Source organism: Cupressus sempervirens, chromosome 10 (assembly GCF_028749045.1).
Source record: "Cupressus sempervirens isolate cs-2001-9-10 chromosome 10, ASM2874904v1, whole genome shotgun sequence".
In the NCBI taxonomy this organism is placed as follows: Eukaryota; Viridiplantae; Streptophyta; class Pinopsida; order Cupressales; family Cupressaceae; genus Cupressus; species Cupressus sempervirens.
Window position 1 is genome coordinate 825,897,564 of NC_143127.1, and position 288,358 is coordinate 826,185,921.

The 288,358-nt window shown below is 34.8% G+C and overlaps 1 protein-coding gene across 1 annotated transcript; it reads right to left on the reverse strand.

Annotated features, from left to right (window-relative positions):
* Positions 1 to 187,182: 187,182 nt before the first annotated feature.
* LOC149536493 (DUF309 domain protein) lies at positions 187,183 to 189,911 on the reverse strand. Its single transcript, XM_089806623.1, has 3 exons — positions 189,360 to 189,911; positions 187,737 to 187,884; positions 187,183 to 187,486 (listed from the first exon to the last, which is right to left on the reverse strand). Exons 1-3 carry the CDS (start codon positions 189,762 to 189,764, stop codon positions 187,260 to 187,262), a joined length of 780 nt encoding a protein of 259 aa, XP_089662749.1. The 5' UTR covers positions 189,765 to 189,911; the 3' UTR covers positions 187,183 to 187,259.
* Positions 189,912 to 288,358: the final 98,447 nt, after the last annotated feature.

A 288,358-nucleotide genomic window follows, 5' to 3' on the forward strand; every position in this document is an offset into this window, starting at 1 on the left:
GAATCAAGAGACAAACATTGACACCAAGAACTCCACCTTAGAATGAGATTGCAGAGAGAAGGAATAGGTCAATAATAGACTATGCTAGAATATTGATGATGGAGAAAAATGTTGCTTTGAAGTATTGGAGAGAAGCTATAAATACTACTATTTATACCTTGAGTTGAGTACAAGTGAGGAAAGGTACAAATGTAACACCTTTTGAGCTATGATATGGTCACTCACCTAATGTAAAAAATTTCAAAGTGTTTGGTTGCAAATTTTATATTCTTAAAGATACTAGAAATGACAAGTTTGAAGCAAAGAGTGATGAAGGGATATTCCTTGGATACTCCGCTAGAATTAAGGTATATAAGTGTTTGAATACTAACACTAACAAGATTGTGGAAAGTGCAAAAATAAATTTTAATGAGCATGCAAAAGTCCAAGTTGATGAATTTGAGAAATTAGAAGATTATAGATCCTTTGTATACTTCTATGAAGGAATGTCTATTGAAGATGAAGTTGCCAATCAAGTTGGGAATCAACAACAAATTTTAGTATCAGCTGAGTCATAGCTAGTGAATGTCGAGCTGTAGTCAATAGATGAGTTACAAAATGATAAAAATGCACATTATGATTATTAAATAATCACACATGGAAGAGATAATGAAATACCAGACAATGATGTGCAAAGTGACTCTAAAGCTGAAAAACCAAATGTGGAAAGAAAGATAGAACCAAGACTAGCCAGGTATGTGAGAAGACATCACCCTGTAGAACAAATTATTGGAGACAACGATGCAAGACTAATGATAAGGAATAGACTAAAGAATGAATCATGTCTACTAATAAAAATTGAGCCCAAAATAGTGAAAGATGCACTACAAGATAATAATTGGCATAAATCTATACAAGAGGAGATAGATTAGATTGAGAAGAACAAAACATGGACTCTAGTTCCTAGACTAGCTGATAAGAATGTAATTGGTACCAAATGGGTCTTTAGAAAAAAACTTGATGAGAATGGTGAGGTAACAAGAAACAAGGCCAGATTGGTTTGCAAAGGCTATGCATAAGAAGAAGGACTAGATTATGGGGAAACATTTTCCCTTGTTGCAAGAATGGAAGGAGTTAGAACACTACTTGCATATGCTACTTACAAAGGTTTCAAAGTCTACCAAATGGATGTAAGGTTTTCTTTTCTAAATGGTATATTGGAAGAGGAAGTCTACATTAAAAAACCAGAGGGATTTGTTGATGACAACAACAAGGATATGGTTTGCAAATTGCATAGAGCACTCTATGGTTTGAAGCAAGCACCTAGAGCATGGTATGAAAGACTGCACAAATACCTTGTAAAGATAGGATTTGAGAGAAATATATGATAGTAGAAACCTATACATCAAGGCAAAAAAAGGTAAAGATATTTTGATATCTAAAATTTTTGTTGATGATATAATATTTGGACTAAAAGATGCTCTATGAAAAGATTTTTTTGATCAAATAAAATATGAAATTGAGATGTCAATGTTTGGAGGAATCAAATTCTTTATTGGATTGCAAGTACATCAATTGAAGTATGGAATATTTGTGACCCAATCAAAATACATCAAGGAGATACTCAAGACATTTAGATTACAAGATTCAAAATTAGTCAGTACACCAATTGTAATAGGACACAAGTAATCTAAGAATGATAGGTCAACTGAACTGAATCAGACAATGTATAGATAAATGATTAGAAAGTTGTAGTATGTTGTGCATAGTAGACTAGACATTGCATTAGTTGTTGGAATAGTGGCAAGATTTTCTACAAATCCAAGAGAAAATCATCTAATGGCAGTAAAAAGAATACTGAGGTAACTAAAAGGAACTGATGACTTTGGTTTATATTACAAGATGAGTGAAAATTTTGAGTTGAAAGTCTACACTAATGCAGATTGTGGAGGTAATATTGATGATAAAAAAATTACCAGTGGAGGAGCACTTTTCTTAGGCAAAAGATTGATTACTTAGACCAGAAAAAAGGTAAAATTGTACCTCACTGTCCATAGCAAAATCTAAATATGTTGTTGCTTCTATCAATTGCACTAATATTTTATGGCTCAAACATCTATTGCAAGGTATGAAAGAAGAGATAACTAAACCTATGATTCTCTATTGTGGTAACACAAGTACCATCAACATATCAAAGAATCCTATGATGCATGCAAAAAATAAGCATATTGCAATTAAGTATCATTATGTAAGAGAATTGGTGGAAGACAAGCAAGCAAGGATGAAATATGTCAGCTCAAAGGAACATATTGTTGACATCTTTACAAAAGCACTACCTAAAGATGCTTTTGAGTATCTTAGACATCAGTTAGGGGCAATACCCCTATCCAAGGCTATTTGAGAAAAAGAAAGACTGCCCTGCATCAAATGAGCTGATTGTTAGCATATTACAAATTGATGCAAAGGATATTTACTTTAGGATCATGCCTAAAGTAATCAAAGTACTAAAGTTCCAAAACAATCACAAAGCAAGGTGATAGATGGAGAAATTGGAAGTACCTACAAATGGTACACTTGCATGTTAAGATGCTGAAACAATAAGTCTTTGGAATTTTTGTCAAAGAGGGAGAAGTAGCAAGAAACTAATCAACAATAATTGATCAGCAACATTCAATTGGATGAAGGTAGAAGTAGTAAGAACTAATAAAATCCATAGGATCAAATGGACAGAGGGAGAAGTAGTTAGATACTAGAATAACAGAAGATGATCAATGTATATAGAAGAAGAAATAATGTAAGAAGGAGTTAGGAGCAATACAAGATCAAAGTGAACAATGGTAAGCCATAGAGAGAGAGAGAGAGAGAGAGAGAGAGAGAGAGAGAGAGAGAGAGAGAGAGAGAGAGAGAGAGAGAGAGAGAATATATAGTAGAAAGAAAAGAAATCAAGATAACATATCAAAGAGGGAGTTGTGAAAATTGATGGTAACACGATTTTCCTTTTGGCATTTGATTTACTATTTTAACTTAGCTAGCATATTGATAAATTGGTTGATCAGTTTGGTTTTCCATCAATGCTAAAGAGGGAGACTATTAGAAATTTGATTAAAAAAGAATACTATCAAAGACGGAGATTGTTGCAAAGAAGGAAGATGGTTGATAAAGAATGTTTTCAATCATTGTTTTGTCATTGATGTCAAACATACTATTTGATGGAATAAAAATTTCTTATAAGATCCAAGTACTATCACTTAGTTGATTGATGAAGAGGATTTAATCAAGAAGATGTAAGAAGAGTACCTAAGGGAAAGGTTGAGTTATGGTTTTGTAATGAAGTGCAAGGATCAGTTAAGACAATGGTAAAATAATGTATTGATAATATACTTGAAGATATAGAGGTTGGCCACACTTAGAAACATTGGAGGAATAAGTTGCAACAAGGTTGACTACAAAGCTTAACTAAGTTCATTAGTGAGTGCTGAGCAAGCTAGATCAAGGTGAGTAGATTTTCAGTTTGTGTCGAGCAAAAGAAAAATCTAGTGTGTGCCGAGCGATACAAAAGGAGCTGAGTAAAGTATCATGTGCCAAGTGTCACAAAAACTTAGTGGGTGCCAAGTGAATCCATAGTAGGTGTTGAGCATTAGTAAAATGTAGTTGATGTTGAGTAATATAGTATGTGCCAAGCACTAGAATTTCAATAGTGCTGAGCTGCTACATTATTGGAAAAGTCAAAGATTTGCTAGATCCGAGCTGACAAGTTTGTTACCTTGAATTTTATGAACCAGATGGAGGATAAGGATGATGAGCTGGTGTCATAAAATTTTATTTAAACCATTTCTGAGTGAATTCAAGAGGATTCTTCATGATGTTTCTAGAAGGTAAAAGATGTGGGTTAGACTCAATGAATCCTACCTAATCCATTCAAACTAAAATTAAAGAAGGGAAGAATCAAGCAAGAAAAGAAATTCTAGACTTCTATTTAAGGAGTCATGGGCCAAGAAGCAAGAGCTGTTGGGTGTCAAATTTTGAAGTGATTAAAAGGTGTCAAGGAGAAGACATCAAGGAGAAGGAAGAATAGAGCACATCGACTCTGCTTCGATAAGTGCTCATAGAGGATATTGCACTAGTATATTGAGCATGAAGACTCAAGGTGACAAATCTTGAAAGGAGGACAAGTTGTCAGAGCTCTAGAGATTGAAAGCTAGGAAAAATTGTGAAGAGTTGAACTATGATATGAAATCTACAAGTTAAGTTGTGAGTTGTATCAAGTCAAAAGCCCTTGTTGTTACTCTCTAACAATTGTTGAAGCTAGGGTAAAATCCTATGGACTTAGGTTGGTTTAACAACCATTTGTAAATCTTTTAATAGGGTGGCATTCCAAGTGAATGTTCTAAAGTCCTCTAACTATGCCCACTTCTAATAGGGTAGATAAATCCTTTAACTAGGTTACATTTAATAGTGTGTTGTACCCTTTAACAGGGCATGCCTTTCATAGGGCATCACTTCAAAAGAGTGAGAATTGAGTAGCATGTTACTGGTGGTTTTTCCAAATTGGGTTTCCACATAAATCACTATGTTATGTGTTGATATTTCATGTGTTATACTTGCATGTTGATTTACAGTAACTTGCTAAGTAGGAAAGTTTAAGCTTGGATGAATGAATAGTTTAATAGTCTCATGTTAATTGATGAAAAAGTTTTAATTGGACATTTGGACCTTGAATAACTAATTCACCCCCACTCTTAGTTATTCTAAAGAATTTCTAACACTTACCCCGCTGTTAGAAGCTTGTTTGCACCTTGGGTTATTGTGCTTTGACTCCTCTAGGATCTTAGTCTAAACCTGTCAAATTTTTTCTACCTATGACTATTGAAACTAAGGGTGGAAGAGAGTTTTCTTGCTTCACATAAAGCTATACATCACAATGGCTAACAAAAAATGTGCTAAATCCAACATTCCTACTAAGGAAGAAGCCATACTTATTGCAAACATGAAGAAACAAATCCAATCAATGAGCACTCAACTTCAAAGACTAAAGGGAGAAGATGACACATCATCAAAAAAATTCTCTTGGAAGATTATTCTCCTTCCTCCAATGATAGAAAATCATCAACCTCTTAAGATGTTGAATCCAAGCCATCTAAGAACAATGCAAAAACACCTAAGAAATCTAGAAGTATCTTTGAAGGAAAACCTTGGGGACCTAAACCAAAGTGTGATTTCACCCCTTTGGGAAAATCTTATGAATCAACTTTGGAAGAACTTCTTGAAAAAAAACTCATTGTTTTACCTAAAGTTGTTTGACTAGAGTCTTCTTTATGAGTAACTATTATGCCTATCATAGACATAATCTACATAAACTTCACATTGCATGGAGTTGAAAAGTAAAATCCAAGATTTATTTAATGAAGGAATAATTCCAAAACCTAAGAAATTATCTTTTAAAGATACTATTCTCAAGCCTGATCAACATATGAAACCATGTCTAGTAATGGTTCAAATGTGACTTCTACTTCTACCAAGATGCCATTACCTTCTAAAGAATCTAAGCTCTCCAACATACCTCCACCAAATAAAGAACTCACTACTTTCTCTATTGACAATGTGTACCATCAAGGGCTTCCTCTAAAAGAAAGCCAAGCTAATCTTGACCTAGCTACAAACCTCTGCCATACTACTCAAACTAAATATCCAAAACCTTCATGTCTGACTACTCCTATTACTCCCACTCTAGCTAGTCCTTCACTATCTCTTGAAGAGCCTACCATGCCAACTCCACATTCTACCTTATCTGTAGAAGTGAATCCATGTCAAGAGGATTCTAAAAGTATTAAAGATCAAGATCAAGAACCCTCTTATGTCCCTCAAGATGTCATCCCTCCATCTCAAGAGCCACATAGTCCTTCATCTCCCATATCATACCTCTGTACTAGGAAATATCATGATATTCCTTCCACCATCCCTAATGACATTAGTGAAGATCAAGAGAAGGATACTTTTCCTATGCTAACTAAACTTCCTTGTGAAGATAAAAGTATTCCCTCACCCTCTTTTTCTACTTCTCTACATCTACTTCAAATCTACACTAAATCTATAAGTTCTCCTATAAAAGGTGTTGCTCCTATTAAAGTTACATGTGAGTCTATTAATGGCGTAGGTCATGTTTCTCACTCTAAGGATGTTGATATCCCTATCCACTATCCATTTGTATCTTTTAAATCTATCCTTGGTCCTTATCTATCTAAGCTAAAGCCTTCAAACCTTCCATCTATTTTGGGACCTTATATTCCCCCATCTCCTAATTCCACTCTCAACTAATTACCTACTTCTCCTACCCTAGCTCATGATCAACAAAGATATATATCCTTGAGTCCTTCATATAAATCTTTCCATCTAAACTAGCTATATCAACCTTTGTCATACACAAGTTGCCAGCCTTTTGGAAGCATTTTGGGTGATCAAATTAAAAATAAACATAATCACCTTATCTCCTCTAATCAACATGTTAATGATAAGAAAGGAAATACACAAAAGAGACTACAAAGGTCCATTGTGGCAAAATCAAAGAAAATATGGGTTCGTAAATCCATTATGAAAGAAATATGATCTAAAGCATCTAATGAGAAATCAAAAGCTATATGGATTCCCAAGTCTATTTTGAAGGATTTGAATATTGAACATAAATCAAATTTTAAATTAAAGCTTCCAAAGGCTTCCACTCCATCTTCTTCCAAAAATCTTCCTAAAAAGGTTTCAATAGCTTCCACTCCATCTTTTTCTAAAACTATTCTACTATCTCCTACATCAAAACCTCAAGCTATCTCATCCATATCTACTCAAATATTCCACTACCCTTCAAGGTGTGTGTCTTTGTTGATCTTTCCCTTTTTTACACCTACCCTTCTACAATATTTTGAAGCCTACACTTCCTTATTATTAATCCTCCATCTATCCATTCAAAACCTACAATCTCCCTTCCATTACATTATCAACATCTTTGAGCATACATTTCTATGGTCTTGGCCTATAATGACTTATCCTTCTAATAGGAGCACTATTAAAATTGAAAAAGGCTTCATCCCTCTTTTTAAAAAAAAAAATCAAAAAAAAAATTCAAAAAATTCAAAAAATTCAAAAAAAAAGTGCCTTGGTGAAAACCACTTCTTGTGGCACCTTGGTAGCAAAAAAAATTTTAAAAATAAATGAATACGTCCTATGGTGAAAACCACTTCATGTGGCACTTTGGACAAGTACCATGATGAAAAATTAGCAATGTGTAATTCTTCCATCACCCATCTATCCGCTCTTCCACCTTTGATCTTGACAAAGTTGATATGCCTATGAGCATTGGCTATCTAATCTATCAATTTCCCTATCATAATCTTGTGTATCCCACTTCTCATAGTCTCCATACCAAAATTTTCTATCCTACTCACTTGAGCCTTTGGTCTTGATCAAAAGGAAAAGAAAAAGAAAACTGGTTCTTAGAAATGTCTTAACATGTCAATTCTCTTGGATAACTTACATTTCATGACATCATGTCAATATCCTACATGCTACCTTCCGTTACACCATATTGCTATATCCTTTTACCTAGCATGGGTACTCTTGAGGAGTCAGTCCTTGAGGATCACTTTCACTTGCTTCATATTCCTTACCTATCCATCTCTACTTATCCACCAACTTGCTACTACATCTTGTCCTACACCTTGCTAGACATTGGGGACAAACCAATGCAATCATGCTTGAGAGCTAGATATCTCTAAAAAATAAAAGTTGCTAAAAATTTCAAAAAGTTCTAAAAAAATCATTATCCTTGTGAAAACCTAGCAATAGACATCTTGATAATACCAAAAAAAAATCTAAAAATCCAAAAAATCCAAAAAAATGTTCAACTTTCCTATACAACTGTATTTTTTCTTTCCTTCTTTGAGTGATTTTCTATCTGCAAGTTTTATGCTTTAGCTTTGCTATCTTCACCTGTACATAAGCTCTTAGTTAACTTCAAAACATTACTCATACCTACATGGATTGAAATTGGTCATAAATCGAGGGGGCAACCTACTTGTTCTAGGGGGAAATGTCCTATACTTTCTAAAGGTCTCTCTTACATTAGTCACCAATTGTTCTAACTGAGTCTAACTACTATTGCTCTACTACAATGAGATTCCTTTAGTGTTCTCAAAAACTCTCTCTCACTTCAGTCACTAGTTGTTCTAACTATGTCTATCTACTATTGCTTTGATATAGAGATTTCTCACATTCACACTACAACTTCCAAACATGACATCAATCTAGTTATACCAAACTTGAAAACTAAAAACTAAAACTGTTTGAGCTATGCTAAGATTTACTTTTGAAAACTACCAAAAACATATATATATCAACAAAATAAAAAACCAAATTAATTTTTTTCAAAAATCCCAAAAACATTCACAAAATTCCAAAAACTCTAAACATTCATATTGAATTAAGATCATTACATTAGGTGATACACGTTTGAGACAATGTTTAGAAACAAAAACAATATGCACTTTATTAATGAGCATCTAAAGAATCAGTTACAAAGACACAAAGCCAAAAGATAAAATAAATTCTCATTGAGCTCCTCCTCATGAAGGCTAGATATTTGGATTCCCAATAGGTGGTTTTCCCATTCCTATTTGTGCAGTTCCAGATGATGAAACTCCTAGTGTCAGTCTTGCACCTTCCCAAATTGTATCCATAGGAATCAGAATATGGCCACATCTCAACATAATGTTCATTTGTGTCATAAAAATTGTATCTAAGAAGGATATTCCTCCCCTATACTCTAGAGGGACTACTTGATGATTCAATTCCATGTAGTATGCCACCTCTTGTGTAAGCTTCTTTGACCATTCTCAAACTTAATTCATATTTGACTATAGTCTCGCTACCCTAGGTAGCATTGTTTCCTTCTGAGCAATGTCCTATTCTACCTTATATGTATTCATAGTCTTTTTTTAGGACTCCCTCTCAGGCTTCACTTCATGTATCTAATTCATGAAGTGGGTGATCCTTGCATTGGCAACATTTAATTGATCTTGTGATCGATATGCTATGGAATTAGTCTTTGCCATTGTTTCTCTAAATGCTTCCACCTTAGCTCATAAAAACACCATCTCATTGTGAATTTGTACCACTGATGCCCACACTGATACTAGAGATACCTCTACAGTCCCTATTCACACTCATTTTTCTGCCAACATTGCTTTTGCCCATTTTGATTCCTTGCATGCTCCATATTCTCGAGGTCTCTCAATCAAACCTTGAAAGAACTCTACATCTTTCTTTGTGTTATTAGCCTACCCTATCTCTACCACTAATACTTTCTTTAGCTCTACTTCCATTTCCATGAGTGCATCATTAACTAGTTGCAAGACAATACTAGGATGTGTTTCTTTGAAAGGACAAAATGAAGACATAATAGAACTACTCGCCTTCTCTACAGATAAGTCAATCATTCCCCCAAGATGTTCTTTCCATGCCAAAATGGCGATGCTACTAACTTCACCATAGTTCCTTTCTCAATGAATGGGGTAGCCTTTTCTATAGGCATTTGATCTTTTGTTTGGTTATCAGTAAAGAAGACATGCACATTGCTATCTTCTAGTTGTGTCCCATCACTTGGAGATTCAATTTCCTCCACTTTTTCATTTTTCCTTGCAATCTACATCACACTTTTAGCTAACATCTATAGTAGGATAGGATCCTCATTTTATTTTGTTGGATCTTGGGGCAATTCAGCTTGACTTGCCTCTACAACTTCTCATTCACACTGATGCACATTTCGATGATGTTAGAGTAAATAATTAATATCTAATTATTTATTCTATTACTTAAGCTTACTTAGGTCATGCATTTATTTAATATTTTATATTTAATGCATGTAGTGGTTAGTTGTTGACAACTCGGGAGTTTGTTCCTTTTTTAGCATATTCCACTTTTTGTGGATGTGTGCTGAGTTGTCAATCTTATCTTCTACCTCCTTCCAGCTTGTTCTACAAGCTTCCATGAGCTCTTTATATTCGGGCTCTCTCTCATTGTAATATCATCATATCATTTCTTATTGTAAATACATTTCTTCTTGTGTTTGCATTATGATGGCTCTCATGTCCGTTTAGGGTTTTTGCCCGTGCTCCATGCTCTTCCCTTCTATGGCTTCTCTTTGACAGGTTCGCATGCAGGTGATCTTGGCATCTTCGGAGTTGGCTTTCCTCAACTCCAACAGATGAGAGGATTCTCATCTTGCTTCTGATCAGCTACATTTTTCTCTTTTGTTTCTTCTCCACTATGTTCTATCTGCCACACTATCACTATCATCATCCACCCATCCTCCAAGATTTTCTTCTCCCATCTAATGCTCTTGTTGCAATTTTTCTTGTGATCCTACCATGGCTATATTTGCACACAAACAGATACAACTATCTTCTTATGGATTTTTGCAGTATTTTGATGTTTTCAACACACTATGGATAACCTCATTAATAATTTCTCACCTATTTATGGCAACAAACTCTTAATGCCTTCTGCTACACACTATTGACTTCTTAGGAGTAGGAGAGTTGTCCACCATCTTTTCCAAAATGACACACAATAATGCCACTCTGATTGATTTCTGTACATCTTATAACACATACAAATTGCACAAAAACCAACCTCATCTTGCCAGTACATCAAACATAGTGCCTTTTGATAGTTACATTTCACTCTTGTTTCTTCCAAAAGATGCTTCCCATGTGCGCTCATGCTTGTCCTCCAAACAAGCCAAAACTGACACACTTCAAAAAACACATCACATGCAACACAAATTCTAAGATTATTTACAACAATGATTTATCCAATCTTTACTTGGTTGAATCCTATGAGCATCCAAAAATATTATCACAATAGACAAACCTTCAACTATTTTTTGCAATGGGTTTGTAATTTACACTTGCTGACAAACGCACACGATTCTATCACTGGCTTTATTTTTTGCCTAGTGACAAATTTCATACTATTATTTATAATTGTTCTTCAAACAAAGATGCACACAGAGATTATGTGATATTTAATTTTTTTAGTCATGATTTTTCTAGAACCTCCATGATGTCTAAGACTAGAGAAGCCAAGATGAAAAATATGAACTTTTTCTTTGTTTTCTGACTATGTTGTTTTACTGCGACAATTTTGTAATTACTGTACATATTGTTAATTATTGTAAATATTTTACTTTTCATGTACATATTAGATTGGAATGATAAATTATTCATATTTCCATGGTTGAACCAATGGTGATTGTACTATATCATATTTTTACTCCTCAATGATGAAAATTAAACCATACTAATTTAGTGACTAAGTCCTAGGGTTGCATTCATTTAGGTTTATATTTCAGCTCATCTTTGCACTACAAAATTTCTCCCATAGCTCTTTTAGTAGCCTTTTAAAAAAACACAAGGTGTAGAATATTCAACACATATTACATTTCATAATCCCCTCCTTAATTTGATAATCATGGTCCATTTTCGAGATCAAAATCAAAATATTATATTCTTCAACTTTGAGAAAATCATTGTCAAACTTGGTCAAACATGGTCATATGGACCCTCACATCACTCTAAATGGACTCTACACTTTCTACAATCTATTATGCTCTATTCTGTATTCTACTAAATCACTCTTCATATCTACATCTATTACTCTACATCACTCTTTTTTGAATTATCATCTTTTGATTTTTCTCCTGAGGGGACAGGATGATTACATCATTGAATCTTACTTCAAAATTCTACTTCAAATTCTATTTCAAAATTCTACTTCATATCTTGCTTCTTCAATCAATTCTTACTTCAAATTCAACCTAATCTAAAGTCAAAGTCCTCATTGTTAGGGGCATCTATGCTCTCTATATCTCACACCATCTTCTATCTATTCTATCAATCAATCTACCAACTGACTTTTTGTCAGTTATCTGAATCAAACTTATGAAAACTAAAAATCATAGTTCAGTGGACAAGTATCAGGGCATTCTAACGCTAACTCTTGAGGATTAAGCTTCATTCTGGGGATATTCCTATGACTCATGATAGGTCTTGTCATCTATTTTATGGACTGGTATTGGGGCATTGTAATTCTAACTCCAGAGGACTAATCTTTATTCTTGAGATAGTTCTAAAAGTCTTATCTATTGATCTTCATACAATCAAAATTGGAACTGATCTCAATTCTCATTCTACACTTCAAATCAAACTATTCTTTGAATCAATGTGCTACTCACAAATCAATTCAAATGTCATCACCCAAAATTGGTCACATCCTTAAATGCAGAATTATAATTTGGAATGGAATATGTTCAAATAAATTAAACAAGTAAAATCAATTTGAACCCATTCAATTATGACACATGAATATTAATTTCAGAGTAAACATTAATGAGTCATTTTTTGGAAATCAATTTAATATTGATAAGAGACCCCCTATGCATAAATGAATATTTTATTCTTTATGGGGTCCAAGGATATTCTTAAACAATTTTGAGTGGGGTCTCCACTCCAGATTGTTTATTCTAAGTGGAATGTCTAGTTCAAATTATTTATTGTGAGTGGGACCTCAACTTCAGATTGTTTATTCTAAGTGGGATCTCCACTCTGCATTATTTATTCTAGTGGGATCTCCACCATGAATAAAATAATCAACCCCCAACCTCACCATGGTTGGGTCAAACTCTACCCCAAGCCCTTGGAAAAATCTATAATTACAAGGCATCATAAGAGCTAAGGGAGGAAATTTTAGAGCAAAGATACTCTATTAGATTAAGCATTTTAGCATTTCAATTCTAATTCTATGTTTCAATTCTTAATTTGTTTATTTCTTAGCTTGATTGTACTTGATGCTAGCTTAATATTTCAATTCTAAGTTTTAATTTTACATTCATGTTAGCTTGAATCTCTCATTCTAGGGGTATCAATGTCATTGATTTGGTCTTAATTCTAAGAGCAATTAATTCCATTTACATACTCATTCCTTAGTTAGAGAGCAATATGATGGTTTTATAGGGTTTTATTCTTAATTTTGTTTCATTATATGTACTAACCCTATGATATAATGTCTTATTGAAGTATGTTTTTTTTACAGATACATGATCCACACTTTTCACACACACTAATAATGAGTAAGGATAATCATCTAGAAGTGGTGAGAAAAGGAATAAAAGAGGTAAGAAATACAAACCCACTTTCAATAATTGTGGAAAATTGGGTCATACAACAAATGATTGTAGGAACAAAGTTGTCAACCATATAACCCTAGGAATAAATATAGAGGATACTGCTACAACTACAACAAACAAGGACATTAGGAAAATTAATGCAAGACCAAGATCATGAGAACTCAAAGATTTGAATGATACTATTACAATTGTCAAAAGTATGGACACAAAGCATGTGAATGTAGATGTAAGATCAAGTGAACATCAAACAAATAGACAAAGGTGCAACAAAATAGAAACTCCTATGATTGGGATTACAACACAAGGTATAGTTGTCACTATTGTCAAGAATATAGACATGTTTATAGAAATCACATAAAGACACATTTTAGAGGCAACTATAATAGATGGTTGAGTGGGAATACATGCTTTAGTTGTCTCAAGAATGATCATGTTAGTAGAAATTGTCCAACTCGGTCAACAGTGCCAAGCAATAAGTTTATTAAAGGTAAAGAAAAGGTCAATGTTGAGAAAATGAAGTAGATGAATAAGACATGGATAAAGAAGGAATATTGCAATACATTAAGTTAAGATGAGGTCCCTTCATCTAATGGATCAGGTTACCACATCACCCCCAACTATGAAATAAAAGGTATGTATGAAATTGATATTTGAAAATTTATATTATGCACTAGTCCCAAATATCTAAGATTTAAAAAGAATAAATTTGCATGAATCAAGATGCAATGAAGAAGTTAAGAGTAAGAGTTACTCTATAGATATATTGTTTTCTATGTTGTTTTCGAGCATGGAAGAAATTGTAGTTATTGTTGAGTGATGGAGTCAAGGCTAGTATGACTCAAGCTCGCTATGTTAGCCAAGCATGTTGAAAATCCTATGATAGTTGAGATTATAGATTTATAAGAACTAAGCATTTAATGTCAAATTTGAAGGGTTATATATTCAATTTTTGACTTTTTTGCATTCACCAGAGTTTGAAGAGCATGAAGAATATAAAGGTGATTTACAAAAGGAGATTCTAGTATTTGTAAACTAGATTAAACTACTAATTGACACTATTTTATAGATTTAAGAGGTATTTGGCTTGTGTCAAGTTATAGTATTATGTTTTTTGCAAACCCCAGGAAATTAAAATAGTAGTTAGTTCTTTGTCTACTATTGGAAAGAGAGGAAGGAAGTTTTCAATTTCCAATTGATTAGAAATGATGTTAGGTAGTCCCCATTCTATGAAATTCCTGAGATTTTATACAAGGGAGATCCATCTAGTGTGCTATACATGATACCACCAAAAGTTCTCATGATTTAGGATATGAGATGTTGCTATGATATAAATATTGCAGAGGTAGGAGACATGGAAATAAGAGATATCTATAGTAAGCTATGTGATAATGGATTTTTGAGAATAGAGAATAAGATTGTCAAGCGAAAAGGTTTAATGCATGCCCTAGATTTTTCTCAAATGTCTAAACTTGAATGGACTCATATTATTCTAAGTTGTATATGTGACAACTAGATTTGATTAGAGGCTAGAACAATTAGGATTTCTAAGAGGATTGTGCATAGAGTATCAAGGTATCCTACTCTTCATCGACCAAACAGCATGTAGAGTGATGGAAAGGTTATTTAGAAAAATACATGTGTCATATGGAACAAGAGAGGGATGCCAATTAACACTATTTTAGATCCCATTGTTTCCTTTGTAGTCAAAGTCATTGCCCATAAGTTTTTTTAGTTAAGCTGACAGAATAGTGTTTCCTATATGGCAATGGACTTAGGTTACCAAATTGTGAAGAGAGATCATTCCTATGACCTTGCTGAGTTACAACTACAACAGTTATAAGAAAAATTGGAATTTGTTAGGAAGGCCAACATTTCATCTTGCATGTTTGGTTCTTTGATTATTTACATATTTTTCTAAGCACAAAACACATTCCCCACTTTTGGTAAAGTTTTTTGGTAGACGAATAGGTCAGTTGCACAACAAATTACAAAATTCATTGAGCAACTTGGAGACAATTTTGAGTCAATCATGACTTGTTATTTTGAGGATTTTAAGAAATCCATGAAATAAAGATTGAGGATTCATGTATCATTATTGGAAAAAAAATACAATGATGTGTGTTTTCTAGTTTATGCATATTATACATATGTGCAAGTAGCAATACCATGGTCATATGGTTAAAACCCTTTCCATATGAGATCAATGTGGATGAAGCCTCTACAAAAATCACAACATTAATAGAAGAAGAAATTGATAGGATGCAAATATTTTGGAAACTATGATGAGGCAAAATATAGAATAGAAATTAATTTATAGATTGCCTTTGTTATAAGAAAGAAGAACAAAATAGTGAAGAAACTAAAAGAGAAGTTTGGTGAAGGTAATGAAGCACTAGAAATAGAAGATCTTGATGATGAAAAAGAAGAAGAAGAATAAAAAGGCCAAGCATCACTAGAACTAACACAAGGCATAGGTAAAGGTGAAGATGCTAATGCAAAAGGTGCTAAGGGAGAAGAAGCTGAGGAAGCACCTAAGGTTGCCAAGAAAAAGAAGAAGGCAAAGGAATAGGTAGTGGAGAAACCTAAGAAGATAGTGAAGAAGTCACAATAAAAGCCTACTATACCTTTAACTAGGTCAAGTACTAGGGCAGCCACTACATAGGCTAAAGAAGTTGAAAAACCTAAAGGAAAAAGATGTAGTGATATAGAAAAGTTGAGCTAGCCTACTCAAAAGACCTTCAAGAGATTAAGGAAGAAGTACAAGCCACAAGAGAATTTAGATGAGGAGGAGATAGAGTCTGATGACTTGAGTCAATTCAAAGTGGTAAGCCACAACCCCTCTTCTCATATTGATAAATTGTGTGAAAAGATTAAGGCCAATGGCATTTTGAGTTTGATAAGCTATGGAGTGTTGATAAAAATATGGTTGAAGAGGACATATATGATATGTTGGATAATTTTAAAACTACTCTTCTAGAGTTTTCCAACTCTTTACCTAAAAGTCTTTATGATAGAGTTGAGAAAAAAAGGCAATTCAATAAGAGACAAATAAGGGAAACTGCACTAGCCTAGGTAATGCTTGAATTGGATTAAAATATGATTGGTAAAGAAATGGAGAAGCATAAAGTGAAATTTTCTCCCAAATGAAAATAATTCCATATTTTGAAAAATATGAAGATGTGATTACCAAAAGTACATCAATTTGGAAATCTATTTATGGGTTATCCACTCAAGCAATAACTAAGAAAGGTGAACAAGAAGCTAAAAAGAATGAGGAAGAGCAAGCTAAAGAGGTGAACTCAATCAAGGAAGGTAATGTGGAGGGAACTAAAGAACCAACAAAGGATCCAATAACTAAAGAAGAGCACAAGGTACACTAGTATTAAGTGTTAATCCTCCACATGATGACCAAGAGAGTCAATAGGTTTAGTGAGCATCAAGGATGTTCCTAATAAAACATCACAAAATGTCGATCCTTTGAATGAAGATGATGTGAAGAAAGTTCTTCAAGACTCTACCAATGCAACATTTTTATGTAGTAATCCAATATTGGGGAGAGTGGATGAGATTCAATAGGTAGAAGTTGCATTTGCAAGGGAGATACAACAAGACACTTCAAATGTGTCCCTACTTACTACAAAGATAAAGGAAAAGGAATCATAGGATCTACAAAGAGATCAAAGTGTAAGCCTAGAATAGATTGATGTTACAACTAAGACACCATCTATTATGCCAACCATTTTTATACAAATGAAAGAGATAGAAGAACAATCTATGGATACATCAGTGCCCAACATAAGCTATTTAGGTTTACAATTTCATGCCCTAAATTTTACATGGAAAAACACAACAACAATTTTTTTTTTTTGAAAGGTGAACTAAAGAATAGCATGTATAGAGCTGTACTTTGTTTTGGAATATTCTATCAAACCATGGAGTATCTGGGGTATAACATTTCATGATTCTTGAGAATGTTAGAATGATTCAATTTTGACCATTGGGTTAGAGATAATTAATTTTAGTTGATGTTGAGGAATTTTTTTCCATACAAATTTATGGACTTAAAGTTCCAAGGAAGGGCAATAAGATTCCCTAATACTCATTGAACAACCAAGGTGTAGCATAGGAGTTAGATGATGATATCCTTTTTGATTCTATGTCCTAACCTAGTAATGGGACATTGCGCATAAAGATGTGAAGTATGGTCTTAGTTCAAGAACCTAACAAATCAAGGGTGTATGGATATACTTATTTGTTCTAAATATTCTTCTGATAATTCATTATTCAATATATATACATTTTCTTTTGCATCTTACGAAGTGATATTAATTTATTCTATTTTATTTCATCATTATACTAAATATTAGTAATATTATTATTTTTTGTTATTATATATTTTTAATCTATTTATAAGTGCAGGTGTATAATTTTAATGAATTCTCGCATAATGCCTTCCCATATGACTCTAATTTATTTGCCCAACCATATACCAATATTTGACTATGGTGACATATGAATATGTTTATTAATTATATTAATTTTAAGTTCCAAAAAATCTTATTATTAGTTATCAACCATTTAGTGATGGTTAACATCAAAGTTGGATTGCTTCCAATACAATGATAATTTCGTTAATTTTATTTAATAACTACATGTCATACCCTTATAAATTAATGAAATTAAGTAAATAAAAGGATTATAAGGTCCAAAAAAATATTGCAAATCTAATAACTAATATATTTGAATTCGTATCTATCTCTACACTATTCCACCATCTTACCTTACCTCTCTCTATGATTAAGATAAAATATAACCACCATAGATAAGTATGAGATAACAACTTAAGTCATACTTTGTTACCTATTTTCCCATGATACTCAACCCTTCTTTCTAATACTCTACTTTAACATGTGAATTAATCATGTCTAAACCGCAATTCCATAATAAATTTTCACTTAATAAACTAACATTTAACTTAGCATTCTATTTCTTTGCGTCATGATTCCTATATCTATCTACCATCCTTTCTACTCCCTATATTTATTCCTAACAAAATTATTTCCTAATTCCCATGCCCACCTACTAACTACCCAACCTTAACATACTTTACTAACAATTCTTTTTAACAACATCCTTCATTTACTAAGTCTATTTTACTAACACCAAGTCAAATGTCCACTCCCACTACCCTATACCTTTCCCCACTTCCCTAAATGCCTACATTCCTTAGGTTAGCATATTCTTTTCCTCCCACAGTGAAGGCACCCAAGGAAGGGAAGATTCTAACATTTTTTAGAGCATGTCCAACTTTTAACATATTCCTATGCACTTCGAAAGGTTTTCAAGAGAATAGGCAACTTAAACCAAGGTGATATGACATTGGTCAGTAAGGGATTTTTTCCCAAGTGTGATTGGGTGGTGGGTCCCTTTGTCTCCCCTATGTTCATTTTAGTACATTGACTATCCTATTGCTTTGAAAGGTGGATGCCCAAGCCCTTGTCTTGTCTTGTTTATGTTTAAGTTTTTTTTAATTTTATAGGGGGATGTTTATATATATATATATATATATATATATTTGATACTATCAAGTCTAAGGGGATAGATGCCTAGGTAATTTTACCACACTTGACTTGACATTACCTTATATGTATATTTTTATTATTAAACTTGTGAGATTGTGACTCAAAGGTTCCGACATCTATATGAGTCCTTAAATTCAAAGTTTATGCACTAGCACTTTATTACTAGTATGAGTCTCACCTCTAATGTATTATTTCTTATTATTCTAAGCATGAAATTCCCAAGGTATATTACTTTTGAATATTTTATTGCTCTATATTCTGGGGGAGGGATTATTTTCTTCTACCATACATTTTCTAGAGAATAAGATATGCATCTAGAACAACTTTTCCTTTTGGATTTTTAAGCCAAGTCATACAAGGTGTTGTTTTCTTTCACTTTAACTATGAAGCTAAGATGATTGGTTGATGATGAAATTGTTGTTATCTCCAAATCTATATAACCTTAGAGATTTTCAATGTTTATCATTCCAATGTATAGGTTCTATTAGAAAATGAAAATCTAAAGAATCCATTCCTATGCATGTACAAAAGAACTATATAAAAAAAATACTATAACTTTCTCCCATTGTATCAAATGCATGATATATGATTATACAATTCAATCACTTGTGTTCCAAATTGAACCAACTATAACAATAAGAATTTTCCACACAACAACTATGAAGTATTTATGCCAAAGGATTTATAGAACAACATAAGGAGGAGTGTTTGATTTACATGATTTCTCCATATCACATTCAATCACATAATTGTGAACTTACAATGATTTACTCAATCTATCCTGCATGATTTTAACAAGAATTATCCTACATGAAGACCCCATAAGATTTAACTATAACCTAAATGGATAGATCTTCATATTTTCACAAGCTTGATCATCTACTTTTAACATGTCTTTCCTCACAATAAATATTTCCTTACAAACACAACTCTATCAAAATTTTCAACTTCATTTTACATAATATACAATAAGAAGTAAGTCCCTTGAAACAACAATGGAACTCAACATCACAACCCATTATGAGATGACATGGAAATATTGATCTCTCCATGCAATTGATTTTCTACATTGCCAATAGTGAAACCCTAATTTCTTTATAAGAACCATTTCCTCAAAATTTGCAAAATAACACCAAACTTGGAAACCATGGAATCTCACCTCCCATCGTAGGCTTCTATGAAACCACCCACCGAGCAGGGCAAACAAGATTCAAACTGGGTGCCATTCCAATCTTACAAATACATAATCATCACAAAACTTGAACAATCCCATCCCAAGAGTATTTCACAATGGTTCACCAATGAAACCTTGAACATAAGGTCAAGGTGTGCTCTCAAAAAGGAGACTCACCATATCATACCATAACTACAATAAATAAATTTTCATGCCCTTTTTGGGCTTTTCACAAATAAACAAAATTCCATGTCATTTCAGGGCTTCCACAAACATCCTCCAAACATTCTACCAACAACTATAGCTTCCTTGAATCCTATGCTCCATTAACTTCCTTTCTACACTTTCTTTCCCTTATCACCCCCAAAGAAAGATATGAATGAATATGGCATGTAATGGAGCCTGTACTCCAAGGTTCTCAACTATATTTCAAGCCCAACTAAGCCCTTCACCTTGGACCTCTCTTCCCTTCCCATAGGGTGAGTGAAGCCCTCACACCCATAACAACACTTGGCATTCAAATCAAAACAAAAAAATTAAGAAAGAGAGTGAAGAAAATTACATGGACACAATACCCATTCACACCATCACAACACAATAAAAAAATCTACAATACCAACATTCATTATACAATGCATGATCCCATAACAATTGCTCCATGCTTGTAGATTCACTATGCAATGCTAAAAGAAAGAATATGGTCATGGTTTGAACACCAACCTTGGTCCAATATAAAGGCAATGATAGTTGTAGTAGAGCTCCCATAATCTCCCTTCAAACCCTAATTGTCTCTAAACTTAGAGAGTGGGTGAACACCCCACTAGTTTGTCCAAGACTCCCTAAAAAGGTCTTCCCACTAACTTTCTTTTAGCAAAAACACCAAGCCATTTCTTCTTACAAACTTGTCTCCCTCTAAGTTTTCTATATTTGACTTAGTGAAAACATGGGAGAGAACACATGTGGCAAGTCCATTTTTGAATTAAAGAAACAATGCATGGGTAAAAGGGCCCCCTAGGCTACCTAGTCACTGTCATGGTCAAAATAAGGTGCCTAACATATTATACTATTGCATGCAGTAGCTCATTTTCACATACAAGACACTTTGGGACCACATAATGACCCCTCAAAACCCTAGTCAAGTCTAAATTCAAATTTCCTTTGATTATGATCCATCCTACCCCTTGTCAAGTGGGTTTACTTACTCATTAGAAAGGTAATTAGTCTTAGGGTAAAATGCCACCATAACCAAAACCCTAGATGACATGTCATTGCACCCAAAATACACAAGTGTCAAGTGACACATAAAAGCACATTCCACATCACCATGACATGTCCCTAATGCATCTTTATTATTAAACATTTCCTCATACAAGAAAACTTACATTTACAAAATAAAATACATCACAACAAGGCTTTTGATCTTCCAAAGATTCACCTTGGTTAAACTGTATTCAGATAGGTTTGGATCTTGTTTCCACCAAAATTTCCATGGTTCCACTTCTTGCACATTAAACTGAAGCATTAGTAGTCCAAGGAGGTCATATATATATATATATATATATATATATATATATACACACACACACACACATATACATATAATTTAAAAATATAATCTTATTAACATGATTCAATTAAATTTTCTTTAATAATCATTTCAAATAAATCATTTAAAATGTTAAAATATCAAGATCTGCATATCATAAACCGTCATAATCAAATCAACATTTATCTGCATATCACATTAAATCACAAATCATCATTATCAAATTAACATTTATCTGCATATCACATTAAATCATAAACCATCATAATCAAATTAACATTTATCTACATATCACATTAAATCATTAACCATCATAATCAAATTAACATTTATCTTCATATCACATTAAATTATAAACCATCATAATCAAATTAACATTTATCTACGTATCACATTAAATCATAAACCATCATAATCAAATTATCATTTATCTACATATCACATTAAATCATGAGTCATCGTAATCATCATATCATAATCTAATTCTATCATGTCATAAAGTTGCATCCATATGTGTTCAATCATTCCATTCACAATATCAGGTTCTTAGTACATATCATAGGTGCAAAACACTACTGTAAATGTCAAAATCAATAGATAATATAAGCCATTGTCCTTCTAAGTCTCGAATAATGTCAAAATATCCAAATCTTGAATTTCAAAATGCAAGTAACATACCTCCACTTAAACATTACAATCACATTACAAGAATTTTTGCAATTCAGCTTCTATCAAAGCAATTGAAAAAGGTTAGAACATGAATGAAATCATTAATTATGTCATTTATGTCTTAATGTGCATACATAAGTGTGGATCATCAAAATGTAGATATTAAAATATCATAACCCTATAGTCTCAAAAGTATATCAAAACATCAAATTAGAAGTATCATAATGCAAATATGTCATCTATACTATGACAGATCTGGTGAGGCCTCACATACAAGTTGTAGTGATTTTTGAGAAGGATGGAACATAAGTGCATAAGGGTCAAGAAGCAAGTCCCATACCTATTCCACCATCATAGGGTGAAGTCCAAAAGGAAGGAGATAAGACTAAATATTTGAAGCTGACTACGAAACCTAAGGAGAAAATTGTAATACAAACTCTAGTTACATTGCTAGTTTCTACATCTCCTCTTAGTTGTCACACTCTTTAGAGATTGATTACACATGCCACACCACTATAGATATCAAGGCCAACTTCCAACACACCCAAGAGTGTTGAATTTACATCATTTGAGGATGTAAGTTTAGATGACATGATTGAACTACCAATAAATGATCATTCTTCAATATGCTCTACAAAGGAAGAAGAGGCAAGAAATCTTATGGAGGGAGCATAAGATAAAGCAAGTTTTGCATGAAATTAAAGAAATATTTTTTCAGATTTTAGTCTCCCAAAAATGAATGAAGATAATCCCATTAAAGATAAACTTGTCACTATTGTGGACAAGACAAAGGATGAAGAGTTAGATTCTAATGTTAAATTATTATAATGGTGAGAAAGAAAATTTCATATAAGGGTTTTAGAGAAGATATCTAGTGTTATTGCACTAAGATAGGTTGATCTTTGAACCAATGGAAGGTGTGAACAAGGCGTTAGAGGAAATTTTCTCTCTCTACACAAAGCTATGCAATGTTGATCTATATACTAAGGAAAAATAATAGGCTATTGACCTACTACAAGGACATTTGCAGCTCACAGGTAGGACATTAAAACTATCTCCTAGTTATAGTCAGATACACTTTTAGAGGTTATTGATAACTTAGAGTAGGCTTGCCAACTTGTAAGAAAATGATGCCAATATCAAACCTACTCTTTTCAATATCTAGTCCATGTTAACTCCTCACATGGAAATGTTACACAAGGAACTAGCCTTTGCAGATACTTTGATGAAGAAATATTCTCAACTTTCTACACATGAAAGCTTACTTGACCTAGCTTCTAATCTTGAAATACATATTGATTCATTAGTTTCAACATGTGATAACTAGGATGCAACATTAAAGATTATCATGGAGCTACACAAGCCATTCCTAGACAAATACACTATAATTGTACAACCCAATTGACAGAAGTGTCAAAAAAAGGGCCATATGAAATTTTTGGGATATGTTTTGGTCTATGAAGTTTTGGATAAGTATTTTTAGAATATCTACTCAGTGAGGGTAATGCATGAAGAAACATAAAATGAAGTATTTCCTTAGGGGGAGTAATAAGGTATTGAAGACAAACAACAATTTTGCAAATTTTGAAATTTTGAAGTTTTGTATTGAAGCCAAACAATGAAAATAGATTATCTAACTTATGCATTAGATAAGAATGTTATTCCATGATAAAGTGTTTTTTCCACTCATGTCAAAGGGGGAGATTGTTAATCTCATATTGGTTTTGACAAAGTAGTGACAAAACACTTAGTCACTATTCATCACAACTATTCAAATAGTACATGTCGAGTAATAAAATAGTTAGTGTTGAGAACTGGTAGGTGCCAAGCAATAAGTGCATGTTGAGTCATTCAAGTGCTAAGCCAATAGAATGAGCTGAGAAAATAATATGTGCCAAGTGATTTTTCTATTGAGAAAATAGAGTGTGTCAAGCTATTTAGAAGTTGAGTTACAACATTAGGAGAATAGTGAAGGCTAAGCATCAGAGCCTTTGGATGTCAAGTGAATAGTTTATGTCATATATATTTGTAATGACATAAACTTCTATGTAAACCATTTTTGGGCCAAAATAATCATAATATGGATTATAAAAGATAACTATGAAGTCATATTATGAATCCCTATGCAATACATGCAACCAATTAGATTGAGGGAAGTAATAGGGAAGCATTAGGCAACAATAAGGATCAACCATAGTCATTGATTCTTACCTAATCCATCACCACCAATGTTTATTTAAGAAGGCTAAACCCTAAGAAATAATGGGAGTGCAAGGAGATGAATGCTAAGAGTTTAGAGGGCATTCATGGTGGTTTAGATGGCTATGATAGAGTTATACATTGTAGAATTAGTTTGAGAAGAACAATGTAAAGAAGTGAAAGGAAAAAGGAGACATATCTGATCAGGAGGATCAAGGTTTAAATAGTAAGGAGGATATCTGACATCAAGAAGTAGAGTGATAATTGAAGGATCATGGTGTTGAATCATTATAATAGGTGATTTTAGATATCTCTTAACTGAGTAGTCCTAATAGGCTATTGTAAATATCTTAATAGAGTACTTAATTTATTGTAAGTTTACATCCTCTAACAAGGTGAGACCTAACAGTCTTTGTAAGCTTTTAAAAAAGTACACCTATCATAGGGTAGATCATAGATTATGATCAAACACATTGTAGCCATAATTGGCCACACTTTACAACTATAGTAGTGAAGATTTGTGGGTGTCATCCCCACCCTAGTTTTACTTCTCATTGGAGGATTTGTGGGTAATCATATTTATTGTGTTATTTTTTATTTAATTTATGCTATGGATGTGATGCATGTTAAGTTATTTCATTTTATATGTGAAGTTATGAGATGAATGTTGGTGATATGTGTTAGAGGAAAATATTTTAAGTGCTGATTCACCCCCCCTAGAACTTACTTTCCCATTGTTATTTTTAACATTTTGACTACTTTTTTCTTGTCATGGTTTATTTTGTGGTGGAGAGATTTGACCTCTTATTTTATTAGTTGGTACTTTTTCCTCTTCTTCCATCCTTTTCTTCTCTCCAACATATGTAGCTAATATCTTTGGCTTCTTCTTTGATCTTCTTCCACTTCCATTTCCCTGATTCTCTTAGATCTTTTAGGATTTTCCTCTTCTTTTACTTGTTTGACTATGACCTTTATGTTTATGTTAATTTTGGTGAAGATTTTATAGACTTCCTTGTAGATGTAATCTCTCTAACTTCTTCCTCTACTAGAGGCCAATCTATTGTGACTAAGGGTGTTTTAGGTGTAGTAACTACTGGTGGAGTGTTCTATGAAGGTTTCATAAACAAAGGTTGGGATAATAAGATGTTGCTTTGTCCACTTGCCTTTCTTTTAAAAGTTATTTCTTTTTCTTCTACAAAATCCCCCTTAGTCATTTGCATATCTTTTAGCATTTTCTTAATTACATTGTCAAACTTCTTCTTAATTTCTTTACATATTTTTTTATTGTCGTATATCTTTTACTCTTTCTTCAAACGTGACCCATATATCACTATTTTCATCTGTATTATATTTTAGTTTTGCCTCCATCCATATTTTATCAGTTTCTATCATGAAAAATATGTCATATTTATACTTATCTACAATAGATTTTGGAATCGTTATTCTCGTCTTCATCTCTATCTAAAATGATTTCATCATACATGTTATGTTATTGGTCATGTACTCTGAATATTTTCTAATGTAATAACTCACTAACTCTATAGTGTATTTATCAAACTTCCATTCAGATGTAGGCATGTTATGAAATCTCTTCAACATCTAAAATAAAATATAAGTAGTGATTCAAATATGAAAGTCTCATATTTTCTCTTCTTTATGCTTTCAATGTTATCAAATAGCCGTTGTCTTAGAATCCCACAAAGATTGACTTCTATTGTGTCTACACACATCTTGTAAGCAACATGATGAATCATAATGATATCTCATCCTCTCTAGAACTAGACTTCATATTATAATCTAAAATATTACTTAAGAAACCTTACACTAGTTTTCTTAATTAAGTTAAGCATCATGTCTCTACCATTCCACTTAGTTTATATGTTTTATTGTACTGTCTTCTTCACAATTTTTTCATTAACATGAATTATACATTTGTTTCTCAAACCTATTACCTTGTAAATTAGATCATTGATAATTTGTTCATTATATTTGAGTCTCTTATATTTTCAAATTTGTATTGTATTTATGCCCTAGGGTTTTCGAAGATTAAAACTCCATCCATAATTTGTGAAAGTTCCCTAATGAGAACATCTTCTAATGGTAGTGTAAGTTTTCTTTTAAACTTATGTCTAGATTTCTCCAAAATATCATAAAATAATGAAGGGTCCATTTCATAATATTCAAATTTAAAATCACTTTAGAAATTAACCTTGTTAATCAAAAAATATCTCTGAAATTGTAATTTTAAGGCTTTGATGGAAATTAGATCTAATTGATTCTGAAATGCTCCAAATTTTCTTTAATTCTTCTTCTTAACTCCTTTCAATTCTCAATTGATCAATTGGTGTCCAAAAAAATTGATTTCAGCCCTTAAATCTACCAAAATTCACTTTTTCATTAATTTTTCAAGTACACATAACTCAATGAAAAGAAGATACTTTATCCAATAGGATAGATTTCTTTCATTTGGTCTCATACAATTATATTTCAGTATGTTCTCTTAGCTATAGCTTCCTAATAACATTCTCATCCTTTGCTCAAGTACACAAATTAATTATATTAATGAGGGGTCTAATGAACATCTAGTATATTATCCCTTATTTCCTTGATAAAGACGATTACTTAAGTTGATATTGGTATTTCAGCTACAATTATTGATTTCATATTTTCCTCTAGCATGTCTTTTGTCTTTTATACCCATACCTTAGTGCTAGAAAATGTTCCTTCTCTAACAAATATTTTATTTAGACTTTCAACTTTCTTTCCTTTCACATTCTCATTTCTTCTAGAAGTGTTGTTCACATTCCCTCTAAAGTTCATATTTTGTGATCTCATGTTAGGTGATCTCATTGTACAAAATCTTGTTGTATGTCCCAAATTGTTGCAAATATGACATGCTATATATTTGTTTCCATATCTAGGCCCAAATTAATTAGTCTATAGTCTTCAATCTCTATTAATATGCCCAAAGCTATAGCAATTATAACAATTATTCCATCTCTTATGAAATTTATTTCTTCCATTGGTTTATTAGTTGTAGGTTTAGTACTTCCATACATTTTATTATCATTATTAATTCTAGTTTTCCTATATTCATTAGATCTATGTTCATAAGATTTTTTTTTTATAGCAATAGCCATAAAAGGTTTTAGTATGCTTACCTATGCAACCCTTCTTCATATGCCCAAGTATTTCTTAGGTTGATTAGGTACTTCTTTAGCTAGATCTTCTTATTGATTAGATTGTTGGTTTACTAGATCTTGTTCCTCAATAACTTTAGATCCTTTAGATGATTCTCCTTCAGTATATACAATCACTATTTTGTCTCTAATAGGTCTTTGTGTCATAATCTACTCATCAAGATTTTTGGTGCTTGAATATAACTTCTCAAGATGTTTTCTTTTTTATGTAAATTCTCCTTTAACATGGTGTTGTACTTCTCAAGTTCTTTATAATATAACTTTATATTCTCAAGTTCAGATGTCACCTTGGTAAGTTTGTATTTTAGATCTACATTTTGAAATTTTAAATCAAACTAACTTTTCTTTTCATCTTCCATTACGCAAATCTTCAAATTTTTAAGTATTGGCTTATGTTTTAGGATTTCATTCTGCTTTTTAAGACTTGAAACTACTTCACTATCCTTGATATGATCATATGACTCTCTTTTTTTGATCTAGATGATTCAATATTTTCTTTCAATTTCTAAATGAAATCTTGTGCATCACTAATTTTGGTCTTCGACTTATTTCTTTCCTCTAAGATTGTATCATGTTCCTCAGGATCTTCAAGATTCTTATACAAGTTATCCATATCCATGGAGATCATACTCAAGAAACTACACCTCTTATGAGTAACTCTACTATAATAGCAATTGTTAGAAATATGGAATACATAAACAATGTTCCACAAACTCTTTTCCAACTATGGATATTACGAACCATCTTTAAAATTGCATATATGATCAAATTGAAAAGTAAACATAGCCATAACACAATGCAACTCATAACATCATTATTTGTTAACTAGGGAAACCCTTGACAAGGGAAAACCTCGATGGGTATGGTACCTACAAAATGATCCACTAATCAAAAGTATCTATTGAAATATATTGACCCTAATAGGATTCTATTACATCTATATAGTGTATATGTCCTTGTTTAAAGGCTCAACTTTGTTAGAAATTGGTATTACAATGCAAAAGTATGGAGGAAGAATACACTTCTTAAACATGAAAATACAACTTTATAATGCTATCAATAGAAATAGATACAAAAAACTTTATTAGTGCTGATATCCTTAATAGTTGATTTGGTGTTTGGTTCCTTCTTAAAAAATGATCATACAATCGTGCTGTGATACCCCAAAAGTGGTCTCCTAAACCAATTTTCTCCTAATCTCTAAATCAATCAACAAAGCCCTAAAATGACTAGGAATTTCTACTCCTAATTGTCTCTACTCACTTTGAATATCAATTGCATAGAACCAATAATTTTCAATAATCATTTAACCTTAATAGATTTCTAAATTATCATATTGAAATTGGCTAATTAAACCTCTTTGATTGATTAATTCAATATAAATTTTGCACACTTTTTATTGAATTAATCTATAATGGTCAATTATACATGAAAATGGATTTATTAAAATTATTTGACTTAAATTGTCTCCACATATTCTTTGTTTTAATAAAAATATTCAAACGATAGACACTTTTAAAAAAAAATCTTAAAAAATGGGACAAGTTGCAAGAGTGAAGACATGTCATATTCCCACTCCTATGGAATCTTTAAATTTTAGTCAGATTGTCTCCACTCCTCTCCTTGTACCTTTCACCCATTTTCTCTTTAAAATAAAGAGCTCTGTCCTCACTCTAAATTCATTCTAGTTTATGCTATTGTTATGCTCCAAGTTTTATTCTAGAGAACTTCGAGCACTCATCTTGCACTTGCATTCTTAGCTTAATGTTCATTTTACTTGCATTATGGAATACTTGCTATCTTATATTTCCCTTCATGCACTAGCTTAAACCATATAGTTTAGCTAGGTAGCTTTCTAACTCTTTGTTAACTTAGATATGTACCTCTATAGTTTATCATTCATTTTTATTGCATGCTTGTGATTCTTGGATATTACCACTCTTTCCTCTATTCATTGAATATATAATTCTATGGTTCATCTTGCAAGGATTTCTTAACTGGGTTCATTTGAGAGCCATAATCTCATAACTCTTTCATGTCATGTGTAGGAAGTTATAGGGCACCTCTTGAGATTCTCTTCAACAGGGGTATTCTTAAGAATAATGGTCTATAGAAGTGTGACATGTTTTTATGCACACATTTCTAGCACCCATTGGGGGGAATTGAAAATCAATTTTCTTCCTTTGTGTTTTCTCAAAGTCACATTTTTCTACATTTCTATTTTTGTACTCTAGTGTACAAACTTGTATGAGTCTTCTAGTTACTCATACAAGGACTTATTATGGGTAATATTAGTTTTAAAGTATCCATTCCTTGTCTTAGGTCTTATTTATAAGTCATACAAGGTTTTTGGATAATTGTAAAGTTATTTATTATCTCGTACAAGATTTCATGTAAGATTATTTACTCATATCACTTTCAGAGCTAGTTTTCTATCAATTTTTTTTATAGTTATTTACATGATGTTGATGTTAATTTTTTCTTTATTTGATTTATGTGTTTTGATTTCATATAACTTAAGGGTATGTGCAGGATCATGTTGTGCCAAAAAGTGGCGATGTGAAAAAAAGAGAGTTTGAAGACGCCTAAAAGTGCTTCAAAATTTGCTCTGACTTTTTTTTACCTATCCAGGAACCAAACTTGGAAGGTTCAGCCGAGCCTTATCGGATATCCGATATGATATCGGATATCTGATTTGACATCGGATATCCAATTTTAAATCAAATATCCGACTAATAATTATAATCATATAATAGTATGATATATTATTTAATATTATTATTATAATTATTATTATACTATAATATAATAATAATATTATTATTATATTATAATCGTATAATATTATACAATAATAATAATATTATAATGTATTATATTATAATAACGTATTATATTATAATAATATAATATAATAATATTATTATTATATAATATAATATTTTATATTATAATATATAGTAAATTAATATAATAAATATAAAATATAATATAAAAATATATAAAATGTAATATATATTATATATTATATGTTATATTATATATATTGTACTCATTTTATGATATTGTGCCATATCGGATTTCTGATACTTGTACATTGGATTAAATAAAATCACAGACCCGCGGGCCCTCATTTTACGCAAATTTGGGGCCAGTATTGCCATAGCAGATCAGATATTAGATACGAGATCGGATATCAGATATTAGGTATGTTTCTCCCCCCTAACTCATTTTTAACCTAAATTTAATAGATTTTAACATGATTTTGTTTGTTTTAGTTGAATCTAGGGTTTTTTGACAAAAATGGTTAAAATTTAGATTTTTTTAAAATATATATTACGTTTTGCAATTCAATAGGAATGGCTGACCAAAATGATGACACTAAGGCAGGGAATAATATTCCTCGTAACCCACCACCAAACGATCTAGTATCCCCACAAAACCCTCGACCAAATGATCCTCTACCTCCTCAAAACCCTCCTCGAATCGAGGATTTGATAAATGAAAATCTCATTGAGTTGAAAGGTTTGCATAGAACATACAATAATGTACCTACACTAGCTCCTATGTTATCCACGTTAAACACCATAGTGGATAACATTGAAACCCTTACAAACCAACAAAATGTCACTCTTTGTTGGCATGATGAAATGCACCAGATGTTTGATGATGGTTTGGATTATGATCAGGTCACGACCCTAAACATAACCAAAGACGATTTGGCTAACCTTTTTACTAACCCAAAAATGAGTATACCAGTTGACCAAAAAAAACCAAACTATCGATTAAATGGTGCACAAATGACGCCATACGTGCAAATTTTTGGGACTTTCGGTGGATGATCTTTGATATCCCTCCACATGGCAATTTAGACATACCATTTTATTTCCTTAGAAAATTATATGCAGAATTTGTGTTGAAACTTAAAGTGAACTATTGGAGCATGAAGCCCAACATGGGCTTAGGACTAGGAGCTCCTCAGGATAGACCCTCTTCCCAGTGGAAGAAACTTGGCACTTTTGTCCCCCCCCCCAATAATATCTCCCTCCCTCCTTAAGGGAAGCATCCAGATATTATGGTAGAGGCTAGCTCTTAGACCATGAGAGCCATTCATAGGCTGAGTAGCCTAATGATATCTCAGGCTAGGTCAGTCCTGCCTCCTCATGTTGATGATGTTGGTGCCAGTTCATCATCGGCTAGCTCATCACACGTTTGTGTGCCTCACACTTACATTACATGCAAGAATATTTTCCTGAGTCCCATTGGTCATCTTCCTGAGTATCATTTTGTATTAGACGAGGATACACCAGATGCACGTACAGAGGCTACAGATCCTGATGTGAGAGAGGAGGGGAATGCAGAGGCATGGACTCCTTTGGTGTCGGTACGTGTATACATTTTTTTTTATGACATATGTGATTTAAATTTAATTTTTATAATAGAGTAATTTTAATTTTTAAGCCATGCTGACTTTTACATGTATGTGATCTTAATTCATGTTTAGTTGATGATCGAGGAGGAGCTCAGACAGATAGATGATGCTACACTCTAAGCCATTTCATTTGGCCTTGAGACATCTACGGTACATTATGTTGTGTTCACATTTTTTTTTCTATTTGATATTATATCATATATGGTTGCTAATCTTTCTTTAATCTTGCAGATACCACCTGCCCCAAGGGGAGAAAGTGCGGGGGGTGAGCTAGCATGCATTGACAAAGGAAAGGTAATTAGATGTTTTCTAATTGATTAAATATTGATGCATTCTTGTAAAATGTTTGTGGTAATCTCATTTAATTACATTCTTTATTGTATATAGGGTCTGGCTACTGGCGATGAGCCTATACAGATTCGGCGTCCTAGATCATCAGGGATTTTCATTCGCACAGAGAACCCCATTGTATGTATAGTATCATTTATTTTTTATTTTTTTTATTGATGCAGAGGAAAGTATGATTGTTGTTCTATACAATTTTTGTGATTTTTTCTGTACCAATAATGATTCATGTCTTGCATATGTTCATTACAACTTAAATAGGCTTATATGAACCTGTCCAACCGACCAAGTTGGTTACAAAGGTTTATTTAATCAAACAAATACCAAATTACTACTTTCCCTCCAAAACTAATATGATCATTTGAATTTGAAATTCAAATTTCAAACTATAGTTTTTATGCATTCCCTAACTTTCTAAAATATTCCATTGACTCAAAATTGGTCATATGGATTTATTAAATGCAACTAAGTATGAAACTATCCTAAGACTACCACATATGGCTCTTTTGGCCATTTTACATCATGTTGCCCTTAGGTCCTTACTAGGAATTTTATGAATTTTGTCTTTCAAAGTACATTGGTTATTACATAATTCTATTATTGGTTTTAATATATCCAATTAACAATCAATCATGTCTTTGATCCTCTATCTTCATCTGGTACCAAGGCTCTCTTAGATGATTTAATAGGTGCCCCTGCACCAAACACCCCACCTTCAAAGCAACTCTTGTCCCAAGAGTTAAGGGGTACTATCTTCTTTCCTCCCATCCTTCTAGAGGGATCTTTGCAACTTTGCACCTACAATGTATTACCCTATGCACCTACATACAAATAATTAGAAACAAAAAGCATTGGATCCTTGTTACCAGTCATGGTAACCTTACTGCCTGCTGATTGTGAACAGTCATGTTTTATCCTTGACAAAGGCTGAATAACTTGTTGTCTAAGGTCATTCTGACCCTGTCTCTTATCCTCCATGGATATGTTCACTTCTTTTTTCACTCTCATCACCAAAGGACACCATACTATTCCTATCATCACTCCTTTTGCTGTCAATGTCTGCTTGTAAGCAGAATTCTGAGTTTTGTCTTGAACAATCTCATCCTTCATAACCAAAAGAGATGGCTTTAGTGGCAGATCTGTCATATCATGTTTACTCTCCCTCTTCTCCTGCAATTCCATAAACTCTTTCTTGCCAAAACAAATAACTCTTTCCTCATCATGACCAGTCAAAGGATTTAGCTTAAACTTCACACCATCTTTATGTACTATATAAACATTTGATGAGCCAAAATGAATAGTGTTCCTTGAGGCTTGCCAAGGCCTTCCAAGGATTACATGGCAGCATGTCATTAGAATGTGATCACATATAGCTTGATCTTTTATATTCTCCTATAGAGAAATCCACTATTGCTTTCTCCCTTACAACAATATTTTGTGCATCACTGACCCAAAATGCCCTATATGGTCTATCAATAGGATACTTCTTCAATCCTAGTTTATTTACCATTTCATAAGACACTAAATCATCAAAGGAACTAGAGTCTATTATCATCTTACAAATCCTACCATGGCTCATGCAATTTGTCCTGAAAATGGATGGTCTGGTCTCCTTTTGCTGCTGCATTTGTGGTCATCTTCTCACCATCAAAGATTCTCCTTCAAGTTCAGGGTCTGCATTATCGTACTTATTTTCTTCCTCTTCTCCTTGGGTCAAGGTGACTCTCCTCTCCTCCTTCCTAAAATCCACACCTTTCTCAGGGCACTTGTAGGATTGATTGCCTACTCCTCCACATGTGAAGCATTTACCTGTGAAAACACTATTACCTCTTCCACTTCCAAATCTTCCTTCCCTGAAACTTCCTCTTGTCTCAGATGTAATCTCTTTTCCTTTATCTTTGTCTTGATTGTTTGAAGTGTCAAACTAACTTCTTACACCTCTTCCTCTCATTATTCCACCTCCTCTCTGATTTTCTTGCCTCTCATTCTTTCTTTTCAACTTCTCCTCTACCTAAATTGCCAACTAAAAACATTCTCCAAGTGTCCTCGGTACATTCAATCCTATTTCATCTTGAATATTGTACTTGAGGCCATTAATGTATCTAGCCACTTTCTCATCTTCATCTTCCAGTCCTCCCCTAATACTTAGGGTATGGAATTTCTTACTATAGGACATGACATCCATATCCCTCTATTTCAAATTGTTCCTTCTTATCTTTAAATTTGGATTGCTAAATTAGATGGCAAGAATTGATTTCTCACCATGGTCTTCATTCTCTCCTAATTTGAAATCTTATTCAATCCCCTTTTGATGCAGAGTCTGCAGCAACTACCTTCCACAAGCCAATAAATGGTTGTCACAATCCAACTTAGGATTCTAGGACTTCTCACAAGTCCTCTTACCCACTCCGGGTATACTCAACCTCCAAGCCAAACAAGGAAATCCCACTTCAACAGCCTCACCAACTGTCACCAGAAATGGAGACAATCATGGACATACTATTCCAACCCAAACTCATCAATTTGTTTGGTTCCACCAAACTCCCAACACACCTTTTCACTTCTAGGCCTACAAACCTTGTAGCCTTCCAATTAGCTTCTTTGCACTTTTCTCCAAGTATCCCTTAATAGCATAGGGACTTCTCCATAGTTCCAAACACCCTTCTTGGCACCTACTAAGAATCCAAAAGCTTTTGGGCTGATCTTGCTCCAACACCCTCCAAATTGCTTCTTGGTACCTAGGCCTAGTTGATCAAGTTAGGCTAGGGCTTCAAGGAAGAATGGGCAAGGTGGGTTCCCAAGACCCAAAACACTTAAGGCAATCTCCAACACAATCAATGCATCCAACTCTAGCACTCAAACTGATCAGAAGTGCTTGCAACCATGACTGTCACCAATTACCTTGCAAAAACCGGTCAAGCACATGGGCTTTCTTGACCTAGGGCCGACTTGGAAAAATAGTTACCCTTCTCTCCAGGCCTCCAACCTCTAACATTATGTTGTGTAGTCTCCTAACTTGCATATCCCTTAGTTTTAGAGGGTGCCACTGGTGGGAATGCAAGTTAGGGATGCATTTATGGAAGGGTCTAGGAAACAAGGCTTTTCAAACCACCTTCCACTAAAATGCAGAGAACTTTTAAACCCCAACTCCTTTTTGAGTCAAACTAAAACCAAAAGTTTCCTAACTCACCCCTACAACTATTTCATACACTTAGCAATCATTAAAGTTTTGTACAGATCTGTACCATCATAACAGCTGAGCGATTACCAATAAATTTCTAGAAAATTGAATCTTTTATTGTTTTTTCTCCAAACCACCGTACACTCTGATCTCCCCCTTTCAACTGAGATCACATATGAAATATATAAAGGTCTACATGATCATTGGAACAACCATATAGGCATTCCCAACCATAAAACAAAAAAAAACCACTTTTTGCTAATACTGTTTAGACTCTAAATACCCTATTCTAAGGCCTTTTGGTCCCATGGAGTCACTTGGTTTATAACCACACCAAAATTCTTGTGGGCCTTACATGTGCCTTTATTACAAAACATAGACCAACTTGTAAAATATGGACCAAACCTTTATTTCAACTTCCTAATCTACTTGAATCCTCGCTTTCATGGAGTGGCAAGGTGTCCGGCAACATAGATACTTGTTCCCCCCTGCCACATAGGTTAGGTGCCCTACACCACCTTTCCTGTCTCTCATTCTAAACACTAGTCCACCAAGTGAGTGATGTTCCTCTTAGTCTTGTTGTTGCTACTTTTACCTTCTTATCTGCCTCTATGTCTTCAAGATCAAAGTAGTTCTCAAGGGCCTCTATCCACCCTAGCACTTCTTCACTATCCATTTTACCCTAGTATATTGGAAAATCAATATGGTTCTTCCCACCATTACCTTGTACTTCCTTAATGATTCTCATAAATCTACTTTATTTAGGATCGTCTATTGTCGCATGCTCTTGCCTTGCATTACCAACCTCTTCTTCTTCATGGTTCTCTCCATGATTTCTTCCTCTAACCTCTTCTCCTCTAGGTTCTTGCCTTTCCTTTTCTAGGGATTCTATCCTTGCAATAAGCTTCAGCCTCTCTCTTCTCATCTGTCTTTCTTCCCTCACTCTAGATGCTTCAAGTTCTCTCCTCTCTCTTTTTTCTTTTGCCAACTCTTCTCTCAATTCTTCAAGTTCTCTAGCCATTTAATTTTTAGGAGGCATTTTCACAACAAATTTTCTTCCTTCCCAAGGGCCAACTCACTGATTCTCTTTCTTTCCTCACCAAGAAATCTCTGGACACCACTTATGTACCTTTCAACTTTGGGACACACAAGGAGGAATTAGACACGTGAAGGCTTCAACAAAGGGACCAACACACTAAGGATTTTCAAGATTATAGGTCTTGGTCACACTCCTAAACACCCAAACTTCAAAACCCTCCTTAAAATGGCTTAAAAACCAGGGCTTGCTTGTTCAAACCCCAAAACTCAATTCTAGAACGTTTTGACTTGTCTAATGACAAGATATGATCATGACAACCTACATGAACCTATCAAATGACTCATCTACCATATGAAATCCTAAAATCCTATATCATGCCCAATTACAACTTTTTCCCATATATGAGTCCAACATTATAACTTTGTATGCTTCCATGAGCCATAATTGGTGCAAGGATTGCCCAATTGACTTCAAGAGATGTTCCATGACCTCTGTAATGCCTTAGATCTTCAATGTTCCCCTGATGAGCATGGGATGCTCCTGCAACACTTATCTTCATAAATAAATTCAAAACTAATTTTCATGATATTAACAACTACTATTTTGTATCTCATAGGAGACTCCTAGTGCACATGAGGTTCGACGGGACAGTTATGTAGATTTGATGATGCAGCCACTCACTCCTGAGGAGGAGCCTACAATAGTAAGTTGTAATTTGAATTCATGATTAAATATGTTATAAATTTATCATGCTATGAATTATAATGTTATAGTTTAAATTGTAGATTCATCTGACAAAGGTATTTGAACATATATAGCCCACAATCAGAGAGGTACCAGCATTGCCGAGGGCATATGAGAGGACTCCTAGCCGGTGCAGGAGGTCGATGAGAGAGGTATTTATTATGAATTTTTGATAGTATTAATCTCCATTACGAAAAAGATCATTATGCATTTGAGTAATTCAATGTTAGATGTGTAGAATCATATAAATTTAGTAGTCTAACTTTGGGTTTTCCTTTTTTGTTTATGTAGGAGGCATCCGATCCACCTAGTGCAGCGAAGAGGCTGCATTTTGATCATCCACCAACACCCTAGGATAGTATAATTTTCGTAGGATGCATCATGAGACATTTTGAGATGGCATATGCCACATTGTATACAGAAACATTGATACTATACACATTCTGATGGCAGGATCAGCAACATTTTGTATATATATATATATATATTTGAGTACTTTTTCTATGGATACATGATCTTTGATATATATTTGTGTAAAATTTTGTCTATGGATACATGTATTTTGATATATATTTTTGTCATTTACGTGCACAATGATATACATATTAATTTAGTATCTAGTATTGTTCAATTTATCGTGGATCATGTGTCATGCCCTAAATTTTACTAGTAAAAACACAACAATTTTTTATTTTTTTGTAGCTTATGAAGTCGCATAAGAAATTACATACTGTAAAACAGGGTTATCATTGAATAGGAGTTCAAGACTCATGTGGATAGTGTGAAGGTGTTAACATTTTAGTCACAGGTGGTTTTCAAATAGATTGGATGATAGTCTAGTTCAAGTTAGCGTCATGTGTCAAACAAGCAAGTTCAAGATACAACACTCATAAATTAGTGAGGTAATTCATATCCTAACAAGCCTCTGATACTAATATTCTATTAGGGTCTGTCAGTTGTATCATATGGACTAGGTCGTGATTCTAGCATGTAAGGGAAGGGGATCATAATTACTTATTATCCTCATTACCAATGTACACACATTCATTAATCATTAAAATATATATTAATGTGACAATTAATATATGGTGTGGAAGTGTAGTATATCTTAATTGATTAAACACACATATCTAGAGAATTTAGATTTAGTACTCATCACATGAGCACCCTTAGTCAAATAAGAAAATGTGCACTTATCTACCACACTATATCAGATCTAACCATTGGAAATTAGAAAAGATATGCCCCAAAGGTAGCTTCGAAGTCTACATGATGGAGAAGGGGCCACTTGCATTGATAGTATCCATCATTCAACACATTAGTTACACAACTTATGGAAGAAACAATTTGTTTTATGTGCCAAATGTGTATCATGTGCTTGCATCCATATCTTACTGGTTATAGGTCCTCTCGGAGATTGGACCAATACTGAGTCATTTTCTCCCTCTTTACTCTATTTAGTCATCCTTATGCATTCTATCAACATTGCTTCCTCACCAAACTAGCACTCACTACAGTTTTCTAAACACAAAAATTACTATTTCAATACATAAATTAAACTCACTCTAACAAAAGACAATTACTAACTATCTAGCTCATCAACTACTAACTAATCTAGCTACATTGCCATGCTTTTACATTTACTATTTTAATTACTATAATTACTATACTATTACATTTACTTTTTACATTATTACATCTAACTATTCACCATAAGCTCACTTTCTCACTATCAATATTATTATTATCAAAGCATGTTAAGATTCAAAGTAGTTTCATAGTACGAATTAGTAAGCACATAAAATGAGGAACTCTTAGTAAGTCTAAGGGCCAATTCAAAGTACTTAACTCAATAATAATTCATGATCTGTATTTAAACACATCCTACTACACCATCGTATTGAGTGTGTCAATTCAAATTTGTTAGATGAATTGTTTATGCAAGGATTAGGTGCAAGCATATAAATAAGGTTTGTATATAACATACCTTGTCATTCTAACATATATGTATCAATGTATCAATGTGCTTTATTGACTAGACAAAACTAGATTTGAGTTATTATTTTAATCCACCATCCATCCTTACCCTTGATTCTCCAATCCCATCATCCTGACAACTTACTTCATATTAACCCTATTATATGTACATCCAATCAATCTTGGCTTTTATTTTATTTTTGAATTAAATATTTAAATATTTCATATTATCTAACATGCACACTAATATGCCTTTATTTAATTAATTACTAATTTATTATTTGAGTGTTGGATGTGACTTAGAGGTCACAAGATTGTAATGTGTACCATTCTGTCACTTAGAAAATATATTAGTCTAGGACACTCATTAGCCTCTATATGCTATTATTATTTTTATTTTTATTGGATAGCAGTCTAGAATCTGGGAATATTCTTTAATATGTTATTGCTCTGTATTAAGGAAGGGATTTATTTGCCTTTACCATACATTTTCTAGAGAGGAAAATGCATGCCTACAACAATGTATCTCATAGATTTTATTATGTCTTCTCTTACAACAAACTTCATTTTGTTATATCATAAAATTAATTTGATGATTTCCTTGCTTAGAATTGCATTAAGCTTGGTAATTAAAATCAATGTTATCCATGCATGTGATATGAACATAAAATTTTCCTTCCAAATTATTGAGTGCACAACAAGATTGTAAGCAATCTACTAAGTTTTAAATTTATACAATCAATGGTATCACATAACATCTATGGATTGTTATTATCAACTAATCATTTACAATACCACAAGGAGAAAACTTTCTTTCACATTTTCAAATGATAACAATTATGTCAAAGAAAATCTATGACTCGTACCAATGCTTTCATAACAATATAAACTCCAAATGAAACATGGATATACAACCTTATCAATTATTTCTTCTACACATACATTAGGTAACAATGATACAATCTCCTTCCATCACAATGGGGCAACATAAGGGACTTTTCAAAATCATAAGGAACATGGACATTGAAAGATATGGAAAATGAGTAGCATGAACATTGTCCAACATGATCGTTGAGAACATGAACAAGCTGGTGAATCCTCCTTCACAAATGAGGGCACAATGTCAAGTTTTCTCATCCAACATCAATCTGCAAGATGATCATTCCAAGCCATTTCCATTGCTCCCTTGGACACAAATCTGTATATGCAACACAACAAAATAACAAGGACCATGGGTTCTTTCCACCCAACCATAGGCCTCAAAGAGACCACCCCCGCGCTAGGAAACAAGGCTCAAACTGGGATACACATACAATCTTTCAATGCATAAACATTACATTTCAAACTTGAACAATTTCCCCCCAAGACTATTTCACAATGGCTTCACAGATGGAACCATAAACATAGGATTAAGGTGTGTTCTAAAATGGAGACTTGCCATACCAAACCATATTTGCAATAAAAAAATTTCATGCCCTCTCGAGGCTATCATAATTCAGCAAATTTCATGCCCTCTCGGGGCTATCATAAATGAACCATTTAATGCCCTCTCGGGACCTCCACATTTCCTCCTCCAAACCCACTACCATCAGCTGTAACTCCTCAAACTTCCTTTCTACACCATACTTTTCTTATCACCCCCAGCAAGATATGAAATGTTATGGCATACAATGGAGCCCATACTCCAAGGTTCTCAATACATTTTTCAAACCCAACTTAAGCCCTTCACCCTGGACTTCTCTTCCCTTCCCACAAGGGTGAGTGTAAGTCCCATGCCCATAACAATACTCAAGCACAAAACAAGAAAACAAAACCAAGTAGAAATAAAACAAAAAAAATTCAAGAGCACATCACATTTTCACAACACAATATCAACACCCATAATACAACAAGGAAATAGACAAATCCAAACCTCATACTCACAATACTCCACACAATACAACAAGATGCACAATGGTGTCACACTAATCTACATGGAATGAACACCATTAAAGCACTCACATGAATGCTACTCCACAATGCAATGCAATGCACACTCCATTGATAAACTCCACACTTGCATGTTTGCTTAACCATGCTAAAAGAAAGAAATGGAAAAGAAGCAAGTTTGAGATACCAACCTTGGTCCAAGCTAGGGTAAGGATAGTTGTAGTAGAGCTCCCCTAATCTCCCTCCAAAACCTACCTGTCTCTAAAATTAGAGAGTGGTCAAACACCCCACTAGTTTGGCCAAGACCCTCTAATAAAGCCTTCCCACTAACTTATTTTAGCAAAAACACTAAGCCACTCCATCCTTACAAACTTGTCTCCTCTAACGGTTCATTGATAGCCCTCACGAGCTCTAAGTTATGACCCTCGAAGGATCGACCTCAAAATGCACTTAGAGCACCTTGAAGACTCCTCGGTACGAGGTGGCCGCAAATGATGGATGGTCTTTGTGGCCAAAAAAAGGGTGTGACTAGGGTTCACCCACCCATCTAGAGGTAATGGCACTGATGATTCGATCCCAAGATCAGCGGTTTAAAAGTTACGTTGTGGTGCACCTATGAACTGAGGCACACTACGAGTTTTGGCATCGAGCGAGATTGTTGTGCTGAATCCAAATGGAATGTGATCTCTCAAAAATGAGATAGGTTATTTTAGGCCTCAGTATCACCATCTTATAGCATTTGATAGTTCATCGATAGCCCTCATGAGCTCTGAGTTATGACCCTCGAAAGATCGACCTCAAAATGCACTTAGAGCACCTTGGAGAATCCTCAATACGAGGTGGCCTCAAATGATGGATGGTCTTCATGGCTAGAACAAGGGTGTGACTAGGGTTCACCCACCCATCCAGAGTTAATGGTACTAATGATTCAATGCCAAGATCAGCGGTTTCAAAGTTATGTTGTGGTGCACCTATGAACTGAGGCACATTGCAAATTTTGGCATCGAGCGAGATTGTTGTGCTGAATCCAAATGGAATGTGATCTCTCAAAAATGAGATAGGTTAATTTAGGCCTTAGTATCACCATCCTGTAGCATTTGATATTTGATCGATAGCCCTCACGAGCTCTGAGTTATGACCCTCAAAAGATCGACCTCAAAATGCACTTAGAGCACCTTGGAGACTCCTCGGTACGAGGTGGCCATAAATGATGGATGGTCTTTGTGGATAGAACAAGGGTGTGACTAGGGTTCACCCGCCCATCCAGAGCTAATGGCACTGATGATTTGATGCCAAGATCAACAATTTCAAAGTTATGTTGTGGTGCACCTATGAACTGAGGCACATTGCGAGTTTTGGCATCGAGCGAGATCGCTGTGCTAAATCCAAACGGAATGTGATCTTTCAAAAATGAGATAGATTATTTTAGGCCTCAATATCATCGTCTTGTAGCATTTGACAGTTCATTGATAGCCCTCACAAGCTTTGAGTTATGACCCTCGAAAGATTGACCTCAAAATGCACTTAGAGCACCTTGGAGACTCCTCGGTACGGGGTGGCCGCAAATGATGGATGGTCTTCGTGGCCAGAACAAGGGTGTGACTAGGGTTCACCCGCCCATCTAGAGCTAATGGTACTAACGATTCGATGCCAAGATTAGCAGTTTCAAAGTTATGTTGTGGTGCACCTATGAACTGAGGCACACTACGAGTTTTGGCATCGAGCGAGATCGCTGTGCTAAATCTAAACAGAATGTGATCTCTCAAAAATGAGATAAGTTATTTTAGGCCTCAATATCAAAGTCCTTTAGCATTTGATAGTTCATCAATAGTCCTCATGAGCTCTAAGTTATGACCCTCGAAAGATCGACCTCAAAATGCACTTAGGGCACCTTGGAGACTCCTCGGTACGGGGTGGCCACGGATGATAGAGGGTCTACGTGGTGGAACAAGGGTGTCACTATGGTTCACCCACCCACTCAGAGCTAATGGCACTGACTTGTAGCCATTAGGAGTTAGATTTTGAAAAGTTGTCAAGAAAGGTAGACCCCTTTGACTTGTATCATGAAAGGTTGCTTTGTGTCTTGCTTGATTGTTTGAAGACTACTCCATGTGTCACTATCTTTCTTGGAAAAAAAATTGCTTTTGAACATCAAGCTTGCAATATTATCAATTATTGTCAAACTTTTTCAACCAAGTCAAAACGTCAAATGCAAATATTTGTTTGCATTTTTTGCGAAGGGGGGTTTCATAAATTGACTTTGATTTTCTATGTCTCTAGTGCTTGAACATGCTTAAAATGGCTCTTTGGTCTTAAACCTATTGGTATTTTCTAACTTCATGGTCTATGATATGCATACTAAGAATTTCTTTCACTAAATGGTTTCCTTGATCTATTAACTACACTTAAATTTGTTCACTTGTCATCTCTCTTTCTTTATGTTCAATACAAAGAGCTAGAAGAGACAAATAATCTTTCTTACCTTCATCTCTCTAAGCACATGATAGAAATAAATTCTAAACTTGAGAAAAGGTTAGAGGAGAATATTGCATTCTTAAATTAATCTCCATGGAAGAAAATTTCATAAAACTAAAGATTCCATAGTGTTGAAACATAAAATCCAAGATCTCATTTATGATGGGATTGTTGATACCTCTAATGACTCATGTGTCACAAGATCATGCTGATGAACTTATGTCAAGTGATGATTTCCTTGACACCTTCACTTCTTATAACACTAATGAACCTCCTAAAGTTTCAAAGCTTTCGAAAATGCCTCCACCAAACAAAGAACCTAATTCTTTCCATATAGACCATGCGTACCCTCAAGGGTTACAACTAAAAGAAAATCAAGCTAACCATGCGTACCCTATTTTACTTTCTCATCCACTCATAGCCTTCATATCCAACTTCATATCATTTCATTATGCATGTGCTATCTTTATTATTGGCTTTAATTGCTTATCCTACATGCTATCTTCTTTCATGGATTTCATGGCTTATCCCAAATGTGCTTCATACAACTTTTCAATATGAAAGTCTTTCAAAATATTATACAATAGTATGACTCTTTATGCTTTCAAATGCTATGATTGGTTGCAAAATGGAAGAAATCAATTATTCTAATTGTTCATCCATAATTTCTAGATTTTTCTTATTTGATTAGTTTGATAAAAATAGTTTTAATAATCATAATGTCAGCTTTATGTCAAATAAGAAAAAAACCAAATTTGTAATAAGATATCTGCATGCAATTATCTCTCATATAGTTATAAATGCTCTTAAAATTGTCATTATAGCCTTGTATCACATGCAAATATGATTTGGAAGAACTTGTTCAATATCTTCCTCTTATAATTCCTTACAAAGAACCTACCAAAATACAAAAACCATATACAAAAAACTACACATTTTACATCATAATACATCATAAATTTTAGAAATTCTCTCCAATACCACCCCCCTCTAACTCTTCATGATGTACCTACATTCCAATATCATAAAAAAATTAGTAACTTATTGTATTAAAAAAGATAATCATCAATTCATTAAATCATTATGAAGAAAATAACATAAGAAGTATATATACCTAGTCAAGTATTCCAATAGGGTCCTCTCTCTATTTTAGGGTCTCCAATAGGGCTTCATGATCAGCATTAGCAATAGTAAAAAGTTCTTTTACTTTTGGTCTTCCTTGATCCTTCAATAACTTTACATTTGTTGCTATAATAAGATGTGAATATATGAGAATTACTTTGTGCTTCTGATAGTCTTCGAATGCAGGAATTCCGTTCCTTCTAAGCATGTATGTCCGCATCCATGTTCCAGCAACAACCACTGCACCAATAGGATACGTGAATCCATCATCATCTGTGATCGGTTGTGCAAGTTTTTGTTTGCCTCTTACACAATGTGCTAACCAATAATCAGATTTGTCATCATTCCCCTGTGGTGCAACCAATGCAGAGACATGTCCTAGCTGAAGTAGTCTGATAGATGGTTATGCTCAAGTGAACTTTTCATGTGATCATTTTTGATAGAGGGTATGATAGACAATGGAGTAAGATAATGTGGAGCCCATGTGTCCACCCACTCACTTGACTCACAGTGATCCCAATCACACTAAAAATAAGTACAACAAAAACAAGCTAGTTGTCATATCCAAATGGTCCATGTACTAGAATTAGAGCTCCGAAATGAATGCATTTTTTATGAGTCTCTCACTTCACAATCTAATCTATCACCTATGGACCCTTCCTCAACCAACCAAAAGAACTTGCGTACCACTGAATCAAGAGTCCCCCCCTATGATAATGCTAAACTACACCAATCAACAATGCTACAAGCATCAAGAAGCTCTGTTGTTGAAATCTTTAGTTGCTCCTTAACTAGAGCTCTCTTCACACATGCCCCTACTCCATCATGTTCCCCTTTTCCATGGCTGGACTCAAAAAAATTCCAAATATGAGGTACCCCTCTCTCTATGTGCATCATACACAACCAATAAAACATTGGAACATTCTTGAATTGACCTATACAGTTATCTGACCAAATGATATGTCTATCCATAGCAATTGCATGCTCATGTAAGAAATCAAAAAAAAATTCAAAACAATGTTGCACAAACTCGTGAGAGTGAGATCTATCATCACTCATATAAAAATGATACTCTCTAATAATCTTTCAATTATCTTCTGCACTATCAGGGGCATGTCTATATGTTATGTGAACAAAAATTGCAATCTAAATGGAGTTGTAATACTGAGATTGTGTCTCATTTTGAGGTTGCAATGTGTAGTTCTCAGCAAAATCAACAACTGATACAATAGTGCCAATGGGAAAAGTCTCCTTACACGTTCTAAATTGTTGATCCAACCACTGAGGCCTATGACTATGTCTTGCATACTTGTAAAAAAGATTTGCCTTGAAATTTGAAATAAAATTAGCCACACTAATATCTTTTCCAACCAATTCACATCTAGAGCTCTCACTCCCACTCTTCAATGTGTATTTCACCATTTCATATACCTTTTTTTTTAGTATTGTCTTTCCAAGATCTTGTTCGCACCCCTCATGGAAACGTGTGTCAAATTTGGATAAGCCACCACATTCTGAACACTTCTCATTTAAGCAAGAATTTCTATAAAAGGAACAACCATCAACTCTATGACATAAGAGTTGATCTAGCAAGTCTCTTGATGTTTTTGGAAGTCCACTAGCCCCACAATCCTCCAACATTTCTTTGCTATGCAAAGTAGAACGGATGGAGCGTAATAGTTCATGGTGCATAGAAAACTCAACAACATGTATTTCGAATTTTAAGTGGCACACAATAAAATGGCTTCAAAGATTCAAAAGCCCTTTGTGATATATGAAGACTTGGATGACTCTCTCTAAATTGTTTGAACAACATAGTTTGACTTACTTCTAAATGGTGTTTAGGATGTGGCGTGCGATCTCTGATGGTAATTCTCAACTTTAAGACGTCTTTAGCATTGGGTGATACTCGTGAGTTAGAGTGCCAAAATTGTGTAATTTCTTCCTTCACATCGTCAGATAGCTTCTTATCAAAACATGGAAGTCTCCCACCAAATGTCCATGTTTCATTTTGAAGAGGATCATCAATTTTCTCTCGTCGACTAAGTGCTCTTCTCAAAGTAGTACGATTTAGATTCAAATCAATACACGTTTGTCTCATATATCTATCCTTTCTCAAATGATGACTTACTAAAGAGGTTGTAATGACCCTTTGAGTAGCTCTATTATCCTTCTCTCTACTATTTTTCCCAATGCTATTGAGAGCACTGAAAAGATTCTTCACGATAATGGCATTTCTTTTCAACTTTTTTTTGACACGAATCTTCAATTTGGAAAGAATAGGTCTTATCTTTTGCATCTTTAATAAGTGCATGAAAAGTTGACATTGCTCTACCATTGTCTTGTTGCTGAAAAACATTTGATACAGTCTTGAAGCCCATAACCAAATGGTTCTTTCTGATTTTTTTCCTTCGAAACTAGCAATAATTGTTTCATCAATTTCAATTATCCATTTTGGTGTTTTAGAACCTTCATGCTGATTATAATTAGGAGATATGTAAGGTTCTTGTGCATTAGGTTCCTGTGCATTATCATCTTCAACATGGTCAATTATGCAATTTGGATTATGACTTGGTGGCATTTCTTCTTCAAAATTTTCATTCTCCAAATTTTCAATTTCGGCATTATCATTTTCAATAGGTACATTTTCATTCCCCAACTGTACATATTCATTATCTGATTCTATGATTTCACCTTCAATTAATTCATTGTCAACTTGACTGATATTTAGCATACCTTGTCTTTTTCTTCGATGTTCCATTTTGTCACTTTCGCTATATGTCACAATGTCTTCATTGGATATCTTCCTTTTGCGTTTATCCTTTCGACGACTACTGCTCCCCATTCAAATGAAAAATTTGAACACCTAAGGTTATATTTTTGAATTTTTTTAATTAGTTGGGCCCCAAAATGCGACTTTTTTCAAAACTCATGAAAAAAAAAGTGGAAAAGTGATGTTGTCAGGTCTGCAGGGACAGGCAATTATTGGGAATTGGTGCTAGTAAAATTGGATATCCGATATTGCAAAGTAAATTTTTGGAGGGAAAACTTGCTATAATTTTCCTCTTTTGCCATAATTATATTAATATTATCAAAATCAAAACTTGCTATAATTTTTTGACTTTGATTTATTACTAAGCTAATAGTATAGTACTATTAATATATAATAGTATTAATAGTATAATAGTATTAATATTATTACTATAGATATAATAGTGTAAATATTTAGTGTTTATTTATATTATTACTATTATTATGCTACAATATAGTATTAATATATATATTATTATTATACGTATAATAGTATTATTATTATTATTATCATAAAATAGTATAAATACTATATATATCCTTTCATTTTTTAACCCATATACATAAGAATGATTTGAATATGTCCGTAGGGGTCCTAGGACCCCTAGGGACATATGTCATCGTTTAATGGGTCAAAGGGGGTCGTACGTCACCCTATGACCACCTTTGACCCATATGGCCCATTCGAATATGTCTCTAGGACCCTTAGGGACATATGTCGTCGTTTAATGGGTCAAAGGGGGTCATAGGGCACCGTATGACCCCTTTTGAGCCATATGAACAATTCAAATATGTCCTTCAGGGTCCTAGGACCCTTAAGGACATATGTCATCATTTAATGGGTCAAAAGGTGTCATAGGTCACCCTATGACCCCCTTTGACCCATATGAACGATTCGAATATGTCCCTAGGGGTTATAGGACACTTAGAAACATATGCCATCGTTTAATAGGTCAAAGGGGGTCATAGGTCACCCTATGACCCCCTTTGACCCATCTGAATAATTTGAATATGTCCCTAAGGGTCCTAGGACCATATGTCCCTAGGGATCTTAGGACCCCTATGGACATATGTCATCGTTTAATGGGTCAAAGGGTGTCATAGGTCACCCTATGACCCCCTTTGACCCATATGAATGATTCGAATATGTCTCTAGGGGTTATAGGACCCCTAGAGACATATGTCATTGTTTAATGGGTCAAAGGGGGTCATAGGTCACCCTATGACCCCCTTTGACCCATATGACCCATTTGAATATGTTCCTAGGGGTCCGAGGACCTCTAGCGACATATGTTATCGTTTAATGGGTCAAAGAGGGTCATAGGTCACCCTATGACCCCTTTTCACCCATATGAACGATTTGAATATATCTCTAAGGGTCCTAGGACCCCTAGGGACATATGTCATCTTTTAATGGGTCAAAGGGTGTCATAGGTTATCCTATAACCCCCTTTGACTCATATGAACGATTTGAATGTATCTCTAAGGGTTATAGGACCCCTAGAGACATATGTCATCGTTTAATGGGTCAAAGGGGGTCATAAGGTGACTTATGACCCCCTTTAACTCATATGAACAATTTGAATATGTCCCTAGAGGTCCTAGGACCCCTAGAGACATATGTCGACATTTAATGGGTCAAAAAGAGTCATAGCTCACCCTATGACCCCCCTTGACCCATATGACCCATTTGAATATGTTTCTAGGGGTCCAAGAACCTCTAGCAACATATGTCATCGTTTAATGGGTCAAAAAGGGTTATCGGTCACCCAATGACCCCCTTTGACCCATATGAACGATTCAAATATATCTCTAGGGGTCCTAGGACCCCTAGGGACATATGTCATCTTTTAATGGGTCAAAGGGTGTCATAGGTCACCCTATGACCCCCTTTGACCCATATGAATGATTCAAATATGTCACTAAAGGTTATAGGACCCCTAGCGACATATGCCGTTGTTTAATGGGTTAAAGGGGGGTCATAAGTCACCCTATGACCCCCTTTGACCCATATGAACAATTCAAATATGTCCTTAGAGGTTTTAGGACCCCTAGAGACATATGTCATCATTTAATGGGTCAAAGGGGGTCATAGGGTGACCTATGACCCCCTTTGACCCATATGACCCAGTCGAATATATTCATAGGGGTCCGAGGACCCCTAGCGACATATGTCATTGTTTAATGTGTCAAAGAGGGTCACAAGTCATCCTATGACCCCTTTTGACCCATATGAACAATTCGAATATGTCCCTAGGAGTTTTAGGACCCCTAAAAACATATGTCATCATTTAATAGGTCAAAAGGGGTCATAGGTCACCCTATGACCCCTTTTGACTCATATGAACAATTTGAATGTCCCTAGGGATTCTAGGACCCCTAGAGACATATGTCATCGTTTAATAGGTCAAAAGGGGTCATAGGTCACCCTATGACCTCCTTTGACCCATATGACCCATTTGAATATGTTCCTAGAGGTCTGAGGACCTCTAGCGATATATGTCATAGTTTAATGGGTCAAAGGGGGTCATAGGTCACCCTATGACCCCCTTTGACCCATATGAATGATTCAAATATATCCCTGGGACCCCTAGGGACATATGTCATCGTTTAATGGGTCAAAGGGGGTCATACATCACCCTATGACCCTTTTTGACCCATATGAACAATTTGAATATGTCCCTAGGCGTTATAGGACCCCTAGAGACATATATCATCGTTTAATGGGTCAAAGAGGGTCATAGGTCACTCTATGACCTCCTTTGACCCATATGACCCATTCGAATATGTTCTTAGGGGTTCGAGGACCTCTAGTGACATATGTCATTGTTTAATGGGTCAAAAAGAGTCATAGGTCACACTATCACCTGCTTTGACCCATATGAACAATTCAAATATATTCGTACAGGTCTTAGGACCCCTAGGGACATATGTCATCTTTTAATGGGTCAAAGGGTGTCATAGGTCACCTTATGACCCCCTTTGACCCATATGAACGATTCGAATATGTCCCTAGGGGTTATAGGACCCATAGTGACATATGTCATCATTTAATGGGTCAAAGGGGATCATAAGTCACCCTATGACCCCCTCTAATCCATATGAACAATTCGAATATGTTCTTAGAGGTTTTAGGACCTCTAGAAACATATGTCATCGTTTAATGGGTCAAAGGAGGTCATAGGTCATCCTATGACCCCCTTTGACCCATATGACCCACTCGACCCATATGACCCATTCGAATATATTCCTAGGGGTCCGAGGAACCCTAGTGACATATGTCATCGTTTAATGGGTCAAACAGGGTCACAGGTCACCCTATGACCCCCTTTGACCCATATGAACAATTCAAATATGTCCCTAGGGGTTCTAGGACCCCTAAAGACATATGTCATTATTTAATGGGTTTGACCCATATAAACAATTCGAATATGTCTCTAGCGGTTCTAAGACCCCTAGAGACATATGTCATCGTTTAATGGGTCAAAGTGCCTATGACCCCTTTTGACCCATATGACCTATTCGAATATGTTCCTAGGGGTCCGAGGACCTCTAGCGACATATGTCATCATTTAATAGGTCAAAGGGGGTCATAGGTCACCCTATGACCCCCTTTGACCCAAATGAACGATTCAAATATATCTTTAAGGGTCCTAGGACCCCTAGGGACATATTTCATCATTTAATGGGTCAAAGGGGGTCATACGTCACCCTATGACCCCCTTTGACCCATATGAACAATTTGAATATGTCCCTAGGGGTTATAGGACCCCTAGAGACATATGTTATCATTGAATGGGTCAAAGGGGGTCATAGGTCACCCTATGACCCCCTTTGACCCATATGACCCATTCAAATATGTTCTTAGGGGTTCAAGGACCTCTAGCGACATATGTCATTGTTTAATGGGTCAAAGGGGGTCATAGGTCACCCTATGACCCCCTTTGACCCATATGAACAATTTGAATAAATCCCTAGGGGTCCTAGGACCCCTAGGGACATATGTCATCTTTTAATGGGCCAAAGGGTGTCATAGGTCACCCTATGACCCCCTTTGACCCATATGAACGATTCGAATATGTCCCTAGAGGTTATAGGACCCCTAGCGACATATGTCATCATTTAATAGGTCAAAGGGGGTCATAATTCACCTTATGACCCCCTTTGACTCATATGAACAATTCAAATATGTCCCTAGAAGTTCTAAGACCCCTAGAGACATATGTCATCATTTAATTGGTCAAAAGGGGTCATAGGTCACCCTATGACCCATTTGAATATGTTCCTAGGGGTCCGAGAACCTCTAGCGACATATGTCATCATTTAATGGGTCAAAGGGGGTCATAGGTCACCCTATGACCCCCTTTGACCCATATGAATGATTCTAATATATCCCTAGGGGTCCTAGGACCCTTAAAGACATATCTCATCATTTAGTGGGTCAAAGGGGGTCATAGGTCACCCTATCACCCCCTTTGACCCATATGAACAATTCGAATATGTCCTTAGGGGTCATAGGACCCCTAGAGACATATGTCATCATTTAATGGGTCAAAGGGGGTTATAGGTCACCTTATGACCCCCTTTGACTCATATAACTCATTTGAATATGTTCTTAGGGGTCCGAGGGCCTCTAGCGACATATGTCATTGTTTAACAGGTCAAAGGAGGTCATAGGTCACCCTGTGACCCTCTTTGATCCATATGAACGATTTGAATATACATATGTCATCGTTTAATGGGTCAAAGGGTGTCATAGGTCACCTTATGACCCTCTTTGACCTATATGAAAGATTCAAATATGTTCTTAGGGGTTACAGGACCCCTAGAGACATATGTTATCATTTAATGGGTCAAACGGTGTCATAAGTCACCCTATGACCCCTTTTGACCCATATGAACAATTTGAATATGTCTCTAGAAGTTCTAGGACCCCTAGAGACATATGTTGTCATTTAATGGGTCAAAGGGGGTCATAGGTGACCCAATGACCCCCTTAGACCCATATGATCCATTCGAATATGTTCCTAGGGGTCCGAGGGCCCCTAGTGACATATGTCATCATTTAATGGGTCAAAGAGGGCCATAGGTCACCCTATGACCCCCTTTGACCCATATTACCCATTGAATATGTCCCTAGGGGTTCTAGGACCCCTTGAGACATATGTTATCATTTAATGGGTCAAAGAGAGTCATAGTTCACCCTATGACCCCCTTTGACCCATATGAACGATTCGAATATGGCCCTAGGGGTCCCAAGACCCCTAAGGACATATGTCGTCGTTTAATGGGTTAAAGGGGGTCATAGGTCACCCTATGACCCCCTTTGACCTATATGAACAATTCGAATATTTCTCTAGGGGTTCTAGGACCCCTAGAGACATATGTCATCATTTAATGGGTCAAAGGGGGTCATAGGTCACCTTATGACCCCCTTTGACCCATATAACCCATTCGAATATGTTCTTAGGGGTCCGAGGAGCCCTAGTGATATATGTTGTCGTTTAATGGGTCAAAGAGAGTCATAGGTCACCCTATGACCCCCTTTGATCCATATTACCCATTCGAATATGTCCCTAGGGGTCCTAGAACCCTTAGGGACATGTGTCATCATTTAATGGGTCAAAGGGGATAGGTCACCCTATGACCCCCTTTGACCCATATGAACGATTCAAATATGTCCTTATGGGTCTTGGGACCCCTAGGGACATATGTCATCGTTTAATGGGTCAAAAGGTGTCATAAGGCACCCTATGACCCCCTTTAAGCCATATGAACAATTTGAATATGTCCCTATGCATCTTAAGACCCTTAGGGACATATGTCATAATTAATGGGTCACCCTATGAGCCCCTTTGATCCATATGGCCCATTCAAATATGTCTCTAGGACCCTTAGAGACATATGTCATCGTTTAATAGGTCAAAGTGGGTCATAGGGCACCCTATGACCCCCCTTTCACCCATATGAACGATTCGAATATGTCCTTAAGGGTCCTAGGACCCCTAAGGACATATGTCATCATTTAATGGGTCAATGGGCATTATAGGTCACCCTATGACCCCTTTTGACCCATATGAATGATTTGAATATATCCCTAGGGGACATATGTCATCATTTAATGGGTCAATGGGCATTATAGGTCACCCTATGACCCCCTTTGACCCATATGAATGATTTTAATATATCCTAGGACCCTTAAGGACATATTTGAATCATTCATATGGGTGAAAGGGGGGTCATAGGGTGCCCTATGACCCACTTTGACCTATTAAACGATGACATATGTCTTTAAGGGTCCTAGAGACATATTTGAATGGGCCATATGGATCAAAGGGGCTCATAGGGTGACCCATTAAATGATGACATATGTCCCTAAGGGTCTTAAGATGCATAGGAACATATTCAAATTGTTCATATGGCTTAAAGGCCCTAGGGATATATTCAAATTGTTCATATGGGTCAAAGGGGTATGTCACTGTTTAATGGGTCAAAGGGGGTCATAAGTCACCCTATGACCCCCTTTTGACCCATATGAATGATTCAAATATGTCCCTAGGGGTCCTAGGACCCCTAGGGACATATGTCATCGTTTAATGGGTCAATAGGTGTCATAGGTCACCCTATGACCCCCTTTGACCCATATGAATGATTCGAATATGTCCCTAGGGGTTATAGGACCCCTAGAGACATATGTCATTGTTTAATGGGTCAAAGGGGGTCATAGGTCACCCTATGACCCCCTTTGACCCATATGAACAATTCGAATATGTCCCTAGGGGTGCTAGGACCCCTATAGACATATGTCATCATTCAATGGGTCAAAGGGGGTCATAGGTCACTTATGACCCCCTTGACCCATATGAATGATTTGAATATGTCCCTAGGGGTCCTAGGACCCCTAGCGACATATTTGAGTCATTCATATGGGTCAAAATCTTCTTTGACCCATATGACCCATTCGAATATGTTCCTAGGGGTCCAAGGACCCCTACCGACATATGTTGTTGTTTAATGGGTCAAAGAGTGTCATAGGTCACCCTATGACCCCCTTTGACCCATATTACCCATTCAAATATGTCCCTAGGGGTTCTAGGACCTCTAGAGACATATGTTGTCATTTAATTGATCAAAGCGAGTCATATGTCACCCTATGACCCCCTTTGACCCATATTACCCATTCGAATATGTCCCTAGGGGTCCTAGAACCCCTAGGGACATGTGTCATCATTTGATGGGTCAAAGGGACCTATGACCCCCTTTGACCCATATTACCCGTTCGAATATGTTCCTAGGGGTCCTAGGACCCCTAGAGACATATGTCATTGTTTAATGGGTCAAAGGGGGTCATAGGTCACCCTATGACCCCCTTTGACCCATATGAATGATTCAAATATGTCCCTCGATGTCCTAGGACCCGTAGGGACATATATCGTTATTTAATCGATCAAAAGGGGTCATAGGTCACCTTATGACCCCCTTTGACCACTCAACCCTAGCGAATACACTTGAACAAATGGCCCAAAATGCAAATGAGGTGTCTAAGAAGGTTACAAAATGGCATACATAGAGTGATAAGTATTGTGCATTTTATGGCAATGGGTTATCATATCAGAAAGCAAAAGATAAAGACATAAAGAAAGGTACTATATGGTATCTTTTCACTAATCCTATATCCAACAACTCCCTATTACACATAACCAAAATTTTTCCTATTCATTGGTGCACTCATGCTAGGGTGAGATCATGTTTTTTGGATATGTGGTATATGGTATTTAACCTACCAGCATGGAATAATAATGAGTTCCCTCTATATTTTTTGAGGAAGCTATATTGTTAGTTCATCCTTGGCAAGAAGCTAAGTTACTTTGGCATATGTTAGTTCCAGGGTAGAGGGAGAAGCTTTGCACAAGATAGACTTAGGGCTCATAGGGTGGTACCAAAAAATGAGAGGAGATGTACAACAAAAAAAACCATGCCACATGTTGTGCTCCAATCAATTGTAAAGGAGTCTATTGATTTATAGACTCTTCATGTGGTTGCATCATTGATCATGGCTCACTATTAGGTGGTTTTCCTTCACCTGTGGCACTTTGACCATCATTACATGTACCTTTAGGGTCATCATATCATGCGAAAGCTCCATCATCATCACCTATGGCACTAGGGTCATTGTAGCATGTAACAACTCCATCATAATCATCTATGGCACCTCAATCATCATCTATAGCTCCATCAGCATAACCTGTACCATGAGTGTCAACTCCACTTGTTTCACCTACACCACTAGTGTCATCTTGAATTTTTTCATCTACACCACCAATATCATCCTCACTTGTGACACCTACATCATCATCACGTGCATCATTACAGTCTTTAGGGCCCAATCAACATTTTTTTTTTAGCTGTTAGCACATGTATGATTAGATAAATATGGAGGTGTGTAAGGATGGAGTATAATCTCATCCATGTGTACATTGTTATTCATATGGAGGTGGGGATTTTACACTCACAGATGATTTGATGGTGATGGTCTTCGGTGGGTAGGATACATAGGTTTTTATGTTTGAGTTTTGACATGATATTATTTTATTACCTAAATATTATAAAAGTAAAAAAAAAAAATTATAGATCACTCTATATTTATATGTGAAAAATATGTAGTGTGGGTGTAGCAAGCAGTTTGAGTACACCATAGAGTACTCATTCTACTAGAGGTGTGAGGCTATGAGCAAGAACACCCAATGTAAAGTTTTTAAAAGAAAAATAATACATTGGCTTAGAAATATTGTTTCTTAATTGATATGACACTAACAACCTACTTATAGATCCTCTTCCATCTCTTACCATCATTGAAACCCTCCAATTCCCATCCACATCTCTTGCTCTTAGCATTACCCAAACCCCATCTAATGAACCTCATGATTTTTGACATGATATTATTTAATCACCTAAATATTGTAAAAGTAAATTTTATTTTATTTTATAGAGAATTTGAGATTGACATGTTCAAATAATATGTAGTGTAGAGTGCAACAAGTAGTACAAGAACACCACATATTACTCATTCTGCTAGAGGTGTCAGGCTAAGAGCATGAACACCTCAGGTAAAGTTTTTTGAATATTCTTAAAAGTAAAATAATACATTGGCTTTGAAATATTGTTTCTTAATTGATATTATTAAAAGCACAGTAATACATTTCCATATCCTACCATCATTGAAAACCCTCCCAAATTCATCAAATCCATCCAATTCCTATCCACATATCTTGCTCCTAGCATACCCAAATTCCATCTAATGAACATCATGAGTTCATCCTCCATATACCCATCCACATCAAAAAACCTCCATATCACACAGGGTGTTGTGTAAGAGTGTGGAGATCATGAATCTCCACTTTTATTTCTTGATAAGGTGCTAAAAGTTCATTCACATCTCTCTTTTCCTTATCGGTCTCTGTGTTTTCAATTTAGGCCTTGTAGTCTTTTTGAGCCCGAATTTTTCCTATCTTTCAACTATCCTCCCAATATCATCCTTCAAGTCCTTCTTGTGTGTTCTTGCCCTCCTATTATCTTCTTATTGTTATTGTGCCTTCTTTCCATTTACAACATTATCTCATATTTATAACAATACTCTTTACTATTTTATAGGGCTTGTCAGGAGCTGAAATTTCTCAAATTGATGATGCCACACTTTTTGCCATTAACTTTTGCCTTGAGAACTATGTGTCATCATAGCTTGCACACCTATCAAGTTTACTATTTGAGTTGAACTCATGATGTGTCTTATTGATTCCTCTTATGTGATATTTGTTTCTTCTTTAGGGTACTTCACATAAGTCAAGGTCTGGAGGAAAGGGAAGGAAATCAACAAGAACTCCAAAACAAAAAAAGGTACTAAATACAAGTCAAGTTTATATTTTGATTTTTTGTATGAATGACAATACACACACACACACACACACACACACACACTTAATATTAATGAATACGTGTTGACTTATTTTTTGTATATATGTAGAAAAAATATAGTTTTGTAGAATTGATGAATGCACCAAACACTATCAATATTAAGGAAATGGAAGAGGTAAAATTTCATATTTTTCTTCTCATAAGTTTTAGGTTATAGTCTACATTTTTTATAGATACATATTAAACACTTGTATTTACAAATGAGTACTTTTTTTTTCTAGTTTTATAGTAATTATCAACAATTTGTCTTATTAACATGTGTTACTTATATTTTACCTATTACAACACTCTTTGAGACTTCATGAAAATCCTTTCCCATTTCATTTTGTTAGGAGTCTTGAGCATCAAAGACATGTTCAAAAACAATAGAGGCTAGAGGTATGTATGTAGAGTCTTAGTTGAACCCTCTTGTGATCTCAATTTGGATTTCTTTTCTATGTGATAGAAATACCTAATGCCTACTCTACAATTCTAACATTTTATTGTTTACCATACAGGCTATGCCTCGTACCACCATTGATTCATCAGTGGGTGTACCTCCTATTAGCATGGGAGATGCAGCTTAGGTTCCAGAATGCTTTTTGTTTTTTTACTCTATTTGGAATCCCTAATGCCACTCTATAAGGAAAAAATTTTATTGATTACCATATATATTATGCCTCATACTAGCATTGATTCATTAGTGTTTGTACCTCTTGCTAGCATGGGGATCTAGCTTAGGCTGCAATACATTTTTTTATTTTCTTCTCTATTTGGAATCTCTAATTCCTACTCTATAATTCTAACATTTATCGCTTACCATACAAGTTGTGCCTCATATTAGCATTAATTTATTAGTGGTTGTACCTCCTGCTAGCATGGGAGATCTAGCTCAGGCTGTAATACATTTTTTTAATTTTTTTACTCTATTTGGAATCCCTAATGCTACTCTATAATTCTAACATTTTATCACTTACAATATTGGTTGTGCCTCATACTAGCACTGCTTCATCAGTGGTTGTACCTCCTACTAGCACAGGAGATCTATCTTAGGCTACAGTACTTTTTTTTTTTTAAATTACATTTTTTAGAATCCCTATTGCCACTCTATAATGCTAACATATTATCACTTACCATACAGGTTGTGCCTCATACTAGCACTGCTTTATTAGTGGTTGTACCTCCTATTAGCATGGGAGATCTAGCTCAGGATGTAGTACATTTTTTTTGTTTTTACTCTATTTGGAATCCCTAATGCCACTCTATAATGCTAACATTTTATTACTTACCATATAGGTTGTGCCCCATACCAGCACTAATTCCTCAATGATTGTGCCTCCTGTGAGCATTGATTCATCAGTAGTTGTGTCCAAAATCATCACTCTACCTCATCATTTTGTTAGGAGTCCCACCCATAGATGAAGGAGCCCATTACCATTATCATTTAGTCAAAATGTGGGACAACGGGATGAGGTAATGGAAAACTTAACTATCCACAACTTAGAACCCAATTTCTAGTTATTTTCATATTACTTATAGATAAGATATTTGATAGTGTATTTTAATGTTTCTTTTGTAGACACTTGGCGAGCCACAAACTACATCAAAGAGGCTCAATTTTGATGATACTACATATTCATAGATATTGATAGTGATATACATATGTAGTTGTGGTCGTCACATGACATTGACATATATTTGACTTTTGTATTGTATATATTCAAGATTTTTATTATGTACATTTGCCATTTCTATTGTATACATTCGATATTTGTCGGGTATTCAACTTTTGTATTGTATATATTCATGATTTTTATTGTGCACATTTGACATTTCAATTGTAAACATTCGACATTTTTCAGATATTCAAACTTTATGTTGTAATGATGAGACATCATCTTTTTGTAACTATATGATTGATATGACATAATATACTATTCATTTTGATATATAGTAAACTTAGCTTTCCATCCAACTTGTTCAATGTGTGCATACAAACTTGTATTTCAGCTTTCTTTCTTGCAATTAATCAAACAAATGAATGTTCATTATTTTATATAGAAAATGTAACATGTTTATCAAATTCAGTATAACATGTAATCATATGTCTCTTATTTTGATATAATATGACATGAAAAATAAAAATATGTTATGATTTTTGTACCTATAGTGCTTAGAGACCCTTAGGGAACTTCCATTTAGTGTGGTCAATACCCTTAGAGGGATGTCATAGCTAACACAAGGTTGGTCTTAGGCTAAACCCAACGAACCAAAGCTAATAGAGAAAATGATTCAATCCTAGGACTAATGGTTTGAAATATACACAACTTTGCTCATTCTAACTAAGAAACATTGCAACTTTTGGAAATAGGTGAGATAAAAATACCAATACAAAAAAAATCTAATCTCAAAAAACTAAGATAGGTTGTTGTAGGCCTAGATAACATAGTCTTGTAGCACCTAATAGTTTTCCAATACCTCACATGAGCTTAGAGAAATGCCCGATCAAAGATCACAACCCAATGGTACTTAGAGAGACCCATAGTGATGCTTATATTTAGTGTGTTCAATACTGTCAAAGGGATGTTGTGGATGAAATGAGGTTGGTCCTAGCCTAAACTTGACCAACTAGCTCTAATGGAGTACATGATTCAATGCTAGCACCAATAGTTTGAAATATATACAACTTTGCTCATTTTAACCAAGCAACATTGTAACTTTTGGAAATGGGTGAGATATGGATGCCAAATCTTTAAAAAAATGAATCTCTAAAAAATGAGGTAGGTTTTTGTATGCCTAGATAATATAATCTTGTAGTACTTGATAGTTTGTCAATACCTTGCATGAGCTTACAGAAATGCCCGATCAAAGATCGTAGCCTAATGATGCTTACAAACACTTATGGACACTTTTCTTATGTGTGGTTGATATCATTGAAGGAACATTGTGTCTAAAATAAGGTTGGTCATAACCTAAACCTGACCAACTAGAACTAATGTGTAAGGTCCACAATAGTATCCTATTATAGATCTTGATGAAATAAATTTGATTAGGATTTGGTTAGGTTATGATTGACATTTTCATTACTAGTAATGGATTATGAGATCCTATTAGAGACTAAATTAGATTTTGGTTATTATAAGATAGGATCACATGAAATGAAATTCTAGATGTTCAAACTAAGGACGTGATCAATGGATTCATAGAATGATTCACTAGCCAAATTAGGAAAGATGTATTAACACTTTCTCTCCTAAGAAATAACAATAGATGTAGATTATAACAATGACAAAACATAAATGGTTGCATTCATAGATTGTTTTTAAATCATGATGGCACAATTTTGGAACATTCTATTGCCTTGAGTGATTAACCCTAGAATGCATACACCCTCATAATGTAACAAGGGGGTATTGCTAGGGAGGTTGTTATGTTTAATTGACTAAAAATATACTAGTTACATGTTCCCATATTAGTGACCTCCATTTAAGACATATACTAGGACCCATTTATCTGTTTTAATAATGTAATAGATATGATCTCAGTGTTTCATGGTTATGATAGACAAGTAGTGTAATGGTTTAGAACAAAAATTTCATTATGTTAAGAGAGATAAATGTTGATACACATATCTTGATATTGCAATGTTTTGAATATTATATGGAGATGAATTGTTTGAAAGCCTAGTGCGAGGCCTCACCCCGACCCGTCATAGCACAGATATTTTATTTACATTTTGATATTTGAAACTTTGATATTTTGATAGTCATTTGAGACTTGGATGGATAGTAGATTGTTTTATCTACACGTTTTGATACTACAATAGTGTTTACATTATTATATGCACTTAGAACCTATTATTGTGTAAGAAATGATTGGAAACATATGGATGTAGTTTTATGACATGATACTATTAGATTTTGACACAATGTTAAATGTTAATTTGATTATGGCTAAATATTAATTTTCTTATGATTCTTAATGAGGTAAACGATTATGCTATGTAGAAAAGGTGATCATGATGATTTATGATACATAGATAAGTGATATTTTGATTTTGATGATTATTTAAATGTAGAAAGATGTTAATTTGATGGTTTATGACATGTAGATTTGATATTATAACATCTTGGATAATTTAAATGGGAATAAATAGGAAAGGAAAATTTATCTGAATTATGGTTATCACTATGTGCATTTACATTATATATGTTATATGACACCTTGGACTATTGGTGCTCGAGGTTATTGTGCAAGAAGTGGAACCATGGAAATTTTTGGGGGAAACAAGTTCCAAACCTTGTGAATATAGTTTAACCAAGGTGAATCTTTGGAAGATTCATAAGCCTCATTTTGAAAGTAATTTTCTTCGTAATTGTATGGTTTCTTTCTTGTGAATATGTTTAATTATATTTTAGATGCATTAGGGGCATGTCAAGGTGAAATGTGATGTATTTTTTTATGGGTCACTTGACACGTGTATTGTCTATGTGTTGATGACATGTCACCTAGAGTGTTCGTCACAAAGTCACTTAATCTTGGTCCTTTTCCTTCCTTTTAATTAATGCTTTAGTACACCCATTTGGGAGAGAGTGTTAGGATGGATCACCATCATGTTGAATTTCGAATTCAAACTTGATAGGGAGTTTAGGGGACTTAAATGGGATCCTAAAGTGTTATTTGATTGTTAAAAAGTCACCCAAATGGTAGTATATCATGTTAGGGGCCTAAATTCAATTATTTTATTAATTTCCTAGCTTAGGGAACCCCTTAAAAAAAGCCATCTTGAACCAATTCGAAATTTTATGTTTTCCCAAGAGAGTACCCTCACCATCCCACTTGGTCAACCTTCTTATTTTGGAGAAGCAACAATGTAAGATAGGGAGGCTTGATGTTCTTACTAAAAAAAGGGTAGTAGAGGGTCCTTTTAGTGGAGGGGTGACAAGTTAGTGGGTTGTTCACCCACTCTCTAATTTTAGGGATAGCTAAGTTTTGGAGGGAGATGAAGGGAGCTCTACTAAAACTATCCTTACCCTAGCTTGGACCAAGGTTGGTGCCTCAAAACCAGTTTCTTTTTCTTTTCTTTCCTTTAGCATGGATGAGAAAATCTGCAAGTGTGAAGAGTTATCAATGGAGTATGCTTGCATTGTAAAGCTTGTGTTATGAACTTGGACATTGTGTTGTGGAGAGGTGAATGTGTCATGTGGATTTGGAGGTTTTCCCCTTGGTTTTGCTCTTTTCTTGTTTTCTTCTCTCTTTTTTTCATGTTGAATGTGTTTTATGCGTGTGAAGGCTTCACTCACCCTTGGGAGGGAAGAGAAGCCTTGCGTGAAGGGCATAAGTTGGGCTTGACATTGCAATTGAGAAAAATTACCTCATGATGAGGATTGTTAATATCATGGAGTATGGACTCCACTAAGGCCATGAATCTTGTTTGTTTGGGAGGTACAAGGAAGTTTTGGTGAATGAGGAGGAGATGATTTGTTGAAGGCCTTGAGAGGTGAATATAATGGTATTATGTTGTTTATGTTCATGGTGGCCTTGAGAGGAAAAATGCATTGGTAATATGTTATTTATGTTGTTATAATATCTTCTCTTTGAAGAGCCCACCTTCACCCAACGTTTTATGATTCCAATGGAGAATCATTGTGCAATCCATGGGAGGGTGTTGATTGTGTTTTGTGTTTTGTTTTCATGTAGAGTTTTGTGAAGTATGTGTGTAACCTATTTGGTTCTTGTTTCCCCTGCTCGATGGGTGGCTTCATAGAAGCCTAGGTTGGGAGGTGAGTCTCCATGGTTCCTATTTGTGTGTGTGTTATGTGCAGGTTTTGTGAAGATGCATTTCATGAAGTATTGGAGATTCACCCTAGTCAAAGTGAAGAAGATCCAAATGTGTTAAGGAGGTTCAATGTTCATGTTTCTCATTGTTCATGTCTTCTCACAGATCATGTTTCTCAATGTTCATGTTCCTCAATGCTCATGATTTTTGGGAAGTCTCTCGTGTTGTCCCTATGTGAAGTAAAGAGATTGTGTTAATGCTACCATTTAAATATGTTGAGGGAAGAATTGGAGAAGTGTGCATATATGGTTTTTTTCTAAAGAAATGATCATTCAAAATGTATGAGTTAGGAAATAGTTAGTAAGAGTTGTAAAGTATATTGGAATCATTGTTACCATTGAAATAATGGAAGAAAAAAATGAAAGGTTGTATGCTTATAGGGTTATTTGTATAAAATATTCTATGATAAATTGCATGTATTATGAAGAAGATTATATATGATTCCTTTCCTTTGATGTATTTTCAAATATGTATATCATAAATGACATGCAAAGGAATGTTATGAATAGAGTTGATAATTTCAAAATATATCATTTGCCTTTAAAAAAATACATGTTATGCTTCTCATAATTTGCAATAGAATTATTAAGTTGACAATTCATTTTACTTGTATAAGTATTAAAATGTTTCGTTCTTAAGCTCAATTAGTTGCTAAGAAGACAAAGTCATCCTATTCACAAATATATTCACTCAAAAAAATTATGGTGGAATGAAATCTACTTGAATAGGTAAAATGCATAATTCAGCCACAAAGGAGAAGACCTTACTGTAGGTCTACATTTTCCTCTCTGGAAAATGTATGGGAGAAGATATAATCCTCTTCCAAATTACAAAGCATTAATATATTCAAAGGAATATACCTAGGGATTCAATGCATAAAAGAAATCATGACATTAGATTAAAGATTCACACCAATATTAATCTTTGGGTTTTTCAATATTTAAAATTCAAGGACTCATAGAAGTCACATGACTTTTGTCATATCTTCTCAAATAAAATATGTATGTATGCTTCAAACATTGTCAGGGCTATATTAGAATCTAACCACCTATCCCTTGCACTAGGTATTTGATGAAATACATCACCATCAAGAAATAATAGGAATTTTATATATATATATATATATATATATATATAAGATTGAAAAGGGACTATGCCTTTCAAACAAAACTAAACACCTATTATATACCCTCTTGCTAAACTAGGATGTACCCTAAAACATCCCATCAACCTCACATTAATTTGCAATGAGCACATAAAAATAATAAAAAATAATAATAAACACTTAGCTTGAACATGGCGCTATAATTATAAGGGAGGGGACAAAACTGACATTAAGTTAGTCCTTCCCCCACCCTCTTTCCAAGCTATCACATCAAGCTAAGAGCCACCTCGAGCTAAGAGAGTTCATGCCCTTTGAGGACCCTTGGTACCAATTTTGGGGAGGGTCAGTTTAAAAAAATTAATTGATTTGCAAGTGAAGTCATGGACCAATGGCATACTTGCATTTTGGCAAGAAACTTTTTTTCATTTTTTTTCTATCTTCCAACTTGGCACCCATAAAGTGTAGTGTGGAGGAAAAATGCTAGCATAGTGGAACCAATGGTGAAGCACACCTAGGGATAAGAGAAGCACATGGGGGGAAACATTTGCATGTAAATTAGACTAATTAAGGTGTTGAGAAGATATTAGTATAGTTTAGAATTATAATAAATAAGGGTGGATTAGTGATGTCTTAGTTAGTTTATAGCATGAGATGTGTGTTAAGATTTCAAATGGGGAGTAGTAAGATATGGTTATTAGGTAAGTTTAGAAATATAAGCTTAGGTGGTTAGTTAAACATGGATTAAGTATAATGCTAGTAGAGTATAGTAGAGTTTTCTACTTGACCAAATTAAAAATTTATTGTTAGTGAATTAATGTAGTTAGAAAATGTGAGTTATAAGTTAGTTTAGGACTTTAAGTAGTACATCAAACTAGTGTTAAGAACGTTAGTTAAGTTAGTTAATATTAATAATTTTGGATAAGAAGTTGTTAGGAGGTATGTTAGAAGACGTGAAGAAGGATGGTATAATATTATAAGGAATTATATATAATTAGGAAAATAAATGAATAATATTAAACAATATTAATAATTAAATAAATAATTGATTAATTAAAAATAAAATTAGATTAAATATGAATGATTAACTAAAGACCTTGTTAGTAGTACTTTGTTAGTAAACTACCCTCATGATCGACATTGAGGAGTTAGGTTATTGGGAAGAATGGTGGCAAGATGGTAAGTAGTGTGATTTCTTGATAATTAAGATGTTTATCTCAGTCTCTTAAAAGAGGGAGTGTAAATAGAGAAGACAGAGTCATAACACATAAACAAATATAAAGGGGATCGGGGTACAATGGACGGATGTAATTAAAATCACATACAGATCAAAGGCACTACTAAGACTATGCTAGTAGTGAAATGAACCAAAATAGACTACAAGCATAGTACCCCTTTTGACTCCATACTATAATTAAAATAACATACAAAAAATTTCTTTGGGAATATTAAGATAACCTACCAAATTATAATGGAATCAACCAGCACCACTGCATATCCATACTAAATGATATGTATATTCAATTCTAGACATAGTACGAAATCTTTCCACAAAATAAGATCAAATGAGTGTGGCTGTAGACACCTAAAAATCCTTTAGAAAATAAAGTATTTTTATTTTCTAAAAAATTCCTGATGACATCATCATTTATTAATTAATTAATTTTTATGCCATTAAATCCCTTTATCTTAATTAAAAATATTTAATTAAGGAATCCCTCCCAAAAATGTTTAAATCTTATTTAAACATTATTTCCTTATTTATTAATTATTTAATTAATAAATTGACCAAAAATCCTAAAATAAATAAAAAATTTATTTTTTGCCCAAAACTTGGCCAATTTCCTTATGACCAATAACCTCTTCCAAAATCTTCTAATCCTTCTTTAATTTTGATTAAAGGCTAATCTCATCATTTCCTACCCCTAATCCCAACTCAAAATATTTAATTAAGATTAAATATTAATCCTCATGTTTATTAAAAAAGTTTTAATAAATATCTCCTCAACCCAAACCCTTGAAATAAATAAAACTTTATTTATTTCCTAAAAATCTAATTTATCCTCATCCTAAGAAGTTCTAGACTCTTCTAGAAAGTCTTCATCCTCATCCTAGGAAATTCTAGACTATTCTAGAAAGTCTTTATCCTCATCCAAAGTCTAGACTCTTCTAGAAGATGTCTTTAAACCTAATCCTAATCCCCTCCTAACCTTGTCACATTTCCTAAACATGGGTTAAAACTTACTAACCCAAGCCAAAGTTAACAAATATCTCCTCCTTCACCCACCCTCATTAAATGCCATCCACTTGCCTATCCCTAAGCTAATCCTAAACCATCCTAATCCATCCTCTAATCATTTGCACAAGCCTAAGCAAGCTTAAAACCTTCCTAATCAAGTCCAAGTCGAATTTGCTCTCATCACCCTCAAAATATCTCAACCATAAAACTTTATGAAGTCCACTAGGTCATAAATGACTCTTACAAGCCCTTTTATTGCTCTTACAAGTCATTATGAGGGTCTTTATGAAGATTTTATCCCTTGAGCCTCCTTTGTTGACTCATCCTTCCCCTTTCCTCCATCCTCTCACCATGTGACATGTGTCACTCCTTGATTGGCTATAAGGAAGCACAATCCATGTGCTCTCTTCTCATACAATCTGAGCCCTCCATGAGCTTTTTCTCATCCTTGCATCTTAGCCCTCAATCCCTCAAGCCTCTTGCCTATAAATTGGATCCTTCCCCTTTGCAAAATAACACAATCCATGAAGTAAAGTTATAATGCTATTTTGAGAGCCAAATCCATACTAAATCCATCTATCCACACCAAAAATCCATAATCATCCATTGAAGCCTTTGGAAGCATATTGAGCATACATCCTATCTATTTAGACAAAGCTACTCAACAAGAGAGCTTCTCATTGAGAGAGCCCATTAATGGCTCATATTCTCAATTGAGAGCTCATCTTAGTCTATCTTGAAGTTTATGATTTTTTTTTAGTTTGTAGAAGCTTTATTTAAATTTGGTTTCTATTAGCATACTAACATTGCTCATATACATTTTGGCACGCCCGGTGGGACCCCGCATGGGTCATCTTCATTAGCTTTTTTAGTCAAGTTTTGTATGTCATTTTCTGATTTTGGCTAATTTTTCTTGTTTTTGTGATTGGTAGGATTGTATAAATTGGTTTTGTAGGTCCACATGAGCATGAAGAAGACAAAGGAACTCATAATCTATCTCATAGTGTTTGCAGATTTTTCAAGTTTATAGGTGGACAAAGAACTTGAAATTCTTCTTCCTCTTCTTGTCTATATTCTTCTTATTCCATCTACTTCTTCTTCTTCTTCTTCTTGTGGGAGATCTTAGCCATTTTTTTTTAAGGAAGCAAAATCATACACACTTCTTTTTAGTGCTTAAAATGAACCCCCAAATCATACTTAAATCCATTGAAAAATTACAAATTTGCAAAAAAGAAAAAATCTTTTAACAAGTGAAACTAAACCAATCTAATCATTTGCATCCTTGCAACATCAAGGTTTTAGATGCATTCATGCAAAATTAGGAACACTTCATTTTTGGGAATTTAAAAAGAACTTCAAGTTTCCATTTCAAAAGGTTCAAAATCAACACTAAGTGCACACTAAAGTTCTTTTAAAAAATCTCATGAAAACTAAGAGTCCTAAATGGTTGCCAAAAATTGTCCTAAAAGCTTTGTTATTTGTTCCAAACAAATGTCTTATTGCAAAATCTTGAATGTTTCTTAGGTTTTTCATCCATCAAAACAATCTAAGAATATCATTTTTGGGCTTAAAACATGCAAACTAGAACACAAAATCTTGAATGAAAAGCAAAGTCCAAAGAGTCATTTTCACTTTTGAGTCCAAAACAATCTTGAATTATCTAAGGTTAAAACAAAGCACTTCAAAGTTCTTAAAACAACACACAAAATCTCAATCTTGAATGCCCAAAGGAAAAAACTTGAATGTTTAATCACTTGTCTTTGAATGCATGTTGCTAAACACACTCTTGAATGCCATGGATTAAAATCAAATTTTCCTTGAATGCATGATTAAAACAACAAATCTCAATCTTGAATGCCTAACAATCAATGAAAATTGCATGGTTTGGATGCATTTTCAATGACGCTCGCATTTCTTATGTTGACGATCTCTCGACTTTCATTATGTTGACGACGCTGTCAAATTGGAATGAACATTGTATGCCATAATCACAAGTGTCTTCAATCATAGCTTACAAAATCTAAATCATCAGTTGGAATGAACACGTGTCTTTTAAAGCCCAAGATCATGTATGTGGTCTTGTTTTACACTTTTTAGGAGGCCTGCTTGGGGATTTCATCACCCCTTGGGACGACCTCAACTCTAGCGTTTCGGCGGAGTATAAAGATCAGGAGGTGAATCCAAAGACACCTCTCTTGGGATCAAAATTTTGTCACTCGGGCTAAGCCTCAAGGAACTTTATACCCTTGAGAAGTGAAAGAGGAGAAGTGGGTTACCGCTCCTCTCAGCTGTGTGACATCTTTTTGGTTTCATCTACGGATTTGGGCCTCACGTACCTTGCGTATATCGAGGACTCCCTAGCTAAACCAAATTTCATCCTTGTAGAAAGCTTCCTAGGATGTTGGTGTGTTTGACGTGCTTGCTCCAAAATTTTGTCTGCTTGTTTGTTCATAGCTTTTGAATGAATGTTTGCCAATTTTGGTCAAAATCCCAGAAAAGCAGAAATCTCCTAGCTCAAGGCATACTTAGCGTAGTCACTACCTTATCAGAAAATCATCCAAGCTCCCCCGCTGCAACCGAATCTATCTAGTTCTTTGCCTTAGAACAATCCCAAATCCAAAGTCCATCCAAATCATCCCCACAGCCAGCTAGCAACCCAATCCAAAATCATCCAAGCCTTTAAAGAGTTGTTGTTACTTTGCTAGATTTTGCTATCCAATCAATCCTACCAATCAACCAATCTCACCAAGGTTATCCCTTTGACAGAGCATTGTCTAGGGTAATCCAGCTTTGTCACTTGTATCCCTCATCACCTTAAGCTAAAGGTTGGGATCCACAAGTGATCAATCTCGTGTCATGCCCATAGGATCATTAGTCTATCCTTAAGTTGACACAATCACCACGAATCCTGCACATAGGAAAGCAAAACTCTCACTTTTTGATAGCATACCCTTGAAGTCTTCCACCCACAAGAAAGCCAAAAATCTCCAGCCAATCCTCCTTAGGTTTGTCATATAGCTTTGACTCTCCCTAGGAAATCTTTCATCAGCCAATCCAAAATCTGTGCTTAACCCAAATCCAACCATGAGCTTCTGTGTTCATCCATACGCAAGACCCCATCCCCATCAAACTCATCATCAAAGCATTAAGTACCAATCCTATCATGATGTGTTTGGTCGCATTGTCCTTGCTCCCGCCACCTCCTATTCCAATGATGATGAAAATCTTGTTGACTATGACGGGTATATTGAAAGCCTTAGAAACATTCCCCCAAGCATCCCCCAAAATCCAAGAGTTATTCCAAACTATCTAGTCATGCCATCTGATATTCCAGCTTCCCCTCCATCACCCCAGCAACCAAGCTTCCAATCTTCCACCCCCATCACACTAGCTATTCCTGTCAATCCACCTCCACCTTCGACACACGAGTCTCCAAGGAATCTCCTAGAGGAAATACAAGAAAAGTTGCCTCCAATAGTCGATAAGCCATGTCATCTAATCCAACCATGTGAAGTAGTCAGTGATGAAGCTTCCCCATCTATAATATCACCTCCATCTCCCATAGCTATCATCCCCATACCATCCATCAAATTGCTTAAAATCCTTCCACTTCCCGCAAGCATCAAAATCCCACCACCTGTCAAATCCCTCCAAATCCTATCCACATCGCCTCCAAGCATTTCCCAAATCTCTTGTCATGACCCTTATGCATCCATCTTCTACTCACCCATCTCCACTACTGAATCTCCCATCTATCCATCCACTTCCTTTGAAGAGTCCATCCCTTCACCTCCTATCGCAACATCCACTCGAAACCAATCCTATCAAGATCCTGCCCAAAAGCATGTTGACATCCCCCAAAGCATAAATGAAGATATCATCGTACCATGTCTTCCATCCATAGTGCAGTCACCATCTCCTCCATCTCCAAAACCTCAAGCCATATCTCCTCCACTACAATATATCTTGTCATCCCACCAACTACATCAAGATCCTATCCTTCCATCTCCCCCGCTCCATGCTTCCATCTTACCACCTATCCAAGCTATTCCACCATCTATAATCTACCCTCTTGGTTCACTTACATTCATCCATGGTGGCCCTCTCTTAGTAGAAGAATTAAGAACAATATCTCCCCATTGCAATACACCTAATAAATCACTTCTACCATTTTCTACAAGCAAAAAGTTTCCTCAGCTTCTTCAAATGCTCAATCGATGGCATTATCAAGGTCAAGGTTTAGGACCACAAGAGAAAGGAATCAGAGAGCCTATTATTGCACAAAAAAATCTAGGATTTCATGGTCTTGGATATGTATCCAAAGGCTCACCATCTAAAGGTGTTGGTACACCACACCCCCAAACCAAGCCTATCTCCAAGCCCACCATGCCAGCCTCCCATCACTCCTTCAAGAAATCTTATGTCATCCCCCCTCCACCATCTTTGCAACCCAAAACAACCTACCATATCCCCCCTTCATCCGCTAAATCCATTTTGGGTCCCTATGTCCCAAAATCTACCATCCTTCATCCTCCTATTAGCCATCATGAAAATCCTATTCCATCCATTTCTATGCAAGATCAACAAAGGCACATATTAGGGCACATCATCCATCATCATCCCCCTACATGCTCTTTCATATCCTCTCCATCTCACAAAGCTTCTCCTAACCATCTTGCCAAAGCTTACCACAGCAATGTGAATGCCAACTTCAAAATGCATAAAGCTAAAAACACACATCCTAGGCAATCATATGTCTATTCTAAAAGACATACTCCAAAAAGGAAAAAACCAATCAAAGAATGCAAAACAATGCAATAGCCTATGAAAAGAAAATCCAAAACCATGTGGATCCCCAAGAAAAAAGTTGAAACCCAATGCATAATGGCATCCACCATTGCTAATCCCCCATCTAGTGACTCATGTCCCCCATCTCCTAACTCCATCTTGGGTGCCTATATCCCCAAGCACGCTTCCACAAATCCTCCATCATGCCTGCATCTACCATCTATCCCCCATATGCTCTTTTCACACTCATCCCAACATGTGCCAATGTTGCTCTTGCAAGCATCCCCATCTCATGCTCCTTTCCAGCATTTTCATCCCTCCATCTCCTACCATCAATCCCATATAATCAAATCTATTGCATAAATCACAGATCCGGTGTACCAACAGCTAGCAACATAATTGAACATTCCGACAGCTAGTGAAAAATCCCAAAAAAGCCAAAATAGCTGAAGAAAGCCAAAATCATTCCAGCTAAGTCCAAAGTCAAAAAGAAAAAAAAAAAAAAAAGCATCCACTGGTGAAAACTTGGCAATTCAAGCACCTTGGACAAGTACCATGATGAGAACTTGGCAAACAAGCGTCATGCATAATCCTGCCATCCCCAGCTTAGCCTATCACCCTCATGCTTTTGGTCATCTCTTGACATCCACCTCCATCTTCCAATCTATCCACCTATCCTCCATCCTCCAACTTCCATCTCACACCATCCACTAATCTTATGCAGCTTCAGCCAATCATCTCAGCTATCATCCATCTCCCTAGCCCCTTCAACTTTTTCCATCCTAGCTTCAATCCTATCACATCCATCGTAAGACCTCCTTCCGCATGTTATCTTCTGAATGGGGGCACTATATTCCTTGGAGATCTTGTCTTGTCCATCCTCCCTTGTCATTGGTATCTAGCTCTAGGCTATCATCATGCAAACCCAATGTCATCTCTTTATATCCATCATAATCCTAGCTATCTACCATCCTATCCAGCCATCTCATCCTGCTCCTCTAGCTATCCTTGGTCACAAAATCTCTCATCATCATTGGATGCATCCTGCCAAATCCATATCTTTTGCTATCACCCCACCCTTAGCTTTTGCATCTTGCACAACATCGAACCACCCCACTATCCTATCATCCTGAGCTTTTGCCTGCTTGTAACTATCTTGGTCCGTTAGCTTGTACCATATCTTGATTAGCTCACTTGTAAATATCTTGGTCTATCAGCTTGTACATCCTCTTTAGCTTAGTACCATTGTATCTATCCAGTGTTCGTGTCAGTTCGTCCTTGATCAGCATCTCACACCCATCACACATCTTGGTTAGCTATTCCAACGTATCCTTTAGCTAGATTTCCTATCACCAAAGTGTTATCTTTCTTAGTTCAGCTTGCTAGATGCATCACTCATCCAAATCCACCAGCTTCGGTGCTCTCCAATAGGTCCTTGCAGGATATAGCTTTCCTCATGTCTGATCTTGGTCCGTTAGTACCTTGTCCTACCCATCTCGTTGGCAAACGGCTCTCTTTTGGATTTTCACTTTCTTTTGATTTGGGATCTTCCCTTTTGGGTCTTGTAGTATCTTTTCCAAGCAATCTCCTTGTTCCCTCCTCAAGGTTGCCACGATCTTCCATATCATGGTATACTGTGAATGGGGCAATCAGAGCGTAAGGTCTTGATCATGTCTTTTGCTTGTTTTCTTTTTTGCTTGTGGGTTACCCAGTGTCATTTCCACACTGCTTCCTCTGGGATTCATGTGTGATACTGGGGCAATCCTTGCGTGTTTGTTTTGAGTCAGTTCGTCAGTCCTCTGGACAGTTGGTGAAAAGGCCTTGATGTTCTTGGTAACCTTGGCAATTAACCAACAGTCCTATAGAAAATCTAGTGCTCAACTACGTGGTGGTACTTCTCTTTGAAGTATCCCCCCCCCCGCTCAAAAAGCTTCAATGGTTTTCCTTCATCTCCATTGTCCCCCATCCATATCCAGCATCCGTCTCTCCTACCCTAGCTTATGCATCAGTATCTCTTTGAATCACTCATCACTCTTAGCTTTAGGGATCCACAATCCTAGTCTTAGGGATCTACCAATCCAAATCAATCCACCAAGCCTCACCTTTCGAGATCCACAATCCTAGTCCTAGGGATCTCCGAAACCCATCTTCCACCAATTTGACTCTTTGAAATTCTGTTGCATTAGCTTTATAATCCCCTCATCCATCTCCCTATCCTGGATTCCTTTTTATAGCGCTCTGCTCCTTCATCCTCCACCTTCCCTAAAGTCTTAAGCTTGCTTCCTCTTGTGCATCTGATTCTCCTTTATCATTCTCCTATAGTGAGAGTTTGAGCTAATTTAGCCCCTTCTCTTTGCCAATCTGAGTTTCCTTGCTCATCCAAGATTCTTGTACTTTTCAAGAAGCCACCAAGCCTCGCTTTCTCTCCCCGTTGGCTTCTTGAGGGGGCATCTCGCAGTCCATTCTCTCCTCTTTTGCTCTAGCCTTGGGCATCTTATTTTCTTATCTTTGATGTCATGCCACTTGCGGCATCACATCAAAGAGGGGCAAAATGTAGACACCTAAAAATCCTTTAGAAAATAAAGTATTTTTATTTTCTAAAAAATTCCTGATGACATCATCATTTATTAATTAATTAATTTTTATGCCATTAAATCCCTTTATCTTAATTAAAAATATTTAATTAAGGAATCCCTCCCAAAAATGTTTAAATCTTATTTAAACATTATTTCCTTATTTATTAATTATTTAATTAATAAATTGACCAAAAATCCTAAAATAAATAAAAAATTTATTTTTTGCCCAAAACTTGGCCAATTTCCTTATGACCAATAACCTCTTCCAAAATCTTCTAATCCTTCTTTAATTTTGATTAAAGGCTAATCTCATCATTTCCTACCCCTAATCCCAACTCAAAATATTTAATTAAGATTAAATATTAATCCTCATGTTTATTAAAAAAGTTTTAATAAATATCTCCTCAACCCAAACCCTTGAAATAAATAAAACTTTATTTATTTCCTAAAAATCTAATTTATCCTCATCCTAAGAAGTTCTAGACTCTTCTAGAAAGTCTTCATCCTCATCCTAGGAAATTCTAGACTATTCTAGAAAGTCTTTATCCTCATCCAAATTCTAGACTCTTCTAGAAGATGTCTTTAAACCTAATCCTAATCCCCTCCTAACCTTGTCACATTCCCTAAACATGGGTTAAAACTTACTAACCCAAGCCAAAGTTAACAAATATCTCCTCCTTCACCCACCCTCATTAAATGCCATCCACTTGCCTATCCCTAAGCTAATCCTAAACCATCCTAATCCATCCTCTAATCATTTGCACAAGCCTAAGCAAGCTTAAAACTTTCCTAATCAAGTCCAAGTCGAATTTGCTCTCATCACCCTCAAAATATCTCAACCATAAAACTTTATGAAGTCCACTAGGTCATAAATGACTCTTACAAGCCCTTTTATTGCTCTTACAAGTCATTATGAGGGTCTTTATGAAGATTTTATCCCTTGAGCCTTCTTTGTTGACTCATCCTTGCCCTTTCCTCCATCCTCTCACCATGTGACATGTGTCACTCCTTGATTGGCTATAAGGAAGCACAATCCATGTGCTCTCTTCTCATACAATCTGAGCCCTCCATGAGCTTTTTCTCATCCTTGCATCTTAGCCCTCAATCCCTCAAGCCTCTTGCCTATAAATTGGATCCTTCCCCTTTGCAAAATAACACAATCCATGAAGTAAAGTTATAATGCTATTTTGAGAGCCAAATCCATACTAAATCCATCTATCCACACCAAAAATCCACAATCATCCATTGAAGCCTTTGGAAGCATATTGAGCATACATCCTATCTATTTAGACAAAGCTACTCAACAAGAGAGCTTCTCATTGAGAGAGCCCATTAATGGCTCATATTCTCAATTGAGAGCTCATCTTAGTCTATCTTGAATTTTATGAATTTTGTTTAGTTTGTAGAAGCTTTATTTAAATTTGGTTTCTATTAGCATACTAACATTGCTCATATACAGTGGCATCCTAGCAAAATTGTGTAATAAGCTATATAGGTGAAGATAAAATATGGAATTGTTAACATGTTATTTAAGACACCGAGGAATTAGAATGTATGTCTACTTAAGGTTAAATGTTACAACTAGACATTATTAGAGTTCTAGAAAAAGAAAAAAATAAAAAAAAAATGTTGTGTTTTGCTCCACAAATTTTTGGCATGACATAATGGAGCAACTGTGGATTGCTAAGAAAAGCCAAAATTGCTCATTAGGTCCTAAGTTGGCCAAAAATTTCTCAATAGTTAAAATTTGTTAGGGATGGGAAACTAAGGTATTAGATTGCTTAATAGGTCCTAGGAATCTTAACTAGGGTTCTAGAATAGTCCTAGATTAACCCATTTGACCAAAAGATGTCAAGAGCAAAAATTGCTCAAAAGTTGTAAAGTTGATTGAGCAACTTTTGCAATTTTTGCAAAAAGTTGCAAATGGAGGTTTGGGAAGTTGTAACTACCCATGCTTGGGTATATGAGCATAGGGAATATATTTTGGAACTCCTCTTCAATGCTTTGCAACTTTCTTGCCAAAATTTGCTCAAGCAACTTTTGAAAGTTGCAAAGTTGCACAATGCAACTTTTATAGTTTTTCATAGCTTTTCACCAATTTGGTCAAATGACCTTCCTATCATCTCAAACTGAACCAAAAAGGTTTCCTATGGTAAAAAAACTAACCCTAGCTCTTTTTACACCCTACCGATCTCATGATGATGTCATCATCATGCCTTGTGCCAATTAGAGGGTTATTTTAAGCTTAAAAAGGGGTGACATAGTGTGACAGCAAGGACACGGTCCAAAAAAACCCATACAATCTTTTCATATGTTGTAGAGAAGCCAAATGGGTATCCAAATCAATAATTTATTTTCCTAGTGTTTTGTGAAATTTGGGAGAAAAATGCAAGAGGGTAGCTATCTAAATCTATGTAAGTTGAAGATAATTGAATTTTTTTTTATGGATATCATCAAACCCACAAAAAAGAGTTCAAGAGACAAGTTTATAACAATAATACACAATATTTACATCTCTTATCAATTTTATGTACAAAATCTAGGATCTAAATGTGTACATGTTCGACATCTCTTATTGGATTTTTATACAAAATATGGCATCTAAATATGCACATGTGATATCTCTTATCGAATTTTTATACAAAATATGGCATATAAATAAGTACATGTTACATGTCTTATTAGTTTTATATACAAAATTTGGCATCTAAATATGCACATGTGACTTCTCTTATCAAATTTATATACAAAATTTGGCATGTACATATGCAAATCACTGCAAAGTTGCAACATTTCTCATAACATATATACAAAATTTTCAAAAATATTCTACCATATGTAGAATGATTTAGCTATATAGCTTACAATCAATCAAGAGAAACTTTTGGATCAGCTCTAACCCTTATTGTATCAAGTATTGCATCATGATCAAATTAACGTACTTTCCACAACTTCTTGTTAAGAGGCTTACCATGACACATTATCAATTGAATATTTATTGTAACAATAAGGTTAGAGTAATGAAGAATATGTCTACATGTCTTAAAATCCTTAGATAACCACATGGTATAATTCTTGATAGTGTACCTAAATTTAATTGTAAAGACAATTTAAAGTCAAAATTGATGCACTATACATGACAAATTGACTTAAAGAGATCATCATGGAAGGGGAAAAAAAAAATATTACCTTCTAATCCATGTGCCTATCACAATGAAAAATCCTATTGAGTACTCAATATCTTGACCATCAATGATTGTAGCTATCATTTTCTTTTTGGGCTCAATACACTAACATAGAAAGTAATATGTTCCTTCATCATTATTCTAATATCCAATAACTACATAAACATGACCTACATTATATAGAATGATAAGTTAATCAAAAAATTAAAAGTAATTTATTTTAACTAAGTATTAAATTGATAACTTAGTACTTGGTTCAACTAGGTTAGACATATGCTCAAAATACATTGATTCTTCAACTTGGTTGAGTTGTAGTGTTGTAGGAAGTTGATATGAATCAATTAGATGCAAAGGTCCACAAGACAATTGGTAAACCCACTCTTTGATTCAAATTCATCCCATAAATGATGCATACATGAAGAGAAAAGGGATGAAAGCTTTCTAGTATTAATAGCTTATGACACCGCATTTGAACTTTGAAATGAATACATCTCACTTGATCCTATAAGTGTACAAAAGTCTTGCAAATTTTCAATGTTAGGTTCATGTATCAACCAAAAATATCTAGAAACCATAGACTTAGCGTATTACCTGGTCCCATTGGATAATTATTTTACTATTTTGTAATATTGCACCACCTTCATACTTTAATTCCTCTCTACTAAGGGCTCTTTTCACACATGATTCACTACCATCATGCTCTTCGTTTCCATGTCTCACCTGAATGAGATTCCAAAAATGTTGCACTCTACTTGTCACATGCATCTTACTCAACCAATAGAATATACTTGCATTCTTGAATTGTGTAGTGTAATTATCTAACCATATAATGTGTTGATTGTATCTTTCATCCCTTTCTCTCAAACTGTCATAGAAAAATCTAAAACATCCTTGCACAAACTTTGATGAATGAGTTTGATCATTACTAATATATAAGTGATACTCTCTTAATAATTTTCTATCATCCTCTATGCTATCATTTTCATGAATAAATGCTATGTGTACAAAAATTGACACTTGTATAGAGTTTTAATACATGTGTAGCACTTAATTTTGAGGCTTAAGTGTATAGTTTTTAGTGAAGTCAACAACCAGCACAATCATACCCAAGGAAAAAGTGTCCTCACACAACTTGAATTTCTCATCTAACTATCTAGCTCTATGTGTATGACCAATGTAGTCATATAAACTAATTTCTCTTGAAACAATTTCATAAAATCAGCTACACATACATCAGATTACACTAATTCACACCTCTTTAATTCTTTTCCATCTTTAACATCATATATAATTGACTTGTACTTTTCAAGAGTAACTAGTGCCTTACCAATTTCATGTGTGCTATCTAAATATAGGCATCTATGCAACTTTTACAAACCACCACATTGAGGGCAAAAACCTTTCAAACACATGGTCTTATAATAAATGCACCCATCATCTAGTTTACATAGTACACTTGCACTAAATTCTCTTGGTGACTTAGGTGGTAATTTTAGACCACATTCCTGCAATATTTCATTAGTATGCAAAGTACAACATATATAATGGTATACATCATAATGCATAAAAAATTCAACATGAACCCTACAACATGTAGTGTGTGTATGATTTATCTTAACATAGAATGGTTTTGTCATCTCAAAAAACCTTTAGCTGATTTTAATTTTAGGAAATATTTGAAGAAACATTTCATAAAATTTTATTTGATTCATATCCAAAAAAAAATTTACATGTGGCTCATGTTTTATTTTTCCAATTCATCTTTTGACAACATCTTTTTGGTTTGGTGAAGTCCTTGTGTTTTTACATCAAAAGTTTTCTTTTAATGTTCTTGGTGCATCAATAATAAATTTATCCTTACATGAGATTCTACCTTGGAATGACAAAAAATAAGTCTCATTAGAATTCTTAATTTTCTCTCACATCACTAAGGCTTTGAGTAACGTTGTTCTACTCATCCTTAGTGATTTACTTGTTTTTCTTACCATATGAGTTTTTTTCATTTCCTCTCCCATTATAGTTTATGTGATGACCTATTGATTTGTATTAGCATATTTAGTACATGATTTTAAACCAATGGATTGGTATGCATCAAAGAGATTTCTAACAATATTTTTTTCACTACTATTTTCAAATGTTCTTAACCCCAAAATTCTCATTGTCTCTCTAAATTTTAGATTTTTAACCATTTAAACAAAAATTTGGCATATTCCACTTTGATTTAACTTTTCAAAATAGTTATTCCAAATACCTTGAACAATTCTCCTACAATTTCTTTTTGACATTTTATTATACATTGGCTTCAAAATATTTTCATCAATGTTAATTGGAAACTTTGGTTTTCTATGAATTACTCTAGGAGATGTTGATGTACATGCATGCTCTATATTTTCATTACTTACATCATGTGCATTCATAATTTCAACTTGATATGTCGCATTAGGGGCATCAGGTGATGTAAGTGTATTTGTCATAATCATTTTAACTGGGGTATGTTGAACATTTTTGTTTGTCAAATTAGGTGCGTTTGTGACATCAATATTAGTAGGTAGATATTCATCACTTACATTGGAGGCATTTGATGATGTACATTCACATAATCTCAGGACTCATATGCTCCCTTATTTTTACCTTGCTACCTCTCATTTTTCAATTGTTCCTCTCTTGTTCTTTCCCATGATTGTAGATGCAAATTACTATACAAACAATAACATGAATAAAATAAAAAAATAAAAAAATTTGCATGATTATTTTATGATCAATCATAAGATACTAACATAAAATAAGATGTTGGCACATGTAAATATATAAAAATTAGCATTTCCAAGCACAAAAAACCTTACACTTGTATACCTGGTATAGAAAGACATGTGAAACAATAGTAGAATCTAGTAGAACACAATGAAAAAATATAATAACCATTGATATTTTGTTTGATTTCTAGTTTTCAATAACCCAATCAAGCTCTTGAGTACTAATTGCATTATCCATATGGACAAATAACCTAATCGAGTTTTATATAACATGATTGGGTTCTATATTACTACTACACAAAGGTAGATTGAAATAGGGAGGGGGTGATGGAGAGAATGAGAGAGAGAGAGAGAGAGAGGGTGAGGCTATCATAAAGAGATAGAAGGGGATACTAATAGGGAGAGGGAATAAGAGACAAGGAGAGTGAATGGGGGTGAGAGAGAGAGAGAGAGGAGAGAGAGGGGGGATATGTGAGAGAGCTTGAGAGAGAGAGGATGGGATGGATAGAAGAATTAGAGGATATGATAGAAAGAGTGAGAGAGATAAGGGGATAGGAGAGAGAGAGAGAGTGAGAGAGAGAGAGAGAGAGAGAGAGAGAGAGAGAGAGAGAGATTAGGGGATATGATAGAAATAGTGAGAGAGAGAGTGAGTTAGGGGAGATTAGGGGATATGATAGAAAGAGTTAGAGAAAAGGAGATAGGGGAGAGAGAGAGAGAGAGAGAGAGAGAGAGAGAGAGAGAGAGAGAGAGAGAGAGAGAGAGAGGATAGGACAAAGTGAGAATGAGAGAGAGAGAGAGGATGGGATGGGATGGAGAGAATAATTAGAGGATATGATAGAAGGAGAGGGAAAGAAGGGGATAGGAGAGGGAGAGGGGGGGGGGGGGAGAGAGAGAGAGAGAGAGAGAGATTAGTGGATATTATATAAAGAGTGAGAGAGAGATGTGGATAGGATAAAGAGAGAAAATGAGAGAGAGGGAGGAACAAAGCGAGAGGATGTGATGAAGGCAAGGATTGGGGGATATGATAGACACTTGTTTAGTGTAATACATAACCTATTCTCTCTCTCTCTCTCTCTCTCTCTCTCTCTCTCTCTCTCTCTCTCTCTCTCTCTCTCTCAATTTAACCTTGTGATGTAGTAATAAAAAACTTGATCAAGTTTCATAGAACCCGATCTAGTTTTATGGAACCTTATGGCTTGGTGATATCCTAGGAAAATGACCCAAATGCTTGGGAGAAAATTTTCCCTCCATTTCTTTTCCTTTAGATGTTTTTTCATTTTTTAAGATGAATTATCATCTTTATCTTCATTAGGTACACTAATGGTGAAGTGACTATCTCTAAAATCACCACCATAATCTTATACATCTTCTTAGCTTTCTAACCATATAATTGCTTCTTTTTTTGGACAACATTAACATCAAAAAATTTAATTACTTTTACCAATGCCTTGACATTCCTCACAGACATATTTCTACCATTATTTTAATAATTTTTAATATACTTAACTAGATTCAAAATAAATTACATATTATTGTTCTATATTTGATTATATACACATTTTTAAAAAAATTTCCATTTTGAATTATTTTGATGCAAGTTATGCTCAACACATGAACAACTACCAAAATTTTAGAATGTATTCTATTCAATAATTCATAACAAAAAAAACTCATCATAAGATTATAAAAAAATACACAACTTATAGATATGACTCTTAACTATCATCCTACCAAAGGGATATGCAAAATACTATATATAACTATGATTTTTGTGTTGGACATGAAAAATAGCTATGTTATGTTTTCCAAAAAATCAAGAACTATTTTTCATGTGCACAAGGTTTGACCCACCTAATCTTATCCATTTTATAAAAACTCTAGTTGTTTAGAAAGTAGATTCATAGTACTACAATTTATATGTTTTACACATCCTATCATTTTTAATGTATGACCCTCAAGTATCTTGTCCAAGTTTAGGTTTACCTAATTTCAAAAAAAAGGTGTCCACTTATACCCTCATTTTTGTACACCATCTTGGTGTACTTACTTGGCCAAATATAGAAATTGACATATCCATCTAGGAAGTTATAGCTAGAATAAAGGCCTTTCCATCTAGGGATAGTGATTAAATAGTTAAAGTCAGAGCCAAAAGGTTGAAGAGACAAAGTGAAGAAAAGAAAATGAAAATGACAAGTTGTTAAAGTGCAAATAGATTCATGTTAAAGACATTTGAAGGAAATTTCCACTTGCTAGTGTTAGAACTACTTCCCCAATTTTTTCCAAATAGAAAAAATGTTTGTAAAATAAAATTTATCTTGAAATATCTTTGAATTTGTTTTTTAATCAAATTTTGACATGTTTCCTTCCATCTGAAGCTTGTTACAATCTTTTTCTATAAAGGGATTTCCAAGATGTGTAGTGAGCATCTAAGTTCTGTTATTTTTAGTATCTCTACTATTTACAGTTAGTCTAGTCTTTATGTAAATCATATGTTGTCAAAATTTTGGTATTCTGAGGACACAATGAAATTTGAATGATAAACTTGTCAAGTTTTGAGTTACTTTGACTTTTATATCAGAAGTGTATTGTTTCAAGGAAATTAATACAAGAGGAAGTTCTAAATATCTGTGTTTCTAAATTTTGTCTACATTTTATAAGCTTGTTACTTTGAGATTGAATGAGAAAAGTTCTTTCAATTTAATGCAATTGGGATAGGTTGTATGTCTTTTCATTATTTCTTTTAATTGGAGGAGTTAAGTAAATGCTTTCATGAATTGATGGGGACACAACCCAATCACAGAATGGACACAACAAGAAAGGGAAAATTGTATTAACTGTGTAAATATGCTATTACGTTCAGTACAGAGAAAATAGACTTCAAAAGATGCCCTAAGGGCTTACAACAGTATAAGTCTAGAGATAATTTCTCCTTTCAGTACCTTCTCTCAAACTCCACTCCGAACTGCCTTTTGCAATGCCAGAAATATTCTTAAATAGACCCTGGAGGGTTAAGGATTAGGAGTGCATTCTAGAAAGTGCTAGTAGGCATCCACTAACAAAATAGAAGGCTCTAGAAGTCGCACTAGAAGTCAGCACAAAATTAGAAGAATCCAGAAATGGTAACTGAACTTTTGGGAGGCATAACTTTTGAATCATAGCTCCGATTGACGAACCGTTTACATTTTTGAAAAGCTCTCGAAGTGCTCTATAGCCCTATGGAAAAGCTTTGCTTGTCTCCCATTTTTTGGCCCTATTTGAGGTCATTTAATGCCCCTAACCTGACTTCAAAGCATTCTTAGGAGGTCTCCAAAAACTAAAATATTGTAATAACTTTCAAACCGTGGGGCCTTTCGACCTAATTCTTTTTTTGGAATGCTCTAAATTACAATTACAATCTTTCGACCAATTTACACCTTCTAGTTCACCAAAATGATGGCTCAATTACATACTCTTATTTTTTTGGCATTTACACGTATCCCAAGGTGTTCAAATACTCTATCCTAGAACATTGATAGTGGAACTGTGAGAGTTGGAACCTTTATTTGACCCAAATGGGTATCCAAAAATGAAAACACATGAAACATAAAGTAAGTCTAAGTACATTTTTTTTGGTTGACATAGGATTCCCCTTATACCTCTGGATGCTCCTGCATCAGACACCTAGGGTAGATTGAAAAGTGACCCTGTCACTTTATGAATGGTAGAGGAAATTCCAAATGGGAAACCTTAGCTGCTGAAATCCATGTTGAGTCCTCGATCAACCTTCCTTTCCACTTGATCAAATATTCTTCATACTGCCTATGTCTGGTACTCCTACCCACACGATGATCTAGAATGTCTTCTATCTCCTCCTTCTTAGAAGTAGGAATTGGACATGGCTCTAACATCGGATCCTCATCTGCACCATCATCATGATACTCTGTTAAGTTTGCAATGTTGAAAATAGGAGAAATGTGAATACCATCTGGCAACTCCACCTCATATGCATTTCTTGAGTCATGTTTCTTCAGAATTTTGCAAGGGCCAAATTTCTTCATTTTCAGCTTGTTGTAAGTACTAGATGGAAATCTTTCTTTCCGTAAGTGTACCATGACTAGATCCCCTACTTGGAATTCCTTATGTCTTCTCCTTTGATCATCCCTAGCTTTATATTCTTGATTCGTCTTGGTAATGTGTGCCTGAACCTCCTCATGTAGATGCTTGATATGTTTAGCAAATTCTTTAGCTTCAACACTTGTCCTCTTCCCTTGCTCTATCTTCCTCAATTCTGGTGCAGTCCTTGGGCTACTTCCATATACAATTTGGAATGGTGATCTACTAGTACTCTTGTTTATAGAGTTATTGTAAGCAAACTCTGCCTGTGGTAGAATCAAATCCCACCCCTTGGGCTTATCCCCAACTAAACATCCTAGCAAATTGTCCAAACTTCTATTTACCACTTCTGTTTGGCCATCAGTCTGTGGCTGATGTGTCAAACTAAATTTCAAGTCTGTTTTCAAATTTTTCCACAATGTTCTCCAGAAATACCCCACAAATTTAGTGTCTCTGTCAGAAACTATACTCCTTGGGAGACCATGTAGTCTTACCACCTCTTTGAAAAACAAGTCTGCAATACGAATAGCATAATGAGTTTTGTGGCATGGAATAAAATGTGCCATTTTGGAGAACCTATCAACCACCACAAATACTGAGTCATTACCCCTTTGTATCCTCTGCAATCCAAGAACAAAATCCATACTTATATCCTCTCATGGCTTTGATGGAACAGGCAATGGCTAATATAGTCCAATATTGTGACTAAATCCCTTGGCGACTTGACAAATCTGACAAATCTGTATAAACTTCTTCACATCCTATGACATTTGAGGCCAAAAATAATGTTCTTTGAGAATGGAAATGGTCTTATCTTGACCAAAATGTCCTGCCATCCCTCCATTTTGTTTCTCCTTAATCAAATTTTCCCTCATGGAACTCCTTGGAATGCATAATTGACTGCCCTTGAACAACATACCATCTTGAATCAAATAGTCTAGCCACTTGATTCTATCTACAGCAACAGGCTCTTTACAAGCTTTCCATGCTTTAGCAAAATCAAAATCCTTAGGGTACAGATTCTTGAGTTCATCAAACCCATCTATTTCAACTTGCATTATTGTAAGCAACAACTGTCTCCTACTTAGTGCATCTACAACCCTGTTAGATTTTCCACTTCTATGCTTCAACACAAATGTATAGTTCTGCAAGAACTCTACCCACTTCATATGCCTGTGATTCAATTTACCTTGGCTATTTAGTTATTGTAATGCCTGATGATTAGTATACAAAACAAATTCCTTTGGCAATAAATAATGCCTCCATTTCTTTAAGGCCTGAACTATTGCATAGAACTCTTGATCATAAACAGAATACTTCCTTTTTGCATCATTCAATTTTTCACTAAAATATACAATAAGCTTACCTTCTTGGCTTAATACAGCCCCAATAGGACTGCCACTAGCATCACAATCCACCTGGAACACCTTTCTAAAATCTAGAAGTGCCAATATAGGTTGTTATGTCACCTTCTTCTTCAGCAATTCAAAACTTCTCGTAGCTGCCACAGTCCATTTGAACTCTTTTCTATCCCCTCCTATTGTGTCAGTTAGGGGTGCACATATGCCACTGAAATTCTTAATGAACTTCTTGTAAAAACTAACCAAACCATGAAATGATCTTACCTCAGTAACAGACCTTGGAGTAGGCCATTCCAAGATGGCTTTTACCTTCTCTGGATCCATTTTGAGACCTTCAGGTGATATAACAAATCCCAAGTAGACTAACTCCCTTTTTGCAAAGATACACTTCTTTAGATTAATTAACAATTTCTCTTCCCTTAACCTTTCAAGGACACTATGAATATGCATTAAATGTTCTTCCAAAGTCTTGCTGAAAATTAAAATATCATCCAAATAGACAATAACAAATTTTCCCAAGAACTTCTTAAGTACCTCATTCATAAGCTGCATGAAAGTGCTTGGGGCATTCGTCAATCCAAAGGGCATGACTAACCACTCATAAAGACCCTCCTTGGTCTTGAAGGCTTTTTTCCACTCATCTCCTTCTTGAATCCGTATCTAGTGATAACCACTCTTGAGATCTATCTTTATGAAGTACTAAGCTCCACTCAAGCCATCCATAAGATCATCCATTCTTGGCAAAAGAAATCGATACTTGATGGTTATCCTATTTATAGCTCAAGAGTCTATACACATAATCCACTCTCCATCCTTCTTTGATGCTAGTACTATGGGTATTGCACATGGACTCAGGCTCTCTTGAATCAAGCCCTTCCTCAATAGCTCCTGAACCTGTCTATTTAACTCTGTAGTTTCAGTAGGAGTCATCCTATGAGCAGCCTTGTTAAGAAAACTAGCTCCTGGGATTAAATCTATCTGATGAATAATTTTCCTTACTGGTGGCAATCCTTCTAGAACATTATCAAAGACAATATCTCCAAACTCACCTAGTAAATCTAAAACTTCAAGTGGTATTTCACTACTACCTTCTTTATCTTTCCTAGGAATCAAAGCATAGCTCATACGCTGATGTTTCATGCCATCTAAAAACTTCCTTCCTTCAACAAGACAAATCCTAGCACTGTTACATACCTTTTTGCCTTCCTTTTTCATGGGCTTTAGTTTGTGGTGAACTCCATCCTTTGTTAGAGAGTATGTGTTTGCATGACCATCATGTACTGCATGCCTATCAAACTGCCACGGTCTACCCAACAATAGATGGAAAACATCCATTGGAATAACATGACAGAGAACTTCATCATGGTAACTCCCAATTTTGAATTTCACTAAAAAGTGTTCACTTACTAGGACCTTATGACCATCCTTCACCCAAGAAATCTGATAGGACTGGGGGTGTTTCTCCCTCTTGAGCTTCAGCTTAGAGACCATCTCTTCTGATACCAATTTATCAGTGCTACCACCATCAATGATCACATCACAACATTTATCCTCACACTTGCACCTAGTATGGAATAAACTCCTCCTTTGTCCTAGTTCAATCTCACCACTTAGTAGGACCCTTTCATTTACTAAAGTCTCTCCTCTTTCTGCATCCTCTGAAGGTGATGACTGTGCATCCTCATCTACATAAGCAACCCTAGCTTGACCCTCAGCTCTCTTATCTATCTTTCCTTGTCGTTGAGGACATTCAAAGGCACGATGACCTTCTTCATTGCAATGGAAATAGGTACCACAGAAGCCTTCTCTTCCTTGTCTACGTCTTCTACCTCTTCCTCTCTAATTTCCAAAGTCTTGATCATGAGAGCGGTTGAAACCCTTGTTCCTCTGGTTCCTGCTAGTACCCACATCTTCATTTTTCTTTTGGGTTTCATTTCGGCCTCTAGATGACCTACCACTACCCCTTCCTCCTTGACCATGCCCTATTTGTCTCCCTTCAAACCTTTTATTTAGTTTGTCTTCAACTCGTAGGGAAAATTGGTATGCCTCTTCAATGCTGGTCATTCTTACCAGTCTTAATTGTTCCTTGATGCTAGGTCGCAACCCACTGATATAATGAGAAACCTTCTCCTTATTTGCTTCTACATGCCCTACTCTAATCAAAATTTGGTAAAATTCCTCTATATATTCTTGGACTGATTTTCCCACTTGCTTCAACCCATGCATCTTCTTAAACAAATCAAGCTCATAATCAACAGGAATGAATTGCTTCTTCAATTTGTCCACCATACGATCCCACCTTGTGATCTTATCCTTTCCTCATCTATTTCATTCCAATTGAACCTCTTGCCAACAAATTTTGGCATGTCCTTTTAGTTTGGCCTTTGCAAACTTAACCCTACCTGGATCCCTGATATCCTCATACTCAAAGTACTCTTCCAGTTCATTGATCCAATCGATCAACTCATCTGGTTTCAAATTTTCTGAAAATACAACCACATCAATTGTAGGTCTTTTCCTAAACTTAATAATGGCCCTAAAAAGCCTTTCCTCTACCTAATTTAGAACTTCCCATCGAATTCCCCTTCTGGTCCAAATTCTTCTTCTTCATTGTCATCCTCACTTTCGTCGCCTGTAGCAACATTTGTTCCTCTACGAAGCTCCTCCTGCAACACTTAAACCTACTTTTGGAGGGCTCTAACCTCCTCGAGATTAATAGCTCTAGTCTTTCAAACACACTCTCTTCATGGAGGCATCTTCTTAACTAAAACCCACAACCACATAGTCTTGGTGCAAACTACCTCATAGTCGGCGCTCTGTCTACACACTTAGGAAAACCAGCTCTGATACCACTTGATGGGGACACAACCCAAGCACAAAATGGACACAACAGGAAAGAGAAAATTGTATTAACTGTGTAAATATGTTATTACATTTAGTACAGAGAAAATAGACTTCAAAACATGCCCTAAGGTCTTACAACAGTATAAGTCTGGAGATAATTTCTCCTTTCAGTACCTCCTCTCAAACTCCACTCCGAACTGCCTTTTACAATGCTAGAAATATTCTTAAATAGACCCTGGAGGGTTAAGGATTAGGAGTGCATTCTAGAAAGTGCTAGTAGGCATCCACTGACCAAATAGAGGGCTCTAGAAGTCACATTAGAAGTTGGCGCAAAACTAGGAGAATCCAAAAATGGTAACGAAATTTTCAGGAGGCATAACTTTTGAACTGTAGCTCCGATTGACGAACTGTTTACATTTCTAAAAAGCTCTCGAAGCACTCTATAGCCCTATGGACAAGATTTTCTTGTCCCCCATTTTTTGGCCCTATTTGAGGTCATTTAATGTCCCTAACTTGACTTCAAAGCATTCTTAGGAGGTCTCCAAAAACTAAAATATTGTAACAACTTTCAAATCGTGGGGCCTTTTGACTTGATTCCTTTTCTGGAATGCTCTAAATTACAATTAAAATATTTTGACCAATTTACACCTTCTAGTTCACCAAAATGATGGCTCAATTACATACTCCTATTTTTTTGGCATTTACACATATCCCAAGGTGTTCAAATACTCTATCCTAGAACACTGATAGTGGAACTGTGAGAGTTGGAACCTTTATTTGACCCAAATGGGTATCCAGAAATGAAAACACATGAAATAGAAACTAAGTCTAAGTACATTTTTTTGGTTGACATAGGATTGCCCTTATACCTCTAGATGCTCCTGCATCATGAATTGATAGGGTTTTCTGAGTATATGGGAGGGATATCATAAGAATGGGATTTAGGGTTAACAACTGATGAATTTGATTGCAAGTTAATTAAATAGGTCAAGATTTACTAATATGACTCTGTCTAGAAATAGATAAGGCATTGGTCATGAGTTAATAGGAAAATTGATATAGTCATTTGGTTGCATAATACACACTTAAATCAAAAATCAATTCTAATGAACTATATGTTGGTCATCTACTTATTGTTATAATTGTTGAGTTATAGTTAGTTGTTGTAAATCAATAGATAGTTTCAATTTCAAGAAGAACTCTGACCATTCTCTTCTATAAGAGATAAATATTGCATCTACAAAACCAATAAATAATAAATCTAATCCCTAGGTGCACTCACCTTGGCCCTACAGAGCCTAAATAGTAGAAAGCCCTTGTGCTTTGTTATGTTGGTCTAGATTTGAATAGGTTTTTGCTAAATATGGGAAGTAGCTAATCCTTAGGCAACCACCCTCTTCCTACACCTTGGTGCTATTTTTAGAAGCTATAGATTTAAAACACCAGCAAGGAATTGTAATACAAAATGAGCTAAGACTGGTCTTGCAAAAATAGACAACTTATATAGTATATATAAAGACTTTACCAAAAGTGATAATATTGATATCTTAAATATCTTATTAGTCCTTAAATGTTCCTTACATTTGATCATGCCCATATAGTCTTTTCTCGGCTCTAATCATCAAAAGATATGTATAAGAAAATATCACATAACATAATCATACCATAGCATAATCATGTATATATATATTGTTGGAAATGTATTATAGACTGGGTGACTATTAGGGGGAGGGGGTGAATTAGGAACCAATAAAACTTTAACTTCTATTCACCAATTAAACCTTCACAATATAATTTTATCTAATTGCATGCATGAAACACTAAAAGCAATAAAACATTCATAACACTTGACACAATATTTGGTAACCCAAAAACCTTTCAAATAGAAAGTAAAATTAGGGTGGGGATGATACCCACAAGCTTTATTATTGCAGTATAAATTTATCCTGTTAAACCTCACAATTGATCACTTTTAGTGGTCTGCCCTATTAGGAGCAATAAGGATTATTAGGTCCACCTTGTGAAAGGATTTACAACATACAATGCAATATGTACCCTATTAGGAGAATTTGGAAAAGACTGTTAAGTCCACCTTGTTAGAGGATTTAGTTGATGCACCTATTAGGATAAATCAGTGGTTGATCTCTAATATGCAACTTAGTTTGCTGAATGAGATCCCTTTGAAATACAATGATCACCTGACTATGATAGAGAAGACTCTACTTTTCTTTATACTTCTTGTAGCCTTCTTAATTCACACTCATACTACTTTCTTGATTCACTTTTGTGTTACTACATTGGATATAAAAAGATATATTACATAAATATACCAATCCAATAAATTACTTTCTAGAGTTGGCTACAACACCTAACTCAATTGTTCTTCACTAAGTCATCTTACTACTACAACTCAAGTTTTGAGGACAACTTGGTTGATATTCTGGAACTCGGTAACACTGTCAACTCAACAAACTCTAGCATTCATTTAACATTGATGTACGATCCACATTGATCACTTAGAGTAGTAGGAACTTGGTTAGCATTGGGTGATTCAGTGAATATTGAAGAACTCAGTTTACACTAAATGGCTTAGTCAACACTACCTTCATTCACTTCATTAACACTGTTAGCTTGGGTAACATTCTGGAGCTCGATTAACACTACATCTTGTATGGTTTGCACTAATGACCTTGGTAGACTCTTTGAATCTCATAAAACTTAGTAAAGCTCAGTAAATGCTATAATCTAAATGACTAGCTCAGCAACAACTATGAAACACGATTACATTGTAATCTATCTTAGATGCTAGGTAGATACTATAAAGCTCAGGGGACTCTTCTTTCTTCATATGGAGCTTGATAGCAATGTAAACAACTAAGTAAGTATTAAGTCATTATAGACAAATGATTTTATCATAAGGTCAATAATTTTCATATCAAAATTATTCTTTATATACCATTTTCCTTAACTCTATTCAGTTGACATGAATAAAAATTAAGTAACATGTTCCAAAACTTGTCATCACAATCTTCTAAGTGAGTGTAAACTATTAGAAACAATAGTCCACCAAGATAACTGAGAAGCGGGGGAGGGGTTGAATTAGTTATCCAATAATTAAAACATTTATTAACCTTAAGAAATATAATTCATTCAACCAAAGGAAACAATATCCAAAACAAGATGCACATAGACAATTACACTAGATATGTTAACTAGGGAAACCCTTGATCGCGGGGAAAACCCTGGTGGGAATGATGCACATGAGATGATGTACTAATATAAATATTCCTTTTTAGAGGATGGACCTTGTTAGGAGTCTATTACAACATTTAGTACATACACTCCTTGTTAGGAGACTTTGAATCCCTATTAGGAGTTGTAGTACAATATATGCAAGAAGAGCCCATTAGCCAAACATGCAATTTAAATTACAAGAAGAGCTCACTACCCAAACTAGTAATTTACTGTTAAGTTCTTCTTTCCTTATTCCACCAAACCAATCACTATCAAACCTTGTAGACTAGGTTGTGAACCTCAGATCCAAGTATCCAACTTCATATCACTCAATAAAACCTTGGCAATGAAGTTTCCTTCACTTCTGCTCTATTCTGCTCAACTTCGCATTTTTCTCTTTGTTCAGCTTACAATCACCTCTCTTTGGTACCAAAGATAAAGTAAAATGTCCTTCCTTAATATCTAATCCATAAAACAATTTCCTGAGTCAGCTGTTACACCTTTTCAATTAATTATTATAGGACCACATTAGGAACATGTTACACTTAGCAATAACATTAATCTTCCACCTTGCAACTTGAATAACTTTTTGTACATGCAATATTATGATGAATGAGCTTAGCTACATCATCATCAACATGTCTTCTTCACATTCTCAACCTTGATTCTTAGAATAACAGTTTTTCTAAGAGATATAACAAGTTTACTAGAACATGCCTCTATAAACTCTATCTCAAAATAGACATCACCAAAACTTACATAACTTCTTTCAAACTTAACATTTCTTCTCCCAACATTAACTGAATATACTAGATACGCATAGGTATCTCTCATAACCTTGGATGCTGAGAATACTCAACTAGTCATCTATACCAACTTGATCTTTTCACTGTTCTTCTATCAAATACCATAGAAAACTGATATGTTGACATCAATGACAAACACAATCATGAATGTAACATGTCATCATGATAACGATCTAGCCATGTATCTACAATACTCCCCCATGGGAATATCATCAACATTCATGCTTCCAACAATCTCCCCCTTTGGCATTGATGGAAACATAGATGAAAACCATCTAGTTCCAAGAATACCAACTGCAAAAGACTATTAACATTTCTTTTCAAATCCTCTTCATCAAACATTCTTCTCAAACTATTCTCTTCTCTCAAACATGTTGTACTTGCTCTTGATTTTTTTTCATGCTGAACTTCTCCCCCATTGACATCAATGTCAAAGGTTTCAGCAACCATCAAAACCCTACAACAATTGATTCTCACTAGCTCAAGTGTCTAAAGACACTATTTAAAAACAAAATCCAACAAGAGTCATAGATGACTCTATCCATCAGATATACTCCCCATATAGGAAGCATCAACATTTAGTCTAGACAAATAATAGTGCTTTGTTACACTAGACTGATGCATTCTTGCATCTTCTACTTTGATGTAAGAAGGGGCATAACCCCTACCATACCTCGCAAACACTTAAAAGTCTCTTTGGGAAGAGGATTAGTGAGAATATCTATAAAATTTTCTTTAGTTCTCACATACTCCAATCTAATTTCTTTTTTTGCAACTTTCTCTCTCAACATGTGATACTTGACAGAAATGTGCTTGGTCTTAGAATGCAACACTAGATTCTTAGACCTATTTACTATTCTTATGTTATCACAATGTATGACAATAGGTTCATTGAATTCTATTTTTATATCCTTCAGCATCTACTTCATCCAAACTATTTGATTACAAATGTTTGCTACTACAACATATTCTACTTCTGCTATACTTTGTGAGGTACAATCCTACTTTTTCTTAGCCAAGAAACCAATCTTCTTCCAAGAAAGAAGGCTCCACCACTTATACTCTTTCTATCATCCATAAGTACCTGCCCAATCATCATCAGTATAAGCACATAAAGTGAAATCATTAGAATTATCATACCATAATCTGAACATTGGTGTTCCTTTTAGATATCTAAATATCCTTTAGACTATTGCACAATGTGCTTCTCTAGGATCAGCTTGGAATCTTGCAACAATTCCAACTATATTTTCTATATCTAGCATTGTGTGAGTCGAATATTGCAAACCTCTAATCATAGATGTGTACTTCTTCTACACAAAAATAGGTGTCTCATCCTTCGTAGATAGCTTGTATCTAATTACCATGGGTGTTCCAATAGGTTTACCTATTTCCAAATCGAACCTTTTCAATAAATCTTTTAGGTACTTAGTCTAAGAAATAAAGATTCCTTCTTTATCTTATACAATCTATAATCCTAGAGAATATTTCATTTCTCCTATCATACTCATTTCAAATTCCTTCTTCATTTCTTCTATAAACTTGTCACATTCCTCATCATTTCCTCCAAATATGATATCATCAACAAATATTACCAAAATTATTAATCCATCGTCAATTTCTTTCCAATATAGATTACTATCTTCCATACCTTTGTTATATCCAAGCTTTGTCAAATGCTTGTCCAACCTTGCATACCAGGTTTTGGGTGCTTGCTTCAAGCCATACAATGCTTTCTTCAATCTACATACTATTTCCTTGTCATCTATTAAAGGATAACCTTCAGGTTGTTCAATGTATACCTCTTCTTCAAGTTCATTCAAAAATGTTGACTTGACATCCATCTTATATATTTTGAATTTTTTATATGTTGCATATGCTAAGAATAATCTTACTACTTCAATTCTAGCCACAAAAGCATAGGTCTCATCATAGCCTATTCCTTCTGGTTGTGAGTACCCTTTACATACCAATCTTTCTTTGTTCCTTACAACTTCACCTTGTTCTTTCATCTTGTGCTTGAATACCTATTTAGTTCCTATTACATTCTTGTCTGTTGGTCTAGGGACCAATTTCTTTCTCTCATTCTTTACTATTTGATCCAATTCCTCTTGCTTGCTTCTAATAGTCATCTTTACATGCTTCATCTACATTCTTAGGTTCAACTTGAGATATCAAACATAGTTCTTCATTGATTCTGCTTCTTGTCATCACACCTTTATCTTTACTTATAATGATCTACTTGGTTGGGTGATTCTTTTTCATATTCTTACCCAAAGTAGGAGTTATTATCTCAACTCTTGGCTCAGCTAAAGGTTCAAGCTTTGTTCTTGACTTGGCTCTCCTTCAATCTACAAATCATTGTTAGTCTCAAGAAATACTTCATCATTCCTTAGTTTAGTGACAACATTATCATCTAGATTTTAATCAACTATTCTTTCTTGTATCCTAAATTTCTCATCAACTCTCACATTTACACTTTGCATAATAGTCATGAAAGCTATCTCTTCTATTACTTCCTCTTCATTAACCAATCTAGGCTCATTATCATAGTCATTCAAGAATTTTTCCATACTATCTTTAAATTATTCAACTTGATTAGAAAGTAAACTCCTTATAGTTTTTGTTAATCTCTTAGGACATCTAGATAAGAAATAACCAAACTCTTTACATGTCCAACAAACAAAAAATTTCATACCTTCTAGCTCTCTTGTTGTAAGTAGATCAATACCTTACTTTATCTTTATGTCTTCTTTGGATTGGACTTATCTTTTCTTGTGCTTCTATTCTTTTGTATACAATAGAAGGATTCTAGATCTAAAAACACAATGCACTATTTTTTACACAAATTTGATAACTCACCAAGAATTTTGACCATTTGATTGTCGAAATTCCTCTACTAGACTTAGGACTATCTTTCCCGAACATGCTTTCCATGGATCTCCCAAAGTTGTTAAACTTGGTCTTCAAGGACCTGATGCTCTGATACCAATTGTTAGAAATAATAGTGCACCAAGATAATTGAGAGGGGGGTTGGGGCTGAATCAGTTATCCAATAATTAAAAAATTTATTAACCTTAAGAAAACTTATCCATTCAATCAAAGTAAACAACAACCATAACAAGATGTACATAGACAATTAAATCAGATATGTTAACTAGGGAAACCCTTGATCAGAGAGAAGACCCTGGTGGAATGATGCCCACAAGATGATGTACTAATATAAATATTCATTGTTAGAGGATGGACCCTGTTAGGATTTTATTACAATATTTAGTATATAGAGTCCCTATTAGGAGACTTTGAATCCTTATTAGGAGATTCCAACCCTGTTAGAGTTGTGCCAACCCTATTAGGAGTTGTAGAACAATGTATGCAAGAAGATTCCACTACCCAAGCATGCAATTTCAATTACAAGAAGAGCTCATTGCCCAAACAAGTAATTTATTGTTAAGTTCTTCTTTCCTCTATTCTATCAACTAAACCAATCACTATTAGACCTTGTAAGCTAGGTCATGAGCCTGAGATCCAAGTATCCAACTTTAGATCACTCAATAAAAATTTGGCAATGAAGTTTCTTGCACTTCTACTCTACTCTTCTCAACATCACATTCTGCTCTTTGTGTTGCATATAATCACTTCTCTTCAATACCAAAGATAAAGGAAAATGTCCTTCCTTTATATTGAATCCATAAAACAATTCCCTTAGTCAGTTGTTACACCTTGTTAATTAATTATTGTAGTACCACATTAAGAACATGTTACACTTAGTGATAACATTAATCTTTTGCCTTGCAACTTGAATAACTTTTTGTACATGCAATATTATGATGAGAGAGCTTAACCATGTCATCACCAACATGTCTTCTTCACATCCTCAACCTCGATTAACAATTCTACTAAGAGATATAACAAGTTTACCAAAAAATTCCTATGTAAACTCTATCTCTGAATAAACATCACCAAAACTTACATATCTTCTTCTAGACTTAACATTTCTTCACCTCATGTTAACTGCATATACAAGATACTCAGAAGTATATCACATAACCTCAAATAGTGAGATTACTCAACTAGCCATCTATGCTAACTTAACCTTTCTATTGTTCTTCTGTCAGATACCACAGAAAACTGTAAACATCAATGACAAACATAGTGATGAATGTAACATATCATCATGATAATGATCTAACCATGTATCTAAAATACTCCCCCATAGGAATATCATCAACATTCATGCTTCCAACTCTATTCAATTGGAATGAATAAAAATTAAGTAACATGTTCCAAAACTTGTCATTGTAGACACCTAAATTTGATTACACCACTTTAGTAATCCTATTTAGTTATCTCTAAAGGCATCATTAATTAAATTCCTATTTAAATAATCATTTTCCATCCCCTAGATGATTAATTTAATTAATCATCTATAGTCCTAATTGATAAATCAAATAACCTATTATTTATCAATTAAATCCTTTTCTCCTATCTAATTCCAAAAATCCCCATTTATTAAATAAATCTATTTGATAAATAAAATCCTCAAATCCAAAAACCCCTAACTTATCCCTAATCCTCCATTTAGCCTAATCTACCCCATCCACCCATACTAACCAAGCTTAGCCACTAAATCACCCACCCTCATTAATGCCATCCACTTGCACATCTCTAACAAGCCTAATCTAATCTTAAACCCAAGCCTAATCCACCCCCTAATGTTGTCACATTCCCTAAACAAGTTTAAGACTTTCCTAAACCAAACCAAAGTCTCCCCTCAAAAAACCCAACCACCAAGTCATGAGTGCTCTTACAAACCATAAAAGACTCTTACACGCCCACTCATGACTCTTACATCCATCTTCCACACTCATTCCTCTTACATCTCTCTTACATACTCAACCCCACTCATCATGCCTTTAACCAACCCTTTACCCTACCCTCTCACACTCATCCTCCTTGTGACAAGCGTCACCTTCCCATTGGTGTTAAACAAGCAAAATCCATGTGCTCTCCTTTGAGTGCATCCTAGCCCTCCTTAAGCCTTCATCTCTCCTTGCATCTTAGCCCTCCATCCCTCAAGCCCTTAGCCTATAAATTGAATCCCCTCCCAAGCCATTTCAATCACAACCATTTGAGTAAAGTTATCATGCCCTTTTGAGAGCCAAAATCCATACCCATACCCTTATAATGCCAAATTGAGAGCTCACAAAGCTACCAATTTTCCATTACCCGTCCCCACAATTGAAACAACTTTGAGCATCTTGAGCATACATCCTCAATCTAGACATAGACACATCTCAAAAACAAGAGAACAATCTCATTGAGAGAGCTTATCCATAGCTCACATTCTCATTTGAGTTTGTCTTCTCTTTGTCTCTCTTATATGTTATGTTAGTTTAATGTGTGAATGCTTTCATTGAATTAGTATTTCTAGCATATTAGATTAGTGTATATAGTCATCATAATCTTCTAATTGAGTGTAAACATCTATTATTTCATCCCTATATTTCTAAGTTCTTGAATTGTCAAGATAATTCAATTAATACCTTAGCCAAATTATACATTCTTTCTAATGTACTATGTCTTTATGATAACATATTGCCTTTTTTTATTCAACCAAAACTCATACTAATTATCATGGTAACATTAGTGAACATAAACTATATATCATATACATTCATTATTTATTCATATTCCAAAATTGTGGTCTTTCATCTTCTTCCAATTAAGCTCACTAACACAAATTTTATTATTGTTGACTAATATTCTTAAATATACTTAGATAATTTCTTCAAATATGATACCAAAGCTATATCTTAATCATGAGCAACCTTAATAGATAATGTGTTTCCATTAATGACAACATCTAATTACTCACCTTAGCCAACTTGCCAACATTTTCTTCTAGCCTTATCTTCAATTATTATTTTCAAGTACATGTGTGATCTCCTAACCTCACATGTCCATGCAAGGGGGCATCATCACCCTTTTGTGACTAAGGTATCATTTCTTGTCTTTATTATGTTCTTCTTCGAAATAATGTAACAAGATGGATTATCTCAAAGAGGGGTAGAAAGTAGACACCTAAAATTGTCCTCGTGATTTTTTAAAAAATATCTATTAAATAAATAAAACTTTATATTTTATTTTATTTTATTCTTTAGCCTCATTTACTAGTATTTTTAATAATTATTCCTTTTTATTTATCTAATTTTCTTAGCCTTTTCTATCCTAAAATTAAATCAAATTCTCATTTGAACTTCTGCGAGATGATCTAGTATCCCCTAACCCCTTTTTTGTGAATATGTAACTTTTTTATTATTATAATAGAAAGGGACTATTCATTAAAAAATAAATTCCTTTATATATATTATAAATTCACCAAAATCCTCTTATTTTTACCTCCACCAATCACCTTTAATTACATATATTAATCTATACAATTTTATCCTTGTGACAAATGGCATTTATCTCTTCATTGGATTTGCCTCCTCAAGATGGACAAATATCTTGGAAATTCAATATTATCTATGTACCACTCCATCTAATCCACTTATTTCTTAATGCCTCTTAATCTCTTTAATTCTCTATTTTTTCCAACCTACTCTTCAATCCTAGCCACTCTCTTAGCACCTCTTAAATTGAGCCCTTAATTTTCATAAGACTTCTATAAAAAAATATATTTTCTCCTCTCATTAAATTCTAAAGAGAGTTTGAATCTAATGATCCTATGAAGAGATAACTTTAAGAAAGCCCTCTCAAAAAAAATGCCTAAAATGTTGGCGAATCCAACATTTTGTAGGTAGGAAAATTTTAATGTCGGGGGTGATTTTTTGTTCCATATAGGGAAATAAAATATTATATGTTGGAAATTTTTTCTTGCCCTAGAAAAATCATTTTAAATGTGGTAAATTAATTTTTTTCTTGCTGATAGATAAATAAATGATGGCTATATTTTCCCTTGTCATAAATGAATTCATAATGTCAAAGGCAAATTACATGTTTTGTAGGAAAATGAATAATAATGGTCTTGCCTAATCTTTAGTTGTAAACTAAAAAGTCATTTAATCTGAAAGTGAATTCGCACATGTATTGGCTAGTGACTGTAGTGACTACTGAGTAGTCACTTCAAGTTTCAACTTGTGTACTCTCCTAGGTCTATTATTAATAATATCGTTAAGTTAGTGTCACTATTACCAAGTCAGTTACCATCACTTTCATATTGTTAATACAATAGTTTTATCAGTTGTTGATTAATTAGAGATCAATAACAAAAGATGCATTTTGGAGCTAGTTGCTTGAAAAGATTTGAAGTTGCATGAAATTCTCCATAATGGAGACACGTGAAAATTTTTGCACAGAAACCATTAACTAGAATATACTCAATATAGTGAACATCACATCAAGATTAAAATCATAAATGTGGTATTGATAGTTATAGTTATTACATTCCATTTACAACCACCTTGGCAGCCACTGTTGATTGTTTGACATTAATGTGAGTACATTTCACACACTTGAAAATTAATAAGAATACAAAAAAAAAATATGAAAGATCGTGAATGCCAAAAAATTTAATGCAACTGCCATTAAATGGCCTCTTCAATACCTCTTTCAATATCATTTCTCAAATTCTTGAATCTGAAATCAATTTGCAAAGTTTCTTAGTCATGGATACACCAATTCACTTGAAATGCACTGCAATGGCTCTACAAAAGCCCTTTTTGGGCATGATACATAACAATGTCCTAGCCATGGTTTGCAAGGAAGATGCCCAAGGTCCTTTTATCTACCATGCTTTATTCATGGTCCTCAACCATGAATTCTTAAGAAATGATAAGAGGTATTGTGTGTCCACAAATATTACCTCCTAATTCCTTGTGTCTCTTCTCAACCTTGGAGGCAATCAAGTAGGCATTCTAAAATTTAAGGAAAGATTTTTAGAAGACGATGTCAAAATTCCTGTATTGGTTAAGTAGGTACTAGGGATGGGCATTGGCATCCCTTTTGCAGACATAGCAAACAAGTGCTAGGAGCAAGGCATAGGGAGCATTGTACAGAAGCATCCCTTCCTACTTAGCATGAATGAATGATAATTCACTCGCCATCAGAAGTGGGCACAACTTAGAAGGGATTTTCTATGAAAGTGGTTGTTGTTGGATGACATCAACAAAACTAACTTCACATGGTTGGATGAGTTCAACAACTCTATTATAAAACATTAACTGATAATAGTTATAAAGTTAGAAACAAAAAAAAGGGTTTCAATTCATATTTGATTAATGATTTATAGTAAAAAATTATTCAATTGAAAATTATCTAATAAAAATTTGTAAATTTTTAATATGTATATGTATGTCCTTTAAATTTCAAAACCTATAAAATTCAATAATATATGAATGCAGGGGCTAAGGCCATGCAAGTTAATAGTTATTAGTTATAATAGTTTTAACTATTATTAATTTATTTGAAAATATTAAATAAATAAAAAATAATTTGTTATAGTTAATCTTATGATACATGTAACATCATGAATCTTGAATCCTAATCAATGATCATGCAATTTAAATTGTATAGATAATATTGAAATTTGATTTGAAAATAAAAGTTCAAATTATATAACTTATATATAAATGTTCATATAAAATATTGAATATTAATTTATTTATTCATTTCTTCGTATTTTAAAATACAAATTTATTTGAATATCATGATCATCATAATATTTTTAACTTTTTATGATATTTTGAATTAAATAAAAAATGCCACAGTTATTTAAATTTAAATTAAGTTATCACTTATCATTATCAAGTTGAAGCAATTTAGCAAATATTGTTATAATCTAAATCAATTTTAATTAAGTTAAAATGCTTTGATTATTAAATCAAGTTATCATTATCAAGCAATTAATGATCAATGAATGATAATTGATTACAATTTATATATTATAATTTTATATTTTTGAAAATTTGATGTTTCATTAATTTTACATGTTAAATTTTATTCATCCAAATCATGGATTTTGGAAATTGTCAAGAACTTCAAATAATTGGTATGTTTGCAACTGGTTACTACACTTCATGATTTAAGTTTTAATTTACATTGTGCAATAATAGGATAGGGGAGAGGAACTAGTAGTTGTGAGGGCTAACTTTGTCAACATGTAGCTAGTACATGGGATACCATAAGACCTTCATTTTTTTATAGAAATGTAAAATGGACATTGAACTACTTATAGACTACAACTATTATTTGAAGTTGTGACTCGTCACACAACTCATTAAAATAGTGCACCTAGTGAGATGTGTCCAAAAAATGACTTTTTAAACATTAAGCTAAAGCTTAGTCTAGAAATATCTAATAATTAAATTTAAAATTATTGTTTGTTGTTAATAGAATATTGTATAACTATATGAAATGTAACATATATGTAATTTAAATGGACCAAATAGTTATTATTAATCATAAATATTTGTTATATATAACACAAAATGACAAATACTTCAACAAAAAAGATTATTTGTTGTTATAAAAAATAACAAATTATTATAAACTACACAAGGGACCATTAGTTGAGCACTAAAAGTTTTTTGACAATCTCACATATTTCATAATAAAATACAAAACATTTATTAGTATTCACATTTTATACTTGTGAGACATATTATTGATATGATTTACTCTATGCATATACATTGCTACCCCGATAGTTGTACACATAAGAGTAGTATTTGTACACTAAGATATCAATGCTTATTTAATTGAGCATATTATGTTTTGAGTGACACACATATCTGAAATAGCTATGATATTTTTATTTTTATTTGAGACAAAAAGTTATTTATTTCACTCATTAATGAATTCATATATTTATTTTTCTATAATAGTTATAAGTTTTCATGTGTTCAAGTATTGGTATATTTTTTTATCAATGTTAGAATTTTTTTATATGTACAAATAGTTCAATTAATTACAATATATAGTATGACAGTAAAAATGTGTTTGAAGATTGGACTCTATGTTCATGGTAGGGTGATCATAATTTAAATAATTAATATTAATTATGCAAAAGGTTTAACGATTCATGATTTGATTTGGACCATTCAATGAATGATAGATCAACAACTGCAACTCTATTTCGGGCCAAATTTTAATAGATTGAAGTTAAATTCTATTTCTACCTTAAATTGAGACATGTATAGTCGAAGATTCTTTCTTATAAATTATAGTTATGTCCAACTCCTGACTCTCGGTCATTTACTAATAGAAAGATTGACGACTCGAGATGAATTTTGGGCTAATTTGGGAAATCTTTTCTCATATGCCTAGATTCATCCGAAATCATGACATGTGTTTTTTCATTGCAAATCTCAATTAAAATTTAGGACTCGGTTAATATTAATAGTAATTATGTTTAGTCTTTTTTAAAAAAAATTACTTAATCCTGACTCGATGATGTTGTGATTGTTAAGTAAAAGAAAGATCAATGACCCGAGATGCATTTTGGGTAAATTTTGGGAATATTATCGTTGTTCTCAAGAAACATCCAAAATTGTGATACATGTCCTTGACAAGTGTCACGATTCCATATGACTCTTGATAATAGCAATAACACCAAAAATTGACTCGAAAATCATTACGATTATTAAGTTTGATTTTTATTTATTAATTTATTTAAAATGAACAAATTTCAAAATTCAAATGTATACCAATCTAATAAATTTTTACTTTTTATTATTATAGTTATTTATATTATTGAGTCTTTATGTCATTTACATGTACATTGTACATGGTATTAATAAAGTATCTAAAATTATTAATTACTTAATATTTACATTTTAACTTTTAACTATTAACCTTTTATGTTTTTTGAGTATGAAGTTTAGAGTTCTCCAAGTCGAGAGTCTGATACAATAGATTTTTCAAATTTCAACTTTTCAAAGACTGACTGAATTCTATTTTTTGTTCTAAAAATTGAAAGTGTGAAACTTGAGTATCACAAGACAACCCCAATTATTTGAGTATCTACTAGCACCAGTATTGTTGAATCTCAATTCTCAATTTTGTTAGAAACTCAGGTGCGGAAACAACTTCCTACACTAATCCCATAAAGAAAGTATGATGCAAATCCTATTAAAATCTTCTACACTTATAGATTCAATATCATGTAAACAACAATATTGCAACCAACCATGCATACAAAAAATAAACAGAGAAAGAAACACATAACAAAAAAATTTGTCGGTGGGGAAAAACATTTCGGTAAAACAACCCCACCCCTTCAGAACCTACACAATGTATTATCTTCAAAACAAGATTACAATACACTTGCAATGCAAGTTCAACATCAACAACAGAAGACTCCAGTAGCTACTCACAGTACCAACAATAAACCTTTTTTGTATCGCATCTCTTCACAACCCTAAAAATGCTTATAACATGCGCTTTACTTTAGGCTTCATTGAATCTTCCTAACATAGTTCTTACATGTCATAGGAATCCGTCATAACCGTTTTAGTCATGAACTCCTTACACACAATTCAAGATGTCGACACATCAACATTATTTGCAAGAAATACATTTTAAAAAACAAATAATAGGAATAGGAATTATACAAGGTTGAGACACCTTATTCCTAACAAATTTCAAGTATTTAAATTTCTTAAATTTTTTTCACTGCAATTTGTAGCAATAGAAATCTTGATTCTTATTGTCTTAAGTTTACATATATAATTTTTTAAATACGGCTTGAAGAAGAATTTTGTGTAATAACTAGTAGTAGGCATGGGAAAAACAAGGTCAAAAACCCCTAGTATGAGTGCAAGCTCATAAAAGAAAAGAAAGACATTATAAAACTTAGGCAAGTGCTACAAACCCCAAGTTTCATCGATGAATGTCATGATATTTTTTATCCTATTATCCATGGAGATTTGGAAATCATGGGAATTAGACATTCATTTTTTAATAAGTGGAAAGATCCTCAAAAGGGAAGAAATTATTACAAATATAACAATAGTATTTGTGCACATACAAATAAACTAGTTGCTTTGGTTACTGGATTAACAAACCTCATTGTACCCAAAGTATTCCCTTGCCTTGAAATTGTAATATTATGTGCTCAGAATTATGATGAAAATAGAAAGGCAATTGTAAACCAAAACACTCAGGAGGAAATTTTATCCATAACTGAGAGTGATCTTCCTCACTCTATTAGACCTAGGGCTAGGGTTTAAACCATAAAGCTTTAATGAGTGTATTAACTTGGATAAACTATCATAGGCTTATGACAAAGTAGAAAGATTTTTTCAAGATTCATATATTAAGGGTTTAATAAACTTAGAGTCATCTTCTAATGTTACTGATACACTGGACATAGACCATAAGCCTCCTTATTAGTATCATATTTTTGTTTCATGGGTTTAGAATACTATTTCTTATTATCATTTTGTCTGGGATTGGACACTAAAAACAAAGTGGGGGGCAATGTTCTTGAAATGATTTATAATATCCATTGTTGAGGTCAATCAGTTGAGAAGGTAGATGCAAGATGTAATTTTGTTTAGTACATTGTTGAATCTATGCAATAAAAATTACTAATGCTTGTGATACCTTCTTTTAGCAAAGAATCACCCAATATTTGAGACAGAGAACAACAAACTTGATATTGAGGTCTATAAGTTTGATGAGAAAACCAAGAAGAAATCAGAGACTTCAAGTTCAATATATGAGTGGACACATAAGATGAGAATGAATGCTAACAATAATAACTACAACTATTTTGTAGACTTCTTTTTGGAACCTATTTACCAAAACATCACAAGCACTTTGATTCCTAGATTGCATGTGTCTTGTAAAGATTTCATTCAACTGGGAAGTCAAATTCAATTGGCTGATTGGTTCTTCATAGAAGAGTACACTACCTTAAGGTTTTATGGTTTAGTAATTGAATTGTGCAAACTTCCAATACATATTATAGAAAGGGTTTTTGCACTAGAATATGTATGGCAGATGGAGAGCACAGATGAACTTTTAATTGAAGAACAAAAAAATATGATATTTCCTTCCTTGCCTTTCACAATTGGATGCCTCACATTTGAGAGAAAGGCTTTCAAAGTGGCAAATGAATTGGTAACTCTTTTTGTATTTGATTTTGTCAATCACTAGAATTATGATCCATTGAACATAATAAAAAACAAGACTAATTTCCAATGGGAACTCTATGAGAAAATATCAACATCAGGAGATGCCATTGGTAGAAAAGTTTAAAAAACAAGGATCTATGGGATGAGGTTAAGAAAGATATGGAGAAATATGCAACAAAGAATAATATTTCAATGTAAGAATTGTCATCCCAAATTATGACATTGCACATATCAGAGTCACACAAATCAAAGCCTTTGAGATACTTAAATTTCTACAAGAAAGCATCTCAACCTTCTAAGAGGTCTATGCCAAAAGCAATTAAAGAGGCATGTGCATCTAACTTTTGGTGTCAAACCAAGATGACTAATTTTTGGAAAATGAGGCAAATTTTGGGTGGATCAAAGTTATTAGTATGTTTTGAGGAAATTGAGGAGTATAAATTTTTTAGTAATTATTGGAATAAAGAGCATCCAATTTTACTATATGATTTTGGCAGTTGTAGTGACAGTGATATTCAAAGACAAAAAGACCTCGAGTCTGATAGAGACATTCAAGGCATTCAAGATTTTGTTTCAACTAGGGGTAGACATATTGTTAATCTTCAAATGAGTGATTATATTAAACAAACATATAGTAAAGGGGAAACTATGATGCAAAAAATAGGTTATGCAGGTATAGGGCTCATTGGTGTAAGTGGTGAAGGGATTTGGAATCTAGTTCTAGTACTAGACCCACCCAAAAGAGGAAGTAAACCAATCATTGGACTCTTTGATGAGATTGAAGATGATTCATCTAGAAAGAAAAAAAAATTATATTTCTACTTCTGAAGGTCATTCCAACACATTATTTGTTAAATTTTCAAATCTAGTTATAATTGATGCCACTAGCACTGGCACTGGCACTAGCATGGATGAACCTTGTGAAAAAAAGAAAAAAGTTATGACAATTACAATGAAAGAAATTTTAGTGGTTACTTCACCAATGTATGCACCAATAGTTTCTATACAAAACCCTGAAAATAGTCCTAAAGCACTAGGATTTGGAATGGGTCATCTTCAGTATGTTGGCAATCCTCAAAATACAATTGTAGGTGGAGTAAGTTTAACTAGAGTTGAAGGAGAATACAAAAATACAACTAATAATTCACCTTTCAAAACACTCAATTGTGTCAGCAAACCTAGATTTTAGTTTGAAGGAGTCTGCATCAAAGTTTGATCAGAAAAGCAAAAGAAATAGACAAATTATGAAGACTTTGAAAAGTGATGCAGTTGTTGAATGTCAGGGATCTACTAACAATGTATTTCCAACATATGATTCAAATACCGAAATGATGAACTTCATGGCTATTATGCCTTTGGCTAGAGATAAAATACACCAAACAATGTAATAAATTATAATGATGTACAAGTTACTAGTCTTCAAATGGATTTCTCAAAAGTGAAAAATATTGACAAAATCAATATATTAAAAGAGAGAAACAAAATGGTCTACTCTACACTTCTAAAAGTAGAGAGGGAAAACAAAAGGCTTACAATGAAAAAGTTATAGGTGTTAGAATCTGAAAAGATTAATAACCCAAAAAACTAGTGCAAAGAATAAATATCTAAACTATGAATGCAAATGATACAAAATCAAAATAGCATCATAGAGTTAGTCTCCAAGAGAGTAATGCAAATGTTGGAAGCAAAATAGCATTAAGAGGATGCAAAAAATAAGAGATGCAAATACAAGCCAGGTAGCATGCTTATATAGGCTAGGAAGAGGGAGGAGGTGGCAACACCAACCAATGAGGAGCAACCATCTGTCAGACTAAAGATAGCAAAGTATCTTTCCAAGATAGCTAATGGATGATCACATGTAGGAAGGTGACACCTCACAACTATTCACCTAATAAGACATGCTTTATTAACCTAAGTGAGATTATTAAAAGTGTAGAAAAAATCTAGCAAAATAGGAAAAATAAAAAACTACACTAACACCCCCCCCCCATAAGCAAAGCTTAGGTGGATGTAGAAATGGGTCTCGGCAAGTCAAGCCTGATGAGGTACCCATGTACATAAAATTCCCCCAAAAGAGAGAGAAAAGAGACTCCCCAAAGAAAATTAGGACTCCAAGAGAGAGGAAACGGCCCCCCCAAAAGATGAAGCATCTCATACCCTCAGCAAAGCTTGCAAATTTTGTCTGGTAGATCCACTTACACCGAACAAGTTTTCTTCCCTTAGGAAAAGGGACAAGATCCCAAGTGTGGTTCCTCATCAAGGAACTATACTCTTCCTACATAGCTGTATCCCACTCAGAAATACCAGAAGCCTCATGAAAGGATTGTGGATTTGAGGTAGTAGCAATGAAGATATGTAGAGCATCCTAAAATTATGAACGAGTCTTCTTGGTCTCTGATGGATCCCCAACCCAATCACCTACAAATTGCAAGGTCTGTCTAGCCCAAAGTGGACTAGAAGATGGAGAATCTAGAGGAGAATCATCAACCTATAAATGATGACTACGAGAGGAAGGAGGTGAGTCCTCTAAATCACTCTCTGCATCAGAAGTGGAGGTAGAAGACTGCTCAAGTGAATCTGACCCATTAGAAGATCTATCATGTATTCCAAGTGACTCCAATGTCAAAGTAGAAGGCAACCCTATGACCATGCTCTACTGGTTAAGCTGATGCAAGTAGTGGAAGTTAAGATGGCCAAACTGCTCATGCCATAATCTGCTCACATCATTAGAGTGAATGAGTGAAATAGTCAAAGGAGGATCAGGAACAAAGTGAGAAAACATATAGAGTCGTGACTGATGATTTGCTCTCCTAGCTGCAACTATAGAATCATTATGCAACTTACGTATCTCCACTAAATCAGGAGTGAACTCAACCCGATTGCCTAAACCTATGTGAGTGATCTGGTGTATCGATAGGAGATTAGTTGACAATGAGGGTACACAAGGAACATCATGGAATGTGCCATCCCCCACATCAACAGACCCTCTCCCACACACCTCAACAAGAGTGTTATCACCCATCAAAATAGAAGGCATAGTACATGGCTCCAAGGATGCAAGTTTTTCCTTAGATGAAGCCATGTGATGTGAAGCACCCGAATCAACAACCCAAGTGGATGGTGAGGAAGCAACTGCAAAAAGGGCCTTGTCCTTTCCTTTCCCCTTGCTGTTTTCTTTTTCCTTGTTAGACCCTTCATTAGAACTTTGTTTGATAGACTCAGGAACACTAATATTATTCTTCTCAAGAATGTATGTCAAGTGATCAAGTTTTTTCTGCAAACATTTATGTTCATCATGACCAGGTCTTTCACAATAGGCACATTTGACCTTTTCTTTCTTAGGTTTATCGCCCTTGGAAGATGGTGTATCAATAGTTGCTTTTGAAGAAATTGATATCTGATCCTTCTTCCCCTCGCTATTCTTTTGTTTCTTATCCTTACTATTGTTGTTACTACTTTGTCCTTGTTGTTATTTTGTGCCTTGGTTGGTAGCCAAGGCATGTGACTTAGAGGACTTAAGAGTGCCCATCTAAATTAGCTTGTCATGTTCTCGAGTGAGATTGACAGCAAAATTATCTAAAGATGGCATGGTGAATCGAGTACCAAGTGCACCCTTAGTAGCATAAAAGGTAGAGACAAACACAGAATATTTTGAACTTAGCTTAGAGAGAATACTAAGAATCAGTTGTTCGTCTTTCTTTTCAATTCCACATTGTTTTAACTGCAGCCTTAGTGATTTTAAGTTGGTGAAAAAATCTTGGATTGTGTTGAAATTGCCTGGACTCAAACCAATTAATTCATTTTCCAACATATGACCCCTCATTGAATCTTGTGTGCCAAATAGTGTTTCTAGCTTTGTCCATACTTCATTTGGTGTATCCAAAGACTCAATGTGAAATAGCAAGTCAGGAGAAACAGACAAACACAATGTTTCAAATGCCTCATCACATTTGTTAAACCACTTAGTCTTATCTTCATCTTTAGTAGGTTTAGTTTCAAGTCCCATAGTTATCCTATTTAATCCAGCTTTCCTTAAGTGAATTGTCATGCGATATTTCCACTCAAAGTAATTGTATGGAGTTAGGATGGGCATATTTGTTTGATCCATGATGAAGAAATGTAGAGAAAAAATGCTAAAAAGAAGAGAACCCAACCATGACAATGCCCCCCACTTTTACTCAATCAAAGAACACGCCCCCCCCCCCCCCCCCCAAAAGAAATATGATTTGGCACTTTATTTTAGTGCATTTACAACTACCACTAGAAAGAGATACTTAGTGCTCTTGATTTCAATGCATTACAAACCCTCATGAAGAGCATATGCTAAAAGTGAAATTTGGGCACAATAATCAAGGAAACAAATAGCACCACTACGATCTACTCAAAAAATTATGCACTTTCAAAAAAAGAATCGCCTCGATACGAGGTCGTATGAGAAAGTTATGATCTTTTGAAGTTTCCAAAACGAGAACTATGCACAATCACGACTGAGAATATGCAATTTCTGAAGAATTCATGCATGAAAATCAAAAAACTTCACTAGTGGATAGAGCACAAAAAAATAATTAAGTTCATAACAAGAATCATCAAAATCGGAGTCCATATGAGCAAGAACAAGACATTTGAAAACTGCGTTCAAATTTGTGACTACCAATGGTGAGGGGTATGGTTGTAGCTTTGCATGCTCGATTCTGAAAAATATACAGCTTGCATGCAAAATCTAAAAGATACCCAAATGGTTTTTCGAGGCTGCGAACAAAATCCAGAAAGCATTTTTTTTTCTGATGTACAGAAGATGTTGTTGTAGTGTAAATTAGACGCCTTTAACAGTAAAAAAATGGCTCCAAAAATTAAAAAAATGACCCCAGCAATCAAAAGATGACATGCAAATGCTGGATCAGCTTCCTAAGTCCATCAATGGCATGCTGGAATTTGCAATACTGATTGAAAACTCCAAATATGCAAGTTGGTTGTCAGATTTGATATTGAAACCCCAGAGAAAAATCGTTTTTGTCAAAACTTTTCTGATTCTCAGGATCATCCAGAGATGCGAGAGAAGAGCATACTTCATTTTTCAAAAAACTACAATGAAGTTTATTAGCCCCCCTCGAATCTCTCAAATAAGGAAACTAAAATCTACTCTTGCACATAGAAAAGCTCTGATACCATGTTAGAATCTGAAAAGATTAATAACCCAAAAAACTAGTGCAAAGAATAAATATCTAAACTATGAATGCAAATGATACAAAATCAAAATAGCATCATAGATTTAGTCTCCAAGAGAGTAATGCAAATACAAGCCAGGTAGCATGCTTATATAGGCTAGGAAGAGGGAGGAGGTGGCAACACCAATCAATGAAGAGAAACCATCTGTCGGACTAAAGATAGCAAATTATCTTTCCAAGATAGCTAATGGATGCTCACATGTAGGAAGGTAACACCTCACAACTATTCACCTAATAAGACATGCTTTATTAACCTAAGCGAGATTATTAAAAGTGTAGAATTTTTTTTAGCAAAATAGGAAAAATAAAAAAACTACACTAACAATAGGTAGACCTTGATAATGGGAAAGCCAAGGAGAAAGTAGCAGACAATAGTTTCAAAGGATAAAGAATTCTTCTCCTATAGAGGTAATTTTCTAGCAAGAAAAGATGAATGAACAACTAAAAAATTTAACTAAAGAATTGGATGAATGCAAGAAAAGAATTCAGCATGAAAAAGCCTCTACTACACAATTGTTCAAGTCTATAGAGAGTAGTTCACAGGTCAACATTAAATTAAAAACTAACCTAGACTCTATTGTCAAGGAAAATAATAATTTGAAGATTGAATTGGAGAATAAAAAGAAAAAAGAGGGGTTTAAGGGAAGGATAATTGATAATTTGCAGAAGGAATTGGGGAATGAGAAGAAAAAAGAGGATTCTAGTGCAAACACAATCCACAATTTGAAAAAGAAATTAGAGAATATGAAGAAAAAAGAGGAGTCAACTGCAAAAATAATCCTTGATTTGAATAAGGAGTTGGAGAATGCAAAGAAAATGAAGTCTTGCTACTACAAATAGTAACACAATCCACCATATGAAGAAGGAATTGGAGAATGCAAAGAAAAAAAAGGATTCAACTACAAAGAAAATGTTGGATTTGAAGAAGTAATTGGAAAATGCAAAGAAATACAAGTCTAATCAAATATTCCATGATTTGAAGAAGGAATTGGACAATGCAAAGAAAAAAGAGGAGTCCATTGTGAAGACAATGCATGATTTGAAAAGGGAACTTGAGGATGAGAAGAAAAAAGAGGTAACCTTTGCAAAAACAATCTAGAATTTGAAGAATAAATTGGAGGATGAGAGGAAAGAGCAACTAATAGGCAAGGGAAACTAGAGGAAATATAGAAAAAGAGTGAAATAGAGATGTCTAAAATGAAGAAAAAGGTGGAGAATGTAATTGCACAAAATATAATGACATCTTCCAAAGACCATCATGTCAAGGATACTATAATAAACATGGTTAAGATTATCAAACAAGAAAATTGAGACAAAATAATGAATAGTGATAGTTTGTTTGAATGGCTTGATTTAAATAGCAATCTCAAACTTGTCTTTGAAAATGTTAAAAAAGATGTTGAGGGTAAAAGAAGTATTTTCACCAATTCCTTAAAAAATCTTGCTAAAAAAATTTTAAATAAAATATAGAGATCTAGTGATGGGGATTTGGCAAACGAAGGAATAAATAATTGCTTAGATGCCTCTATAATGACCTTTGCTATCTGTCATAATTGTGAACAAGTAATGGAAATAGATGAAGCTCTCAAATTTACTTCTAGAGACTTGATCAAGATGAATCACAGCATGCTGAACTTGCTAAATGTTGGATTACCAAATCCATCTTACTCAGATGGAAAATTTATTGAAAAATAAGATTACATGAAAAAGTTGCACAACACCATGAATTTTGATTTAGGCAACTTGCTCGAGAAAACCACTCTAGAAAGAATTGCAAGTTACATCAAACCACTATCAACAATGAATGAAGTTATAGATAAATTCTTCAATTCATGTAAAAATATCTCTCTAAAGTATTCATTGTTGATGAGGTTACAACTATTTATCTACAACCTCAAAAAAATAGAGCTTCCAAATGATATAAAATGGAGTGCCTTAATGAACATCATTGGAGCTGGGTCATCTTCTCAAATTGTTACTATTGTTGTCAATGACAGTCATAGCTGATAGCACTAAGAAGTAACAACTTAGTAAGCGATAGTATTGTAGACACCCAAAAATTGGCAAAGACTTAAAACATAGCAACTCTGACCAATCAACAAAAATTAAGGAGTAAATCAAAGAAAAACAACAGACTTTCAAATATTAAAAATTACATCAGGTCATTAATCGATTAAATCATCTATCAAATTAATAAGACCTAAACCAACTTCAAAAGAGGAGAAAAAGAATTCAAAATCATTAAATGAAATTCAAAAGGGAAAAAGAAAAAACAAACTTTTGAAAATAAATGGAACTTTTATTTTATCAATAATTCAATTTATCCTCACAAAAGTGAAAATCCTCCTTTTATATTATAAAGAATTGAAAAAAAAATTACATTTATCCTCAAAATCAAGACTTTTAGACTCCTTCTCTTGTCTCTTATGAGACATTTTAATTGCAAAAAATTCACATTTTAATACTTTTGGACTCCTCCTCTTGTCTCTTATGAGACATTTGTATTGAAAAAAATGCGCATTTATCGTCAAAATCAAGACTTTTGACTCTTCCTCTTGTCTCTTATGAGACATTTTCAATTTTACCTCTATCCACCAATCAAAGGTAAAACCCAGATTCTTACCCCAACCCTTTCTAAAATCCTATAAATAGAAGGAGAATTCAAGAGCAAAGGGACCCAAGTTTTAGGCATCTACATTATAGGCATATTTAGAGTTGTCATATTGAGCATATTGGCATTGTTATTCTAGCAAGTTTATGTCATATTGATAGAATTTTAGCTTTTTTTCATGTTATTTAGTATCATCTTAACTGTGTTTAGCTCATTGCATGTCCATTTTGATAGTATTCTAAGAGTTACTACTCACATATAATCTGCATTTTTATCTTAGATCTTGTATACATATTGGTAGATTTACATTTTAAGCATACTCTCATTCTAGAACTAGCACTAAGATGTTGGTCTGAGAGCATTCTTAGCAGTTGTAGTTAGGGAAACATGGAACATTCATAGAGTTTATATTTTGACAATAATTTCTTGGGTTTAGTCTAGTTTGTTGTCATTTTATCTACACTCTGCATTAAGGTTTCATGAATATGTGAATATTCTGTGTATAAGTACTGTAATCATTTTCTTACTTGTTACTCTTTAATTTCAAATTTTGGATTTAATTTCAACTTTTTTTAATGTTAATTGTTACATGAATCAAGAGCCAACATATCAAGATAGTTGGATAGCCAGGCACTAGCATACTATTACTATATATAGCAGATGGAAAAAATTTCCCTACTCCATCTACTTAAAAAAATTGTACAATTGGCAATGTGGCAAATTGGCAATGTGATTGTACATAATGTATTATGTAGTAATAATCCAATTATATATACAATTACAAACCGACCTACAACTATTGCTGCTCCCTTGTATCTGTAAAAGGGAATTCAGGGTCATTTGACATTGAGTCATTTGCAAATGGTTGTAATAATTTGTAATTGTTAAATTTATTATGTTACAGGCTGATTTGTAATTATAAATTATAATACATTTTTTTTTTAAAAGTTTATTCTGTTAAATGCATTATGTTACAATTTCTTAAAGAAACTAGAATCAATAAAAATCTAAAAGTAAAAATGTCTAAAAACTAGAATGAATGAAAATCTCAAGCTCAACATGTATTATTGTATTATAACTAGAATCAATGAAAATCTCAACATGTAAGTTTGTAACATCAACATGTTTTTAAAAAAATAATTAAGCATCTATAAAGGATAGTGAATGAAGGTTATAAATTAACTTCTACAAACATAATTAATTAGCAGATAGAGTCTTAGATCAGAGATACTAGCCTCCTACTTGACTCATGTAGAAGTTAGAACTTGAAGTTGAGAAGTTGCTATAGTTGCCATTCTGCCTGGACTGGCTCAACATCACTATCATCTGAATCCTCTTCATTTATTGCATATAACATTTCATTGTTTGTTGTGTTTTCTTTAGATTCATTGTCTATGTTAGTATACATGCCAAAGTCAACATCATCTTCATTGCTTCCAATATCAGGATATGAACCACTGTCACTGCCACTTGAGTTTGAAATGTTGGTCATCCCTCTTCTTCCACATTTGTTTCTCCACATGTTGAGAGCTCTATCATAAGGGAAACTATCTACCTCATACTTAGAATTATAGAATCTCAAACAATTATCCAAAAAAATTCTAATTTTTTCTAACCTTTGACATTAGGAAGCCCAAAGTACTGAAAACTCTGTCATCCTCCACTGAACCCAATATCATTGTCAAACATAAAATAGTAAGACTCTCTCAACCGATTGCTTTGACCAATGTTTTACAAAGCTTTGTTACTGATCCCTCTTCATTTGGATTCTCCATAAGATCATAGTGTTCCCTCATTATGTTTGCAAAAGAATACGATTGATCTCTCAGTTGAGATTAATCTAAAATTCTATTTATAGTTACTCCATTTATTACTTTAGGTTTACAAAAATGTTGAATCAAAGTTGTCATCATTCTTCAAAAATCAATCAAATAGTTTAGAGACCAATATTGAGGGAAAAAAATAGACATTGCTTTGAGCAGTTTCTCTGGAGGGAATCTGAATCTAATTTCTGATGAAATATTGTAGCAAACACACTTGACTGATTCAAGCATAGAGTCTTTGATCTTCTTAAAGTCTTCACTTGATACACATGAAAGTACCTTCTCTAGTTCTAATTCTACTTCACTTCCTACTTTGTTGGGGTTGGATTCAGGGTTGACACGGGTATAGTACTGCATTGGTATGTCAACTCCACATACCCTGGCACATACCTAATCATTTGTACCAATATGTAAAAAGTTCTCAAGATTGTTCAAATCTGTGATTTATATCCACTTTGCAAACTTTGATTCATCTAATGGTAGTAATCAATATAGAGTATCCAGACTAGTACATGTAATTTTATGTAGCTTATTATATTCTACAATGTACATAGCTCTTTGTTGGACCTTTTTTATAATATATTTCACATCTTGTAGCATGGTCAAAATAGCTACTAAAGCTAAGAGTATCTTAACATTAGTTAGACTTGAATATAGCCGAGGGAATCTATCTCGCACATAGTGGATTATTCCAAGCAATGACGGGTATTCAAAGAATACTCAATGTGCTAGTCCATCCAAAGAGATCCATCTAGTATCATTGTCTTTAAGAAGCTTCCTCCCATCAATAAGTCTTTGAGAAAAGTGTTGAAATTCTTAGACTCGTTTTGGACTTCAATAAAAGTATTGGTAAATCTCTTTGATTAGAGATTCCAGTTTACTTACACAACCAAAATCACTAACAATTCCAAAAGTTAGATTCATTCAATGGGCCATGCAATGAATGGGAATAGAGTAGGGTGCCAAATCATTCTTGATCTTTTTGGCAAAAATTGCCTTTATGATCTTGCATAACCGAATCTCCATCCACTCGAACACATTCAAACTTTTTGGAAATATCCATGTTATCCAAACCTCTACATTTAATTGGAGTACTTTTTAATAAATCATGTTTTTTTTAGTCATCACACTAAAATTCAATTTAGCAACAAATAGTAGAAAGAGTTGACAACAAAGATCATTTATAGTATAAACATGCATGCACACCCATGAAGTATTATGAATTGTTATAACTTCATCTAGAGACAATGAAATGAAATTTGAGTGTTTTATTTTTCTTTCATATCTTCTTTTTCAACATGTGCAAGACAACTAGTCCATACCCACCTACGATTAACTGACTAGTGACTATTCAAATAGTTTCAAACTTTTAAAAAGTGAAATAAGATAGTAATTGAAGGGTACTCCATTATAGGATTTCCTCTACTCAAAATATATAAGACCACACTTAATTGAACTACTTTTCTCATATTTTTCACTTCCATTTCTTTTCCAATAAATCTTTAATGTAACCTTTTACTGCAGAACGATTCTTCCATAATTTCTTTCGTAACTCATATATTTTGGCATTCCTAATATGCAAATAGTTCTCCTTTATTTTCCAAGTTAGCATGGATTTTTCAACTCCATCTATAGTTTCCTTTTTGTAAACTTTACTGACATGTTTTTCTATGGTATCAAGTTTAAGCTGCAACCTCTTCTCCTTCTTTGTTATCTCTATGCAAATCTTACATATGCATTATATAGGAGGCTCACCATCAATTAGATTGGCCATTGGTTCAATAAACAAGTATTTTTCCACCAATTGTAATTGAAAATTCCTTTTGGACAGATCCTAGTGAGATCGATCTTTTTTTTATTCCAATTTTCTTTTTCCCTTTTGTGCATGAACATGATTTATGGAATCACTTTTGGTTTTCTCACCCAACTTGCTCATTAATTTTCTCCACGTCTATAATATTAGTTTGTGACTCCCTACTTAGGGGAAGTACCTCCAAATCATGTTCAAGTTTGTCCTTGACTGAGATATCAGGTTCACCACCTTGTACTTCTTCAATATGGATTCCAACTTGTCATGAATCTCCCTTTTCAATAAGCACTATAGGTCTAACCTATGAATCTTGTAGGTTGCCAACATTTCCACCACCAAAATATGTGGATATGGTTCTACGTTTTTGTAATGGTGGCCTCTCTTGGCTTTCAAGGATCCTACCATAACCCCTTTAACCCCTCTTGTTTGACATTGCAAACTAATAAAGGTTGCAAAAAATAAATCAACTTAGTTATTGAATAAAAGACTCAAAGAGTGATAAACCAAAGACTATGAACAGTGATAGTAGGCTACTTAGACTACATGTAATAATAATAATATGATTCATTCTCATAAAAAGGGTACTACTGCTATGGTACTACAGTCTATGGTACTATCCAATAAAATTCACACACCTATAGGCTATCTTAGCATGTGAGATGTCTAGTCACCAGTGGACACTGGACAGTAAAACTAAAAAAATAACCAGCACTAGTACCACTGTCCATATATAAAATAAATTAAAAATCACTTGCCATTTACAAAAGCTATGGTCCATGAGTCAATGGGCAATGCACTTAGCACTCAGAAACTTTGGTAGCAATAAGAAATGCTAGTCTCTAGACCAAAAAAGAGCGAATTGTGTAGAATAATAATATCTTATAGTCCAATCTAGGTTGGCGAATTACATGGGATTAACAAGTGGGAATGTCAAATGTAGGCAAAATACGCCTTCCTATGCAAGCCCACAATAGGAAACAGTTGGCTAAATGGAGCTGGTGGTCGACACATGTCAAGAAAATGGTAGGTGATGCCCAACCCAAGGGAAAATTATTTGGTTGTAGTAATGGTGAAAGAACATTGTCCAATAAGAAACAACATGCAAAGGATTGCGAATTTTTTAAAATAAATGTATCCAAAACATATATTACATTGGCCATTAAACTGATATTTTTGACCAATCACGTGATAACTAATGGGAGACTACCATGGTTGTTGGACCCAAATCTAATAAATATCTTGTTGGATACAATTGTTAATTTTGTATTGTCTTTGATGTTACACAAATGTCATATCAACCATCAGACAGAGTCTACTAAGCTCAGATGGTTAGCAAAGCAATTTATAGTGACTACGGAGCATTCTTGAACATTATACAATAAGTTAGCTTTCACTGAGCTCACTCGGTAAGTGAAGGAAGGTCAGTGTTTACTGAGTTAACTCAGTCTCCAAAGGAAGTTGCAAGGTTTGTAGTGTTTATCGAGCTTCACTTGGTTAACACTGGGGAAAACATTCTGGAGCAGTGGTCACCAAGCTGGGTCGGGCAGCAAAGAATTTTATTGTTCTAAAGAATTAAGTTTAATTTTTTTGTGCAATGTTTGCAACCGACCGATTTAATGTTTTTCAGTTGCTATAACTTGTAATTGAGCCGACTTGACAATCTATAAGGTATATATGAAAGGTCAAGTTGTGAATTCATGAATATAAAAAGAAGAAGGTGTGGATGCATAAGAGTGCGAATGTATGGATGTAAATGGAATAAGCGAATATTGAATATATGAGCGAATGTTGTGGAAGGATTAGATATCCTTATGGAGCTGCAAAGTTGTATTCGATCAGTGAGGATCTAGTGAAGCAGAACAAATATCTATATTCAGCAAAGATAAGTTGCATATATTTCAGATCACTTCATTGTTGCTTTCTAATCATTGTAACAGTGATTCAAAATCTCTTAACAGAGTTGGTTTAACAGCCATTTTGTAAATCCTCTAACAAGGTGACAATTTAGTTGAATTGTTCTTAAGACCTCCAACCAGACCACTCCTTACAGGGTGATTAAATCCTCTAAAAGGGTCACACCTAATAGTGTGTTTTGTAACCTTTAACAGGGTTGGCTCCTAACAGGGCTCACTTCAGAAGAGTGAAAATTGGTGACTAGTTACTTGGTGGTTTTTCCCATATTGGGTTTCCATGTTAAATCTGGTGTCTCTTGTGTTCATGTTATTTCCTTTATGCATGCATGTTAATCACTTTAAATGCTTAATAAGTTAACAGAACATCTATCAAGTTTCAACATTTATTTGTGTGGTTATCGAGTGTCAGCAGCAACTATATTTTAAGACATCTAAGGATCTGTGGATTTATTTTTGTGGTAACTGATTCACCCCTCCCCTCTTAGTTACTCCATCTCTATTTTCAACATATCTAGTGACACGGTTGACCTACATTACATGCGCTATTCACCAAATGATGATTGACCCATGACAAGATCGCCAAATGGAGAAGATTCATTGCTAAAGTAATCTTTGATCCTATGATATTCTATGTCTATCCTTATTAGAAAATTTGCATACTTGTGATATTTTGAGAGTTTGTAGCAAGTTTCATCATCATCATCATCATCATCTTACTATTATCTTGCTATCTCTGTTATCATCATGTCATATAACTATCTCCATATTATTCTTTTCATAGTGCTTTGCATCAATCAACTAGTCTTCATTCTCCCATAACCTCTTATGCATGTGCTAACAAATCTAGACGATAGGATGACAATGGAATCAAGCATTTCTTGAGTGCATTTGGTAAAATTGTTGTGCTTATTTCATGTATATGTATTTAGGAGAAAGTTCTAGACATTGGATGATATCAATTTCATTTATGTACTTAGGAGAAATAATTTAGTGGTTATGCAAATTAGGTTGTCTAATTCAATCATTGTTAATATGTAATTATATTAGTAAAAAGAATTATTCACTATAATAAAATAAAACAATCATACACATAGATACAACAATTATGTCAAATTATAAAATCTAAATATGTTAATGTAAAATACTACTAGTCAAATAGTTTAATAAATTATTAAGCACTCCAAATAGCATATATAAGTCTTTCTTTTCTTACAATTTTTCTTGTTTATGTGTTTATTCAGTCTACATCCTTTTTAACTTATACATATCATAATATTATACTAAATTATATATCTATTTTTAAAGACATGTTATTCTTAATAATTTTTCCTAATATTCTATTAAACATTCATAATTATTTTAGTGATGAACATATATTTTAATTTAATGGGTTACTATATATCTTTTTATGAAAATTTTCAAATTTGGCTACTTCAAGTACTTACCCTAGTAAAATATATAGTTATAAATATAAGTATTTTTCAAAATAATATTCATTATGCTCTCTTAATATAATAAATATTTCAATTATTTAGTTCCTGGTCCGTTTTTGCTTTTTAAGATCTACTTTTACATGCAACTTATTTTCCCTCTTCATTCCTTTATTTATTTTATGGATATGCAACTTATCATGATTTTGTTCATTAGCTATTTGTGATCTAAAACTTTGATGAAAAACTCAAACACAATCCAATCCACCAACATCCACTTCACATGTCATTAAAATAATAAATATTATAGATCTTTAAAACTAAGCTCACATCAGAATTGGCTAAATGATCCTTTGCATTATGTTAAATGTTTCAAATATTAAAATCATGACAATAACAATATCTTAAAAATATAAGCTAAATGCAAATTACACAACAAATTAACACCTTTAAATCAATAATAATAAAGGTGAGATGTAATGGAATACATATTATTTATTTAATTTTCTTCAAACTCTTAACTCCTACTATAAATTAGGCCTATCAACATAATTAGAATATCTTCTAATCAATCTGAAACAAAAATTAAATTAATTTTATTCTAAGCCTAATTCTCAAAATATAAATTATTCACCAGTAGATCAATGGCTGTGATAGCATAAGGGATGAGGCATGGATGTCCCTGAGTCCTTGGCTCTAAGCCTAAGAGGTTTCAAGCATGAATTGGCCTGTATTGGGTCCATAAAGAGTCTATGTAGCCTAGTGCCTTCGCTGATTGGTAGCTTGCAGACTTTGCCTTGCCAAATTGCCTCGCAGATCTGAATCCTCCATCAAAAAATAAAAACTATTTACATGAAACTTTTGATCTCTAATTAAAGCCTTCACCCTGGGAAGAACACATTGACGTGTTCAACGATCATAATTGGGTGACTGATAATAAACGATGGTGATGCCCTGAAAATACTATCGTGTCCGCTTAAAGCCATACATATCACTCTCGTTCTAGTTTTCTGTAATAGTCGATCACTATTTACGTTATTTTCAAGGTTGAAATCAAATGCCCACAAGTTTCTTCTCAGACAAAACTAATCCTTTATTAGATTATGACGGCCTTTGCTTTTCTTTCCTCGTGGTATACCCTCTGACCAACACTGGATCTGGACTGGTAGTAAATGCGCCAGACTGTGAAATTTATTGAATGAAGCTGTCATGTGACAGCTTACTTTTCTGAAGCTGCTATTTCAATGTCCTGCCGTCCGTGCCATAGGCTTGATTATGCTTTCTTGCATAATCAACTAAAATATAAATATAAAGCCAATGAATATGAAACTATTCTGCTGAATATTTTATAGGTTGTCCTTACAACTGAAAGGTTGGTTCCATTGGTTCACTTAACATTAACAAATGGTAGTAGAATAATTAGTTTATTTATTTTTTGGTGGATGAGTTTGTTAGATATCATAGTATAGTTCAATAGAGATGGTTCTTATTTTAATCTACTCAGTGGTAACGTGAAGTGTCTGTGGGGCAATCATAATGTATTGGTAACATTGTATGTTTTTAAGTTAGTGGTCTTATAGTGTATTTTAAAAGTTATCGGTTTCCAAAATATACTATAGGTTATGGATTCTAGTGGACATCTATAATATACTTTAGAACTGGTATATTTTGGTAGTTCTTTAATCACCGTATTTTTTATAAGTTAATACACATAGAATACACTATGGGACCGATACATTTTCGGAGTCCCATAGTCATAGTGATTTTATAAGTTAAGGCTTTTAAAATCTAATATAGGATATGCACATTCTGGTGACCTTATAGCCATAGGTTTGATGGGGTAAGTGTGGAATGGTAGTAGGAACAAAACTATTATTAGTTATAGTTGATAAATAAAATAACAAGCAATTAGAGATGGGTTCCTGTTGAAAAGTAAGGATTCCAAGTGTGCGGAATGACATTTGAGATGTTAAAGGCATCACCTTTCCCCTAAATCATGATATAGCCAACAATTTTGGAAATGCTGTGACACTTATTCATAAAAAATGTTATTAAAGTAATTAATTATTAATTATTACACTTGTAGAATAGTTAAATTTATGTTTAAAATAATGTTATATTTGTCAATTGAATATTACGATAATTTAAATTACTAATATATTCAATATTTTTTATATTAAGATATGTCAAAAGATCTAGTGCATATTCAAACTGAACCATTATTGGAGAGTTCATATGTGCTAGATGCCCTATAGTGCCAACTTTACATCGGTATGACATATATCTCAACAAAAATAGGCATTTCCTATTATTAGTTTGTTTCATGTTACCTTTACATTTATTAAACAGTATTAAAATCTTGATTACAAATGGTATAAATATATCAACACACTATATGTTCCAAGGATCACCACCAATGGTCCTCTAACCTGCTCAGTTGCCTATAGTAGCATCCCTACTAGAAAATTCCATTGGCAACTCATTAGTTGTATTCATCCCAATCCTATGATTATGAGTCACTATCACCCAACCCCTAGTAGTGCCCTGGACCAAATCAATCATGAGATCTTTGATGTATTGGTTTAGGGTGTCAAGTTCTTTTTCATCCAACATGTCTTTATTCTTATTGAAGTTTTGGATAGACTTAATATCATTTTTGTGAATTGGTAGAGTACTTTCTCTCATAAGAATCATGAATCTCTCCTTTGAAACTTTTAAAATAGCATAACCTACGACATAATATGGTAATGTATGAGTTTAATGATAAACTCAATAAGGTGTCTCTTGTTATTTTGAAAACCCTCTCCATTTCTATCCTTCTAGAGGAACCACAAAATCTTGTGAGTCAAACATGCCAAAGCTTATTAAGTTAATACACAACACTAGCAAGGATCTTACACCATGAAAGGATAGGATGATAGTTCCAAACAATGGGAGACAAAAGAAAATAGACCAAATGCCACATGTGAATTCACAAGAAAGGAAGAGGTGCTCAAAGGATTCAGAGATAGAGAAGACACCATAAGTAATAGGTTCATGACCCATAGATGACAATACAGACCCATCAATCAATTTCTTTAAAAGAAAGACCCAATGAAAGAAAGATTTATAGGGTTCACTAAGAGCATGCCTGGAAAAAATCAAACACAAAGTACCACTTAGAGTAGGACTAGTCAAAGCCCCAACACTGATTAACCCAATCGATAATAGATCAATCATCTTTTAATATAATATAAATTTATTTAGTAGAAACATCCATAATAATAGAACCATCAACCCATTTTAATTGTTGTAAAAATGAGTTAGTATCCAAAAATCTTCCAGGAAAGAAACATCTAGTAGCATTGGCAGTTAAAGGATAAGTATTTTTGTGGGAGGGGAAACCCAATAGTTAGACCTAATCTCAGTCCATCCCCTTAACTGGTTGTCAAACAAGACATCTCTAATTAAGGAAATACATTTGGCATTCCAAATTCTTGCAGAAAAACTTTGAGTTAGAGGAAGAGGCTTACTATTTAGAACCCCCCACCAAATAGATCTTTCTACAACAACATATGAGGGAGCATTGCCAATAGCCCCTTTTGATGAGAGTAAAGGCCTTACCTAAGACTATGCCTTCCACAAAGGATTAAACACTTGAGAACCAAAAACTATCATATTGAAGTCACCCATTACAATATCACATAGTGAAATATCCTTCCACTTTTTACCTTTCTTAATGGAAGATCTTTCAATATTATTTCTTACAAGAACTGTACATGGTTCATTACCCTTCAAGGATTTGAAGATCTATTTAGGAGAAAGAGCAATACCATGAACCCTCAAATCTTTGATGCCCAAACCACCCATGTTCCTTGGTCTACAACACCACTCTCATTTAACACAATGCTTTTTCTAGTTACCCAAGTGATCCAACCACAGAAAGCAGCTTATGATTTTATAAAATTAATTTGACTAGTAATTATAAAAGAGAAATGAAGAGGAGAAACATATGTCATGATAAGAACTAACATTTTGAACAACCTATATTCTCCTAGCCACGGAAAGAAAATGAGTATGCAATTTCAAATTTTTTCTTCTCAAACTTAGAATAAAGACAAATCCACATGTCTTTAGTAAATAGTTTAATAGAAAAAGGGATACCCCAAATATCTAATAATAGTGTTTGGAAAAGCCCACTACCATCCTTTAGAAATCACCCAATTAGGAGCAGAGATAGACTATCCCAAAATAATGGATTTATGAGGAGCCACTTTATCTCCAGAGGCTAAGAAAAAGAATTGAAATCTATTTTTAACATATTATCATATTTTTCCTCATTTATCTAAAGGAAGAGAATTTTATCATCAGAAAATTACACATTAATAAGTGCCTCATGATTAGTGAGAGTTATACCTTTAATAGGAGGACCAAGATCAATATTTTCAAGATATAGTACAATTCATCAATAGAAATCACAAATATGGTTAGAGCAGTAGAGAACCCCTACCTGATTGACCACTTGAGAAGGATGACCTCTTTAAGAGTTCTCAATTAATCTCAATAGGAGTAAGAGAGTCCTTAAACAAAATATGGATCCACCTAAAAAAGTAAGGAGGGAAACTAAAAGCTTGTAACATCCCCATAATGGAAGGCCATTCATCTCTGTCATATGCATTTTCAAAATATCAAACAATCATTGCAACATTATATCCATTAGCCTTGGCCCAATGCATAGCTTCCCAACTAGTAATTAATTTTTCAAGAATTTATCTACCTCTAATGAACCCTATGTGGGTAGTGTATATAAAGTTATTATGTAGACCAAAAATCCTCCTAGCTAGAACTGTAGCATTTATTTTGTATGATATGTTCAACAGAGTAATACGTATCAAATTTTCAACTAGGGTCTTGTCACCACTCTTTGGAATAAATTTAATTACTCATCTATTGATATCTTCACCAAGTGACCCTTACTCAAAAACATCATCATAGAGATCCAACAATTCTTGACCATTCCAATTTGAATATTGCTCATGTAGAACTCAAGAGGTAAACCATCAAGTTTTGGGGACTTGACATTGACTAGTGAGCTAATTGTTGTTTCAATCTCTTCAAGTGAGATCTTTTCAAGATTACAAGCCTCATAATCAAAATATCTTCTATGACCAGTTTCATCATATTTCCACAATGCATTCAATTTTTTACAATCAACAGCTTTTGGATTAGAAAGTGCATGTGTATGTCTATCTTCTTTGGTGTTGACTTTAAGCATTTATTGAGGGCCTCTTTATTATATACTCCATGCTCTAAAGAGAATAATACCTTGTAAAATTTATATAATTCCTCCATAATAGAAACATGATCATCAGTGGGTGTGTCATTAATTTGGATCTCATCAATGAGTTCTCTCTTCTTAGGTCTACTCAAATTCTAAAAGTGTTTACATCCCTTATCTCTTGATTTGAGCCATTTCATCTTATCTTTGAATTTCTATCCTCGGATCTTGTAATTTTGTAATCTCCTTAAACAATTCTTGATCCAAGACAAATTTTCTTTCCAATAATCTGAAAAAAATTCCTTGAAGTGACCATGACAAACATCCATTTTTTTCTAGGTATAAGCTCCTTATTACAATTTTTTTCTAGATAAGATACCATCTCAATAGCCTCCGTAAAATCCTCATCATTTAGAAAATAAATATTCAGCTTGAATCCACTATCTTTTAAAGGTTTGATAGGCAATGAAATATAGAAAAAAATAGAAATTAAAGAAGAGATAGGAGAGCAGTCTAAAATGGAGGTAGGGGACACATAAAGAGGTCCATGCCCACCCAGAGGAAAAAAAGAGAAAACGGTGACATCTGCATAGAATCTATCCAACCTACAATAAACTCTCTGATGAACATGTTGGTTATTATAATAAGTGTACCAAATATTAGAAAATGATTATTTCTAGTTTTCAATAGGATCAATAAGATTGAATCTCCTTTTAAACTTAGCCCCAAAAAAATCATTTCCTTTCCATCCATGAACATTGCCCCCATTTTTATCTTCCCTACTCAATCATGTTAAAGTCATGCAAAAAAATCCAATGGGTATTTGGGTTGTAGATTCCAAAGACATTGTCTTTTTCTTTAAATTTGATCCAAAGGTCTCGTTGACAAGAAGAATCCCCATTAGCTATAATATTGGCATACCACTCAGGCCCAATAATAATAGAAGAGCCACATTTTCCCCTCTCATGATCCAAATGCAATCTAATGACTTGGTCCCACAAGAATTTTAAAATGGTGTATGCTTGAGACCCTGCCACCTTTATTTGTTACAAACATACAATATCTTTCATTTTAAGATTGTTACACCAATTCCTAACCACATACTTTATGTCATGCATGGCCAAGCCTCTAACATTTGAATTATGAATACATGCATCATCATAAATATTTTTAGGGTTTTGGGTTATTATACAACATTGTAAAGAGCTTAGTGATCTTCCCTTCTGATTGTTGTTAGTAGATAGAGATTATCTTTAAAAAATAATAATTCTTTTTTTATCACTCCAATATTAATGATAGAATTATCCATTGTTAATTATTTTGCGGCATCCATGACACCAAGAACAAGGTTACTCTCATCCAAAGAGACTTGTTTAGAGCTTCTTATTTACTCATATTTTTCAACAATTATCCCTATAGCCAATTATTAAGCATTTAATCTAGTGGGGTGGTTACAAATTCTCCCATGGTATCACAAGTAGGGTTACAAATAGAAGAGCATGTCTGACAACTAATTAGGGTGATAGACTTATCTTTTTTAGCAATAGAAGGAACCAACTCACATTCTTCCTTGAAAAAAGGATTAATTAAGCTAGTAAATCTCTTATTTAAATAAGAATGAACTGATTTAAAATTATCTAATTGGTTGATATTTTTTCCACAACAAGATGTATTGGCTGGGGAGGGAATATTATCTATATTCAATGATTCATCAATTTCCTTATTAGTTTTTTCCTTCATGGGCTCCTTAGAGTCCATATTAAAATTATCCTTTTATGATTTTTTGAGAGATGAACAATCATGCTTTGTGTGTGGCCTATTCAATTTATAATGGAAGAACACTCCTAGATTACCCAACATGGATACTTTGCAAGAAAAGTGTTCTTCTTCTATATTCAAAGAAATAATTTTAGAAATATCAAATTTTGGAGCCAAAGCTATAAGAACCCTGGCAATTAAATGAGGAAGAGTGGCCCTTGACTCTTCAATTTGTAGTACAGATTCTAAATGCTTCAAAATATGAGAACTAAATGGCCAAAATTCTCATTGCAAGTTCTTTATCTCAATCCAATTAGGGGAGGAGTGAGAAATGACCTTCTCAAAGTTCCCTATAGGGTAGAGAGTACCCCACATTCAAAAATCTCTTCTTCAAAGCCTTATCCTATATATTATGAGACTTAAAAATACCACAAATAATCCTTTTTAAATCATCATACAAAGTTTAACATGAATTCTTGATTTCTCCCCCTATAAGTTAGCATTCCATTCATCAAATAATTTTCATGATGGTAAAGAATTCGTCTATATCTATGAAAACAATAGAAATACTTTTGAAATAATATAAATTTATGTGACCTAATAGTCTTAATCATATCCCCATTGGGAGAAAGTGAGAGAGTTTTCAAACCATAATAGGTAGACTTACCATCTCCATCCCCTCTAGGGTTGCCAAAACCATTGAGTTCTCCACCTCCATGTCTATTTCCATCGACTATGACTCCTCCCATTCCACTAAAATATTATGAAATTGGTTGTCAACAAAACCTTTCACCAAACCAAGCAGACGATGGGCACACAAGTAAAGACTGTTCTAACACCACCGCTTTGTAAGATAAATTTTCCTTTAACTCCACAAGAGAGCTAGAGGCAATATTAACTTTTTTCACCACTTTTCCACTATCATTAATTATTTTTATATCCTCATCCATGGTACTTGAATTTACATCATTATTGCAAGAGCCCATTAACAATCCCATGAGTGAAACCAAGCTGGGGATAAGACTGGCCAACCCAAGTAACACAAAAGGCTTCATTGGTATAAATTAGAGGTATACAAAATGATTCATGAAAGAAGAAGTACAAAGAGGACAAAAAAAACACACAAAAGATAAGGATATAATAGTAGGGCACATAATGAAATAAAGGACATCAAAATTAAAATCACATGCTGGCAAAAAGGGTGTCTTCTCCAAAGAAGTTGAGAAGATAGCCTTCAATGGAGTTTTTGTGAGTTATAGAGTGCCCTAATATATTTGATATTAATTATCATATTGCTAATATCATATATAAAATGTGGCATTCATGACATAGCATTAGTTGAAGCACAACATTATTGTAACCACCAAGATCGAAACCTTATGCTATGTCTTTTTCATTCTAACTATTGTGCCCTCACTATTCTTTATATTCATGGGTTTTATCCTTTGCATTTAAGTCACTAGAATTCAAGTCATAGGTTTTTTCCTCTAATACTCTATGCTTGGTGCACATAAAGTTTGGGTAGGTTAACTTTTTTTAGTTTTCCTATATGTGTGTGTATGCGTGGGAAAAGATATTATTGATTACTAATATATTAATTTAGGTTTCTTAGAAACTACATTTAGTAGTATATACATAATTTAGACTCAAGATTTTGTATAGATAATAAATATAATAGTTAAATACGAGGACAGAGGGAAAATATTTGAGTTTGATGTTTGATAAATGATGTTTATTTTATTATAAAATAGTTTATTATTGCCATCAATAGTTAATGACCTCTATTTTGTGTACACTTTGGAGTAAATAATCTCTTAGACACTTTTATAAACTAATTAGAATATCTGTGGATGAATATTAGGACCCTAATTTAATGCAAACCACTACTTCAAAATACACATGAATGATATGATAGATAGTGTGTGATTTGTACAATGATTTAGCATTTATTCCTTTGATACTCTTTCAATTGAAGTGTGCTATAAGAATCCATCTTTTAATCAACTGTTACTATTTTAATATGTATTCAATATGTTTAAATGCCATAACATATGAACATGTTGCTAAAAATAATATATTAGTTCATCTCATAATTGATCATATAAGGGGGGATGAAGTTAGAATTTGATTTTTCTTGATTCAAATTGGAGGATAATTTCTACACTTCCAATAATTGAATTGAATTAAATCATTATTGAGTTGGTAAAAAATGAACCATGTGGATAAGATGGTAATTTTCAAGGCAGGAAGTGAATCCATGGGATTGATTCCAATATGATGCTAACAAAGTGAATATTTGTAGTTTAATACAAATATAATTTAAATAAAAATAGATAGGAATCAAACCATTAGCTAAGCTTGGTACTAGTGCATAGCACTTGTCTACATGTTATGCATTAGGATGTCCATATCAATGTAGCCATAACTAAATAAGAAATGGCATGGATATGCTAATTTTATTATTACATTTTACCACATTTTGATATGTTTGTGAGTCAAATATCAGTATATATTTTTAAATATATACACACATTCCCAACCAACATGAAAAATAAATCTTTAAATGTCCATGGATGATATTTTTTCTAAAAAATATACAATAAGTCTTCTTATGTTCTCACCAATATGAACAGTCCATCAAGACATGTGAAGCAATAAAAAGAAGTTTGTGTGAATTAGTGTTCGTGGTAAGTACAAAGTATAAGTTACTTCTTTACCATGTATGAAAATAATGCTAAGAGAGAAAAGGGCTTAATGAATTATCATTTTTTCTAAAATTTATTTAATATTTTTTAGGAAATGTAGAAAATAAGTAAAATTCTACAAAATGTGTTGATGCAATGAAACTTTGGCATGACTATAAGGATTGTCATCAAATTTGGTTTCAATGTTAATCTTGACATGAGTATTGTGCACCAAACTCTAAAATATATCCAAGTTTTTACAAAAATATTATGCACAAACACATAAACAATCATAACACTCCTAGAAAACACAATTTACTAATCAAATTCACAAAAAGACTACAACACACTTGTTAAAAAATCTTTTTTAAGTAGAATATCACTAGCATACAATATTGAAGTAATTTTGGTCTCATTTGAGGTGACTACAAATTTATCCAATATAAACGAGAAATCCTAAATACCAATTTAGGAAAGATTTAATACAAGAAATCACTAAATGAAAACACAAACCATTGTAAAGACACCCATAAATGTGGTACCCATATTTGGTCACAAAATCAAATGTGTCATACAATGGAGAATCAAATCCACAAAAAATAGCTAATTATTTACACCTCTCATATGTCATCATAAATTAGACCTCATTCAATGAATATGGTCCTTACATTATTAAGATAAAGACTTCAAAGATCAACCAAGAAAAATGTTAACCAAAAGTGAATGTTGCAACATGCTCTTGCATGAACAATGAGACTGACTAAAATGATATGAAGATGATTAAGTTAATATATTATAGTGTACAAATGAACCTTTTTTATATAGCCAATATGAAGAGTTACAATTATAACTACCTTTGTTTCAAACATTAAATGTAGTATGCAAATAATAAATATCTATAGAAAATATTAGATAATGAGCTATGATCTACCTTCTAGAAAGCCACCTAGGATAAAGTTACAAAGTAAGTCAAACAAAATCTTATTAAACATCTATAGAAAATACTAAATAATGAGCTATTATCTATAAATTTTATTTACTCAAACAAAATCTTTTCAAATCATGCTTATGATGCACATCACAATGTAAGTAACAATTTCCCTCTCAAACTCTCTTAAAAAAGTATGGTAACTCAAATATGCTAAAGATTGACAATTTAAAAAAAGTCTCAAAATGTCATAATTAATCACATTAAATATTTTATTGGGCTCTACTTATAAAATAGTGTGTAAAGTTAGTTAGATTTATTATTTGGGTTACACATGGAAAATATTCAAAATTGGAAAGCTTAGTAAAAATAATAAAAGCAAGGTCTATGTTTTGTTTATTCATGGCTTTCAGGCAAATTGTTTCACTTTGCCACCTAGTTAATTTTTTTAAGTTTTATTATATAAATAAAATTATTTGGGTTACACATGGAAAACATTTAAAATTGGAAAGCTTAGTAAAAATAAATAAAAGCAAGGTCTATGTTTTGTTTATTCATAGTTTTGAGGCAATTTGTTTCATCTTGCCACTTGGTTTATTTTTTTGAGTTTTATTAAATAAATGTAAATGCATGTTTAGTAAATAATTTTGGTTGGTTGATATTGAGTTTTTAAGGATATCTGCTTGGACACATTGAGAATGCATTAGAGGATACCTATGCTTTAGAAGTATTCATTAAGACTCTTTAAGTGCATTGTAATGTTTTCATTTTTGAATAATATCATAAGTATGGATGGCTTTATAGCCACGTTTTTCATATTAAAATTTTGTTCAAGGTATATATCTTGTGTCATACTTTTGTATGTATTGATATAGGCATTCCATAAGATTGCATGCATTCTTGGCTCTTGTGTGATTAGGTAGAAAATGGTTTGATCTCATATTGTTTTTCTAATAGTAGGTTCAAATATACTATGCTCCCCATGCATGGCTAATTTATTGTTAATGTGTCTATAGTGATGTCTTAAAAATTGAAATATTTTTTATTCTTTGTTTCTCTCAAACCTTGGCTATTTCTAACATCTTTTGATATCAAACCATTAAACATTAAATCCTCTTTCATATAGATAGTTTGAACATAATGCCTTACATACATTTTATTAAATCCATGCATCTCAACTCCACAACAATCAAGTAGTGGTGGGTAGACATTAAATATTACATATGGATTATTCTTTGATTTTGGTTTTAACAATTTTAGGATGGTTCCCTCATCATTCCAGTTGTTAAAACTTTTTGTATTTGGTCTTATATTTGAAAGTTCTATGGAGATGCTCCCTCTTTACAAATATGGTTAAGTTTAATAGTTACAAAAGAATCTAGAAGTTATTTTGTCTCCTTGATGGTATTCTTGTAGGACTTGTGAGAAAGACCTCTATATTTAGCAGTTTCAATTATATTTTTGGAATCTCTTTCATCACCAATTAGTGGTGCCCTTATTATCAGTGATGATTATGATTTTAAGAGTTGTCATGGATTTTGCATAGTTGATTATTTGGTCCCTAGATTCTCTTTAAAACCACAAATTAAATTAAATTTATTATTCGTAACTAAGTCACCCTCTCCCACCTAACTCGAGTCTCCTTTAGACAATCAATCAAAGTTTATCTTACTATAACTCATGTTAGAGGTTTCATTTTTTGATCCTTTGTTAAATATTTTAGATATTAATTTTAATTATGTTATTTTATAGATTCTAGTCATTTCGTGAAAGAATTTCTATTTCAACAAGATTCTAGTTTGGTTTATTAATTTTTACAATGCTAACATTATCCTAGATTCCTTGTACAATATTATCTATCAGCACAAACCAATGTTCAAAACAACTATTAAAAATTATATTCTCCATTTCTTTCTAAACACCTTAGCCTATTGGGAGGTTGAGATATGCCACAAATATCCTTCATTAAAGGATGTTTATTTACTAAAGTACGCATAGATATCACTTGCATCAGGTTTACACTCTAAGGCCATCAAATATTAATTTTATGAAATCTTCTTTCTAATCTTTTAAGAAAATGGGTAGTTAATAAAAAGGTGATTAACCAAATGGATTTCTTTTTGTGTAAACTACATGTATTTTCCATCTAGAATCCTTGAGATTTCAAATTCCAATCATGAGTAATTTCTCATGGTAGAAAGTACACAAGAGAAAAATACTTTTCAGAGTGGATTGTGATTTTGTATCAATCCTACTAGAAATTTTAAATACAAGGTGAAAAAAGCTTGTGAAATTAACTTATTTATGTGCATGTAAATCTAAAAACTAGATTTCCAATTAAAAAATAAACATGCGATTGCAACATTCAACATAAAATTAAAATTACCATTCAAATGAAACATTACATTTACATAAGGAAACTTTTTTAGTAAAGAAACTCCATGAAAGAAAAAGATCAAGTATAATATTAATATTCAAAAGAGATTTTAATAAAATAACGTAGTTCACCTCACTTCTCCAACCAAATCTAGCATCATTGTGGATACCTAAAAAACAAATCATGTTAAAGTGCTTTGCCATGACTCCAATTTGTAACAAATTTAGGGTGGAAAATATACAATGGTAACCAAAAAAGAAGAATAAAACAACCACTTGCAAAAACCTAAGGCCAAGATAAAGGATATCCAAGGGGAAAAAAATAAAATTACTTTCTTTCAAATAGATCCAATATGGGCTCCCAACCCATATCCAATTCAATATTTCCCTTCTTGAATTCTTTGCAACTCCTCAATGCCTTTTTGTATCTCCTAATGGATGACCTTTCACCTTCCAATGTCGGAATCCTAAAGCATGACTATTAAAGTCTCCAAAAATGGACAAATAGGATAGGATCTTTATCCATTTTTTCTTATCATTAATATGTCCGACTCTTGAAAATGCAATTACATATTAGGCTATAATTCAAATAGTTAATACTCTTCTCTCATGTCAAGGGAACACATTCCAAGGAAAATGAAGGCATGTGAATGGAATAGAATTTGCAAAATTAATGCCTTCCTATCCTAAAAACAAAGAGATTGTCTATATATATTTTTCAATAAATTGTAACTATATAATTGACTAAGTAATTACTTGTAGAGTTCACAACCCAAAACATCTCCTTATGTTAACATATATGTTGAATTTTTGATTGCTAATTTTAGAGATGAGATCAATCAAGGGAGATTCCTTTAAAAAATTCAAACTTATTTGGAGTGATTATCTAAAAGGTCTCATTATCTACTTGAAGGAGTCTTTGCCTAAAGTTTTAAACATCTTACATATCTCCTCATTGAAATGAGCCCAAAGGTGTGTTTCAACTTGGAATTAATTTTCCAAGAATCCTTCCACAACCTTATATAAGTTCTTTGTTCTCTGAATTATAGTTTACCCTCTTATTTAATTTAATTTTTTTTTTTTTTTGAAATTGTTTTAAAGAGTGTAACTTATTAAAAAAAAAATATCAAATATGAAGAAGAACTATCAATTTAATTGTTTTATTATGTGGTTTTCATTATGTTGATCCGTTCCCTTATTTCTATTATCATTTTCTACCTAACTTTGGGCATTATTTTTAGACTCCCATTCATCCATTTTTTAAAAGTATACACTTTATCCCAAGTTACTAAAGAGACTTTTGTCTTTACTTCTATTCTTGACCAAATAAATATTCTCTAAATTTTTTATATTTTTCAACCAAATTGTTGACCATTTTGAAAAGAGAAAGTAGATACAAACTGTAGACACCTAAATTTGATTACACTATTTTAGTAATCCTATTTAGTTATCTAAAAAGGCATTATTAATTAAATTTCTATTTAATTAATCCTTTGTCATCCCCTAGTTGATTAATTTAATTAATCATCTATGGTCCTAATTGATAAATCAAATAATCTATTATTTATCAATTAAATCCCATTCTTCTATCTAATTCCAAAAATCCCCATTTATTAAATAAATCTATTTGATAAATGAAATCCTCAAATTCAAAAACCCCTAACCTATCTCTAATCCTCCATTTAGCCTAATCCACCCCATCCACCCATACTAACCAAGCTTAGCCACTAACTCACCCACCCTCATTAATGCCATCCACTTGCACATCTCTAACATCCCTAATCTAATCCTAAACCAAAGCCTAATCCACCCCCTAATGTTGTCACATTCCTTAAACAAGTTTAAGACTTTCCTAATCCAAACCAAAGTCTCCCCTCAAAAAACCCAACCACTAAGTCATGAGTGCTCTTACAAAACATAAAGACTCTTACAAGCCCACTCATGACTCTTACATCCATCTTCCACACTCTTCCATCTTCCACACTCATTCCTCTTACATCCCTCTTACATACTCAACCCCACTCATCATGCCTTTAACCAACACCTTACCCTATCCTCTCACACTCATCCTCCTTGTGACAAGTGTCACCTTCCCATTGGTGCTAAAAAAGCACAATCCATGTGCTCTCCTTTGAGTGCATCCTAGCCCTCCTTAAGCCTTCATCCATCCTTGCATCTAAGCCCTCCATCTCTCTACCCCTTAGCCTATAAATTGAATCCCATCCCAAGCCATTTAATCAACAATCTTTGAGCTAAAGTTACCATGCTATTTTGAGAACCAAAGCCATCAACCATACCCTTATAATGCCAAATTGAGAGCTCACAAAGCTACCAATTTTCCATTACCCATCTCCATTGAAGCAGCTTTTGAGCATCTTGAGCATACATCCACAGCAAAAGGACACATCTACAAAATCAAGAAAGCATGGAGTGTTTTCTCTTGTGAGGTTTGCACTTCTTGTTTTCTTTCTTTGTCTAAGTATATATGTGAATTTAATTTTTGGTTTGTGAATGTTTACTTTATTTGTTAATGTTCTTTGCATACTAATTCTTGTTCTACACAAACGAGTGTTCTAGAGAGGAGATTTGATCAATTGGAGTTTTTCCTAATTCAGAATGATGCCTTCCACATTACATTTTTTTTGGGGATTCTTTTAACAAGATCAAGTGGCATGATATTCTAAATTAATCTAAAGGTCAAAAACATTTCAAATTAGGTGGAGAAACAAAGTAATATGTTGTGGCTTGAACATTATGAGTTTAGTTATGAAGTCTTCAATTGACATTAAGGAAAAATAACCCTCATGTCAATATTTATTTGTTGATCTTGTATTATGGTACAAAGAGAAACAATTCTTTTCTAACCATAAACCTCTTGTAGTGCCTACCCCTAGTTTACTTTTTAGTTGTTATTGCCAAAATCTTTTAGGCTAGCTTAGGTTATGTTTGATGGTTAGTGGTGTTTGATTTTCAAATTATTGGACATTGTTTCATACTCAGTTGACTATATGATGAGATTACTTTGGTACTAGTTATTTCATGTATGCGTGATTATACTTTGATGATAATTGTTGATAGTGATTCTAGTTATTTCATGATGATAGATAGATAGATTATTTATATGTGTTATCTATGGATACTTACCCCATACTTGCATTTTTATGGTGTATGTGTATGTGTATGTGTATGTTTTCTTTATGTTTGACGTATCTGATATGGTTGAGGAAGGGAGTCGTAATCACCTACTAGTCATGATCTACACGATGCACCACTTCTTGCCATTACTTGTTTAGTTTAGAATATATGTGTTTGTACATGTGTGAATTTTATTCGTAGATAGCAGGTATTGACTTCCTTGAATTGCTAGGATGAGCGTACCCTATCGCAATATATCAATGTTAAGAGAGGGGAAATAGACTAAATCCTATCTTTAAACCATTTTTCCTAAAAATTAGGGCAAGTATTTGAGATATTTACCTTCCAAATTTGTCATATGATGTAAATTCATGATTATAATGCATAAGTTTGATCTTGTATGTTGTATTTTATGATAGGTTTTCATAGTTTGTCTTGTGGGTCTATGGTGATTTTTCTGATAATGAAATCAAATTAAAAGAATATTTAATGATTTAATTTAATAGAAACTTATTAAGATAATTTCAATATTTAATTATATTTAATTAATTGAGAAATTAATTAAATAAAATAATTGAATTTAAAGATAAAATTATAGTCTAATTTTAGAGCATAATAATATTTATTTAATTTAATAATAATATATTTAGGAGATCATTTTTAAGTAAATGCTAAATATTATTATTACTTAAGTTAATAAATATATTTATCAAAAATGCTTCAAAAATTGTTAAAGAGAGAAAGAGAAATTAATTTAATAAAGATATTTTAAATTGCAAAATGTGTGCATGAATATTCAAAAAGTAATAAAATATTAAAAAAAAATTTGATCAACGAGTTCCCTTGCATGATTGCACAATCAGAGCCCCAAATTTAGGGGAGAACTTTTTATTAGAGATCGAAAGCTCATTTCACAGGGAACAAGATTTTGGAGAAGGGATTTTTGAAAAGAAGGGTTTCAAAAAAGAGAGGATTTCATGTGTGCTTTGTGCATTTGTGCATTAACATCAAATTCAAGTAGAATCTTGTGGTTTATTCACACAATGATTTATATTCTTCAAATTTCATGTCTTCTTCATGTCTGATAAATTTGTTTTTAGAGTTTTATTTAAGATGAATCTTTCATGGTAAATTTTATTGTTATTCATATTGAATTTATTTGTATTTGAGAAATTGAGTTTTAGAACCCTCATTTTGTGAATTTTAATCAGTTGGATATTTTAATCGAAAAGGGTTTTGAAAAGAAATTGAGTTATAGAATGCAAAAATTGATTGGTTTATTGGATTTTCCCTATCAAAGTATTATTCACAATTTTATATATATATATATATATATATATGTGTGTGTGTGTGTGTGTGTGTGTGTGTGTGTGTGTGTGTGTGTGTATATATATATATATATATATATATATATATATATATAAACAAATTATGGGAGGCTAATTTGTTTTATTAAACAAAATATATTTCAATATATATATATATAAATAAATAAATAAAATTATATTTGGTTGGGGGCGGTCCCACCAAACACCCACCCCCTACCATTGTCCTTGCCAATGGCAAAGGGATTGTCGTAGCAGTAATGTTGCAACATTAGCAAGTAATGCTTACATAGGACCTACTATGGCCATAGCAGGGCCTGCTATGACACGACATGACCATTTATTATAGCATGTTGGCATGCCTTTAAAAGTGCTAGTTTTTAAAATATATATATATAATTATTTTAATTTTATATTATTTAAAATTTTAATTTATTTAAATTTTAATATATATTTTTTGGCAAAAATAGACAAGGCCATTATATTTTATTCTAAACTGCTTCAAAAGGCTCTAGGAGGAAAGAAGCAATGAAGAAAACCTCCCTTCGCAGCCAAAAAAAAAATAATTTCAAAGAGAAACAATCGGAATCTGTCCGAAAAATAAAACGGAAGAAAATTCAAAAACAAAATACTACATGAGAAGCCAATAACCCCCTAGACATCTATTAGATACTAAGTGAAGAGACTTCTCCTAGCACCCATGCCAAATCTATATCAACTTTCAATGAGCTGGCCAATGATGTTGGATCCCATTCAATTAACCCTTTATCCAAAGCAACCCCTTTATTGGCGAGCCAATCTGCTAATCTGTTAGCCTCCCTAAAGCAATGTGAAACTTTGAATTCTACAAATTTAGAAAGTAACGCCCTCACCTCATGTACAATGTAGTGGATCTCCCAACTAGTAGAGTTTCCTAATTTAATGGTTGAAGTTATAATATGAGAATCCCCTTCTACATGGATTCTCCAAATGCCATTAGAAATTGCAAGGTCCATTCCTGAGTGTAAAGCCCTTGCCTTAGCAATGTTATTAGAACCAATTGGAATCATAGAACATGCTACCTAGATAACTCAGGGATTAGAATCTCGTTAGACATAACCCACCCTTGAAATCCAAAGATTTCCTCTTGAAGCTCCATCAAAGTTGAGTTTAACAACATCTTTATCAAGCAGATCCCACTTAATTTCCTTCCTTCTCTCCTTATTTTTTTCCTATTAACACTCTTTTGAAGGGGATAGAAATGAGAGGCCACCTATTCAAAATCTTGGATCATGAGAGGAGAAAAGTGAAGATAGTGGCTTAGATCTAGATGTATATGCATTTATCATCTCAAAAACTGATTTTTCCACAAACTCACAAACTTGAGCTATTGAGCAACTCTCTTATCTAAAAATTATCTTATTTCTTTCCCACCAGATACTCCAAGTGACAACTACTACAATCACCTACCAAATTTGAGAAAAAAAGGAGTCTTTAAAAAGAAGTAGCCATTGTTCAAGAAGGCCCTGAAGGTTAGCCAACAAGGGGCCATTCAAGCCCAACTTACCAAGTGTCCAATACCAAACATCCTAAGAAAAGGACTATGAAACTAGTAGATGATTGGAATCTTCAAGATGGTTTCCATTCATAACACATTGGAATCTGTCTGTAATGCCTAATCTGAAAAGGCGATCACTAGAAAGATTTCTTTTAAGGATTGCCAACCATAAAAAAGAGCCTTCTTTTGGCAAGACTGCAAGGTGCCAACAAAATCTGAAGATGTGTCTACTAGGATGAAGATTATTGTTGGTTAAAGAAAGATAACCAAAGTTGACTGAATACTTGCCATCTAGGGCTAATGTCCAAACTAACTTGTCCTCATTTTGGTTAATGTATAAGAGCCTTTTTTCAAAATATTAACCAAGGAGTTCTTCTGTGACTGTTTAAGTTGAAGCTGAGAGAGATTTTTCCAAACTACTAGAAACCCATCATCTTTTGTTCTATTTAGAGCGAAGTAATCCTTTACTACCAACACCCATTGATGATGGAGAAGAGTCTTAACTATTGGATCAAATTTTGGCAAGGAAGAAATGGGGGGTGAGCCATTCCATAAGTCATCCCAAAAAAGAGCCTTATCCCCAAAATTTACCACCTAGGATAAATGGGGAAGGATAACTCATCTGCATTTGATGACAAAATTCCACATGGCCGAACTTGAGGGAGGGTTTTTAATTGTGAAAATCTTGGTTGGATCATGGGAATCCAAATACTTCATCCTAATGATCTTAACCCATAAAGATCTTGGATTCTCATATATTTTCCAAGATAGTTTGGCACCTAAACTAATGTTCCTCTCAAAAAGGCTATGAAGACTAGCAACACCATAATCCTTGGGTAAAAAAATATTTTCCCAAGATACTAAAGGAACCTGAACTGAGTTATCCTTATTGTCCTTCCAAATAAAATCTTTAATGTATTTTCTGATCTTTTCCATGACTATCCTAGGAGCCAAGAACACTGACATAATGTAGTTGGGAATGGAAGAAAGGACAAACTTGACTAGAAGGATTTTTCCCATGAGGGAGAGCATCTTGCCTTCCAAGAAGCAATCTTGTCCCTTATATATTGAACTATGTTGTCCCAAAATGAAGCTTTTCATAAACCTTGAAAAAGGGGGATGCCAAGATATTTGCTAGGAGTTAGAGAAGCTCAAAGCCAAGTAACTTTTGAATAGCTAATTGAATTGATCTTGGGATATTAAAAAAGAATATCTTTGATTTTGACTTGTTTAATTTTTGGCCTGAGAAAGAGTAGTAAACCTTCAAAGTTTCCTTGATGACCTAAGCTTCCTAAAGGGAATCCTTACCATACAACAAAGAATCATCTGCAAATAATGTGTAAGTAACTGACAACTATGAGTGATGAAGAGAAATACCTTCCCAAGCAACCTAAGAATTCTTAGTAGTGATGAGTCTACTCAAGCTTTCTACCATAGTAACAAAGAGGAAGGGAGATAATGAATCCCCCTACCTAACTCCCTATGAAGAGGGGAAGAATTTGCAAGGGGAACCATTCACCAATACTAAGAATCTTGCCCCTTTTACACATGCCATAATCCACTTGATCCATTTAAATGCAAATCCCATTTTTTGCATATTTTTCTTTAAGAAAGGCCAACACACTTTATCATATGCCTTCATCATGTCTAGTTTAAGAATCATAGCCTAGAGACCCTAAGATTTATGGAGTGAAGAACCTCATGAGAGATCAAAGCTCCCTCAACTATGTCTTTTCCTAGAAAAAAGCCTTCTTGTTGATCAGAGATGATTTTTGGAATTATTTTCCCTAACCTAAGTGAAATTGATTTAGTAATGATTTTGTATATTGTATTACATAATGATATTGGCCTATAATCTGCAAAGGAAGAGGGATTCAAACATTTAGGTATTAATGTGATAAAAGTATTATTAAATAACATACATGAGTTTCTCCTAGACTCCTTAGCTACTACCAGAATATCTTCTCCCAGGAAATCCCAACATTTTTGAAAAAATAAAGGAGTAAGACCATCTAGGCTAGGAGATTTATTAGCCTCCATCGCAAACACTACTATTCGAATCTCATCTAGAGTGAAAGGCTGAAGCAAAAGATTATTATCTTCTTCTATCACAAGTGAAGGGATAAAATTTAGAGAATCTAGAAGGATAAGGGAGTCATCCAATTGGCTAAGAAGGTCCTAGAAAAAATGCACTACTTCCATTTGAATATCCTTATTCAAAGTAAGGGTGTTGCCTCTAACATCTTTAATTTGAAAAATAGCATTCTTTTCTCTCTTAATTCTAACTAAAGCATGAAAGAAGCTAGTATTCATATCCCCTTCCCTAAGCCATAATTCTCTAGATTGTTGTCTCCAGTAAGGCTCTTCCCTAAGGAGAATTTCATCCAATCTTCCTTATAGATTCTTCTGGATATCATATACCTGTTGTGAGGGACCGTTGTTAAGAACATGAATGTTCCAATCCTCCAATTTCTTTTAAAGGTGTTCATGTAAATAAGTATTTACTATTTACACTTTACTTAAGTTTACTTAGGTTAATGCATATTCATATTAGTTTTCATGTAGACACCTAGGAGTTTGGATATGCATATGAGTTGTCATGTTGGCAACATAGTAGTTTGCACTTCAATTGAGCACAAGTTGTCTACTACATCTCTTTATGAGATATAGCTTTAAATTCTTATCCTCTCATTGTTACACATATATTCATGCACAATGGAGGATAATCCACTCTTGGTGGACATGTGCTTAGTTTTTGCTTATCTCTTTGCATGACTCCTAGTCATATCAATTGTCTGTATATACAAGGCACTTCTATGATGTATTTATCCAATTATCTAATATCCAATCATTTGATATATCCATTCTCATTTGATCATATCTTCTCTCTCTTGTGCTTCTAGATCTTGGCATTTCATTCTTGCCTCAAGAAAATTCTTACATGGTATCAGAGCTATACCAAATTCTTACATGGTATCAAAGCCATAGGAGTTTGATTGCATAGCCATTGGAGAGATTTTTTTTCAAGTCAAGATTGGAGCTTGCTAGTGCAAATCAGATGTTGGCATCACATTCAAAAGGTAAACCCCTAAATCAACTTTGGTTTCATCAAAATCGAACATTTGAGGTGAAATCTAGAGTCATTTGATTTTTGGAGGTGCAACGATGGGGATTCAGGAAAAATAATTATAGAAGTGATTTTCAAATAGTGATATCTCCCTCATATGGATTCCTTTTTTCAAGCAATTTTTTTTTTTGTTTTGGCATAGAATTTTTTGATCTACACATTGTTGCAAGTTGTTTGTAATCTCTATTCCTAGATTTTTTTGAAAATCACAAATCCTAATTTTTGCAACTTCAAAGGCTTTATTCAGGTTCATATGGACATATATTCAAGCGCTATTTTTTTGAAATTGCATGTTTTTTTGGTCTACTTTTTAGATCTGGTATCAATTTGGAGTAATTCTAAGTAGATATAGTACTTTCAATATTTGGTCATTTTTGGCCTTATTTGGCACTTCTAATTATATCCTTGAGAGATCTTGTGTGTTATATTGTTGAGTCTAATATAGATTCATAGTTTTTGTTGTAACCATCAAAATTAGAAGTCCACTTTGGTTCATTCTGACAAGTGGTAGTTGTATATGCACTAGGTATAAAGTGCCAAAATCATCTATTTTGGGGGGTTCTTTGATTGAGTGATTTGGGGGTGTGTCTTAAGTGTTTGCACTTCTCTTTCTCTTGTGTTCTTTTATTTTGCATCATGGGTTCTCCTAGGTTTCCACTTTTAAATCCATATAATTATGCTCCATGGAAAATTAGTGTATGGAGTAAAATGATGGAAAAAGGTTTAATTGGTTATGTTGATGGAACCATGGTTGCACCATCTAATCTTGATAAGCTAAATGAATGGAATCATAACATTAAGGTTGCTATTGGTACTTTGAGGAACTATGTACATGAAGATCTTATCTTCCATATTGATAATTGTAAAACAGTAAAGGAAGCATGGGATAAGTTTGCTAGCTTGTATGCAAAAGTAGACAAAGGTAGGGGTTTTTAACATGATGAAAATCTCATGTCATTAGATCCAAAGGAGTTTGACATAATTCAAGACTATATCACCAAGGTAAATGAGCTAAGTTCAATGGTTAAGGATTGTGGAATTACTATAGAGGATGAAAAATTGATCTATAATTTGATGAGAAAACTTCCTCCAGAGTATGCATCATTTGTTTTGAGCTTCAACACTCATAATTTGACCTTAGGTTCTTCCTACACCATGCCTTCATTTGACTCCTTGATAGATATGTTGATAGTAGAAGAATCAAATTTGATGAGCATGGGGATTCTCAAGTCTTCAAAGTCCAAAGTATTGGTGGCTAGTAAAGGGAATCAAGGAAAGGGGTCTAACAAGAAGTAGAAGTCATGGAAACAAAATTCAATACAACAGAAAGAACACTCAACCTCTTGACCACAAGGCAACTCCAACAATAAGGAAAAATCATCCAAGAAGGAATTTCTTACTTGTGGCTATTGCAAGAAGAATGGATATGAAGAACATCATTTTTTACAAGAAGGAAATTGATGAACTCAAGAATCTTCGTAAGAAGAATCAATTAGTCTACGTTCAAGACTGACTACTTCACCCTCTTCTTCACATTTATATTTTGATAAAGGAAAAGATCACATGGAAAAAGGTCAAGCCTTAGTAACTACGTAAAGTCAAAATTCAAGGAGATGGCTTCTAGATTCAGGGGCTTCTCATCATATCGCATCTTCACAGTCTATGTTTTCATCATTTGATCCTTGTCATACTCCACCTATCTTGATGGGAAATCATACTTACATGAATGTTTTTGGAAAAGGAACTATTGATAAAGGGGAGGGATACTTCAAAGATGTGATGTTTGTACCTCACCTAAGTCATAATCTTCTTTCAATCTATTAGCTCACTCATGGAGATAGAAGAAGGACAGTGGAATTCACACCTGATTTAGATTTTATCAAAGACTTGGAGACTAGACAAATAATTTCTATAGGGGTGGTTGATCACACATCTATGCTATACTACTTAGATTTTGCTCATGATAATGATAGTGACTCCTCAACAGATTCTTCAAAAGTTTTTTCACACTTCTACTATTGATTCAGACTTTGAGAAGAACTTTGGCTACTTGAACATAGGTGTTCTTACATATGATCAAGTTCTTAAGCCTTCTATTTCTTCTCCTTCTACTAATACTCCATCTACTATTGTTCCTGATGATATTTGTATTCACATAGCCATGGATTCAAGTGATTCAATGCAATAGGATATTCATTGTCTTCTAGACTTAGTTCCATGGGATGACTACTTGATAGACATTTCTAGTTTGTTTGTGGAGTCCTACATTGCAGGTTTGGGAGACACTGTTGATGGCATTCATCTTCTCTTTGGTGAAGATGATCCTTATTCAGTTCTTGTGAGGGAGCATGTTCACTCTCATCTTCATTCTCTACTTGATCAGTCTTTTGCGGTTGACATAATGGTAGGTCCTTTGATACAACAGTTGGAGGAGGTCACTTTATTTTTAGAGGAGATATTTGAGTCTTTGGTACATGTTCTACATTCATCCTCAGTTATGCTTGATTTATCTTTTCTAGAAGAATGGCATAGTACACATGATTTGGAGGAGGCACCTTTCATTATTGACATGGGGACACTTGAGTAGGTTTTAGAGATTTCATACATTTTGAGGTTTCTTCCTATAGATGGGAGAGGCTTCATTGATACAGCTTTGGTTCTATTTCTTCCTAAGGGGAGGATGTTAGTGTAAATAATTATTATTTACACTTCACTTAAGTTTACTTAGAATAAATGCATTATTTTATTATTTCTTAGGCTAGACACCTAGGAGTTTGCATACTCATATGAGTTGTCATGTTGACAACACTAGAGTAAGCAACTCTAATTTAGCACATGGTGTCTACATCACTAGATTTTGCATAAACAATTGAGTCATCATGTAGACAACATAGTTGTTCATACTCTCAATTTAGCATATGGTGTCTACAACATAAATTTGTGTGACACACCTTTGTAGGCTCATCCTCTCATCATTGCACTAACTCTTGTGCATAATGGAGGATAACCCATTCCTAGTGGACATATGCTTAGTTGTGGAGCTTATAATATTGCTAACTCCTAGACATTCTAGATGCATCATAGAGGCCTTTACATATAGGCACCTCTAGTGTACTATACAATTGAATTGAATTGAATATTTTTATTCTAATCATACTCTATTTGTCTTTTGTGCTAGTTATTGTGCCTCTTGGTATTGGGTGATTTTTTCCCTAAGGAAAATTCTTACATGGTATCAAAGCCATAGAGGCGTCATTTCATAGCCATTGGAGACCATTCTTGCCTCACCTCTCTAAGGACACCTTGACTTAGATCTAAAGAATTTACAGATATTGGGAGCGTCTAGAGGAAAAGTAGACCTCACAATTGCATCCAGAGCATCGATTCAGTGAAAATTGACTATAAATTTGCCTATATTGGGCCATAGTCAATTTTGAGGCAATTTTTTTAGCAAACCGGCACCTGAAGACCCAATTTGAAAATCCAATATGATCTATTAGATCTACGCATTTAATTTTTTCATATCTGTATTTAATTTTTCTCTGCAATTATTCTGTATTTTTTGGATTATTTTTGGAAATTTTTTGGCTAGCAAAGAAAGTCTTTTTGTAGGAACTGAGTGGTGAAATCCTGACCCCTACAAGTGGAATATTCCATTAAACTGCAACATATTCCATATTTTATTTAGTGGCTGATCCAAAACTAGCGGGTGCCTTAATACATTTACCAGCACCACATTCCAACCTGCACACTTTTTGGCAAGCGATATTATCAACCGGCGGCCAAGGTCTAAACACCCAGAGGCTCTTTGTTTGCAAAGGGGCAACCTTGTGTTTTTAAACATACATAAGTTTTAATCCCTGGCACATGTGGGATTAAGTCCACTACATAGGCCACCACCTTGTTCTCTTCGACTATCGGTGCCATTTTCTAGCCCCTACTGCAGCCACACTTGATGTTGTTTCATGGCCACCGCCTGTGACCCTCCATGTGGATCCGACGAGACCCTACCCAATCAGATTGAAGACGTTGAGTACAACAGTCTGACATGTGGACCATACCCTCCACATCAAAAGCCACATTTGTAGGCCAAGTCATCAACCATGTCTGCAGCATACAATGACATGTCTTTTTTTCATACCATCTGTATAGTCCGTATAGGACACATCAACAACAATGTCATCTAGGGGACCCATTTCTATTGGAATCATCATTTCATTGGTTTAAATTTGATAGTTGTTTGACCATCATTTCTAGAAAAAAATGAACTACTATGACACCCATTTAGATGTCAAATTTAACCTCGTGTTTTGTTAATTAGATCCCTCTCCAAATTCATTTTTTATTTGATAGTCTGACTTTGTGAGGAAATATCTTAGTCATTCAAGCTCCAAATTAGGTGCAATTTTTTTGATTTTGGGTAGAATTTTCTGAACTTTTTAGTAGTGCTATTATTTTCTAGTTTTAATGCATAGATTTGTCAAAATTTGTAGTTTTTTGGTGATTGTACCTATCCAATCCTTCATTTTGCAACTTCAATTGCTCTGTACGGGCTCATTGGACTCCAAATAAGGTTCCTTTTTTTTGAAAGTGAATAATTTTTCATCTACTTTCTATATCTACAATCATATTATAGATTTGTGTGGACAAAAATACAACTTTTAAAATTAGGTCCTTTCTTTGCATTGTATTGCTTCAAAATTGTTGTACATTGCTTAGTTTCAAATTTGGACTACAAAAGGAGGTTGTAAATAGTAAATCAAGAGACCATTAAGGCCAAAATTGGCAAGTGTCTATTGTAATCACACTAAGTATAAAGTGCCAAAATCTTTAATTTGTGGGAGGGGGTTTCTTCATTGAGTGAAAAGGGGGGGTGTCTCTTAGTCTTGTGTTCCTCTTTTTCTGATGTTATCTTTCATTTCTTGCATTATGGAAAATCTTAAGTTTCCAAAATGAACACAACATAACTATGCTACATGGTCTATTAGAATGTGGTGTCCATTGATGCATAATGAAGTTTCTAAAAATGTAGATAGTTCCCTTCCTAAACCAATAGGTGATCAAGTATCTAAAAGTGATATTATTGCTTGAGAATAGGCAAATAGGAAAGCCCTAAGTGATATTAGGATGGGGATTGAAGACAAGATCCTCTATCAAACCATTAAGTATAATACATCCAAGGAAGCTTGGGATGCCCTTTAAAATGTATATGGTAAATTTAACGAGGAGGATGTTTATAAAATTAAAGATCATCTTGTCTCCTAGATCCTAAAACCTTTGATTCTATATAGGATTTTTTTATTAAGGTGAGTGAATTAAGAACAAAGCTAGATGATTGTGGTAGTCCTATAAAAGATGATAGGTTGATCTATCTCATTCATAACAAGCTACCATCTGAGTACTCTACATTTATTTCTTCTTAAAACATGACAAAGACTACATTAGGGGGTGCCTATAAGAAAGTCACTTTTGATGATTATGCTCAACTATTAGAAGAAGAACAAGATAAGTTACAATCAATGGGGATTCTCAATTTGTCCATGTCTAAGGCATTGGTGGCTAATAATGAGGGTTCTCAAAATGCAGCTGGTCTAAGTTCAAACAAAGGAAACGGAAAGAAGAAGAAGTGGAAGAACAACAAAAAAGATGATATGGAAAAGACAACACCGACATCAAATCAACAAGGCAAGTTTTCCTCAAATAAAAATAGGAAGGGGGACTCTAATTAGGAGAAGAAAAAGTGTGCTTATTGTAAAAATATGGGTCATGAAGAACATCAGTGTTATCACAAGGAGATTGATGAGTTGAAGCACATCATGAAGAAACACAATGTTCCACTGCCTAATGCTTATAAGGACAAAGGAAGTTCACCCTCAGATTCTAAGGGCAAAGAGAATGCTTTAATCACAAACACTATTAGTTAGGGAGAATGGATCATTGATTCAAGTGCCACACATCATATGGGTGCGTCAAAGCAAAATTTTTCTTCCATGACACATTCTGAGGTACCACACATCTTTGTAGGTGATGATACTAAGGTGGAAGTTGAAGTTAAAAGAGAAGTTGAGATGAACAATGGAACATTCAAGGATGTTCAATATGTTCCTAACCTTACCTCTAATCTTCTTTCAGTCTACCAAATGACTCACTATGGAGGTGGTAATAAGGTGGAGTTTCTTCCAGATTTATTGATAGTGAAAAGCATCAAGGATGACTCTATGATTGCAATAGGAGAAGCCAATCATGGTTCAAGGCTTTACAGTTTCTCCTCCTTTGTGCCTACATAAAATGCACAAGCCTTGTTATTACATTCAAATGCAGAAAGAAAACTGTGGCATGAGAGATTTGGACATCTCAACTACAAATATCTTCAGCAACTTAGCAACAAGAAAATGGTCAATGGTCTACCTCAAATTCAGTTTTGAGAAGGTTTTTGTTCAGGTTTCTCACTTGGGAAACATCCAAAAAAGTTATATGAAGAGGGGAAGTCTTATAGAGCACAATGTGTTCTTGAATTGGTTCATAGTGATGTGGCAAGACCATTTCTAGTGCCATCATTTGGGAAGTCTCACTATGCACTCACCTTCATAGATGACTACTCTCACTTTACTTGGGTTTTCTTCATGGCTCACAAGAGTGAAGTATATGAAAAATTTCTCAACTTCAAAGCTCAAGTGGAAAACTAGTAAGGAAAATTCATCAAAGTTCTTTGAACAGATAATGGGGGGGAGTATGTGAACACAAGACTTATAGACTTTTGCACTCAAGAGGGTATTGACATTTACCATTCACTACCATATATGTCATAGAAAAATGGTATTTCTGAGAGGAAAAATAGAAATCTTAAAGAGATGACCACTTACATGCTACAAAACAAGTCTCTTGATCAAGTCTTTTGGGCTGAAGCAATGAATTGTGCTAACTATATCTAGAATAGAAGTCCTCACAAAGCTTTGGATGGTGTAACTCCTTTTGAAGCATGGATTGGTAGGAAACCTATGGTTAAGTACTTTAGAGTCTTTGGTTGTCCAACATGGGCAAGAATACCTCCACAGAAATGCAAGGCATTAGAAGCTCAAAGAAAACCTTATATCTTTGTTGGATATGCGAACTCACATAAAGCCTACAAGTTAATGGATCCAGAGACACATGATATATTCAATGAGAGAAGTGTACATTTTGAAGAAATTTGTCCAAACTTTTCTACTTCAACTCCTCCTTCTTCCTCCTTCATTGAAGAGAGTGATAGTGAAAACAATGACTTGGAAGATGTTCATCCCTGACCAACACAGAGGCATCAGCCAGTTAAGATTGAGGATACTCCTTCTACATCTTCTTCCACTAGACCTAGATAGGCTAAGTAGACATTGGATGTAGTAGGACCATTGGTAGGGAATCCTTCAAATTCAAGGAGGGCAAGATCACAACACAATTCACTCCAACATGCTTACATTACAGTTGCTTTAGATCCACAATCATTCAAAGAAACATCGAGTATTTTGGAATGGGATAGAGCAATGGAGGAAGAGTATAACTCTCTTATGAGAAATGATACATGGGACTTAGTCTCTCTTCCTAAGGGAAGATTTTTTTTTTGGTGTAACTGGATCTATTGAACCAAATTCATAATGGATGTAAGTGTTGATAAACATAAGGCTTGTCTTGTTGCAAAAGGTTTCTCTCAGGTACCTAGCATTGATTACACTGAGACCTTTGCTCCAGTGGCAAAGAGGAATTCCATTCATTTGACAATAGCTATAGTAGCAGCTCAGAGATGGGTTGTTCATCAAATGGATGTGAAGAGTGCATTTTTGAATGGTGATCTATATGAGGAGACATATATGGAGCAGCCACAAGGATTCATATAGGATTCTACCTTGGTTTGCAAATTGAAGAAGTCTATCTATGGACTTAAACAAGCTCCAAGAGCTTGGCATGCCAAAATGGATTCCTTCCTTCTCTCCAAAGGTTTCACTAGATTTCATTCTAATCCAAATGTCTACATTCTTTAGAGGGATGATTCACATTTGCTCCTTTTAATTTATGTGGATGACTTGATCATTACAAGAAGTACTACGTCCATCATCGACAATGTTAAGGCTACTTTGTAGGACAAGTTTTTGATGATAGACTTGTGTCTACTTCACTATTTCCTTGATATAGAGATACATATATCTTAATGATGGATAACACTATCATAGCTCAAGTATGCTCTTGATCTACTTTCTCAGCTTTGCATGAGTGACTACAAGGTTGTAGCTACCCCATTCCTTTTAGGTGTTAAGTTAGAAACAAAGTGTTTCTTTCCACTTATTGATGCGACTTTGTATAGATAGTTGGTTGGAAGCCTTATCTACTTGACACATACATGCCCTAACATCTCATTTGTAGTTGGCATGGTTTCTTGCTTCATGCAAGAGCCACATGAACTTCATTGGAAGGCATCCAAGTGAATCTTGCACTATATCTAGGGTACATATACACATGGGATACACTATGCAGTTGGTACAAGACTTCGATTAGTGGGATATACAGGCTCAAACTATGATGGGGACCTTGATTCTCACAAGTTTGCTTCAGGATATGTGTTTTATCTTTGTCTTAGCTCCATTTGTTGATAGAGTAAAAGACAAAACACTATTTCTCTCTCATTGACTGAGGTTGAGTATCGAGGAGTTGTGAATGCAGTGACAAAGGCTATTTGGCTATAGTAGATTCTGAAGGAGTTTGGATTTTATCTACCCAGACCCACAATCATCCATTTTGATAACCAAAGTGCTATTGAGATCTCAAAACATCTAGTTCAACATCAGTGGACCAAACATATTGAGGTTCATATGCACTAAATTCAAGAGTCGATCCATGAGTAGGTCATCGTACTATAGTATTGTTCTACTAAGTAGCTGATATCTTGACCAAGCCCTTTACAGAGGTCAAGTATATTCATTTCTGAGATCTCTTGGGGGTGAGGGAGTTTTTACCAAGGGGGTCACATGATCCTTCTCTTCTATATTGTACATATCTCTCTTTCTGGAGGAGGGTTTTTCCCATGAGTTTTTCCCTCTTTCTCCATTTGTACAGAGATTTCACTACATTTCAAAATTTCTTTGTACTTGGGTACCTAACATGGCCTAGTGATCGAGACCCATTATGCATTTCATCATAGATTTTGTGAGCTTAAGTGCATTCCCCAAAGTTGCACTTAAAGGGGGGTGTTAGTGTAAATAATTATTATTTACACTTCACTTAAGTTTACTTAGGATAAATGCATTATTTTATTATTTCTTAGGTTAGACACCTAGGAGTTTGTGTACTCATATGAGTTGTCATGTTAACAACATTTGAGTAAGAAACTCTGATTTAGCACATGGTGTCTACATCACTAGACTTTGCATAAACAACTAAGTCATCATGTAGACAACATAGTTGTTCACACTCTCAACTTAGCACATGGTGTCTATAACATAAATTTATGTTACACACTTTTTGTAGGATTATCCCCTCATAATCACACTAAATCTTGTGCATAATGGAGGATAACCCACTCCTGGTAGACATGCTTGGTTGTGGAGCTTATAATATTGCTAACTCCTAGACATTCTAGATGCATCATAGAGGCCTTTATATACAAGCACCTCTAGTGTACTATACAATTGAATTGAATATCATATTATTATTTTGATACTATGTTGGTCTTTTTGTGCTAGTTATTGTGCTAGTTATTATAGAGGAATGTAGTTCTACACTTATGGAGGAGTTTCTACATTGAGCCTTGCACATCTACCATAAGTGTACATTTTACATTGAGGGGGGGTTACTTAGTCTATCTTCTTCTCTCTTATGGGGGGGATCTTTTCCTAGAATTAGGTCTTCTTCTCTCTCATTTTCTTTTATTGTACTTATCTCTCTTTTTAGAGGGGGGTTTTTCCCATGTGGTTTTCCTTGTTTCTCCACTTTATGAGAGATTGCATTACATCTATCTTTTGCGCTTGCATATTGTACATGGGTACCTGACATGGCTTAGTAGCTAGGACCCATATTGCATTATCATCTATCTTTTGTGAGATTAAGTGCATTCCCCTAAGTTGCACTTAAGGGGTGTTGTTGGTATAATTAAGTATTTACTAATTACACTTTACTTAAGTTTACTTAGGTTAATGCATTAGCATATTAGTTTTCATATAGACACCTAAGATTTGGTAGATTCATATGAGTTGTCATGTTGACAACACAATAGTTTGCACTCCAATTGAGCACATCTTGTCTACTACATCTCTATGAGATACATCTTTACATTCTTATCCTCTCATTGTTGCACATACATTCATGCACAATGGAGGATAACTCACTCTTGATGGACATGTGCTTAGTTGTTGCTCATCTCTTTGCATGACTCCTAGTCATATCAATTGTCTTTATATACAAGGCACTTCTATGATGTATTTATCCAATTATTTGATATCCAATCATCTGATATCCATTCTCATTTGATCATATCTTGTCTCTCCTGTGCTATCTCTTGAGCTTCTTGATCTTGGAATTTCATTCTTGCCTCAAGAAAATTATTACATGGTATCAAAGCTATACTAAATTCTTATAGAAGGCTCTCCTTTTCTTTAAAGATGTTCCCAAAATTGAAATGGTTCCATTCCTTGATCTTCACTTTCATGAAAGCCAATTTTCTATATAACTGAAACATCATATACCCTTTGGAAGGGGGGCACTCCAACCACCACTGATGAAGTAGCTACAAAAAAACCTTATCTTTAAACCACATTTGTTCAATCTTGAAGTATGACTTGGACTTAAAAGAGTTACCTTCCAACTGAACCTCTAAACTAATTGCAAACTGATCTAATCCTGGTAAATTGAGAATATTAGAAGTGCAAAATCCATTTTCCAATAACCACAATGGATTAAGAATTAACCTATCCAATCTAACCCCTACATACTAAGATCCCTTTCTCCTATTTGTCCAAGTTATCTTACCATTAGTTGGGATGCAATCAAAAAGGGCATTACCATCAATAATGGTAAGATGGATCAACCCATCCAACCCTATCCTTAACTCCCAGTGTAGCATTGAAATCACCACCTAAAATTACCTTAAAGTCCCCAAGGTTTGAGAGAACTTGGGACAATGTAGTCCACAATATTTGTTTACTAACAACCAAGGTCAGGCCATAATTTTTTTCCAAATAAAAGGAGATTGCACAGATAGATACTTGAACAAGTAGTCAATTATTATTTGATGAAATCAACTCCACCTTACACTTATGAGGCTTCCATAAAATCACCAAACCCCTCGAAGCTCCTGAGGAGGGAATGTGGAGAAAAACCCAACTCTTCCAAGATCCAAATAGCTTGTCACCTCTATCCCTAGACAATTTTGTTTCCTGCATTAAAACAATATTTTCCTTTCTTATTAGAATCTAGTCCTTGATAAGATAGACCATGTTAGATGCATCAATGCCTCTAACATTCCAATAAATAATTCTCATTGGGACCTTAGAGAGCCAACTAATCTCCTTCCTTTTTTCATTTTCTTGGCTATTGAAGCAGTAGCCACATCTTTTGTCTTCCTCGAAGATTTGGGGAAAGAGAGGTTAGACTGGATCCTTGAAGCTATTTCTTCCTGTGTTTTTTTCCCCTTAGGAGGCCTACCTATTGGTTTTTTTAAAGACTAATAGGCCAAAAAAATTTTGAAATGTCTACATATGTTTGAACAATAGCACAAACATTATGCAAAGAAGAAACATTCCCATTTATGTTCTCTGCCTCAGTGAGCTCAGTCTAAATTCCCATAATTTTATCATAGCTAGGATCTTTTGTTCTTGCAATCTCATCAAACAGTTTATCCACCACTTCCAAAACAAGGTTGTCAACATAACCATCTAGATCAGCTTTAGAAAGGCAATTAACTTTAGATGAGTTCTCAATATTCTCCTTACCAATATAATCTTGAAAGCCCTTGTGAGGAGAATGAAATGGAGTAGAATCCTGGTGGCCCTATTGTACCCCTTGATTAATTTGTAATTCATGGAGGAAATTATGATAAAGATTTTTCTTAACCAAGGAGCCAGCCAACTCCCCATCAATAAAAGACCAGTTAGGTTCATAATCTAGATGCAAACCTTCAATTACTAGAGACTTTTGAGGAGAATGCATTGCCTTAATATTATTCAAATCTTTATTCAAAAACATACCATCTAGATTTGCCTCATCTAATACCTTCTCAATGATCAAAGAATCCTAATTTATGTCTGGAGATAATATAATAGGTTGACAATCCTGATCCCCTAAAAGGTTCAAAAGCTTATCTTCCCCAAACTGAATACTTTTATCCCTCTTGATTTGACATTTACCTATGCATTACCTTGTTCTACTTGGGTAGGAAAGTCTACCTTGAAATCATCAATGATGTGATCAAGAAAGTGACCAATCCCCTTAGGAATTTCTATTCTATGAGGATTATGTAAATTGGGGAGGTAGAAAGAGACTAAAAACTTTGATGGAATTTGCAAATCATTATTGAGAGCCTAGCACTTTGAAGCATGTGGACAAGGATCTGAACATATCTATATAGAAATTTTATCACTTTGATTTCACTGAGAAACCCAATGGCCAAGTGAATTCATTCTATTTAGAATATTATGAGAGCCATCCAAATGAATTTGATGGTGAAGGGAACCAAATTTGGATTCCAAACACAAGGCTCGAGGCCATTTCGTTTTAACATCTTGAAGTAGGCACACCCTTGGTGTGAGTTTGAAATCATCCAAGGAGATCCAGTCATGCCTTAAAAATATACCTAGTTTATTAGCCATTGCCTCCAAGATTTTTGACTATCTAAATTCAAGAGGTAATGCAAGAAAAGAGATCAAAAGGGAAAAAATTAGTCTGACACTTATCCAGTTGAAAATTAGGATACTAGAGCTACCTATGAACACTTCAACCATTAAAGAACCAATCCTTAGCATGATGTACTTTATTTATGTAATCTTTGTCTTTAAAGATAGTAATGAAAAAACTAAGGCCATTATCTACAAGAAAATATTCTTGGGACCCCACCCAATTTTTAGTAGTCCAAAATGAAATTTGTATATTTGGAGTATAGTTCTAGATCTTACCAATGAGATCTTGTGCCCATAAGTCATGGATAGAATAAGATTACATTGGATCTATAAAACAAAGTCTGAATGCATCCCATGGTGTTGCTCTTTCTTGTCAAGCAAGAATATTAGAGCTGAACTGGTTTGGATTCCCAATAGTCTGTTTTAATTGATTGAAACTTTGGCCAGCAATTGGGGAAGCTGCTTGATCAAGATGAGATGTATCTAAATGGGATAGGGAGATGGGCTTGTAGATATCAAAAGTTACCCTTTTATTTGGCCTTTGTCTTCCCAATTTGTGAAAACAAGCACCTCAATTCTGAAAAGGTTGATTCATAGGAATGTAAGTTGGGTTTTGATAACATTTTGACCAAGCTTTGTCCACCCAAGCACTAGATTCAAACAACCATTGAGGTATGTTTTCATGCACATATTGAATGGGTTCATCCACCCATCAACTTAAGAAAGAAAACCTTTGGGGAGTCGAGGATGCCCTAGTAGCCAAATCATGAGAAAGCTTTTTCGTAAGATCCTAGATTGGGAAAAATTGTTCTACCTCATCACTCCATCACTCTGATCTATCTGTTTCCTTTCCTTTATCTCTTAAGGTCATTCCTACCCCTCATGCCTAATCCCTAATTGCAACCTGCTCACTTTTATTAAAACTAAACACTTGATCTCTATCAACATAGTTGGGAATGGAGATGGGAAAATCTCTGACAACATGGTTGGGCCCTAGTTCTTTGATGGCATGATTGGACCCTAGTTTAGGGAGCCTTTGCTGCTATGAGTGTCAATGGGGCTAAATCCTTAAAGCAAGGTAGGTGCAATTGCAGACATCATTCCTCTCCTTTCTAAAAATCTTAGTGATTTGAGAACATTTTAATATAATTAAACTTTGATTATTATATATTTTTATAAATATTTTTTTAATTATTAAAATATTATTAGTTGTTAAGTATGTTATACGTTATGAGCAATTTAAGTTAATTAATTTAATTATTAATTAATAAATTTGTAAATAGGATGTTAGAAGGTAATCATTTTATGAGATTTATTTTATCTTTTAATAGTGTTAAATAATAACTAGTTAATTATTTATTAACTATTATTTTAAATTAATGATAATTATAGAGATGTTAGTTTTTGAGATATGGTAACAATTGGTTCATATTTAAGTGTGAAAAATGTGTTAAGCTGTAAGGGGAAAATAGTAAACTTTATCAAACCAAAAAACTACATTGAAATGGAAACTTAAACCTTACTCTAAATCCAAACTGTGTGTTTTTCAAAATCAAACAAAACTATGAAACTACATTGTTTGTTGAATGCTTTCTTGTATGTCAAGATTGGGATTGACTTAGAGTATTGACCAATTCTAGGATGTTTACCAGAGGCTGGGAATTATTATTTTGGTGATTACATTTGATGTTATGATTTGGTTTATGTGTACTTTGGATCAGTCTTATTAGGATGATCAGATTAGTGATGTTTGTATTTTGACCAAGTGATTTTGGTACTTGTCAATTGATCTTTGTCGGTACTTGTCAATTGATCTTTTTACTTTGCTAAGCTTAGGGTAGGTTATCTATATGTTATGTTGGGAAATGGCGTGCAATGGAGGTTGAGGCCTTAAAGTGGCTGACAAGTAACGCATTTTAGGTTATTTTAATAAGTGAAAACACTACACTAAATGAGAGTAAAATGAACTAATAAGAGTCTTTGTCTTTCATCGCCCATGTCTCAAGTGCTAGTATAGGCTAGGCTGGGAGTAGAGAGGACACTTGGTTGTGACCATGTATCATTAGCATGTATTATCAATATAAAAGGATACTAGTAAGACATAGAGTCACTAGGGGGCCTAAGGATTAAAAGACTAGCTAGGTAACCTTAGAGTTGGCTCGTGCAATGACACATGCCCACTAGCATTACAGATTCCCTATGTGTCTTTGTAGCCTCTAGGTTTAGATGTCATTTTATCTTGGCACTTTTGAGTTAGATTACTTTTAGGTTTTCCTTGACTTAGATGTTGGATTTGAATTTTGAGTTTGTTATCCTTATTGGCACTTGAGACCATCTCCTTAGTGCAGTGGGAGTGGACCCTTTTAGGTTTCCATGAGGTTGGGTGGTAGTGCTTCTTACTATTATCATTGAGATCTGTCAATTTGATGTCGTGGCTGGAGTTTCTTGTTCTGCATTTCCTTTCATTCTATCTTTGTGTATTATGATGGATGGTTATACCTATTGTATGTATTTTAATTTCATGGATCTTAAAGAGATGATGTAATCTATTGTATGATGTATATTATTTCAGCCTTTCATACCCCGTGACATGTAGAGTTGATGATTGTGCATTTAAATTATTGTCAAGTGGCATTCAAGACAATTGTATATTATTTAAATGGATTTGAACTTGTAGTTAATCTTTAATGTGGATGTGTTATATATATTGAATTTAGTATTAATTAAATTTAAATGTGATTCAATGTCATGGGATCCTTAAGGACTATAATCTATTTATGTGTTTCTTATGTATGAATTTATGTTATTTCTTCCATTGTTTTATAATTTTTGTTATATGTTATCTTCAAAAAAGAATGTTTGGCAACCTTAGTGAAACTTTAGGTTAGCTCTTTTGGACCCCTTGGCAGGGTGTTACATCTACTATTAGAGCTTGAGTTTCTACATTGGGATCTCTAGGAATATTTGAATGCCACTAGTTGTTAACTAGTAGAACTAAAATGAAACTTAAATTGTCATATATATCTATTACAAACTTGAAAACTTGATCTAGTTGAATTGAAATAGAACTTAAACTATTATTTGTATATTCTCAAACTTGAACACTTGAACTTCAAAACTAAAATATACTTACACCTAATATAGGAAAAACTGAAAATTGAACTTATACTATTTCCAAAACATGTTTCTTATGTGTATTCTTTATAGTAGTATGTTTTTATGATTATTCTAGCATCTAGTTATCTTGGATATTATTGTAGGAGGGTATTTGGGATGAGATCTTCTATTAGAGGTGATAGCTTAGGCCATGGTAGAAGCCATGGATGAGTCAGAGACATCAGTGTACATGAGTCTATCCATGAAGGCCCTATTCAGGAAGAGAATAAGGAAGAGAACCATAGAGAGCAGTAGGCCGACTCAGAGGAGGTTCACCTAAGGAAAATGATGAGGACCATTGTGGATCACATACCTCCTCTTTAGGGTGTTGGTCAGGAAGGAGCACACCAAATAGGGAATGAGAAGATACCTAGGTCTAGGAGCCTTTAAAGGGAGAAATAGAGACCAATTGTAGTTGCTCAGATGAAGGACCTTCAGAGGTCCAAGGTCAAACCCTTCAATGGGTTGGGTTCAGGTTATGTGGTTGAGTAGTGGCTTATTTCTCTAGATAGGTTTTTTTCTATACAAGACTTTGACTCTAATTTCAAAGCAAGGTTTGCTATCACCAACTTGGAACTCTTTGGAGCCACATGGTGGAGTATTGAAGAGAAGAAACTAGGTATAAGCATGAACAATTTCACATGGGAGTTATTTCTAGAGAACTTTCGTGAGTGATTCCTATCAGAGGAATCGAATCAATAGAGAGAAAATGAATTCCACAACTTGAAATAGTTCACTATGACCATAGTAGAGTATTAGCGTAAATTCTATGAGCTCATGCCCTATGCAGGAATTAGTGATAACCTAATACAGTTGGCACAACATTTTATTAGATGTTTGAATAACTATCTAGTTGGGGGTGTTAAGGTATTTGAACATAAAACCATCAAAGTTGTGGTACATCGAGCCATACTTGTAGAGTAGTGTATCACTCTAGGACATGAAAGCTTTGTGGGAGCACCTACAACATTAGTATCCAAGGGTACCACAATCAAGTGGGAATAGGAAACCCCCCTTTTCTAAGGGAAATTAGAACCAACAACAACCTCAACAACAACATCACTAGAAGAGATCATACCCTCCAATACAGAGTGGTGGCGACAGTTCCAATGCTAGGAACTACCATAACTCTTAGCATAACAAGTGAAATCAAACACTCAACATACATAGAGAAACCAATATTTTGCTAGTAAGGGTAGCCACCGGTAGTGAAATGCACCTCTAGTAGGGAAGGGATTTGGAAAATGCATGGGAAATTATTCCATTGGATAGCTTGGACACATTGTAGCCAACTTCTCACAGCGTACATCTCACTATCCAAGTTCTAGGCCAGCAACATTAAGTCTATAGTTGGAGATGCAAGTAGATCTCATAGAGTATTTGCGGTGGTGGACCACCATCAAGAAGATCATCAAGGGACTATGGTTGAGACTATGGGAGCTATTTGAGGTACACCTCTCTCTTTCTTGTTTGATTTGGGTGCTGTGGACTCTTTTATTTCGCCATACATAGTTGTTAAACATAAACTGGAAGTGGTAAAGCAGGGCTTGGGTTGGCAAGTGGAACTAACCTCAGGCTCTAAGGTTTCCATAGATTTTGTAGTGTAGTAGTCTGAACTAAGCCTATGAGGGTTTATTATGTTAGTTGACCTACAAGTCATTCCTCTTGTCTCTTATGATGTGGTCTTAGGTATGGATTGGCTTGGCTCTCATAGAGCTAGTATAGATTGCAGAAAGAAGACCATTTTGTGTAAAGATGTTCAAGGGAAGGACTCAAAGATTGTGGGTATCCAAAGACCTATATCTCTACAAATGATATAAGTTATGCAATTAAAGTGGAGCTTTCATTACGGATTTCAGGTGTTTTCCATTACAATGAACAAATAGGAAGAAGAAGACCCTATAGGGAAGACTTTGGACCACTCTATTCTATAGGGATATGTGGATGTCTTTCCTAGTGAGATTCTGGGTATGCCTCCAAAGAGGGATATTGATTTCAGCATTGATCTTATTCCAGGAGCAGAGCCTATTGTAATGTCCTCATCCTTTTAGCATCTTAGTGGAGTTCTTAGCCTTTACATTATCTAAAGGCTAAATGGAGAAATAAGAAGAAATTGATTAAATTAATTTCTTATATAGTCATTAAATAAATTAAAATTAAAAGGTGACTTTATATTTAATTAATTTTCTAGAAGCACAATTAATTATTGTATTGCAAGGGAGAAGCTTCTGGAGAGTACATTTTCTAGAAATACAACTAATTATTGTATTGGAAAGGGGGAAGCTTCTAAAGAATTCAATTAAATAATATTTTATTTTCTTCTAGGAGGGTGAAGGAAAATAATAAATAGAGATGAGAGCTTCATCATCTGATTATTGTGAATTGCATTTGATATAAACTTGGGAGAAGAAACTAAGGTTTTTGATTTTAGTCAGCCATTGAAGAACATCAACTCTTCAGTGTTGCAACCATTTGAGGTGGTGAAATATCCACTGAATTTGGTATTCAGGAGAGCTTCAATTCAGGAGTTCTGTCTATGCTTAAATTGGAGAATACAATTATTGTTGGCTACTATAGTATGCAAGAATGATGTTGCGCTATGGTAGTTATGTTTGACTCATCTCCATCCTTGGGAATCACTATTATCAGATTCCTCTTGCAACTATTAGTAGTTAGCATTGTAATTTTTAGGCATATGATTTTGCTGTGATAATTTAGAATCAAATTTTGGCATTACTATAGTCATTATTGTAAGCCCATTTGTCTTGGAAAAATCATAGTGATATTATACATGAGAATGAATTCAATAAAGGAGATACATGTTGCATACCATTTGTTTGACAAAATGTCCATATAATAGCATATATGATCAGCATAATAGTTGTATGTCAATTTTTTGTTAAAATGTCAGTTGGCTGCAGGTATGCATTTCATATCTAATTTCCATGTATATGCATTGAAAATACCAAAAGAATTGCCCTAGCATATTAGTTCATTGTAAGAGGCATTGCAATATCATTTGAGAACATTCTTAATTTCTTAGCATTGAAAGGAAGCACAAAAGTTTTTGACAATATTCCTTGAGCTAAAATCAATCAGTTTGGGCAAGGGATATTACACCTATTTCTAGAGCTCCTTATCATATGACCACTCAAGAATTGAGTGAGTTGCACCTATAGCTTGAGGACCTTCTGGCCAAGGGTAGTATTTGATTGAGTGCATCTCCATGGGGAGTACTAGTTCTCTTTATGAAGAAGAAAGATGGTTCCTTGCACTTGTGTGTTGACTATAGACAGCTAAACAAAGGTGATGATAAAGAACAAGCATTCTTTACCAAGGATTGACGATTTATTTGATTAGATCAAGGGAGCCACAGTGTTCTCCAAGATTGATCTAAAGTTAGGATACCATCAACTTCACATTTAGGATGTTGAAATTTCCAAGACCACCTTCTGAACTCACTATGGGCACTACGAGTTCATAGTAGTTCCTTTTAGGTTGACGAATGCTCCATCAGTTTTCATGTGTCTAATGAATGAAGTGTTTTTTTCCTATCTTGATCAATTTGTACTTGTGTTCCTAGATGATATTTTGATATGTTATAGATCCCAGAAGGAGCATGAGGAGTATTTACATTTGGTTTTGCGGTGTTTGAGAGATAATTAACTTTATGCCAACTCGGTGAAGTGTGACTTCTTTCAATCTTTAGGGCATATCATATCAGGTGAGGGTATCTCTATAGACCCTACGAAGATTCAGGAAATGGTAGATTGGCCTACACCCACTACCATGTTAGCAATTTGTAGCTTCATGGTTCTAGCTAGTTATTATCACAAGTTTGTCCAAAACTTTCTAGAGTATAAAATTTGATCACTTCCCTTTAGAGGAAAGGAAAGAAGTTTATATGGACCAAGAAATGTGAGGAATCATTTTAGAAGCTCAAAAAGATTTTCACTAGTGCACCAATATTATCAATACCTGATCCACCAAGTGACTTCATGTTGTGTACAAATGCTTCCCTTGTGAGGTTTGGAGTAGTATTGATGCAGGATGGATGGGTGATTGCTTATGAATTGCGCAAACTCAAGGATCAAAAGTTGAATTACCCTATGCATGATCTTGATTTAGCTACAATAGTTCATGCCCTAGTGAGATGGAGAAACTTCTTGTTGGGACATCATTTTGAACTTCATAGTGATCATCACAATCTATAGTACATATTTACGTAGCCTAATCTGAATGCAAGGCAAAGGTGTTGGATGGAGTTCCTTTGTGAGTATGACTTTGAGGTGAAGTATATTCAAGGAAAGGAGAATGTAGTAGCTAACACTTTGAGTCATAGGATACATGTGACACTATCTTTGACTCATAGTGTGGATTTGAGGAGTTGTATACTTTAGGCACTTCCTACAAATACTTGATATCAAGAGGTGAGCAACAAGATAGATTCAGGGAGACCATTGGAGGGCATGTTTTCAAGTTATGTTTTGGAGTCAAATGGTCTTTTTCACTATTTAGGAATGATTTATGTACCGCTATTGGATGAGCTTTGTACATTGATCCTATCAGAAGCTCATCGTGCACCTTACTCAACACATCTAGGTGTCAAGAAGATACATGTAGATTTGCAATATCTATACTATTGGAAAGGGATGAAGCATGATATTTTTGATTTTGTGGCTAGGTCTCTTGAGTGCCAAAGAGTCAAGGTAGAGCACCAACTTCCAACAGGACTTTTACAGCCTAATCTCATTCCTTCATAGAAATGGGATATCATCTCTAAGGATTTCATTATAGGATTTCCTTTGACTGCTCATCAGAATGATGCTATAATGGTCACCATTGATCAGTTGACTAAGGTGGCACACTTTTCACTGATGAGGTCATCCTACACAGTAGCTTCAATAGGTAATGTCTTCATGCATGATATTGTGAGATTGCATTGTATTCCCTAGAAGATCATTTTAGATAGGGATCCTATATTCACATCCGCATTTTGGACATCATTGTAGCATGATCTTGGAGTGCAATTGAGCTTTAGCTTAGCTTATCACCCAAAGACAGATGGTCAGATTGAGAGAGTGAATTAGGTTTTGGAGGATATGTTGAGGATATATGTGATAGATAGACAAATTCTTTGGGATGATTATCTATACCTAGTGGAGTTTTCTTACAACAATGGGTATCACAGTTCTATTGGGATGGCACCTTTTTAGGCTTTGTATGGTCATCCTTATCATACACTCTTGAGTTGTGATAGTTTAGAGGATCACATCCTATTGGGTGCTGAGATGCTTTGAGACATGGAGCAATAGGTACTGTGCATCCGTAAGCATGTGTCTACAACATAGGATAGACGAAAGAAGTATTTCGATGCTCATAAGATAGATAAGCAATTTACAGTGGGTGAGAAGGCTTTCTTGAGAGTGTTTCCATAGAAGAGTCTGATCTATTATGGAAAGGGTTTGAAGCTAGCACCTTTCTTTGTGGGACCATTTGAGATTCTTGAGAGCATAGGTTCACTTGCCCATCATCTTGCATTGTCTTCTAGCCTAACTCGTGTTCATAATGTATTCTATGTTTCTATGCTTAGATAGTATATGCCTAATGTGATACATGTTCTTGATTGGAATGCATTATAGGTAGAGGATGGGCAGCTAGCTTTGGAGCTGATTCACATTCTACAGCTGTGGGATTTGACCCTCAGGGGTCAAACCATAGAGTAGGTAAGGGTCCAATGGGGCCCTACTAATGAGTCATTAGCTACATGGGAGGATGCATCTGGTTAACGAGATTTATACCCCTACTTGTTTATAGGCTTCCAAGAGAAAGCCTAAGTCTAGGGGAGGTGGATGTAGTGCCTACCCCTAGTTTACTTTTCAGTTGTTATTGCCAAACTCTTTTAGGCCAACTAAGGTTATGTTTGATGGTTAGTGGTGTTTGATTTTTAGATTATTGGATATTGTTTCATACTCAGTTGACTATATGATGAGATTACTTTGGTACTAGTTATTTCATGTATGCATGATTATATTTTGATGATATAGTTTATAGTGATTCCAATTATTTCACACTGATAGTTAGATAGATTATTTATATATTTTTTCTATGGATACTTACCACATACTTGCATATTTATGGTATATCTCAATGTTTTCTTTATGTTTGACGTATCTGATGTAGTTGAGGAAGGGAGTTATAGTCAATTTTTAGTCGAGATCTACGTGATGCACAAAATCTTGCCATTGCCTATTTAGTTTAGAATATATGTGCTTGTACATGCGTGATTTTATGCAAATTGTAGGTACTGGGTATCGACTTCCCTGAATTTTCAGGATGAGTGTATCCTATCACAATAACCCAATGGTAAGAGAGGGGAGATAACTCTTGAGTTTGAATCCTATCCTTAGACCATTTGTCGTAAAAATTAGGGCAAGTATCTAAGATGTTTACCTTCTCAATTTGTCATATAATGTAAATTCACAATTATAACCCTTGAGTTTGATCTTGTATGTTGTATTTTATGATGGGTTATCATAGTTCGTCTTGTGGGTCTATGGTGATTTTTCTATTAATTAAATCAAATCAAAAGAATATTTAATGATTTAATTTAATGGAAAATTATTAAGATAATTTTAAAATTTAATTATATTTAATTAATTGAAAAATTAATTAAACAAAAGAATTAAATTTAAAGATAAAATTATAGTCTAATTTTAGAGTGTGATAATATTCATTTAATTTAATAATAATATATTTAGAAGATCATTTTTAAATAAATACTAAATATTATTATTACATAAGTTAATAAATATATTTATCAAAAATACTTTGAAAATTATTAAAGAGAGAAAAGAGAAATTAATTTAATAAAGATATTTTAAATTGCAAAAGTGTGCATGAATATTTTAAAAAGTAATAAAATATTAAAAAATAATTTGATCAACGAGTTCCCTTGTGTGATTGCACAATTAGAGCCCAAATTTAGGAGAAAACTCTTTATCTGAGATTGAGAGCTCATTTCATAGGGACCAAGATTTTGGAGAAGGGATTTTTGGAAAGAAGGGTTTCTGAAAAAAAAAAGGATTTCGTGCGTGCTTCATGCGTTTGTGTATTAGCATAAGATTTTGTTGGTGTAATTAAATATTTACTAATTACACTTTACTTAATTTTACTTAGGTTAATGCATTAGCATATTAGTTGTCATGTAGACACCTAGGAGTTTGTAGATTCATATGAGTTATCATGTTGACAACACAGTAGTTTGCACTCCAATTGAGCACATGTTGTCTACTACATCTCTTTATGAGATACACCTTTGCATTTGTATCCTCTCATTATTGTATGTACATTCATGCACAATGGAGGATAATCCACTCTTGGTGGACATGTGCTTAGCTATTATGTTTATCTCTTTTCTGACTCCTAGTCATATCAGTTGCCTTTATATATAACACTTCTATAATGTATTCATACAATTATCTGATATCCAATCATTTGATCATCATTTGTCTCTCTTGTGCTATCTACTGAGCTTCTTGATCTTGGCATTGAATTATTGTCTTAGGAAAATTCTTACATGGTATCAGAGCCATAGGATTTTCATTGCATAGCCATTGGAGAGATTTTTTTTGTAGGTCAAGATCGAAGCTTGTTGGTGTAAATTAGATATTGGTATCACTTCAAAAGGTCAAAAAACTCCCAAATCAACTTTTGTTTCATGAAAATCAAATATCTGGGGTGAAATCTAGAGTCATTTGATTTTTGGAGGTGTGATGACAGTGATTCAGGAAAAATAATTATAGAGGTGATTTTCAAACAACAATATCTCCCTCATACAGACTCCTTTTTTCAAGCAATTTTTTTTGTTTTGGGGTAGAATTTCATGATCTATACATTGGTGTAGGTCGTTTGTGATCTCTATTTTTGAATTTTTCTGAAAATTGTCAATCCTAATTTTTACAACTTCAAAGGCTTCATTCAGGCTGATATGGACACATATTCAATTGTTATTTTTTTTTAAAGTGCATAATTTTTGTCTACTTTCTAAATCTGGTATTAGTTTGGAGTAATTTTGACTAGACATAATACTTTCAGCATTTGGTCATTTTTGGCCTATTTTGGCACTTGTAATTAATTAGATCCTTAAGAGGTCTATCTTTTTGAGTCCACTATAGCTTCATCTTTTATGTTGTAACCATCAAAACTAGAAGTCCACTTTGGTCTATTTTGATAAGTGACCAATTATACATGCACTATATATAAAGTTCCAAAAGCATCACCTTTGGGGGGGATTCTTTGATTGAGTGAAAGGGGGGGTGGGGGTTGTCTTGTGTTCTTGTGTCTCTCTTTCTCTCTTGTGCTCTTTTTTGCATCATGGGTTCACCTAAAACTCCACTTTTAACTTAACACAATTATACTGCATGAAAAGATATTGTATGGAGTAGACTAATGGAAAAAGGTTTAAATTTATATATGTCAACGGTACAATTGTAAAACTTAGTGATGTTGATGCACAAGTTGATTGGAAAATTAAAGACAACCAGGCTTTAGGAATTATTAGGACTTGTGTTCATAGAGATCTTTTCTTTCACGTTTCCAACTTTAAGGATACCAAGGGTGCTTGGGACAAACTTGAAGGGTTGTATGGTAAGGTGGACGAGGAAAAGGGATTCCAAATTGAGGATGATCTACTTCTCTTGGATCCTAAGAATTTTGACACAATTCAAGACTATGTTAACAAAGCCAATGAGTTGAGAGCACTAATTAATGATTGTGGTAATCCCATGAAGGATGATAGATTGATTCATCACATCTTGAGGAGGCTACCTTCAGAGTATGCATCTTTTGTCTTGACTTACAACAATCATAAGTTGACCATGGGAAGTGCCTCCACTAAGCCTTCATTTGATGCATTTGCAGAAATGTTGATGTTGGAACAATCCAAGTTGATAGATATGGGAATTCTCAAGTCATCAAAGTCTAAAGCATTGGTGGCTAGTAATGAGAACCAAACAAATCAAGGTGATAAAAGTTTCACCAACAACAAGGAAAAGTAGTGGAAGTCAAAATCACAATCAGAGACACAACAATCTTCCCCCTCACAACAAGGCAATTCTTCTTCCAACAAGAAGGGAAATAACAACAAGAAGGATAAACTATTTTGTGCATATTGCAAGAAACTGAATCATGATGAGCATCATTGCAAGACTAAGAGAATAGATGACTTGAAAAACTTACTTAGGAAGAAAAATATCAATGTGCCAGATGCTTCCAAGGATTCAAATCCATCCACTTCAAAGGGAAAAGGAAAAGCACTTATGGAAAGTTCAAATTCTTTAGGGAAATGGATTCTTGACTCAGGTGCCTCACATCATATGGTTTCTTCAAAATGACACTTTTCTTCAAGTTGAGATGGAAAATGGAGAGTTCAAAGATGCCCTCTATGTTCCTAACCTTAGCACTAATCTCCTTTCAATCTACCAAATCACTCATTGTGGAGGTGGAAATAAAGTTGAGTTCCTTCCTGATTAAGTAATGGTGTGAAATCTTAAGGATGATTTATTGGTTTTAGTGGGTAAATTTAATCATGACACAAGGCTTTATTCTTTCTCCCAATGTGTACCTAAGTTTCCTTTGCATGCCTTGTTGACACATTCACAATCACAAAGTAAATTATGGAATGAGTGGTATGGACATCTTACCTTCTGTTATCTTCATCAACTTAGCTCAAAAAATATGGTCAAGGGTCTACCTAGAATCAACTTTTCTAAGGGTGAATGTTCAATTTGTTCAATGGATATGCATCTAGAAGAGAAGTTTGACAAAGAGAATTCTTGGAGAGCATTAGTTGTTCTTGAGTTGGTTCACACTATTCTAGTAGGCCCTTTTTTAGTGACATCAGTTAGCAAGGGTCACTATGTCCTCACTTTCATTGATGAATTTTCATGCTACACATGGGTCTACTTTCTTGATCACAAGAATGAAGTGGTTGATAAGTTTCTAGCCTTCAAGAGTCATGTTGAGAAGCAATCAAGTAAAGACATCAAGGTTCTTTGTATGGACAATGAAAGTAGATATCTGAACTCAAGACTTAGAGACTTTTGTGAACTTGAGGATATTGATCTTCAAAGTCCTGTAGCATTTAGTCCACAAAAGAAAAGTGTTTCAGCAATGAGGATTAGAACTCTTAAGTCAATGGCAAGTTGCATGATTCAAGCTAAGTCTCTTGATCCATCACTTGAGGTAGAAGCTATAAGTAGTGCCAATCACATCCTTAATAGATCTCCTCATAATGTCTTAGATGGAGTGACTCCTTTTGAGGCATGGTGTGAAAGAAAACCAATTGTGAAACACTTTAAAATTTTTGGTTGTCTAGCATGGGCACACATATCTTCAAGAGAATGCAAGGCACCACCACCAAGGCCTTGTACTTTCATTGAATATGAAGAAAGTGTTAAGGAATATAGACTTATGGATCCTAAGACTCATGAGATATTCATAAAGAGGAATGTTCACTTTGAGGAAAGTTCATGTAGATTATCCTCCAATCCTCTCAATACTTCATACATTATGGAAACTAATAGTGAAAATAGTGATAGTGATTCAACAAGTTCAAATGTGGGGGATCCTTCTAACAGATGTAGGATATGGTCACAACATTAGCAAATTCCACATGTAGACATTGCTACAGTGATAGGTCCATGTAATTTAGTACAGTTGGGTACACCTTGTCTTCTAGTTCCAGCATCAAGGGATGACTACTTGATAAACATTTCAGGTTTGTTTGTGGAGTCCTACATAGTAGATTTGGGAGACATTATTGATGATATACATCTTCTCTTTGATGAAGAAGATCCTTCTTCAGTTGTTGTGAGGAAACTCTCTGACCCTCTTGTCCATTCTCTACATGATCAATCTTACAACGTTGATGGGTAAAAGCACAAACTTGTGTCACCAATTTATAAAGGAAAAGGCTAACAGAAGTATATCTCTTCACCTTCAATGACATAAAACTGGTATTATTATTTAGAATTTGAAAATGAAGTAAACTAATGAAATGTGTAGAAATGGATGAAATTTACTATTATAATTTTTAATAATTATTTGGAATAACAATTGATATATTTTCCTAATTTTTATAGATAATCTTTTAGTTGCTGAAAAATGTTGAAAATTAGGGGTTTAGTTCCCACCACAAAAATATATGGAAATAAACTTATTTCTATTTGAACTCAGACTATGTTATAGATACCATACATAGCTAGAACAATCAAAAATAAAAATTGACTTTAGACATATATTTTCTCTATTATAATGATTTAAATTCCAACTCACCCAAACTCAATATTTTTCATCTCCCACCACATTTTTCAAAACAAATTTACTCTAACTAGAAGAAAAATTATACATTCTAGAAGAGGACTCTCTCCTCTAGAACATCATATAATTTTAAATTTTTTTTGATATGATTTAATATAATTTTTTCTCAATATTGACATCTTTGTGAGTGTTAAAATACATGCTTGTAGAATTTTTAATTATAATACACTATATCTAACTAAAACACTATAAACTCTATATGAAATATTCTTGACTTTGAATTCTATAAAATGGTGTTTATATGTTACTAAAATAATATCATAAGAAATAGTAAGAGTTATTGAAATGTAGTTTTCTGAAATAATTAAATTTCTTTAATAATTAGATACAAACTAGCATAAAACATGCATTTAATAGACATTTGTCATGTCCCCTATTCAAATTTTTTAAAATAAAAAAAAAAAAAACTTTGTTAAGGCAGGCAGGTTCCAAAAAGGTGAAATTTCGGAAAAAGGGGTTAATCTTTGGAAACCAATGGACTAATAAATAAAAATTATTATTAAATTATATTTTATTAACCCCTCTTGGACGTGAGTTAGGGTTATGCCCTCTTTAAAAGGGGTTTGGAGGCATTTTGGGCTCATTCTACATCTTGATTCTTGCTAATTTTCTTGTTGTTCTTCAGAGGCTGTCAAACCTGTGGAGAAGGAGACCCAAGAACGGGAGTTTGCAGGTTTCTAGGAAGGCTAAGGACGGGAGTTTGAAGCCATTCCATGTGCATGCTCATACAGAGTTTGCCCTTGTGCTGAATAGTGCCGATTCGGGTGTTTTCGGGGTTATTTTTGGTTTGAATTTGGGTTTTCAGTTGAGTGTTTCATATCAGTTTGGTTTGCTGTTGTATTTCAGACTTTATGATGTTAAAATAGAGCTGAATATATGTATTGGGTTGTGATTAAACTTCTGAGATAATTTATGAGTGTTTTGTGGTGTTTCCGAGCATTTTTGTGTTAATTTCGGGAGCCCGATTGAGCATAGTTTTGCCCTACATTTGTGATCTGTTGTGTAAGGGCTATACAAATCTGGAAATGTCATTTTGTGGGCTGTTATGCTGCTGAAAAATCTGTAAAAATGTCCATTTTCAGATTTATTAATAATTTGTGAAGTTGTGAAGTTTTTGGCACTAATTTGGACATACCCGATTTGGGTTTTATTGGAAAATTGGCAGATCTTTGTAATATTGGTTGTTTGATTTTAAAGTTCTGATTTGAGGCTGGAAATATCATAAAAAATCAGTATAGGGACATTTCAGTGGTATCAGAGCCGTGATCTTGCCAGCCTGAGGGTTTGTAGAAGTTGCATGTCAGTTTTGATAACTACCCAGATCTTGCATGTCATATTTTATGATTGCATGCAACTAAGTGAAAGAGAAAAAAGATATTTGCAGCGAGAAAAGAATAAAGAAATTTTGATCAAACCCCCAGTTGAAAGCAAAAGTACAAAATCCAAGGAAGAAAAAAGTATGGCTGATCCAGATGAGATGGCAAAGAAATTCTTCCAAGACATCCAAAATACTCAAAAGCAAACAGTGGATGGTTTGGCGGAAACTAGAGAGGCTTTGCGAATATTGACAGAAAAATTACAAGAAATTGCATCTATTAATGAGAAAGGGAGCACTTCAGAGGAGCCGAGAAATGGGAGATCCACACCATCTAAATCAACCAAATCTATTTTCTTGCCTGCAGATGAGCCACCAGTACCAAATCCAGCCATTAATCCAGTGGAAGAGGTTACAGGTAATTTGATTACATTAAGAGCTACTTACAATGGCTTAGATGATGACTTTCGTAGTTCAGTTCCTTTTAGAGAATATGTGGATATGATGAACACTTTGATGCCCAAGAAAGAGAATAGGAGGGAGCATGACACAAGTGGAAGAGAGCTCAAAAATAAAATAAGCAAGTTTACAGCGCCTACTTTTGATGGAACAAATAAAATTTCAGCTAGAGCATGGCTACAAAAATTACAAACTTTCTTCACACTTAACCCCATGAAAGAGAGTGATGCTATTCAATTTGCAAGTCTACACTTGGAAGATGCAACCTATGATTGGTGGTATCATGGAATGACTACTCAAGGTCACGATCAGGTAACTACATTTGAAGATTTCAGTCAAAGGGTGATAGATAGATTTGACCTCAAGGATGATGAAGAGTACTTTAAAGAATTGTCAAAGTTGAAGCAAACCAAATCAGTTAATGAGTATATAGAAGAATTTTAAAAAGTGGTTGTTATGGTACCTGATATGAGTGAAAAGAGGATCGTTTATCTTTTTCTTGATGGTTTAGAAGATTCTGTTAAGGGTTTGGTTAAGGCTTTCTCACCCTCAACCTTACAGGAAGCTATCAAAAGAAGCTTGCAACTTGAAACTTGCGTGCCTATGAAATCAATCACTAATCAAAAACCCCCAAATCTTTGGCAACATAAGGGAAATTTTCAGAAAAAGACTTTCCCAACACTACCACCAAAAGATGTGACAAATGTGGCAAAAAAGAAGGTAGATGAAGAGACTAGGAGTGAATTACGAAGGAAAAAGCTTTGTTTTACTTGTAGAGAACCATGGGTTCCAGGACACAGATGTTTGGGGAAAGGTCAAGTGCACTATATTGAAGTTGCTTCAGAATCTGATTCAGATGAGCATGAGGAATTTCATGATACTAAGGAGGAGGTAGAAGAAGAGAAAGTAAAAGAAATCAGCAAGGATGGCACTTTAGCAGCATTATCAGGAGTCCCAAGATACCATCCCTTCCGAATTCGAGGGGTACTAGCAGGGCAAAGGTTGACTGTTCTTCTTGATAGTGGGGCAACTCACAATTTTATTGATGAGGGATTTGTCATGAAAAGAGGGCTTAAAGCAGAAGATTTTGAGGGATTCAATGTTACTGTAGCTGATGGATTCACTATGCCTTACACACGGGTGGTGAAACAACTCAAGATGACCTTAGGAGATTATGAGTTATGTGATGACTTCTATGTGGTTGGTATTGGGGAGACAGATCTTGTATTGGGTGTTCAATGGTTGCACTCTATCGGAGGCTATTACATGAACCATCAAACTATGGAGTTTAAATTTCATTCCAATGGGAAAGAAGTCATATTGAGAGGGTTATCGAATGGAGCACCTAAGGCGGTCTCTGCAAAGAGGATGGAGAGGACTTTTCGAAGAGGACAAGTAACATGGGCAGCAGGAGTCATAATCCAACCAACAAGCTCTCCCAAGAATCAAGGTAATTTCCATTTTGAAATTCAAAATATTCTTGATAAGCATAGTATAGTTTTCAATGACTTGCCTCCAGGATTACCACCAGATAGAGGTTTTGAGCATGTTATAGAGTTAGAACAGGGTGCCAAACCAGTTATAACAACCCCATACCGCCATCCAAGAGGTTATAAGGAAGAAATTGAAAAAACTATTAAAGAACTCCTGGACATGGGATTCATAAGGCCTAGCTCTAGTCCATTTGCATCATCTGTGGTACTTGTCAAGAAAAAGGATGGTACAATGAGAATGTGTATAGACTACAGGGCTCTAAACAAGAAGACCATAAAAAATAGGTATCCCATACCACGCATAGATGAACTCATTGATGAGTTACATGGTGTTGTATACTTCTCAAAAATTGACTTAAGATCAGGCTACCATCAAATCCGAATGAGGAGTGAAGATGTGGAAAAGACTGCTTTCAGATGTCACTATGGGCACTTTGAATTTCTTGTTATGCCATTTGGACTCACTAATGCACCAGCAACATTCCAATCTTGTATGAATAAGGTATTCAGTCAGCATCTTCGAAGATTTGTTTTGGTATTTTTTGATGATATCTTGATATACAGTAAAACATGGGAAGAGCATCTAAAGCACATAGACACTGTTTTGGGAATCTTGGAGCAGCAATCCTTCTATGCTAAGCTATCTAAATGTGAGTTTGGTTTGATAGAGATCCTATATTTGGGACATATTATAAGCTCTAAAGGAGTACAGGTTGATCAACAAAAAATCCAGGCAATTTTGGATTGGCCTCCACCCACTAATCTTACACAGTTGAGAGGTTTCTTCGGGTTGTGTAGCTACTATAGGAGATTTGCCAAGGGATTTTCTCAGCTTGCTGCTCCCTTGACTGATTTGACAAAGAAAGGAGCTTTTGTTTGGACAGAAGAGGCACAAAAAACATTTGATAAGCTTAAGGAGGTAATGAGTTCATGCCCTGTGCTTGCAATTCCAGATTTCTCTTTACCTTTTGTTGTTGAATGTGATGCTTCGGGAGAAGGTATAGGGGCTGTCCTAACTCAAAGGGGACATTCAATAGCATTTGAGAGTCGAAAATTAAATCAATCAGAGAAAGGGTACTCCATCTATGATAAGGAAATGTTGGCAATCATGCATGCACTTCATAAGTTTAGACAATATTTGGTATGTGGGAGATTCATTGTAAAGACAGACCATAATAGCCTCAGGTTCTTCTTGAACCAAAGGGATTTGAATGATCGTCAACAAAAATGGGTAAGCAAATTGCAAGCTTATGATTTTGATATTGAATACATGAAAGGAAAGAATAATGTGGTTGCTGATGCTCTCTCAAGAAAGCCCACTTTGTGTTCCTTATCATCTATCTCTGTTGATTGGAAAGTCTCCATAATTTTAGAGTATGCTAAAGATTCATTTGCCACAAAGATTTTGGATAAGTTAGTGGATGATAACAGGTACAAGGTTGTTGATGAATTGATTTATTACAAGAACAGGATCTTCTTAGTGCCAGGGTCAAAAACTAAGGAGAGGATATTGAGGGCCTTTCATGACACACCTTTGGCTGGTCACCCGGGATACTTCAAGACATACAGGCAAATTCGAGAGCGGTTTTCATGGAAGGGTATGAAGGAGGATGTCCTTAAACACATTAAGGAATGTATGGTATGCCAACAAAGCAAGAGTGAGCAAAATTTTCCTGCAGGGTTGTTGCAGCCACTTCCTATTCCTGAACAAAAATGGGAAAGTATTTCCATGGATTTCATCACTGGGTTGCCCAAGGTTCAAGGTAAGGATTGCATATATGTGGTGGTAGATAGACTAACTAAGTATGCACATTTCTTTCCTATCACATCTGATTTCAAGGCATCACAAGTGGCCGAATTGTTCTTCAAGGAAATTTTTAGATTACATGGTTTGCCTAGAAACATTGTTAGTGACAGGGACAGTAGATTCCTCAGCTCTTTTTGGAAGGAGCTCTTTCATTTGGCAGGAACTGAACTCACTCCCAGCACTAGCTATCACCCTCAAACAGATGGACAAACAGAGATAGTTAATAAATGGATAGAAGGATATTTGAGGAACTATGTTTCAAATCAACAACATGCTTGGGTGAAATGGTTACACCTAGGGGAGTATTGTTACAATACATCTCATCACATGTCTATTGGTATGCCTCCTTTTCGTGCTCTTTATGGTTACGATGCCCTTTCCTTTGTTGATCTAATACTTTCCGATAGCAGAGTACCCGCAGCAAGTGATTTCATCAAGCAAAGCCAAGACATAATAAGGTCCCTCAAGGATAATCTACAACATGCACAAAACCAACAAAAGATATATGCTGACAGGAAAAGGATTGAAAGATCTTTTGAGGTGGGAGATTTGGTATTTGTTAGGTTGCAGCCATATAAGCAAAGCACCTTGAAGAGAAGTGGGGTAGAGAAACTCAAGCCAAGGTTCTATGGGCCTTATAAAATCATCAAGAAGGTAGGAGAGGTAGCTTATGAATTGGAGCTCCCACCAAACAGCAAAATACATAATATTTTTCATGTATCTTGCTTAAAGAAGGTTCTAGGCCAGCAAACCATAGTATCTACAGAATTACCACCTCTTGATGATGAAGGGAAATTAGTTTTGATACCAGAAGAGATTTTGGATACAAGAGAGAAAAGGTTGAGAAATAGGAGCATCATAGAGCATTTGGTCAAATGAAAAGGATTACCACTAGAGGATGCAACTTGGGAAGGAGAACATATTCTTGAGAATTCCAACCTTCATTGCTTGAGGACAAGCAATATTTGGGAGGGGAGGACTTGTCATGTCCCCTATTCAAATAAATAAATTAAAAAAAAAAACTTTGTTAAGGCAGGCAGGTTCCAAAAAGGTGAAATTTCGGAAAAAGGGGTTAATCTTTGGAAACCAATGGACTAATAAATAAAAATTATTATTAAATTATATTTTATTAACCCCTCTTGGACGTGAGTTAGGGTTATGCCCTCTTTAAAAGGGGTTTGGAGGCATTTTGGGCTCATTCTACATCTTGATTCTTGCTAATTTTCTTGTTGTTCTTCAGAGGTTGCCAAACCTGTGGAGAAGGAGACCCAAGAACGGGAGTTTGCAGGTTTCCAGGAAGGCTAAGGACGGGAGTTTGAAGCCATTCCATGTGCATGCTCATACAGAGTTTGCCCTTGTGCTGAATAGTGCCGATTCGGGTGTTTTCGGGGTTATTTTTGGTTTGAATTTGGGTTTTCAGTTGAGTGTTTCATATCAGTTTGGTTTGCTGTTGTATTTCAGACTTTATGATGTTAAAATAGAGCTGAATATATGTATTGGGTCGTGATTAAACTTCTGAGATAATTTATGAGTGTTTTGTGGTGTTTCCGGGCATTTTTGTGTTAATTTCGGGAGCCCGATTGAGCATAGTTTTGCCCTACATTTGTGATCTGTTGTGTAAGGGCTATACAAATCTGGAAATGTCATTTTGTGGGCTGTTATGCTGTTGAAAAATCTGTAAAAATGTCCATTTTCAGATTTACTAATAATTTGTGAAGTTGTGAAGTTTTTGGCACTAATTTGGACATACCCGATTTGGGTTTTATTAGAAAATTGGCAGATCTTTGTAATATTGGTTGTTTGATTTTAAAGTTCTGATTTGAGGCTTGAAATATCATAAAAAATCAGTATAGGGACATTTCAACATTTTCAACTGGAAAAGTGTGAGACCATATATAACTTAGCTAGAATAAATTTATCTAAATCAAATGTTTGAACAAAATCAATTTTTGGATAGAAATACTCAAATTTGTTCATTATGATAAGTCAGCCTAAAAGGTGACATAGATTTGTACTTTTAACCTAATATAATTGTGGGTCCTTATGTATAGTAGTTGCAAGAGGTCTCTTTATCATTTGAGGAGATAGATGGTTCTTTGGGATATGCTCTACATCCATCCTTGCTTGATCTGAATTTGTTATTTTCAACAGTGTTGGAAGGGGCAACCGTTAGTATCGACACAGGGACAATGGAGCAATTGTTAGAGACACCATTCATCTTTAGGATTCTTTCTACACATTGGAGAAGCATCTCATATGTACCTATGACATTGCTTCTTCCTAAAGGGAGGAACATTATTCAACAGTCATGGATCAGCTTCTACATTCATTTTGGAGCATCTATCACTAATGGGCATTCTACATTGAGGGGGGACTACCTTGTCTCCTTTCTTCTTCTTCTACTTCTTCTCTCTTATGGGGGACCTTTTCCTCTTTTGGGATTTTGTCCTTCTCATACTTCTCTACTATATATACATGATGTATGTTGTAGCGGGGGGGGGGGTTCTTAATTACTCCATCCATCCATGCATCTTGTTTTTTCATCTCTTTTTTTGGGGGAGGGTTTTTCCCATGAGGTTTTCTCTCTTTTTCCACTTTATGAGAGCTTGCATTCTTTTTTAAATTTTGTACATGGGTACCTAACATGGCCTAGTAGCTGGGACCCATATTGCATTATCATCTATCTTTTGTGAGCTTAAGTGCATTCCCTAAAGTTGCACTTAAGGGGGGGTGTCGGTGTAATTAAGTATGTACTAATTATACTTTACTTAAGTTTACTTAGGTTAATGTATTAGCATATTAGTTGTGATGTAGACACCTAGGAGTTTGTAGATTTATATGAGTTGTCATGTGGAAAACATAGTAGTTTGGACTCCAATTGATTACATGTTGTCTACAACATCTCTTTATGAGATACACCTTTGCATTCTTATCCTCTCATTTTTGTATGTACATTCATGCACAATGGAGGATAATCCACTCTTGGTGGACATGTGCTTAGTTGTAATGCATATCTCTTTTCTAACTCCTAGTCATATCAATTGCCTTTATATACAAGACACTTCTACAATGTAATTATACAATTATTTGATATCCAATCATCTGATATCCATTTTCATTTGATCATCATTTGTCTCTCTTGTGCTATATACTAAGCTTCTTGACCTTGGCATTGAATTATTGCCTTAGGAAAATTCTTACATGGTATCAGAGCTATACCAAATTCTTACAGATTCGAGTAAAATCTTGTGGTTTATTCGCACAATGATTTTTGTTCTTCAAATTTCTTGTCTTCTTCATGTCCGATAAATCTATTTTCAGAGGTTTATTTAAGATGAATCTTTCATGGTAAATTTTATTGTTATTCATATCGAATCTATCTATATTTAAGATATTGAGTTTGAAAACCCTCATTTTGTGAATTTTAATCAGTTGGGTATTTTAATCCGAAAGAGTTTTGAAAAGAATTTGAATTATAGAATGCAAAAATCAATTGGTTTATCGGATTTTCCCTATCAGAGTATTATTCACAGTTTTCTTAAATATATAAATATATATATATAAACAAATTATGGAGGCTAGTTTGTTTTATTAAACAAAATATATTTCAATATATATATATATTAAATAATAATAATATTTGGTTGGGGGTGGGGCCACCAGACCCCCACCCCCCACCATTGTCCTTACCGATAGCAGAGAGATTGTCGTAGCAGTCCTGTTGTGACAACAACAATTATTGCTTATGCAGGACCTACTGCGGCCATAGTAGGGCCTACTACGGCATGGCATGACCGCTTATTATAGCAGGTCGGTGGGTCTTTAAAAGTGCCAATTCTTTTTATTAAAAAATTTATATTATTTAAAATTTTAATTTATTTAAATTTTAATATAATTAAAGTTTGATTATTATAAATTTTATATAAATGGTTTTGTTTTAATTATTAAAATATTATTTGTTGTTAAGTATGTTATATGTTATTAGCAATTTAAGTTAATTAATTTAATTATTAACTAATAAATTTGTTAATAGGATGTTAGAAGGTAATCATTTTATGAGATTTATTTCATCTTTTAATAGTGTTAAATAATTACTAGTTAATTATTTATTAACTATTGTTTTAAATTAATGATCCTTATAAAGATGTCAGTTTTGTGAGATATGGTAATGATTTGTTCATATTTAAATGTGAAAAATGAGTCAAGTTGTAAGGTGAAAATAGTAAACTTTATCAAACCAAAAACATACATCGAAATGGAAACTTAAACCTTACTATAAACCCAAATTGTGTGTGTTTCAAAATTAAACAAAATTATGAAACTACATTGTTTGTCAAATGTTTCTTGTATATTGGGTTTGGGGTTGACTTAGAGTGTTGACCAGTTCTAAAATGTTTACCAGAGGCTGGGAATTATTATTTTGGTGATTACATTTGATGTTATGATTTGGTTTATGTGTACTTTCTTGGATTAGTCCTGTTAGGATGATTGTATTAGTGATGTTTATATTTTGACCAAGTGATTCTGGTACTTGTCAGTTGCTTGTTTAGAGAACTGATGTATGGTATTTGGTCCTTTGAGATTTTTTCCCTTTGCTAAGCTTAGTGTAGGTTATTTGTATGTTATGTTGGGAAGTGGCTTGCAATGGAGGTTGAGGCCCTAAAGAGGCTAACAGGTAACCCATTGTAGGTGATTTTAATAAGTGAAAACACTAACACTAAATGAGAGTAAAATGAACTAATAAGAGTCTTTGTCTTTTCTCGCCCATGTCTCAAGTGCTAGTACAGACTAGGATGGGAGTAGAGAGGATGCTTGGTTGCGACCATGCATCATTAGTATGCCTTGTCATTACAAAATGATACTAGTGCTACATAGAGTCACTAGAGGGCTGGAGGATTAAAAGACTAGTTGGGTAGCCTTAAAGTTGGCTCATGCAATATCACTTCCCCACTAGCATTATAGATTTTCTATGTGCCTTTGCAGCCTCTAGGTTTACATGTTGTTTTATCTTGGCACCTTTGAGTTAGATGGCTTTTAGGTTTTCCTTGACTTAGATGTTGGATTTGACTTTTAAGTTTTTTATCTTGTTTGGGACTTGAGACTATCTCCTTAGCACGGTGGGAGTGGACCTTTTTGGGTTACCATGAGGTCAGGTGGCAGTGCTTTTTCCTTTTACCATTGAAATCTGTCAGTTCGAAATCATGGTTGGAGTTTTTTGTTCTGCATTTCCTTTCATTCTATCTTTGTGTATTTTGATGGATGGTTATACCTATTGTATGTATTTTAATTTCATGGATCTTAAAGAGATGATGTAATCTATTTAATGAAGTATATTTTTTCAGCCTTCATGCCCTCTGACATGAAGAGTGGATGATTGTGCATTTTGATTATTGCCAAGTGGCATTCGGGGCAATTGTATATTATTTAAATAGATTTGAACTTGTAGTTAATCTTTAATGTGGATGTGTTATATATATATATATATATATATATATATATATATATATATATATATATATATATATATATAAGATTTAGTATTAATTAAATTTAAATGTGATTCAATGTCATGGGATCCTTAAGGAATGTAATTTGTTTATATGTTTCTTATGTATAAATGTATGTTATTGCTTATGTTGTTTTATAATTGTTGTTATATGTTATTTTTAAAAGAAAATGTGTGGCAAACTTAGTGAAACTTTAGGTTAGTTCTTTTGGATCCCTTGTAAGGGCATTACACCTCTACTATGATGACATCCCCAAAAATAATTGTCATTAATAAAAAAGAAAAAGCTTGAATACACACACACACACACACACACACACACACACACACACACACACACACACGCACGTATATATATACATATATACATATCTATAGATAAATATATGTATATATATGTATGTATGTATATGTGTGTGTATATATATGTATATATACATATATAGATATATAATACACACACACACACATATACACACATATATATGTATATATGTATGTATGTGTATATGTGTGTGAATATATATGTATATACATATATACACATACATACATACATACATAAAGAGATGGGGGGTTGAAATTGGTAAGATTCTTTTAATTATGTTTGTGTTTATATTTGAAACTATATTTCTATCCAAAACTTCAACTATATAATGATAAATAGATTCAAGAATAAGAATCCCCTATCCTCAACCAATTTTTGATTTGATGTACCCATTGACATTTTTATTAATTAGAAAAATTATACTTATAAAAAATATTTTTCTAATACATTGAAAATCAATTAATAATATAATAATTACTTATATTTTTATTGTTGTATAGAAGTGATACTCTTTGATTTTTCCAACATAGTGAAATATTGTTTTCAGATTTCCTATCCCCTCTGAGAGTTACTTTCTTATGTAGGATGACAAAAGTAGGGACGACACTTCTTTTCCTTGCTGGATCGAACAAGGGGTGGGACAATTTGTTAGGAAATCAACAATGCAAAAACACTTTCCGAATGTTGAATTGACAAGGGAATAAGAAAACAAAAAATTTTAGAGATGTGCAAATAAATGAAGCATGGAAAAAATACTAGACACAAGACACAAAGAAAACACTAGATATAATGTGGGAAACCCCTTCTGGGAAAAAACCCACCACCCAAAAGCCCCCAAGAAACTTTATATTGCCAATAAATAATTTACATACAAAAGTTCTAGTTTTTGCACAAGCTTAGATTGCCTTAAAATCAATCTAACATTTATCATACATTCTTCACGAATCTTGTAGCTATTTATGCACACTACAATTTGTTGGAGAATTTGGTAAAGAAGCTTTTACATTACAGAATGACCTACCAATCATCTTCCATTTGTCCAACTACCAAGCATCGTACACCATGCTTTTCGTACCAAAGTTTTTGTCTCCGCTTCTTTCCATCACTGACGAGTGGACGTAGTATGGTGGAACCAATACTTCACTTGGTGTGAGTATGTATGGAACACTCACCTTTAGCATCAAATGCCTTTGGTCACTTGGACGCCTTCGGTCACTCGGATGCCTTCTATCACTCGGATGCCTTACATCACTCGGACACCTTCATCCACTTGCGTGGCTTCAATCACATAAATGCCTCAGATCTCTCCATCACCACACAATATTGTACATGGAAGTCGCCATACAATAAACACCATACACTTGGTTCAAGACTTGAAGCAGTCATACACATACATGCTTCATGCATGATACAACTACCACATGGTATGGGGTAGTTGCATACGAGTCACTCCAACAATATCCCACTTGACGAAGTATGAAGTTACTCAACTTGGCTAACAAGAGTTAAGGGATTTAAGCCCCATGGATCTTGTGCACCATTTGAACTTAGTTGTATTCACGGGGTTTGGTAGTGCATCTATAATATTCTCTTGAGTTCCATCCTTTTATAAATTTATTGTCCCATCTGCAATCATGTCACATACAAAATGATATTGTATGTCAATGTGCTATCTTTTGGCATGGAAAGTAGGATTCTTTGCCAAACATATTGCACTCTGACTATCACAAAAAATTGTAATTCTTCCTACATCATAGCCAACATTAGAACACAAGCAATTAGGCCAAACTACTTCCTGATATCCATGAGTAGATGCCATGTACTCTGCCTCAATTGTCGACAATGAAACTACACTTTGTCGTTTACTCATCCAACTGATAGCACTGCCATATACCATGAATACATATCCACTAGTGGATCTTCTTCTATTAATGTCCCCAGCTCAATCACCATCCACATAACCTTGAATGCTAACAAATTAATTTGATCTAAGTTACCTTGATAGCACAATGCATATTGTGGCATACCCTTCAAACATCTCAACACTCTTCTCAGCATCCCAATGTGGCTTGTCTGGACTCACCATAAACTGACTCAATACTCCCATTGGTTGGGAAATGTCTAGTCTCATACTGACCATTGTGTACATGAGGCTTCCAACAACACTTACATAAGGTACCCACTTCATGTATTCTTCTGAAGATTTTGGACTACCGGTAACCAAGAGCTTTGTTCCATCTAGCATTGGAACTACTTGTTGCTTGTAGGAAATCATATTAAATCATTCCAAAACATTGGTAATATAAATTTTCTCTGGCTGAGCCAAAGATTTATGCCAACCCTATCCCTTTTGATTTTCATCTCCAAAATAAATCTTGTCGATCATAGGTCTTTCATTTCAATTTTCAAGGATAATTGAGATTTTAACTATGAAATCATTCCCTCACTATTGTCTATAAGAAACATATCATCTATGTATAGAGCAATAATAAGTATTCGGTCACCTTCAACTTTATAGTACACACAATGATCAGATTTAGATCTCGTAAAACCCAAAGACAATACATATGTGTCTTACTTTTGATACCACATTCTAGGTGACTATTTCAAACCATAAAGAGACTTCTTCAACTTACATATTAGATGCTCTTTATCTTTTTCTACAAAGTACTTTGGTTGGAACATGTATATCTCTTCTTCAAGATCACCATGAAGGAACATTGTCATCACATCCATGTACTCAATTTCAAAGTCATGTGTCACTGCAAGTGACAACATAAATATGATGGATGTTAGCTTGGCTACAAGAGAAAATATTTCTCCATAATCGATCCCTTCCTTCTAAGAATATCTTGTCGTAACCACTCTTGCCTTGTACTTGTCAATCCTACCATCTAGACAATAGTTTTTCTTAAATACTCATTTGCATCCCAAAAGCTTTCTACCTTGAGGTAAGGGTATGGGATCCCAAGTTCCATTCTTTTCCAAGGATTTCATCTTGTCCTTCATTGCTTCCAACCAAGAATTTGAATCTTGCATATTAATTGCTTCTTTTATAGTCCTAGGCTCATCAACATCTATAAGCAAAGCACAGGCACAATTAATATTCAACAAGGAATAATTAAACCTCTTTAGTGAATAGTCATACCTATTAGGTTGTCACGTCTCTCAATAAAATATCCTTACTTCCTATGGTGAAGCTTCTTGAGGTTCAACATGGGGTTCATGATCATGCTCTTCATCACTTGTACATGACTGCTCGAGTTCTCCCTGTCTTCATTCTCGAGCAATTATGAATTTTCATTCTCAGTTCATTTGGAGTTTGAAATACCTCCCTTCTAGAAGCTAAAGGGATTTCAATTGCTTCCTCTTTCTTTTCTGTCTTCTCTAGCTGGTTTAGTGAGACAGGTTTCATCTCTCGGAAGATAACGCTCCTGTTGTACAACACTTTTTTAGTGAAAGGGTTCCACAATTTGTATCCCTTCACTCCAATGTCATACCCAATGAAAATACATTTCATTGCTTTGTTATCCAACTTGAACCTTCTCACTTCAGGTACATGAGTGTATGCCTCACACTCAAAGACATAAAAATGTCTTAATGAGGGCTTCTTACTAGACCATGCTTCCATAGACATTTTGTCAACTAGGGTTGTCATAAGAGAATAGTTCAATAGGTAACATGTTGTAGCTATTGCTTTGGCCCAAAAACTTTTCTCTAATCCAACACTTTCCAACATACTCCTTGCTCTCTCATCAACAACTAATTCATCATTTCTGCTACTCCATTCTGTTGCAGAGCACAAGGTGTCATCTTATGCCTCTTAATGTCATGGTCTAAACTTCACCTTGGACTTCTTTCCTAGACTGGTGGATCGCTCCTAAGACTTTGACTTTGTGTCATTCTTCTTGCCTTTGTCCTTAGATCTACCTTGTACAATGAGCGCTTCTTTGGCTGCTTCAGAGGACTTCCTTCACATCTCCTTTGATAGAAGTGCAACAACTACTTCATCTATTTTAAATTGGGTAGTCATGCTTCCAATGACCATTACCAAGTGATCCCATGAACCAGGCAAGGAGCACAGCAATAACATGCAATGATCTTCTTCACTAACGGACACGCCAACAAATGTCAACTATGTAATCACTATATGGAATGAGTTTAGATGATCTGCCACAACCGTTCCTCCATCAATGTTAGGGAGTACAATTTCTTTCTCAAGAAAAGCTTTTTTAACAAAGATTTTCCTTGATAAATGTCTCCCAACTTCTTCCACAAGGAATATGTGGTTTTCTCTTCATGGACGTTCAATAAAACTAAATCCGCAAGACTTAGTTTTATTAGTCCTCTGACCTTCGGATCTACTAGATCCCAATCTTCTTGCTTCACACTTGAAGGTCTATTGCCAGACACATCAATCCAAAAATCTCTATCAACTAACGTATCTTCAACTTTAAGTTTCCACAACTCAAAGTTTTTGTCATTGAACTTTTCAATGTCTATTCTTCTTCCTTACCAGTCATCTCAATTTACAGAAGAACCTTGCAAACTCCCACTGAAACCAAAATTGGCACAAAAAATCAAACTCTACTTGACAAGGATAACACAACTAGCCAAGCTCTAATACCACTTGTAAGGAAAGCAATAGTGCAGAAACACTTTTTGAATGCCGAATTGACAAAGGAATAAGCAAACAAAAAAATTGGAGAGATGTGCAAATAAAGAAAACACTAGATATAACTTGGGAAACCCTTTTTGGGGAAAAAACCAACCACCCAAAAAACCTTGAGCAACTTTGTATTGCTAGTAAATAATTTACATATGAAAACTCTTGTTTTTACATAGCTATAGATTGCCTTATAATCAACCTGACATTTATCATACATTCTTCATGAATCTTGCAACCATTTATGCATGCTACAATTCGTTGGAGAATTTGGTAAAGAAACTGTTACATTACAAAACGGTCTACCAACTGTGTTCCATTCATCCAACTACCAGGCAACATACACCATGCTTGTCAAACAAAAATTTTCATCTTCACCACTTGCCATCACCGATGGGTGGACGTAGTATGGTGGAACCGATACTTCACTTGGTGCAAGTATGTAGGACACACTCACCTTCAATATCAGACGCCTACTGTCACAAGGATACCCTCGGTCACTCAGATGCCTCTGGTCTCTTTGTCACCACACAGATATTGTACATGGCAGTCACTGTATAGTAGCCATTATACGCTTGGTTCAAGACTTGAAGCACCCGTACACATAAATGCTTCATGCACCATGCAACAAGCATATAGTACGGTGCAACTGCATAGGAGTCACTCCAACATAATTATCACTCCCCATTAAATGTTTAAAATTTTCAACCTGAGCCAAACTTTGCAAAATCATACCGAGACTAAGAATCAATTGGCAAAAACACGATCATCCCTTTTCTTCCCTTTAGTGATTGATCAACTTGGCGTTTGGTTGTTGGAAGAATGGTTGGTCATTTCTTCTCCCCTGGGAAACTTTGTTTGTTAATAATCCAGGACAACTCTTTTGGGTTAGTTGACTGTTACCATAATGCTTACAAAGAGCCCACCAGGGATCAAGTCTTGTTGAGTGCAAGGCTCGAAGACATCATAAGGGATGAGGCTGGGATTGTGCCCTAGGCGAATTTGGTAACGTGGATGCTCCTTAGTCCTTGGCTCTTAGCCGAAGAGGTTTTAAGCACGTGTGGGCCTGTATCGGGTACCTAAAACTTATTTTTGGATGACCTCCATCAAAAAAAATTAAAAATGCAATGACAGATAGCCGATCCAATTTGTGAAGTTCGACTTTTGTCATTATGATGTTCATATTTCCTATTTTGGAACTTTAAAAAAAAAAAAACTGCCAATCTGATTCAACGACTTGGATATTGAAATGCAGCTCACTTCTCCAGGTCTCTCATCTTTCTGCATGATTAGATATTCTTTGAGTGCTCTCTGTGCAAGGAAAAAATATACTATTGATTGTATTTTTAATTTTTTGAAATCTTAGTCTCCAATATGTTGGTTTTTCTTCCCCTTAAACTCCAGTAGAACCATAATATTACATGTTAATCTGCTAGCCTGAGTTTCATACAATCAAGTAACCTTTATATTTCAGTTTTTGCGGTTCTTTTCAGATATAAGAATTCCAGAGTCCGAGATATATAATGAGATGTTTCTGATTTCCATAAACATTTTGGTTTTCTTCAAGTTTGGTAGTAATTTTAAATTTTAAAATCTAGGCTCTTTCATCATTTTCTGAAATATATAATTTTTTTTTGGTAAACTGAATAAAAAAGCTATTATTGCAACTAAAATCAGGTTTCTGTAAGAGAAGAATATGAATGAACATCTAATTAATAACTGCCTCGGAAGGAAGAATCAAATAAGTGATATTGGTAATTGGTATGTTATTATACTTCAACTTGTATAGAAACTTCAGCATAACTTGCTAATATTTTGCACAGTCTTTTAAGTCTTGTTCATTGGCTAGGAGAATTGGTAATTTTACTCTCAGTGGATTTTCATTGTTAGAAAGCCCTTTGGGACTGAAACAAAGATGACACTCGTCATTTGAATCCCTCTGCATAGCATATAATGATTGTCCTGCACCAAAGTTACCCAGAAGCTGATAAGACCGTGCAGAGCCATCCATTGTTAAACAATAATCATCAGTACCTGCCAAGTTTGTAACATTATCAGATTTCAAAATCCATTTGAAATGTAGTTTTTATTTCTGGATTTAATTGTGTATAATTTTTTAGCATCCATGTTTTGAATAAAGTTTTTATTTCTGGATTTAATTGTGTATAATTTTTTAGCATCCATGTTTTGAATAAAAAGAAAGAGGGAAGCACAAAGTTTTCCAACAGAGAGAGATATTTAAGAATTCGATAATTTTATAAAACAGAGCGAGCCTTAAACTTACATGCTGCATGTTCCATCTGTGTGTCATAAATGAATTCAAGAACAGTTGAAATGTCCTGCTCAAACTGATGAAATGGTCCACTTCTAAATTTTAGCTTCTGCAGCTTATTAAGACCTTCTCCTAGCTCAACCATTGCTCCATGATGATTCTACATGGGAGAGAAATTCTCATAAGTCTCATAAACACTAAAGGCTAGAGCGCCATAATCATTATGCAAAAGAAGAATAAAAACTCAACATTCTTTTTTTATTTTTTTTTCACTCCTACAGTTCCCCAGTAGATTAAGGACAAATTCAAGAGTATTTGGTAGGAGGGATCCTAAAAAGTATTGTGGACATGTTCTTATTTACTAATTAAATAAGAGTTCATTTTTATGATTACGATTAGTCTGAAACATGAGGGTAGCTTGGTAAAGAGTTGAGCTATTGGTTTAATCCAATCCAGGGAATACCCAAGCATGTCCTAACATGCAAGCTACCACAATGCCCTTCATGTTGTTTTAAATTGTGGGCCACAACATATATTGATCAATCCTATTCCATTGTTCCGCTCCCTCTTTTTGAAAGGTGCCATTTATCTCTCAGTTCTCGCAGGAAAAGAAACACCATTCTGAAAACCTCATTAGAATGCATCTCAACATAATGAGTATTATGAATATGACTTGTTATCATAGGTTTCTGGATTTGATTGTTTCTATTTTTTGTATTAATGTTTGGGATCACATTCTGTGAACTATCGCTAGGATGAATAATAAGAGAGCTGCAACACATTTTCTACTATACATCTCTTGCTATTCATCTTGATGATGGATCAAAGAATAGATCCGAAATGTCGATATTAAAAATATACGCACAACCAAATAAAAAATCTATGATAACAATTATGATGAATTGTAGGATGATCTTACTTGTTAACCAATTATTAAGGCATTTTTATGATTCTGTTATTAGTCTGAAGCATGAGTACCTGGCAAAGAGTTAATCTTGCTGGTATAATCTAGGAAATTCCCAAGAATACACAAACTTGCAAGCTGCTACAATGCCCTTCATATCGTTTTAACTTCTGAGCTACAACATATATTGATCAACTTTATCCCGTTGCTCTGCTCCCTCTTTTTCAAAGGTACCATTATCTCGGTTCTAGCAGGCGAAAAGGAATTTCATCATTCTGAAAATCCTATTAGATTATACATCTCACCTTAATTACAATCCTATTGCAACAACACTAGATTGGAACCACCACTCTCATGGAAGGAAACATGGGTTCTTTCCAAAGACAGTGGCGGACGGGAAGAGTTATTGGCAAAGAGGTTGGCAAAGAGTTGATTCTGCTGGTTTATCCTAGCTAATACCCAAGGATACAATAACATACAAGCTGCTACTACAACATCTACTGATCAATCTTATCCCATTGCTCTGCACCCTCATTTTCAAAGGTACCATTTGTCTTTCTGTTCTAGCAGAGGAAAGGGAATTTCATCACTCTGAAAATTCTATTAGAGTATACATCTCAACATAATTGCGATCCTATTGTAATAACACTAGATTGGAACCATTACCCTCGTTGAAGGAAACAATGGCTTCTCCTAATAAAGTAGTAGATGGGAAGAGTAATTGGTAGTACCTGACTGAAGAGATGGTAGAAACCAACACAACACTGCAGGATAGCATGAAGCAGAGTGCGCTGTGGTTCTTCAGCGTGGTTCCAGAGTCTCTCAAAAACGTCATGACATCTGTAATATTCTCTACCATTGAACAGAAACACACCCACTTCAAAATTACCCCCCTCACTATCTGCGGCTACTTCGTCCTTATGCCAGCGATATGAGAGGCACAATAAATTAGGGTTTCCCTTGCAACTGCCCTTCCCATTATTCGCAGTATTCACCGTGAGAAAACTTAAAGTTCCCTTGCTTGAAGGCCTACACCTGCTGATATGTGAAGAACAGGGGAAAGCTTGGTGTAAATTGAAGTCAGGGCATCTCTGTAATCGAGATATTCTTGGGTTGCAGCAGCCATACCTAGCCATTGGTGACCTAAATGCATGGCATGTGGAATGCGAGGCAATTCAATTTGGAAGAGCATTGTTTTCAAATTCTTTCGTTCGACGATATAGGAACCTCATAAGCGATGGAGAGAGATGCTCACCACTAGCTCGAGATGTGGTGATCCCAGGCGGAGGGCTGTCGTGATTCCACATTTTGACTGTAATTTGTGCGTAAGGGAGGTAAAAGAATTTAAAAACAGCATTTGGATCTAAGATTGGTGATCGTATTTGCCATTTTTTATTTTTTATTTATTTTTAATTTCGGTTTTAATAGGAGTAAGTAAAAATATATATAATTAAACAAGGATGCATTTTGATTTGTTATTGAATGTAATTGGGAAAAGTAATAGTAATATGATTTGTTGTGCTTATTGTTGAGATAATGGGTGTTGTACACATTGCATAATATTGTTATTTTATTATTTTATTTTATTATGTAATATTGTGCTTCGATGGACGTGCAACATGTAAAAATTTCTATGGAATATTCTTGATGAGTTGTATTGTAACATTGTGAAAATATTTCATGTAATTATTTAATATTGGAGAAAAGAATTAAATGCCCAATATTAAATGTGGGGTCAGTGGGTTAGGTAGCACATGGTTTATGTAATACCACTTAGTGGTTTTGTGGGACTTGCTACTATATAAGCAGCCACAAGGGTAGTTGTTGATACAAGAGAGAGAAAAAAAAAAGAGTGACAAGGAGAAGACAAAAGGCAAGAGTCGAGCGGGACAAGGCTTGACAGGTTAGCCAAGGGAGCATTTGTGAAGGTTGAAAGCATGGCATGGGATGTGTGGATTTATGCTTGTTCACATAGTTTGCTCGGTTGTGGCTATGGCCATGAAGGCTTCCATGGTTGTATGGCAATGGTATTTTTGCTGAATAATACATGATGATGGATGCTTTTGGAGGCTGGGTTTTTTTCCTCAATGAGGGTTTCCTAGGGTATATCTTGTGTCACAATTTTGTGGGTATGTTTTTTATTCTCTTGCATGTGGATTTTAATTCCATGTTTATTTTAGATCTATTATGGGTTATGTGAAAACAGTTATATTATTTGTTGCCATGTTTCCTTACAAGTGGTATCATTGTAGAGCCCATTTGCCATTGCACCAAAAGCCATGACTGTTAGTGAACATGGAACACCACATAATTAACCACCTGTGGGCAGGGGAGCGCGTCGTATCACCCAACAATCTCCCCCTCGACGCGCATACCAGGTGCTTACGCGGGTCGGGAAGGCACCGGGGAGATTTGAACCCATGACCAGGCCAAAACCAGGCTCTGATACCAATTGTTGGGCCCATTTGTCGTTGCACCAAAAGCCATGACTGTTAGTGAACATGGAACACCACATAATTAACCACCTGTGGGCAGGGGAGCGCGTCGCATCACCCAACACTTATTATGAGGACAAATGTCAGAAATGGTTATTACTTTTAATTATAAATGAAATAAGAATAATGAGTATAGCAAGACATATATGAGGAAATAGTAAAGAAAATGTGTATTAAACTTATGCTTTATTTTACAAATAATGAAGAGATCAAATTTATAAATATATTTTTAATAATGAATATAATTGAAACTTTTATAAAAATATAGAATATACAAGTATTATTTTACATGTTAAAATGAAATCTTCATATTTTTTGATCTCACCATTTTTAGTAAAAAGGTCATTTATTGTATTTGTCGTAGCCAATATACTAATGTGTTCACTTTCACTCAAAACTCAAAATTGAATTAGTTTTCAACAATTCATTGATTACCAATAACCATTCTCACATTTTACAATTCAAGTGCACGTCACAATTTAAATCAATTCAAATGTATACAATAAGGTTTCTAATTTAATTTTATTTTATTATTATTATTTTCATGTATATGAATCAAATTAATTGTAACTAGTGTAATATTTTTAACAATACTTTAACCATTTCTAATATCACAAATTTTATTGGATCAAACAAAACTAAAATTATATTATACTTTATTTTTAAACTATAACAACAAATACATGCCAGTGGCACTTGTTATAAAGCAAAATCGAAATGCAAAATTAAAATCAAAGGACAAGGTAATTACACTAGTATACAATTAAATGATTATATAAAGAAAAAATTATTTGTCAATACGAATCTAGTGAAATAACATCTTATATTTTTATGCTTGGATATGTGAATGAGAAATCAAATTGCTAATGTCCAAAATGACTTTGAAAAGAAGTTTAAAAAAGTTGTTAATCTAGAAATGAAAAACACCACATTTTTTTACTCAGAAGTTAGACATCACCCACTAAACTAACTAATCAAAACATTGAGTGGTGAACATTCTCTGAAAAAGGTTTATTTTTTTAACCCAAAAAAAAGAAAAATAAATATGTTTTGGTCGACAATACACCAAAAAACATAATGTTAAAATTGTCCACAATTTCAAAACCCTTCTATAATCCATATTTCACACAAATTTGTAATTGCTTCTTTAGCAGTAGGGGAGAGGACCCAATACCTGAGCATGTTCCAATGGTTGTTATAGGAGTTGTTAACTAAATACCCACACTTACTAATTTAATATCCAATATTTTTTACAAGATTGTACCAATAGTTGTGACCTTAAATTTGTTCTTGTTAATGAGACTACCCATAATTGAATGAAATGAGACTAACCATAATTGAATGAAATGTGTCCCTTTTCCCAAAAGAATGACCAATAGTGTGATGCCACATTAGCTGCACAAGTATGGGGGTCTCTAATGCACTACGATTGGTCTAACTTTTTTTTAGGGCTGTTTTGGACAACTTGGCAAAAAGCATGCTGATGTGGCATCATATTTGATGATGTGGCTTTGAAACCTTAGTTATAAGTAGGGGACTTCCCAAGTAAGTCACTATAGAAAAATGGAAGTGATTTGAAATTTTCACATAGGATTTTGAGACATGTGAAGTTAGGGTGCTAAACTACTGGGTCCTCTCCCCTATGTACATCCACAACCCAATAGTTCACACTGATACAAAATAAAGAATTTTTTACAAATAGAAGCCATCAATCCTTATTATTAATGGCACAAATGAGACACCAATACATGTGGTAATAAGAACATAACGATTTTGTGTTTTCTATAGAAATATTTCAAGGCCTTAATGCCATATTAATTGGGATCTTACCAGAAGCTCCTTTGTTGATTGGGATTTTTTGGTGAAGTAAATGCTCATGCAAATTTTTTGTATTATTTATGTTACTTGTTCATTATTTTTTGGTTGTGTAATGTATTGGAGACATAAACAAAATTTATAGTACATATTAATCTATGTGGTAAAGAATATGGCTTAGAATGCATACCGATTCTTTCTCACTTTAGAAATCTTAGTCTTGCAAGATTGCAATGTCCCTTCTTCAATTTCCTAACTTATGATCTTATGAGTAGGCAAAAATTTTTTTTGATTAATTGGATTTATCTTAGGCTTAGATTGGAATGCATTTGAGCTTGGTTATTGAAATTTGAGAAGCCCTCAATTATACACTATGACAACTTGTGATTCTTTTGGATAAAACTTGATTATGAATGTTCTAGAATGTGCTAGAAGGGAATAAAATATGAAGAATGTCAATAAGAAAAATATGAAATTGTTATACCAAATGAACATTACCAAATTATTATGGTGTAAACCACTAAATTATTATATTTCAAATTGAGAAGCATGACATGCATGTAAATTGTAAGCCAATAATTTAGAGTACTCTAGGTTAATAGGTTCATGAAAGGAAAGAAACTTCCTGATATTCCAAACAATAAATTGTAATCACAAAGATTTTAAACATTTGAACTCAAGCAAACGCAAAGAATTCTACCATATAGTATACCAAAAAGCAAGTTGTGAATAGTTCAAAACCAAGTTGCACAGGCAAAGCAACTTTTGAAATAAATTACATAGGTAATGAATTAGTCTAACAGTCTTAAGATATCCATATGATGGAGCCATGCTAAGGACCTATTGTATATTGGTAGGAAAATTGAGGTTTCATTGATAAGGAAATTGATTTTCTTTGAGCATCTAACTCACTTAGAAATAAAATTTAAAGGAAGGAGAAATAAAACTTTATAGATTTAGTGTAGCTTATGAAGATATTTCAATTAAGAAACAAAACAATCTATGCAAAAAAAAAAAAATCAAAAGATTTTCTATTTATAGAAGCAAAAAATCAAAGCTAAGTAGATTTGTAATTTAATAATAATACAAAAATAGCTAAAAATTCAAACAAAAAGTAGATCTCCATCTTTGGCACTGACACCATTGATCATGTACATTTGTACAATTTTCCCTAGCTTGATTGGCCTACTAAATTAGAATTCTATTGCAGGAAATAATGCTCTATTATCTTTGTATTTTTCCTGTTTAACACCATGTAACATACAAATTGGTGTGCACTAATGATTTATTTAGAAAAGTCAACTACACTAAATTACTAATAGAAACCCATCATTGTTTCACTGAAAAGTATGCATCCAAAATTAACAACTTGATTATCTCATACAATTTTAAATCAATTGAATACTAAAAAACAAATAGATGTGATTTGCCACAACTCACACAAGTTACATGGTGTCTAGGAAAATATATATGAAACATGTGAGTCCAAAAAATATTTTCTTTGCCTAAAAACTTGATTATGAATGTTCTAGAATGTATTGGAAGTGAAAAAAACACGTGGACAATTTTTTTGGGCAAAGATTAGATGTTTCCAAAAATTCACATTAATTACAACTACCCACCAATGATAAATTTTTTTAGAAGTTTATAGAAAATCCTAAAGTTGAGGAAAAAATATTTCACTTTTGAAATCAAGTAAATATTAGAAATTGTTCTACTCATGACTGTTCATTATACTAGTCAATAGGAAGAGAAACAAAATATTTCCTATAAATTTCATTGAAGAAATGAAAATTAGAAACATTATAAATGTACACACATTTGTAACAATTATATGATTTGATTAGTTAATAGAAAAAATAAAATTCAATGAATGTTATAGTATCTTGCCTATGGCAAGAACTGAAAAATAATAATGATTATTGAAATTGTGTAGGGGGCAATGTGAATCGAGGAAAGTAACCCTAAGTTCATCACATAACCGTACACAAATCAAAGTGGGAATCAAGGAAATTAACACTTTCAATCCCAATTCTAGGCTAACTAGATCTCAAAAGATTAATGCTAGTCAAGTGATAAAGGAGCACTAATGCAAGCTAGGATCTAGTGTTAGAAATAGATAATACTGAGAAGGGGGGTGAATCAATATTCTACAAACTTGTGACCAAAATTGAATATTTTTAATTACTTTATAACATACATAAGAAAGTAAACTGTCAATGTTGAATAGTAATAATAATCATGCATAACGAGAACTCATAACACCATATTTTGTTAACTAGGGAGGCCTTGGCCAAGGGAAAACCTTGGTGGGGATGGTACCCACAAAATAATCCACTAAAAAAAAGGTATCATGTTAAGGATGTCGACCCTATTAGGAATATATTAATTATATATAATGTCTTTGCCCTTGTTAGAGGACTAGGCCCTGTTAAAAGCCTCAACCCTGTTAGGAGTTGCTTCAACCCTATTAGGAGTTGGTATATACAATTACAAAATGTATGCAAGATGAGCCTACTGCCCAAATATGCAATTGTACAATACATTTCCTTTATACAAAAGATATAGATACAAAAATCTATTTCACCACTAATAACTTCAATATCTGATCTTTTCTTTGCTACTCTTCACATACCTCTGATCATACAATATATTTTGTATGTATACAATCTCTACATAAGTTCTCATATCATATTTAACTACTTCATAATTTTACATATTGTGATATTTCCTTTATACCTTTAGATTTTACCAAAACAACCATGTTGGCCTTCAAGCTTTCATACGCCTAGCTAAATACAAAATTTAACTTTCAAGATAACTTAGGGTTAACATCTAGGATTTTTTTCCTGATTAGTTAAGTAAATATTTTGTATCCAAAACAATTCCTTAACCTATAATTCACATTTCTATGTGATGTTATTTTCTTTCATGTAAACTAACTATCTAGTAATTAACTCATATTTTGATCTTTACTACTGATACTAACTTGTGGGATTAGACATGTAATCCTCAAGCTTTGTACTATCTATACCTAACTCTGCATGTGCAATTATTTTATCTACTAGCCACACAAACCAAAACTATCTCTATACTGCCAGTAAAATTGTTTGAAATGTACATAATTTTCCATGTCTAACTATGGAATACTTGTTGTAAATAACAACAGTAAAGTAAGTTCTAGTGGGGGGCAGGGGGGCGATGAATCAAAACTTAAAACTTTTTCCTCTAAAACATATCACCAACATCCATCTCATAACTTAAGATATAAACTAAAATAACTTAACATGCATCACATTCATAACATAAAGTAAATAGTACATAATACAATAAATTTCTTACCCAAAAACCCTCCAATGAGAAGGTAAAATTAGGGTGGGGATGATACCCACAACTCTTCACTACTATAGTTGTAAAGTGTGGTTTGACCATAAACTATGCTCTACCCTGTGAGGGGCATGCCCTATTAAAGGCTTACAATGCTTGTTAGGTCTCACCTTGCTAAAGGATTTCAACTCACAATTAAGTAAGCACTTGATTAAGAGATTTAAAATAACCTGTTAGGACTACTTGGTTAAAAGATTTATTCTACATCACCTATTAGAATGATTCAACACTTGATCTTTAGTTAGCACCTTTCTACTTGATATTAGATCTCCTCTTTACTGATTGTAACTTGATCCTTCTGATCATATCTATCCTTTATAATCCTCTCACTACTTGTCTCTAATCCTCTAGACTGATTATGCTTTGCATATCTCTATCATAGCCACCATGAATGCTCTCTCCACATTTAACATTCATCTCCTCGCATAATGATAAACTTATTAGGGTTTTCCTTTCTTAAATAAACATAGGTGTAGATGGGTTAGGTTAGAATCAATGGTTGTGGTTGATCCTTATTTCTTCCTAACATTTCCCTTAATCTGATTGGTTGCATTTATTGCATGGGGATTCATAATATGACTCCATACTTATCTCTTATAATCATAAATTCATGATTATGTCAACAAAAAATGGTTTACATAGGAGTTTGCACCATAGAAAACAACTATGCCAAAAATTGTTCACTCGTTATCCAAAGGCTCTAATGCTAGATCTTCAAAATTCTTTGGATGTTGTAACTTAGCATGCTTTGATCACTCGGCTAGCATTGATTTCTCAACTCACTCTGATCACTTGGAATGCACTATGCACTGTTACTTTTCTAGATAGTGACTAAGTGTTTTATCACTGCCTTGTCAAAATCAACATGAGATCAACAATATCCCCCTTTGACATGAGTGGAAAAAACACTTTGTCATGACATATACATCATTATCTTGTGCATAATTGAGACAATGTATATTCACTGCTTGACTTCTATACAAAACATTCAAATTTTCAAAATTTACATTTGTATAAAAAAATGTTGTCTATCTTCCATACCTTATTACTCCCTCTAAGTAAGTACTTTGTTTCTTTGTTTTCTTTTATTACTCCCACAAAGTAGATATATGGCTTGACAAATATTTTTCTTCAAAATTCATAATCTGCTTTTTTTGACACTTATGTCAATTGGGTTGTACACTAGCTATTTTTTAATCCAAAAATGGTTTGTGTAGCTCCATTATTATCTTCAACATTGCATCCCAGTTTCCTATTCTTACATCTAGGGATTGATATTGAATGTCTAGCTGGACAACAAGGCCAACTAAGCCTTAATTTGTAGAGAGATGGGAATATTTTTTCAACAGTGTCTCTACATAGACTAGGTCCTTGTGCAATACTTCCATGTCAAGTGTCAATATGGACTAGATATTGATTAGAGTAAACTAAATGTTAGCATCATGTGCTTGCATCTTGGCAAGCCTACTTTGAGTTGATAGTAACCTCCAAAAATGTAACTGACTATTACCTAGAGATTGTTGCAGTGTGGTACATGTGAATTGCAAATCTCCTTCCAACTAGTCAATAGCCCATTGAGTCTCCTTAGTAAATATGTCAACATTTCATAGCTTTTTTTATAGAGGGAAAATTTTCTTTTACACCTTCTCTACATTTTCCATTTTGGTTGCTAGATCAACCTGTCTGAGTACAATAATACTAGATATCTTCTCCAAAACCTTGGTGTGAAACTTCCTTTCAGGCCATCCTAATAATTTGACATTTGTATCTAGGTCTTCATGCTTAATCTTGTCCATAATGCTGACAAGTTTCTCTATAATAGGCTTATCTTCATTTGTTTCTGGTAGGCTAAAAGCATCAATGAATATGTCTTTGATTTCATGCAAATTTTTCTTTTTCTTAAGCTCCCTCCTTAGATATTTTGTCTCTTCTTCCTTTGTAGAGCATTTTGAAGAATTCTCATTTCTTCAATAGTGATTGTATTCAAATCAAAATTTGGTAGCTCAATCACCTCATCTAATCTTACATCCTCAAATGATGTAACTTCAATACTCTTGGGTGTGCTAGAACTCGGTCGCGATATTTGTAGTGGAATATCCTATGTACTTAGCCTCTGAAGAGCTTGAATATTGATAGGAGATGTAAAGATTGACAAAGTAACTAGTGTTTGTATGGCAATTTTCTCCTCAGATGTAGTAGTCAACTTATCCTCTTTATTCTTTTCACCTTCTTGCTGAACTTCACCCTATGATAGTGGAATAGATACACTAATTTCTTCCTTACCCTTGTTCTCTTCTAGTCCATCCTTGTCAACAATCACTATGGCTAGCAAACTTGAACTATGTAGGCTTGGGATTGATATACCTATAGGTTGTGCTTCTATCTCTCATCTAAATGACAACTATTCTCATTGTAGATGGTGTCTTTGTTGTAGCATCTTTCTGTTCAAGGTTTACACTTTAATTTGTATGTAGAGCTTGTGATTCCTTTTCCTTTACCTCTATATTTTGGGGGGTAACATTTGTTGTGTCTTGTGGCTTCTCCCCTATATATGCAAATTCTACCTATTGAATCTCATCCAATCTCATCAATATTGGATTACTACATAAAATTGTTGCATTGGTAGAGTCTTTTAGTATTTTCTTCAAATCATTCTCAGTTAAAGGAATAACATTTTGTGATGTAATATTAGGAACATCCTTGATGCCCATTGAGTCCTGTTGACTCTCTTGAGCATCATGTGGGGGAATGACACTCAACACCTATACATCCTATTTATCTTCTCTAGTTGTGGCTTTCTCAGTTGTTCTTTTAGTTCCCTTTATAGTACCTTCCTTGACTAGGTTCTCTTTTTCAATATCTGCAACTTCTTGCTCACCTTTCTCAGTTATTATTCTAGTGGATAACCCATAAATAGATTTCCAAATTGATGTACTCTTGTTTACTACATCTTCTATTTGCTTCTTTAAAATATGGAATGCTTGGTATTTGGGAGAAAATTTCCCTCTGTTCTTCTCCATTGCCCTAGCATTCATCTTCTTATCCAATTCATGCACCACTTGGGTTAAATTGGTTTCCCTAATTTGTCTTTTAGTATTCAAACTAAATTTCTAATTCTACTCAACATCATATAGACTCTTAAGTAGTGAGTTGGTAATCTCTAGAGGAGTGGTATTAAAAGTTACTATCATGTCATATATGGCCTCCTTTATATTATTTTTCTCTACACTTCCTAAATTATCAAAATCAACATGTGTGAAACCTAACAAATCTGCATTGGCCTTAATATTTTCACACAAGTTATCAATGTTAGAAGAGGGATTGTGTCTTACCACTTTGAATTGACTCAAGTCATTAGACTTTATCTTCTCCTCATCTGAATATTCTTGTGGCTTGTACTTCTTCCTCAATCTCTTGAATGTCTTTTAAGCAGGCTGGTTCAGCTCTGTTATAATATTTTCTCTGTTTCCTTTAGGCTTTGCAACTTCTTTAGCCTATGTAATGGTTGTCCTAGTGCTTAACCTAGTTAAAGGTATAGCTAGATTTTGTGGAGATTGCTTGACATTCTTCTTTGGTTTCTCCTCTACCTATTTCTTTGCTTTCTTTTTCTTCTCGAGAACCTTAGGTACTTCCTTGACTTCTTCTTCCTCGACACCTTCTATATCAACATCTTCAACCAAACCTTGTGTAAGTTCCAAAGGTCCTTGACCTTGTGATTCTTCTTCTTCATCTTCTACTTCTTTGGCTTCCTTACTACCTTCACCAAACCTCTCTTTAAGTTTCTTCACTATCATGCTTTTGTTTCTTATCACTGAGGCATTTTGTAAATTTATTGTTATTCTTGGTTTATCCTCATCATAGTTTCCAAAGGATATAAAATCCTTGTCAATTTCCTCAACCAGTAGAGCTATGATGGATGCAAAGGCTTCATCCACATTAATTTCATATGGCAAGAGTTTTCACCATCTGACCCTAGGTATTGCTGCTTGCACATATGTGTAATCTACATCAACTAGGAAACACACATCATTGTAATGTTGTTCAACTAATGATATAGATATCCTCAATATTTTCTTTATGGATTTCTTGAAATCCTCAAAGAAACTAGTCATTACTTACTCAAAATTATCTCCAAGTTGCTCAATGAACTATGTGATTTGTTGTGTTGCTGACATGTTTGTCTTCCAAACAACTTTACCAAAAGTGGGGAATGTGTTTTGCACATAGAAGAATATGCAAACAATCAAAGATCCAAACTTACAATATGCACTTTTGGGTTTCTTGATGGCTTCCAGATTTTATGACAATTGCTGAAGTTGCAATTCAGCTAGGTCATAGGAATGGTCTCTCTTTACAATCTTGTAGTTGAGGTCAACTGCCATGTAGGAAACACTATTTAGTTGGCTTGATTGAAATAATTTTGAGCTATCACTCTAAATTGTAAAGGCTACCAAAGGGTCTAAAATTGTATCAATTAACATCCCTTTTGTTCCATACGACACCTATGCTCAATAACCTCCTTTGCATCACTCTGCATGCTCTTCGGCCTATCTAGGGTAGGGTACCCTGATACTCTATGCACGATCCTTTTTTTAATCATGATTGGTCCATTCTCTAACCAAATTTGATTGTCATGTATATGACTCAACATAATTATGATCTATTCAATGTTGAAACCTTGAGGAAAGTCTAGGGCTTGTGTCAAGCCTTTTTGCTCAACAATCTTTTTTTCCTCCTTCAAAACTCCATTGTCACATAACTTTTGATAGGTTTCTCTAATCTCAATGTCTCCAAATTATCCAATCTTTCTAGTGTAGCAAAATCTTAGATCTGAACCATTAAGACCTTTTGTGCTATCATGGATAATGCACCAGACAAATCTCCCTTGTATGCAATCTTATGAATTTCTCAGAATGGGAGTTGTCTCACATCATTACTGATTAACTATACATTAAAAATTTATTTCCCCTCTTTTCTAACTATTGTAGAAGAGCTAGCTGGCAATTTGACTTCCTAGGGTTTGCAAAAAACAAAACAACATAACCCAACACAAGCTAAATACCCCTCAAATCTGATGAATGATGTCAAGTTGTGATAAAATTTGGTTTACAAACACTTGAAACTCCTTTTTCAATTTGCATTTGTGCTCTTCATGCTCTTCAAACTCTGGTAGGTGCAAATGAATTAAAAATTGACTATATAACCCTTCAAATTTGGCATTAATTACTTAGTGCTTACATAGCTGTAATCTTGACTATCATAGGATTTTCAACATGCTTGACTAACATAGGGAGCTTGGCTCACACTATCATATCTACATTACTTAGCAACAACTATAATTCCTTCCATGCTTGGCAAAAACATAGAAAATAACAAAATGCTAGATTTTCTCTTGGTTCTAATCACTTCATTGCAACTTAATTCATGCTAATATGATCTTTTTAGATCTTAGATATTTGGAACTAATGCATAATATAAATTTTCAAATGTCAGTTCCACACATACCTTTGATTGACTAGTTGGGGGTGATGTGATCACCTAATCCATTGGATGAGGTGACCTCATCTGCATTTGGTGTGTTGCAATCTTCCTTCTTTTTCCATGTCTTTCTCACCTACCTCTTCACATTTCAATTATCAACCTTTCCTTTACTTTTTCTGCCTTCATTTCTCAGTATAGGTGATCGAGTTGAATATTTTTTGCTGACATGACCATTTGTAAGATAACTAAATCATACAATCTCAGTCAACCATCTATTGTAATTACCTTTGAAATGTATTTTTATGCAATTTTCAATAACGTGTCCATATTCTTAGCAATAGTGATAGATGTACCTTGTGTTGTAATCCCAATCATAAGAGTTTCTATTATGGTGTACATTTGTCTATTTATTTGATGTCCACTTGTATTTGGATCTGCATTCATATTCCTTGAGTCCATACTTATGATAGTTGTAACAATAACTTTCAAATCTTTGAGTGTTGGTGGTCCTGGTCTTGCATTCATGTGCCCGGTGTCATTGCTTCTAGTAGTTGTGATGGTGTCCCTTGAATTTCTTCTTAGGGTTTTGATTTCTAGTGTTGCTCCTATAAACATTTTCTATATGACCCAATTTTCCACAATGACGAGAAGTTGGTTTAGTGTACTTTCCTTTATTATTTCCTTTGTCACCACTCCTAGATGATTCTCCTTGCTTAGTAGTAGAATATCCCAAACCAATAGTACCATTCTTTAGCCTTGGTGCTTCCATTAGTTTTTCAAAGTACTTGATGGCTTCACTAGGTTTGTTAATATTTTCCTTCTCAACCTTCAATTCATTTTGTAGTAAGGTATTATGTGTTTCCAAAGTTGTAATCTCAATATCTATCCTATTTAGTTCTTGATTTGTAGTCATCAATTGATTCATTGTATCCAATTGTATATTTGCAAGATTTTGCACATCTGATGTCTTCTCTTCAAGTCTATTAGCCAGTAGTCTTTTATCTTATTCAATCATGGTTCTATCTTCTTCAAATTTCTTTCTCAATTTAGTTGTCTCACACAACAATTCTGATTGAACTTCTTGTTCTATTTTCAAGTTCCTAACTTCTTCACTTAGGGCATTGTTCTTTTCCATCAAATCTGCAATTTTTGAATCAAACTCTTTTGATTTTCCATCCTCAAATAATCTAGTAGTGTCTACTTCTTGATATTGAGTGTGATCTTGTTGAATAGCTATCTCTTTCCTTCTCTTTAATGAATTCTACAGTTCATCTCTTACCACCTTGAGTTGATGTAGGGCAAGCTATATTTCAATCTTCTTGTTCTCAATAGTCTTTCCCAATTTGTAGATTTCCATTTCAAAGATCTTGCCTCCAAAGTTGTAAAACTTTCCATTCTAGAGAACAAAGCTTTGATACCAATTGTTGGAAATAACAATAGGAAAGTAAGTTTTCAGAAGGGGGGAGGGGGGGGATGAATCAATGCTTCACACTTTTTCCTCCTTAAACATATCACTAACATCCATCTCATAACTTAACATATAAACTAAAATAACTTAACATGCATCACATTCATATCATAAAGTAAATAACACATAATACAATAAATTGGTTAGCCAAAAACCTTCCAATGAGAAGGTAAAATTGGGGTGGGGATGAACCCCACAAATCTTCACTACTACAGTTGTAAAGTGTGGCCAAGTATGGCTACAAATTTTTGACCATAAACTATGATCTACCATGTGAGGGGTATGCCCTATTAAAGACTTACAAAGATTGTTAGGTCTCACCTTGCTAAAGAATTTCAACTCACAATTAAGTAAGCACTCAGTTAAGAGATTTACAATAGTCTATTAGGACTACAGAGTTAAAAGATTTACTCTACATCACCTGTTAGAATGATTGAACACCTAATCTTCAGGTAGCACCTTTCTTCTTGATATCAAATTTCCTCTTTATTGATTGTATCTTCATCCTTCTGATCAAATCTACCATTTATAATCCTCTCACTACTTGTCTTTGATCCTCTAGACTAATTCTACTTTACATATCTCTATCATAGCCACCATGAATGCTCTCTCAACAATTAGCATTCATCACCTTGCACAATGATAAACTTCTTAGGGTTTTCCTTTCTTAAATAAACATAGGTGGAGATGGGTTAGGTTAGAATCAATGGTTGTGATTGATCCTTATTGCCACATAATATTTCCCTTAATATGATTTATTGCATGTATTGCATAGGGATTCATAATATGACTCCATACTTATCTCTTATAATTGTAAATTCATGATTATGTGGGCCAAATATGGTTTACATAAGAGTTTGTACCATAACAAATTAGTATGCCAAAAAATGTTCACTTAGCAACCAAAAGCTCTAATGCTCAACCTTCACTATGCTCTAAATGTTGTAACTCAGCTTAGATATAGAACTCGACACTAACTATTACTCAACATCTGAATCACTTAGAGTGACTTGGCATTGACTAATCATACTACTCGACTATACTGTCTAGAAACTTATGCTCAACATGCTTTGATCACTCAACTCACTCTGATCACTCGGCATGCACAATGCACTGTAATTCTTCTAGATCATGACTAAGTGTTTTCTCACTACCTTGTCAAAACCAATATGAGGTCAACAATACTTATCTATACAATGTTCCTTCTTTATATAAAATATATGTTTCCATATATGACAATCCAATTACTATATCAACTTATCTTACTTAGCCATATTTCCAACATCTAGTGGTTGTAGAATAAGGTAAAAGATGCAAAAGTCCTTAAAACCCTAGTTGGAATAATGGAAGCTAGGAAATGAAATTAAGGCATAAGATATACAAAGTAGATATTTTGAAATAGTAAAGGAAATTACAAGACTTGCCTTTTGATTTGAAATTTTTCTTGATTTGACACTCAAAATGAATTAACAACATTAGATCTGGGCCTCAAACTACTAAATCTACAAAACTTAGAAACCATTTGATGAATGGACAAGGTTAACTATTGCATAATGTCAACTTTCTCTTCAAGCTAGCGAGCATTGTATCTTGAATCAACTAACTCCAATTCAAAATATTATTTTACAGTTCTAATAAATGATGAAAAGCGTATCCAAGTATGCAATTGATATATTCATTGATCCTAGACAAAACCAACAATAAAAAGGGTTTTTGTTTTTTTTATGGAGGGCTGGCTTAGTCAAACCCTAGTTTAGGAATTAACCTTGGATTGAAATAATTGAATTGGATAACTATAAAGTAAATGTATCAATTCACCTTACAATAGTAGGATCTCTTGAATCAAATGTAATGATCTCTCTTTACCAATTGGATTAGATCAAGAATGTAGATTAATAAATGTAGAAAATGCAACAAATGGTCTTGAATGGATTAAGGGAGATCCTCAACTTAAGATCTTTTAATTTCTTAAATTCTTGAACCCTTTATCTTGAATGGAGGAATTTTCTTGAAGAGTGCTTGAAGACTTGAATGCTTGAGAAATTGAGTGCTTGAATGCTAGTTTGCATGAGTGCTTAATAGTTCTTGTGTGTATGAGTGATGGATGAGAAATGGAGCAAAGGAATGGGTTTATATTGGGCTCAAAATTAACTTTACAAGCTAACCTACCTCAAATTCCACACTACATGTAAACCTAGACTCATGACCAAAGAAGGGGAACCAAGATGGGACTTGAGAAGGGAGACCAAGATAGGACCTAGGTAAGGGACACACTATGTCCCTAACTAGTCTATTAGGGGCTCACTACATCCCTGATAGGGTAGGAATGCACTATGTCCCTACCAACTAGGGCCCAAAACCCTAGGGCCATATTTGGGGTCCCAATATAGGTCCCAAATCCTAGAAATCAGGTATAGATTATGAGATATAATTGTTATAGTGAAAAAAATAGATTTTGGACAATTAAATAAGGGAAAGGGCTGACATAGGTGGTTATATCCCACCTTGATCTTTATGCCATAAAAATATGAGCATTAAAAACAATCAATTATGTCTTACCCCAATTCCACCTAGGAAAAATAATAAGGAAGGGAAAGAAAGGAGGAGAGATGTAAGGAGATGATGATCGTATTGAAAAATAGAGATGCAATACATAAGAAGAAAATACATAAGAGAAGATGAGCTAGAAACTTTACATAATTGAATAATGGAAGTCTATTTATATAGCTAAATGAACAACCTACATTCCTAAAATATTTCAAAAGAGATTAACAACAAATTGTTAAGAGTTAGGCAACACACTACAATGATTTGACAATACAATGAAAGTAATAGACAAGTGGACTACTCTAGAAAACTTACTAGATCTAATTAAGAGATGGGTCTATAGTTAGTATTTGCTCAAACTAGAAATCTATGACACAACTACAATTATACTAAAATCTTGTTGCCAATAACTCAAACTTGAGTTGCCAAATATGCAACATGGATTATTTATTATTCCAACACTCCCCCTAAAGGAATAATCCAATTTTTTTCTCCTCTAACATATCTCTAAATAAAATGCATGGCTTTTGGATTAGATTGTCTTAAGGTTTTGTCATCAACATTTCAAATCACACTACATGATCTATCATGAGGATGAAAGAAAGCAAGAGATGAAAAACAATGTGAGTTGCAGATGAGGAATTAACTCAAAAGATAAAGGTAGCAAGGGAAAAGGGGATTGTACACACTCCCAGGAATGAAAAAAGACCAAAAAATAAAAATAAAAATAACTAAAATAATAGAGAGAAGGACTAGCTAGGAAACCACCAAGGACACAACCTACTCACAAAAAAATAGAGAAGGGAAACAAAAAATAAAATCTAAGAGTTAAATAAAGAAAATAAAAAGAGCAAAAACCCAGGTCAACCTCATAAATACTTGATGGAAAGTAAAGAAATAAGGAGAATATTATCACAAAAGAGAGAGAGATGAGACTTAAAGAACATATATATATATATATATATATATATATATATATATATATATATATATATATATATATATATATATATATATATATATATATATATATATATATATATATATATATATATATATATATATATATATATATAGAGAGAGAGAGAGAGAGAGAGAGAGTATTTATATAGTATATGTACTACTATACATACATATATAGTATATACACATACATACACATACATATGTGTATATGTAGATCTAAATAATATTATATCTTATGAGTATGCAAACAAATATATTAACTAAATCAAAAGCATCAAGGCAAATAAACACACCACAAAAAGGTAAAGGCAAAAGTGACTAGAGAAGACAAAAGAGAGAGAATTGTTGTGGTTTCGCAATGCACACCCCATCTTGCCTAGAAATGGGGACCCCCTACTTTATTTTTATCTTTCTAGATCCCTAGTTTGGTGTCTAAGTCCTTTTTAGGGTTTTTTCCTAGTGTTTTTAGCTAATCTGGGTCTCTACTTGAAAACCCAGATTCTAAAAACCTTGTCTTGGAGAGAGAAAATCAAATTGGTAAAGGAAAAGGTGCACTAGTGCACCTAGTACACCTCACTAGGTGTGCTAGTGCTCTGATCACAAAGGGAAAGCACTTCCCTCTTGGAAGTGCGTAGTTGCATAGCTGCACACCTCCAAGAGGTGCACTAAGCCCTGGGCCTATAAAGCCTGAGACCCCACCCCCTTTTCTTGTTATTCTTCCCTCCTCACTTCACACTCTCACACCTTCGTAGCTCCTGAGGTGTGCCATTGTGCCCAATCCCTCTTCCCTCACTTGCAAACAAAACACACACATTAAAGAACAACTAAGGCAAAGGTACACAATGCACCTTTTCTATTAAACTAAACTTAAATAAATTAAAAACCTTTAGAAAGAAAAACTAAAAGGGCTTCACCTAGTATAAGGTATGCAGGTGTGCACCTATCCAAGGTGTGCACATGTGCACCTTTACTAAGACTGAAAAATCCCCAAGGATGGTAAAGGGTGTGCCCTTTTCTTTGTCTTCCCTTTTGTTATAAGGGTGCACACCTAGCACACCCCATGAGGTGCACAAGGTGCACACCCTTATTTTTAGAAAGCTTTGCTAAGAGAACAATGCACCTAGCACACCTCTGAGGTGCATAAGGTGCACTCTTTTTTTTTCCAAAGGTTTTTAATAGCTTTTTTTGGTGTTTTTTATTAGTTTTGAGAATTAGGGTTTTTGGGTTGTACTTTTGTCATCATTAGGGTTTATGTTAGTTTTTTCTGCCTCTAGACTCATGTATATTGATTTTCTATAGATTCAATGGCTTCTTGATCATCCTCCCTTACTACAAAGATGGCCCTAAAACTAGTAGTTTTCAAGTTTTAAGGTGTTCCTACAAAATCACACTTCCAGGATGAATATTTGGAGATTTGGGACACTGAACTTGGCCATATCAATTGGAACGCCTTCCTTGCTTTACAAAACAAACCAACCAAGAGGTCTCCAATGATATTTTCTCTTATTAGATTAGGTCTAGTCAATGCAGTGTCTCACCCAATATTGGTATAGCCTTCATAATTGATCATGCCACTAGTGGAGAACAATGTTTTCGAAGAAAGGGTTGTGAAAAGTATAATTAGAGAGATCATGCTAGATTTGAGACCTAAGAACATAGAGAAGGTATTCCATCTTCTAAGAGTAGATCAATATATCAGATTGACATATCATTAGGTAGAAAGATGGTACAGAGAGCATGAAGAGGAAGCATTAGAAATCATCTAATCTTTGTATCTTATTGATAAGTCTCCTCTTGGATGCAAAGCAGGCAAAGTGGACATGACAAGGAGCTATATAAAAGATGATATCGTATATTCTATAATACTTTTGAGCAGAGTCACAGGGTTACTAGCATTAGGACACCTAAACATATGGATGGTACAATTCATTGAGACCATTAGAACAACAAAGATCCCAATAGATTGGGCTTCAACTCTCAATGAGAACTTGGATGAGCAACTAGTGGCAGTCAAGAACAACCATAAGTTCTATATGGCATCCTATTTGGTGTACCTGTTAGCTGCAAGAGCAACACACTATTTGGGATTGCTCAAAAAGGGCAACATGCAAGATGTAAATGCATGGCCTTAAATGGTATACCCTTAGTTGGTAAAGAAAAATATTTTAGAGAAAAATAAAGAATATAGAATAGTGAATGATGCCTTCATTTTTGCAATCATCTGATTCATTGAGGGGGATTATGAAAAAAGGATGTCAGATGAGGTAGTGGAAAATATTATAGAAATTGGCACCTACTACATCTGATATAAGACATTCACTTATTTGAGGGTAGTATGTATGACTTTCAATCGTAGGAAGCTCCCTAGGCATTCCTATGATAGGCTTATATTGTTGGAGATTTCACAACTCTTGTCTATAGATGAGAGAGTGAAGAAGCAACAAAAGAAAACTTGCGTATGGCCCATTACTATAGGACAGTTTAGTGTAGTCCAAAAATATGATATTGTGACTTTTGAGTCTGAGTGGGATCAGTATCCCTTGGAGCAATATAACTCTCCTCGTCCCTATTTTGATAACATTAGAAGAGTCAAGTACTTGGCAAGCAAACAATTCAAACATGAAGATGCTATAGAGGACTATTGGATGAACATAGTGGATGACTACGAAATCTATATAAGGGATTATTGAAGAATGACTCTCTATTTGGTAGGTAGTTCCTTGAAGATAAAGGCCCCTTTAAAGATAGTGCAACAAGATACTAAAGAGGTCCTAGATCCATTGTATAATAGAGAAAAGATCTTTGATTGACCTATCATGAATAAGGAGATTGATCAAGAAGAAAACATAGATATTATTCATAGGGCAAGGGATGTCATCCAATTGACTAAGGATTGGATCAAAAGACCATTCAAGCTGGATTCAATCCCTCAAACTATAGTTTTCCAAGCTACAACCCAACTAGTCAAAGGTAGAGGAGTAAAGGTGATAGTACCCACATTTATAGCTGAGTCTCTAGTGAGGCTAGAAATAGTGCACCAACTTGACAAGGAAGTTGGATACTTCAAGGCTCAAAGGGGTAAAGGCAAGAACCCCCAGCAAGTCAAGTTGGGAGAAGGAACAACTCAAGCATCAGAACAACAAAGGGCACAAAATGTACAAAGGGTAGAAAATTAAGAAGCTATCTAGACTCAGGATAACCCTCAAGTGCCACCACTAGAACAAGGGCAAGGAACTGAAACAAAAATACAAGAAGTGTCTCTACCTGAGGTAGAAGCATCCCCATCAACTCCAAAGAGAAGAAAGATCATAACTCCAGTTAAAAGGAGACAAAAGGTAATAAGAAGGGTTATTTCTTTTCCATCAGTTTTGGAAGTTATTCTAGAAGAGGAAAAAGAGGATGATGATGATGAAGAAGATAACCTTCCCTTGAGTCATAGGACTCATCTTGCTAGGGCTATAGATTTAGAATGGAGAAGAAGCTCCACTATTACTCCACCATCCATTCCTACACAACTTATTCAGGCTACAACTTTGGAGGATGAGTTGCAACAATAGATTTATGAGTAGGAAGATGAAGGGGCTAATGTCTTTCAAATTTCATATTTTGATTTCATACCTGTGGGCACTTATAAGGAAACTTAGGTGGGAAACAATTTCCTACACTAATCCCTTAAGGAAAATATTGTGCAAATTCCTATTAAATCCCTATAATTTTAGATTCAATATTATGTACAAAATAATATTGCAGTTAACCATGAATAGAGAAAATAGATAGAGAAAGAAAATACATAAACACAAAGATATACCCATGGTAAAAAACTTTTTAGTAAAACAACTCCACCCTTCCAAAACTTGCACAATGTATTATCTTCAACACAAAGGTTACAACACACTTGCAATGCAAGTTCTTTAGGGACACAAAAGACTAATCTAGTAGCAACCAGCGATAAAATTTTCACTCTTTCCTATTTGCAACCCTAAAAATGCTTATCTCATGTGCTTTTCACACACTAGATGGAGACTCAAGTGTACAATACTCAATAATCAATTGCCACATGTCTTCACATCTTCTCCCATCATCAGATCTTTCAAAGATAGCTCTTACACATCATAGGAACCTATCATAGTCATTTTAGTCATGATCTCCTTACACACAATTCAAGATGCTTACACATGCAAGAGGAATGACACATCAACATGCCAACTAGACATGTACACTCACACTTAATTATATTATTTGTAAAAAAATACATGTATAAAACAAATAATAAGAATAGGAATTATCCAAGGTTGAGACACCTTATTCCTAACATTCTCCCACTTGTCAAACACCTTGAAAGAGAAACATAAACACAATAGGAACTAACCACTATAGGCCAAAAGGTCCATAGCCTCCAAAAACCATCTAAACTTCTCTGTGCCCACTAGTTTCATCAATGCATCTACATCATTCTTTATAGTATCTACCTTCTCCAAATTTACCTTTCCATCTTCCACCATATCTCTCACAAAGTCAAACAAAACATCAATGTGCTTTGTTCTGCCATGGAAAGTTGGATTCTTTGTAAGGAAAATAACACTTTGACTATTGCACCAAATAGTAATCTATACTGCATCAACACCAATATTAGTACACAATCTCCTAAGCCAAATGGATTCCTTACAAGCATGAGTAGCAACCATGTACTCAACTTCTATAGTGGAAAAAGAAACCACAAGTTGTCGCTTACTCATCCAACTGATGGAACTACCAAACATAGTGAACACATTAGCATTGATGGATCTCCTACTATCAATATCAGCTACCCAATCTAAATCCACAAACCCATGAATACAAACTAAATGTTGAGCTCTAGAAGAGTTACCATGATAAAAAATGGAATAATCTAATGCACCCTTCAAATATCTGAATACTTGCATAACTGCATCCCAATATACCCATCTAGGATTAGCCATAAATTGGCTCAAAACTCCCATTTCTTGGGCAATGTTTGGTCTAGTATAGACCATAGCATATAGAAGACTACCAACTACACTAGCATAAGGTACTTTACTCATGTCCTCCACCTCACTAGGAGATTTTGGACAATCATCTACAGATAACTTTGTTCCCATAGAAACAAGAACACATAATGGTCTACAATTTTCCATGCTAAATGTGTCCAACACATACTTCACACTCTTACTCTGACTCAACCAAAGTTTTTTGTTAGACCCATCTCTACTCATTTCCATACCCAAGATGTACCTCACTACCCCAAGATCTTTCATCTCAAACTGTGTTGACAACTAAGATTTAAAATTAGAAATAATACCCTTACCCTTCCCAAATAGCAACATATCATCAACACATAATGCAACAATAAGAAGGCAATCATTTTCAACTCTAAAATAAACATAATGATCTGATTTTGATTTACAAATCTAATTGACAACACAAAGGCATCAAACTTAAGGTACCACATCCTAGGACATTGTTTCAAACCACATAGAGACTTCTTTAATTTGTAAACCAAAGATTCTTTACCTTTAACAATGTAGTAGTCAGGCTATGACATATAAATCTCTTCCTCCAAATCACCATGAAGGAAAATTGTCTTCACATCCATCTGTTCTATCTCAAAATCATATGATGTAAAGAAAGATAATAAAAGCCTAATGGATGTCAACTTTGCAATAGGAGAGAATATTTCACTATAACCTATTTTGTAGTGCCTCTCCCATTTGACTTTTGTAAGTCATCCTGATGGATGCACTCTTGCTGATCTTTTGTTGTGATGGATCATGATTGTGACCCTGAGTGGTCTACACCGTTGAGGTGTTTGGATTTATGTTTCTTTATCAGTTGCGTTGATTATGCTTTTGACTGATCTTTGAGATTTTGATGTGGTATTTGGTTCATTGAGGTTTGTGCCAGTGATTACCAGGATCGATGTGGTATCATGAGGTTGTTTTGTGATTACCTTGAGATGTGTGCAGAGATTGCACTGTGTACTATTACCATGCTACACTGGACTAGGTTCCTGTAGCAGTGGTTAGTCATGTTTATGACTGTGTTCATTTATGTGTTTTAAGTGCCTTATTAAATGCATTAATGATTAGAAATGGATTATTCTAGTTGGATTCTTTGGTTATGTGCTGCGAACATCTATCTTGTTATATTTTTTATTAGAGAGATATTTGTTACTCATGTTATGTTTTACATTTGAGATGACCTGAGGGTCAAATGTTACTCTTTGATTCCAGTATCATAGATATTAGACTACTATGTTGTTCAGTCAATCATATTGCATGATGATGCCATTTTGAGATGACAGTGTGTTTTATGATGTTATCTGGTTATTTGGTATTTGGACATACCTCTAATTTTGTTATGTGATGGATTTAATGCTATGGTTATTTACTTCATTCCTGCGTTGCTATGCCTTTTGTGAACGTGAGTGATGTAAATAGATTATTTTAATATAATTAAATAAATGGTTAAATTAGGTGATTTAATGCATTTATTGCTTCGGCTTTATTATTATATGCAATTGCACTTGATCATGTTGTTTAGTGTGCAGGATTATATCCCGGGCAGTGGCACATGGAGTTAGTGATTCAGCCGTTCATATTTTACCAATGTCTCCTTTGTATGGTCGACGTATCCTTAATTAAATGTTTAATTTAAACCTTTCGGTGATTATTAAATCCGAACTCATTTGCATTATGTGATTAGACCAGTAAGCGTGTCTGTGCATTTAGAGGTTTGCATTGTCGCAAAAGTTGTTAAGGTGATTTTTGTGTTTTTGGGTTTTCGGGTTTTTAATTGATTTATTTTAATTTCTGGCAGCTTTGCCATAGATGAATTCTTATTTATAGGAATAGCCTGTTTTCGTTTGGGTCGATTCGGGGTTTAACTAGATTGGCTGGTAAATGCCCTAATCGATTATTCACCCGAAAAGTGAATAAGTATCCAAAGAGGAATTTAATTCCTCACTTCTCACTTTCAAATTGGAAAGTTGGAGAGTAAAACCCAAAACCCTCTTCATGAGGATTTACTGTTTTGTTCGTTGTGGGAGCTATGGGTGTGGGATCATCGCGAGGTTGGGCTCTTTGGATCCAGCTTGGGGAAACCTTGGATTGCCGCAATTTTCAGCTACTTCTGCGAGATATTTATTTTATGGTTCAGATTCCTGTTTTGCCCTTTTGGCTGTGAGGTAGGGCTTTCTCGTTTTATTGTTTCTGCTCCGTTTCAGCTTCTGTTTTTGGTAGTCATTTGTTTGGAGGCTGAGAACTAGTGTTCCCCTCCGTTTCTGTATGCTAGTTCTACCCAGTTGGGCGGGTATGAACATTTCTCTATTTTTTGAGATGAGGGTTTGGGATTTTGCACCGTTATGCTGGCCGTTTTTGCATACGATGTCCATTTTCATTTATTTTTGGATTTTTGGGGTTTTTGAACCCAAAGGCCAAATGGGTTTTAATTTTGTAGTTTTCCAAATTTTTGGGGGTTTTACCTCGTTTTGCGTGTCGCCCTGTTTTCTTGAATTTTCTTGGCACAATGTGGGTCGTGGATCTGGATGATCTGTTTGGATATCAGTCAGACCACTATTGCACTTTTTGTTGCATTGGGATGCGTGTTGCATCCATACTCCCGACGTTGTGTTTGGTTGAGTGATTTTATACCTATTATGGTTTCTTTTGGACCTTTGCTTTTGTCTCATGAGCACTAGGATTTGTGTAGAATTCATACTCTCAGATTGAGGCCGGTTGAGTAAGTTCATGACTGTTGGTCTTATTGCATCATTGGGATTCGTGTAGAATCCATACTCTCAGATTGAGGCCGGTTGAGTGATTTCATGGTGTATGATTTTTTTGGCTTTGGGATTCGTGTAGAATCCATCTTTCCCATGTTGCTTTCAGTGGGGTGTTTTCTTTGCATTATGTTCTCATTCCTGTCCTTGTGTTATGATCTTCGTGATGGTGGTGCACCACACATGAGTATGTGTGCGTACATTTGTTGGGTGACTTGCAAGGCCCAATCTTCCGTGGATTTATCGAAAGTTATGATCATTGGGGTTGGGATGGGAGTATGCATGCCCACAGGCACTTGTTGTAGGATGAGCATGGGTAGGGTAGGGTAGGATCTGGAGGGGGCTTCTATCTCACAGTCCGACGATCATGGCGTCATGGGTTGGCAGAGGAAGCTTTATATAAGTGATAACTAAATAAAATGTGTGATTGTTAATAAAACTTAAGATAAGTAAAATGTGTGAGCACCCGATTAAGTTCGAGGACACAACGCGTGAGCACCCATTTAAGTTTGAGGACACACGATCCGAGCTTGGGCTTTTTGATGCCAAGCGACTCTCCATGATGTCAACCCCTACTTAGTAGCCTTTTGAGTGTCTGACCAGGACCTGTACTCCTTGCATTGTCTTAGGTCCTTGGTTGCAGCCATCATACTGTCTGGCGTGAGTGTTAGCCATGGATGTTGTGTTTTATGTGTGTTTGTGGTTGGATCATTATCTCCATCAGCATGGCGGGTGTGGACCTATCGGTGCCACGTGGTTGGGAGGCGTAGCTACCTTCACCACTACTAGGGACTGGTGTACAAAGACAATCTCTTATCCTAGTGCGACCGTTGCTGGATGTTTTCACTTGGTACTTCGGGTTTCAGAGTATGCTTTCTTGTGATTTATGCTTTCATTGGAATGCTTGGATATCATGTTTAGATGATGTTAGTTTATTTGACGCATTCCCTTATCATGATGATTAGTATATAATTAGATGATGTTATTTGATTTAGTAGTATATCTGTTGCTTATTGCTGTTTAGCATGTAATAGGAGATGTTATCTACTGTAGGATTATCTTATGCTTTACTGCTAGCATGTTAGATTTCCTTATGCTTATATTGTTGCATGTTTTAGTAGTGACATCCCTATTACGACAGTACTGACGATCTGGTCAGTGGCTTGGGATGTTACGCGCAGGGGATGGCTAGGATCCACGATGGTCTTATGATGCTATTGACGGTTGGGAGGAACCATGTACTTAGTTTGGTTGTATTGTTCCTGAGATGTATTTCTGTTCATTGCGATGTTACTTTTGTTCTCTGCAATGCTTATTTCCAGTGTGTTCTTTGCTGCTGCAGTTTAGATGGTTTGGTGTTCTTCATTCTGTGTTGTTCTTGCACTCGAGTGTTCATTCCTCGAGCCTTGGTGGATCCGGTACTCCCTAGTGTGGAGGTTTTTTGCTCTATTTTGGTCCTTTTTGCTTCTGGGAGTGTTTTCGTGTTTCTATGGGCGACATTTGTTCAGCATTGTGCGACACTAATAAAGTATCGCACGCCCATAGAAAGAATGTCGTACGACACTGATAAAGTATCGCATGCATTACTGGAGAAGTGTCGTACGACACTGGAAGAGTGTCGCACGGCTTTATGAGAAATGTCGCGCGATACTTTTCCAGTATCGCACGCCTTCTTGAGAAGTGTCGCCCTCCCTTAGTAAAAAGTGTCGCCCTCCAATCTTTTTGAGAGTGGTTTTGGATACCTTTTTGGGCGTTCTTCGACCCTATGCTATTGCATTTTGAATTCTGTCGGTTTCTCTTGAAATCGAGTTTTCGTGTTTCTGTTTTAGTCTCTTGGGGTTTAAAATATATTGTTTAAGTTGATGTATATTTTAATTCCTTATACTTAAGATATATTTTAATATATGCGACAAATCGTTTGAGATAGATTTCAGACCTCTCGGAGATAAGTTATGGATTCTAGGAAATTTCAGGGCTTCAGAAATCTAGACTTAGCCAATTTTCAGGGCTTCAGGATTTCAGGCTTAGCCAGATTTTGGGATTCTGCATTTTACCCCAGCTTGGTGTTTTGTTGATGAGTGGTTTTTTCTTGTGCCCTCATCATGTGCGTTGTTGTTGTTGGCTTTGTTTGGGTGTGTCGGTTTGGTAGTGGCGTTTGGAGATTCGTTGGTTGCCGGGATTGTGTTGAAGTCTTCCATTGCGATCATTGTGATCCCTATATGATGTTGTCATGTGCATTCATACTTGTAAAAAAAAATATCTTGGCTTGATTTGAATCCTTGTTTCCAAGGATCTCCAGGCGGGGGGCATTACATAAGTTGACGTATATTTTAATTCCTTATACTTAAGATATATTTTAATATATGCGACAAATTGTTTGAGATAGGTTTCAGACCTCTCGGAGATAAGTTATGGATTCTAAGAAATTTCAGGGCTTCAGAAATCCAGACTTAGCCAATTTTCAGGGCTTCAGGATTTCAGGCTTAGCCAGCTTTTGGAATTTTGCATTTTACCCCAGCTTGGTGTTTTGTTGATGAGTGGTTGTTTCTTGTGCCCTCATCATGTGCATTGTCGTTGTTGGCTTTGTTTGGGTGTGTCGATTTGGCAGTGGCGTTTGGAGATTCGTTGGTTGCTGGGATTGTGTTGAAGTCTTCTGTTGCGATCGTTGTGATCCCTGTATGATGTTGTCATGTGCATTCATACTTGTAAAAAAAAATATCTTGGCTTGATTTGAATCCTTGTTTCCAAGGATCTCCAGGCGGGGCATTACATATTCCCTCTACTTAAGATTACCCCTTTGTAACCAATCTAGCTTTGTACCTTTAAACACTACCATTTGCAAAAAAATTCTTCTTGAACACCCATTTTCTACCAACAAGTTTCTATCCTTTAGGAAAAGGTACAAGGTCCCAAGTTTTGTTTTTCTCCAATGAAGCCATCTCATCATCCATGGCCTCAATCTAGGAACCTACATCTTCCCTATCTAAGGCCTCTTTCATAGATATAGGCTCATCAATGTTAGTAATCAAAGCAAAGGCACAACTAGAATCTAACATAGAATAACCAAACCTTTCTAGTTTCTTTCTTACTCTCATGCATCTCCTCAAGCACCGAGGTTGAGGTTGTTCTTCCTCTTCTTCTAAACTATTAGAACTACTAGAGCTCTCTTCATCATTAGACCCAACATGGTCTTTCTGTTCAGTCTTCTCAGGTATAGGAGGTAATGAAACAATATCTTCTTTCTTCTCTTTTTCAACTAGTTGTAGCACAATAGGAGAAGATGTTTTCTCTCTAAAAATAACATTTCTACATTGCAATACCTTACTAATCGCAAGGTCCCAAAGCTTGTATCCATTCACACCAACACTATATCTAATGAAAATACATTTGATAGCTTTGTTTTCCAACTTAGATCTTTTCTTCTTTGGAACATGTGCATAAGCTTCACAACCAAAAACATGAAGATATCTAATTGAAGGATTCTTACAAGATCACACCTCCATGGGTGTCTTACCAACAAGGGCTAATGCAGGAGATCTATTAACTAGATAGCAAGCAGTGGCCATAGCTTCAACCAAAAACCTTTGTTCAAGACTAGCTCCACTAAGCATAGATGTAGCCATCTCCATCAGTGTCCTATTCATTCTTTCTATAAATCATTTTTTTGTGGGGTATAAGGAGTTTTCTTATGCCTCTCAATACATCATTCTTTACAGAACTATTCAAACTTTGCTAAGAAAAGTTCACCACCATTGTCAATTCTCACACACTTAATCTTCTTAATAGTCTGATTCTCTACAAGGACTTTAAATTCTTTAACCAACTAAAGAATCTTGTCTTACTTTTCAGGAAATAAATCCATGACCTTCTACTGTAATCATCTATGAATGATACAAAAATAGAGAGTTTGAGATTGAAGGAACTTTTATAGGACCAAATACATTAGAATGAATAAGATCCAAAACATCAAAAGATTTGTGATAACTAGAGTACAATTGAACATGATTTTTTTTACCATAGACACAATGTTCGTAGAAGTCAAACTCAAGATTGCAATCATTTAACCCCTCAATAAGGTTCTTGTTTTTTAGAGTTTTGAGACACTTCTCACCAATATGGCCAAATCTCACATGCCACAACATTTTCTTTTCTATAGGAAGATTTCCTTCCAATGTGTTTGCACCCTTAGGTACATGTGTTGCATTACCATTAGAAACAATAACCACAATCTTCTTTACTACTCATTTAGATGGTGGGGATGAAGTGATAGATGCTCTCTTATTTGAAACAGAAGAACTATTGCACTATGAAATGCATGCATCAAACTAAAACATAGTACCTCTCCTAGTACCCTTAACAAGCACTATAGTTCCTCTCATCATCTTACATCCATCTTTAGAAAAAACAACTTGCACACCTACATCATTCAACATTCTTATAGCTAATAGGTTTCATGCCAAACTAGGGATGTGCATTACCCTATTGATCCCGTTTACTCATCCATCAAGGAATCTAATAGTGATCTATCCTCATCCAACTATCTTTAGGTAAGAATCATCACCCAAGTACACCTTTCCACCATCAAAAACTTCATACTTTGAGAACTAGCTTTGATGAGAGGTCATGTGGAAAGAAGCACCTGAGTTTATCGACCACACATCATTAGATGCATGTGCTGCCAAGGTTGCAATTAAAACATTGCCATCTTCTTGAGATTTTTTTGAACCTAAATTTGAGTCCTTCTTTGTCATGTCCCCTTTTCAAATAATTAAAAAATAATAATCTTTGCTAAGACAAGCAGGCCCAAGAAAGTGAAGTTTCGGAAAAAGGGAGTTAATCTTTGGAAACCGTTGGACTAATAAATGATAATTATTATTAAAATATGTTTCATTAACCTCTCTTGGACGTGAGTTATAGTTATGCCCTTTTTAAAGAGGTTTGGAGGCATTTTGGGGGGATTCCAGACTTGATTTTCACTCATTCTTTGTTATTCTTCAGAGGCTGCCAAACCTGTGGAGAAGGAGACCCAAGAACGGGAGTTTGCAGGTTTCCAGGAAGGCTAAGGACGGGAGTTTGAAGCCATTCCATGTGCATGCTCATACAGAGTTTGCCTTTGTGCTGAACAGTGCAGATTTGTGAGTTTCCGGGTGTATTTTTGTAAGAGTTTGGTGTTTCCGGTTGAGTATTTCATATCAGTTTTGGTTGCTGCTGTATTTTATACTTTAAGCTGTTAAAATAGAGCTGAATATACATATTGGGACGTGATTAAACTTCTGAGATAGATTATTAGTGTTCTTGTGATGTTTCCGAGCATATTTTGTGCTATTTCGGGAGCCCGATGAGCATAGTTTTGGTCCTACATTTTCGAGCTGTTGTGTAAAGGCTATATGGATCTGGAAATATCAATTTGTAGGCTGTTATGCTGCTGAAAGTTTTGTAAAAATTTCCATTTTCAGATTCATTAATAATTTGTGAAGTTGTGAAGCTTTTAGCACTATTTTCAACATACCCGATTTGGGGTTTCTTAAGGAATTTGGTGGATCTTTGTGATAGCAGTTGTTTGATTTTAAAGATCTGATTAGAGGTTGGAAATATCATGAAAAATCAGAAAAGGGACATTTCAGTGGTATCAGAGCCATGATCTTGCCAGCCTGAGGGTTTGTAGAAGTTGCAGGTCAGTTTTGACAACTACCCAGATATTGCATTTCAGTTTTGAGAACTACCCAAATCTTGCATGTCATAATTTATGATTGCATGTTGCTTCTAATCAGCTGCATGTAAAAATTTATGGTTGCATGCTACTTCTAATCATTTTTATGTTAGTTCTTGGTGAATTTGGTGGTTGTAGAAGTTTGCATGTCAATTTTGACAACTACCCAGATCTTGCATGTCATAATTTGGTGGTTGCATGTTGCTTCTAATCAGTTGCATGTCCAAATCTATGGTTGCATGCTACTTCTAATCATTTGCATGTTAGTTCTTGGTGCTTGAAGAAGTTATATCCTATTTGGGTTACACTCTACTTTATCCAGAATGGACAGGTATAGTACAGAGTCTCAGAGGGAACGATCTTGGACAATTGATAGCCAGAGTCAAAATAGTAGAAAGGATGGTTATTTAGACATTCGAGATAAACTTATGAAAATAAGCCATGACATGTCTAAACAGTTGGTTGAGCACCACCGTATAAATGACATGTTATCTGACCCAGCTAAGGTGGATAAGTTGACTGGATTTGTATTTGGCAGATTTTCTCACAGGACAGATGACACAATTCCCAAGAACTTGCATGAGGAGTTTGAGAAACTAGCTGATAGCCAGGTAGTGGTCTCAGATTCTACTTTGCCACAGGAGGTGGTGGGAAAGGATATTACACAGATTGATAGTAACAGTCAACTTGATACTCAAATTGAGACAATTGTTTACAGGTTGTCAAAGGGTGATGCCACAGGTATTCAGGATGGTATAGTTACAACAGGCAGTGACTACAGTGTAGTGGGTTCAGATGATGATTATGAGGATGTTGTTGTGCAGGATGGTGAGATACCTAGTAGAGATGAGCAGACATTGAGCATTCATGAATTTGCTGAGAAAGAGTACCAGGCGCAGTTAGATGCTTCATCACATGAGGTTGAGGCAGGTAGTACTTCACATGATTTATCCCGCCAGCTGAAGGTGAGTGAAGATAGTATTGTGACTTCATTACCTTATCATGACAGGTATGTGGAGTTAGTTGGTATTGGTCATATTACTCAAGTGAGGAGTTTGCTTGAGTTACCAGTTGATTCTAGTTTACGGATATGGACACGAGATTGTTATATTGGTGTTTGGGATTCAGTTGACTGGAGATCTTTAACACTTTTTGGTCACAGTGTTTGTTTGGGTGCTATCATGGATTTGATTAGCAGATTACACGGTGTTGTCTTTTCTTGTGCCAGTATCTTGTCTGATGTTGGTATTAGTTTTTATACACCGGTGTTGGGCTTTGTTCATATATCCAGTCGACCATACTTGCTGGAATGTGTTGATGATCTTTCATATTTGGCAGTGTGTATAGATGAGTCCCAGGATCATATTGGCATCGATGACATCCAGGAGGATGTAGTGGGCAATTTTGAAGACTTAGTTTCTTTGGGTACAGAGGAGTTGGACAGCAGTGCTACAAATTTTGATACTCTGTATGTTGATATGAGCTTTAGAGTTGATTCACAGGACATGGATGGTAATACTCTAGAGACTAGTAACTTTGAGGATACTCCTTTAGACAGTGCATCAAAGGAGGTTTGTAGGAGACAGTCAAGCCAATGCCATCATGTGTCTAATCAGTTGAGAGTTAGTGACCGAGACATTGCTATCACTTGCCAACATTTTGATGCTGCTCGTCAATTATTAGCAGTTTATGGATGGGGTTCTCCTACTAGTGATGAGCAAGAAGGAAGTTATCTTTCCTTGACAGAGATCCACTCTTTATGGGAGGCTATTCAGATTTTGAGATAGAATTATATGCAGTTGGTAGCTGATAGAGATTATCTTATGGAGTGGGGTAGTACAACATATGATGCATTGTTGGCCAAGGAAGATGAGGTGAGTGAGCTTACTGAGCAGCTTGAGGTGACTTTTGAGATTCTTGAGAGTACACAGTTGGCTTTCAAGGAGTCACAGTTTCATTTGGCTAAGGTGACCATGGAGTTAGAGCGACTACAGTCTTTATCTGATTCTATACAGTCACAAGCTATGGTGTTTGGTGATTCGAGGATGTCCATGACTGAGATTGTCAGAGACAATGGAGATGGGGATGCATCCATCCTTGATACTAACATTGGCATATCAGGTTCATTCCCACTAGAGTCAGGTTTAGTTGAGTTGGGTATTGTAGCAGATTATTGTATGCCTGACAGGGTGGCAGCCTCTAGTACTGAAGGCACAGAGACTAGAGATGTATCAAAGGTCATGTGTGATGTTGGTGAGTCGACAGTTGGCATGGTTCCTGATAGTAATACTACTCCCTTGGTGATATCTTTGGAGGTAGTAGTCAGTTCCAACATGGTTGATGATCAATTGCAGTTAGTTTCATCTGGATTACAGTCTGAGCCACTGACTGAGATTGGCGCATTCTATCGGCATTACACTGTGAGGTACGCTCATCAATTTACCTTTGATGACCATGTTGATGAGATTATGATACAGAGATGTACTTTGGTTCCTAGTGCTTATCATCAATTATGGAATAGTTTGATGCCTCGAGATGAGAGTTGTGATGGGCATGACATGGCAACAGGTTTTGTAGTTGATAGCTTGATAATACATGACTTAGAGCAGGAGTTTTGGAGTGATGCTTCAGCAAGTGTTGTTATTGATTCTACTCCTTTGGCTATGACATCTCCTGACTTAGCTAGTGATCAGTCACAGTGGGTTGTATCACTTGTTCATGGTGAGTTGTTGACTGAGGTTGGTTTTTTTAATCAACATTATATTGCAAGGTATGTACATCAGTTAACAATTGATCCTTATGCTGAGGAGTTGATGGCAGGAAAATTTGGTTTGGGTTCCATTTCTTGTTGTTTATCTTGTGATGGCTTTTCACCATCAGGGGTGCATGGGAGTTATGGTTATGAGACAGTGGCCAATGATCTACAGAGTTGTGTTGACTGCAGGAGTTGTATAGTGTGTGGATTCTCCATACTTGGTATAGTTTCATTTGAGAGCATTCACCATTGTTGCAGAGTTGGATTGTACATTCCATATAGGCCAGTGGAATGCATTGATGGTATTTACTATGTTGGTAGTCCACTTTACTTGGGTTTTGATATTCTAAGAGTTTGTGTCTCATGGGTTTTTGACTGTGGTAATGGTGATTTTGGAGTTTGGTTGAGCTATAATTGCCAGTTTGATTATGGATTCCTCTTGGTCATATTGCAGAGGATCTTGCAGGAGTCTGTGTTAATTGGTAGTAGTATAGTTCATGACTACATTTGGGATCCAGGAGGATTGATTGGTTTATTGTTCAGCCATTGCTTGAGGACAAGCAATGTTTGGGAGGGGAGGACTTGTCATGTCCCCTTTTCAAATAATTAAAAAATAATAATCTTTGCTAAGACAAGCAGGCCCAAGAAAGTGAAGTTTCGGAAAAAGGGAGTTAATCTTTGGAAACCGTTGGACTAATAAATGATAATTATTATTAAAATATGTTTCATTAACCTCTCTTGGACGTGAGTTACAGTTATGCCCTTTTTAAAGAGGTTTGGAGGCATTTTGGGGGGATTCCAGACTTGATTTTCACTCATTCTTTGTTATTCTTCAGAGGCTGCCAAACCTGTGGAGAAGGAGACCCAAGAACGGGAGTTTGCAGGTTTCCAGGGAGACCCAAGAACGGGAGTTTGCAGGTTTCCAGGAAGGCTAAGGACGGGAGTTTGAAGCCATTCCATGTGCATGCTCATACAGAGTTTGCCTTTGTGCTGAACAGTGCAGATTTGTGAGTTTCCGGGTGTATTTTTGTAAGAGTTTGGTGTTTCCGGTTGAGTATTTCATATCAGTTTTGGTTGCTGCTGTATTTTATACTTTAAGCTGTTAAAATAGAGCTGAATATACATATTGGGACGTGATTAAACTTCTGAGATAGATTATTAGTGTTCTTGTGATGTTTCCGAGCATATTTTGTGCTATTTCGGGAGCCCGATGAGCATAGTTTTGGTCCTACATTTTCGAGCTGTTGTGTAAAGGCTATACGGATCTGGAAATATCAATTTGTAGGCTGTTATGCTGCTGAAAGTTCTGTAAAAATTTCCATTTTCAGATTCATTAATAATTTGTGAAGTTGTGAAGCTTTTAGCACTATTTTCAACATACCCGATTTGGGGTTTCTTAAGGAATTTGGTGGATCTTTGTGATAGCAGTTGTTTGATTTTAAAGATCTGATTAGAGGTTGGAAATATCATGAAAAATCAGAAAAGGGACATTTCATTCTTCCTTGTTGGCTATTTATAGTCTTTATGGAAGTTCCCAATCTTATCACAATTCCAACATTTTTCCTTTGACTTCCTAGGAGTCTTTGATTTTCCATGGGATTTGGATCTACCTTTTCTAGACTTGTTATCATTTTTCTTCCTCTGTCATTGGTCTGCCATGACCGACAAGAGCTTCCTTCATTGAATTTGAAGACTTTCTCCGCATCTCCTTAGATAATAGTGAGGTCACCACATCATCCATTATGAAAGTGACTAAAGTACTTCCAAGAGCCATCACAAGATGGTCCCATGAATCTGGTAAGGAACATAACAAGGTCATACATCGATCCTCCTCCTCTATCTTGACACTAGATGATGTCAACTATCTAATTAGTAAATTAAAAGCATTTAGATAATCTATAACAAATCATCCTTCCTTAATTCTTAGAGAATACAACTTCTTCCTTGGGAACAACTTGTTCACCAAAGATTTGGCCTGATACATAGACCCAAGCCATGTCCACAAACTATTTGCAGTCTTCTCATCAAGAACATTAAGGAGAATTGAATAAGCTATATAGAGTCTAATGAGACCCTTAGCTTTCCACTCCTTCAGATCCCAATCTACTTGAGATATTGTTGTAGATCTCACATCAAGTGAAGTTGCTGCCCATAGATCACAATCTTCAAGCAAGTCTTCCATCCTGAGTTTCCACAACTTGAAATTACTGCCATTAAATTTCTCCACCTCCATTTTTCCGTACGATGAACTAGCCATCTCAATTTGCAAATAAGAGTCAGAATGCTTTGCACAAAACTTCCACTCAACTTGATATTAGCTCAAAAACCCCTACGCAACAACTAGGATCAAAAGTTGATCAAGCTTTGATACCACTTGTAAGGAAACTCAGGTGCAAAAATAGCTTCCTACACTAATCCCTTAAGAAAAATATTGTGCAAATTCCTTTTAAGTTCTTACAGTTTTAAATTTGATAGTATGTAAACAATAATATTGCAGTTAACCATGAACATAGAAAAAAGATAGAGAAAGAAAATACATAAACAAAAAGATATGCTGGTGGGAAAAAACCTTTCGGTAAAACAACCCCACCCCTCCAAAAGAAACACAATGTATTATCTTAAACACAAAGGTTGCAACACAGTTGCAGTGCAAGTTCTTTTAGGACACAAAAGACTAATCTAGTAGTAACCAACAATACACTTTTCACTCTCTCCTATATGCAACCCTAAAAATACTTATATAATACACTTTCCATTTTAGGGAAACTTCCAAAGAACAATTTTATTAGGGTTTTACCATTCTCCAAAAAAGTAGGAGCACTAGATGGAGACTTGAGTGTATAGTACTCAATAATCAATTGCTACATGTCTTCATGTCGTCACCCATCATCAAATCTTCCACAGATAGCTCTTATATGCCATAGGAATCTATCATAACCATTTTAGTCATGATCTCCTTATAAATAATTCAAGATGCTGACACATGCAAGTGGAGTGACACATCAACATGCCAACTAGACATGTACACTCACACTTAATTACATTATTTAAAAAAAAAACCATTTACAAAAAAAAAAATAAGAATAGGAATTATCCAATCTTGAGACACCTTATTCCTAATATCACTGAGTTGGTAGGTTGATAAGATAAGGGATACTCTAACTAATCAACTTTAACAAGAGGATTGGAGTCAATATCCACCTTAGCCACAAAGACCTAAAATAGCTCCACCATCACTAAACCAAGATTCATTTTGTGTGGATAAGGGTTTAGTTACTCCTCTCCCTCTAAGTAATAAAGAACAAGTGCAAGCCAAACATGAAATAGAGCTAATGGATGTCAACTTTGCAATAGGAGAGAATATTTCACCATAATCTATTTCCTCTACCTATGATTACCCCTTTGCAACCAATCTAGCTTTGTAACTTTCAACACTACCATTTGCACAAAATTTCTTCCTAAAAACCCATTTTCTACCAATAGATTTCCATCCTTTAGGAAAAGGTACAAGGTCCCAAAGTTTTTTTTAATCCAATGAAGCCATCTCATTATCCATGGCCTCAATCTAGGAACATACATCTTCCATATCTAAGGCCTATTTCATAGATCTAGGCTCATCAATGTTAGTAATCAAAGCAAAGGCACATCTAGAATCTAACATAGAATAACAAAACCTTTCTAGCTTCTTTCTTACTCTCGTGCATCTCCTCAAGCACTAAGGTTGAGGTTGTTCTTCCTCTTCTTCTAAACTATTAGAATTACTAGAGCTCTCTTCATCATTAGACCCAACATGGTCTTTCTATTCAGTATTCTCAAGCATAGGAGGCAATGGAACAACATCTTCCTTCATTTCTTTTTCATCTAGTTGTAGTACAATAGGAGAAGATGTTTTCTCTCTAAAAATAACATTTCTACTATGCAACACCTTACTAGTCACAGGGTCCCAAAGCTTGTATCTATTCACACCAACACTATATCTGATGAAAATACATTTGATAGCTTTGTTTTCTGACTTAGATCTTTTCTCCTTTGGAACATGTGCATAAGCTTCACAACCAAAAATATGAAGATGTCTAATTGAAGTATGTGTCTTACCAACAAGGGCTAATGTAGGAGATCTATTAACTAGATAGCAAGAAGTGGCCATAGCTTCAACCCAAACCTTTGTTCAAGATTAGCTCCACTAAGCATACTCCTAGCCTTCTCCATCAATGTCCTATTCATTCTTTCTATACCTCCATTTTTTTTGTGGGGTATAAGGAGTTTTCTTATGCCTCTCAATACCTCATTCTTTACAAAACTATTCAAACTTTGCTAAGAAAAGATCACCACCATTGTTAATTCTCACACACTTAATCTTCTTACTAGTTTGATTCTCTACAAGAACTTTAAATTCTTGAACCAACTAAAGACTTTTGTCTTACTTTTCAAGAAATAAATCCATGTCTTTCTACTATAATCATCTATGAAAGATACAAAAAATAGAGACTTGGAAATTGAAGGAACTTTTATAGGACCAAATATATTAGAATGAATAAGATCCAAAATATTAGAAGATTTATGATAACTAGAGTACAATTGAACATGATTTTGTTTACCATAGACACAATGTTTGCATAATTCAAACTCAAGATTACAATCATTTAACCCCTCAACAAGGTTCTTGTTTTTCAGGGTTTTGAGATGCTTCTCACCAATCTGGCCAAATCACATATGCCACAACATTGTCTTTTCTGTAGGAAGCTTTCCTTCCAATGTGTTTGCACCCTTAGGTACACATGTTGCACTGCCATCAGAACCAATAGCCATAGTCTTCTTTACTACTTATTTAGATGGTGAGGATGAAGTGATTGCTACTCTCTTATTTGAAATAGAAAGAACTATTGCACTAAGAAATGCATGCATCAAGCTAAAACATAGTACCTCTCCTAGTACCCTTAGCAAGCACTATAGTTCCTTTCATCATCTTACATCCATCTTTAGAAAAAACAACTTGTACACCTACATCATTCAACATTCTTACAGATAATAGGTTTCGTGCCAAACCAAGGATGTGCATTACCTTATTGATCCCCTTTACTTGTCCATCAGGGAATCTAATAGTGATTTGTCCTCATCCAACTATCTTTAGGTGAGAATCATCACCGAAGGACACCTTTACACCATCGAAAACTTCATACTTTGAGAACTAGCTTTGATGAGAGGCCATGTGGAAAGAAGCACCTGAGTTTATCGGCCACACATCATTAGATGCATGTGCTGCCAAGGTTGCAATTAAAACATTGCCATCTTCTTGAGATTTTTTTGAACCTAAATTTGAGTCCTTCTTCCTTGTTGGCTATTTACAGTCTTCATGGAAGTTCCCAATCTTATCACAATTCCAACATTTTTCCTTGGACTTCCTAGGAGTCTTTGATTTTCCATGGGATTTGGATCTACCTTTTCTAGACTTGTTATCATTTTTCTTCCTATGTCATTGGTCTACCATGACCGACAAGAGCTTCCTTCATTGAATCTGAAGACTTTCTCCGCATCTCCTTAGATAATAGTGAGGACACCACATCATCCATTATGAAAGTGACTAAAGTACTTCCAAGAGCCATCACAAGATGGTCCCATGAATCTGGTAAGGAACATAACAAGGTCATACATCGATCCTCCTCCTCTATCCTGACACTAGATGATGTCAACTATCTAATTAGTAAATTAAAAGCATTTAGATAATCTATAACAAATCATCCTTCCTTAATTCTTAGAGAATACAACTTCTTCCTTGGGAACAACTTGTTCACCAAATATTTGGCCTAATACATAGACCCAAGCCATGTCCACAAACTATTTGCAGTCTTCTCATCAAGAACATTAAGGAGAATTGAATAAGCTAGATAGAGTCTAATGAGACCCTTAGCTTTCCAATCCTTGAGATCCCAATCTACTTGAGATATTGTTGTAGATCTCACATCAAGTGAAGTTGCTGCCCATAGGTCACAATCTTCAAGCAAGTCTTCCATCTTGAGTTTCCACAACTTGAAATTACTGCTATTAAATTTCTCCACCTCCATTTTTCTGTACAATGAACTAGCCATCTCAATTTGCAAATAAGAGTCAGAATGCTTTGCACAAAACTTCCACTCAACTTGATATTAGCTCAAAAACCCCTATGCAACAACTAGGGTCAAAAGTTGATCAAGCTTTGATACCACTTGTAAGGAAACTCAGGTGCAAAAATAGCTTCCTACACTAATCCCTTAAGAAAAATATTGTGCAAATTCCTTTTAAGTTCTTACAGTTTTAAATTTGATAATATGTAAACAATAATATTGCAGTTAACCATGAACATAGAACAAAGATAGAGAAAGAAAATACATAAACACAAAGATATGCTGGTGGGAAAAAACCTTTCGGTAAAACAACCCCACCCCTCCAAAAGAAACACAATGTATTATCTTAAACACAAAGGTTGCAACACAGTTGCAATGCAAGTTCTTTTAGGACACAAAAGACTAATCTAGTAGTAACCAACAATACACTTTTCACTCTCTCCTATATGCAACCCTAAAAACACTTATATAATACACTTTCCATTTTAGGGAAACTTCCAAAGAACAATTGTATTAGGGTTTTACCATTCTCCAAAAAAGTAGGAGCACTAGATGGAGACTTGAGTGTATAGTACTCAATAATCAATTGCCACATGTCTTCATTTCTTCACCCATCATCAAATCTTCCATAGATAGCTCTTATATGCCATAGGAATCTATCATAACCATTTTAGTCATGATCTCCTTACAAATAATTCAAGATGCTGACAAATGCAAGTGGAGTGACATATCAACATACCAACTAGACATGTACACTCACACTTAATTACATTTTATAAAAAAAAAACCATTTACAAAAAAAATAATAAGAATAGGAATTATCCAATCTTGAGACACCTTATTCCTAATATCACTGAGTTGGTAGGTTGATAAGATAAGGGATACTCTAACTAATCAACTTTAACAAGAGGATTGGAGTCAATATCCACCTTAGCCACAAAGACCTAAAATAGCTCCACCATCACTAAACCAAGATTCATTTTGTGTGGATAAGGGTTTAGTTACTCCTCTCCCTCTAAGTAATAAAGAACAAGTGCAAGCCAAACATGTAAAAGAGCTAATGGATGTCAACTTTGCAATAGGAGAGAATATTTCACCATAATCTATTTCCTCTACCTATGATTACCCCTTTGCAACCAATCTAGCTTTGTAACTTTCAACACTACCATTTGCACAAAATTTCTTCCTAAAAACCCATTTTCTACCAATAGATTTCCATCCTTTAGGAAAAGGTACAAGGTCCCAAAGTTTTTTTTAATCCAATGAAGCCATCTCATTATCCATGGCCTCAATCTAGGAACATACATCTTCCATATCTAAGGCCTATTTCATAGATCTAGGCTCATCAATGTTAGTAATCAAAGCAAAGGCACATCTAGAATCTAACATAGAATAACAAAACCTTTCTAGCTTCTTTCTTACTCTCGTGCATCTCCTCAAGAACTAAGGTTGAGGTTGTTCTTCCTCTTCTTCTAAACATTTAGAATTACTAGAGCTCTCTTCATCATTAGACCCAACATGGTCTTTCTATTCAGTATTCTCAAGCATAGGAGGCAATGGAACAACATCTTCCTTCATTTCTTTTTCATCTAGTTGTAGTACAATAGGAGAAGATGTTTTCTCTCTAAAAATAAAATTTCTACTATGCAACACCTTACTAGTTACAGGGTCCCAAAGCTTGTATCTGTTCACACCAACACTATATCTAATGAAAATACATTTGATAGCTTTGTTTTATGACTTAGATATTTTCTCCTTTGGAAAATGTGCATAAGCTTCACAACCAAAAATATGAAGATGTCTAATTGAAGGATGTGTCTTACCAAAAAGGGCTAATGTAGGAGATCTACTAACTAGATAGCAAGAAGTGGTCATAGCTTCAACCCAAACCTTTGTTAGAGATTAGCTCCACTAAGCATACTCCTAGCCTTCTCCATCAATGTCCTATTCATTCTTTCTATACCTCCATTTTTTTTGTGGGGTATAAGGAGTTTTCTTATGCCTCTCAATACCTCATTCTTTACAAACCTATTCAAACTTTGCTAAGAAAAGCTCACCACCATTTTTAATTCTTACACACGTAATCTTCTTACTAGTCTAATTCTCTACAAGAACTTTAAATTCTTGAACCAACTAAAGACTTTTGTCTTACTTTTCAAGAAATAAATCCATGTCCTTCTACTATAATCATCTATGAAAGATACAAAAAATAGAGACTTAGAAATTGAAGGAACTTTTATAGGACCAAATACATTAGAATGAATAAGATCCAAAACATTAGAAGATTTATGATAACTAGAGTACAATTGAACATGATTTTGTTTACCATAGAAACAATGTTTGCAGAAATCAAACTCAAGATTACAATCATTTAACCCCTCAACAAGGTTCTTGTTTTTTAGGGTTTTGAGATGCTTCTCACCAATCTGGCCAAATCACATATGCCACAACATTGTCTTTTCTGTAGGAAGCTTTCCTTCCAATGTGTTTGCACCCTTAGGTGCACATGTTGCACTACCATCAGAACCAATAGCCATAGTCTTCTTTACTACTTATTTAGATCGTTAGGATGAAGTGATTGCTACTCTCTTATTTGAAACAAAAAGAACTATTGCACTAAGAAATGCATGCATCAAGCTAAAACATAGTACCTCTCCTAGTACCCTTAGCAAGCACTATAGTTCCTCTCATCATCTTACATCCATCTTTAGAAAAAAACAACTTGTACACCTACATCATTCAACATTCTTACAGATAATAGGTTTCGTGCCAAACTAGGGATGTGCATTACCCTATTGATCCCCTTTACTTGTCCATCAAGGAATCTAATAGTGATTTGTCCTCACCCAACTATCTTTAGGTGAGAATCATCACCCAAGTACACCTTTACACCATCAAAAACTTCATACTTTGAGAACTAGCTTTGATGAGAGGTCATGTGGAAAGAAGCACTTGAGTTTATCAACCACACATCATTAGATGCATTTGCTGCCAAGGTTGCAATTAAAACATCAGAAACTAAATTTGAGTCCTTCTTCTTCGTTGGCTATTTACAGTGTTTATGGAAGTTCCCAGTCTTATCACAATTCCAACATTTTTCCTTTGACTTTCTAGGAGTCTTTGATTTTCCATGGGATTTAGATCTACCTTTCCTAGACTTGTTATCATTTTTCTTCCCTCTGTCATTGGATCTAGCGTGAATGACAAGAGCTTCCTTAGTTGAATCTGAAGAATTTCTTTGCATCTCCTTAGATAATAGTGAACACACCACATAATCCTTTCTAAAAGTGACTAAAGTACTTCCAAGAGCCATCACAAGATGGTCCCATGAATCAGGTAAGGAACATAACAAAGTCATACATCGATCCTCCTCTATCTTGACACTAGATGATGTCAATTATGTAATTAGTAAATTAAAAGCATTTAGATAATCTATAACAAATTATCCTTCCTTCATTCTTAGAGAATACAACTTCTTCCTTAGGAACATCTTGTTCACTAGAGATTTGGTCTGATACATAGACCCAAGCCATGTCTAAAAACTATTTGTAGTCTTCTCATCAAGAACATTAAGGAGAATTGAATAAGCTAGATAGAGTCTAATGAGACCCTTAGCTTTCTGATCCTTGAGATCCAAATCTACTTGAGATATTGTTGTAGGTCTCACATCAAGTGAAGTTGCCTCCCATAGATCACAATATTCAAGCAAGTCTTCCATCTTGAGTTTTCACAACTCAAAAATATTGCCATTAAATTTCTCCACCTCTATTTTTCCATATGATGAACTAGCCATCTCAATCTAAAAATAAGAGTCAGAATGCTTTGGACAAAACTTCCACTCAACTTGATATTAGGTCAAAAAACCCTACCCAAAAACTAGGATCAAAAGTTTGTCAAGGTTTGATACCACTTGTAAGGAAACTCAAGTGCAAAAATAGATTCCTACACTAATCCCTTAAGAAAAGTATTGTGTAAATTCCTATTAAGTTCTTATAGTTTCAGATTTGATATTATGTAAACACTAATATTGCAGTTAACCATGAAAATAAAAAAAAGAAAGAGAAAGAAAATACATAAACAAAAAGATATGCTAGTGGGGAAAAACCTTTTAGTAAAAATACCCCACCCCTCCAAAAACAACACAATGTATTATCTTCAACACAAAGGTTGCAACACACTTGCAATGCAAGTTCTTTCAGGACACAAAAGACTAATCTAGTAGCAACCAACAATACACTTTTCACTCTCTCCTATATGCAACCCTACAAACACTTATATGATACACTTTCTATTTTAGGGCAACTTCCAAAGAACAATTGTATTAGGGTTTTACCATTCTCCAAAAAAGTAGGAGCACTAGATGGAGACTTGAGTGTACAATACTCAATAATCAATTACCACATGTCTTCACATCTTCAACCATCATCAAATCTTCCAAAGATAGCTCTTACACATCATAGGAATCTATCATAACCATTTCAGTCATGATCTCCTTACAAATAATTCAAGATGTTGACACATGCAAGTGGAGTGACAGATCAACATGCCAACTAGACATGTACAGTCACACTTAATTACATTATTTGCAAAAAAATACATTTACAAAACAGAAAATAAAAATAGGAATTATCCAATGTTGAGACACCTTATTCATAATAGCACTGAGTTGGTAGGTTGATAAGATAAGGGATACTCTGACTAATCAACTTTAACAAGAGGATTGCAGTCAATTGCTACCTCATCCACAATGACCTAAAATAGCCCTTCCATCACTGAACCAAGATTCATTTTGTGTGGATAAGGGTTTAGTTACTCATCTCCGCCTAAGTAATAAAGAACAAGTGCAAGCCAAACATGAAAAAGAGCCACAAAAAATACCCACCGATGAAGTGTCAAAGGAAGGGTAGATATATGAGGAACCTCAACAGACTTCCCAAGATATAGAGGTGAGAACCATGGACTTAATAGATATAGAGATGCCTAATGTGGATCTCTCACAAAAGGAGAAGACTCTAGAGAGGAGTGAAAAGGGAAAGTTATAGCAGTACAAGCTCCATCTTCATCTAAGGATAAATATTTGATGGAACATGCTCCAAGATGGTTAAGGAAAGAGGTAATAATTAGAAACAAAAGGTAGTAGTATTCTACTAAGGAAGAGGGAATGGAAAAATTAATTGAATCTCTCAAGAAGCTTGAGTCACCTATAGTTGATGCACGAACATTGGCCTTTATCATGAGTGATCATAATTAGGACTTGTTTTCCTATGTTGTTATCCCTCCCCCACATGTAGATATTGAGGATTTGACTCAAAAGATTATCAAATCAGGGAGGTCATGCTTAGAAAACCTACTATGGATATTGCCAAATTAATGGTCACTATGGGAATAAAAGAAGTGTTTAGGTTCTTAAATTGGATGAGACTAAGTTGATAAACCTTCAAATGTAGAATAAGATCCTAAGGGGATATCTGAATGAATTAGTTGGTCCATTGGATCCTAAAAATTTTGAAGAGACTTTAAGTGTGGTACTTGAGAAGAGGAATAAGGAGACTATGCAATTAGATCCATTTTTTAAGGCTTGTCAGCAATGGCAAGAAAGTTTTGAAGAGAGAGTTGTGCAAATCATACAAGAAAATCTTAAATTGCTACACCATATGCAAAATAATGTAGATAAGTTGGTTTCTATATTGAACCAAGATTTTGGGTTAATGGATTAAGTACATACCTGGGGTAAAGACTTGCAAGTGTTACAGTCAATCAAGGGTCAGAGGTATTAAATGTTGATGGATGTATATATAGTGGATGAGTTAGATAAAATAGATGATTGGATAGAAAAGATTGTGGATGGCAATAAAGTAATGAAAACATTACATGTGGATATTTATAAGCTGAAGGATCAAACCCAAGAGCAAATTTTGGAGGCAGATAAACATTATAGTGATGCTTGTTGAGATATTTTTGAAGATGATTCAAGGGATAAATTGATGATTTTAGAAGCATTTTTTGAATAGTTTTAGAAGACTTTTGAAGAAACTTCCACTAATGATGATATTTGACAAGAATTAAGACCAAAGAGGTATTGCTAGATTTGGATGTGAAACTGGGAGATTTTGTAAAGACTCACATCAAGGTGGGCAACTATAGGAAAAAAGTGAAGCTTTAGATTTTCTAGATGCAACCCAAGTCACTAAGGTTATAGAGAAATTCAAGGGAAAATACCTAGACATAGCTCTCGTATGAAGGGGAACAAAACCTAGAAGCTAGAATTTTAGTTTTGACACTTGGTAAAATTTTGCATTTTTTGGACCTTCTTTTGAGGTGCACAAGCTTATGAGCTTCTGAGGTGCATCAAAAGTTTTTGAAGAAGTTAGAGGTGTGCCAAAAATTAACTACCAGTTCTAAATTTAGAGCTTTCTATGCACCAAAAATGCATTTTAACAATAGTTTAACTCCTACGAACATCTAGTGAAGGTTGAGTTTCTATTTTTGGCACCTCTAGAGACTCCTACATCATCTAATGGATTTCTTATTCTTATTTTCTCATGCTTTATTTTTTAAAGATATGTAAACACTCATGCATCCATTTAATAATATAAATTAGGATAGAGTCCTACTTAGCACCAGTTAGACAATTACTTTGTACATAAATAGATTTGTTTTATTAGTTTAGACACATATGTTTGCATAAAGAGATCTCTCACTCTCAACACAAATTGAGGAGAAGATTTCTTATAAATTCAAGAATATGAAATGTATTCTAGACCATTATTTTGATGCAATAATATATGCTTTTGGTGTTCGCATTTGGAGTGTAGTTATTCTTTCTTGAATGTGTTATATTTTGTGAATGTATATTCATAAAGTGTAATGAAGAAAAGAGTTTTATTGTATTATTTTGATTGAGTTATCTTTTAATTTTGGTGTTTTCTATGGTTTTATGAATTTTGCTGACATACTTAGTTCAAGAAGAGATCTCCTTATTGTTCCTACATAGCTTTTTGTCTCACATGAGTGCACTTTCCATGGCCTTGTGATCTGATGAAAAGTGAAACATCTTATAATTACTAAATTCCCATTGATGATTGCATTAATGGAATTGAGGAAGCACTGCTCCTATTTTTATTTATACCTACCAATCTTTTCAAAGGCTTAATTCATAGACATGTTGTTTCCATAGCTTATGTTCATCAGGGATTTACTTTTCAAGTTATTTTCTTGAACTTCTTGTTACCCTACCTTCGTTATTTTGTTTTACAAACACTTGATTAATTTAGGAATTCATATAGTTGCATAGTTAAAAATTCATTCATTAAAAAAAAAAAACCAAAAAAATATATTTCTTTTTGTGTGATTATTCTTTCGAGATAGCAAGCAGATTCAAAATCTTTTTCAAAATTGGTCAGAACTAGCAAAGGCCTCCCTATGAGAAAATAGATTTATCTTCTATTGAGTGGATTCTAGTAGGTCACAAGATCACTCAGAACCTTAGAGTTGATCCTAGATTAGCTTTTCAAGTGAGGAGTTCGAAAGGATTCCTGCTATTAAGCATTGTGCAAAATGACAACTCAACAAGAATGAGAAGCCTAACAATAACTAAAAAAAAAGAACAATGAAAAAGAAGAAGAAAAGTAAGGAAAAAATGAAAAAGAAGTAGGGGAAAGGATAATATACTCATAAGATATAATATAATATAACTATATATCTCTCAAATTATATCTTTGGTAGCTTTTTCCTTTACCTTTTTGAGGTGTATATGTTTGCCTTGACACATGTGATTTAATTGATATATTTATTTGCATACTCATAAGATATAATATTATTTAGATCTACATATACATATATACATATGTATGTATGTGTATATATACATCTATATGTATATGCATATGTATATATATGTGTGTATATATATGCATACATGTGTACATATGTACACACACATATATGTATGTATATATGTGTGTATATATGCATATACACATATATTTACATATACATTTATACATACATACATACATACATACAGAGACACACAAATATATATATTTGTGTGTCTGTATGTATGTATGTATATATACATACATACACACATATGTATACATGTATACATATGTACACACACATATATGTATATATATACACATGCATACACACACATATATAAATATATACTATATATAAATATTCTCTAGATACAATTTAATACATATATTTTTTATCGGTGACACTGAATTTATTGACATTCAAGCCAACATGTGGCTTCACCATTCCTATCCTCGAAGCTATCTACCCAACCACAATCCATGCTACCCCACCCAAACAAAATTAGAAAAAAATTAGCACACAAGCTCCAAAACATAGCTGACCCCCCCAACAAACCATAGATGATGATACTATTTGCTATCGAGCTATTACATCAAAAAAATTCTAGGTCGCCTAGGCCATCACTTATTGAACCATTTGATCATTTCATCCATTGACAAATCTAGTATGATAGTGCCTACATTTCTTTTGGCCCTTTTAGATCCAACTTGTCTACACATTGGACATAATGAGTGTAGACACCTAAATTCGATTACACCGCTTTGGTAATCCTATTTAGCTATCTCTAATAGGCATCATTGATTAAATTCCTATTTAAATTAATCCTTTTGCCATCCCCTTGCTGATTAATTTAATTAATCATCTATAGTCCTAATTGATAAATCAAATAACCCATTATTTATCAATTAATCCTATTCTCCTATCTAATTCCAAAATCTCCATTTATTAAATAAATCTATTTGATAAATAAAACCCTCAAATCTAATAACCCCTAACTTATCCCTAATCCTCCATTTGGCCTAATCCACCCCATCCACCCATACTAACCTAGCTTAGCCACTAACTCACCCACCCTCATGAATGCCATCCACTTGCATATCTCTAACATCCTTAATCTAATCCTAACCCAAGCCTAATCTCTCCCCTAACCTTGTCACATTCCCTAAGTGAGCTTAAGACTTTCCTAAGCCAAATCAAAGTCTCCTCCCTCAAAATATCCCAACCATAAAACTTTATCCCAACCATAAGCCTTCAATGCTCTTACATGCCCTTAAAAGCTCTTACAAGCCATTATGAGGGCCATTTAAGGCCTTGAGCCTCCTTTGTTGACTCATCCTTGCCCTTTCCTCCACCCAATGACCCTGTGACATATGTCACGCTCGAGTTGGTGCTAAACAAGCACAATCCATGTGCTCCCCTTTGAGTGCATCTTAGCCTTCCATAAGCTTTCATCTCTCCTTGCATCTTAGCCATCGATCCCTCAAGCCTCTTGCCTATAAATTGAACCCCCTCCCTTCACTAAAATCATCCACCTTCCATGAAAAGTTATAATGCTATTTTGAGAGCTCATAAACTACCAAAATACTATTATAATGGCAAAATCTCTTCATGAATCCATTGTTGAAACCTTGTTTCACTCACTCCACCCATCCATTTGAAGTTTGAAGCATAACTTGTGAGCATACATTCCTACAATCAAGGGAAAATCCATTGCATCATTGTGTTATACCATTTGGAGCTTACCATTCTTGGTTTGCCTCCATTTTTGGTGATAAAAAATCAGTCCTATCATAAGTGTTTACTTGTTCTTAGTATTGAGAATGATTTTTATACATTAGTGTTCATGTTACCTACTAAAATAGGTGATACATTTTGGCATGCCTGGTGGGACCTCGCATATGGGTCAATCTAATCACATTTTTGGGTTTTTTATAATAAACTAACAAAACTAACATTGTTTTCTTACATTTGTTTGTGTTAGGTTTGCTGATTTTGTTGCAGGTACGTAGGTCACTTTTGGGAAAATGCACTCTGAGCCATCTCATCGCTTTCCATTTTTGAGACCTCAAAAAATCATCTTTTTTTGTGAACTCGTGACCTCAGGAATGCATTTTTGCAATGTAGGAATGAGGCCATTTGCTGGTAGGAATGTGAACCTGCGACAACGAGTTCGTAGTTTTTCAACAGACAACTACAACATGTCTTAAAACTTTCACTGCATCCCTGCTGACAAATCCTCCAGTAGGAACGTAGCTCAGAGAAACTAGGATTGTCATTCCTTCTTGCGAGAACGTAGCCTTGTCTTTTTTAACTCTATAAAGTTGTAATAAATTTAGCTTTCATGGGACTGTCATTCCTGCGTCACAAGAATGTTGTAAAATCACAAACCAGTAGGACCGCTCTGTTCAAAATGAGCTCCCTAGTTTTTATTTTATCTTCTGCCAATTTTTCCTCATTCTCGCGCCTTGGTAGGTCGGTAGGAACACATCCCCATGAAGACAAACTCCAGTGAGATCACAAACCTGCATTGCAGGAATGCTATCATCACGGGAATGCATTTTTTTGTATTTTCTCTGTGGGACTGCTGTTAGTTTTTGTTGGTTGAGTCTAATCATTGTCATTTCCCTTTACAAATTGAAAAAATGAACTTGTATGTCTAACAACCCCACAAATTAAACATTTTGTTTTGGAACTTAAAAGGAACAACTAAAAACTTTCAATTCCACATGCAACTTAAGCTAACTTAATTTTGAACACTTAGGAACTTCGTTAAGTTAACATAAACCAACAAAAAAAAATCAAATTAAGCAATTTTCATTTGGACTCACCATTTTTCTAACCTCCCATCATTCTAACCATTGGTTGCAATATCAGGACCATATATGGGGATGGGTCCACTTGAAAAAGGTGTTAAGTGTTCCAACTTGATTCTACTTGATTAGTTTTTTTTAAGGATTTGTCTTAACTTATAAGAATTCGTGAACGTCCACAAATCTAGATATGATCAATCACACTTCAAGTTTGGACCTTAAAATTGAACAAAAAATCAACTGACATGGAGGGCCTCCAGGTGCGTGCTTGAAATCGAATTCCACACATCTCTTTTTTGGGATTAAAATAAACTCAAATATCAATCTTGAATGCCTTAAAGAAAATCAATCGATACTTGACGTGGAGGGCCTTCGGGCGTGTGAGTTTATTTTTTTTGACCCTAAATCTTCTTGATGTATTCATTCTTCGATCGATTTTACTTTTTTTAATGCTTCAAGTTGGAATTGAACATTTGCATCCTAAACATGTGTTTTTACAAGGTCTAGATTAGAAAAACTTAAGCGTCAGTTGGAAAAGAATTCTGTCTTTTAGCCCAAGATCGTCGAATCCTCTCTCCCCTTGTTGTCTTTCGAGGCCATCTTGGGTGCATAAGATTAGGATCCAAAATCTTGTTTGAATTTTAGGAGGCCTGCTTGGGGATTTCATCACCCCTTGGGACAACCTCAACTCCAGCATTCCAACGGAGTATAAAGTTCGAGAGGTGAATCCAAAGACACCTCTCTTGGGATCAAGATTTTCTCACTTGGGCTAAGCCTCAAGGAACTTTATACCCTTGAGAAGTGAAAGAGGAGAAGTGGGTTACCACTCCTCTCAGCTGTGTGACATCTTTTCAGTTTCATCTACGAATTTGGGCCTCACGTACCTTGGGTATATCGAGGACTCCCTAGCTAAAGCCAACTGTCAACCTTGTAGACAACCATCTAGGGTGTTAATGTGTTTGAAGTGACTGATCGAAACATTTGTAGAACATACACACTCCTTCGTGCAAGTATCATATTCTGGGAATCAAAACTTCTATCTGGTTGTTCTTATCTATTGCTTGATATTCTACTCGTTGAATGAATGTTTGCCAAATGTGGTCAATCCTAGCCTAGGGCATACTTAGCATAGTCACTGCCTCTAGGAAAACCCATAGTTGTGATCTTACCCCTTGGAAATATCTCATGTCAAGCCATCCTAAGACTAAGTTTAAGAAGGCTAAGCTTCCTCAAATACTAGCCTACAAGGAAATCGAAGCAGAACATAAGAAGCATACCCCCAACCCTAGGATTGCCAAATTGGATCAGATTGAGAAAGATGGAGCTGAAGTAGCATTGTAAATAGAATGGGACTACAAAATCCAAAACCTAACCCTTTGACATGGTGTTAATATGAGCCTTATCGACAACTCTACTATTACTCATTCTAATTAGGTCCTTCCTTTTTCCACACACACTTACACACTTGTAGGTTTAGTCTCTCATCTAGGAATTGCACTATCCCATCTAAGCATTTGAAGTTAGTCCATCTCCTCTCATCTTAGGCTGTTGGAGAAAAATCCCCCACTTGCATTGTTAAAATCTTAGCATCATCTCCTCACTCATTTAGAAGCATTTTTATCACATCTCTCATCATCTTGAACATCCTCGAAACACAACACTTTGTTAGGAATAGGTTGCTTCTGGTGTCCCACATCACCTTGAGCCAAAGGTTAGGGTCACACCTTTTGCATCACCATCACATTTCCCGCATTCATATTTTAGGAACACATAAGCTTCTTGCACTTAGCATCATATCATTTGGACACCCTTAATATCATCCCTCATTGCATTTAGGAGAAGCATCCTTTCATGCCACCCACCATACGTTTTGGTAGGCACACACGGAAAAAAGACATGGATCCTAGTCTTAGTGGTAACACATCTCAAGCGTAGCCATACTCCATGGTATCCATGGTACCATCAAACCCACCACCACAAAACCCAGAAGAACTAGGATCATCCATAGATATTGAGGCTTTCATGAACCAACCTGGTCATGCTACCATCGTAAATGCCATCATAGATCGCAACAAGGAAACCATCATGGAAAATTTCTTATGAGACAATGTCAGTGTCTTTTAATTTGGATGTCCACCACCTATCAACATAACAGATCCTACTCACCCATTGTTTGGATGGCAACCACCTCAGGTAGAACCAGCAGACCCAAATATCCCCTTGACCCAAGTGCTAGTTCCCATTCCATAGAACACTCATCCCATCCCCACTCAACTATTGATGCATACTAAATCCCAACCAACCTCAAGTATACCATTTGCATCTGCTTCCACCCCTCATTTTTCCATTCCACCAACTCCTCTGTTTGCATCTAGCAGCACTACCTTTTCATTCCCACCTGATATCACATCTAGTTCATTTGCTCCTCAAATACCACCATGAGGGTCCAATAACTCATCCTCCATCCCACCAAACATTACTATCAACCCCTTTGTAACTAGCCAAAGCTCTTCACCTGCTTTTCTTTTGGGACCTTGGAATTTTGCTGCAACACAGGCACCTATTGTTAGTCTTCCCCCTAGCACTACAATCGCATTCACACCTTCTGTACTATCATCCATTACTTCACATAGCTATTTGCTCCCACCCCTCACCAACTATTTCTCCATGCCACCTTTAGGAAATAGCCCAAATCCACCACCACTGCAATTCACTACAATAAACCCTTTGCCACATATCAATTGCCTTGCACCTACTCCAAATCCGTCCTACTCCCAAGTAGGCGTGCAACTCACATATATTGGACATGGTATATATTCCCAGAGAATGGCACAAGCATCATTTGCATTACCACCATTCCATCCATAGCTTTCACACTAGCAGTATGCCCAAGCACCCACATAGAACTACCTCATAGGGTAGCAACCTCATAGTTACCTACCACACCCACCTCCGCAGATGCAACAATATGCACAACCCACATTCTAGCAACCCATGGCATCCACTCCACCGGGGGCACCTGATCGAGGGCACCTGCTCCTCCACCTGTAAAATCTAAATGGGAAGAAATGAAAAATGCCCTCAAAGCCCTCAAGGATGGGACAAACACCAAGACTTTCAAATTTGAAAATGATTGCCCATATCCTTTTGACAAGACTATCACGTTGACTCCATTTCCTAAACATTTTGAGATCCCCAAGTTTGACAAATTTAGGGGGAAAAGTGATCCAATCACACATGTTAAGGAATTCTATATGCATTCTCAAGAGGTAGCTTATAGTGATGTGTTCCTCATGCGGCTCTTTCCCAAAAGCCTAGCAGGACTAGCCTTGGAGTGGTTCTGTCGTATCCCTGAAGGTACTATTAAAACTTTTGCCAAAATTTTTGAGGCGTTTATTGCTCAGTATACTCATCTTGTTGAGACTAAATTACGGTGGTGGACCTTGTCCACACCAAACAAAAAGGAGGAGAAAGTCTTACAGAGTACCTACAACATTGGCAGATCCTCACAACAAGGATCTCTTGCACCATCCTTGAGCGCCATCTTGTCAAGATGTTCATAAAAAATGCACACCCTAGCCTCGCTCATCACATGGTTATGAACTGTTTGCAAATATACAAGGACATTAAAGAAAAAGGAATGAGCCTTGAGCAAGGTCTCATTAAGGATGGTGTCATCAGACTGTACAAGGAAAATACCCAGGATCGTGGGTCAAACAATGACAATACTCGATATTAGAACAAAAACAAGGATACAGTAACAGATGACACCACTGAAACTCAATAGATACATATTGTTGGGGCGGCTACCATGTTCCCACCACATTTTTCCAACAACAAACTTATCAACAACAACCTCCTGCATACCACCAACCACCCGTACCAACTCATCAGCAAATACAAGTTCCTCATAATCAAACTAATACTATCACATTGGTGGCAGGTAGTAAACCCCGTGTTCAGAGGCAACCATGAACATATACCCCATTGGGGGAACCTCTTGATACAATCTTTGAAAAATTAGCCAAAGATAACCTTGTTCGATACCCACAAATGCAACCCTTGGAACCCAATCAATCTAGAGCATCTTGGTACAAAGATACTGAATATTGCAAATTCCATTGTGTCAAAGGGCACACTAACCTTAAATGAATATAGCTGAAGGATTATGTACAAGACCTCATTGACCGAAAGGAGATCACAATGGGGGCACAACCCTCACCTAATACAGGATTAATGATGTATCAAAATGCTTTCCCTCCTCATAACACAAACCCAGGAAAGGCACCTACAAACCCTCCTGTCAACAAACCTAACAAGGCTCTGGGTAAACAAGGTGACAACCAAGACACATCTCAAAATTATACCTCAGCATATTTAGACTATGGGAGCTTAATTGGTTGCATATCCCAAGTTGAACCATCTATCAATGTCATCAATATCAAAGGCCCAGACACTCATTGTGCAGTCACTACCCGTCGGACACGACTTAATATAGTTGGTCCATCTATATCCACACATGTTAGACCACCATCAGCATGACCACCTCCATCTTGAGCATCTCCATCAGAAACACCTTCACTAGCACCATCGTATAACATCCTAGAACACCTTGGAAACACGCCAGTCTAGATCTCCATCCTGGATCTCTTACGAACAAGTCCACTTTATCAAGAAATCCTTGATAGTACTCTACGTGAGTCACGCATCCCTTCTGACATAAATGCCACTGAGTTTTGCAACTTGGTTGGCCATCTTTTGGCCTCCTGTGCCTTATCTTTCAAAACCACTGATATCCTAGTAGTTGAACCCGATCACATCCTCCCACTCCAGATAGCTGTCATGGTTTCTAACTTTGCAGTTAAGTGTGTCATGATAGATAATGGATCAGCTCTTAATCTATATACTCTAAAGTTCATCAAGCAGGTAGGATATACTAAGGCAGATATCATCAATGAGGTGATCACCATCAAGGCATATGACAATTTGGAGCATACTACTGAAGGAACCATCTTGCTCCCTATCAGGGTCGGCCCAGTCACTCAAGAAACACTTTGTCATGCAGTTGATCTTAATCTTCCATATAACATCCTCCTTGATCATCCATGGATTCATGCCATGAAGGTTGTTCCATCCACATATCATCAGTGCGTCAAATTTTTGCATAATGGCACTGAGATAACCATCCACACAGATCCTGAACCCTTTGCTTATTGAAATGTGATTGAAGCTTCATACACCAATCACTGTCCTGGCATAGACATTAGCACCACCATGGTGAGCTCCTCTGGCACCTACCATGATTCAGACACTATTTTAGCCTCCACTCTCTCCATGATCAAGATCAACTACCAAGGTTGCGGTGAGTATAGTCTCATAGATGTTTTTGCTATTAGCGCTCTACCACTTGACCCACATACTCAAGGACACCCAATACATCAAGGGCCTATACCAGAAGCTACCTCTTGACTTCACCAGTTGGGCCCTACCACATTTGTCACCAAAGGTATCCTTGATGGAGCAAAAAATACACCAGACATTAACACATGGCTATACAAAGAGCCACCTCCTAAAAGTGAAGCAATTCTTGATCACTTTAAAGAGAAATATCCCTGGTCACATCGCTTGGCCATGAAGCAATGGGATTATCAAGGAGGTGGTTTAGGCTGCTAGGAATTAGGTATGAGACAGCCTATAGAAGCACATCAAGGTCAGAAGACCAAAGGCTTGGGCTATGGACTCCCTATAACTAGGGGCATTACAATGAAAGGCCACGCCTTTGTGAACATCCAAAACACTCTCGTTGAGGTTGAGGAAATCCTTGAGGAAGTTGAAAAGAAAGCTTACGATGATATTTTCCTTGAGGAAATAATCCTCAGAGCCTCTGTGCTTTGCCAATTATCCTTGAACCTCATAGACCTCCCCCTCACTCACCCCAAACTCATAGATTGGGACCAATTGAGTGTCATTCATGTTGATAAGTTCTCTACCGAGCACGCACTCCTTAAATTCATGGGGGCAAAAATGCCACATAAATGGCCACCTCCACCATTAGCATATGTCTACAAGCTGGATGCAACCGGTTACTTTGGGGAGGAGGAAATATCTAGTTAAAAAAATGAAGTTCCAAAAGAAACAAAAAAGAAAAAAGATAAAAGAAAAATATCCCATGGTGAAAGCTCCTCTGGAGCGCCATTGGGTGACTCAAAAAATGAAACAAAAATAAAGGACATATCCAATGGTGAAAACCTCTTAGAGGCACCTGAGGATGGATATTTCATCCTCCCCCCATAGGAGCATCGACCTCCTACATCTTCAATTTTGATAGAAGAAACTTAGCCTCTAAATATCAGTCTGACAGAGATACCACATATCACATACATCGCAACCTCTCTAACACCTGAACAAGTGAATCTTCTTGAAGTCCTTCGTGAAAATATAGGCCACTTTGCATGGTCATATCAGGATATGCTGGGGTTGGACCCCAAACTAGTTGTACACCATCTAGTAGTAGATCCAGGGGCCAAACCCATCAAGCAAAAACTTCAAAAAATGCACCCCTAGGTGGCTTTATTAGTCAAAGCAGAGCTAGAGAAGCTGTTGGAGGCCAAAATCATTCGCCCAATAGATTATTCTAAATGGATTTCTAACATGGTACCTATTACCAAGCCCTCTAGTGATATCAAGATTTGCACGATTTCAGGGATCTTAATAAAGCCTATCCAAAGGATGACTTTCCATTGCCAAACATTGACATGATTGTGGATCTCACTGTAGGTCATGAAATCTTTTCACTAATGGATGGTTTCTCTAGATATAATTAGATTCGTATAGTAGAGGAAGATCAGCATAAAACAACATTTACTACACCTTGGGGCACATTCTACTACAATATGATGTCATTTGGGTTAAAGAACACCAGGGCAACCTATCAGCGTGCAATGATGGTCATCTTCCATGACCTAATACATATGATACTGGAGGATTACATAGATGAAATTCTAGTCAAATCTCTCAATGCTCTGGATCACTTATCTCACCTTGAGGAAGTGTCTAACCGACTGGCAGAATATCGTTTCATGCTAAATCCAAGGAAATGTGTCTTTGATGTTACTTTAGAAAAGCTCCTGGGCTTCATTATGTCACAACACGGTATTGAGATCGACACTAAGAAGGTCAAAGCCATTTTGGATATGGCTCCTCCTAAGACACTCAGGCACCTTCATTCTTTGCAAGGAAAACTCCAATCAGTTTGACGCTTCATTTCTTAGCTTGCCAATAAGTGTCAGCCCTTCACTCACTTGCTTAAGAAAGATCAAAATTTCAAATGGGACCCAGCTTGCCAGCGCAATTTTGAGCTCATCAAGAAATACTTAGCTAATCCACCTATTTTGGTTCCTCCAATTGTAGGGCACCCGCTCATCCTATACATCACAGCTACTCCCACAGCATTAGGTGCTCTTCTAGCATAGCTTGATGATGCAGGAAAGGAAAGAGCTATTTATTACATTAGTCAAACATTAGTAGGCTATGAGCTTAACTACATGCCAATGGAGAAGGCATGCTTAGCAGTGGTATTTCCCACCCAAAAGCTGCATCATTACATGTTGAGTCATACTGTGCAACTCATATCAAAGATTGACCCATTGAAATATATGCTCTCTCACACAGTACTCACTGGATGCCTGGCAAAATAGGTTATGCTTCTTAGTGAGTTTGACATTCAATATATTGACAGAAAGGCCATCAAAGGCCAAGCTATTGTAGATCACTTTTTTGATGCACCCCTAATTGCAGATCACCCAATCATCATGGAATTTCTCGATGAACACCTTTGTTTTATAGAGACAACATCACTCTGGAAGCTATATTTTGATGGCTCCTATACCTCTCATGGCTCTGGCACGGGCATACTCTTGATAATACCTCAAGGTGATTATATCCCTAAATCTTTCAAACTAAAATTTTAGTGTACCAATAAAATTGTAGAATATGAGGCCCTTGTGGCAGGACTCAAGATCACCATTGAATGGAATATCACAGAGCTTTAGGTCTATGGTGACTCTCAACTTATCATCAAACAAACATTGAATGAATATCAGACTAAGGACGACAAGCTGCTACCCTACAAAGACCTAGTTGACTGACTGAAGGAGCATTTTACTCAAATCTAGTTCATATAGATACCTCGACTCCAAAATAAGGCAGCTGATGCTATGGCCACTATTGGTTCCCTATTAGAAATGCCGCGTGAAGCTACACAATATGAATTCTTGGTTGAGCAGCTGCATGAACCTGCATATGAGAATGATGAATCAACATAGGTATGTATCTTGGTTGGTCCCCAATCTCCATGGTACCATGAAATTCATGCTTACCTACTAAATGGTATCATATCTCCTCACCTCACATGAACCCAGTGCTAAAACCTTATTCACAGAGCTTCCCGTTACACTATCATCACCCAAACCCTATATCGTCATGGTTATCATGATACTCTCTCTTGATGTTTAGATCAAAATGAGGCTGCAATGGCTCTCAAAGAGGTACACATTGGACTTTATGGTGCTCACACGAGCGGGATGGTGCTAGCAAAGTAGATCCTTCAGGCTGGATATTATTGGCCTACTCTAGAACAAGATGCATGTGAATTTGTGAAATGATGTTTACCTTGTCAACAACATGCTAATTTAATCTAGGCTCTAGCACAGGACTTGCAACCTATTGCACCACCATGGCCTTTTTCTTGCTGGGGATTTGATCTTGTTGGTCTTATTGTGCCACTTTCTTCAGAAGGGCACAAGTGGATAATCACAGCCACTAATTATTTCACTAAGTGGGTCGAAGTAGTTCCCCTTGTTACTGCCACGGGAGTTTAGTGTCCAAGTTTATATTGTATCATATTATATGTTGCTTTGGCATCCCTGCTACCATTTTCACAGACCACAGAGGTAATTTTAAAAACCTAAATATGGAGGAATTGTACACCTCTCTCTGCATACATCACCACTTTTCTAGCCCATATTCCCCACAAGGTAATGGTCAGGCTGAGGAAACTAATAAAACCCTCCTTAGAATCCTCAAAAAAGTTGTCAATGGCTCCGACCGTGATTGACATTTGCAAATTAATCCCACCCTATGCACATACTGCACTTCATTTTGTACCACCACTGGCACAACTCCATACTCATTGGTCTATGGTGCCTAGGCAGTCCTGCCTATTGAGGTTGAACTCCCATCACTCTGCATTTCTCTCTAAGGATAGATATCTGATGAGGAATATAGAGTGGCTCGACTTACTCAACTTGATCTACTTGATGAAAGAAGGCAACATGCCTACGACCATCTCATGGTCTATCAAAGTTGTCTCAAGTGGAATTTCAATAGGAAAGTCCATCCACATAGTTTTCAAGAAGGAGACATGGTCCTTAAAGAGAATATGAAGGTTCAAGCTGACAAAGAAAAGAAGGGCAAGTTCGAGCCCACTTGGCTTGGTCCTTATGTGGTCATGACATCCTTTGGCTCATAAGCCTACCAGTTATCTACCCTTGAAGGTGAAGTCCTAAATGATCCTACCAACATTATTCACCTCAAGAAATTCTATTCCTAAGGATAGGGCATAATATCAAGCATCCAATGGTGAAAACTTGGCAATTCAAGCGCCTTGGATAGGTCCCTAGTGAAAACCTAGCAAATAGGTGCCAGGTGTACTACAACTCTTCCATTATCTATTACCGATATACACCGCTTCATCACCCCTCCATATCCTATCACTCATCCCACCTGCTTTTTCAAGGTGTTCCTCATCGTTATTTGCCATACTTCGCAAACATCCTCCTCTAGCACTTTGCACTATGTAAACATCTCATCTCATTTTTTTGCATCCCGTGTACCTTACTTGATGTATCCTACCATTTGTACTCTACTAGATCTACCCTATCATGTACCATATGTAGTATATATGACCCATATAACACATGTCCCATATCCCCCTACACTAACCCATGTCCCCCATATACCATACCTATGTGAATACAACAGTATCCAGACCCCTGTACATAAATTGAACTTCACATAAACCCACCTACACAAAATCATGTATTATAAACAACGCTATCTCCTCATCCTGAGCTTTCCCCCATCATGCATATACCTACTATGTTTTGCTATCTAGTCTCAAGTTCCCATATCCTTAAACTAATCTCACTTGTACATACTAAATAGGTCTTTTTTACAACCTGTTAGAAGCTTGTCAGTTGATCTCTTTGGCAAACATTTCCTTTTTCACTTTGCAGAATCTTTTTGTTTCTCCTTTTGGTTGATTGTTTCCACATACCTTTGTTGTTTCCTCCTCAAGATCACCATGATTATTTCATATCATGGTGTGTTTTGACTGGAGCACCTGAGGAGGTTGGGTTTGATCATAGTCTTTCGCTGTTTGAGAGTCAGTTGATATTATCCTTGCATATTTCAAGCATGTTTTCATCTTTCGATAATACATGATGCACTTGGGTAATCTTGTTTGCTTGTGGATCATCCAACATCATTCCAACAGTGATCTCTCTAAGACTCACATGTGATGCTGGGGCAATCCTTGCATGCCTGTTTGAGTCAGTCCTATGGAATTTTGGGGAAAAGGCCTTGATGTTCTTAGTAACCTTGGCAGATCCCTAACAAATCCTATATTGAATTAAGTGTTTACACTACATAGTGGGACTTCCTCACGAAGTACCCCACGCTCAAAGTTTCCCCTACATCTCATTTTTTTTAGAAACCCTGGTATCCTCCTCCTTGTCATCACCCCTCTCCTTTGAACTATCACTTTTTACATCCTCAGAATCATTCAATTCAAAAGCCTTGCGCATGCAATCTTATCTCCTGATGTGATCCCTATCATAAATTACTATCCTAGCTCTCAAAATCTTCACTATCCTTCTGGATGCGAGTTTTTTGGTTACTCTTTTTCCAACATTATTCTCCTTAGAGTCAATATCTCCTATGATCACTTTCCATATCATAGAGCATTATCATAAGTCCAAACAGTGGTTATCTTATTCCACCATCATTGTTTGTCTTGCATCTCTTCAATCTCGTATGTTATCTTATCATCACTTGTATCCTTTATCATATCATGACATATCATTATGCTTGATCTTTTTATGCTATTCTTGTGAGATTATCATATATCATAGATGTACCTTTTAGTTTATGTTCTTTTACGTATCATAACTTCACTGTTCTCTCTTAGGGTTCATTTTTAGCATAGTCATTCATCATTAATTAGGGTTCATTTTTGCATAGTCATTCATCAATTGACTGTGGTTCATTTTAGCATAGTTATTCATCATTCAATTGTGCTTCCTTTTTAGCATTATCATCCTTTCTCATTAGGTTAGTCTCATTTTAGCATCTAGGTTCATCATTAAAAATTGTAATTCATTCTTTTTGTATTTTGAATTCATTTTGTTTTAAACTTTTATCCATCCTTAGTTTGTGTTAACATATCCTAAGTGTCATGACATTATATTCAGTTTTCCATATCATAAATCTATTGATTATCCTTTAGTTGGTGATTCATTTTACATTTGTCACTTATTTTTATAGTTTTACTTAGCATCATACAAACATCATATCCAATACTCTCCAAAATAAATCAATTTTTTGGGATCACATCACATCTATCATAAAGCAACATCACATCATCAGGATCATATCAAAAACCTATCATACTACATGATATCTATCATACAACAAATCTCATCATCATCACATCATAAGGAAAATCATGTCATCAGGCATCATATCAAATCACATCACATTTGTGCTATCATAGATCAAAACTCACATCACATCATATCTGCACTATCATAGCTGAATCACATCAAAAACATATTGTATCATGTATAGAATGTCATCAAAAATTACATCCTGCATCACAAACTATCAGCACAATCAAAAGATCATAAGCACATGTTGCATCCTACATCACCAACCATCAGCAATATCAGCAACACCTCACTATACTAGTCCATAACACATATAACACCAAAATCATCATATCTATATATCAATGAAAAAATGAAAGAATAATAGTCCATCAGTGTACAAATGTCCATATCATAAAAACAAGTCTAAGCCAACACAAATATCTCCCTATATCCCAAAAATGACCGCTCTGCACAAAAGCTCATCATATAACAAGACTCTAGCCTATCACTGGTCACTACTTTGCCTCCCCCCTGCCTCTGGCACTGGTGGTGATGGAGGTGGTGGCCTCATCAATCCCCCTCCTATCCTAGAGCTCTCTGCCTCATCCCTCCCCATCTTGTGTCTCGCCTTTGGCTATGTCCTATCCTGTGGCTCTACCCTATGTGTTGAGACTCGTGTGAGCCCCTAGTGCCCCATCCACTATCCCCTCCACCCTGCATCCCTATATGTGTCCCTACTGTACCTAACCGAGTCAGTCACTTGTAATGCTCAATTTAGGATGTTGGCACTACTACATGATACCTACCTCAATAAAATCCAGCCCTCTCTTGTAGATCCTCCACCTCCACCCGCAATCTCCTCAGCTCATCCAAATCCCCTCCCACTGCTGCCTGCACTCTCAACATCGCGACCTCCACCACCAATGCATCCAACCTCCCCTGCGCTACCTCCCTCTCCCAGCTCACCACCTCCAGCCTACGCTCTGTCCACCCCAGCTCCATTTGTAGTCTACCCACCTCAAGCCCTGCCCTATTCGCCTCCCCCTATGCTACATCTCGCTCATGTCTAAACTGATCTCGCTCTATTCATAGCTGATCTCTCTCCTTTTGGGTATCCCAGAGTAGCTGGCTCGTCATTGTGTGTGCCTGCTCTAGCAAGGCATACCGACCTGCCAACCTATCATCTCCTCCCCTTGCAGATGATCCTCCTGCCTCTCCCCCTATCACCCTCTATCGCCCTTATGCCTCCTCTCCTCCTCTCTCTGGCTGGGATCTCCTGTCCTCTACTCTCCTCTCTAGCTGAGCTCTCCTCTCCTCCCCCACAACCATCCTCCTCCTATGCAATAGCTGCTACATGCTGCCGCAACCCCCTCACCACAAACTGCCCCTGTCAAGCCGCCCGAGCTAGCTCCCCTGCCACTACCATTGCCCTCGTGCCCTGTGCTCTCCCCACTGGTCTAGGCCTCACAAAAGTATCTTGGTACTCCTATGTGGAGCTCACATCTACTGCCCCACCAAACCAATCCTACTACTGCGGCTCCAGCTCTCGCCATGCCCTCAGCAAACCATCCCTCCACAATGATGGCCTATATACTAATACTAGCTCACGTGTAACCCATTGATACTAGTGTGGATCTCCCACTGCCACCTACTGCCAACCAAACTGTCATAGTGCCCTGTCCGGCCTATACTGCTTTGCAATGTGCTCCCATCTCCCAAATAAAAAGCATGGAGAAATGGTATAGAGGAGATGCTCTCCCTCCTCTGCCCACAGTCCTAGCCCCATGTATGGCCTCCATACCACTGCCACTATCTCATCAATAGCCACCCTCTAGTAATCTACTAATTCTGTATGATGGTATGTCAGGGGCTCAGCCCAACTGTATGCCACTGGCTCCTCTAGCTGCCTATCCCTGCATCTTAATGGCCTGAGCACTGCAATATGCTCCCATACCCATACCTATAGTAGTGTCAGGAACCCAATGCTCCTCCCCTGTCAGTTGCTGCCCTGGTACACTATCTGGTGGAGGTCTCGGTATAGCTCTGCCAACATTAGAGAACCCTATGCTGTTGGGCGCCCCACATCCACTATCTGCATTACCATTGGAATCAGTGCCAGTGTAACCCCTGTACCCCCTATATCTGGGGTAACGTACCCTGAAACTAGCCTTAGCACATAGAAGTAAATCCTCCTCTTCGCCGCCACTTGATCTAAATGCTCATCCAAAGAAAACTACCCTCGTCGGATCCTGTACTCCACTCTCAGCCCCATCAGTCTCTGCACAGCTAGCTCTGCTATCATCTCTCTAGTCGCCATGATTGGTGTCCCTCGCACTGGCAATCTAAATATCCAGTATATATCCTCTAGCATCACCGTCATCTCCCCTATCGGTAGGTGAAATTTCATTGTCTCACTATGCCATCTCTCACACAGTGCCATAACCGTTGTCATATAAGTGCGAGTATGGGGCAACCTCACCAAGTGGCCTAACCTGATCGCCTCAACCCGCACCCATTTAGCCGATGTCAGCATCTCTCCCGCATGCAACACTACTGCTCACCACTCCCATGACACAAGTGTATCTAGTGACCACTGCACACAACCAAAACCAAACCAACCGTCAGTTTTCTATCTCCTTGTCTATTCTACACCCTCCCTTCCCTCAACTCTAGATTTTTCTACCTTTAATTTGCGAATCCCACATTCCTACCAAAATTGCATTCCTGCGAGGCCCATCCTCCCGTGTTCTCATGGAACTATATTCCCGCGGGATTGCGATGTTGATTCTTCTCTCAATCCCTAGCCCTCTCCCTCGATCTCGCTAGTGCATTCCTATGATCTCTCTATCTGGCGATCTTGTCGACCCTTGATCCCACGGGATCATGTTCCTACACTATCCCCTTTTAAACCCCTTTCCCATTGTATGATGACCTTAACCTGCGGGGATGCGTTCCTGCCACCTGAATTGCATTCCTAGTTGTGGGAATGTGATCTTGGTAACTATATCTCGTTCCCACATGATATCCCATCCCAGAATCACTATCCCACAATAGCCTATTAACTCCTTGCAACCTCCCACCCGATGCCATGTTTCGCGAGGTCGCGATCCCGCTGATCCCGCTCGCGTTCCCGCTGGACCTATACCTACAAGATCGTGTTTTTGCTTTTGCGAGAATGCAATAAACTCTAAACAATGCAAAAAAACAAAGAGGTTTTAGACCCTATCGATCAATCAGGTGTCCCTCATACTCGTACTCATCACACTATGTCCACTCAGTGCTCTGGTTGCCCAATACTTGCCATCATAATCTTCGCTGCAGAGCTCCTAATCAGCACTATATCTGACTGCAAATGACCCCTTCTAGCCCCCTCATCACCCTTTATAGCCCACCCCAGTGCCCTGCCTGCCCCTCTTGGTCCTCGCACCCGTCCCCACAACTTTGTACACTTTTCCACCCTCTTGATTACACTATTCCACTGCATCCTTTAGCTTGATCTCCTGTCCCCAAAGTGTTATGCCTCAGCTTCAGTACTCTCTGATGGATCCTTGTTGGATATAGCTTTCCTCCTATTTGATCTTGGTCCATTAGTACCTCAACCTCCACATCTCGTTGGCCCACCGTTCTCTTTTCAATTTTTGCTTTATCTTGATTTGGAATCTACCCTTTTGGGTCTTGACATCTCTGTTCCAAGCAATCTCCTTGTTCCCTCCTCACGGTTGCCACGATCTTCCATATCATGGTATGCTACGACTAGGGAACTCTAAGTGTAAGGTATTCATCCCATCTTTTGTTTGTTTTTCTTTTTTGCTCGTGGGTTACCTTGTATCACTTCCATGTTGCTTCCTCTGGGATTCATGTGTGATGCTGGGGCAATTCTTGCATATTTGTTTGCATCTTCTTGTCAGTCCTCTGGACCATTGGTGACACAACCTTGCTATTCTTGGTAACTTTGGCCATTAACCAACATTCTTATATTAAATGCTCAACTCTGTGGTGATACTTTTCTTTGAAGTATCCCCCTGCTCAACCCACTTCAATGGATTGCTTGCTTCTCCATTATCCCCTTATCCCTCTCCCTATCCTGGATTCCTTTTATAGTGCTTCACTCCTTCATCCCCCCCCCCACTCCTGGACTGTCTTAAGCTTGCTTCCTCTTGTGCCTTTGATTCTCCCTTTATCATTCTCTAGTAGTGAGAGTTTGAGCTAACTAAACCTCTTCTCTTAAGCCAATCTGAGTCTCCTTGCTTATCCCGAATTCTTGTATTTTTTTCAAGCAGCCACTAAGCCTCATCTTCTCTCTCCGTCACCTTCTTGAGGGGGCATCTCTAAGTCTAGTCTCTCCTCTCCTTATCCAAGACTGGGGCAACCTTTTTGCTAAAACATCTTCCTCATGTCGTCTCTGTTCGAACTTCTTTGAAATAGTGTTGTCCCAACACTATGTCAAAGAGGGGCAAAATATAGACACCTAAATTTGATTACACTGCTTTGGTAATCCTATTTAGCTATCTCTAATAGGCATCATTAATTAAATTCCTATTTAAATTAATCCTTTTTCCATCCCCTAGTTGATTAATTTAATTAATCATCTATAGTCCTAATTGATAAATCAAATAACCCATTATTTATCAATTAATCCTATTCTCCTATCTAATTTCAAAATCCCCATTTATTAAATAAATCTATTTGATAAATAAAACCCTCAAATCTAATAACCCCTAACTTATCCCTAATCCTCCATTTGGCCTAATCCACCCCATCCACCCATACTAACCTAGCTTAGCCACTAACTCACCCACCCTCATGAATGCCATCGACTTGCATATCTCTAACATCCTTAATCTAATCCTAACCCAAGCCTAATCCCCCCCTAACCTTGTCACATTCCCTAAGTGAGCTTAAGACTTTTCTAAGCCAAATCAAAGTCTCCTCCCTCAAAATATCCCAACCATAAGCCTTCAATGCTCTTATATGCCCTTAAAAGCTCTGACAAGCCATTATGAGGGCCATTTAAGGCCTTGAGCCTCCTTTCTTGACCCATCCTTGCCCTTTCCTCCACCCAATGACCCTGTGACATGTGTCACTCCCGAGTTGGTGCTAAACAAGCACAATCCATGTGCTCCCCTTTGAGTGCATCTTAGCCTTCCATAAGCTTTCATCTCTCCTTGCATCTTATCCATCAATCCCTCAAGACTCTTGCCTATAAATTGAACCCCCTCCCTTCACTAAAATCATCCACTTTCCATGCAAAGTTATAATGCTATTTTGAGAGCTCATAAACTACCAAAATACTATTATAATGGAAAATCCTCTTCATGACTCCATTGTTGAAACCTTGTTTCACTCACTCCACCCATCCATTTGAAGTTTGAAGCATAAGTTGTGAGCATACATTCCTAAAATCAAGGGAAAATCCATTGCATCATTGTGTTATACCATTTGGAGCTTACCATTCTTGGTTTGCCTCCATTTTTAGTGATAACAAATCAGTCCTATCATAAGTGTTTACTTGTTCTTAGTATTGATAATGTTTTTTATACATTAGTGTTCATGTTACCTACTAAAATAGGTGATACAATGAGATGTCCACTCCTACCATAGATTCCACCCCTTCCTAGGTTCAACTGATGAACTAGGGACATTGGAATCACCCAACTTGTTGCAAGCCCTAGAAACCAAACCACAAGGAGATTCATTTTCCCCTACTCTAGCTAATGCTTCACAAAAATGATGGCATGGAGCTAATTTTCTACTGACTAATGGATGACCCTCATCATCTATGGGAGTAGTGAATAGGACTAGCATCATCTTCCACCTTTTCACCCAATGGATCCCAATCAAAACCCATAGATGCACCTCAAATTGCATGCAATCCACTATCTTATTCCAGCCCCATTGAGCTAAGGGTAGGTGTACCATTGGTGGGTCTTCTAAAACCCATACCAAAAAGTTGCTAAAGTTGTTGGCCTATAGAAATGCACCAGCCTAGGTTTGGGTGGCAAAGTAGGTAGGCCAAGATTTGAGTAGTTTGAAGGTGGCCAAAGGATGTCCAAACCATATGTATTGGGGAATCATTTACTGAAGATCAAGATCCAATGCAAAAAACTCACTATAATCTTCCCATAATTTTAAGTACTCATCCAATGATCCTTCCACACCAATGTTGGATAGAAAATTTGCTATCGAATTGACATCTCTTTGAACACGAGAGGCTCTAAAATCCTCAAATTCTAATAGGATGGTTCAAATTTGTTCAATATGTTTGTCTAGATGCCATACATCTAGTCGACCTTTTTTAATCCCATTGTTGATGATCTAGGAGTCCCTTTCCTAGAGTAGTTACATGATGTTCAATTTAACTACCATCAATATAGCTTCAATAGCGACTAAGTATTCCACTTGATTATCCATGTGATTCCTTTTAGCCCCTAGGGAAATAATGTTACCAACCTCACCTCCTATAACTATGCTAATCCTAGAGGGTCCAAGATTTCCTTTAGACACTCTTTCAAAATAGATTTTTATCCAACCCTTTTTGGGGGGTGACCAAGAAGGGGTTAGAAACATAGGCCCAGAGTGAGCTCTAGGAAGCCCATTAATGGGCCTATACTTAATCAATGGCCACAATTTTTTGATGATGAAATCCTTTTGGTTGAAGGTTGAAGAATTAATAGTTGAACCAAAATTAGATACCATCTCAAAGATAGCTCATTCAAATGGACCTAAGAAATGGTCAATGGATTCAGATTTATCCTAGAAAACTCTATGATTTTGTTCCTTCCCTAACTCCCATAGAGTGGTTGAGGGAATAAAAATCCAAATGGAATCCAAAAATAAGGATTGAGAAAATATTGGCCATGCCATTAGCCATTCCTGGAGGTGTGTTGACATGGGTCCCTTCCACCTGAGATGTTGAAAGATGAAATCCAAAACTTGCCTTGAGAATTCACAGTGCAAAAAAAAATGGTCTACTAATTCTTCTTCTTTATTGCATAGTACATACGTAAAAGAGCCAGCGAATCCTAGTCTGATTAGACTACCCCCAAAGAGGACTCACAAATTTCTAGCCATCCATGTAAAGGTGTTGACACACATGATGCCAACATACCTTTTTATCCCAATCAGTTGTTCAGTGGTGGCTCTCTTATAGCAAGTAGCCAACTTTATTTGAATAGTGGCCACTTTTCGAGCCAGCCCACCTAAGGGTGTCTATGTTCCTAGTTCCAACCACAATTTAACACACACACAGATACACACATATTACTTTATAGTTGATGAACATATATCATATTTGGTGATTAAATATTTAATATATATTAAATATTCATTATATATATAATATTTTTATGTTATGCATTTATGTTCATTTATTTATTCATTTGATTGTAGAAACATATTCTCATTTTCACATATATTTGTGCACACAATTAAAAATATATGTTCACATGGCCACATGTGTACTAATACACATATGTTAATGTGTACAATTGGATGTGTTCTTTCATATACATACACACACACATATATATGTACTTTACTTTCCTTTAAGTATTTTTTAGGTTGAGCTGATTTTTTTTCTCTTTGCTTTCTTTATTTAATTCTTAGGTTTTTTGTGTTTCCCTTGTCTCTTTTATTGTGAATAGTTTATGTCCTTGGCGGTTTCTTGGCTAGTCATCTCTATTATTTTAGTTGTTTTTATTATTAATTTTTGGTCTTGTTTCATTCCTTGGTGGGTGTACAATCGCCCTTTTCCTTGGTCCCTTTATCTTTCAGGTCAAGTCCTCATCTACAAATCACATTGTTTTGCATCTATTTTTTTCTTTCATCTTGATGATGGATCACAAAGTGTGATTCAAAACATTGATGACAAAAATCATAACATGGTCTAATCTAGAAGCCATGCATTGTAACTAATGGATTGTGTAAATTTTATCTTTCTAATCTCTCTAAATGTTTAAAAAAAAAAAAAATCGAAGGAATTTGTAAATATACCAGCTACATTGTCATTGGTATTACAATAGTTCAGCTCTATCTCTTGAGACTGATTTTTCTTTCTTACAAAATGATTTTGTATTTCAATATGTTTTGATCTTACATGATAAATAGGATCTCTTGCAAGTTTGATTGTCACACTTGATTGAAGTAGGCCCTTCTTTCTTTTATCCCATATCTTCAAGAATTCTCCTTAGCCAAATTACTTCACACGTAGCATTTCATAATGCTTTGTACTTAGTTTCACTGGATGAAAGAGAAATAGTTGGTTGATTCTTGGTGCTTCAAGAGACAACACCCTATCCTATGTTGAATGCAAAAATATTTCTTGATTTATGATCATTTGGATCTCCTGCCCAATCAACATTCAAATGGTTAGTATATTCAATGCCAAAAGATATGTTGTCTTGTAGGTATCGATGGAATATTTTTGCTGCATTCCAATGAATCTCAAGAGGATTATCCATGAGTTGGCTAAGTATCCCAAAAAAATATGAAATATCAAGTCTTGTAGTGTTCAAGTAGTTTATACTTCTCACTATCTGCCTATACAATGCCCCATTGACTTTTGTAGTGTCACTATCATAATAGAACTTTAAATTTTGCTGCAATGGAGTACATGGTTCTTTACAAGCTTTCATATTAAACTTTTGGATTAACTTCTTTTCATACTTACTTTGAGTAATCATATTCCTACCATTTTGTTTCCACACTTCAATTCATAAGCAATAATTCATTTTAGCAAGATCCTTCATTTCAAATTCATGTTATTAAGCTCCCTTGATAGTATCAATAAACTCTATAGAGATTAATGTTATGATTAATCCATCCACATGGAAAGTAATCAAAACAATATTTATCTTTCCATCAATCTTTATGTACAAATTTGGATCATTTTTACTCTTGATGTATCCTTGTTGAAAGTAGAATTTATCAATTTTTGCATAACATGATCTTGGTTCTTGTTTGAGACCATATAATGCCTTTTTAAACATACATACCAAATACTATTTTCCTTTTTTTATAAAACCTATAGGTTGAAAAACATAAATTTATTCTTTTAAATCACCATTTAAGAATTTTGATTTAACATCCATTTGATGAATAACTCAATCAAATTTAGTAGAAAGCTCAATCATTAGTCTAATTGGATTCATTTTAGATATTGGTGTAAAAGTATCTTCATAATCAATTCCTTCCTTTTGTAAGTACCCTTTTGCAACTAGTCTAGATTTAAATTTATCAGTAGTGCCATTGGCATTAAACTTTATTTTGAACAACCATTACAACCAATGAGAATTTTACATGCTAGTAGTTTAGTTAGTTCCCAAGTGTCATTATTCATAATTGAAACATATTCTTCTTGCATTGCATTCATCCATTCTTTATGATTTTTAGCTTCTTCAAAATTTTGAGGTTCATCTACACTCATTACTTGAGTCATTAAATCATAATCATTATACCTAATTGGTGCATTGATTTTCCTTGTATATCTTATTACTTCTTCATTATTAGATGGAGTTACCTTAGCTTGACTTATCTCATGCCCACTTTGATCATGAGTTTTTTGATGTACAATATCTGAACTTTCTTTTTCTTCTCTAGGTAGTTTCAATGAAATGGTTTTGTCCACCTTTTCCTCTTCTTGAGCACCATCTACAAAATCATTAAATACAACATCTCTACTAGAAAATACCTTATGAGTATTAGGATTATACATCTTATAGGCCTTATGGTCAATGAAATAAACAAAAAATATACATTTGAATTACTTTTCATCAAGTTTCATTCTATTCTCTTTTGGAATATGACAATATGCCTTACTTCCAAGAGATAACTGGCTTAATTCCAAGAAAATATTCATAAGGAGTTTTTTTTGTAAGATACTTGGTAGGTCTTCTATTTAAAAAATTAAAATTTGTATTGACTACTTCAACCCACACATTATTAGGGATATTATTTACTTTCAATATACTCCTAGCACATTCAATAATAGTTCTAGTTTTTCTTTCAACTACACCATTTTTTTAGACTATTGACAACTGCATATTGCTTAAGAATGCCATTATCTTTGCAATATTTCACAAAAGTTTCTAAAGTATATTCACCCCTCAATTTAATCTAAGAATCTTAACATTGTGATTTAAAAAAAAATAAATTTATAACATTATTCTGAACTCTTTGAAATATTAAAAAACTTTTCTCTTACTCCTTAAAAAATACACCCAAGTGTATCTAGTGAAATCATCAACACATATACAAAAATAAGATGCTCCCCTAAGTGATTGAGTTGCAGAGGACCACACATATATAAATGCACCAATTTAAGAATATTTCTTTCCTTTACATTTCATTTTATTGGAAATTCATTTCCATGTTGTTTTCTTAATGCACATCAATCAAAATTGATTTGTTCATCCTTAAATATTAGAAGACCTTGCAATATGTCTTTTTTTTTGTAGAAAAATTAGATCTTTTAAATGTAAATTACCATACCTCTTATGTCATAGCCATTTAGTAAATATACATGTAGTAGTCATTGCATAATAACTTTCCATTTTGACATCAAGTTTATACAAACCTCTCTTCCTAATTCCTTTAGTAATAACATTATTGTGATTTTCCATATCTTTAACTTGACAACCTATCTTCAAGAATTCAACTTTTAAACTTTGATCAATAATTTCTAAAACTCAAAAAAAATTATTCTTAATTCCTAGGATATACACAACATTAGAAATTTTCTTTACATGACTATTAGGTAGGTGTACATGTATATCAACACATCATTTTAATTCATGTGACCTATTATCTCCTAAATAGATATTTTTACCATCATCTTTCTCTTGATTTTTTTAAAACCAGTTTCTATGACATGACATGTGGATTGATGCCTCTCGATCTATAAACCAATCATTATAATCACTTGATTCAACTGAAAGAGCATAATTAGAAAAAAATAACTTTAAATCATGAAGGTTATCACATATTATATCTTCACCATTCACAAAATTACCCTCATATTTGTTTTTTTTGGACATACTATTTTTCCTTTTGTAACATTCATATGCATAGTGACCAAGTTTACCACAATAATTACAATTTCTATTTTCTTTACATTTGATTTGGATTTTTCCCCATCATGATACCATTCTGATCCTGTGTTCCTTTAGTTGTCAAATTTATCCCAGCCTTTGTTCTTTGGCCATTGCTTTCCTTTGTAAGCCTTTTTGTCTTTCACCATCAAAGTTGACTCTACAATTTGAAATCTCTTATCCACATGTGCCTTTCCTTCTTCTTGTCGTAGGATAATTGCAAAATTCTCAAAAGAAGGTGTATTTTCCCTTACAATCAAACCAATCATGAAGCCTTGATAGTCACTAACCATTCCATTAAAAGTAGTTGTTATTAGATCATGACTATATACTTGTTCACCAACATTAGCTATGTTATCCCTCAATTCTTTAACTCTTACTTAAAAATTACTAACACTTTCATTTACTTCTATTTTGATAGACAATAATTTTCTCTTTAAAATAATTAATCTATTTGAGTTTTTAACCTCATACAAACCTTTCAAAGTTGTTCATGTACCACTATAATTGGTTATGTCTCTTATATGAGGGATAATTGAGTCTTTTACTAACACATGCAAGAGAATATTGGCTTTTGATTCTCTTTTGTCCTAGTCTTGTACAACAATTGGTGGTGTTGTAGGTTTTTTCTCTTTTCCATTTACAATGGCCCAAACATCATGCCTCTCCATTAGAGTTTTCATCTTGAACTTCTAGTTAATATAATTGGAAGAATCTAACTTATTTAATTTAGTTAGATAAGAATCTATAAGATTAGTCATCACAAAAAAAAGAGAAAACTAACCAAAAATTTTTTTTCTTACACTTGAGAGTATTATCACAATGAGTACTCTTCACAAATAACACTAATGATATCAACAAACTAACTGATATAACTTATAACAACCCCTCCTTTTGCAAACATATTGCATCTTCAACACTCTAAATAATTTTGAAAATGCCATTAAATGAATCTTAGACTTGGCTTTGATACCAAATTGAAAATAAAATATGCAATAAATAAGAATAAAATAGATAAGAGAATAAGAACTAGCAACTTGATATTATTGAATAATGGAAGTGTATTTATACATTTGAATGAACAACCTACATTCCTATAACATTGCAAAAGATATTGACAAAAAACTATTAAGAGTTTGAAAACACACTAAGAGCATTTGACAACACAAAAAGAGCAATAGACAAGTGGACTACTCTAGATATATCAATGGATCTAAGAGATAGATCTACAAATAGTTATTTGTTCAAACTAGAACTCTATGACACTGTTATCTCTAAAATTTGTGCTTAGATTAGATTCTAACTCAATCAACTTTGAGTAACATGGAAACACTCCTAGGTAGTGGGAAGTACCTAAGTTAGTAGTGAATCTCTAGGTTATAGGCCGGGTCCTCTTGATGTTTTGCTGATTTACTTCTTCAAACAAGAAAATAAACTTGAAGGGGAAAGAGATAGAAGGATTTCTTGGAAATAAATAGTGAAATAGTAAAGTGGGGTGATACACTGGATGATGGGATGAAGATATTTTTGGTCTAAATCGATGAAACACTTTTGGGAAGCTAACAAGAACTCAATATTACCAAGAACCATTCACATATAAATATTTCACAAGAAGGATGTACTTCAGACAAGATGTTAAAGGGAATGCAAGAATTCATAATGTCACAACTTGAAAAAGAGTAGAGTATCTCAACTTGCAACCTACATGAATAATCACATCTCACTTGCAGTTAAAATTGAGATAGAACCCAGGGATTCAAAGAGAAAATCTCAAGAAATTCTATCAAATAAGAAGCTTAAGAAACAAGAAGGCATGATAAAAATTCTAAGACTGTTCCTTCACTCAAATTTCAAAGGTCATTGAACAACATTCATCTAGATTGACTGTAAGAATAAAGTGATGTGCCAAGAAAGGCATGAAGGACTCTTAAGAGATCTTGGCAATGTTATCTTGCATAAGACTTCAAAAATGCCAACCCTTTATCCACATCTTGGGAATCCTTAAATAGACCAGGATTGCAACAAGCTTTAGATGAGAGGGGCACATGTTAGTAATTCATTGGAAGAGTAAATATATTTTATAAATTTACATTCTCATTTATGTTCTACACTCTTTGTATCATGGGTAGGGCCAGGTGTTTCTTATTGCAAGAGGGCCTTAACTGCTTCTTTTCTTCCTATAGCATTCGAAGATCAAATCCACAGCCACCCCACCAACATAGCATTAATAGTTGCAACTATATTTGAGAAAAGATCAAATATTTCTTGGAAATCATCCCATGGAATGATCGGATTTGATGTCCATCATCTCCATACTTAATTGTAGATCTGATATTCATTAAAACTGGGCTATTTGAATCACCAAGTCATCTGCCTAATTGAAGCTTACCTATGTTGCTTCCTTCTTGTATTGATGTGCTAGAATTGTTATCTCTAAAAGTTGTGCATAGACTAGATTCTAACTCATTCAACTTTGAGTAACATGGAAACACTCCTAGGAAGTGGGAAGTATCTAAGTTAGGAGTGAATCTCTAGGTTTTAGGCCAACTCCTCTTGATGTATCACTAATTCACTTCTTCAAACAAGAAAATAAACTTGAAGGGGAAAGAGATAAAATGATTTCTTGGAAATAAATACTAAAAAAGTAAAATGGGGTGATATACTAGATGATGGGATGAAGATATTTCTAGCTTAACTCGATGAAATACTTCTAAGTAGCTAACAAGAACTCAATATTCCCAAGAACCATTCACATATAAATATTTCACAAGAAGGATGCATTTTAGACAAGATGTTAAAGGGAATGCTAGCATTCACAATGTCATAGCTTGAAAAAGAGTAGAGTATCTCAACTTGCAACCTACATGAACACTCAGATCTCACTTGCAGTTAAATTTGAGATAGAACCCTAGGATTCAAAGAGTAAATCTCAAGAAATTCTATCAAATTAGGAGCTTAAGAAATAAGTAGGTACAATAAGGGTTCTAAGACTATTCCTTCATTTATATTTCAAAGGTCATTGAACAATATTCATCTAGATTGATTGTAAGAATAAAGTGATGTGCCAAGAAAGGCATAAAGGACTCCTAAGAGATCTTGACAATGCTATCTTGTATAAGACTTCAAAAATGCTAGCCCTTTCTCCACATCCTAGGAATCCTTAAATAGACTAGGGTTGCAAAAAGCTTCAGATGGGAGGGGCACATGTCAAAAATTCATTGGAGGAGTACAAATATTTTAGAAAATTATATTCTCATTTACATTCTATACTCTCCCCATCATGGGTAAGGCCAAGTATTTCTTGCTGCAGGAGGGCCTTAACTGCTTCTTTGCTTCTTGTAGCATTCAAAGATCAAATCCACAACCACCCCACTGGCATAACATTAATAGTTGCAACTATATTTGAGAAAAGATCATATATTTCTTGGCAGTCATCCCATGGAATGATCATATTAGATCTCCATCATCTCCATACTTAATTGCAGATCTAATATTCATTAAAATTGGACCATTTGAATCACCAATTCATCTCCTTGATCAATGCCAACCCATGTCATTTCATTCTTGTATTGATATAACACCACCCTAGGGTCAAATAATAGCTAACTACCAAGTCACAACATAATAGGTCAAGCTCACCACCTTTTGTCTTTGTATCAATATATTATTATTATGCTAACCCAATTGACCCATGATATATGAGACACCCTCTACTAACCCCTTTTTTTCTTTTGAAAATGTGCCATGTGTTGGCCACTGATTTGCTTACTCCAATTGGCCTGAATGCTAGACCCACTAGGACATGTGTCCTATAGGTGCTTCCCTACATTGCATAAAATCCTCGTATCTTCAAAATATGGGCAAGTGATAATTGGAAATCCCCTTGCATCTGATGATCATGAACATTTGTGAAATTAATGTATTTTTCCTTTAAGTTTTTGTGCCCACTAGATATTCAACATCCACCTCAACAAACATGTAAACACCTTGGTGAACCAATGCAAAGCATCTGACACAAAGTCCACCTTGGCAATTACCTAGCATCCTATCTGCCATTCCTTTTCAGCACCAAAAACCCACAAGAAAAATTGACCCACTAGTACATTTGGCACAATGTCCTTCCCTACATTGTTTAAAATTCTCACAAATTTAAAATGAAAAAAAGTGACACCTGTCGGTCCCCCAAGATGGGACAGCCAAGAAATAATTTACTACTTGTTCTCCATGTCAATATCTTAGCAAATGAGGGTTTTGCCATATGCCAATTCAAACCTAACACATTAGCATATCCATCTTGGTGTTCTACTAAAGAAAGCTAGACCCAAAAATCCACGTGGTGCAAAGTCACTTCCCCACATTCACTAAAAACCTTGTAACTTCACAAAGCAAAGAAGCACTAACCATTGATCATCACAAAATTCATGGTTGCACAAGATCTGTATTATGAATTGGCCCAGTCATCAACTTCACCCAATAAAATGCCCTTTCTATGCCAACACAACTTGACATGTCCCTGAGCTACCTTGAAAAGCTCACTTTTATGGCCCACAATGGGAATTGGACTCGCCTATCTATGTGGTAGCAAGGCACTTGTTCACATTGTTTAAACATCAAGAATTTCCAAAAAGTCAGAAAGCATTGACCATAGATCTTGAAAGATTTGACAATTGGGAAAGTGCAGGCCCATTGAAATATTATAAAATGAATTAACCCTTAGTACTTAGGATATAATGCATATAATTTCAAAATATATTTTTTGTGTGCCTTAATTGCATGGGTATTTAATGAGTTAAAATATTTCACCCCTGCCACCCTAAGAAATATAATTGGTCAGCCTATCCATTTTGTGCATGGTGAAAAAAATGGGTAACAGATACAAGTTTAATTAAACTAAAGTATTTCTTGTAACAACTAAAACTTGAGTTGCCACATATGCAGAGCATGGATTATTCACTATTCTAATAGATCTCACATTTAATAGGTGTTGAACCATCATTGAATTAAAGTTGTTCCAATTTAAGATGGTATATTTAGCCCTCACTTTTGCAAGAGTATTGACTCAATCCAAACTCTTAGTAAAGTAGAGAACAAGACATAAGATAATCTCATCACAATCAAGGAGACAAAGAATCCATCAAGCCTCCAAGGGGTTGAGTCTTTTCTAACTCCAAGATCATAATAAGAGATAAATAACTGACTAACATGAAAAGTGAAAGAAGGGGTGTGATTAATTCACCAATGAGAAATGTAATCTCATTATGAATCACATAAGAAGAAGAAAAAATGTTACCTATGTATAGGACTTAGCATGTTGTGCTTTAATGTGTAACCTATATATGAGATTTAGAAAAAATTTATGCCTAACCCAGATACAAGAGTTTACATATGTATGTGCAAAGAAGATAGGGAGTCAATGTCAAGGATTCTCACTTACTAAATCAAAGGTTTTCATGGATAATCCTTTATTCATGCTTATGCATAATCCATAAAGGGATTCACAAGATGTGTGCAAAATGTGATGAAGTAACAATGCATAGATTTGTGGATAACTTAGAAAGCATACCAAGCCCCCAAGGCTAAATACTCTACACCATACTCAAAATCTATATTTTCTACTCTATGAGAATGATTTTAGAATGCGTAAGAATAGGTTAAATGGTAAAATAATTTCAGCATCAAGATAGTATCCACAAGTAACACCGAATCCATACTAAAGAGGTCATAGCTCCTATAAGGTAATGGAAGCATAGAATGCAATGGGACAACATGAAAGACATGGACAAGTAACTCCTTGGAAAGGATAACACACTATTATGAGGATCCAAGGTAAGTAATCTATTTACCATGAAAATTTACTTGCTAAAAATATAAGATTGGATGTGACATTATAAACAAAAAACACACAACAAAAAAAAATATTGGATCTATAAGAGAATGAGAAATATGGATAGGATTCCCTTTCCCCCTAGTGTAGGAACAAAGCAAAAAGAGGACCTATTATTCTACTCACAAACTAGACCATGCATGATAGTGAGCTCCCAAAAAGTTTAAGCTAAATATGTTACATGGCATGGAGCAACATAATAGGGACCTAGATGTTATTTAAAGAAATGAAGATTAACATAGATCCCATCATAAGGAGATATGTGAAGAACCTTACTATCAATGAGTTGTTGAAAATTTTAATATAAATCTTTAAAATCATTAGTGGAATGATCATTGTAATGATGATACACGAAAAATAGAAGATTCATAAGTTTTTGACTATGCTTCTTTCTACATTTAGGTCTAGTAATCACCTTAGCAAGAAGCATAGGAAAAAAAAGTTCTTGATTAATAGAGGATAATAAAGGAGAGGATATGGAAAAAGAAGAACTTTATTGCATGCATACTAATGTATTATTGGTAATGGTATTGAAGGAGTTTTTATACCCTGCATTAGCTAAGGGTATAAAATATTCATCATTAGGTTTGGTAGTTTCCTCATGAATGGAAGTAGAAACAACATTAGTAAAAATAGGAGTTGATCCAATTTATCAAGAATGAAAGGTCATTGAATCTATAATCTCAAATGAAATTTTGATTAAAAATTAATATACCATAGTCATCATTGGATAGAGTGGAAGAAGGGTCTTCTTTGGTTTCAAGTTCCTTTACTTTCTATGTAGGAGGAGAAACCTGAGCATACTACATGTTTAAACAAGGATTAGGTCCATCATCAACATGAAAACTATAGATGAGATTACTATAAATAAATATAAACCTACAATGAAGGGTGGAAGGAAAAAAAAGTCATATATTGCAACCAATTTCTTCCTAAGTGAAGGTTATAAGTGAGAGGTCTAGGCATAACATCATAGGAGTATCCGATATCACCAGACCAACTTTCATAGGTAGCATATAATACCCAAATTTTCTTAGGTTATCAAATCCTTAAATAGAAATGTTATCTATTTAAATAGTAGAAAGATAAGTGTTTGATCAAAAATAAGTCCAGGAAGATGCATAGGATGTTACAATAAAAAATGGAAAAACGTCATTTTTTTTTAATATTATCTATGTTCTAGTATTTTTCATTTTTAGAGTCCTTTGGGGCATTTTTGAGCTTTGGTAGTGCCAAAAAGGTATGGCCATGCTTAAAACCTCAACCACTAAATGTGGAACTTTAGAAGATCTTTCAAGAAATTCTGATGGTTCATGATTTTGAGCTACGAGTATAAAGTTGTGACTTCTACAAGTAGATGTAATTTTGGATATAGAATTTTGTAGTTTTTATAGTTGCTAGAGTTTATTTTTTTATTAATTAGCTTATGGACTTTTTATTTTCATTTCCAAGGGATAGCAGTGATCCTTGGGATCCATCAAACTTGTATAAACTCTTTTTTTCAAATGAAGTGGATCACTTTTTGGCTTGCAAATACATCTATTGTTGCATTTTAATTGATTTGAATTAAATCACAATACCATAAGTTCTTGACCAATTATTTTAACCCGATTTCTTAATTTAGATCAATGTCCATAGCCTTTAACATATCCATTCTACAAATATTTTAAACCAGATCCATTATTCATTAAAGTATGTTGTATGGTAGTTTCATATTTAATAGAATAGATGTACTATATTAAAATAGACACACTTCCCTTTTAAGACCTGTTAGCTATTTTGCCTTCCTACCAAAATTCATATTTCATATTTGGAAAAATGTCTAACGGACATTCTAAAATTTGAATATTCAAACATTAGCACACACAAACATAATATTTTTATGGCCTTAGGTTATACCTTAAATCCTAAGTAATGTGTGATTTAATATCTTTCCAGGTCAGTATTTTGTACACTATTAGATATTCCAAGATCAATGTTGGGTACTTTTCTGCATTATGAAGTTACAAGATGTTTAAGGAATGTAGGCAAGCACCTCACTTCCATGTGGCATGTGGGTCTTGTTTCCTTGAGGGTTGTAGACAAAGAAAAGGCATCAGAGAAGTTGTCAGAACAATTGTCAAAAGGAAGTGTTCTTATTGGTCAAGCTCTGAAATGGTGGGTAGAAAGTGGCCACATGTTTCATCCACCATCAAATATAAAAGGATTGATAATTCTCACTTTTTCACATTTTGAAGATGCAGGAAGTTTAGAAAATGGGGGAAAGCAAGGGCTCAACACATGGACTTTGTGATGTAATTTTTCCTTGTGAGCCATAGAAGGATCTTGTCAGAACAACATAGACATGTCAGGGCATGATGGAAATTTGGCACTATTTCATTAGATGAAGTGATGAATGGACCAAGTAAAGGTGCTGACTATGTAAGAGTTGGGCCAGTTTATGTTTTTTCATCAGATGAAAGATGATCTACGATTGGTGCTTCCTTGCTTTGTAAAGATGTAAGGTTCTTAAGGAATGCAAGCAAGTTCTTTGAGGATACATGTCCTTGCAGCCTGGGTGGGGGTTAGACAAGTAGCAATTTTGGTTAAAGTCACTATTAGGTTTGCGATTTCCTAAACATCATGGTTAAGTTTTAAAGGTTGGCGAGGGTTATATGACGGAGTGGTCAAACTTATGAAGACCTTAAAAACTAGTAGAAAGAAATAAAAGCTACTATTCCACATGATATTTTCTGGTTGCAAGACCTATAGACCTACTAACTTTGTTGATTCATCAAAATAGGAATGGGAAAAGTAATAGTTTTCCTACATGATCTAATATCCATGTTGATCCCAACCACTCTCAAGTTATGGCCATGCTAATGTCATGAAGGACACACTACCAACCTCCTAGTTATCCATTTGATGGGATTTTTTGCATTAATGGTGTTGTTTTAATCAAGATCAAGATTTCTTCCAGTTAGAGTTGATGATTTCCATGCCTTTGAAGGTGTATTAGATCCAATCTATCATCCTAATTTTATCCAATCATCCTTTGATAGTCTTAAATGCATGAATGAAATTGCAAAGCAATCAAGAGTAATGATTGAACTATAAAAAAAAGTTTTGTTGTCTTCTTAAGGGTTCTCTCTTTTCTAATTTTTAGAGCTCTTCTAAAATTTTGCCTATGCGCAATAGAGATCTAATCTACTATATTGATTTTTTGTCAGCTAAGTGTGTGTGCACTCCTATGGCCTTGCTTGCTGAATGTATTTTGATAGTTGAAATATTGTATTATCATGTTCATACTTGGTGACTAATTAGATCAAGAAAATCCATTGTATTCCTTCTCTTATCTTTTGTCTTATCTAGGATATTGAGATTGAAAAAGTGTGGATAATGGTATATGTTGAGAAATCTATTAAGTTCTAGTGCATTCATTGGGAAAGAAGTAGACCTACATACTATTTATTTCATCACCCTCTAGATTAGATTAGGTAGTTTTTCTTATACAGATTCCTTCTCCCTTTTCCTCTCAAGAATCAGTTAGGTGCATCCTGATAGTAAAGGAAGTCAACCTTCTTTGCAAACTCAATCTCAAGTTGCAAAGTCCCACACTTTCAAGATTGTCTCCATGTTCATAAGGCTATCTAAGAAGTATTCCCTTGGGCTAGGGTGTAAGCTTTTATATCAACAATTTTTGGCATGCCTAGTAAGACTTCATATCAAAAGATTTTAAGTCTAATGGTATCAAAAGAGAAGAATTTCAAGATTGATGGTGAGGAAATAGTGCTACTCTTAGTATTTTGGGCCTCAAGAGGCTCATATCCAATCACTTGGTGACTCTACTCTCATTTACATATGTTTTTAGACCATAGTTGTGATTAATGCCCAAAGCTAAAACAAGGGCATCTTCTAGAGGTAATTTTCAATATTATGAGCTTTCATTTTCAAATCCTAGAAGAAAGAAGACTAGATTGTCTCTATCACTAGTTAGGGGTATAAAAGCAATCCATACACCTGCAAGATCCATCTCTACTCCTCCTTTGTTAGATCTAATCCTAGAATACCATCTACTCATATTATCAAGCCACTAGTTTATATGGCTAGAGCTCATGCTTTTGCCACCTTTAATAGTAGAAATCCTCTCCTATTAGCTCAAAGGCATGATATACCAGTATCAACTCTCAAAAGTATACCTAATTTCACTGGTGAAACCTTCATCTCTCCTACAAAACATATTAAAGAAGTCTCAAATGTTTGTAGCATTCATGGTATTACTGAAGATGCTATTGTAATTAGGCTTCTAGCCTCATCTTTGAAAGGAAAAACACTACAATGGTATATAGGTTTATCTCATAACTCTACTACTGATTGGGACAGGCTAGGAGTAGGGCTTTGTAAGCATTTTAAGGATAAAAGTGATCACCTATCACTTTTAGAGTAGTGAATAACTATCATAAGAGCACCTCATGGATGCATGATAGATTTCAACTATAGATTTCAGAAAACATGGGATTGGATACCTACTCTAGTAAAGCCTTCCCTTGGTAATGCCTTCTTACATTACCTTAATGCTTTCAATAGTGATATAGCTACCACAGTGTAATCTATGGGAGGGGATACTTTACTGAATACTTATGAGATTGCCATAAAGGTAGAAAATATTTTGATATAAGGAGGAAAGTTAGTCCCAAGACCTCCAATGCCCTTTTTCGCTAACTTGCTTAACCATCAACCTGTAATGACTCCTATTTCCACCATCTCCACAAGTCAAACCCTTGCAATAATTCCAATAGCTTCTACATCTTCAAATGGAGTAGATAAGTTTGAATCTATGATGCAAATGATGATGCAAAATATAGACAAGAAGCTATAGGACCATGAGAGAAAGATGGAGGACAACATTGTAATGATACAAAAGATGGGCAATAAGTTGGTGACCATTAAGAGATAACTTGCTCAAATCAATAGGCCCCCCCAACCTCATTACCAAACCCCAATGTACAATAGGCCTCCCAATTAGAGTCAAGGTCATGTTCCCTATAATCAAAATAGACCTATTGGTAATGCCCTAGCTTCTAATACAAATTAGGATAGAACCTTGGTTCCCCAAAACAATTTTTCTCAAGAGCAAGCTTTCTACCCTTCTTGCAACTATTCTTATGCTTGTTGTATGTGCTAGAAGGCAGAATCTCATTTGGCATTGACTACCCAAGAGCCTTTAGTAGGGTAACCATATAGTGTTAGTTAGCCTACTAATAGCTAAAAAATGATTGTTCTTTTATGAACCATTAACTAGAGGAACATTGTCATGCCAGTCATGATGCTATAGATCACACTACCAGAAGTAAACGAAGAGCTATTGAAGATGCTAAACCCTTACCATCTAATCAAGATTCAACTTCAAATTTTGTTCCTCATGTATAGTAATGAATTATTAATCCAATGCTAGTCCTTAGTAGAAGAAAAACACAAGTAGCAAGGACCATGTTGAACCTCAGGTTACCCAACCTTAGCCACCTACCCATGCAATCCCCAAAATTTCAACCAAGGTAGTCAACAGTCCTTTTAATGTGGTAGATCAAATGAAAAGGACTAATGTAAATATCTCCATGTAGGATGTTGTTTCCACTATACCATTGTAGAAAGAATTACTATAGAAGGAGTTAGAGAAGGTAGAGGCCAAGGATTAGCTACCTAGAGAGGAGAATGCACCAAGATTGGTGTAGCCAATAAAGGGAGGAGAAACAAGCAAGAAAATTAGGCCTCCCCCTTTTTTGTTTCCTTGATCATAGGAGATAAACTAGTCCATAATTGTATGATAGATTTAGGGGCTAGTAGTCCTGTAATGCCTAAAAGTGTAGTTGATCTCCTTGGTATCAAGTAGGAGCCCATGATCATGGATGTCCTTTAGTTGGATAGTAGCTCTGTCAAGACTGTAGGGGTCCTAAAAAATGTGGAGATGGCATTAGATGCTTGTCATAGTTGCATAGTAACCCAAGATATGTCAATAACATAAGTAGAACCTTATTTTTCTATCCATCTTTCTAGAGACTTCATTGCATAGATAGGGGGTCATATTGTAATAGATTGGTCCTATATGTTCTTTAGGACAAGATATGGGGCAAGAGTTTCTCTGAGGAAAAAACCTAGCCCTTAACCACATAAAGACTTATATGCCAAGCCCTATAAACATGAATTGTACCATTAGGGAGGAGGATGAAGAGTCCACATTCCATGAGCCTACTACATCATTAGCATATGTTCCTAACTTCCTTTTGGATGAGTGGGCTACTGCCTATTAGTTTGATCCAATATAAGAAGCCAAAGAGATAGGTCTTGGGACCTATTGTATATTTGAAGAAAGTGTCCCTATCCCCAATCTCATGAAAACAAAAGAAGATGCAAGTGGATTATTCAAGATATTCTTTGATGGTTCAAGAAACAAAAATGGTTCAGGGGCTGGTGTTATGTTGATTTCTCCTAAATTGGAGTAGTATTTTTACAATAGGTTTCAATTCAATTGGACAAATAATGTACTAAGGTATGAAGATCTGATCCAAGGTCTTAAAATTGCACAAAAGAGGGGAATCAAATCTTTAAAAGTATATGGAGATAGTGAGTTAATTTTAAATCAAGTTAGGAATCAAAATGTAATAAAGAATAGCCTCCTCAAGTCATATAAACATAGAGTATGGGATCTTCTTGAAGAATTTTAGGTATTCAATATTCAGAGTGTTCCAAGGAATAAGAACAAGCATGCCGATAGGCTTGTAGACATTGGTGCCTACTATAACATACCCAAGCATGTTGCTGATGAAAGGGAGCAACAAATCAAAAATTTTGTAAGACCTGTTGTTCCTAATAATTGCACAAATCAGTAGGTGTTTGATTTTGATGTACAAATTGTAAATTTCTTGCAAAATGAGGAATAATTCTCTACTAGAAATCAATCCAAACTCCAAGGTCAATATGGGGACCCGATCATGAATTTGAACTCTAAAAAATTACCTAAAGGTCTCATTACCTTGGAAGGAATTTTCAATTCTAATGATCAAGTAAGGAGAAAGGGTTAAAACCTAACTACAAGCAAGGATGACTACACACCCATCATTGTTGCTGATGGAAAGACCCTCAAGTTGGGAAAGGTGTGTACTAAAACTAAACAAGAATTTTTCATTAAGTAATGTCAAGAATTTAAAGATGTCATTGCATGGATATATGAAGACTAAAAGGGTTTTGATCCAAGCTTATTTCAACATTCTATAGATTTAAACCAAGATGCCAAACCTATTAGGTAGAAACTAATTAACCCCAAGATTGAGCCATTAATGAGAAAAGAGTTATCAACATTCATAGAAGTGAATATTATTTTTCCTATCAAACATTCCTCATGGGTAGCCAACCTTGTCCCTGTTAGGAAGAAGAGTGGAGAAATTAGGCTTTGTGTAGACTTTAGAGACCATCACCCTCTTCCTTCTATTGAACAAATCCTATCCAGAATTAGTGGCTCAGAGAGATTTTCTTTCTTGGATTCTTTTTTAGGCTATAATTAGGTACTTTTATAGTAGTCAAATCAACATAAAACAACCTTTACCACTAAATGTGGTACTTATGCCTATTTTAAGATGACATTTGGACTAACTAATGCAAGTGACACATTTCAAAAGGCAATGGAAATGGCTTTCAAAGGTGTGATGCAAAATTTTGTGTTAGTGTATCTTGATGATATAACTATCTTTTCCAAACATACAATAGATCACTTTGATTGTTTGAGGTAAGTATTTGTTAGATGCAAAGAATAAGGTGTGTCCTTGAATCCCCAAAAATGTGTGTTTTCCACTAAGAAGAGAAAGCTCTGAGGGCATATTGTGTCAAGATATGGATTGACAATAGATCTAGAGAGAGAGTAGAAGCAATTTTTGCTCTCCCACTTCCTGCTCATAACAAGGGGCCACCATTTTGTGAGAAGATTTATTCCAAACCTCAAAACCCTTATTTCCAGTTGAAAAAACATTTGACCTTCACCTAGACTAAGGAGGGGAAAGCTAGTTTTGAAGAAATCAAGAAATCAATTTCCTCAACCCCCACTCTTGTTAATCCCAAGTTTGATAGAGATTTCATCCTTTACTCCTTTGGAGGAGAATCAAGTATATCAATGGTTTTAACACAACTGAATGATGAGAATTTGGAATAGCCTATTTCTTTTTTCACTAAGGGGATTAATGATTATGAGGGAAGATACAAATATGTAGAGAAGTAGGTCCTTTCTATTGTAAGGGCCCTTAAGAAATTCAAGCATCTCTCATCTTATAAAAAAGTTTCCTCCTGAATAAAGATATCAATGAGAAAAGGGTTGGGTGGATTAGTAAGGTCATAGAATATGACATTGATATCAAGGTGACCAAGCTAATCAGAGGTAAAGGACTTTTGAGTAGATGGCTTCCTCTTTTGAGATATGTGAGGAGACTACCCTCTTGATTTAAGGTGAGCAACTGGTAGAGAATGAGGGTTAGTATGATTGGTTATATGGCATGAGAATTTTATGGCTAGAAGAAAGTTATCCCCAAGACTTAAATAGAATAAAGAGGAGATAATTCAGGTTACAATCTATTCCCTACATCTTGGTAGATGGAACATTATTTAGGAAGGATTCTGATGGAGTCCTATTAAGGTGTATCTAGACTAACCAAATCAATAGGTTGCTAAGAGAATTTCATGATGGTCCTATTGATGGCTATTTCTCAGCTAAAGTTACTATAATGGAGATAATGAGGGCTAGCTATTATTGTCCAACCTTATTTAATGACTACTATAAGTGGGTAAGGAAATTTGAGAAATGAGCTTTCTTTTCTGGTTAACAAAGATTAGCTGCTCTTCCCCTCAATCCCATTTAGGTTGATCAATGGAGTTTTAATTTTAGTGGTCCAATAAACCCACCTCTAGTGCTGATCACAAGTGGATCTTGGTAGCCACATATTATTTTAAGAGATGGATAGAAGTAGTGGCTCTCAAGGATACAAAAAAGGCTTTTGTGGTAGAATTCCTTAGCAGAATTGTAACTAGATTTGGTGTTCCTTCCACAATTATATTTGATAATGCGAAATATTTTATTGGAGATCTTATATGCTCTTGGGCTTTATAACATGGGATATATTTGAGCACGTCCTTAAATTATTTTCCCCAAGGTAATGGGTTGGATGAATCCTCTAACAAGAACCTCATTAGAATCATGAAGAGGACAAATGAAGATAACCAGAGGTGTTCTCATGCCAAGTCAAAGATAGCTCTTTGAGCTGACATAATTACACCCAAGAGAGCCATTGGGAATTCCCATTCATGTTAGTATATGGAAAGGAATCAAAGCTTCCTATCTCATTAGAGTTCCCCTCTCTTGAATGATCTCATCAATTAGAGCTAGAAGAGCACAATCCCATGACAATCACATTGGTAGAACTAATTGAGTTAGAATAAAGGAGGCAACAAGCTATGTATACACTTGAGGCATGTCAACAACATGTCAAGAGGAGCTTTGATAAAAGGGATAGGGTTAGAACTTTAGAGAGGGTGATCTTGTGCTAAGGTGGGATATAGATAGAACAAAACTAGGGAGGCATTCAAAATTTGATGCATTATGGAGTGGCCCCTATGTGATTATTAGTTGTTACAAGTAGGCCAATGCTTTCTAGTTAAGCAAGCCTAATATTGAAATCTTGCCTACTCCAATCAATGGAATATACCTCAAGCCCTATTTTTGATAGAAATTAGTGTTTTATGTACATAATAAGCTAGTTTTCTTTCATATTCTTTCTTGTTTTCAAAAAAATGTCAAGCATAGGTTGTCTCTCTATTAGATAGCCAAGTTTTGAGGTCTTGTAGAGGTTACAGAGGACTATTGCCTAGTTTTACAGTTGTAGAGAGATAGTCTTAGGTTTTAACAATGCGTAAGTTTCATATTTTACAATAATGTAGTCCAATGTATATTTTAGGTCACTAGTTGCATACATAGCAGGCTTGCATCCCCTTTGAGTCACTAGAATTATTAGCTATTTTTCCTTCTTGCCAAAATTCATATTTCATATTTGGTAAAATGTCTAGCAGACATTCAAATATTTGAATATTCAAACATTAGGGCATGAAATGTAATATTTTTTATGACCTTAGGTTATACCTTAATTCCTTAGTAATGCAAAATTTAATATCCTTATAGGTTAATATTTTTCCCATTGTCAAATCTTCTAGGATCAATAGTGAGCTCATTTCCACATTATGAAGTTGCAAGATGTTTGAGGAATGTAGGCAAGCACCTCACCACCATGTGGCATGTGGGTCTTGTTTCCTTAAGGGATACAAAAAAAAGAAAAGGTGTCAGATAAAATGTTAGAATAGTTGGGCAAAAGAAGTGTTCTCATTGGTCAAGCCCTAACATGATGGGTAGAAGGTGGCCACATGTTTCATCCACCATCATATATAAAAGGATTGATGATTCTTTCTTTTTCACATTTTGAAGATGCAAGAAGTTTAGACAATGTGGGAAAGTGAGGTCTTGACACATGGACTTTGTGATGTCATTCCCCCTTGTGGGCGACAAAAGGATCTTGTCAAAAGAGCATGGACATGTCAAGGCACAATGAAAATTTAGCACTATTTCCTTGGATGAAGTGATGATTGGACTATGTAAAGGTGTTGTTTATGTAAGAGGTAAGCCAGTTTATATTTCATCATGGGATGAAAGATGATCTATGGTTGGTGCTTCCCCACTTTGTAAAGATGCAAGGTTCTTCAGGAATGTAGGAAAGTGCCTTAAGGACATGTGTCCTTGTAGGCTTGGGTGAGGGTCAGATAGGTAGCAATATCAGTTAAAGTCATAGTTAGGTCTCTAGTTTCCTAAACATCATGATAATTTTTAAAGTTTGTTGAGGGTTATATGATGGAGTAGTCAAACTTGTGAAGATCTTATGAACTAGAAGAAAGATAAAAATCTACTAGTCCACATGGTGCTCTCTGGTTGCAAGACCTATTGACCTACTAAGTAATGGTTTTCCTATGTGATCTTATCTCAATGATTGATCCTAACCACTCCCAAGTTATGGTAATGCTAAAAGTCATGAAGAACATGGTGCCTACCTCCTAGTTATCCATTTGATGGGATTTTTTGCATTAATGGCACCATTTATGTCAATATCAAGGTTTCTTCTAGCCAGAGTTGATGATTTCCATGCCTCTAAAGGTGTAGCAAATCTGATCTATCATCCAAATTTCATCCAATCATCCTCTAATAGTCTTAAATGCATGAATGAAGTTGTGAAGCAATCAAGAGTTATTCTTGAACTATAAAAGCAAGTTTTGTTGTCTTCTCAAGGGTTCTCTCTTTTCTTATTTTAAGAGCTCTTCTATAATTTTGCCTATGCTTAGTGGAGATCTTCTCTATTATATCCATTTTCTATTAGCTAAATATGTGTGCACTCCTATGGCCTCACTTTTTGAATTTATTTTAATTGTTGAAATATCATATGATCATGTTCATATTTGGTGACTAATTAAATCAAGTGAATCCATTGTCTTCCTTCTCTGATTGTGTTATCTTTTGGCTTATCTAGGATATTGAGATTGAAAAAGTGTAGATAATGGTAAATTTTGAGAAATCTATTAAGTTTGAGTGTATTCATTAGGAAAGAAGTAGACCCACATAATATTTGGTGCATCACCCTCTAGATTTGCTTAGTTAGTTTTTCTTACATCCATTCCTTCTCCCTTTTCCTCTCAAGAATTAGTTAGGTGCATCTTGATACTAAAGGAAGTCGACCTTCTCCATGTTAGGATTGAACATTAGACAAAAATAACAATTACATGCAAATATAAACAATATCAAAAAATAATAGATCACAAAAAAAATAACACAAGACATCAAGATTTAATGTGGTTCACCCAAACCCTAGGCTACATTCACTAAACAATAAGTCCAATATTATTATGATCTAGTGATTACAACCTAATTATAAACTATAATCCCTTATAGCTCAATACTACTATAAGAATAAATTTTTGCATCACACCTTATAAAATAATCCCTAACCCTAAGCCCTTTTATACAAGTATTTTTTCCACTTTAAGGTTAAAATTAGTTACAACATGTTGGCCATAAATTGATGAATATAAGAAATATCCAATTGGAAAATAGTAGCCCACCATTGGTGAATAGAAGCCCACCAGTCACCACAAACTAACACTCTAGAGACTTAATCTCAAGTTGTAAAGTCCCACACTTTTGAGATTGTTTCCATGTTACACAAGGCTGCCTGAGAAGTATTCCCTTAGGCTAGGGTACAAGATTTTGTGTTAACAAGATCTTTTAGCACCCTTTCCATAATTCCCTTTCTAGACCATGGATGGATCCCTATTCAATATTCTTTTTCTCCTATTTTTCATCATATCTTCTAGTCTCATTTGCACATCCTTTTTGGGCCTTTTCTCTCCATCCTTTAGGAGTTGATTAACCCAAGTTAACCTCATCCTAGATTAGGTTGACCTAGGTCAAACTTGTCTTGGATGAGGTTGACCCAAGTCAACCTAGTCCTTTCTAAGGCCCTTTTCCTACATCTTCTAGGTTAAGGTTGACCTAGGTCAACCTAGTCCCTGATGAGTGCAAATTTTGGGGCTTGAAAGGTCTTGAGTATATCGACTTATATCTCCCCACTCTTAGCCTACAGTTATCTCTCTATCTAATAATCATACTATAGTTAACTCTCCACTTAATAGTTAGCCAATGGCTACCTATTCATGTAATAGTTATCCTTGAGTCATCCTTTAACTATTTTTCCCACTGGAAAGCTAGTGTAAAAGGAGGCTTCAAGGCTTCATTTTCATATCAAATCACATCAAGCATTCACATATCATCAAGCACCCAAGGCAAGGAGTTCAATTATTTAAGAAAATAATTTTCTTCAAGCATTTAAGGATATTTTGTGGGTATTTCCTCTTTAAGATATAACATTTTGTTGTCCATTAAGGGAGGAGATATACATTGAGACATTCATTATCTTTCCCATTGATGCATTTTTCAATCCATGGCTCCATGATGTGGTTATGGTAGATCCATTGCAATTGTGGAGATATCCTACATCCTTCATACCACATTCAAGATCTACAACATACATCACAAAAAATACTTACTGACAAAGGTTTTTGCAAGAAAGGTGAATATTTACATTTATCTTGCTTTCTACACATCTAATTTATCATTTATGGTTAATTCATTAACCTTAGGCTTGACCAATGAGCTCCCTCTCCAAAAATAAACATAAAAATCATTCTTTTTGATGTTGATTTATAGGATACCAGTCAAAACTTATAGATCTAGAACCTACTCTTTAGGAGCTTTCTATAGAAGTTTGTTCCAAGTTGCCAGACTATGTCAACCTAGTTGTAGGGTGCCCTTCTGATTCTACTTAGATCTTTGATTCCATTTTTCAAGGATATATTCGAGGTTTTTTTCCTTTTTTCATTTCATTCTAAGATTCGTGAATGGATATTCAAAAAAGGGTTCATATCCATAACTTTTGGAGCTAAAATACATCTTCCTCTGCACATTTCAAGGCAAGTCTTTTATATTGTGTTTCCTTTCATATCTTTACTTTAGATCTATATCTTAATTGGGCTATTTATATTCACATATCATCTAGATTTACATTATTTAAGCATTTAGTTCAATTTTAAATTCACATTGTCCTATTAATGACCAAAGAGTACATTTCCTTGTATCACATTCACCTTCATAATTACAATTTAGCGTCAACATCATTCTTCATTTGTGTTCTAGCTAATTTAATTTGGATCATCAGTGGAATCATATTTATAAATTCCCATTTTTCCTTTCATACATATTTGAATGTCTTAGTGGCCTAGAAATAGGGGGACCTACAATCCTATTAAAGTGCCTCCCTTTTCCTCCTAAACATTTTTGTGAAGTTGATGAGTCCCCTCTTTTTTATTTCTAAGTTTGACCTCTTGATCTCCCTTCTTTCGTATCGACTTCACCTAATTTTTTTGGTGAAACTCACTTCATACCCTCTTTCTTGGAGTTAGATATTTCTCTCTTGAATATCTTTCTTATTTGGCATCGACTTCACCTAAAATTTTTGGTGAACTTGAGTTTGTGCCATTTTCTTACTAGAGTTAGATCATTAGGTGTTTATCCTATTTTGGGTGAACTTGACATTTGTTGGAAATCTAATAGGAAAAGTGTGATAATAAAGAGGGTATCAGGATCTATAAAATTTCTTTCACTTCAGTATGAATCATATTTGATATTACCACATAAAATCCTCATTAAACATCCATCTCATATCAATATAACCATTCACATCAACATAATATCATATCTACCTTCTAACTACATAAACGTCAACTCATAAACACATAACACATTAAAACATAGATTTGGTAATGTATAAATCCTCCAAGGTGAAGGTAAAACTATGGTTAGGGTGACACCCACAAAATCTTCACTACTACAATAGTAAATTCATGTCTATTAAGGATATAATCTACCCTATTATGAGTCTTCCCCATTAAAGGCTAAAAGAACTACTAGGTTCTACCTTGGTTAAATAATTTTTACATCACAATGAAGTGAGCAATTTTTTAGGAGATTTACATAAACTAGTTAAAGCTACTCTATTAAGAGACTTAAACCTTAAAACACCTATTAAAATATTTAGTGCCCAATCCTTCAATTAGCACTTCAATTCTTTATAAAAGATCTCCTCTATGCAATATAATACCACCCAATTGTGATAGATCTCCTCTGTTTCTACTCAAAACTCTTCACTACACTATTTGGTCTCTAAAATCTGATTCACCTCTAAAAATTTTCTCTACATGTATTTACATGCATACATCTCATGATATAGAATTAGGTCTTAGACCCTCTTTAAATAGATGATTAGATGAACCTTCTAGATCCAAATCAACAATCTAGAATCAATCTATTTGTTGCTTAATCTTTGCATTTTTCTGATTGGTGGATTCCCTTACCTAGGGATTAATGATCTCCCTTTGAAAACCTCCTTGATTACCTCCTTGATCTTCAAAACATTCTTCTATATTGATACCAATGGTTAACATAGGATCTAGTGTCATTCCAAACAAAAGTGTGAAACTATGTTACTCAGAATTTACATCACACTAGTGCTTGACATAAATTATTTCTTCATGTTGTCCCTCATCCTTAAATATGCTTAGCATGAACTGAATAAATTTTCCTTTGTATCACTCATCATCCACTACTAACTCAGACTAACTTGGAAATCATTTTTTTCTCTAATAGGGTAAGTGCACCAAGATGGTGTACAAAAAGGTGATATCAGTGAACATGTTTTTCCTAAAATCAAGTAAACCTAAACTTGGATGAGATGTTTGAGGATCATCCACTCCTAATAATAAAATATGTAAAGCATATAAATTGTAGTACTCTAAATATTCTTTCTAAACTACTATATTTTTTACAAAATGGATAATATTAGGTGGTTCAAGCCTTGCACACACAAAAAATAGTTCCTATTTTTTTTAGAAAACATAATATAGTTGTTTTCATGTGTAGCAGAAAAGACATAGTTATATTTAGTATTTTATAAATCCTTTTTGTAGGATGATAGTTAAGAGTGATATCTAGAAGTAGTGTATTTTTTCATAATTTTATGATGAGTATTTTTTTGATGAAATATTTAATTGACTACATTTTGAAATCTTGGTACATGTTCGTGTGCTAAGCATAACTTGCATCAAAATAATAAAAAATGGATTTTAAAAAAAAAGTGTATAGAATCAAGTGTAGAACAATAATAAGTAAATATTTTTAATTTGGTTAAATATATCAAGAGTTATTAGAAAAAAGGTAGACATATTTTTGTGAGAACTATCACGACATTGGTAAAAATAATTAAATTTTACAATGTTAACATTGTCCATAAATAGAAAAAATTATATGGTTAGAAAGCTAAGAAGATGTGTAAGATTATAGTGGTGATTTTAGAGTTACCCACATCACCATTAGAAAACTTGATGAAGGCAAAGAAGATAATTCATTTGAGAAGATTAAAAATTTTCCAGAGGAAAAAAAATGGAGGGAAAATAGTCTCCCAAGTCTTTGGGTTGTTTCTACAAACTATTACCAAGCCATAACTTGATTAGGTTTCTAGAATTTTCATAACCCAATTGGGTTGTGAAAATAAAAAATTTCCTTCAAAACCCAATTGGGTTTTGAAGAACTAAAAGTAGCCTTTACTCCAAAGGCGATAACTTTCACATTAGTAGTCTGATTGACTTTGTTCAAAATGCATTGGAAATCTATTAAAGAGCTCTACAATATGATGTAGATAAATCAATCCTATTACATAATTTTTTTCCATCAATTTGAATAAAGTATGGTCTAAAATAGGTAGTGATTATTTCCAAAATATGCAACAAATAGGTAAACATGCATGGTAAACATATATCTCTTAGTAACTCCTAACCTCTCGCATTCACTCACTAACTCCTAACTTATCTCTCTCTCCCTCTCTCCCCCTCTCTCTCTCCAACTTGTTACCCTTAAGCTATGTCTCTCTGTGAGTAGCCCCTAACCCCCTTCTCTATCACTAACCCCTAAACTATATCTCTCTCACTAACCCCGTAACTCTCTCTCTCTCTCTCTCTCTCCATCTTATCCCCTTCTCTTCTTCTTTGTCACTCACTTTTTCTCTCCATCCTATCCCATCCTCCCTCCCTCTCTCTCTCTCTCTCTCACACACACACACACACACACACACACACACACACACACACACACACACACACACACACACACACTCACTCACTCACACTCACACACAAAAAATACTAATCTCTCTCAAAATCTCACTAACTCATAACCTCTCTACCTCTCTCATAGATACACTTCCAATCTCTCTCTCGCCTACTCACTAACTCCTAACCTTCTCATTTTATCAATAAATAACAACCTCTCTCTCTCTCTCTCTCTCTCTCTCTCTCTCTCTCTCTCTCTCTCTCTCTCTCTCTCTCTCTCTCTCTCTCTCTCTCTCTGACTAGATCCTAACTCCCCCCTCTCACACTAATCCCTAACACCAACTCTACCCCCCACCAACCTTCTCTCTCTCTCTCTCATACACACTCACTAACTCCTAGGATCTATCTCTTACTAACACTTAATCTTTCACATTCTCTCTTGAACTCATAACCCCCATCTCCCTAACTTGTAACACTTAACTTCTATATATCTCTAAATAGGACACAGACACAGAGAGGGATATAAGCTATTAAGATAATTAGAGAAGTTAAGAATTAGTAAGAGACAGTGAGACAAAAATATTGGAATCTAATGAGTATGTGGGTCTATGGAAGATAGATTTTGAGAGTTTGTGTGTGTGTGTGTGTGTGTGTGTGAGAGAGAGAGAGAGAGAGAGAGAGAGAGAGAGAGAGAGAGAGAGAGAGAGAGAGGGTGACATATACTTTTGGAGAAAAATTCTAAAGATCTATCCACATTTTCCCTTAGGCAATCTTAGCATCTACAAATTTTGTGAACTTAGTTTCAATTGCAATCAATTTATTCAATAACCTGTAAAATTAGTCCAGTTAGAAATTTTATTCTTCTTTGAACTTGGTTATTACTATTTGTGGTAGTATTGCAAATTCAAGCCTCTAATCTTCCAATTGTTTGATTTTACCCTCTCCATATTTAATGTTAGTGATGCATGCATGATCGATAGAGGTAACTAATTTTAATTTCTCTTCCAACTTCTATTGCTCTTGATTTATGTAACTCAAATTCTTTGTTACCAAAATAATAAAATCAATAGTGAGTTTTAGCTATACAGGGGCATCTAGATCTTTTTTAGTAACCTCATAGAGTTGTTCAATTCAAACCTAGAAGGATGAAATTTCTTTTCTATTTTTGAAAGTATATTCCTTCCATTTGCAAAGAAATTAAAGATATTTAAAATGTTATTGTACCCTTCAAATAACTCATCACATTTAGTAAAACCAAGATTTATTATGTTTACAAGATTTTCCTCCACGGTTTTGAAAACATACTCTTTATGATCAACTTTTTTAATCACTTCTTTGTCCTTATCTACTTCAATTACTAGTGTTGGAGCCTTGCAAACTATAATTGCATTAGTAGTTTTAGAAGATTTTAATTTATTCACTTCTCTCTCCAACCTCCTTGTTTTCAAATGCACTTTATTTATTATTGAATTTATTTCATTCTCCCTCTATTTCAATTCCTTGAACATTTCTTGCATGTGTATGATCTAGTCTTGATTGAACGTGGATTCATGTGCTAACTAAGTTGCAACATGCAAAGAGTTGGTATTATTGATAGTTTGTACTAGGGCCATTCCTTCCTCTCCTATGGATATATCAATCATTCTAGGTTTATTTTCTTTAAATATAACCCAAGTAGCAAGAGTCTCCATTTTTGGATCATATCTAGTCCCTTCATTTTTCTCAAGTGATTCAAATTCTGACACAAAGGTTGAATCTTGTCTCTTTCTAACTTGATCTAATGAAACTATTTCTTTCAATGTCAAAACTAGAAGAATTAGTTGTTGACATTATGGTCAAGTTTGTTTATTAGTGACACATACACTTAATTAGATGATTAGTAGCTACCAAATTTATAGTATAGTTAACAAAGTATTTTAGGTTCTACCAAGTTTTACACTTGCTACTGAGCTCTAGGAAAAATATTTAGTTTGCACTAAACAATATCTATCAAGTTGGTGATTATCAGTGTAAACTAAGCTTCATAGTTTTTACCAAGTTTCTTAGTGCAAATTGAGTTCTCCAAAGTATACCAAGTTCACAGCTTCAGTGATGAGAATCTAGTGTTGACCAAGTTATGCAATGTCAACCAAGTGATTCATTTTATACCAAGCTCACAGAGATAGTGTTAACTATGCTATGTAGTGTCAACCAAGTGATTCAATTTATATGTTAAGTTTCATAGTGTTCACTAAGTCACTAGTGTAGACCAAGTTTAGACTACTTAGAAGTGATTAGTATGAATTGAACTTCTATGTCTATCGAGTGCATGATGATGTCGAGCTTTGACAATACTTTTTGAGTTTCAAAACCTCACTGAGTTTGTCTTCAGAACTCGAGTACCTATAGTTGGGCTGACTTTGTGTATTTTGGTAAAACTTGTATTGTAGCCAACCTTGATGAAATTGTAAATTGGATTGGTATATCTATAATTTATTATATCACATCAAAACATGAGAAGGATTGTATGTATATAGAAAGACATAGAAGAGCATAAGTGCAAAGGCTACAAGTAGTAAAAGGAGTAGAAAAGATTTATCTATCACAAAAAGGTGATTACTATAGTCCAAAGGAATCTCAATTAGAAAATCAAGGCTATAGATTAGAGATCAGCCATTGGTTCATCCTAATAGGTGGAATAGTTAAATCCTTTCACAAGGTAGACTTAATAGTCTTTTGTAAATCTCTTTACCGAGTGCATACTTCATTGTATGTTTGCAAATCCATTTACAAGGTGCACCTAGTAGTACTTATTGCTCCTAATAGGGAAGATCATCAGAAGTGATCATTGTAAGCCTTAATAGGCCAACTTTATACTATGGTATTCAAGCTTGTGGGTATCATCCCCACCTAGTTTTACTTTCTATTTCGAAGGTTTCTAGATCACCATATTATGTGTCAAAGTGTTATGAATGTTTTAATGCTTTCAATTTTTTATGCATGCAATTAGATTAGAATAAAAATGAAGGATTAATTGGTGAATTAAGATTAAATTTTATTGGTTATTGATTCACCCTTCTCCTCTTAGTAACTTAGCCTATCTCATATTTCCAACAATTGGTATCAAATCTTTGTGGTTCTCAAAGAAGAA

Coding starts and splice junctions, on each gene's coding strand:
- LOC149536493 (XM_089806623.1), bottom strand. CDS start 189,764: ATGGCTAGGTATGGCTGCTGCAACCCAAGAATATCTCGATTACAGAGA. Junction 187,885..189,359: donor TCTACCATCTCTTCAGTCAG/GTACTACCAATT, acceptor TCTCCCATGTAG/AATCATCATGGAGCAATGGT. Junction 187,487..187,736: donor ACAGATGGAACATGCAGCAT/GTAAGTTTAAGG, acceptor CAAACTTGGCAG/GTACTGATGATTATTGTTTA.